The following is a 288,358-nucleotide window of genomic DNA, read 5'->3' on the forward strand; positions in this document are numbered from 1 at the left end:
GGCGAGGGTGACGTCACGCCAAACCCTCCCGCTGCTGTCAACATGAAGGGGGGTTTAAAGAATGAGTTCAGTGTAAAAATAAAAATTGGGTAAATAGGTTGTGTAAAGGTTGTGCAAAATAAAAGAATGTTTCTAATATAGTTAGTTAGCCAAAAATGTAGGAGTTATTTACTAAACTTGAATGCATCCACGACAGGTCTGAGATGCCCGATTTTCGATTCGGACTTTTTCATCCACAGAGTTTAATAAATTCTGAAAAATTTGTGTTTTTTTTTTATAAAATCAGACTTTTAAAAAATCTTGAATTTTTCCGAATTTATTAAACTCCGAGGATGGAAAAGTCAGAATCTGAAAATCGGGCATCTCAGACCTGTTGCGGTTGCATATAAGCGAATGGGTGAAGTCCCAATGATTTTTTGATGTGCGCTGGGTTTTGTGCAATACGGTGAAAATTCAGAAAAAAATTTGTGAAAATCTGATGAAAAATCAGAAAAAATCGTGAAAATCTGATTTTTAACCGCAAAGCAAATTTTCGGGAAAATGTTATAATAAATAAGCGTAAAAAACCAGATCGGATTTGATTGGAGTTCGTACCAGAAAATATTGAGATAAATTCGGACTTTGATAAATAACCCCCGTAATGTATAAATGAATTATGAATAAATTCGTCAGGTGCAAATTTGTGGTGAATTTCTGCATTTAGGCGCCGGCGAATAAATTCACGAAACAGCCACAAAAATCCAAAAAAAAAAGAGTCGCAAAAGTCGCTTTTGTCAAAACCATTGCGCATCAACATTATTCGGATGGCCATTGACTTTAGCGCCAGCGTCAAAATTGACTCGGATTTTGTGGGAAATGAGTTTGTTAGTTAGTAGTTTGTTAGTTAGTAGTTAGGAGAAGAGGTAAGTGCCTAGCGTCCCTTCTGCCTACTCCTACTTCCTAGGCCCTGTAGAATATTCCTGTAACTATAGGAAAGTGATAAAAAAAAATCTAAAGCCTAAAAATGAATATGGACAGGCATACTGTATTTTATATATAGAATTTTCTTTACAGGTATGGTTTCCATTATCCAGAAACCTGTATCCAAAAAGCTCTGGATAACGGGGACACCATCTTCCATTAAACGGGAACGCCATCTCCCATTTTAATCAAATAATTAAAATGTAAAAACATGCTTTTTTCTCTGTAATAATAAAACAGTAGCTCGTTCTAAGGTGGAATTCATCTTTTTCAAAGGCAAAACAATCCTACTGGGTTTAATAATTTTAAAAATATTTTTTAGTAGACTTAATATATGGAGATCCTTTATCTGGAAACCCCCCTGGTCCCATACCTTTACCAGTCCAGAGGTTCAGCAGCCCTAATAATAATGTATAAAATGAATCCGGTTACCCAAAAAATAATTTTAAGGAAGATTGAGGAAGATCTACGTACTCCATTGCACTTCACCTGGTCTGAGCTGGCGAAGGCAAGTCTGGCGAAAGAGGTAACGTTCAGTAAAATCCACATCTAAGTGAATTTGCAGAGTAACGTCCATTCACCAAAACGAAAATTCGCCTGGCAATAGAGTGCGAATCACCACTAGCGTCTATCTCCTTCACTAGCGAAGTGACGCCTGTGCCCATTAGTAAAACGGCGAAGTCCCTGAAAACGGTAACACTGGGTCTGAACCCAAACAGTATCTCTACTCTAATGGGATATTGTAACAACAGGTACCAGGCTTGTTCCAGGTCTAGTATGCCATAGCAACCATATTCTTGCTTTCAACCAGCAGACCAATGAAAAGGCTTTGCTTAAATTTTAGCCCTCAGGGCAATGGCACAGGATTGTCCTCCATCAACTCAAGTAGCTTGAGTTGCCATTGGCTGTGCAGGTGTCTAGTATATGATTGGGACCTTGGGTTTTCCACATAAGGGGTCTTTCTGATTTGGATTATTTGGCTTTAATCATTAAATAAACCCATTAAGAGTTCTCTCCCACCAATATGGATTTGTGCAGCTTAGTTATCTGCTTATATGGAACTCTGGTAAATAGCCTTTCCTCGACGCAGAGCTGTCAGAATAACGTGTTTATGGATAACAAATCCCAAACCTGTTTACAGATGCCAAATTTGGAATTACTCACGAGTTGATGGCTATTGCATGTATTTGCTATGGGATTCCACATTTAGACAGGCATTCGCAGCACTAGAAGTTTCCTAGCGATTAACATTTTTCCCCCAAATTCATTCATTTTAGTTTGTTAAATATACAATATAAAAGAATGAAATAATTTCAATGCAAAAGCTATAAAACAAATGTGCATTGTGTGTGATTATGGGCCACTTTCATCTTTGATTTTTTTTCAAATATTTTGCTAAATTAAAACCTGGGAAGAACAGTAAAAATTGAAACTGTGCAAATTCGCTGAGCGTCTGCTCATTAACCCTCTGACTGCCAGAAACGCAGGATCTATGTTGCTGACAAAAATGTCACACAACTGCATTTATCATTGTGGATGCAAAGTGCACCTTTTTTTTTTTTTTTGAACAACTCAATTTTGCCCTTAATTATACAAAGCGGTGGTTGTCCTTTTCCTGCACTGCTGGTGCTGACTTTTGAAACAACATAGCACAATGCCTTGCGTTCTTCCCCACTGGTCTGTACATCAGTTGCCTCCTGTTACATGGGGGCAAATTCACTAAGATTCGTAGTTGCACCAGCCGTAACTTCGCCGCACTTCGCCACACTTCGCCAGGCGTAGTTTCGCCAGCGCTCGGCAAATTCACTAAAATCCGAAGTTGCGCACAGGGGTAGCGTAAGGTTGCGAAGTTGCGCTACCGTTGATTCGCTAAGCGAAGCGAAGTTACGCTAGCGATGGTTAATTTGCATACGGCGCCAAATTCAAATTTCAATGGAGGAATACGTAGAATCACTATAAATGCCTGGGAAACCTTCAAAACATCAAATAAATTTTTTTTTTTGCCCTACACATGTGCCCACTGTATAGTTAAGTTGCCATGAGTTAGGAAATGTAGGGGGGAAGGAGGGGAGCCCCAAAAATTTTTTCGATCTTTTTCAGCCTATCACCCATAATATAGAAAAAACGCCAGCGTTTTTTGGGACTTAGAAAAAATTTGAACTTTTTTGAAGCAATCCCTATCTACTCTTTTGCGCTTCGCCTGGTCTGAAGTGGCGAAGGAAGTCTAGCGTAAAAGGTAGCGTTCAGTACACTGCGCGCGTTAGTGAATTTGCGTAATTACGTCCGTAGCGAAAATTCGCCAGGCGTAAGGGTGCGAAGTAACACTAGCGAAGTTACGCCAGCGTTCGTTAGTGAATTTGTGAAGTAATGAAAATGCCCAACGCTAGCGAATTGACGCTAGCGTTAGGCGCTTCGGCGCTTAGTGAATTTGCCCCATGGTCTCGAATTCAGCAGCAGCAGCAGATGAGAGCAGAAAATGACAGAAAAGTCTGCTTTCAATTTCAACTACATTTGCAAATAACTAAAACCCATTGACAATTTTCAATCACTGTATATTGGAACGTTGCTTAGAATGACATTTCTTTTATTATGCATATTTTCACTGGATGCCAGCGATAGGCAAAACGCCACATATCCCATTAGCCTAAGACATGGGCAGCAATTATGGGAAGATAGAGGCCTTTCTATTCAAATCCCTTTATCTCTTTTAATGTGACACTGTTTATTCCACCAGGAGGGAGGGAGAAGCAGTAGGGTAAAAATTTAAAATAATAATTAGTCCTCAGAACATATTGTTAGTATGTATTTGGCTCATGAGAAACATACATTCTATTGGCTCTTTTTTGTGAAATTAACCAAACCTTTATTAAACATTACAGATTGGTTTATACAAGGCAGGTTTGCTAGTTTACAGGTATAGGGTCTAGAAATTATTTTAAAACATTAGAATCATTTGCTTAAAATAAAGTATACGGGAGTTTCTATATAATAGGTTTTCAATTAAGGGACCCCATACCTAGGTGTGTATATACATATATATATATATATATGATGTCATATATATATTTATATATAGTATTATTTTATATTTAGATATATATATTTTCCTTTTAACACTTATTTTGAATAGGATTTTGCTAGTTAAGTGTGATTGTGCAAGCAGCTCAGGTTGTGTGAGCTTAATTAAAAGAGCCCTATGGTTAGCAGAAATAAAAGTCATGCTGAACACTTATTTCATATGGGGATGGTGTTAATGTGCATGGGAAATGAGCCATTGTCTGCTGACTGATAGGGATGTAGCGAACCGCCGATAATGTGTTCGCGAACGCCGTTCGCGAACACCGGCAAAAAATGCGAACAGTTCGCGAACAGTTCGCGAACTTCGAACATCCGAAAATCGTTCGATTCGAACGATCGAAGGATTTTAATCGTTCGATCGAACGATTTTCGTTCGAATCGAACGAAAATCGTTCGATTTTAGCGATCGAATGGTCGAATGGTCGAACGATTTTGACGCGAACGCCTATTGGCGAACGTCGCGCGACGTTCGCGAACTTGCGGCGGACGCGAACAGCCGATGTTCGCGCGAACAAGTTCGCCGCAGAACAGTCCGCGACATCCCTACTGACTGACTTCATATTTGCATCACCATTTCTTCATTTAAGTTGTGTTGTGAGATGGAAGTGTTTCTGCCCTGTTTGCTCTCAGCTTTAACTCCTTCTACTGTTATTCCATGCTTAGGCTCCAGCCAATGCCAAGTGAACCACAACCTTTCAGTTTATATATGGGGCCTACCTGGGAAAGCAAACAACACCGGCAAAGTAAAATAGAGTTAGGGCATTGTAAGGCTATAATAGTAATAGTTGAAGCAGGATGCTACTCCATTGCAAGGGGTTACCTGCAGAAAACCACAGCTAAGGCATCCAATGCAGCAATGCCTCATTAAATACAGAATATGACAAATGTTTACATATTGATTTACATTAAAGGAGACATATAGCTTAACTTAAAAAATCTTATAGCCAGTAATAAATACTATACAGTGCTGGGTTAAAAATTTATATATTTTTTAAAAATGGCACCTTTACTGGAGCTCCCTATATATCTGCTACAGAAGCTGTTCAAGTTTCAAATGAGGGGGAGGGTGTGTCCTAATGGTCCCTGCCAGAAGCCCAATAGATAGCCAATCACAGATCTGTAGTCACACAAGCAAGGACAGGCTTCAGTTCAGGTCAGCCTAGCTGCTGATTGGTTCCTATCCTGCAGTGTAGTGTGCTAAGTGCCGCTGGCTCCCCTGCACAGCCTGGGAAAGAAGGCAGCAGGAAGTGAAACAGATGGATGGGTTTTTGCTGAGTTTTTCAAAAATCAACCTGAAACACTACTTTTTTTTTTTAACACATTCCTTCTTTATTTAAAAGAATTTAACATTCTTGTTTTTCACACAGTTTGTCTCCTTTAAAGTGGGCATGGTGGCTTCACTTACAGTGATCATGCTGTATGGATTGTAATATCCTTTACATTTCCAGGTTACACATCAGGGTCTTTCCCAGTAGAGCTTACAATCTCATCACATTCAACATATTATTATCACATTTACCAGGAGCCAGTTAACCTGCCTGTATGTTTTTGGGATGTAGAAGGAATCCAGTGGAAACCCACTCAAGAATGGAGAGAACATACCAACTCTTAGTGCCCTGGCTGGAAGCAAACTTAGGACCCCAATGTTTCAAGGTATAAATGCTAACCCCTGCACCACTAATATACTGTTTTATATCATGACTATAGTACATTTGTTTGGTTTATTGTTTGTCTATCTTATTTATTGTGTAGTACAGTACAAAAAAGGACGGAACTACACAGATTGTTCTTGGTGCCGGCTGTTCTACATTCTGTGAAGTATGGACACCGTATGCCTCTTTATAGGTCCCTGGTAAGGCCTCATCTGGAGTATGCAGTGCAGTTTTGGACTCCAGTTCTTAAGAGGGATAAATGAGCTGGAGAGAGTGCAGAGACTAAGTGCAACTAAACTGGTTAGAAGGAAGGAAGACTTAAATTATGAGGGTAGACTGTCAAGGTTGGGGTTGTTTTCTCTGGAAAAAAGGCGCTTGCGAGGGGACATGATTACACTTTACAAGTACATTAGAGAACATTATAGACAAATAGCAGGGGACATTTTTACCCATAAAGTGGATCACCGTACCAGCGGCCTCCCCTTTAGACTAGAAGAAAAGAACTTTCATTTGAAGCAACGTAGGGGGTTCTTCACAGTCAGGACAGTGAGGTTGTGGAATGCACTGCCGGGTGATGTTGTGATGCTGATTCAGTTAATGACTATAAGAATGGCTTGGATGATTTCTTGGACAGACATAATATCAAAGGCTATAGTGATACTAAACTTTATAGTTAGTATAGATATGTGTATATAGAATTTATGTTAAAATTATGGAGGGGTGTGTGTATGGATGCTGGGTTTTCATTTAGAGGGGTTGAACTGATGGACTTTGTCTTTTTTCAACCCGGTTTAACTATGTAACTATGTAACTATGTAACTATGCTGAATGTTTATCAAGGTCTCTTCCTGGGGATAATTTGTTTTTTCCTGATGTGAGAGGTAAGTGCAATAACACTCAAGTGAGCTGACGTGTAATTATTCTTTGAACCATTCACTGGCTTTGATTTTCATAGGTCCTCTTTCAGGAAGGAGGAAGTGAACATTTACCCTAAAATCCCTACAAACAGCTCCAGAAAGGATTTAAAAATACATGAGATTTTATTAGACAATTGTGTATTTTTTTTTTTATTGTACCTCATTGTCTTAAATTTTATTAAAGCGCACCCATACACAACTGAACAAGTGGAATGTTATTGTTTTTATGCTTTACTGTATGTGACAGCAGTCCTAGAGTATTGCAATGACCTAAGTAAGTATTATACAGATCCTGTATGATCCACTCAAGACAATTATTATATATGAAAAAGGTCCCAAATGTAAAGCCTTCTCTTACATCACTCACTTCCTGGTATGATTAATGTTGCTTGGGGCACAAATGCTCCTCCCCATTTCTTCCTGGCTTTCCCCTTGTCCTGTCAATTCCCTCCTGCTCCAGTTCCAGTCAGTCCATTTCCAGATCTTCCTCATCTAGACTTTTCTTGTACCTCCTTTGGTCCAAAACTTCTCTTTACCAAAAGGACTTGACCCTCAGTTCACTCGATCGGTGTATTGGTTATTACCCCTTAGTAAATCCTGTACTCTCCTCGACTAAAGTTTACTGAACACTGAAGTCAAAGGCATCAGCACTTGACCAAACTAAAGGTAGCACATAAATGGCTAAACACACACCAAATTGAATTTTCTCAACAAAGCAAGGGGTTAAAATATTGCAACTCCTAATAATCTAGGTCAGCCTTCTTAGAAAGAGACCAATAATACAGATTTTTTATTTCTATAATCTAATGCAGATATGTTTTTACTTGATTTTATAATACTTTATTTCTGACTGCTGTGATCTTAAACTTTCCATTGGTAAAAGCATGTCTCTAGTGCCCAGTATTCTTATCCTTTGTTAAAGTAGATTTTCAGCACTTTCCCCTATGGCAGTTGCTTTGTTTTACTGTGTGTAAAGAACTGTAGAGAACTGTGGGGAGGTCACATAAAATAAAAGTTATAAAGTTTGAACCAGGTCAAGTAACCCACAGGAACTAATCAGCTATTTGCTTTTAAACTTTAGACTGAGCACTGGCATATGGGATCTAGATGCTGGTCAGCAACAGAGTGTGGGTTATATTGAACTCTGACAAATGGGGCTGCTAGTGGCTGGTCAGCAGTTGACCAGCTCCAGAATGTAGGTTGGACCAAACACTGGTACTGTATATGGGTGCTTCTAGTGGCTGGACATCATCATAACATGGGTTAGTATGAGCACTGGCATATGGGTGGATCTTGTAGCTGGCCAGTGTCACAGCATGGGTTAGACTGAGAGTTGATATGTGGGTGTTTCTAGAGGTTGATCAGCATCAGAGTGTGGGTTAGAATGAGCGCCAGGTCGTCAGTGTGTGCTGAGTTGTGCACATACAAGATCAGTGGACAGTTTGGCAGTGTTGTCTTTGAGATGGCAGGTGCTTCTAGTGGCTGGGTAACACCATACCTTGACATAGCACTGGCATATGGGTGCTTCTTGCAGCTAGTCGGTAGCACAGCATAGGTAAGACTAAGCATAAAGATGCTTCTAGCAGTTAGTCAACATAACAGCGTGGGTTAGACCAAGGGTTGGTGATTTCTTTCTTTGTTTTGTGACCAGTAATTACACATAACACATGCAGATTGCTTATGGTTACTAGACTTGGTGCAAATTTTGTTACAGATGACTTTGCCCCATTGGCTCAGGTGGGGTTGGAATGTCCATGCAGAGCTGTAATATTCTCCATTGTAACAAATGTAGACCTGCCACCACATTCATTCTGTTCTGAAACAATTGTATTGTGAAGCAACCTAAAGAAAATAGTTGCAACATTTTAACAGAGAAGCACATTATTTTCATTAGTTCCGATACATCAAGCCACACGGTAAAGAGACTTTATATTTAGAGGCAATCCATTTTGTCAGATCTTTAAAGCACAATGACAAAATCATTTTTATAAATTCTCCTTTAGACTGCTGGGAAGAAAGTACCGGGGAAAAGAAACTTTCCATCTGCACACAAAGCATATACACTTTAAGTAAAGCTTCCTCTGTTTTGGAGAATATTTTAACAAGACTCCATTTGGATCATTTAGAAATGTCATGGTGCTACATACACCGCTTGTAAATCAGAGCCATAAAAACAATATGCACTTAACATAGACAGTTCTTTCATGAGAAACATAAATATACTGTAAAAAAAAAAAAAGGATGCTCACTAAATGTCATATTAGCATTGACAAAATCCTGTCTGCTGGAAGGTCTCCACCGGATTACAAAATAACAGCTTTGAATAATGTCTTACCAATAAAAGATTAGATGAATGCTCTTCCTTAAGGAAAGCGGGTAGATAATAAATCAGAGTGAATCAAATTACTATTTTGTGGATTTCCAGAAAGAAGTTTGGATAGCATTACCCGACCTTCGATCCTGCCTTCCCCGTATCATTACAAATTATTCGGCCATGACAGAGATGGATAGGTTTGAAGGGCCCTTTTCAGCTCTCGTCTATTGATTGGAGGAGGATTATTGTTGCTTAGAAACAAAGCCAAACTGGAGGAATTTCAGGTAAATCCTTATTTGTATTTGCTACAAATTTCATTGTTATGCCTGGAATGGATTTCGTTCTTCTTTGATATTTAGGGGGTTATTTATCAAAATCCCAATTTATCTGATTTTTTAAAATAAAAAAAGTCTGACCAAACTAGAATCCACAATTTGATCTTATTTATTATTAAAAAATTATGTTTTAATCGGCTCAGGAAAAACCAGATAAAATCAAGCAAAAACCTGAATCGTACAATTTTTGTCCCAAATTGCTAGATTTTTTTCGGGGGGTCCTAATAGTTGGATTTTTGGGCTAATTCCAATGCAGACCCCAGAAACTTCCAAATAGGATATATACCTCTCCCATTGACTTACTGTATATACAACCTCAATAGGTCTGAGAGAGCAGATTTTCAGGTTTGGACTTTTTGCAGCCTCGGGGTATAATAAATCTCGAAAACTGTGAGTTTTTAGCATTAGTGATGGGCGAATTTGGGGCGTTTAGCTTCGCCGAAAAATCAGAAAATTTCCAGTGAAATTCGCGAAACGGCGAAAAATTCGTGAAACGGCACCGGCGTCTGATTTTTGACGCCAGCATCAGTTTTTGATGCCGGCATCCGTTTCTTTGGGAATGTGATGCGAATTCGCGCCTGGCGAATAAATTTGCCCATCACTATTTCGCTTTTCTTGAGTTGCTTGTATGTGGTTTTAAATGCAATAATAAATGTAATGCAACTAACTTTAGCCAGGCGTCTTTTTTTCTTTTGCTTGTTTATTTTAATGAAAATGTTTTTTTTGGCATTAGAAAATTCTAGTTCAACAAAGATTTCCACTGAAACCTTTTGAAACACCTGGTTGTTTCTTTGGCAACTGAACCTTTATAGATAGTTGCTTCACAAGCACGGTAACACTATAACTAGGTGTGCTAGACTCACTTGATAAGAGGAATGACAAATCTTTGAATATCTAAAGTTATTTTTCTCCAAAAGCAGAAGACTAAAGGGCTCAATTTTTGGAAGCAAGTCTTCACATTTTTATTTTTACACACAATGCAGCTGTCCCTTCCTGAATTCCAATGCAATAGCAGCTGTGAAGGGATGATATGCCTGCATTTGAGAGAAAACCATTTCAGTGCTGAAAATTTCAGGTTTCGGGGGGAGGGGTCTCAGAGGACAGGGTGCAGCTGCTATCTTTACCTATAGTTGTAAATAAATTCCCGCTCTCCATCCACTATGCTATCTGCAGTCAGGGAACCGGGGTGTTGGTGGAAGGGTGGAGATTCCTATGATCCATTTCTTTGATCAATTTGATGTAATGAAAACCCTGGAGCTTCCAACATTTGCACGATTTATTAAATAATCTGTAACTAATTATTTATATTACATTATAACATGGAATCATTTTGCCCAGATTTTTTCCAATAATTCAGAAGTCTTTTGATTGGGCGAAAAAGTTCATTATCCCTCCTTGTGGTAGATACTTTAAAGGACAAGGAAAGGCAAAAAAATAAAATCCCATTTTTACTTTCTTTAATGAAAAAGAAACCTATCTCCAATATACTTTAATTAAAAAATGTGTACCGTTTTTATAAGAAACCTGACTGTATGCAGTGAAATTCTCCCTTTACTGCTGTGGAAAGTAATTGTCAGACCGTCCCTAACTGCTCTGCAGGGAAACAATCATACTTCTGAACAGCAGGGGAAGCCCCCGCCTTACTTCCCAGCCATGCAGAACTCAAGCAGCTTTGTTTATGATGATCCCTAAGCAGCTCAGACCACACTGAGAATGTGCACAGTATTAGTCTTGCAAATATGTTTAACAAAGTTACAAGATGACAGCCCCCTGTGGCCAACTTTGAAAGCATAAATCATTTGTTTGATTAGGCTTGTGGTGCAGTAAGTTCATGCTTATGTTTAGTATACAAAATATAGAGAATTTTACTTACCTACTTGACGTAAATTCCTTTTCTTCTAGTCCCGACATGTCAGTACACATGGGGAATTGCCCCTCCCAGACCTGGAGGTAGGACCTATAACATAGCCAATCAAAATGAATCATGACCTATAAGACCACATGACCTCCTCCTCACCACAGTTATACTTTTGCCATAGCAGTACAGTAACCAAAATAAATAATTGGGATGGGAAACCCTGTACTGACATGTCGGGACTAGAAGAAAAGGAATTTACGTCAAGTAGGTAAGTAAAATTCTCTATTTCTTCTACGTCCCTCCATGTCAGTACACATGGGATCTACCAAGCCATGCACCGAAAACAAGGGGTGGGAATAACCAACATAATGCAAAAACCAAACTGATGCTAAGGAGGCCCTGAGAAAAGGCCAGCATCACATCCATCCAACAGGGGAGCTGATAAAATGTATATCTCCTGAAAAGGGTAGATAAAAGGCACAAGAACAACATGTCCTAGGACATGGTAAACGATTAACAAGAGCTACAAAATCAACCACAAAATTACAGAGACCGGTACTTGAGGATCAAGCATTGCAGATTAAGAATAAACATATTCTGTTTAAAAAGGTTCCCTCAGTGACTAGAGGGATACCTGCAATATGGTTATCTGACAAAACCCCACCTGGGGAAGAACAAAAATCCTGCAACTGTTAAAACAAAAAAGGTGCCTAGGACAAAACCAGAATGATGGCAATAGCCATCTCAGAACTAAAACACCCTGGAAACCACCAGGAAATCAATCAGATCAGAAACTGAACACAACTTGAATGCATCTATCACCATTGCTGGAGAAATACACGATCCTCAGCAATAGCAAGTGGCCCTAAAAAGACTTGGCCCACATTAGCCTGGTCCTGCATCTTAATGGAAGCAGCGCAACCAGTGCTGATCGGAGTCAACTCCACACCAGAGATCAGTCCAAGATCCACCAACTCCATGCTAATAATACCTAATGAAGACTTAACTAAATGAACACCAACTCTGGGTTATCATAAATCAGCATATCATTGTAACCATTGTAGAGCCATGCTGGTACAGCCCAGTAGCTCCACCAATCACCAAATCTAAACTGGGTATACAACAGCACAAGGATAAGCTGCTGAACCAACCAATGTGACTTAAAGCCATCTACCAATAAGCTATGCTGTTGCCCCAGCCAACTGCTACACAAGCAAGCAATGGGACCCAAGCCAATTACAGTTCTAGAAAACACCCACAAAAGCCGAGGCCACTACAGCTCAAGCTGCACAATGCTACAGTTTATGCAAAAACTGAACCAAACCTGTGACCATACATAGAAGCTACTGAACCAGCCAACAGCTGGGATCACAATCCAAAATCAGGCATGCCAGAAGCTTATAGCCTACAAAAACTGGAACCAGCAATGATGCACAATCCACTGGCAGAGAGCCAGCCACCATACATGCAACCAGTGGTGGACCAGCCAGCTATTATGTATTCCAACATAGATGTGCAAGGCCATTGTCACACTAGCAGGCCAAGATGCCCGTCAGCTGAAGTGTTTGCAAAAAACCAGAGTGGAATTCAAATACACAAGCAATAGTAAATAAGCCAGCTATTGTGAATGCCACCCTTAGGGACAAGGTAACCAACTGCACTGGCACCTGACACAAAAGTCAATTTCCATACATGAAACAACGGAGCACGTCAGTTGTTGAACTTGCAAAACCCTGGTCCACAAGCCAGCCTTATTGATAATAAGCAGTGGCATACAAGACCAAAAACATTGCATGTAAGGCAGAAGAAAAGGTTAGCTGTAAGCCAACATATGACCAACATCAGCTGCTGAATACCAATCAGCAACAAAATTAGCTATGGGCTGTGAAACTCAGAGCAAACACCAGCTGATGGTACAACCCATGCTAGATCCAACCAAATAGTCAATCATGCCTACGGTGTAACCAGAACCATACCTGCAAGGATTGCAGACAAGACAAAACCAATGGCTGTTGTCCTGCCAAGGATTGCCGCAAGGCAAACAGACATGCCCACCAAGTGCCACAGCAAGAATAGTAACCATGCCTATCAGCCGCCACAGCCTGGCTGGTGACCTATGCACCATAGGTCACAGCCAAGACTGGCAGCCACAAGCCCACAAGGACTATAATAAAAACTAGCGGCCACCTTAGCCAGGGGCCACAGAAAAGGCCAACAGCCCAAGAACCCTGGTAAAAGGTAAGCAAGCACCTAAGTTAAGGGCCATGAAAACAGGCCCGCAGCCATAATAACCCAGGTAAAAGGACAACCAAACAAATGTGCCAAGGGTAAAAGACCACATGAGCAAAAGGCTCATGCAACAGGCCAGCAGAACAAGGGCCCTTGTAAAAGGCCAGCAGACCCAGGAGCCGAGGACCATGGTAAAAAGCCATAGACCAAAACAAGGGCTCTAACCCAAGCCAAGGGCCATAATGAAAGCTAGAGGCCACACAAACCCAGCTCCCTGGCGAGATGCCCGAGGCCACACAAAGGGCCATAGACTACAAGCTGGCTTCAAGCATGTTAAAGTGCCAATAGACATAACAGTAAGTGCCCTTTAATCTACCAACAATTAAAGAAGGGAAACCTACAGTCACAAAAACTCAGTAGATGTAGTATAACTACAACTGAGCTCCCAACAAAAGCCACCAGATGGGAATAGAATATCTAAGAGAAGGCCTATATCACACAAAAAGACACCATATAACTCGGAACACTGCCTGTTAAGTGTGGAAACATCATAGGAAAAAATGGGGTACAATGCTGCTACAGCACAAACCCCTAGCCAGTCCTGGAAATACAAGGTGTAATAAGAGCACACTTGCCTACTGTGTCTGCGAAGAGAACTCGGGCTCACAAACCTAAGACCTCAGATGACAACTATACAAGAAGTCAGAGGAATACAGGCACCTAACCAGATAATATGCGCTAGACAGTAGGAATAATCCAGACAGATCCTTGGTGGCAGACTGCTTCTAAGGAGCAGACTCAGGGGCGTAACTAAAGAGGAAGCAGACCCTGCGGCTGCAGGTGGGCCCAAAAGGTATAGGGACCCATGAGGCCCAAATAAAGAGCAATTTCAATACGTATTGGTAAAAAAGCACAACCTCTGGATATGTTAGGGGCCCTAAAATGAATTTGCTGTGGGGCCCAATGACATCAGGTTACAGCACTGAGCAGACTCAATGTAAGGAAGGGGCTACCATACTGCTTCAGCAGTGCAAGCCTCCAGCCAACCCTGCAAGCACCCAGTGTAATAAAAGGCAAATATAACCTCTGTGTCTGCACAGAGGACAATAGAAACAACAGAAGCAAACTGAGGAGTATCTGCACATTACCTGATAGCAATGAAAAGTCCGCAGGTTGGAAACTTCAGCTAGAACCCGGATAGCTTTCAGCTGAGGGACATAATTAGCTTATTAACATGCAGACTTAGTACCTTGTGTAACTGCATTTTGCACAGAGGACTCCAGCTCACAACATACGACTTCATATAATATAAGAAGGAACACAGGCAGCTTACCAGATAGCTCAGACTTGTCAGCAGGAATATCCAGTCCAGTGGAACACTGCTTGTTAAGAGCAGACTCATAAGAAAGGAAGGAGGTGCCATACTGCTTGAGCACATGAGCCAATATAACCACTGTGTCAGCCAAGAGGATGCAGGTTCACCCATACAAAACTTAAAATATTAAACAGCAATAGCAAATGGGCCAAAGGAACACCTGCACCTTACCAGATAGTGACTAGTTAGCTTTAATGGAAACTCCAGCCAAAGCCCTGATAGCTTTCAGCTGAGGGACATATTAAGCATATTAACATGCAGACTTCCCAGTGAAATTAATGTTTCAAATACACAATGGATACTGAGAAATCAAAATCTCTGGATTCAGGTACCACACTGCTTAGGCAGAGGGATTCACCAGCCAGTACTTAAAGTGTAGCAAGAGCCAATACTGTATTTTGCACAGAGGACGCCAGCTCACAACATAAGACTTCAGATAATACAAGAAGTCAGGGGAACACAGGCACCTTACCAGATAGCTCAGGCTTGTCAGCAGGAATATCCAGGTGGAACACTGCTTGTTAAGAGCAGACTCATAAGAAGGAAGGAGGTGCCATACTGCTTGAGCAGTGCAACCTCTAGCCCTTCCTGGAGGTGCCAATATAACTTCTGTGTCTGCACAGAGGATGCAGGGTCACCCATACAAGGCTTAAAATATTAAACAGCAATAGCAAAACGGGGCGAAGGCACACCTGCACCTTATCAGAGTGGCTAATTAGCTGGATGGAAACTCCAGCCAAAGCCCCAATAGCTCTCAGCTGAGGGACATAATTAGCTAATTAGCATGCAGACTTCCCAGTGCACTACACACAGAAGATAATGAAGAATCATACTCACAAGCTTCAGGCTGTTATAACTAGCCCATATGCATACCCATGGCCCTTTTGCAGAAGTTCTGTAGAGTTCTGTAAAGTCTCACATAACTCAAAAGAAAAGGGGAGTCCAAAAAGCTCACAGGTAACAATGTGGAAGCCCACACCTGTGTCTGTTCCCAAAAAGCACTAGATTGAATCTTGTGCCTCGCTGGGCATATAGCAGGGGGGCTGTTTTAGCACAGGGCTAGGACCATGGGTATGCCCACACCTGCACTTCTTCCCAATAAGCGATAATTTACAGATTATGCGTCTTGAGGCATCAGGTAAATTCTTCTCCATTACCTGGGAATCATCCCTCTGTGTCCACACAGAGGTAAAAAATAAGCAAAAATAAATAAATAAAAATACTGAAGAAAAAACAAAAGGCTCACAGGTAATAATGTGGGAAGCCCACAACTGTGTCTCTTCCCAAAAAGCACTAGATTTAATCTTGTGCCTCGCTGGGCATATAGCAGGGGGGCTATTTTAGCACAGGGCTAGGACCATGGATATGTCCACACCTGCATTTCTTCCCAATAAGCGATAATTTACAGATTATGCGTCTTGAGGCATCAGGTAAAATCTTCTCCATTACCTGGGAATCATCCCTCTGTGTCTACACAGAGGTAAAAAATAAATAAATAAACAAAAAGAAAATGCAAAAGAAAAACAAAAAACAAAAACTGTGTTTGATTTCTCTCAAAATTCAACAAAAAATAAAAAGTGAGGAGGGAGATCCTACCTCCCTGTCCAGTAGGACAAAAAATAACTGTGGTGAGGAGGAGGTCATGTGGTCTTATAGGTCATGATTCATTTTGATTGGCTATGTTATAGGTCCTACCTCCAGGTCTGGGAGGGGCAATGCCCCATGTGTACTGACATGGAGGGACGTAGAAGAAACAGCATTTCTAGCCTTATTCTATTTTAGATTTTCCTTGTCCTTTAAGGGCAACTGTGTATGTGTAGGGGCATAACTGATATTGAAAATGAGTGTGCCAATCTATCCAGTAATCCTCCACAGGTCTTCATCAATCCTAACAAAAGAACACAGCCAAAGGTCTCAATCAATTCATTCAATTCATTTGCTAATTTATAGTTTTCATGATTTATTAGTCTACTAATACAAATGACTATTAGTGGTCTGGTTTCTATGGATTAGCACTATGAATACAATTTTATTTTTATTTTCCTGTGTGTGTATGTTAGATTCCCTACTTATAAAGCATCAAACATTAGACTACAACATTTCAAGACATGAGCATGCATTATTTATGGGGAATATTTCATAGTAAAGTAACTATTTCCTTCTTGCATTATTGATGGACACATACACACGCAAATGCACAATACTAGGCTGGCAGGTCTTTGTGAAGCTAAGGACACTTTCATTTGCATCTTTTATTCTTTAGCTTTTATGAGAGGCCATTTTCCTCCGCACTCGCCTGGGGACCCATTTATAATAAGGTCTTATACAGAGAGATTTTCAAATGGAAGCTGCTTACTAATACCGCCGAAAGTGCGGGCAGTCTCAAGTACCATCGTCAACTTTCAAGATATAAAGCTGTGATGCATTTATTTATGAAAATTGTAAACAACATTGAATCAAATAAATGAACCTTTGTACTTTTTAACAAAAACACAATAAAATAGTCATAATGTGACTTTAGGAGACAGTTGTAGGTTATAGGATTAGGACTATTTTTTTTTCTTTTTGTTTTTTGTTTAACCTACAATAGATTCCTTCCATCTCAAACATCTGCACCACTTTATAATTACTAATAATTACATATACTATTAATGATATAATACACTACCTATTCTCAAATGCTTGTCAGCCAACTAAGATGGGTTATTGGCCATGCTAGCACCTTTTGCAGCCACTTTAGGTGGGCAAGTAAAAGCAGGTAAGTATAATCTATAATAAGTGCCCGTCTCCTGGTACCCAGTGCTTGAGGCTTCAATGAGCCATCAGCAACCTTGTACCTTCTAGCCTAGGGGATGTACCCCATCCAATAACGTAATGAACAGCACCTTTTAATGGAATTAAAAAGCCTTTATTTGTACATGGCTCAGACCAAACACAGCAACTTTCAAGCCATTCCCCGGCTTTTTGGTACCCCCTCCAACTCCCTAGCAAGCATTCCTACTACCGGGGTTTAACTATAGCGCACTCCCCCCCACAGAAAGGGGGGCCTGGCGCATATAGGGACTCCTGCATGAGCCTGTCAATTTCAAGAAAAAGAAAGCATCAGGAAGGGGGATTTCTACACAATTGAGGAAACAGATCCTGTGGTCCGGGGCCCACCCTTTTCAATGGTGGGAATGGTTCTCCCTTACCTCGCCTTACCTTACTTATCGAAAGAGGGTGCTACTATGCAGGAACTCTACTAAACCCTTTGTTTTCCTGAACCTCCCCCTGTCCCACCATACGTTGGCCCCAATTCCCAGTACCTTGCTCCACCCCTTGCACCTCCAAGCCACACCATCGACCTACCAGAAACATATTTCTGACCTACTTCTACCTTACCCAGTGAAGGCTCCTTCACCTAAATTCCTCTGCAGTCAGAATGGGTGCAAATTGACAATGATGTTTGCATGCAAATAATGATAATATCATGCTGTATTTTGTTCCAAGAGAAGCACATTTATGATTTGGAAAATATATTATATGCAGGCAGAACGTTTGAGTAGATATTTGCTTGTAATCACATATCACAAATCAGACAATGTAAACATTTATTAATTCATTTTTGTTCAGTTCCCTCGTATTCATTACTAACATTGTATTTGCAATAACAGATATCAGTCATGACAAACCTGAGTGATACCATATAAAGAATCCAATGCATATTATCAATAAATACTTTAAGTAGGGAAAGCTAAAATGTATTTTTAATAATGGTATCCAGTTACATGTTTAGCCAAGCTTTCAGCCGCAGCTTGCATTAATATATAGTTTCCAAGGGGCCTTAAAAATAACGGAGCGGTAGGATATAATTTTCCAAAGTGTCATGTGTTGTGAGGTTTGTAACAATTTGGCAATAAATATGTCGAAGCTGAAAGAGAAATTGGTGGCTTTGGGTTTGAGCCATTGTCTAGGGAGGCTTGTAACAAACAGAACTGTCAAAATGGCCACAGCTTGGTTATATAAAGTACATTTTTTTTCAGCCTCAAATTTTTAAATTAATTTTTAAACCATGCTACATCTTTTACAGAAAGTGTTTTTTTTACAGTTTCAGTTTAGTAGTTAATAGTGATGAGCGAATTTATTCGGCAGGCATGGATTTTTGCCACCAGCGAATTGTTTTGCAAAACTGCTGCGAAAATTCACCGGAGAAAAATTTCCTGCGACAAAAAAGACGCTTGTCTGGACAAAAAAGTCGCACATGTAAAAATTGTCGAGTGCATAAAAATTGTCGTGCGTCATAATTATTTTGTAAAAGTTGTTGCTTGTGTAAAAATGTAATTTTTTTAAATGTTTAGTTATATGTTTGTCTATCTCATTTTTTTTTTAATCTTCAAATATTTAAGAGCAAAAATTGGTAGACTGATTTGCATTCTTATTTTCATATCAGTTTACCATTGATAATGTTTTGAATAATGCTGAAGTCTTACAGCACAGATAAAAATCTTCAATGTTGACAATAATTTTAATATGGTATTCATTAGCAATGGAATTCTAACATATCTTTGGACAAAAGAAATATCCATTAATCAAAGCTGTAGAGTGTTGATCTTTTATCACAAATATCAATATCAAATATACAGTATGTATCCCAGTTTATCCTCTTTGCAAACAATACTTGCCTTCCAGGAGTTGTAAAATGAGGATTCTAGGAATAGCAAGGCCATATGGACCAAGGCTACTTATATTGCAAAGACTGAGGGAATTAATTGAAGGGGATCTAGAAACCCAACTCAAAGCATGCTGTATAATAAGTGCTTTGGGGCAAATTCACTAAGATTCGTAGTTGCGCCAGGCGCAACTTCGCCGCACTTTGCCACACTTAGCCAGGCGTAGTTTCGCCAGCGCTCCGCAAATTCACTAAAATCCGAAGTCACGCACAGAAAAATTTGCGAAACACATTGAAGTCAACAGGTGTCAAAATTATTTTGATGCCCCCTACAATTGTTATAATTGTTATAACAATTGTTATGGCCAAGTTCATTAAAGTCAATGGCCGTCCGAATAATTTTGATGTGCGACAATTTTTATGCGCATGATAAAATTCTTTCGATGCAGCAGATTTTTCGAGGGCAAATTTTCAATGCAGTTTCGCAGATTTATTCGCCAGCATCGAAACGTGAAAATTTACCATGAATTTGCACCTGCCGAATTTATTCGCCCATCACTAGCCATGATCTGTCGCAGATTTATTCGCCAGCAGCGAAACGTGGAAATTTACCATGAATTTGCGCCTGCCGAATTTATTCGCCCATCACTAGCCATGATCTGTCGCAGACGGACCTGGAGACTGGCACACTGAGAGGTAAAGCCTATATCAGCTTTGCACACACTAACCCACTTATTTTCATTCAATGGCATATACAGTATTATCCTCTTATTTTGTCAATTTATTTTTATTTTTTATGAATATCCATAAAATAAATATGGAGTTTCTGAACATTTACAGATATCTCCATGGCTAAATTCATAATGATTATATGAAGCAGCATCACAAAGTGAGCATGAATGACAAAACCCCCAAATTTAAATCACCCTTTATTACATTTAATTTTAAGTGAATATTTCTGATAAATGCGCCCAATATGTCTGTAGCTTTCCATATTCAGTGTCATTTACTGTCAAGTCTGTGAAGTGCCTGTATAAAAGGTTATTTATTTCAGCCAACGGTCATGCGGCATTCACAGCTTTAAAAAAAGGGTGAATAGCTTTAGATGTCAAAACACATCACCGGCTTTTCACAATCATCATTTTCCGTTATTTGCAATCTCTGCAGGTTGGCAGCAAATTGTGCACAGTTGTTAAAAAATTACAGATATAAATATTCAAAAGGGAATAATACATTTGCAACAAAAGGTTTCGGTGAGCATTATTTGATTTATGGAAGTGGGTACTAACATGATATGGGCTGTGGCTTCACAGCGGATGATTTATGCCAACATTTGTTCCAGATGGATTTTAAATTGAAACAGTTGTGGGTTTGAGCTGGTGGAGAAATGCATTAAGTGAAATCTATAATGTACATGAAAAATGTATATGGAGTAAATGTAGAAAAAATACAATTATATTAGATGGGTGGCTTCATTTACACAGATCAAAAGTGCAGTTGTTTCCCCAGAATTCCAGCAAATAGCAAGCACCCCTAAATTGCATGTTCTACAAATTGTATCCACAAGCTGAATTAGATTTTCGGTAGCATCTCGCTGGTGCACAGGAAAGGGAAAACCAGTCTTATCCCTTGTTCAAGGTTAATTTGTTTGTGTCAGCAAAGTAGTTAAAATTAGTTATAGTGCCACAAGGGCACAGCCTAGTCATCGCGTCTCGAATGACATTTTAGACTCCTCAAGCTCTCAGTTAGACAAAACTTAAATCTGCTCACAGCCTGTCCCGCATTTATAAACCACGATTCCTGAACTCCTGTACTTGACTTTCTAATACTTCAGGGCATATTTATTAAGGTTTGAATTGTAAATTTGAATTTTCATTTTCATTTTTTTTTTGTGTCAAACCTCACAAATTCAATTTTAACAGCACCAAATCAAATGGAAATTCGAATGTGAGATTTAGCACATCTCGACCATGAAAACAGTTCTACTTTGAATATTCGACATTCCTGACATTCGAGTTCTTTTTTGGAGGAAAACTCGATTCAAAATTAATTTGAATTTCTGGCCAGGACTATTCGATTGAATAATAGACGTTCGAGTTTTTTCAAAATTCGAGTTGCGTGTACATTTGAATTTATTAGAGTAAATAAAATTCACATAAATTTGAAATTCAACCTTTAAAAAATAACTCCTTCTTCTATGCATGACTAGTGATTAGTGAAACTGCAAAACTTTACCAAAGAGTTTGTGAAAAATGCACGGGAGTCAGTGGGGGTCATTTATAAACACTGAGCAAATTTGCACCCAGGCCGTAACCCATGGCAACCAAACAGATGATTGCTTATACTGGTTAGCCTGCAGCTGGCTGAGAAAAAGCTTATCACTGACACGGTCGGACTGGACCGGCAGGCCCAGACCCCCTCTCTGAACTAATCTTCCTGCCGCAACCTCCCTTTTTCGGGCAGGTTGCAGCAAATACAAAGCATGAGCATGTGCGGGCTGGGAGGCTGGCTCAACGGGGGAACCCGGCATGGGACCCGTACGGGGGCCCAGTGACAGAAGCCCCGGTGGGCCCCGGGCCCCCCAGTCCGACCCTAATCACTGATTGGTTGCTATGGGTTACTGCCCAGGTGCAAATTTGCCCAGTGTTTATAAATGAGCCTGAGTGTGTATTTATTTGCTGCCATTTTTCTTGTGTCAAATGCATTGACAAAGCTTGGGTGTCTTGTCTCACATTTTTTCCAGTACCAAAAAAAACCCTTCCTTTTTTTGAAAAACACGTGGTGACACTCTAGTGCAGATTCACAAAAATGTTGCAAAAAATATGACTCTGTATCAGGTGAAAAAAATGTGCCCATCCCTAATAGTGATGTGTGGGCTACCCTGAGCAATGGGGATTGGCACACAGGAAATTAAAAAAACGATTGTATCTTCTGCGCATCCCCAGTGTTTCTGAACCAATGTGGGTGTGGTTGGGCAGCATACCGCCTCCTAAAATGCTGCCACCTTAGGCCCGGGCCTTGATGGCCTTTCGACAAATTCAGGCCTGGATTTGTAAACACCATCTGGGAGTCATGGACAGGTTTGGATTGAGCGCTTTCTTCTGCTGTACCTGCCTAAGGCCTTCCTGTGCCGGCTTCTTGTTCCAGCAGCATCTATTTAAAGGCCCATTCTGCCCCACTACGCCCGTTTCATGACATCATAGATGGGTAGGTTAGGGTCGGGTGCAGGTCATTTTTTTTCCTGCACACCACTAATCCCTAACCGTGACTGAATGCATGGTACTTTGCTTGGCACTTCTTGTACCTACTGTATCTTGCCAACCCTGTCTGTTCTAGTGCTGTTCCATGAACCTTGTACATTGGAGCAGGTTCTCAATGAGCAGTCCACCATAGGCAGAGAAGTAAAGTAAATGTGGAATTAGTACCTGCACCAGCAAACAGAGGCAGTCTTATGTGTTTCATGTTAATGAACACTTAATAATAGGCCATGAACCTACCTTGCTGTTTCTTTGTACATTTCTTACTCTGTTTAACCTGCCTCTTAGCTTGTTTTCCAGTGCCTGCACTGCCTGTAGAACAGTTTCTACTTCCTCCATACTCTGCACATCCAGTCTAGGGATAGTGGTCTGAGAACTACTTAGCCTCCAGTTCCAGTTACAATGTACAGGGACACCTGACCCCTAATCTATGTAGGGAATTGAAGACATTCAAGCTGAGATGTCTATTAGATCTATACACATGCCAAAATTGGTGGAGAGTTGCTAAATACTTTTTTGGGTTTGCAAAAGCTATATTAAATTCTCGCGCAATAAAACTGTTCGCACAAAGGTATAATTTTTCACATTGAGCATATTTTGTATGTTAGTAACTTTTAGCATTCTTCTGTAAAGTATTAAAACTTTTTCACAAGCACGCCAGTAATAAAAGAAACATAATGAAAACGTCCTTCGCAAGCGAACAATAATATGTATTTGTTACGTGTTAAAATGCATATTAATAACATTGTAAAATTGCACAGGGAATAGCTGTATTTAACAAACTGCTGCAGGCCAAGAAGTCTTAGCATTTTTTTTTTCAGCTGGTGCATAAATAACCTTAATTAAACACTACATTATAATTCCGCTTTTCTACTTGGGGCATTATTAGTTATTGGGCTGAACTTGCTGCTTTAAGAGACGTTTAGTTTGCCCTTGATAATGCTACGTGTAAACAATTTGTTATTAGCAACATTTTCAAAGTTGCTTGGCAGGCACTTTATTTATGACTTTATTCTAATATCAAGTGTTCATAATAAGCTAGAAAGGAACTTATTGTATAAAGAAATATTGGCTGAACATTCTGAACTATTTTGGATCAAGTTCATCCAATAACAAAATAGCAGGGTGATTCATACTGTCCAATTCGTTCATGCGGTCAGATGTTTGGCCAGGTTAGTGCCATTTGACAATTCTTGATCATTAATTATAAAAATCTTACCTGATATGACTAACTATATCTCTCGTGATCATGATTCTATCTATGTTGAAATTAATGGCTGTATTCCCAAATACCATGTTTATCAAAAATCCATATTTTAAGGTTTATCAACCTGAATGCTCCCTAGCATGACATTCCAAAATGACAAAATTCCTAGTTTGAGTAACTTTTCCAATTGGTTCTATAATATCTTTTCCTATTGTTTTACTCCTTATTACCCTGTAACCTTGAGGGATGAATGCTTGTTCTGTTTATTCTCTCCATAGAGTTATTGTGCGGACTGTACATGTTTATAGGCAAGTGCACAATATGGATTCAAATATGCAGCAAAGAGAATTGTATATATCTATACACTTAAAAGTACGTTATTACCAGCCTGTCCAACAGCTCATTCCATAACAAATGAGGTTGATGCTCTTTTTGCTGCTAAAACAGACTTTTTGCTTTACTCTGCTGGTAAGGCTTTTTGCTAGACATTGGAACATTGTTGGTGGGATTTGCTTCCATCTAACCATATGAATTAGCAAGGTTTGACACTCATGTCTGGGATTAGGCCTGATTTGTATTAGTATTCCAGTTCATCCCATGTGGATGTTCAGTTGGTTTTAGACCAGGCCAGTCAAGTTTCTCCACTTCAATCTCTGAAAACCCATTCCAAACTGACCTTACTTGGTAGCTGAACCTATTATACTGCTGAAACTGGAGAGGGCCTTTGCTTAGCTGTTGCCACAAATGATCTAGAATGTCATCATATTACATAGTGAAACCTATGTTGTCAATGAGGCTTAAAGAGTCAGTTCCAGTAATTACAATAAGGCAGAGTCAGGATGAGAAATTCAGGTACCCAAGGCCACCCTAAGCAAACTTGACGATACCCACTGCACCCAGACACAAGCCTCCTCCCCAATTCCCCACTGGGTCCTCTACCACTGCTGTTGCCATAAAAGCCACCACCCTCCCCTTCAAGCCCTTTGCCACTGCCACTCCTGATTTCTGACACAAACCTGACCCCTTGACCACTGCCTCTATTCCCACCACTGCTCCCCCATAACCACTGCTCTGTGCAGCAGCAGGGAGCAGTAACAGTAGTGCAGTTTTTTCCCCCAAATCCCACCCTCACCGAGTTGCAACCTAGGCAGTTGCCTACCCTGCCTACCCCTAATTCTGGCCCTGCAATAAGCAGGATCCACATACCGTACTTTTGGCCATAGACGCATAGAGTTGATTCCACAAAACAGGGGCCATTATCAAGCAGTAGACTTATAATGCTTAAGTTAACAGCTCCTTGACTGATAAAAATATTCTTATGTTTTTGTTTTTAATTTTTTAACAAAATCGTAATAATCCAATATATTAGCAGCTACACTTCCTCAGAAAACCCCTCTGTATCATTTCATTAGCGTTTTACATTCACTCACTATGATATTTCTGCTGTCTATTGGGAGCTGTCATTTAAGATATACATTTTTTAAGATGTATTTAGATATTTAAGATATGAAATGAGATTTATGTGGGCCTGGCCTAAATAGAAATGTCATCTTCTTTAATCATTGAATTCAACTCTTAACAAGCCAAAAGATTATGATCAACCACCCCATGGATTGCATTAGCAGAAAATTTGGAAAGGATTGCTCGTATTTCAGAAGGGCACAGCTGTCATCCCTTTCCTTATACCATACATTCTTACCAAAATTTGTGTCATCATCATGATTCTTCATCCCCTTTTGCTTTTGAATTATGCGAGGCCTCGTCGTGTCATCAAAAGATCAAATGCATTTTTCAGTTTTCAGGTTTGATGGATGTGTTTATGTATTAAATGTTTTCCGACTCATTTGCCAATTTCCCGAGGAAACTTTGCTAGGGATGCTCAAAGAAATCAACACCGCATAAGGTGACATCTCTTTTTGGGGAAAAAAAAAAAGATGATAATTCATAGGGCCTCGAACTCTAGAAGCACAGTTAAAATATGGCCCCTAAGGGACTAGATGCTCTTTCACTGCTGTTCCTGTTTCCTTTTCCTGCTTCATAGTTATCAATGTAAGAACAGTCTTATCTATGGCTACCTTTGTGTGCTTGGTTAAAATCCCATCATTTCAGCCTGATAAATAAGACTCTGTAATTAATGTGGCCTAAATGGAATCAATAAATACATACTCTGCCTTCACTTGTATTATGCGTTTTATTATGTACAAAATATTCTCTCAAAGCTTTTAGAGGTGCCATGCATAATATAATTTGGGAAATACAGTTATTTCTGTGCAGTGAGAGCCTGATATCACTGGTTAAATTGATTTCTCTTTGTAGTGAAGAAAAAACAGTAATTCGACTAATGGAGAGAGAAGCAATAGGTAAAAGCATTTATGGGAAAGATATTTACAATTTGAACAATTTGCAATTTGCAATTATTAGCTTTAAAGGGATACTGTCATGGGAAATTTTTTTTTTTTCAAAATGAATCAGTCAACAGTGCTGCTCCAGCAGAATTCTGCACTGAAATCCATTTCTCAAAACAGCAAACAGATTTTTTTATATTCAATTTTGAAATCATACATGGGGTTAGACATTTTGTCAATTTCCCAGCTGCCCCTGGTCATGTGACTTGTGCCTGCACTTTAGGAGAGAAATGCTTTTTGGCAGGCTGCTGTTTTTCCTTCTCAATGTAACTGAATGTGTCTCAGTGGGACATGGGTTTTTACTATTGAGTGCTGTTCTTAGATCTACCAGGCAGTTGTTATCTTGTGTTAGGGAGCTGTTATCTGGTTATCTTCCCATTGTTCTTTTGTTTGGCTGCTGGGGGGAAAAAGGGAGGGGGTGATATCACTCCAACTTGCAGTACAGCAGTAAAGAGTGATTGAAGTTTATCAGAGCACAAGTCACATGACTTGGGGCAGCTGGGAAATTGACAATATGTCTAGCCCCATGTCAGATTTCAAAATTGAATATAAAAAAATCTGTTTGCTCTTTTGAGAAATGGATTTCAGTGCAGAATTCTGCTGGAGCAGCACTATTAACTGATTTATTTTGGAAAAAATTTTTTTTCCCATGACAGTATCCCTTTAATGTAATAAAGGTTTTGTGAAAACGCAAAAATTAGTTAATGACTTTATTCTACAGTGCAGGGTTTTTTTTAAGTTTGTGTGCAGTATGCTCTATGGCATCTCATGATTGAAATTGGGCCAAATCAAGAGGAAATTTCAGAGGTAGATTTACGTGTTGTGATTCAAAATTGGAAAATTCTTCTTGATTTATTTATTACAATTTCATGCATGAGATTCCAGAGAGCATTTTTGTTTTCTATTACATGTAATTTGTTGCTTGCATTTTTGCTCAGGCATCAGTAGACCCAAGAACAGCTTGAAAATTCTCAACTCTTTTCTGAGTAACTGGAACTGTACATTATAAAGATTTTGATTTAATAACACTATGGTGTCCCCATTGGTTTGAATGTTTCTGGTAAGTCTGAACTTTTAGAATTTTAATGCCAGGAGAAATAAATGAATGGACAGAAAAATCTTTGTAGAAAAGTGCATTTTGGCTCTTGACAAATAAACTTTTTTTTTTTCATTTTAGCTATGCAGTATTAATGAGTGAAACATTCCCATAAATTCCCAGAATTTAGCTGAAATTTTGCCAAATGTGTTGGTGTCAATGCAAATTTTGTCTTGTTTCAAATCTTTTGTAGTTAAATGGCATTTTTTAATGCAAAAGAAGTTTCATCCAATAAACTGCCAACAAACGAAACGCAATATGTAGTTGAAGAGAAAGTGTTAAAATACACCAAGCATCACAGCATTAACTCCAGGGTACACAGTGTAAAATCATGCCTATTTATAAAGTTGTATAATCATTTTTTGTGAATGTGTAGCCAAGAGTAAAAATCTGATGTAAAATGAGTTGTTAGCAAAAAAAAAATTGTGGTAAAGGCAGTTAAATGTTGTTGATATTTATACCAATCCCTGAAATTATTTGTTGTATGAATTGGGCTATTGATGCCAGTTCAGCGCTTGAGTGATGTAAAAAATGGTGTAATTTTAGTCATTAAGCTAGCCTAAAACATACACACACATTTATGAATATGCCAATTAGTTTTTTTTAATGGGTCATCTCTACAATCACAATAAATTGCATTAATTCATATACTGTATATAAATAACCTTTTTATACTATCCTCACACTTTGTAACCATAAGTAGTGATGGGCAAATTTCTCAAGTTTCGCTTCGCCGAAAAATTAGCGAATTTCCCGCAAAATTGGAAAAACTGTGAAAAATTCACGAAAAATCTTGAAATTGGAATGTTAACGGAAAAAATTTTCATGAAAAAATCGAGCAATTCGAACGTTTTCACGAAAAAAATTAGCAATTCGAACATTTTCACAAAAAAATTTAGCAGTTCGAACATTTTCACAAAAAAATCGAGCAATTCAAACATTTTCACTAAAAAATATAGCAATTCGAAAGTTTTCACTATAAAAATCGAGCAATTCAAACATTTTTACAATAAAAATCTAGCAATTCGAAAGTTTTCACCATAAAAATCGAGCAATTCAAACATTTTCACTAAAAAATCTAGCAATTCGAAAGTTTTCACTATAAAAATCGAGTAATTCAAACATTTTCACAAAAAAATCGAGCAATTCGAGTGTTTTCACAAAAAATCTAGCAATTCGAACACTTTCACAGAAAAATCGTGAAAATCGGAATTTGTTGCCGGAGAATTTTCACCGGTGAATTTTTGCGGGAGATTCGCAAATTTATTTGCCATTGGAGAACGTGGAAATTCACCGCAAATTCGTGCCAGGCAAATCAATTCACCCATCACTAACCATAACATGTAAATTCCCAACACAAGTTTTATCTTGGGAACAGTTTATCAACATTTGATTTATTAAGCAAAATAAACTGGAAAAGTCTTCTTATAATGCAGTGGCTAGTTCATGTTGAAGTCAATGGGAGTGTTTGTAAATCTCAAACTGTTTTTTAAGACATTCAATTCGAGATTCAATTCAATTCAGTTTAATCAATGGCACAACTATCGTTGATGTTCCCATTCATATAAAGCTTTGTCTTCAACTACACATGCGCAAATCAGCTGTGAGACCTGAAGGCTACATGAAGATCTGGAAGATGGTGACAAGGAGCTCCGCTGCGCTTCTCTGCATTTAATGGTGAGAATGTTTTAAAGGGTTTTTTTTAACACCAAAGCACATCACTGGGACTGAGAGGGGGGCAATGCCTGCAAGATTGGGGGGGGGACTTTTGGTAGGGGGGATTTAGTTCTCCTTTAATACACAAATAAATTTACAAAATTGTAAAATGTCTGTAATTATTAATGCTTGCCAGCAGAGTGAAGTCCCAGCAATCTTCTGCAGAACCAGCCAACTCACGGGTAAACCCACTGGTCTTGCGGGTTTCATGGCTGCTCGCCCATCACTAGTAACTAGTGATGGGCGAGTTTGTCCAGTTTTGTTTTGCCGAAAAATTTGCTAATTTACTGCGAAATTCACGAAACGGTGAAAATGCGCCAGCGTCCATCGACGCTGGTGTCCATGTTTTTGAATGCCGGCGATTTTCACTGCAGTCTTGTGAATTTATTTGCTGGCGGCAAAACTCAGGATTTGCTGCAAATAAATTGACCCATCACTATTAGTAACCTCCCATAAGACCTCGCTGAAGGACTAATTTGCATCTTTATCCCCACACAACGGCTCAATTAATAGTTTCAGGGAAACAAGTGTGTAATCACACCTCTCGGGCCACATCTACAGAGCACTTGTGCCTGCAGGATTTGCTGCAATAGGATATTTAATCTGAAAGGCAGAGAGTAGCCCTCATGGTGTTCTGCTCATGTGTCAAGGTTCACACGTATACACGTATACATGTATCAGAACAGACCTATGAGAAATAAGGAATCACCTTTCAATTTCAGCGCTGCTAACTTACATACATTTCCCTTCACAGGTACAGTATACTGTACATCGGGTGTGTGCTCGCTTTCTTTGCCATCACAGAATCAGGATAAAAAAGCGATAACCACAACTTCGATGAACTTGAATCTTTATTCCGCATCGCCTAAAAACATTGACAGCATTAAAGGGCATGTAAAGGCAAAAAAATAAAACCCCATTTTTACTTTCTTTAATGAAAAAGAAACCTATCTCCAATATACTTTAATTAAAAAATGTGTACCGTTTTTATAAGAAACCTGACTGTATGCAGTGAAATTCTTCCCTCATTTACTGCTGTGGATAGGAATTGTCAGACAGTCCCTAACTGCTGAGCAGGGAAACAATCATACTTATGAACAGCAGGGGGAGCCCCCACCTTACTTCCCAGCCATGCAGAACTCAAGCAGCTTTGTTTATGACGATCCCTAAGCAGCCCAGACCACACTGAGCATGTGCACAGTCTTAGTCTTGCAAAGATGTTTAACAAAGTTACAAGATGGTGACCCCCTGTAGCCAACTTTGAAAGCATAAATTGTTTGTTTGATTAGGCTTGTGGTGCAGTAAGTTCATGTTTATATTTAGTATACAAAATACAGCATTTCTAGCCTTATTCTATTTTAGGATTTACATGCCCTTTAAACACTTGATGCGTTTCAGGCACTTCTGTCCTTAATCATAGGAATAGGCCCAGTATAGACATATGTACAGTAGCAGCTGTAATGTATATGTTTTGCACAGCTGCTAAGTTTAGAAACATGTATCCAGTCAATACATCATATGCGCATTTCTTTCCATGTTACAGAGCATGTATTCCATATTTAATGCTATTTTCATTTTCGCTGTCAAGAAATGGTGTGTTCGACATTATTTATTCATCAGGTAAAGGAAAAAGAGATGTTTCACCCAGCTAGTCTGAAATCTGCACATTATCCTTGTATCGGGCTTGAAGTTCTGCTTGATCTCGTCCACGTGTTGTTACTGCACAGACTGACAGCTATATTAAACTGCTATATTAAACTGGCCCATTTTCATGTCATTCTGCCGCTTGCTGTAATGTTGTGCCATCATTCCCGCAAATAGATATCCTAGTTTATTATCCATGAGATGTTATCAATTTGTTAAAATACAAAAATTTGAACTCAACTTGTCTCCTCCATGTCTTAATGCAGAATTAAAAATACAAAATTGCTTCTGGCCGCTATACTTTCTAAATGAAATCATGGTGTTTTTCAGATGTGTGTTATACGTTAAATATTCTGTCACTGCTGGAACCTCACAGCCAGGATACATTATTCCTCCCTAAATGTGCAGAGAAGTGGATCTGTGTTCTTTTTTGAACCAACAAATTCTTCAATTTCAACTTGTCTTTTATCTTAAAACATAAAAGCTTTGTATTCAACAAAGGTCAGAATGACACAAACGAGTATGGCAGCTTGTTTCAAATGCATTGTGGTGGTCGAGCACAGTCACTTGCTCTGTATTTTTATGTTGAAGCCTTTTTTGTGCTTCACCCATTTCAGGTTCTATTTTCGATGAAGCCGGTAATAGCGAGAGCTTTATATTTATTTATAAAAGAAGACATTAGGCGGAAGACATGTGCATCATGCTCCATCCATCACTCACTGATAATTCCTATCGCACTGACCCAGAAAAAGCTGGAAGGCATCAGTAAAGCCATTATAATTTTGGTAAATGGAGGGAGAAAATCTCTGATCTGATTCCAAATTGGCAAATGGCTTTTACCTTAAATCAATATTTAGCATAGTACCGTATATACTCGAGTATAAGCCGAGTTTTTCAGCCCCCAAAATATGCTTAAAAACTCTACCTCAGCTTATACTCGGGTCAAGCGCAAAAACGGTCGCCGGTGCCTAAGAATAGTCGCCGGCATCCAAAAATAGTCGCCGGCGTCCAAGAATAGTCTCCAAGAATATTCGCCGACGTCCAAAAATGGTCACCGGCATCCAAAAACGAGACGCTGGCACATCCAATGGGAGCAGAAACCCTCAATTTTTTGATTGAAACTTACCAGAAGCTGCTACATTTCTCACCCTAGGCTTATACTCGAGTCAATAAGCTTTCCCAGTTTTGGAGGTAAAATTAGGTACCTTGGCTTATACTCGAGTATATACGGGTATTATTAAAACAACCCTGTTCAATATTTTTTGTTAAATAATATGCACTGCTGTATACTGTCCCTGCTGTTATAACTAGTGATGGGCAAATTGGGGCGTTTCGCTTTGCTGAAAAATTCGCAAATTTCCTGTGAAATTCACAAAACGGCAAAAAATTAATGAAACAGCGCCGGCGTCTCGTTTTTGACACCGGCTTACGCTTTAGACGCTGGTGTCCGTTTTTGGTGAAATTGCGCCGGCATCCAAAAAACGGACGCTGGCGCCCATTTCTTTTTCCCGCCAGCAATTTTCATTGGTGAGTTTTCACGGCGGTTTCTCAAATTTGTTCGCTGGCAGCGAATCGCGGGAATTTGCTGCGAATTCCCGCCTGGCAAATAAATTTGACCATCACTAGTTAGAACAATATCAACTATAGGCCATGTGAGAAATGTGCTACTGGGCTGTTACAATCCTTACAGATGCCCCTCTCTTGCTTGTGTAGGATTTTTGAACAAAAGTCATACAGTGAGGGTATTTTAAGTAAACAGCAACCCAGCCTGTTGGAATTTAAGGGATTGTAGTCTAACAACATATGGAAGACTTTCTGAAGGATGTCTCTGATGTATGTAATCAAAATAGCTAAATATGTACTGTATGTATGTATATTTTTATTTGTACAGCTCCCCTTGAGGGCCAATTACTTTACAGCAGAACAATAAATAAGTAGTGATGGGCGAATTTATTCGCCAGGCGCGAATTCGCGGCGAATTTGCGCGATTCGCGGCAGGCGAATAAATTTGCGAAACGCCCGCGAAAATTTGCGGAAAAAAATCCGGCGTCAAAAACGAGACGCCGGCGCCGTTTCGCGAATTTTTCGCCGTTTCGCGAATTTCGCGCGAAATTCGCAAATTTTTCGGCGAAGCGAAACGGTGCAAATTCGCCCATCACTATAAATAAGTAAAAGAAACATTGCTAGGGATGGGTGAATAGATTCGCCAGACACAAATTTGCATTGAATTTCTGCAATTTGTCACCAAAAAATCGGGGGGAAGCCAAAAAAAATTGTTGCACGTCAAAATTGGCATGCGCATAAAAATTGACACTCGCGTCAAAATTATTTTTATGCCCATTGACTTCAATGTGCTTCGTGAATTTTTCACCGTTTCGCGAATTGTGCGGAAAACAGCACAGATTCGCCCATCACTAGTCATTGCAATAATAAGTACAAAATACATTACACATAAATATTAAGTATAGTTACAATACATATTAAGTGCTTATTGTCAAATAGACAAAAGGATGGAGGTCCCTGCTCCATAGAGCTTACAGTTTAAATGGAAGAGTAATGTACAAATACAGACACTGCCATATAAGAGTCAGTTCCCAGTTCAGGTGTTATGCAAGAGGTGTCTTTGAGTTTAGTTCTTAAAGGAGAAGGAAAGCCCCAGGGCGCAAAACCCCTCCCCCCTCCCCTGTGATGCCCCCCCTCCCTCCTCCCCCCTGGCCTACCTGTCCCCCTGGGCAAATGCCCCTAACTTGTTACTCACCCCTCTGCGCAGGTCCTGTCCACGGAGTTCACAGTCGCCATCTTCTCCCACGCGCGTCTTCTTCCTGCTCTGACCGGCGTCTTCTGGCGCATGCGCAGTAGGAACAGGTACGGTACAGCTCTATTGCACATGCGCCGAATGTCATGAAGTTTTCCGATTTCACTTCGTGACATTCGGCGCATGCGCAATAGAGCTGTACCGGTACCTGTTCCTACTGCGCATGCGCCAGAAGACGCCAGTCAGAGCAGGAAGAAGACGCGCGTGGGAGAAGATGGCGACTGCGAACTCCGTGGACAGGACCTGCGCAGAGGGGTGAGTAACAAGTTAGGGGCATTTGCCCAGGGGGACAGGTAGGCCAGGGGGGAGGAGGGAGGGGGGGCAACACAGGGGAGGGGGGGAGGGGTTTTGCGCCCTGGGGCTTTCCTTCTCCTTTAAGACATTGAGGGTGAATTCTCTCTGGAGAAATTCAGGAATGGCATTCCAGATATAAGCAGCATGAGAGAAAAGTTTGATGTGGAAAACAGCATTAGTAATGGAGGGTGCAAACAAATGGTTGATCTGAGAGGAACAGAGGATTTGGCCAGGAACATATAGGGGCAGATTTACTAAAGGGCAAAGTGAGTAACACTGGCAATAATTTGACAGTGCTACCACTTTCAGGCACTTCGCCGATTTACTAACGCCCGCAAGCGTAACTTCGCTAAGAGGCAGGCGCTAGCGGTCATTCGCACTCTATTGCCAGGCAAATTTTCACTCTGGCGAATGGACGTTACTCCCCAAATTCACTATGATGCGGATTTTACTGAATGTTAACTCTTTCGCAGGACTTGCCTTCGCCAGCTCAGACCAGGCACTGGATTGCATAGATCTTCCTCATTCTTCTGTTACTTACATCATATTTTTAGTGAATAAAGTCCCAAAAAACGCTGGCGACTTTTCCTTTTTTCAGAGTAATAGCATGCAAAAGTCCTTAAATTTTTTTGGGTAACCGAGTTCCCCCCATACATTTCCTAACATATGGCACATAAACTATACAGTGGGCTCATGTGTAGGGCAATATAACAACTCTATTTTCTTTATACAGTGCTACGCAATATGTTGGCGCTATATAAATACATGTTAATAATAATAATAATATTAAGGTGCCCTGGACTTGTGTAATGCAGGGCCGGAACTAGAGGTAGGCAGAAGAGGCACGTGCCTAGGGCTTAATGAAGTGGGGGCACCAAGCACGTACCTCTTCCTTCAGCCTACCCCTGGTCCGAACCCTTTCTCTTCCATCAGCACTGGTTCCCCCTCCACAAATTTAAATATTGACTGCAGATGCGCATTTCGGAAAGCGTGCGCATGCGCACTCCGGGATGTGTATCCTCCATGACGCTCACACTCTGTGACACGCGCAATCCCGGACGCGAGCGTGCATGAGCACTCAGGAGCTGTGCCGGCAAGGGGGCGAATCGGCCAGCCGGGTTGCCTTGGGCGTCCAGGTGGCTTGCCCCGGGCCTGGTGTAATGTAATGTATTTGCTGCAACATATAAGTCTATTCAACTTTATAATTTCCCACTGTATGCAAATTAGCCTGAGCGAAGACCTCTAACGAAGTTTCGCTAGGCATAATTGAACACTAGTGCATCTTCCCTTTCATTGCTGAAAATTTGCCGGCGAATTTTCGCAGGTAAGTAAATTTCCCCCATAGCTAGACAAGAGATGAGGGCTTTGAAGGTTATGAGGAGGAGTTTGTAAGTTGTTCTTTGTTTTTTGGGAAGCCATTATAAGGACTTAGTATTTAATAGTCCTATTTAGTATTTAATACAGATTGTAGAGGGGAGAGATGGTAGTTAGGGAGGCAGTTAGTACGAGGTTACAGTAGTCTAGTCGGGATAGGATGAAAACATACATTAATGTCTCTCTTGGCCATAGCAGGTGAAAGAAAGGGATAGATTTTGGCAAAAGTGACAAGAGAGAGGAGTCAAAGATTACCCCCCAGACTGCGTGCTGAGTTCTTAATGAGCATGCTATCAATAGAGATAGTAAGTGGGGGAGTAGGAACAGGCTTTGGTAGAAAGAATGTTATTCAGTTTTGTAAGGTTGAGTTTGAGGTGGCGCTGGTTCATCCAGTTTGCAATTTCAGCAATCTGGTTGCTAAGGTCCAAATTACCCTCACAACCATGCATTCTTTTGAAAAAGAGAAAAATTATTAATATGAGAGGAGTAAAAGTAGCAATAACAATAAATGTGTAGCCATACGGAGCATTTGTTTTTTTAGATAAGGGTCAGTGACCCCCAGTTGGAAGCTGGAAAGATTCTGAAAGAGTCTACACGCATGGTATGGTGACGTGGTTAGCATTCAGTGAGCATAGGACCCCTTCCCCTACTACTCCCACCCCCCCCCCCTCTTTAATTGTTTTCTATCTGTCTTTCTTTTCCTCCTCTCCCATGATGTTTGACTTTATATACTTGTTTTAATACTCATTGTTATGTATACGATGTAACATGTATAACACGTATTAAGCATGTCTGCGATAGACCCCACCATGTTATTTGAAGCTCATGTCATTTTTTTTTCATTGGTCTTTGCCAGAATTGTATCCGACATGTTATTGCTGTATCTTTCTTTGCTGAGAAATAAAATTTAAGTTACAAAAAAAAGAAAGATTCTGAAAGAGAAGTCTAATAATTTGGAAACTATACAAAAATGAATAATGAAGGCCAATTTAAAAGTTGCCTAGAATTAGCCATTCTATAAAATAATAAAAGTTAACTTAAAGGTCAACGACCCCCTAATAATATATAATTATAGCACAGTGGTGGGTGTGAGTGCAGATATGCATAGCAAATAATGGACCAATTTGTCTCATTTTGTCTCGCTGAAAAATTTGCAGTGAAATTCGTGAAATGTCGGAAAATTTATAAAATTAGAATTTTGACGCCCGCGTCAACTTTGATGACAGTGGCAATTCTGACACTCGCGTAAATTTTGACGCCGATGTTAAAGTCAATGGGCGTCCGAATATGGTTGGTTTTGACGCACACTACTTTTCTCGTCAGTTTCGCAAATTGATTTGCCCGCTGCGAAACACGGAATTTTGCAGCGAAGTAGTGCCTGCTGAATTTATTCGCTCATCACTAATGGCAAATTGACCAATAAAGGTGCACAAATGCAGACAACAGGACCACAGCACTGATATAAGTGAATACAACAGCAAATTGACCTGCAATAAACAGAAGAACAGGAGAGATGTCAGTTTGTAACTGCTTGTTAAACTCATTCAGACACACTTGTAAATGAATCACTTAGAAATGCTCACCCCAGCAAATGCTCTCCCCTATAGCTGTCTTAATAAATACAGGGAATAGAAGCTGGGTACTGCTGAACACGGGTCTGAGGATTATACATTACAGTACGGTTTTGATACTTTTATCCATTCGTTTTTGCCTTGGGATGCTAAAATTGGTCATTAATGGTTGTGTCGTTTTTTTCTATATTTCTACAATTAAATGATATCTGCAAGCAAATACTTCTCATCCATGGAAAAAGAACCCAACATGCACAATTAGTGATGGGCAGATTTCTCCCGTTTCGCTGAAAAATTTGAGTATTTCCTGCGAAATGGGCGCCTAGAATTGTCGCCGGCATCAGAATTGTCGCCGGCGCCAAAATATATTTTAACGCTAGAAAATTTTTGAGGCAATTTCGCAAATTTATTCGCCGGCGGTGAAACATGGAAATTCGCTTCAAATTCGCCCATCACTATGCACAATATGTAAGTGTGCGCATACAAGAAATAGATTGCAACAATAAATAGATTGCAACAAAAAAAGATTGCAACAATAAACATATGGCATCTCAGGCAGTGTTTCTTAGCTGGGGGTGGATGGTATGGTACAGTATTTACATGGCAGGGCAGAAATTGCTGAGCAGTATACAATATATGAATCCGCCAATGTATAGCCTTTAAAGCCACTTTTAAAGCTATATTGTGTGGCAATTTAATTTACAAATTTCCCTTTTGTTTTAGTTGCAGTCTTAATAGTTTGGCAACATTTGGATAAAGCATGGGTCTAGTAGAATGCTTGGAAACATTTATTTTCCTTCTATGTTTAAGGACCAAAAAGTGTATAGTCTTAGTTGTACAACAAAGTCAATAAACTGCTAAGTTGCCATTTGCACCCTACTACCCCCGGGTATTTTGCTCTTGTTGCCACCTAATTTAAGGTTCTCCCATTGGCTCATGAAATAACTGCACCTGGAGGCAGATATCTCTATAATCTTATGGTCCTTGTAATGCAATGAAGAGGCACCTCAAAGAACAGTATTCGCCGGGCCGAAGAAACAAAGAGATGCCTTACTCTTTGTTGCTTTTATGCCTCTAGAGGCGATGGTTGCCATGTATTTTTATGGAAGAAGTAGGAGCCTGTTCTGAGTCCTTCAACAAAGACACCACATTACCGGAATGAATGAATTGTGAATAGACAGTCAAGATCCCAGCTGAAATGTACAAATTACTCCGTGTTGTCAACCCTCATACGTTGTACAATGATTTATCAATGGAACATCATAACACCATTTCCCTAGAAGCACACATGTTACCCTTTGGGGAAGCTGCTAATCATACAGACATACCTTCAAGTCCTGTATTTTTCATGTTCAACTCAACAAATCAATCTGTGTACAGAAAAATAGATTTCCAAAGACAATGGGATGTGTATGTGCAGAAGAAAACCCACATTTTTCTATGAAAGAGCAAGAATAAGGATTACAAGTGACATTTCTGTTCCAAGGAAAATGCCTTTGTTAAGCACTTGCTGATGGAAATTACAGTGAGCTCACAGTTTTGAACTAGTAGCGTCTCTGTCTGGGTATAATGAAACATTCAGAACAGGATAATAACAGGGAGGAATGTTTGTACTGAGGCTGCTTAGTAGGGTTTAAAGATCGTTGATAAGATCAGATGCAATTAATTTGCCAAGGATAAATGGCAGAACTTAATATCATGCTACAAAAACAATAATGAACATTTTTTTTTCTTTTGTGTGCATTTCCCTATTTAATCAGAGGATGAACAGTGTATGTAATTAACTGGCGATTATATAAATTATTAAAAAGACATAACGCAAAATAAGAAAGCACATTCTATTATTTAGTTATAAAAAGAACAATTAGTAACCCAAGTTAGTCTTAAAAATCATTTCCCACCACTGGATGGATATACATTTTTTTTTTCAACATTTAGTTCCATTAAATCAGTTGCGATACACCCTATCTCTAGTCTGTGCTTATTTTACGGCGAAGACCTCAAAAAATAGATGGATTTTATTTTTGAAAAAGTATAAAAGATTATAAAAAAATAAGAGACATGAAAACAAATGTCTAAAACCATATACGGTCACTTTATTGTAAATTATGATGAGCAAGTTTTTTGTTGATGGTCAGACAGCACAATGAGGTATAGCCTACAATCCTTACCTCTTATTCCATCAATATTTTCTATTTAAGTTGCTTATCTCCCTCTGTGAGTACTTTGCTCATTTTTGCATTCATAAATAGTGATGTGCGAATTTATTCGCCAGGCCAAATTTGTATAATTCGCTGCCGGCAAATAGATTTGCAAAATGTCCGCTGGCAAAAATTTGCCGGCGTCAAAAAATGGACGCCAGCGTCAAAAACGGATGCCGGCATCAAAAACGAGACGCCGGCGGGGTCTTTCAGGGCTCTGTCTTGGGTCCACTTTTATTAAGCTTGTTCATTAATGACTATGGGGAGGGTATTGTACATAATGTATCAGTGTTTAGCAAGTGAGGGAATACAGGTTAAGCTCATAGCACAAGTTGGTCCAGCGACTAGTCCAATTGCCATCTTGGAGTCAGCAAGGAGCGTTTCCCCTCTGAGGCTTTAAATGTTTTTTTTTGTTGCTTTTCTCTGGATCAACTAGCAGGCAGATTATATATATAGACTTAATTTTCAGTTAAATTTGATGGATGTGTTGTCTTTTTTTCAACCTATTTACTATTACTATGTTACCCACAGGTTGAGCAGGATCAAGCCAAGTAGGTGAGCCCGTAGGTAGGGGTTCGGGGAGGTCAAAATTCAAGCAGGACTCTGGTGACTGATTCTACCAATATATGACATCAAGAGTTGTGGTGGGTACAGGTTATAAAATGGAAGAGGACTTCAGGTTGGTTTGGGCGAAGGTTAGGAAGCAGCAGATTAAGATTGGTTGTAGTTTGAAACGTTCTCACCCATTTATCATTAAATCATTGTCTCAAAAATCAAATATAATACTAAAGTCCCTGGGTAGTGATGAGCAAAATATTTTCCAGGTTTTGCTGCAAAAAGACACCATAGACTCCAATGGTTGAAAAAAATGTTTGCGCATCGAAACAAAAAATTGTTGGCCATTGACCAGTGCATGTTTTGTGAATTTCAGGTGAAGCAAAACGGGTCAGATTCGCCGATCACAATCTCTGGGTCATTTTAATTTAAACTTTTACCAACCAAAGTCAGTCCTATTAAAACTTAACACATACAATTTACTATGATTTAGTCTGAACTGTACAATCTGTACCGCAATCTGTCATACTGTATCTGGAGAAGAGGCAACGCTGAGTGCTTATGGGTATTGGGATGCAAATCTTGAAATACACATTCATTGATAGAAGTATGAACCTAATTTTGTGATACCCTTGTGTAATTTACTTAGTTACGTTGAATTGAAGACCATCAAGTTCAACCCCTATACACTCACATAAACTTTATATACCCATATCTATATTAACTATAGATTTTAGTACTACAATAGCATTGAATATTATGCTTGTCCAAGAAATCATCCAAGCCATTATTAAAGGCATTAACTGAATCAGCCATCACAACAACATCCGCAGTGCATTCCACAACCTCACTACACTCACTGTGAAGAACAAACTATGCTGCTTCAAGTGAAAGTTCTGTTCCTCTTGTCTAATGGGTGCAGTGCAGTGATCCTCTTTATGGGAAAACAGGTCCCCAGCTATTTGTCTAAAATGTCCTCTAATGTACTTGTAAAAAGTGATCATGTCCCCTTTCAAGTTTCTTTTTACCGGAGAGAGACATTTGGGAGGGGTCATGATTGTTCTTTACGTCTATATTAATGGCACATACGGTATTACTGTTATTATTCTCATTCTATATAAAGCTTTACAGTATGTCAGCAAAACCTACCTATTAAAAAACACAGGCTACAACTTTATAATGGCAGTTTTCGATTCCATTCATCAGCTGCACATGTAAATATACTGTGACGTGTTGATTCATTAGAAACATTATGCACCTACAGTACCTAAACATTTCATTAGTTCCTGAATCAAAGTTACTTGAGCTCTAGGTTGTCCTTTTATTGCTGTAGGTAACCTTTAAAAGTAACCTTTGCTTGTTCATAAAAAAGATATTTGCAAACATTTTCAGTCTTGATGTAGGGTGAACAGTTTTTTCCTGGCGCTAAACTTAACAACATAGTTATTAGCATTTCAGGTAACCGTGTTGCAGTCTTCGTCAGACAGTAGGTCCCTTTTGTTCGAAAACTCCTGCAGTGCTTTCAATTCTTTCTTAGAATGCGGTTTCCCTTCTACATTTTCATTTCAAGGGATTATATGTTGCTCTCTTTAAAATTCTTTTGAAATCATTTTTGGACTTCAACCAAAGTAATGTGTATCTGCTCTGTAGTTGCCTCTTAGTAAAAAGGCCCTTCAAGGTTTGTGAAGAATGACTATTGTCCATTAAGTAAAATGCTCCCTCCATAAATTGTATGTACCCTTCCACTTTAGCATTTAGTGTCTGGACATCAATTTTGAAGTCATATGAACATACACAATGGACATTCTAAAACCAATATTTGAGAGCTCATTTTGGCAAGATTCAGGGAAAATCGCAGTATAAAAAAGTTTTCTCAGTTTTTCCATATACTGTTAATCTTGACAAAAAATATTTTTCTCCAAATTTTTCAGTGATTTCTAAAATCTGCATATCACAGGCATGTGGTTGATTTTTTTAAATTGAAATTCTTCTTTTGAAAAATGATGATCAAGTAAATTACACAATCCTATTTACAATTGCCGATGGCAATTGCGTGCGGTCATGCTCAACCGTGGCCGCGTGGGAGCTACAGCGGAACAGCGCAACAGGCGTGTGCTACTGAGGATGTGTGTTGACTACTGAGTGCAACTAACTTAGTCCTTTTCGCTGGGGAAACGCTTGCCAGACTAGGGGTAGACTCCATATGACGCGCCCCCAAGTTTTGCACCCTAGGCAGGTGCCTCTTCTGCCTACCCCTAGTCCCGGCCCTGGTAGACACAGAATAATAGACCATTTGATAGATAAATGCATAAAGAGAAAAACAAACCGCTTATTTTACCCTACATTCACCTAAACGCTATTATTGCAAAACTATAACGTCTGAAACTATTATCGTTGCAAAAAGAAGTCATTTCAGTTTAAGCACACAGTTCTTTAAATACAATTCATAAAGATAACATAATTATAATCAATTAACACAAAATGTTTTTAATGACAGTCATCCACTTATTATTTAAATCGCAGTAATGTAAACATGTACTCATTTCTCATTTGTGAGTTAATTACAGGCAGATGTGAAAAAGCTTGCTGATCACAGTTACTGGTTATTCAATGTATTAAATACAAACATTTTATAAACATCAACTATGAATCTGTGTTACATTTCATTGTTTGGATGCTTTATGCGGATTAAAAAAGTAGAATGTCAGGGGTCAAGGAAGAAGCAGGCTCCCTATCACTAACCAGGTTTATGGGTGGGTGCTGTTCAATGATGCTCCAGTAAAGATGTTACTATTGTACTTGATACTTTTTTGTGAAGTTCCTGGTTTGCTTCATTTGCCCAGATTGAATCACAAAGATCTTGAATGTGATTCTCTCTATTTTCTTAATGTTTGTAGCAATTGTAGGGGGCACAAAGGCATAATACCACTTTTTCCTTCAGAAAGACTTGATCTATAATCCATTCCCTGCGGAAGGAGGATTCCTTACTGGTCCACAGGGTTAGTGATCATTTTTAATATAATGCGAAGGAACACATGGCTTTTCTTTTTTGGTCTCCAACTGAAATCAGTGAGGTTGTGTTGAGAACTTGGAGCATAAGACCGCAGTATCAAGTTTTGAGCCCTAAGATGACTACCTTACTGGTAGATTCCTTAAAATTAGAACTGACCACTGTAAAATTCCACCAATCTCCATTAATTTCTCGGAGATTTATGTCAATATTCTTTAAAATGTCCTGTATCTTATGGTTAATTGTGCAGGATCCTCTGGAACTTGATTAACTTCATCTTGCCTCGCCATTGCTGTTCACAGGGATCTACTTCGTTTCATTTTAACAATACACCTTTCTGGTTAAGAACCACTGATGCCTAATTATTTTTTATTGAAAGAAATATGTTGAGAGTTTACAGGACAACAGCATCCAACCTTTCCTTCAGCACCTTGTGGAGACCCAGCTGAGAAAGCGGGGTAACGTAATACTCAACAACTGTGGTAAAAAAAGGCAAATCATTTGGCTTCCCCTTATACCCATTACACAACTCTTTCCGCAACTAATACTGTATACTCCTGCTCGATGACTTTGATCCCCAACTTTTGCTTTTAGAGTAATGCAACTGCCTCATTGTTCATTTTAATGGAACGCTTACTGATATGAAGGCAAATATTATGCTGTGTTGAAAATGTCAGCTAAACTATAGAAGACTACTCTTTTGCAATAAACATATAAAATGCCTGTTATCTGTTGTGTCATGAATGTAGACCACATATTTTTTTACTGGCAGGATATTCATATCATTTTTATAATGCCCCTGCCAACCCGCCACTCACCATTCAAATCAAATAAAGTAGTAAAAGAACAGATCAGATGATGTTCTGCCCCTGACAGTAGTTGTACGAAAGTTATGTTCGATAAAAGCTGGTGATATCTTCAGATTGGCAATATATGCAGAGTAGGGATGCACCAGGATTCGGTTCGGGATTCGGCCAGGATTCTGCCCGGCCGAACGGAATCCGAATCCTAATTTGCATATGCAAATTAGGGGTGGGAGGGAAATCACGTGACTTTTCGTCAAAAAACAAGGAAGTAAAAATGTTTCCCCCTTCCCACCCCTAATTTGCATATGCAAATTAGAGTTCAGATTCGGTTCGGTATTCGGCCGAATCTTTCACAAAGGTTTGGCCAAATCCAAAATAGTGGATTCGGTGCATCCCTAATGCAGAGATATTATTATTAGCCGACAGTAATTTTCTAACCTGTTCGATCATCTGAACGTCCAATCGTCCATGGCGCGAAAAATGTCGGGTCACTCCACACACGACCCAAAAGTCGTACAGAACAAAGATTTGTACAATTAAATCTTTGCTTCTATGGCCAGCTTAAGACATATGAACTGGGGGACTCCATCAGCAGCACTGTACAAGTTCTATTCCAAAGTCACATAAGCATGGAACAATCATTTTATAATTATTCATACTTTTTGTATACATTTGATGGAATCCTCTATATAATAGTTGCCTCATTTTCCCTTTTATGTCCATAGCGCCTTTATTTTTATAAGATTCTAAAGAAGTTAGAAGACCATTTTGGCTGATGAGCCAACATTTTATTGTAAAGGTCGATGTGTACAAAATTTAACAATTGTGTTTAAACCACCAGGTAAACATGACCTCAAACTATTTTGTACAAAGCTTGTATTCAGGAAATCCATGCCTTGATATCAGTTGAGCAGTTTAATATTCCTGCTTTATTATCACAATTCTAAAATACTTTTTTTCTAACTGAAGTCACAAAAGCAGTGCTGAGCAATACATTACTACTAATGTAATTTATACTGTATATTACAGTATCTCATACAGAATTTTCTTAACATATGGCTATTTGCTCAGTTTATTTCTAATGAGCTGCTGTTATAAAAAGGGAAAAACAGGGAATGTTTCAGCTGCGCCCATGTTTATTGTAAATGATACCATATGGAATATCCAATCAAGCTAAAAAGGATATCCAGTTTCTGCAGGGGAGCATGTAGGGTAAACAAGGACTGCAGGGGATAAAGCATTAAAAGCCGAGGCTTTTAAAAAGCCAAACCACGCAAGGATTCTACAACCAGCAGGAAATGAGAGTGCTGTTAAATGAACCAAGGCTTTGAAATCAGTATTAGCATCCTAATAAATGAATCTATTTGCTCAGTTGGATCCCCATATTTCTGGACAGTGCATGACAAGTGAAAAGAATTCTATTTTAAGTCATGTGATTTGAACTCAGCATGAAACATGCTCAACAAATGAGATACTTCTTGAAACTGATAGATTTTTCCTATTGAAGTCAAGTTTAAAGGTAACAGCGCCTGGTTGTATGCAGAAAGTTGTTGTTTTTTTTTTTTTTTTTAAATGAATGCATTAGTAAAAAAAAAAAAATACATTTTCTAAAATAAAAACATCAGTCGTGCCCAACCCCCTATCTAACTGAAACTATTAGGCCAATTGTATTTTGTCTTGCAAGGAAGAACCATCACATCAAAGAACCCATCTGTAGCACATACTGTAAGTAGTAATGCTTGCAATGGATAGAAAATGGCTTGTATTAATGTGAATTGCAGCCAGGGAAGGAATTATGGTTCTGCACGGTAGCCGAAATAGCCAGTATGCAATAGGCTTTTGTATACTGGTACTTAGTGATGGGCGAATTTGCGCCGTTTCGCTTCGCCGAAAAATTCGCGAATTTCGCGCGAAATTCGCGAAACGGCGAAAAATTCGCGAAACGGCGATTTTTTTACGCGAATTTTCACGGGCGTTTCGCAAATTTATTCGCTGGCGGCCAAACGCGCAAATTCGCCGCGAATTTGCACCTGGCGAATAAATTCGCCCATCACTACTGTGGTACTGGTAAGGCAATACAATTGATAATGTATTTGGGGTTTTTTGTAATCTTTATTTTTGGTAGCAGTCTAAACTGATGTAGAGAGTTTGATACATTTCTTAACAATGTTTTAATGCATAAAATTCTAATATGGATGTCTTTCCAAACATACTAAGTCTGTGGTACATTATCTGAATTTCTGTTGTTTTCCACCCTTGTAAGAGTAATCTAAGGCACTTTATAGACTTTGCAGAAAAATGATTGATTCGTTTTCTATAGAAAATTGTCATTATTGCAATTCTAGTCTAGCAATAAGGGGACATAAGGGGACAATTTACCAACTTTCAGATTCTTTCTTTTTTTTTTTTTTTTTACAAATCACATTTTTTTCTATACAAATTAGGGATTTTTTATTTCTCCAAAAAATTGAGATTCAGTAAGAGCAAAAAAACCTCAGAAATCTCTAATTTATAACTTTGGCAAGTATAGCAGTCAAGGTCCTATAGAAATCAGTGGAAGCTGTGCTGATCCTACTGGACATTTTTTTAGCCACTCTGACTTTTAGAGGTTTTCAGGGTTTTTTTGCTAGTAATTTTCTGAAAACCGCAAATCCAGGTTTTTGTATTTTTTTAGAGCATCATGCAGGAGGTTATTTACTAAAACTTGACTTTTACTCACTTTATTTAAAGAAAATGTTGACCAAACTCCCAAACCCAAATGCCATTAATTTACCAATAATTATTCTAAAATAAATAAATGGTGTGACAAAAGAATGCAACAATTAGAATTCTGCAACTTTTTCGATTTGACGCTCAAATTTTGCAATATATATATTTTGAATATTCATGTGACAAACTTGAATTTGTTAAATGAAAATTTGAGTTTACCAGAAAAACTTGACCTTTAATAAATAGTTACCTCAGTGTTTTTTTTTCCATTCATATTTTTATATATTCTTTCATGGCATTCTGGTTCAAAAAGCTCAATTACCACTAAAATTAGACCATTAATAAATGGGCCTCTCTGGAGCTTATTCCTTAAAATTTATTTGACAAGCTACATTTTTTTGAATTTCAGACATTTTCAGAACTATCGAAAAAAATCACATTAACCTTAATTTTAAAACAAATCAGCAGCTAAATTGTGCCAAAACTCTTTAGAAGGCAATAGGAGATATATTTTTATATTCAGATTTTTATTTGACTTCTTATTTTTTACATTTTTAATTCAAATTGGTAAAAATTATTTTTGTTGTGCTTTTTTTAAATCAAGTTTTAATTAGATATGATAGGGATCAAGAAAAAATAAGAATTAAAAGCTTAATTGCAATTTTTTCCCATGTTTGAATTTCTAATCAAATTGAAAATGAATAAATATGCTTATAAGCCTTGGATCAGCAGTGAACTGTATCCTTGGGTTCCATAATCCTTCCGTACCTTAATCTTAATATGGCCTTTATCTCAGTCAAATTTGGCTGACCATCTGAGTTGACAGATTTATTTATGAGATTGTGATGCAATCCTATCTGAGTTGTAGCACGTGCAACTGTGGTTTATGATTGCAGGACTTGTTATGATTATCTATAAAGAGAACATAAAAATAGGTGCCTTAATAGACACTAATTCATCTGTACCCTATGGGCTTATTCAGAAACACAAAAATTGGAAATTCTTTAGTAGATGAAATACAGACCACTGAAACTATAAAATGCAATTTTCTCAGCAGAAGTGCAGGGGATGGCGATTATGCGCCTTTGTGTTGTAGATGAAAGCATATACAACTTTCTAACAACTATAAAGCTAAGAGAAGTTGCCTTCCTCTACATCTGCCATGTAAGCGAAGGAAATTACATGTTCAAAAGAAGAAATTAGTCTTTGCAATGCTCTGTACAATGTCTAATCACCAGTAGGGATGTAGCGAACGTCGGAAAAAAAGTTCGCGAACATATTCGCGAACTTGCGCAAAAATGCGAGCGGTTCGCGAACGGTTCGCGAACCCCATAGACTTCAATGGGAAGGCGAACTTTAACATCTAGAAAAGACATTTCTGGCCAGAAAAATGATTTTAAAGTTGTTTAAAGGGTGCAACGACCTGGACAGTGGCATGCCAGAGGGGGATCAAGGGCAAAAATGTATCTGAAAAATCTGCCTGTGTGTGCTTGGAAGAGATAGTGTAGGGGGAGAGCTGTTAGTGATTTCAGGGACAGATGATAGTAAGTTTGCTGGCTAGTAATCTGCTTGATACTGCTCTGTATTGGAGGGACAGAAGTCTGCAGGGATTTGAGGGACATTTTAGCTTAGGTAGCTTTGCTGGCTAGTAATCTACTGTTCTCTTTAAACAACTGCCATACGTTGACCTTGTAGGCATTGTTTGCCCAGTTTTTTTGGACGCAGCCACTGAAGCACAGTTGCCAGAAAAAATATGCCATATAAATGCTGAAAATAGTAATTTTTCGCCATACGTTGACCTTGTAGACATTGTTTGCCCAGTTTTTTTGGACGCAGCCACTGAAGCACAGTTGCCAGAAAAAATATGCCATATAAATGCTGAAAATAGTCATTTTTTGCCATACGTTGACCTTGTAGGCATTGTTTGCCCAGTTTTTTTGGTCGCAGCCACTGAAGCACAGAGGCCAGAAAAAATATGCCATATAAATGCTGAAAATAGTCATTTTTTGGTCGCAGCCACTGAAGCACAGTTGACAGAAAAATTATGCCATATAAATGCAGAAAATATAAATTTTTTTGGTTGCAGCCACTGAAGCACAGAGGCCAGAAAAATGATGCCATATAAATGCAGAAAATATGCATTTTTTTGGTTGCAGCCACTGAAGCACAGAGGCCAGAAAAATTATGCCATATAAATGCAGAAAATATGCATTTTTTTGGACGCAGCCACTGAAGCACAGTTGCCAGAAAAAATATGCCATATAAATGCTGAAAATAGTCATTTTTGCCATACGTTGACCTTGTAGACATTGTTTGCCCAGTTTTTTTGGTTGCAGCCACTGAAGCACAGAGGCCAGAAAAAATTAAACCAGTAGGGTTTGCACCCTAGTTTGTAACGGTGGCGGAGGGAGGAGGAGGACGCTAAAGGACAGCTGTGTGTGGAGTCATGAGGCTTGAAGAGAAGGACAGCTGCATAGAAGTCAGAACAAGTCTTCCGGCGTGCAGTAACCCTCCGAGATCCACCCCTCATTCATTTTAATAAAGGTCAGGTAATCGACACTTTTGTGACCTAGGCGAGTTCTCTTCTCAGTTACAATCCCTCCTGCTGCACTGAAGGTCCTTTCTGAGAGCACACTTGAGGCTGGGCAAGACAAGAGGTTCATGGCAAATTGTGACAGCTCTGGCCACAGATCAAGCCTGCGCACCCAGTAGTCCAGGGGTTCATCGCTCCTCAGAGTGTCGATATCTGCAGTTAATGCCAGGTAGTCCGCTACCTGCCGGTCGAGGCGTTCTTTGAGGGTGGATCCAGAAGGGTTGTGGCGCTGCCTTGGACAGAAAAACATTTGCATGTCTGACGTTACAGACTGGCCAAAGGGCTTTGTCCTTGCAGGTGTGCTCGTGGCAGGATTACTGGCACCTCTGCCCCTGGAATGTTGATGAGTTCCTGAAGTGACATCACCCTTAAAAGCATTGTACAACATGTTTTGCAGGCTGGTTTGTAAATGCCGCATCTTTTCGGACTTGTGGTATGTTGGTAACATTTCTGACACTTTATGCTTGTACCGAGGGTCTAGTAGCGTTGTGACCCAGTACAGGTCCTTCTCCTTAAGCCTCTTGATACGGGGGTCCTTCAACAGGCATGACAGCATGAAAGACCCCATTCTCACAAGGTTGGATGCAGAGCTATCCATCTCCGCTTCCTCATTATCAAGGACTGCATCATCCACGGTCTCCTCCCCCCAGCCACGTACAAGACCAGGGGTCCCCAAAAGGTCACCACTAGCCCCCTGGGAAGCCTGCTCCTGTTGGTCCTCCTCCTCCTCCTCCACAAAGCCACCTTCCTCCTCTGACTCCACTTCTGGCACCTCTCCCTGCGTTGCAGCAGGTGCCTGGGTTCGTTCTGGTGATTCCGACCAGAAATCGTGCGCTTCCAGCTCCTCGTCACGCTGGTCTACAGCCTCATCTGTCACTCGTCGCACGGCACGCTCCAGGAAGAAAGCGAAGGGTATTAGGTCGCTGATGGTGCCTTCGGTGCGACTGACCATATTTGTCACCTCTTCAAAAGGTCGCATGAGCCTGCAGGCATCGCGCATAAGCACCCAGTAACGGGGGAAAAAAATCCCCAGCTGTGCAGATCCAGTCCTACCACCCAGTTCAAAAAGGTACTCGTTGACGGCCCTTTGTTGTTGCAGCAGACGTTCCAACATAAGGAGCGTTGAATTCCAGCGAGTCTGGCTGTCAGAAATCAAACGCCTGACTGGCATGTTGTAGCGCTGCTGAATGTCAGCAAGGCGTGCCATGGCTGTGTAGGAACGTCTGAAATGGGCCGACACCTTTCTGGACTGGGTGAGAACGTCCTGGAATCCTGGGTACTTGGAGACAAAACGTTGGACTATTAAATTTAACACATGTGCCATGCAGGGCACATGTGTTAAATTGCCTAGTCTCAACGCTGCCAACAGATTGCTTCCATTGTCACACACCACTTTTCCGATCTGCAGTTGGTGTGGGGTCAGCCACCGATCGGCCTGTGACTGCAGAGATGACAGGAGTACAGATCCGGTATGGTTTTTGCTTTCCAGGCACGTCATCCCCAAGACAGCGTGACAACGGCGTACCTGGCACGTCGAATAGCCTAGGGGGAGCTGGGGGTGCACAGGTGTGGAGGAGGAGAAGGAGGACCCAGCAGCAGAGTAAGAAGAAGAAGAAGACGAGGTAGAGAGCGATGGAGGAGTAGAGGTGGTGGCAGAAACGCGTGCAATCCGTGGCGGTGACACCAACTCCACTGTTGTTGTTAAGCTACCCATTCCCTGCTTCCCAGCCATTACCAAGTTCACCCAGTGGGCAGTGTAGGTGACATACCTGCTCTGACCATGCTTGGAGGACCATGCGTCAGTAGTCATATGGACCTTTGGCCCAACACTAAGTGACAGAGATGCGGTAACTTGGCTCTGCACATGTTGGTACAGGTGTGGTATTCCCTTTTTAGAAAAAAAATTGCGGCTGGGTACCTTCCACTGCGGTGTCCCAATTGCTACAAATTTGCGGAAGGCCTCAGAGTCCACCAGCTGGTATGGTAAAAGCTGGCGGGCTAAGAGTGCAGACAAGCCAGCTGTCAGACGCCGGGCAAGGGGGTGACAGTCAGACATTGGCTTCTTACGCTCAAACATGGCCTTCACAGAAACTTGGCTGGTGGCAGATGACTGGGAATGGGAACAGGTGGTCAAGGTGGAAGGCGGAGTGGAGGGTGGTTCAGACGGGTCAAGGAGAGCAGAGGTAGAGCAGTAAGATGCTGGACCAGAAGGAGTGTGGCTTTTAGTTTGCCTGTTGCCTTTGAGGTGTTGCTCCCAAAGTGCTTTGTGCTTGCCGCTCATGTGCCTTCGCATAGAAGTTGTACCTATGTGGCTGTTGGGCTTACCAAGGCTCAGTTTCTGACTGCACTCATTGCAAATTACAATGCTTTTGTCAGAGGCACACACATTAAAAAAATCCCACACTGCTGACTTTTTGGAAGTGTGCGATCTGGCGGTAACAGTAGAAGTTGGCGGCATTGGCGGCAATGGCGGGTGCGTTGGCCGGCTGAACACAGGTGCCGATACATGTTGTTGCCCTACTGATCCCTGCGGGCTGTCCTCCCTGCTTCTTCTAAGTCTTATTCTCCTACTGCCTGTCTGACTCTCCGTCTCTCCATCTGAACTACCCTCCTCTTGCTCTCTTCTACTAGGCACCCACAAAACATCAATCTCCTCATCATCATTCTCCTCAGATGCATCAATTTCTTCTGACACATCACAGAAGGAAGCAGCAGCGGGGACCTCCTCCTCATCACTCATTATGTCCATCTCTATCGTGTTCTCTGCCAGAATTAAATCTGGTGTAAGGTCCTCATCTCCTTCATCTTCTTCTGGCAATAATGGTTGCGCATTACTCAGTTCAAGAAACTCATGGGAAAATAACTCCTCTGACCCCAGTGAAGAAGGGGCACCGGTGGTGGAGGAAGTGTTACGTGGGGTGGCCATAGCAGTGGAGGATGAGGAGGATGTTGTGGTAAAGTTAGAAACGGTAGAGGATGGGGTGTGCTGTGTAAGCCAGTCAACTACCTCTTCAGCATTTTGGGAGTTCAGGGTCATTGGCTTTTTAAAACTGGGCAATTTGCTAGGGCCACAGGATTGCATAGCAGCACGGCCCCTAGCACGGCCTCTGCGTGGCGGCCTGCCTTTGCCTGGCATTATTTTTAAAAAAAACAACAACAACAACAAAAACTCAGTTGGTTTTTCTGGAAACGATAATACACACAGCTAGATGGCAGTTTGAAGAAAACAGTGTGCAAATAATGCCTACAAGGTCAACGTATACACTACTACAGCGGTGGATACGGATTACGTAAAATATATGAATGCTGCTTGAAAAAAAGTAACTCAAGTGGTTTTTCTAGAGACGATAATATTATCAATATTTAGACAAAATGTGAACAAGCTCACACAGCTAGATGGCGGGTTGAAGAAAACAGTGTGCAAATAATGCCTACAAGGTCAACGTATACACTACTACAGCGGTGGATACGGATTACGTAAAATATATTATGGCTGCTTGAAAAAAGTCACTCCGGTGTTTTTTCTGGAGACGGTAATATTATGGATATTTAGACAGAATGTGAACAAGGTCACACAGCTAGATGGCGGGTTGAAGAAAACACTGTGCAAATAATGCCTACAAGGTCAACGTATACACTACTACAGCGGTGGATACGGATTACGTAAAATATATTATGGCTGCTTGAAAAAAGTCACTCCGGTGTTTTTTCTGGAGACGGTAATATTATGGATATTTAGACAGAATGTGAACAAGGTCACACAGCTAGATGGCGGGTTGAAGAAAACACTGTGCAAATAATGCCTACAAGGTCAACGTATACACTACTACAGCGGTGGATACGGATTACGTAAAATATATGAATGCTGCTTGAAAAAAAGTAACTCAAGTGGTTTTTCTAGAGACGATAATATTATCAATATTTAGACAAAATGTGAACAAGCTCACACAGCTAGATGGCGGGTTGAAGAAAACACTGTGCAAATAATGCCTACAAGGTCAACGTATACACTACTACAGCGGTGGATACGGATTACGTAAAATATATTATGGCTGCTTGAAAAAAGTCACTCCGGTGTTTTTTCTGGAGACGGTAATATTATGGATATTTAGACAGAATGTGAACAAGGTCACACAGCTAGATGGAGGGTTGAAGAAAACAGTGTGCAAATAATGCCTACAAGGTCAACGTATACACTACTACAGCGGTGGATACGGATTACGTAAAATATATTATGGCTGCTTGAAAAAAGTCACTCCGGTGTTTTTTCTGGAGACGGTAATATTATGGATATTTAGACAGAATGTGAACAAGGTCACACAGCTAGATGGAGGGTTGAAGAAAACAGTGTGCAAATAATGCCTACAAGGTCAACGTATACACTACTACAGCGGTGGATACGGATTACGTAAAATATATTATGGCTGCTTGAAAAAAGTCACTCCGGTGTTTTTTCTGGAGACGGTAATATTATGGATATTTAGACAGAATGTGAACAAGGTCACACAGCTAGATGGAGGGTTGAAGAAAACAGTGTGCAAATAATGCCTACAGGGCAAATAATGCCTAAAAGGTCAACTTATACACTACTACAGCGGTAGTAAAATAAAAAAAAGTAAAATAAAAAAAAAATGAATATTAAAAAAAAAAATTAAAGTTGGTGCTGCTGAACTACTAGGAGCAGCAGATTAGCACACCAGTCCCACTCCCCAACACTGCTAGACTAATAGCACTGGGCTCTTATAGTAGTAGTAGTAGTAGTAGTAGTAAAACAACAAAAAAATAAATAAAAGCAGTCCTTACAAGGACTACTGTTATTGCAGCAGTCAGCAGATGAGATCAGAAGCAGGACAGCTGCCCACTGCAGCTACATACAGAGCACTGCAGTAGAAGGTAGATTACTAGCCAGCAAAGCTACCTAAGCTTAAATGTCCCTCAAACCCCTGCAGACTTCTGTCCCTCCAATAACAGAGCAGTATCAAAACGATTACTAGCCAGCAAACTTTCAACTGTCCCTGAAATCACTAACAGGCAGCAGCTCTCTCCCTACACTATCTCTTCAGCACACACAGGCAGAGTGAAAAAACGCTGCAGGGCTTCGGTTTTTATAGGGAAGGGGAGTGGTCCAGGGGAGAGCTTCCTGATTGGCTGCCATGTACCTGCTGGTCTGGGGTGAGAGGGCAAAAAAAAGCGCCAACAATGGCGAACCCAAAATGGCGAACGTCGCGCGACGTTCGCGAACTTCCGGCGAGCGCGAACACCCGATGTTCGCGCGAACAAGTTCGCCGGCGAACAGTTCGCGACATCTCTAATCACCAGGAGGTATTCCAGAGATGTGATCAATGAAGAGAATGAAGAAACATTTTTTTATCTACAGTATTTCAGTTGTTTTGGTTTTGTAGCTCTTGGCTTCCCATATGTAAACAAAGTTTTGGCCAGTAAAACAAAATTGTGATTATGTATCAAAATCGTATGCAGAGTATGGGAAACCATTTACATGTAACCTTGAGATTACAAAGTAGTTTCTTTAAGAAAGAAATAACCTATGGGTTTTTGGACTTGGTGTTGGAGACTATTTATATACAGACTATTTATAGTCCCCTGGATGAAATGAACCCACAACTGCCAGCACTGCAAGGCAACAGAGCAAATAATCATGCCATTGTGCAATGCCATACCCCTCACCCCCTGCACTTAATAGCATAGAATCATATTGGTGAGATTTCATGCCACATCATCTACTTCATCTGTATAGATGGTATCTTCAACTTATTTGTGTTGCCCTATGTTTCACTCAACTACATACTGTGGTAGAACCTGCACTAACTGGATTATGTTTTGGAAAGTCAGCATATACATTTTAGTTATATATCAATGTAGCATTATTTATACATTTTCTGCAAATTACACTCACTATTTAATAGGAGTTTCATCAGTGTATACAGACAAGATAGTTTTAGGGTAAGGCCACACTAAGCGATATCGCGGCGATTTGACTCGCCGCGACTTTTAATCCGCAATCGCTGGCGAAACTTTGGCGCTGGCGTCTATGGGGAATCGCTGCGTAAAAACACACGCGGCGATCTTTTTTCTATTGTCGCTCGAAATCGCCTCGCTAGGCGATTTCGAGCGACAATAGAAAAAAGATCGCCGCGTGTGTTTTTACGCAGCGATTCCCCATAGACGCCAGCGCCAAAGTTTCGCCAGCGATTGCGGATTAAAAGTCGCGGCGAAAAGTCGCCGCGAGTCAAATCGCCGCGCTATCGCTTAGTGTGGCCTTACCCTAAGTTGGTTGGTAATGTTTGCATAACACATGCTCTTTTTATCTCTTTTTTTATCTCTTCCTTCCTATAGTCAGGGTCAGGCTACACTTAGGGGCCGATTCACTAAATTCGAGTGAAGGATTCGAAGTAAAAAAACTTCGAATTTCGAAGTATTTTTTGGGCTACTTCGACCATCGAATGGGCTACTTCGACCTTCGACTATGACTTCGAAACGAAGGATTCGAACTAAAAATCGTTCGACTATTCGACCATTCGATAGTCGAAGTACTGTCTCTTTAAAAAAAACTTCGACCCACTAGTTCGGCAGCTAAAAGCTAACAAAGTCAATGTTAGCCTATGGGGACCTTCCCCATAGGCTTTCCTAAGTTTTTTTGATCGAAGGATATTCCTTCGATCGTTGGATTAAAATCCTTCGAATCGTTCGATTCTAAGTCGTAGTCGAAGGTCGAAGTAGCCCATTCGATGGTCGAAGTAGCCCAAAAAAAACTTCGAAATTCAAAGTTTTTTTTACTTCGAATCCTTCACTCGAAGTTAGTGAATCGGCCCCTATGTGTATGCATGCACATACATATTCACTAATATTATCTTAGGAGCTTACAATCTAATTTATTACTTGCCTTAGGGAGAGAAAATAACTTTTGTGAGATTGCTGAAACAATAAAGAGAGACGTAGCTTTAGGGAAACATGGTAATAGTGTTCAAATTGACTAGCAAAATAGAGAAATGTCTCCTGATGGCCAAACAGTATTGTTTTAGAAGACAGAAAATATATTCCCCTGAGCCAGTGAGAAAAATATTATCCATCTTACTTATCAAATTTCCAAGTTCTTAACTCTTCACTGTGATATTGCTATTGGAATGTTGCTGTTGTGTTCCTAGGTAAAATAAGTGTTTGCTGATGAACATAAGCAGAGAAACTAGCCTGGTTCAAATAAACCCCTCAAGCTGATGAGAAAAGTTTTCTACTAGCATCTTCTGGATGGCTGACCTATTAAATTACAGGTACATTTTTCACTTTTTGCAACAAAGAGGTGCTGCAGCGGCATTTTTTCTTGTAGAACTACTAGCATCTGCAAAATACAGAAGAATAAATAGTTTAGAAATTTGGAACTATAATTTTACAAACAATGCAAAGTTCCTTTTTGGGCCTTACATTAGGCAGCATTTTATCCAAGAGGTGCAGGTGATAGGAGACTAATTGCTCCTATTGACATTTCTCTTTGCCCTAGTGGTGTAAACAGCCGGTGACCATATAACAGACAAGAAGGCAAATTTGCAGCTGTTTTTACTCCCGCTTGCCTTTGTAGAACAAATGTAAGGTTCTCGTGTCTTTTCATCTGGCGTTTTTATGCGTTCATTATTTCCTTTGGTCAAGAGGGGGTTTGTGCATGTGACATCAGACATTTCAATGAATGCTACATTCACGATGAGAGAATTTATTTGCCAGCCATGGATTCACAGCAAAATTTGCAGAGAAAAAACACCCAAAAGAAAAAACGCCCATTGACTTTAATGCATTAGGACAAAAAAGTCGCCATAAGAAAATGGCCATTGACTTTAATGCATTAGGACAAAAAAGTCGCCATAAGAAAAAATGTCCATTGACATGCATTAGGACAAAAAAAGTCACCATAAGAAAAAACATCCACTGACTTTAATGCATTTGGAGAAAAAAAAGTCACCATAAGAAAAAACGCTCATTGTTGTTAATGCATTAGGAGAAAAAAAGTCGCCATAAGAAAAAACGCCGATTGACTTTAATGCATTAGGACAAAAAAGTCGCCATAAGAAAAAAAAATGTCCATTGACTTTAATGCATTAAAGTCATAAAAAGTCGTCAAAAGAAAACGCCCATTGACTGTAATACATTAGGACAAAAAAGTCGCCATAAGAAAAAAAAAACGTCCATTGACTTTAATGCATTAGAATAAAAAAGTCGCCAAAAGAAAATGCCCATTGACTTTAATGCATTAGGAAAACGTATGTAAACGCACATTGATGTCAATGTGTTTCATGAAATTTCTCAGTTTCGTGATTTTTTTTGCAGTTTCAAGGTTTTTCAGCAAAGCAAAACAAGACAGATTGGTTCATCACTATTTCTGAGCACTTAAGTGAGTCACTGTGCCTGTGCAAATGTAGATTGACCAACCAATTTATATTAATTGATAGGTTGTTCTGGTTCAATCTAGGGATTTCCATCTTTTATTCCTGCTTGAACTGTGATTTGTCCTTTTCTTGGCCTCGGCTAACTTCTTCCTGCCCTGACCTCTGCCTGACTATCCTTTGTGAACCAGTGCTGCCGGCCTTAACCTTGGATCTTGTATGACTATGCCATTGGTCCATTTTGCCATAAGGGTCAATCAAAATGACTGAATCTCTCACCAAGTCCCAAAGGGATTCATTTAAAATCTGGCCTAATTTAAGGCCCATAAGAGATGGCCGCAGTTTTCACTGCAACGAGATTATTGACTTCAGTTTGAGGCTGAGAAATGTGTCACCAAGGTTTTTTTTTTTATGTATATGGTAAATGTTTTTTAACGTCCTTTCTGCCTCCCGCAACTGTCGCCTGTAACTAATTATGTGGCAGGTCAAATGATACAGAGGAAAGATGGAAAGGTGACAGCTACATATATCAATAGAATCACTTGGAAAAAGCAATGCACCTTCACTTAAATTGAATTTGCAAATGTCTAGTGTGAAGGAGAGAATGTCAATGGGAAAGACAAAAGAGGTTACAGAGGTGACAGTTGTAAATGGTAATTGGTAAGAAGAAAAAGAATTTGTTAGATCAGATAAGATAGTGGCAATGAAACAGAACATAGAAAATGCACAAGAAATCCATAATGGCATTAGATTTCTTCCTTGTGGTTGTTTTGTGTCATTATCTATTTTATCACAGTAGCATTACACGTGTAAAGCCCAGCCAGGGGACATATTCTTCATCTACCATATTTGACTACATTGTTAAAAGTTAAGTAACTAAATGTTGCAACAGGTATGGAATCTGTCATCCGGAAACCTGTTATCCAGAAAGCTAAGAATTACAAGAAGGCCATCTCCCATTCAAGTTTAAGCAATAAATTCTAATTAAATTCTAATTCGAACATTTTCTCTCTCTATAATAATAAAACATTACTTTGTGCTTGATCCTAACTAAGCTTCATGAATCCATATTGGTGGCAAAACAATCCTATTGGGTATATTAATGTTTAAATTATTTTTACCAGACTTATATGGTCGTCCAAATTACAGATAGATCCCTTATCCAAGAAAAACGCTGGCCCCAAGCATTCTGAATAATATGTTATATACCTGCAACTACAATATTTGCAGAAAAAGTGTATTATTTGTTCTTTGTTTATTTAGATTTTTTAACCCTTTCATACTTGGGGTGAATTGATAATGGGGCCCCAGAAGTGTAAGAGCACTAAAGGAAGCATACGCGCAAAGGGATTTTAAATAACACTTACATCCGGGGTCTGGCTGTGCTCTGCATCATGAGCTGGATCAACAAATACCAGGAGCAATTGCTTAGTGTAGTTCCAGTAGGAGCATGGCAGCCCTATGGAAGGTGATAAGCACAGGGTTCCATTGCAGCATGTGTCTGCCACCACTCCCTAACTTTAATGAAACACAAATTAGGGGATGGGTAGGGAACAGGAGGGGGGACCTATGTTTCCGCTCTGCTCTGAATACAGCACTGTATTCATCATGTGTACACAGGTCTCTGTGCTCTGATTTAGAACACAGAGACCTGCAGCAAAATTTCTTTGTTTTCAATCTCTACCTTTCTGTATTGATCGCTACAGGGTTTTGTTCAAAATTCTGAAGCAGAGTGCCAAATAATTCCTGGCATGCCTAATAGTTTATTTGGAATAATTAGGAGCTTCCCTCTTGAACACAACTGTAATGGCGCCTTACCCTGGGGGTCTAGCGGGCCGGCAGGGACGCCATCGGCCGGGACGAGTTCTGTGAATTGTACAGTATTGTATCAGCATATCATTACTGCTAATTACAGAGTGGGTGAGGTCATCCCAGTCATCAGGGTCTAGCTGTGTGATATCCAAGACCCATTTGGTATGACATTGTGCAAAGGGGTTTCCTCTCTGTGTGTTAAGAACAGAGTAAATACGACACTAATCATTTGTGTTCCGGTGTCCTTAATAGTTCCTCGAATTTAGAGAGGGATATCTTAGGGGGGATGGGAAATTGGCTGTTGGCTGCATGTCTAAGCTGGAGGTACCTGGACCACATAGTCCTAGGGAGGTTGTATTCTGCAGTTAAGGCTGCAAAGGACTTTAGCCCATGATCATCATACAGCCGCCCAACATATTTGATTTTAAACTTCGCCCAAAGTGATGGGTCAGGAAAAGAAAGGAAGTGATTTAACTGAGGGTTGCACCACAGAGGCGTGTAAGGAGAGATAACATTTTGCAGGGTTTTGTCATAACTAAGGACTTTCGCTGACACCAAAACTAGCATTTTCAATGTGGAGGGGGAGACATCCACTTTGAGTAGTCCCCTGGATGAGAGTATTTACAAGTGCTTCGGGCGATCCTGCTGCCATCCACTGGGATGGGAAAAGCAGCATTGTCAGCCAAGGGAGAAAACCATCAAGCCACATAAACTAGCTGGGCAACTAAGTAGTATCAAAGAAAGTGTGGCAGCACCAAACCACCGTTCCTCTTAGAGGCTGTTAAAAATGAAGGAATAAACCATAGAGTCAAGTCTGTTAAATAAGCTGTATGGGAGTGAGATTGGGGAGTTGTAAAACAGATAAAGTAGTTTAGGAAGTACTACCATTTTTGTGAGAATAGTGCTCCTCCGTAGGTGTCTAGGAGGCTTGACCAATGCATGAGGTTGGAACCTAGTTGCTGTACCATTGGGTCTATATATAACTCTTTATATCTGTATGGATTCCCTCTAATCCAAACAAACTGCCATTTTTACCAAATCAGATACATATATCAATGTGTCAGAATGAATTACCTGCTTTAAACTGTCGAATACACTTCAGATAATTGGGATGTTAGAGCTCAGCAGAGAGCACTAATGTTTAACACCACACATAATCTAGAATCCCTGAAAATGAATGAGTGTTAAATTGTGTGCAATGTTAATTATTAAGGGGAATGCAAATTCATAAATGAAAGCTCTTTTCTGCACTGGACCAATTCAGAAGACCTTTGTAAATTAGACAGAATCATTTTTATTTTTTTTATAGAGCAGTAACTAATCTGCCCCATTGTGCTAGATGAGTTGTATGAGAAAGAAAATATTTTTCTTTTCTTATTCATACTGTATATCATTTTTGGAAGCCTTAATAAAGGACATAGGGTTTATTAATTGATGACTATATTAAATACCCTCATAAAAACATAAATGGAAAGAAACAGGTCAAACACCTGCTGTTTATTCTATTTACAGCTTATTTTTTTCCCCAATAAACTGAACTGATTTACAGTAAGCATGCATAGGGATAGTCCACTGATAACTGAAACAGATGCCTGAAATTTCTGTTTGGAAATCAGTAACACATGTATACATCTATCTATTTATACAAGTTGCATTCAATACATGAAATAGAGAAAAAAAAAGCAAATGAAAAAGGGTGAAGATACTAGCAAAGAGAGAGAAAGATATTGAATGTCATTGTGATAAATATATGATTAGAAGTGGGAAACCCGCAGGCTACAGTCTGCAGCAGAACTAAGATGCACACACCATTATCAGCCCGAAGGATGCAGGTACCATCCATTGATTGCTGTGCTTCACAGATCTATTGATCAGGGCTTAGTGACAGGATATCCTGGCTTTTTAGTTTATCCTTGCTTGAGTACAGGTGGTAAATCAAATGGCTAATTAGAAATCAAAGAGAAACCATCACCTTTTTAGCTTTTCTATCATTATTTTACAATAATCTTGCATATTCCATTGATGTTGCAAACCTATAACAAGACTACGTTTCATTTCTGTTGGTTCAGTTGAAGGAGAAGGTGAAGGGTGACCTTTAACTGGATTGTGGCTCAAGAGTTCAACATGTTAAATCTACTAAAAGATATTTTAAACATTAAATAAACCCAATAGCATTGGTTTGCCTCCAACGAGGATTAATTATATCTTAGTTGGGATCAAGTACAAGGTACTGTTAAATTATTACAGAGAAAAAGGAAATCATTTTTAAAAATGAGAATTATTTGCTTAAAATAGAGATGGCCGTTATGTAATTCAGAGCTTTCAGGATAATGGGTTTCCAGATACCCAATCCCATACCTGTACCAGCTTCTTTATAACTTGAGCTAGACACTTTATTTTAAGATAGTCATACAAATCTCACTTATTTGGTGTGATTGTCATCTAGTCAAACATGGAAAGCTCTGATTTTTGGGTGTGGACATCAAAGCAGTGGATCTTTACTTACTTTTAAAGTGTTGGGCCAAATCAGTCAATCCTATAATCCTCCTAGGAAATAATTTTATCACAAGGAGCCAGTAGAGACAAGATGGAAAAAGAAAGCTTAAAAACTGAATAAAAGGTAGGTATTTGGAAGTCTATTGGCCTGTGTATGGAGCCAAAATCCAAGGTCCGATCTATGCTGGTTTAGATGCGGACAGATTAATGCTAAGGGGCCTTAGACACAGTAGTGCTTTGGGGCCCCCATATTTTTCTCACACCTCTCACAGTGTACTTGGCAAAAGCAGTTTGAGCATGAACTGGTCTCCAATTGGGAAGGATACAGAAGCATTAAAGTTGAAACTCCTATTCAAAAGATATGATATGATATTTTGGTTCGGTGGAGTGGAATGGAAGCCAAATTGGACAAAGTCTTTAAAACTGGCAATCCGTTCAGTGTTGTTGGGATTGGTGAGTGTGAGGGAAGGTGGTCTATATGGACAAAGGGATTTTGATAGTTGCCCATCCTCGTATGGGTGGAATATGGAGGGATGGTGGGTATTACAAGTGAACTGCTCCAAAGCTAATTTAACTTGGTGTTAGTTTTCGATTTGTTATTGAAAGAACTGTATAATGTTTTGTTTATTTTATTGTGTTTTTTTAATACAAATCCCTATGTGTGCATGGTTCTGTTCTAAAGTTTTCTGTTTGTATTTGGCCTTTTCTCTGGAATATTCCTGTGCACTGCCTGCCATGACCTGTGCCTTGATTGTGATGACCACACACTTTGTACCTCACTATCAGACTTGTCTGTTTCTTGTACCTACCTTGTCTGTCCTGCCTGTTTCCCAGTATGTGCCTCCTCCTAAACCTACATTTCCCAGTTTAGAGGCCAGCAGTCCTGACGTGAGCTACTCGATCTCTCTCATAAACGTTACTGTGGATCCCTTAACTGCTCAACCTAGAACAATTCTAAACTTGAACTCCTGAATTTAAACAATGTAAAGCCTTTAATAACAAACTATAATGCAGGAACTTCCCATGAAGGGGTCATTAATGTCCTAGTTTAATGGCCCATAGGGTTTCTTAAAAATAAACTTACACTACAATTGTGAACTAGATATACTTTACTTTTGAGCCTGTAACACACCCAAAAGGTAATTTTATATGCCAGGTCTGTGGTTCAGTCTCAGGGAACACCCCTGTTTACTTTTTTCTTATTATTAGCCACCCAACCTCACCTGAAAGCAATCAAAATTGAATGTGGTTTGCTGTAGCATTCTTATTTGTGTCTTTCAATTATTTTTTCAATCATTTGTACTACAGCTTGCCAATTTTTCATCTACATTGTTCTCAGTTTGCCTGTGACCCTTGCAAATAGTAATTTCAAGATGAAAGCAAGGAGCCTGAACATAAATATATAAATATACAAAATATTATTAAAACTGTTGCTCAACCAAACCTTACTCAAATGTTCCGACACTACAGCATAAGTTTACACAAAACAAGACCATTTGTAGATGTGTTTGTCTCTCTCTCCTACCATCCTGCTTTCTGGTTGTCACTATATATACTTAAGGTGAAATGTAAATAATATATCTGATTGCAATATTAAATCCTGTTGGTTTGTAAATATAAAATATGTATTATTTATATTAGACAAATCTTTCCCCAAAAGTATCAGCCTTTAGGCAAACAAAGTAGCTCCAACCCTTGCTATTCAGCTTGTCAGTCATGACCCAGGATCAAACCCAACCACAACACCTTCTTGTAAATCAAACACTGTTTTGGCCACAATGGGTTTCAGTGTAAGGATGGTTCCTGGTTTAACAAGCAAGTAAGATAACTTTTCTAATTCATAGTATACAATAACATGTAGGGCAAAGAAATAAAAAGACTGAAATCTCTTTGATTCTTGATATAGAGTACAAAGTAAACCCTCCTGCTGAACATCTTCACATGTCCTACCCTTGTGTAAAGAAACATCTGCAGCAAGTATGGGTTGTTATGGGACTGTAGGTAGAGGCTTTCTAATGACTAGCTTGACTAGGTGTCAAAATGTATTTCTAGCAACAAATGTTGCACTCTGGGAGAATATTTTTTTTTCCCCAAGAACAACATGAAGGCTATCAAAAGTAGAATAATAACCGAGGAGTGGGAAATCATCTTGCAGTGTATTCATCGTCATCAAACAAGCTGGATCTACATGCTATCCCCAAAGGCTATCTATCCTTTGTTCTTATGAAGTGCAAAAAATCCTTAGAATAATTAAAAGCCTAGTGTAAAAACAGCAATCCTAGGGCATCTTTGGTTGGTGTCTGGACATGTCAACCCAGGTATCTGTTAGTTCTAGTCTTAGTCAAACTGTGAATGGCCATATCATTCATCTAAACATGTACCAAATGTCTTTAATGGCTCTCGTAAGTATTCTGTGTGATGAATAATGAATTAAAGGTCTTTATTATACACACCAAGTATCCTCAAGTTAGTATACTATAGACAATTGGAGCAACGGAACAGTTTTGATCTTTCTCTCTTCATATTTTATTAGTTTCCCAGAAACAGGGATTCCCAACTTCAGCTTCATATAAAATAATGCAATGCTTTGTAGAGACATACAGTTGGTTGAGATTTATATTAAGCTTTCCATATCTTATACCATTATAGCTATTACTATCACTTCTCATTATATCAGTGGCATCTGTACCAGCAAGACTAAAAAGTAAGGCTTCAAAAATATTTTCATTTTTGAATAATAATTTATATTCAATTTTATTGAATAATGGCTTATTTATGCCAATGAAGAAAAGGCCTGTGTAAGCCTTGGCACTCTTTAGTACTTGGGAAGATAGTCTTCCCTTGAATGCAATGGTTGTAATGAATATTTTCCTTCATAGCAAATAGCAAACACGGTATGCCTTTATTGGTGCACTAAGTATGCTGGGACACTACCAGATAAAAGGATAAGGAAAGCATATTTTTTTACAATTACCAGAGAGCTGTGGTTCTGTTTTACTATATTCCCAGATGCCCTTGCCTTGGGGTTCCACACTAGAATAATCTTTTTGCTTTAATTCCACTGCACATAAGTGACTGTCAGTCAACATATAGGTGCATGGGAAAAAAAACATTGGATTTACTGGGGATGCCTAATATATTAATATTCACCAAAATGGTTCCATTTTCCTTGTCATTTAAGTGACTTTTCCATGGCTCTTAGCAACTGAAAATGGACAGTTAGTTAAATCTCACTTTAATTGGATGGTGCAAACTAGGGATTTTATAATATACTGTAGTTGCAAATGAAGCAAATTTATTTGGCAACTGCAACATAGATACTGCATTTCAGTGGGAAAATATATGAGACTTTGGAGTATTTCTAGAGGATTGCCTTGTACCCATTGATAAATATACCAAATAACCCTTTGCCATTGAATACTTGCACTTAGCCATTCTACAATATAGTCCCTGGTGATGCCATTGCACACAAGCTGACGTTGAAGCTAATGTGCAAATAAAACCAAGGAACTCTAGTAACAATCTTTAGTTAAAGAGTACCAAAGTCATTGCCAGTTACTATAGCAACACCATTCATGTGAATCAAGAACTTGAGCTCAAAGGTATCAAAACTGCATTCCTCGGCTGAGATAGAAGAGTAACAGGATTTAAAATAGCTGTAGCTCCATCTGTAGTAAACACACAGTTTTGTACAATTTAAATATCATCTATTATTTATGCAAGCGTTTATAAATGTGTATTTTGCAATACTATCACAGATCGTTTTTACTTAAATTTTATTTGTATATCAAAGTCTCCATGTATAGTACAGTGCATTCTACACTAGAGGAAAAATGATAATATAAAATGTTTTCCAAGTCGAGTAATCTCTGCTTTATTGTTTTGATCAGAAATCTTATTTTTTTTCTTGCAAAGCAAACATGGATCAACACACCGTGGTTCAAAATAAGTGTTTGCCACTGGGAAATTATGATTAGTGATTAATCCCATTTTGCTTCACTGAAAAAACTGCGATACTCCGAAAACAGCGAAGAAATGCATTGAAGTCAAAGGGTGTGTAAAAATGTTTTCTCACTCGAAATACATTAAAGTTATTGGCCATTTTTCTTATGGCGACTTTTTTGTCACAGCAACAATTTTGTCCTGGCGACTTTTTTATTTCATCGACTTATTTGTCCAAATACATTAAAATCAATGGGTGTTTTTTTTCTTATGGCGACTTAGCAACAATTTTGTCACTGCAAAATTTTCTGCGGGGAATTTTTGCCACAGCTCCGCGAAAAAATTTGCAGGTGGCGAAGTGCGGAATTTCACCACGGATCCATGCCTGCCGAATAAATTCGCTCATGACTAATCATGATTCCTTTACAATTATCAGACTCCTAGGGGCACATTTACTATTGGTCGAATATCGAGGGTTCGCATCCGACAGTTGTGTCATGTCAGATGCAAATAGCTTCTACGTGCAACATTTGTATTACTTACATTAGATTAGTCTCATCACGTCGGAATGGAAGGTATCGCAGATAAAATCGCCCGTGGAGTTCTACCCTAAATGGTATCGTTTTTGAAGGCCATTCATGCAATGACCAATTACAGGTACTTCCTGTCTCACTATAAACTTACATCCTCTCAATATCCCATCATCTAAATCAGTGATCCCCAACCAGTAGCTCGTGAGCAACATGTTGCTCTCCAACCGCTTGATTGTTGCTCCCAGTGGCCTCAAAGCAGGTTCTTATTTTTGAATTACAGGCTTGGAGGCAAGTTTTAGTTGCATAAAAACCATGTGTACTGCCAAACAGAGCCTCAATGTAGGTTGACAATCCACATAGGGGCTACCAAATGGCCAATCACAGCACTTACTGTATTTGGCACCCAAAGAACAGTTTTCATGCTAGTGTTGCTCCCCAACTCCTTTTTCTTCTGAATGTTGCTCACGGGTTCAAAAGGTTGGGGATCCTTGATCTAAATGCTAGTATTACAGGTATGGGATCTGTTATCTGGAAACACGTTATTCAAAAATCTTTGAATTACAGGAAGGCCATTTTCCATCTCTTCATTTTAATCAAATAATTAAAAATTTTTTTAAATTATTTCCTTTTTCTCTGTAATAATAGAACATTGTACATTGTACTGGGTTTGTGCAATGTTTAAATGATTTTTTTTAGTAGACTTAAGGTATGAAGATATAAATTATGGAAAGATCCTTCGTCTGTCCTTAGCACTCTGGATAACAGGTCCCATACCTGTACGAAGAACCTTAATATGTGAGCTTGAAAGGCCTAGCCATGCCTGAACAAATTATAGATTAATATAGCAACTTGGTAAGAATTCTTTGCTATGATTATTTACCAAGAATTTATAGATGTATAGAGATGTTTTCTACTGGCAATATGGTTTGTGGCTAGTTATGGGAGGCTCTATGTTGTTGCAGTCATTGTCATGATAAAAAGGTTGTCATGGCCTTGAAATTCTTTGGAATGTCAATGTAGTCACTTGGTGGACTTTGAAAAGTTTTTTTAGGAAATTACTTTGATTCGAATTTTATCGAATACAATCCGAATTCGAAACAAACGATTGAATACAGCCTATTCACACAAAGTTAAAAAATTTGATTTTCATAATAAATTTTGGTTGGTCTTTTTTTATTCAAATTTCGAGCCTCGAAATTTGACCCTTGATAAATCTGCTTCTAAATGTGCCAGTGAATTAGAAGTATAACTCAAAAAATAGTTATTTTATTTGCTGAACCATATTGGCAGAGATCTTAGATATCAAATGCTGCTTTTATTGGATTATGAACATTGCTGTTGAGTATATTTTTAGGAGGCACTTGTTCTTCTAATGTTTGGTAGGGTTTAATGGACTATAAATTGACACTCTGTATAAAACTTGACTGGTAACCAAGGTACTGGCAATTTGAAAGAAAATGTAATCATAGTATTCTCTGCAGAACCGAGCAGCCAAAACACAGCCTAGGGTTAAAAATACCTTTTTGTAGCCCATGCTTACTTTTAAAGAAAATCTTTATATTTGTACAAATGGGTGTGACTAAGATCATATTTTTCCTTTTAATGTATTTAGATCTCTGAGACAAAAATGACTAAACTGCAGCCCTGCAAATGTTACCCAGGAAGTCAATCATTGTCACTATAGATTGAAGGACACAGTTTGGTTTTACCTTCCTGACAAGTACAACATATATGCTATGACAAATACAGACAATGTAAAAAAGGCATATTTTCTTTTAAGTATATGTCATACAATGCTCCTCAAAGATGGGGCCCAGGCTGGAATTGAATTCAGGAACTCAGTGCTGCAATGCAGAAGTGCTACCAGTGAACAACACTGATCAAGGGCAGTCAATAAGCAGTTCCCCTCTGAAGCTAAATTGGAGAGGTTTCAGAAATGTTGTCTTCCTCTGGATCAACTATAAGATAAGTAGGTTATATATCGATATCATAGGTTGAACTTGATGGACGTGTCTTTTTTCAACTTCAACTGACTGTGTAATAACAAACTCAAAGAAAGCATTTTGCTTGAGAAGACTGATCATTCACAGCCCTTACAACGTTATAGCAAGAAAATACATTATTTTCCCATTTCCAGACAGATATGCTGAGTGCTGAAAACATCTGAAAACTAGTAAGGACACATAGAATTGTATTCCCTTTACTTTCAAAGCAAATTGAAGAAACAGATCATTACACATTTCTTTTTGGTGATTCATTTGTACAGTACTTGACCTGGTTCTGGTTGAGCAGTCAACTTCCCACTCTTCCATTGTTCTTTATCAGAAAACTTACAGCTGAAAAACTTTAGCTCCTCCCCAATCCACATTCAAACCCAATGATGAACTAGCTGTAAAAAGTTACATTGGCAGTATTCCTGTAATAATAATTTGCAGGTAGATACATTTCAGAACAAATATTCTTTAAAAGAATATCACAATAAAATGGTAATTATATTCTGGGATTTACACAGACATACTGTAAGTACTGTAGAGTGCTTTTGATTAACAAAAGTAAACTCATCCTCGTTAGATAACACAGTCTAGTCTGTAGACGTGATTCGTTGCACTATTGTCTGGTTCATGTGCATTAGGGTTTGGATTTGAATATAAAGCCAGCACTCAATATCTTTAGTCATTCATCAGGCATGAATACATTCTGCATGGATGTCAGAAAATACTCTACTTCTGTTAAGAAAAAATAAAAGTGCTACAGCTATGCGACCTGTTATCCAGAATGCTTGAGACCTGGGGTTTTCCGGATAACAGATCTTTCTGGAATTGGGTCTTCATTCCTTAAGTCTACTAGAAATTCATTTAAACATCAAATAAACCCAATAGGCTGGTTTTGCTTCCAATAAGGATTAACTATATCATAGTTGGGATCAAGTACAAGCTACTGTTTTATTATTACAGAGAAAAAGGAAATCATTTTTAAAAATTTGGATTATTTGGATAAATTGGAGTCTATCGGAGACAGCCATTCCATAATTTGGAGCTTTCTGGATATCGGGTTTTCGGATAAGGGATCCTATATCTGTACCAGCAGAAAAATAGCATTCCTGTATATCTGTTTGTCAGACTTGCGCTTTAACTGAGCAAAATTGGATAATGTTTTAATCCTGATTTAACTACTAAGACTACATGGATTCCATACACAAGAAAGAATCTCATGCCTTCCTACTGCCAAAGCCCCATAATTTTTGATGGCTAAGATAGACATGTATACTAGTGTCATATTTTTCACTTAGATGGATGATTATCTATTTAACAAAACATTACGGGGCAGGATTATAATGAAATCACAATATCATGCAGATTTATAAATGTCGGAGTCATTGCAAATGATAGGTTCCAAAAAGTCTCCAGGAAGGCCACCTCTGCCTTCATCTGGACTGCTATGCACTAAGGTATTTTGACAAAATGATGTCACTTTTGGCATATCTAAGGGCTTTTTATGAACTTCACTTCATGTGACCAATATTTTTTTTAAAGATCTATAGCTATATCTTTATATACTGTATAGTTTTGTATGTGGCCAGCTTTCGAAAGGAAGGTGCAAAATGGATGAAGGCAGACACACAAGAAATGTACAATCCCATCACCTGGACAGTTTGTACTTAAGGAACAAAGGGAGGCCCTGATCAAAGGTTACACTTTTGATAGGGGCCATGGACAAATTTTGGACCTTCAAGTGGAGCTTCAGGTGAAAAAGGATTGACTGCTTCACACGTACTGTAGGATGTCTCCATTCATCTTAAAATTACAGTGTGAAGGCAACACCAAAAGTCACTTTCCTGTGGACTCTTGCCCAATGTGCCCAATTACAAATGAAGGTACAATTCTTATTATGCTTCTGTGAAGCACAAAACTGGTGAATCCCAGGAGAAGGACCTTCAAGTGAGATGAAAAAGTTTGTCAACCACTGATCAAGAGTGTAACTTGTATAAAGGACAAATTAACTGTTTTAAATGTAAGGAGACTCCATGCAACAGTGTGTAGGCAACATCAATAATTACTTCCTGGTGTGAGTCTCTTGCCCCTCTTCCATGTACCCAACTGCAGTATTGTTATTATTCTTCCTTAGAGCAAGACTCTGGTGAATCTCAAGAGAAGCAGATCATAAACCATCAAAGCAACACCTTTAATATAGTTAGAATTTATTTAACTGACAAAAGACACTTTTAGGTGCAGATTTGCCTTTTTATTGCACTTTTACCACGCTGCAAACACAAAAATGCTGCAAAATGAAGCATACAGCTGCCCATAGCAACTGGTATCCAGGTATGTTATGTACAGTATTTACATCAACATATTAAAAACAAACTTAAGAAGACAGTGACCCAGAAACGAAGGTCCAAAAATAAAGGCCTGATAAAGACATGTTAAATATCCCTTCTTTTCATAAGCTCTTGTTTTTTTTTTTCATTCTCCATTCCATTAAAACTTCCATTGCACAGTTGTCTTGGATTGTATCCTGTTAAATCCATATTCCTTTCAGGACCTGGATTAGTAAACCAATTTTTAAATAAAAAAGTACTAGTATTTGCAAACATATCCTTTCAAAATAAAGCAAAGCTGTTAAAATTCTCCCGAAATAATCATTTGGTGTTTTTTATCTTAAATTACCATCACAGATAATTTTTTGTTTGTAAGAAAAAGTAGTAGGTAGATCATCATTTTTTCCCTTAAATATATATACCATATATAAATACGTTTTCTTTAAATAAAGACCGTCTATCTGTACAAAGAAAACATATCAACCTTATAATCCCAACTCCGAGGGTCTTTGACCTTATCGTTTTTATGCACATCCAAAAAAATCTACGTATAATGCAAATGTCTTAATTACCTAATCTTTTGTGTCTGACTATAGGTTGATTACAGTGGGAACAATTTCATCTTTAATCTGAATTCATTGAATTCACTCTGGAGCATATACAGTCCTTTTTTAAGACTGTTGTCTTCATTTCCTTTAGCAGTGGTTTTTTTCACGTCACTACCTCTTGGTTGTTTTGTCTTTCAGTTCATATAAGTCCCAATCATCTTCGACTACTTCGTTATAGCTATATTTTTCAATGCAGTCACTGACTGCTCTTAGAACTATTCGTAATCTTCTGTCCAATGCTTCTAGATGTGGCTGATAAAGGATAGGTGCTAATTTGTCCTGTAGTAGGGATTCCTCCATCACACTACTTAGCAAGTACTCTTCCTTTGCTAGTAATTGTAATCGTAGGTACGTTGATTTTTTTATTCTGTAATAGGAAAGGAAACAAGGATTACAAACACCTCTATTGATAAAACTGAAAGTTAATGACATGGGAAACACAAATGGAAGCATTGAAATGGCCAATACCTTCATAAAAATTAAAGGCAGATACTACTTTTATGCTATATTTTTTTATAACTACTTGCTTATCCTTAAATAAACTATAATAATAATAAAATGTAATATAAAATAACACAGATATAGTATTCTGTTGTCAAAACAGGCTATATCCTCGTTTTACCATTTAAGTAAAATTAACTGGAACAAAAAGTTGACTTCCTTTTGTTTAGATAATGTTCTTCAAGTGTTTTTCAAAGGATGCTCTTTTATTTTAAGAAGGAACAGCTTCATAGTCTTTTAGAAGAAAATTAGACTGGGGCAGATGTTAGATAGTAGATGTAAGTCCTGTGAAGGTCAGGTCCCACCAACCTGCTCTGCCCTTACCCTGACCCCCTGACTGTACCTGCAATTGTGATAACTTACTTTCCAAACTTAGAACCTGCAATACTAGTTGTCACTCTGGAGCAAGGATCAACCAGGTCAGAGAATAAGGAACTTTCCACCTGAAACCTATTGACTTTGTGGGTATTCTAAAAGTATCCACGTTTACCTAACTTGATACAGATCTTTAACATCATAATTCTACTTTAATTTATTATACTCAATTTAGACACTTTATACAGGCATGCTGCTGTTAGATACTGTACGCATTTATCACTGACACTTCACAATTATTCATAGTAGAAGAATAAGTACATTGTAATCAAGTACTCCAGTGATACACCAGTGATACCAGTAGTGACTTCAAGAGGAAGCTTGATTACTAGATATACTGCAACTACTTCAGAAAGAGCCATGTTTAAAGGGCATGTAAAGGCAAAAAAAATAAAATCCCATTTTTACTTTCTTTAACGAAAAACAAACCTATCTCCAATATACTTTAATTAAAAAATGTGTACCAATTTTATTAGAAACCTGCAGTGAAATTCTCCCTTCATTTACTGCTGTGGATAGGAATTGTCAGATGGTCCCTAACTGCTCTGCAGGGAAACAATCATACTTATGAACAGCAGGGGGAGCCCCTGCCTTACTTCCCAGCCATGCAGAACTCAAGCAGCTTTGTTTGTTTCCCTATAGAGCAGTTGGTGACCGTGCAGAGATTCGTATTGGATTTTATTTTTGCCCCTTTACTGTTTCCAACTCCAGCTGCAGGGACAACGATCATGGAGCCAAATTTAAACAGATAAACTGGGATTCTATTTGGAGGATTATTTTGCTGCAGCCACTGGTTCTGCAGAGTTAGAGAAAGTTTGTATTAAACAATACAAAAACTATAAAATCCACATTTGATTACATGACAACACAGGACCCAGTGCAGTCTGTATATTCTGATTATTAATTAGTCTTACTGTATCGGCTTCTGGCAGATATTATTTGACTTGTGCTGTTTTGATAATTTATGACTATCCCTAAGCAGCCCAGACCACACTGAGCATGTGCACAGTCTTGGTCTTGCAAAGATGTATAACAAAGTTACAAGATGGTGACCCCCCTGTGGCCAACTTTGAAAGCATAAATCATTTGTTGAATTAGGTGCAGTTAGTTCATGTTTATGTTTAGTATACAAAATACAGCATTTCTAGCCTTATTCTATTTTAGACTGTACTTCTCCTTTAATGCCTATACTTGTGTGACCCCGTCCTTACAGTAGCATACCAGGAAAAATTAATATTACATCTAATCAACAAGCTGCAATTGATTTTAGAAGTACAGTATAAAGGTCAAATTTGGTAGAAACAAACTGCTGTGTGTTGCTACTATTTGTCCTACCTACTTTCTAGCATTGCAGATGTTTAATAGAAAGTCTGCAATTTATAAGAAGTGCATGGGATTATTACAGAAGGCATGACAGTGATATGTGATAAGCCAATAGAATGGGATGCATAAGATTCAATAAGGTTTTATTCAGTAATCATAAGTGGTATAAGGGTTTTGTCCGTGAGATGGACTGTCATTGGTCATAAAACTGCAATAATCGTAGACTGTTGGAAACATTCTATGCTTTACAAACAAAAGAGTGTTTTAAAACATACATTTCAGTCCTAGAAAGCATTGCTTTACTGATATTGATAACTATCATTTATGGTTTGGAAGTGTATATAAATATGAAAAATGGCTGTAGGCTATGCTTGTCTCAAACCAAAAATCATACCTGCAACACTGGTTCAAAGGTACCAAGATTGAGAGTTCATCATGTGTATATTTTCCAAATCTGTTTAAAGATAAAAAAAATTACATAAGGAATGGAAACAATATGAAAACCACCTTTTTCTTCAAGATAATACTATGTAACGGCCTTTCATTATTTTTAGCAGTTCTCTCCTAAATATATGTGTTTGTTTATAAACTTAACACACTATGATGGCAAATGTATTGATATACTGTATTTCACTAAAGAATTGTTCACTCTCCAGATAGACATCTCTGCCTCCTCCTAATACAGGAAATTCTGTGTTTGGGGTCTACTGCTCTGTTCTTTATAGTTTAACCATGTTTGTAATCTGTCCACCTTCCTTAGACCACAGTAATCGATCTAAACTCCCCGGTATGGCAGAGGCTGCTCCCTGGTTCCAAAATTACTACTTCCTACTTCTTTTTGCCCGAAAACCAGGAAATCTTAGGATTTTTGCTCAAAACCCAGCGCAAATCAGGATATCTTCTAGACTTCAAAGAAATTCGAAATGTGTATTTTAGTGACTTTAATAAATAACCTCCTAAACAATGAGTAATGTTTTACCTACTTCTAAATTTAAGGAGTTTCATGACTTCTTAAAGCAACCAGCCTGTACCCTTGTGTTGTTATATGGTTGTGGGATTCTTTGGCAACTTTAATGGGCAGATTTATTTAAATTTGAGATCCTGTTTTTGTTACAGTTTGAGAAAACAGTGGCCAAAAATAATCTTAGGAGATCTGAGATTTTAAAACATGCATATTTCTTACAGTAAAGTATTTTGCCAAGATGCTAGAGCTAGTGGGACGTGTATTTTCAGCCTTCCAGTAAGTTGATTTGAATAATAGACTGGAATATGAATAGGAGAGACCCCCAATATTGATGGGCGAATTTATTCACCAGACGCTAATTTGCGGCGAATTCCCGCAATTTGCCACCGGCGAATAAATTCGCAAAACTGCCATGAAAATTTGCCGGCGTCAAACAAAAAATAGATGCTGGCGTCAAAACTGAGACGCCAGCGCCATTTCATGATTTTTTCACTATTTCTTGCATTTTTCGGAGAAGCAAAATGCCCCAAATTCGCCCATCATTAACCCCCAAATAGAAACATGTATAATTAAAAAGTAGCAATAACAATACATTTGTGGCCTTACAGAGCATTTGTTTTAAGATGGGGTCAGTGACCCCCATTTGAAAGTTGGAAAGAGTCAGAAGAAAAAAAGCAAATAATTATAAACTGTAACAAATAAATAATGGAGAGCAATTGAAAAGTTGCTTAGAATGGGCCATTCTATAACATACTAAACGTTAACTTGAAAGCTAATCACCCCTTTAAGTGACCTTTCAACAGCTTTTGCATTAATTGTTTTATATCTAAGCACTGACCCAGTTGACTGTTTAAGAATGTGCTCACTATGGGTAAATGACCCAGGGTATGGTAATTCTCATTTGCGAAGCAAATTTTAAAAGTAAATTCTGAGGTCTGAGCCAGTAAGCGATCAAAGGGTCATTGGAACTGCAAGAATGTGGGACCCCCTAATTAATAGTAAAAGAATGCATATACTGCAAGTCTGGTTTGTAGTGATGTGTGGGCCGGCCCTATACCCGCGGATCGGTTGGGTTCTGGCTGACCTTGGCGCACCACTTGCGGGTAGGTTTGGGTTGAGCTCTTCTGACTACTTACATTGCTGGCTTACGACTTCCAGTTTTATAGATGTGCGCCCTTACCCTTTTGTGACATCATCGTCAACACAGGTCTATAAATGGAGGAGGGAAGTCTGGTGTGGGCAGCCATGGGTTATTATGTGGGTTCGGGTTAGGATCTGGTGCGGGTCTAGTTTTTCTCTGCCAGAACATCACTTCTGGCTTGCAAGCCTACAGCTGAAGTTGAACTACAGATCCATGTCATCAATATTCTATTCAATAAGTTCACTGACATTAGTTTATTAAGTTTATCAATGCATCATCCTTCATACTGTACATCATAAATGGATAGACATATTCCCTGTCCTTTGTGTACGGTGAAGAAATTCAGAGGAGCTTGGGGCAACACAAGAAAGGAAGGAGCACAGAATCATATTTAGTATTTTTATTTTTTTTGCCCCATGCTCCCTTGCATTTGCTTGTGTATATTTTTGGACTCTGTTATAAAATAACTACTATGCAAGTAAATATACACAAGGGGCATATTTTCACCCAAACTTGTTCCTTTCTCTTGAGTGTGAAAAATCTTACATCATACTATACCAATTGAGACTTTGAAACAACCTTTCAACTTTTTTAAGTTATAACGGTTTTCAACACCTCAGAGCTACAAACAAATTTGGAAAAAAACAATTACAAAAATGCCTAGAAATTCTCATAATTTAAAACAAATTTTAAACCCAGCAAAATTGTTCTGTAGGTCTATTCAGCCATTGAATGCTCCTGTGTGGTGCATTCAGATCTTTTTTGTTTCGTTAGTGGTTATCATAAACATTAAAGGAACAACTTCTGCAAAGAAACTATGTTTTTCCATTATGTTTGGTTCCATTTTATTCCCTTTTTAATCATTATCTTTTTTAAATACAGAGGATTCAACAAACAAATTCAGATGTTGTGCTTGCAAGGTCAAAATAAATGCCTCCCCTGAGTCCATTGTCAACTGAAATTACCATGGTAACCTCAGGCATTTTGGTCTTAAAGCAATACGTTTTAATACTATCAAAATACATTTTTGTTACTTAAAGGGAAAGCCTGAAGGAAGACTATGTCTGTTTAATTACATGCTGATGGGGCTGTATGTTTTATGAGTTGCATAAGTTGGAGGCTTTCCTGTTTTATTGAACATCAATATTTTCTCTGTTAGATGACCCTAATTCACTTTTACTTGAAATAGGTATAAACAGCATTTGTTGAGGATGAAAAGATTCAGCATTGTGGGCATTGCAATTAGTCTTTCAAGCTTTTGGCCGCATGAAAAACCTTCAGGTTGAGATGAAGTCAACATCGTACAAGTAGGAATTCATGTTATCTTAAGCTATCTCTAAGTACACGATTGAATCCAGCTTCTCAAATAGCTGCAGTGATAACTACCTGAGATAGCCTGGGCAAAATCAGCATCATGCAAGGTACGACAAAGTGAGATCTTCGCAAAGGCAGTAAGTAAAGATTCCTTGCAATGTAACAATTAGGGGGTTATTTATCAAAGTCCATTTTTATCTCAACATATTCTGCTGCAAACTCTGATCAAATCCGCTCTGGGTTTTTACGCTTATTTATTATTACATTTTCCCAAAAATTTGCTTTGCGGGAAAAATCAGATTTTCAAGATTTTTGCAGATTTTTCACCCTAAAACTCAGATTTCTTATGCTTTTTTGCCTGAAAACTTCAGGGTATTGCCGGAAACCCAGCGCACATCAAAAAATCATTGGGACTTCTCCCATTGACTTGTATGCAACAGGTCTGAGATGCCGGATTTTCTAATTTGGACTTTTCCATCTCTAGGTTTAATAAATTCTGAAAAATTCATGATTTTTTAAAAGTCAGATTTTATAAAAAAAATCAAATGTTTTGTGATTTTTGCATTCGTAGTTAAGTAAATAACCCCCTAGGAGTTGTTACTGAACAATCTCCATCACTGTCTACCATTTGCACAACATAAGCCCTTTCACATGCTTAGGATTGCGTACCCCCATTTATATTCCCCACCTTGGGCCTAGACTAGGAATTAATAATGCATTTCATAACTTTAGACAGGAGATCTCGTGACTTGTTTTGATTTGCGCTACAACTATAAAAAGCTCTTAGATCTTATACAGCTTTTTATTGGTTTTAACCACTCATATTTTGTACAGGGGTGTGACCAGTAGCACCAAACACCTTAGGGCAGAGACACACGGTGAGATTTGGGGAGATTCAGTGTTGGACTGGCCCACCAGGATACCAGGAAAAGTCCCGGTGGGCCCAGGTATCAGTGGGCCCTCAAGCTGCTAAACATTTCATCTATATCATGGTCATTTCCTATTTCTATGAGAAAAAAGAGGCTAAATAGATGGAATAATAGATTATAGTATGTAAAGAAAAGAGACTAGGAGAATAGAGGTTGAGTGAGGAGAAGAAGAATAATAATACTGAGAGTGGGCCCCTTGTCTAAGATTAATTGGTGGGCCCCTGGTCAGAGGTTTTTGGGTGGGCCCCTGGTGTCCCAGTCCGACACTGGGGAGATTAGTCGTTTTTCAAAGGCGCCCGAAGTTTCCATGAGAGGCAACTTTGGGCGACTTCAGAAAATAAAGCGCTCCGAGTGCCATCCCGTTGGCAATTTACATTCTAGCCGGCAGGAAGTCAGGGGAGATTAATCATCCTGAAGATGAGGAGATTTGTACCTGGGTGCAGGCCCGGATTTGCGGCAAGGCCGCATAGGCCCGGGCCTAGGGTGGCAAAGAAATAGGGGCGGCATGCCGCCCAGCCGCCGTTCACTGCACCAGCTGCGCCGGCGTTTTTTTCGCCGGCGCGCTGGGAAGGCGGGCGCTAGGACCGCGCGGACCGCCTGGTCGGACCGCGCGGCCGCCTGGTCGGACCGCGCGGCCGCCTGGTCGGACCGCGCGGCCGCCTGGTCGGACCGCGCGGCCTAGGGGCGCCCAGAAGTAAAATCCGGCGCTGCCTGGGTGACTAATCTCCCCGAATCTGAGCATGTGTCTCTGCCCTTAGACTATTTTCCTTTTGTCCTCATAAATGTTTTTTAACCTTTAAATAATTTTCACTACTGACTGATTTTTTTTTGATGGTTCTCACATCTTTCACAGCTTTTTATTGTTTATTACTGTTAACCCATATACTGGAGTTATGGAGTGAGAGCATTCATTATTTACTACTTAGGTGTTAAGGCTTGACTACTGCTTTTTTGAATATTAATTCTGTAAAAGTTTAATTTCTTAGAGTAGAGTTTACACACACTATGTTTATTATCTTGTTACTTAACAATTCCCATCACTGTCTACCATTTACACCAAATATATCCTTACACATGTTTAGCATGGCTTGTTCCATTAATATTGCCCACATTCTAATCAATTCTTTGACCAGATGCTATAGAGCCTCTACTATTGCCCTTGGGCCTAGACTAGGAATCCATAATTTATTTCATAACTTCAGAAAAGAGATCTTGTGACTTGTTTTGATTGGCTGCTACACCTATAAAAAGCTTGTACAGGGGTGTGACCAGTAGCCTATGAAGAAGTACCCAGTTAGGCATGAAACGCATTAGGCTATTTTCCTTTTGTCCTAATTTTTTTTTAACCTTTAAATTATTTTCACTACTTTTATGGCTCTTACATCTTCCACAGATTTTTATTGGTTTTTACCACTGATATTTATAATTAGTAACTGCTGGGCACATGCTATGCAACATAATATCCTCAGTTGTTACTTGGTTACAAGTTTAATCACCATCTTCCCCTACACTATTTAGTCCCATAGCATCCATCAGTTTCTCTGACTCTTTAAATGTCCCTATTACTATATACTAAATGGCCCTGGGGAATATGTTTTGTCTTAAATAAAATGAATTCTAAATTGCACAGTGATTGTGTTACTGGCTATGATATATACTGGCATATTACAGTATATTTACTATATACAGTGATTGCATTACTGGCTATGATATATCTAGATTGCCTTCCCTGTATGAATGGCTGTGCACCTTGAAACATTTTTCATGCATCATGAGAAATTTGGATTATAGTTCTAAAAGCACAAACCATCATTGTGCAGGCTTAAGTAAAATACTTACCCTCTTCCATTATCCAAGTGAATGATAAATGTTTCATTGCCAAACTTCTCAAAGGTCTCATAATGGTGACGATCCATATTCCCTAGAGCGAGAGATATATTGGTGTCATGAAACATAATGTTACTTTAAATGGGGCATAATATTGATTCCACCTTAAGCTCACAAATCTTACCTTGGCCTACTGTAAATCTTACAATGTGAAAGCAACAGACCCAATCTTAATTTATGGGCACAGATGATGTTGTTCAAACTGTGTACCTTTTTTCTCTCATTGGGGAAATAAAGAAAGAGATAGATAGCTAGATAGATAGATATCTATTCAAAATAATAAAATATTATGGCTTGCCATAAGCAGGTTTTACTGTATATTTAGGACAACAACAACCATAATGATTCTCCGCTGGCAGAGGAATGCTAGATACCTCTCAGTGCAGCCTGAATTGAATGGAAACCAACTGTCATCTTTAAATGACAGGTGGCACAGAGGGGGATAGAGCATTTGGTGTCCCATTGACTTTAGAATAGTCTCTGGGTTATTATGAAGCTCTCCCTATGTCTTTTTATCTCTTAAGGAACAAACAAACCCACAGTAGAGATCTCGGGCTGCCTTTGGTATTCTGCGGCACCATACTAACAGTGCCTCCCATTTACTGCTTCAGCAATGAAGCATATGATACATCTGACAACAAGCCTATTGTGTTTGAAGCACAAACAACAGACTGGATATAAATCCCCCCAATGCTGATAAAAGTGTCTTAAAGCACAGACATTATATGAATAATACTTTGCTCTTCCTCAAAACTATTTTATTAGATTTTTGAAAAAGCATGACCTCTGTCCTTAAAAATTTGATTTGTACAAAATAAATGTGGCATTCTGTACCCAGTGTAAATTGCTTACTGTGACATAATATCTAATATAATTCCATTTATAATGATTGTTGCTCAAGAGAGCAGAACACAAGTGAACTGTACAGTTTATTCCTTTTTTTCAGCACCCTCTGGCTTCCAGAATAATCCATCTGATACATTACCAGATCGTTTAAATGCATTGCCAGCGCTCATCTAATAAGAGTTTGTGATTGGCAAGAGCTTATTAATCAAAGCGTGAACAGACACTTTGCTGCAGTTCATACCAATTCCAGGAGAATTCTAAAAAAAACCCTATACAAATGAATAGCGAGCTGGCAAGTTCTCCTCTGGGGTAAACTGTCTGTTCCATACACCCTTTGATGAATGTGCCCGTGTAGAGATCAAGTACACTTCACTTTGATTTCTAGCACAGACATCCACATCCAGTCCTGCTGGAATAAATAATGCCTGTATGAGCCTTGCAAGGCAATATAGAGTGCTGCATGTACTGAATGACTAGAGTACGACTATTTTTGCCATTGATTTAAAATATCAAACATTTTTTTTGAAAAATAAAATAAAAAATAAAACAAATAGATAACAGATTGATATTATATAAACATATGATAAATAGATAGATAGATGGTATTAAGACAGATAGACAGATAGATAGATAGATAGATAGATAGATAGATAGATAGATAGATAGATAGATAGATAATAGATAGATAGATATATGATAAATAGAAAGATAGATAGATAGATAGATGATAAATAGAAAGATAGATGATAGATAGATAGACAGATAGATAGATAGATAGATAGATAGATGGTATTAAGACAGATAGATAGATAGATAGATAGATAGATAGATAGATAGATGATAACTAGAAAGATAGATTGATGATAGATAGATAGATAGATAGATAGATAGATAGATAGATAGATAGATAGATAGATAGATAGATAGATAGATAATAGATATATGATAAATAGAAAGATAGATAGATAGATAGATAGATAACAGATAGATAGATAGATAGATAGATAGATAGATAGATAATAGATAGATAGATATATGATAAATAGAAAGATAGATAGATAGATAGATAGATAGATAGATAGATAGATAGATAGATAGATAGATGATAAATAGAAAGATAGATGATAGATAGATAGATAGATAGATAGATAGATAGATAGATAGATGATAACTAGAAAGATAGATTGATGATAGATAGATAGATAGATAGATAATAGATAGATGATAAATAGAAAGATAGATGATAGATACATAATAGATGATAGATAGATGATAAATAGAAAGATAGATTGATAGATAGATAGATTGATAGATGATAGATAGATAGATAGATAGATAGATAGATAGATAATAGATAGATAGATAGATAGATAGATAGATAGATGATAAATAGATAGATAGATAGATAGATAGATAGATAGATAGATGATAAATAGATAGATAGATAGATAGATAGATAGATAGATAGGCATTGCACTGGTCCTATTTTGCATCACCCACTGTGAGACAGCCATGAATGATACTTGATTTTTGCACTTGTGAATTCGGCACTTGAGAAGCAACCCTATTGTATATGAAATGACTTATCCGGTAACAAGTATAAAGCTTCAGATCTTCAGGACTAAGTGGTCATCTCAACAACTATCACGAAGCATAATCCAAGAAGGCAAATGGTAATGTGGTTGAATTTACAGATCTGATTTAACGCTGAGGTATTTGTCCTTGGAAAGCATCTAGATAAGATACCCTTGAGATACTAGTACAGGTATGGGAGCTATTATTCGAAATGCTGGTGGTTTCCAGATTTATTAAAATCAATTAAACATTAAATAAACCCAATAGGATTGTTTTACCTCCAATAAGAATTAATAAAGTATATGTTAGTTGGGATCAAGTACACGGTGCTGTTTTATTACTACAGAGAAAAAGGAAATGTGTTTTAAATGTTGAATTAAAATGAAGTCTATGGGAAATGAACTTTCTGTAATTTGTAGCTTTTTGGATAACAGGTTTCCAGATAACAGATTCTATGCCTGTCTGAATGTCTAAACATGAAATCTAGATTAAAGCCAAAGGTTTTATATTAGTTGGTAGAAGCTCTATCCCCTTCCTCTTGTTTTTTTTCTTGTAGGTGTCCATTTCTCTGAGAAAAGCCCAGTACAATACATGTCACTATATGCCCTGTTATAGTCTTATAATACACAAGAGCCATGAATATCCTGTAAATTATATCCTTATTAACGGTGAGTTCTGATGTCATCAGTTATAAACGGTGAGTTCTGATGTCATTTTAGTCACATGACTCACTGAAATTTGTGTATTATAATAAATAAATTACCCCCAGTTGCAAAATATGAGGATATTAGAAGTTACCTCGGATTCCATGACCTGGTAACTTTTATATGGTCATGAAACTCCTTGGTAACTTATAATATCCTTATATTTTACAAGAGGGGGCACTTTATTCACTATATAAACAGTAATGCAAGGTTTATACCCAAAGCATTTTGGAGAATATTTCCATAAAATGTAATTTGTAGCAGAATTGAAATGACAGCATGATACTGGGTCACTTACCAATCAGAAAGTCAAACACAGTTGTGTCAATGAGGTCAAGGAGCCGAGTGCCACTGTCATAAGGTGGGGTCTGCTTTACCCCTTCACAGTAGTTAGAGTCAACTTCCCACCTGGAAAAAAAGATATTTAATTAGAATTTTCTAGTAGAAATTATACATTCCAATTGTTTTTATTAAAGGCACAGATACTATGAATCTTTGCAGGCTGCAATTATCATTTATATTATTTAGTACTTCCTCTGCCAGTGCATATCTACATATAATACACAAAAGCCATGAATATCCTGTAAATTATATCCTTATAAACGGTGAGTTCTGATGTCATCAGTTATAAACGGTGAGTTCTGATGTCATTTCTGTCACATGACTCACCGAAACTTGTGTATTATAATAAATAAAGTACCCCCAGTTGCAAAATATGAGAATATTAGAAGTTACCTCGGAGTTCCATGACCTGTATAAAAACACTCGGCCTTCGGCCTCGTGTTTTTATATGGTCATGAAACTCCTCGGTAACTTATAATATCCTTATATTTTACAAAAGGGGGTACTTTATTCACTATATATACTAGTACATATGGTGCACTGGCAGATTATTAAACACGCTAAATCCCCAAATCATTCAATATCTATAGTATACAATGGTACTATGGTCACAATTGACAGGCTGCCATACAAGTACCAAAACCCATAGAAGACTTGGTTCCATATGATTTTATTGGTATGTGCATACCTCCCAACATTTTGGAAATTGAAAGATGGAGTAAAAGATTTGCCGTGCACATTTTTTGACCACTTCCATTTTTGTGGCCACACCTCCTAATTACCATGTTCATTTTACAAAATTTGACAGGTTCTGAAAGTTTGAACACGTCTGTGTTTTTAAGTGTTATTACCCTTTAAGCTGCAAGTCACAGTTCTCCCAAGAGACCTGATTATCTTAAATTGTTTCTTTACTTATCTTAAATTGTTACTTAAGTATTTCAGTGCACCTGCCATGTATTCTGGTCTCTCTGCCAAAAGCCAATTAAGTTTTAAAAATTTTGTATCTTTTTCTGGCTGTTCAGTGCAGGATATCAAAGAGAAAGTCTGGACATTTCAGTAACAATATCAGGTTGAGCTATCAAAATCGGGAATGTCCCATGAAAAATGAGAAGTTGTGAGGTATGTGTATGTGAAGTCAATGGGCACCCCAATCATTTTGACACACAATAATTTTAATGTGCACAACACAATTTTGACGAGCACCAATTTTTTTTTGTCGCACCAAATTTTTCGCTACTGAATTTTTGCCACAGATTCGCGGAAACATTCGCAGATGGTGAGATGCAAAAATTTGTCACAAATCCATGCCTAGCGAATTTGGGGTGTTTTGCTTTGTCGAAAAATTAAAAGTGAATTTCCCGTGAAATGGCGAAAAATTTGTAAAACGGCGGCGAAGCCTCGTTTTTTGACGCCGGTGTCTGTTTTTGGCGAAATTCCAAAAAAATGGACACCGGCATCCATTTTTTTTACGCTGACGAATCGAGGAATTCGCTGCGAATTCGCGCCTGGTAAATAAATTCACCCATCACTAAACAGTAAACTTTATCCATGTTCCATCCTCGCTACTATGATAATACAGACTCATATTAGCGAATATTGGCAGTCACCAGGAAAATAGAAATGACTCTTTGGGGACCATTTCAACAATGAATATCAGTTCATACATTTAATGAGCCTGGAATAACAATACTTCCCAGATAATTGGAAATCAAATGCACTGTATGTTAAACTGAGACTTTTGTCACAGACACAGTATGTTTATTTCTGCTATAATTCCTTGTGGCAAAATTTAAGATGATTTCTATTATTGTCTGTGCTGAGTTTCGTATGATAATCTGAACATATCAGGCTTTTCTGGCGATTTCACGAAAAATTCAGATTTATCGGGTTCAAATCCAAAAAATTAGGATTTTTCATGTGACAATCCAGAAAAGTTGTGGTTTTTGTCAATCCGTTTTTTGGGTGTTTTTTTAATAAACGATAAATAAGGGTAAATTGTGGATTCTAATTTGGTCAGATTTTGTTTTTATTAATTAATCAGAAAAATTAAAATTTTAGTAAATAACCCCCTTAATGTTCAATTCAAATAAAAGCAAACAACTGATTGGCTGCTATGAGTTACTAGACCCGGTGCAAACAGTCTGCTGTACCCAGTTTTCATCTTGCTGTACCATGTTGCTATAAATGATAACAAAAGCAGAATCGGAAAGGTCCCTTTTTCTGCAATGAAGAAAAAAATGATCGCAATATGAACTGGTGCTGCACATAGTTAAATTAAAGTGAATACGATGCTCCCAATATGAAATGAAGGATTAAAAATGTATTTTGAATAGGAACTGAGCCAGGATTTTCTCCCAGTCTTTGGATAATGAGATGTGGTGAATTTTATACAGCGTAGTGAAACCTATGAGCTGAATGATGAGATATTTTTCATATCATGCGCCATAGCAAACCCCTAGTGTAACATTCCACTCTGTGCAAAACATTATCTAGCACAACAGATCGTGCCGAATATCTCTTGTGAAGACTCTGGAATCAGAAGCTGAAACATTTAATTTATCAGAGTCTCTAGCCCACTGGGCAGGCACTCTTTATAAATATATTTTTAAATGTACATGCAATGCATTATATCTATATATCTATATATAATATATATATATATATATATATATATATATATATATATATATATATATATATATATATATATATATAATATATTAATATATATATATATATATATATATATACATATATATATATATATACATACAGAATATAGTGAATAAAGTACCTGCTCTTGTAAAATATAAGGATACTATAAGTTCTATGACCATATAAAAGCACAAGGCGGAAAGCTTTTTTACAGGCCATGGAACTCCAGGGTTACTTCTAGGGGCCGATTCACTAACTTCGAGTGAAGGATTCGAAGTTAAAAAACTTCGAATTTCTAAGTTTTTTTTGGGCTACTTCGACCATCGAATGGGCTACTTCGACTACGACTTCGAATCGAAGGATTCGAAGTAAAAATCGTACGACTATTCGACCATTCGATAGTCGAAGTACTGTCTCTTTAAGAAAAACTTCGACCCCTTAGTTCGCCATCTAAAAGCTACCGAAGTCAATGTTAGCCTATGGGGAAGGTCCCCATAGGCTTGGCTAACTTTTTTTGATCGAAGGATATTCCTTTGATCGTTGGATTAAAATCCTTCGAATCGTTCGATTCCAAGGATTTAATCGTTCGATCAAAGGAATTATCCTTCGATCGTTCTATCGAACTATCTGCGCTAAATCCTTCGACTTCGATATTCGAAGTCGAAGGATTTTAGTTCCTAGTGAATCGGCCCCCAAATGTAATTTTTTCTTGTAATAAATTATATATATATATACATACCTATATATATATATATATATATATATATATATATATATATATATATATATATATATATATATATATATATAATATAATATATATATATATATATATATAAACATTGTTGTCATAACCGTAACAAAACCCTTTCCAGCAGCAAACAAGGGGCATCTAGGCACTCAAAACATATACAAAGGCTGCAAACCATTAGTATAAATAATCGAAGTCGAAGGATTTTAATTCCTATTCGAATATTAATTAACCCTCGATATTCGACCCTTAGTGAATCGGCCCCTTAATATCCTTATATTTTCCTACAAGGGGTACTTTATTATAAGTTTAGTTTAGTGAGTCATGTGACAAAAATGACATCACTAAGCTCTGTTTATAACTGATGACATCACTAACAGCTGTCTATATGGATCTTATTTACAGGATATTCATGGCTTTTGTGTAATGTATATATATATGTGTGTATATATATACATATATATATATATGGAGATAATAGTATGATGACCTAAAAGCTAACTGTTCTTCTAAGGAGGGGGAGGTTGGAGTTCTTCATCCCATGTAAAATGCTAAAAGGGCAATATGACCGGCCTCATTAACTAAGATCCTGTGATAGAGATATTTTATTTCCACATATGGACAGCCTGTAGACTCATGATTGTTACCAGACATTGTTATACTATGAGACTCCTATAAACAAAGGTGATATATTTGTGTGTTTCATCATTCGTTCCTTAATAACAACGTATGATCCAGAATCTGTGTGCACCTACATTGAAAAACAACACACAATAAATATTGGTGTAAAAAGAAAAGAATTTTTTTTTTTTTTATTATGGACAAACCAAAACAATATTAAGACCCATTTGGATTTCTACTGCTGTTCAACCCTATTAATGGATCCAAACTAAAAGAATAAGATGGGAACATTGGATACAAGTTATGAATTCTGCAAGAAGGGGGGTATGTTGGTGTGCAGCTAATATTTCTGATATATGAGCATTCTGCACCCACTCAGCAATGACTCCATGCATTGTCACCAATGTTCCCACTAAGCTGTGCGTTCATGCGCATGCATAATACATTTTGTAACACATGTGCACACAAGAAATCTCTACATTAGATTAAAAGGGCCATACATTGTGCTGTATTTCTAAATCAATATAATGCATGAGTCAGTATGTCCATACAACCTTTAAAAAAACCAGAGGGCCTATTTGCGTTCACTTTACAGATTAATGAGGGAATGTAATAAAAGTCGCAAGGAGCAAAACAATTTGCACAGATAAGAATAAAATTTCGCCTTTCTCAATGTAATACTTGTCCTTAAACTACTCTTCCTTAAATTGCGAATATTTTTCCCAGTTTTGCCGACTTTTATTACATTCCCCCATAAGTCGGCTATTTGATTGGAATCTGAACCTGAATTTTGTTAGGACCAATTCAGTATGTTGTTCATTAGAATGGAATCTAAAAAAGACATACTTTAGTTGAAAAAAGACAACTTATCCCAAATGACCCCAATACAGACCTTCCTATACACTCACAAATATAAACTTTATATACCAATACCTACTAAACTCATATTGCAAGATATTATGCTTGTTTAAGAAGTCAGCAAAGTCTCTCTTAGGGTCAGGACACACACTCGGGATTCGAGGAGATTAGTTGCCCGGCGACAAATCTCCTCTTCTTCAGGGTGACTAATCTCCCTAAACTGCCTCCCACCGGCTAGAATCTAAATCGTCGGCGGCATGGCACTCTGAGCGTTTCGTTTTTCCGAAGTCACCCAAATTTTTCTTGTGATGCAACATCTGGCAACTTCGGAAAACGAAGCGCTCTGAGTGCCATCCCGCTGGCGATTTACATTATAGTTGGTGGGAGGCAGTTCGGTTAGATTAGTTGCCGGCCGACTATTCTCCCAAAATCTGAGCATGTGTCTTGACCCTTAAACACAATTATCACATTTAAACACATAGGGGCACATTTACTAAGGGTCGAATATCGAGGGTTAATTGACCCTCGATATTCGACCATCGAAGTAAAATCCTTCACTTCGAATATCGAAGTCGAAGGATTTACCGCAAATACTTCGATCGAGCGATCTAAGGAAAAATCGTTCGTTCGAACGATTAAATCTTTCGAATCGAAGGATTTTAATCCATCGATCGAAGGATTTTAATCCATCGATCAAAGGATTTTCTTTCAATCAAAAAAAGCTTAGAAAGCTTATGGGGATCTTCCCCAAATGCTAACATTGATGCTCAGTAGGTTTTAGGTGGCGAAGTAGGAGGTCGAAGTTTTTTTTAAAGAGACAGTACTTCGACTATCGAATGGTCGATTAGTCAAGCAATTTTTAGTTCGAATCGTTCGATTCAAAGTCAAAGTCATAGTCGAAGGTGGAAGTACAGTAGCCTATTCGATGGTCGAAGTATCGCAATTTTTTCAAAGTCGAAGTCATAGTCGAAGGTGGAAGTACAGTAGCCTATTCGATGGTCGAAGTATCGCAATTTTAAGTTTTTTACTTTGAATCCTTCACTCGAGCTTAGTAAATGTGCCCCATAGAATCAGCCATCGCAACATCAACCGGCAGGGCATTCCACAAACTCACTATCCTCACCACAAGGAGCCATTGGACTTATTTCAAGAGAAAGTTCGGTTCCTCAAGTGTAAAGGGGTTGAATCTAGCAGATTTTATCCAGCTAACACCCAAAAAAAGTTTTTTTTTCAGCTTCAGATTTTGTGCAAGAGGAACCTCCAATCAAAATCCTGCCTGCTCTGTTTGCACCTTGTTCTCTCTTCATATTTACATCAGCAAAGGCATTAAACATATTTGCTCAGATGTCAACACACAGAAGCACTATATCTGCCTTTCTGAAGTTTGAGTACTATGCAAAAATTGCACACTTATCTCAATACATTAGATACCTGTCATTATGGTAATGGAGCATACATACACATTCTACATAAATGGAGAAAAATGCCATGGAAAAATGATTTAATTTACTACATATTTTTTGCTATGGCCAGGCATGAAGGGGCTCTAAGGTTAGCACTTCCAAGGTAAAGATTTCTCCCTTTATTAGATTCATATTTATAAAGACATCATGTTAGGAATGGAAGATAATGCTAAAATAGCAAATTTATCAGAATTTCAACCACCACTAATCATTAAAAAGGAAACACAGAGCACAGAGATTATTACCCTCATAGCTGATCTCCATCTAAGGTCTCTGAACAATCCACTAGCTGTCTCCTAAGGGGATACTCTTTGGGAATGATTCAATTTGATGGAGCTGCAGTTACAGATCAGCTACTGAAATTGACATTGTATATTCTTTCTTTAGAGAATCTAAGGCTTTTGTGTCTGCAGTGGAAAGTGCTGACAGTGGCTGGATAACACAATTCAGATCTGCTGTAAATGCTGGCCTGTAAAGATATTGCAAGTCGGAAATAGTAATATTAACCCACTGGCTGCAAGTACAAGGCAGTTTGCTTCCACAGTGTCATGGAAACCAATGTGATTTTATTATAGTTTTATTATAGGATTTCATATCAATACAATGAAAATGAAAAATGTCATTCTTAGGTAGTCAAGGGTGGTTTAAGACATCCCACTGGCATTAGAATAGAAGTGTTAAATACAACACAGAACCACTGCCAATTTATTTTTTTACTCCAAAACTCTGGAAGGGGGGGTTCAAGAAGATTACTCTCAGATTATATAAGAGGCGATACATGAAACTCAATAGGTTTATTTTGGATCTTTTCATATATTCACGCCACACTCAGGAAGGCACAGCACCAGCCTGAGAAGCTGTAACTGATGGCAGGTGTTTTACCATCTTACAACTAAATTGTAATTCCGTCTACCATTGAGCAGGTCCATTGTTCAACTGGGTTACCGTGGCTAAGCAATCTGCCACCTAATGTCCTTGTAACTGTCACATAACATATAGCATTCAATAGCAATTTTGTTTTCAGTTCTCTTTCAGAAAAAAAAACAAAAAAAAACGTTCTCTGAATAGACAAAACTTGAGCAGAAAGGAACCATGCCCTTGGGAGCCAGTATCCGACAGAGAACCTAGACGTGCGCTCGCATAAAGAACATCAAGACGAAATATAAATTGCCATTGTCAATATTATAAATATTTATATAAATATTTTTAGAAGCACAATGAATTAGGCAGAATACAAGCAGATTAGCATAAATTTCAATGACACTCAGTGATGTGATTACATGCTGCAAATGTATGCGTTGCACTGATGGTACAGTAAAAGAGCTAATGTAGAATGCAGTGCAGCACATATAAATAGGCATATCTAGGGTTCTACATATTGTGCTGCAGTGTGTCATGTTGTACCAAGCCCTAGGGTTGCCAACTGTCTGGTTTTCACAAGGGCTGTCCAGGTGAAAATTCAAAAATTAAAATTAGAAAATCCAGACAGGTGTTAAAAATGAATGGCGTGGCATTCAGCCAATCGATGGTCACCATGTCAGAGCCATGGTGACAGAGACATCACAGACACACCCCAAGACCTCTGGGGTTGCCACCTTTTTTAATGACCAAAAAAACAGGCAGGGGGAAAGCCAGTGATGTAGGGGGCAGGCCAGTGATGTGGGGGGGCGGGTCAATGACGGAGGGGGCTGGTGACATAGGGAGGCGGGGCCAGTGATGTCAGAGACGGGCATGATGACATGGCGATCAACTATATCATTCACTTCAATATCCAGTATGTATTTCCTAATTTCCAAAAAACCGAGACAGGTGGCAACCCTACCTGCCCCCTAAAATCACAAGGCCCCCTTGTGCTTGTCAGCAGAAGGCTGCAACCCTACCAAGGCCTATAATTCAATTCATAGCTGTACAAATCCAGATATAAAATACTGAGCTAAGGATGAAAATAAGAGGAGACAAGTGCTACTGAAAGTTAACTTGGATTTCAGTCTTCATATATATTCTAAGATGTGGCCCTTTAAATGGTGTCACCAGTCACTGGCTTTTAAAGTCGTGTCGGAAAGGGTTTTAATGATAAAAAACAAGAAACAGGAGCACATGAGACCTTAGCTCAAACTACCCTTTACCTAGATCAGGTGGTCTAGGTAGATTGGCTCTAGATCCACAGCTTGGGGACCGGATAAACCAACAGTGAAAAACAAGGGGCATCCAGGCCGCAAAAAAAAAAAAAAAAAAAACAGTATAAAAAAAGTTTTTCTTGAAAATGATATTAGAAAGGAACACTGAACAATTTTCAATAATTTATCAATTTATACTAATGGTTTGCAGCCTTTGTATATGTTTTGAGTGCCTAGATGCCCCTTGTTTGTTGCTAGAAAGGGTTTTGTTACGGTTATGACAACAATGTTTTATATATATATATATATATATAAAGTAAAGCAAAAAACCGGCACTCACGAAATGGAGGTCAAGCGTGCCTGGGTGCAGTCCAAGATCGGTAACATCAATTAGAAGTGGTAGAGATCGCACTCACAGGTCTTAATATAGAAAAAGAAAATTTATTGTGGACTAGCACTTGTCCACAATAAATTTTCTTTTTCTATATTAAGACCTTTGAGTGCGATCTTTACCACTTCTAATATATATATATATATATATATGTATGTATGTATATATATAATTTATTACAAGAAAAAAATTACATTTGGGGGGCGATTCACTAAGGATCGAATATCGAGGGTTAATTAACCCTCGATATTCGACTAGGAACTAAAATCCTTTGACTTCGAATATCGAAGTAGAAGGATTTAGCGCAGATAGTTCGATCGAACGATCGAAGGATAATTCCTTCGATCGAACGATTAAATCCTTCGAATCGAACGATTCGAAGGATTTAAATCCAACGATTGAAGGAATATCCTTCGATCAAAAAAAGTTAGGCAAGCCTATGGGGACCTTCCCCATAGGCTAACATTGACTTCGGTAGCTTTTAGATGGCGAACTAGGGGGTCGAAGTTTTTTTTAAAGAGACAGTACTTCGACTATCGAATGGTCGAATAGTCGAACGATTTTTACTTCGAATCCTTCGATAGTCGTAGTCGAAGGTCGAAGTAGCCCATTCGATGGTCGAAGTAGCCCAAAAAAACCTTTGAAATTCGAAGTTTTTTAACTTTGAATCCTTCACTCGAAGTTAGTGAATCGGCTCCTTAGTCATGTTTTGTGTTAGCTATCCAGAGCCATAGTGATTAATGCAAGGAAGAATTCTCTTTAACATCCCATCCTCTTGGAGTTATTTTTACCTGATGTCTAATTAAGGCAGTGCCACTTGTAAGCATTGCAGCTGGCTATTCCTTTGTTAACAGTTACTAAAGCATTTGCAATGCATGAAGTAATGAGCAACAGCCCCTGTCTAGGTGAAATAACTTTCCATTTCTGGAATTCAGATATGGTATATCCCTATCCTTGTATAGTATGTACAGATTGACACCATCTAATGCTTCATAGCATTGGAGTCGAGAAGTCAGTCCATTGAAGGGTTAAGGCATGTTATTCAGGAGAGGAGTAATCGAGCAAATTATCTGATGACACATCAGGCCTACCAACCCACTGCATTCCCTCGTCCACCTCTCTAATATGATCTGAATGGATAAGTCTTCAGAATTCATATCTCCACGGCTGCCAGAAATGATGAATGGAAAGGAACAGGAAGACTGCAATAAGCTCATGCTTTGGCCACTGTCCAGTGCTAAACTTTTAGAGGGCTATAAAACAAATCCACGTTTGATCCTATTTGTCCATTAAGGGGTATAGAGGAAGGTATCAACTTCTTGATTACAGGGGAAAAAAAAAAGAATCATGGTGAAGCATCCCTAAAGTAGTTGTGGTCTTTTTCACAAATGTATTGGAGCTATACTTTGCTATATGTAAGGGTTGCTATTAACACAATATCAGTGTCCTTTGTTGCTGGTAACATGAACTGTGGAAAGTGACTCTCTCCTTCACATCAGCACTACCAGGCATTCTGCTAACGAGACTGACAGCATCTCCCCTTATCAGGCTGATGGAGAGATGCCAAAACATGCAGCAAAAGAGCTGATCCTATGCTATACCTGTAGATCAAATATATGCTTGGATGTCATTTCTCTATCTTTTATCTAAATGGTACATTCTCCTATCAAGAACCGACATTTTTCTCTATACAAGGAACTCCTCAAAATAACAGGGATTTGTGTTAAACATTAAGGGGCCGATTCACTAACTTTGAGTGAAGGATTCGAAGGTAAAAAACTTCGAATTTGAAGTTTTATTTTGGGCTACTTCGACCTTCGACTACGACTACGACTTCGAATCGAAGGATTCGTAGTTAAAATCGTTCGACTATTAGACCATTCGATAGTCGAAGTACTGTCTCTTTAAAAAAAACTTCGACCCCCTAGTTCGCCATCTAAAAGCTACCGAAGTCAATGTTAGCCTATGGGGAAGGTCCCCATAGGCTTGGCTAACTTTTTTTGATCGAAGGATATTCCTTCGATCGTTGGATTAAAATCCTTCGAATCGTTTGATTCGAAGGATTTTATCGTTCGATCGAAGGAATAAACCTTCGATCGAACTATCTGCGCTAAATCCTTCGACTTCGATATTTGAAGTCGAATGATTTTAATTCCTAGTCGAATATCGAGGGTTAATTAACCCTCGAAATTCGACTCTTAGTGAATTGGCCCCCAAGACCTGTCTGCTGAAGAGAATATGAGCACCAATTTTTCCGCCAGGGAATAAAAGCGTTAAAGCAAGAAAAGCCTGGTATGGTTATCCAGTTATCCAGTTTCTAAGTAAGAGGTCCCCAAACCTTCTTTTAACCCATGAGTTATAAAATTAGATGCAACATAAGCATGGAAAAATGTCCTCAGGTGGAAAATAAGGGCTGTTATTGGCTATTTGAGTCCCTGTGTGAGACAGGAAGTCTAAATGAGGCTTTACATGGCAGTACATATGGTTTTATGCAACCAAAACTTCCAAACCTCCAAACCAAGAATTAAAAAATAAGCACCTGCTTTCAGACCACTGAGTGCTAGGGGTTTGGTGAGCAACATGTTTCTGATAAGCCACTGGTTGGGATTCACCTCTCTAAGCTGACCCTTCAAGCAACAGGAACTGTAGCAATAGTAAGTCTTACTCTGCTTTCTTGCGCTTATGGTACGACCTCCTCCATGGATTTCTCCAATTTTTCCTCTTGGCCAGAGACAAGCCTGGAAGAAATGCTGCTAAGGAACCTTCTATCTGATCAGGCTTTCCACAAAGTGCATGTTCTGTTGAACAGTAGTAGGAGCATTCTCCATAAAAGCAGATGTTGTTAGCTGAAAAAAATCAAAATACACATTGTCAAAGTAAGATCTGTTCTAAATGACTGAACACAGCAAAGCATTATAGTTTTGTTATCAATTAATGCCATATTATATACAGTAGTTACAAATGTCATTAAGCAATTAATGTAGGCTTCCGGTTGAAAAATCTGTGGTTCATAGTTGGATTATCTTTGCCATGTCAAGGAAGGCTTTGATATAACAGTATTTTTGAATATTGAAGGTTTAACTATAAGGAATGCAGGAATTGTGACCATGTCCAAGCTATACGACCTAAGGGGCTCTATTGGCACAAGGAACTAGAGTTACAGAATTATACCACGGCAGAAAACAAAAGAGTAGGGAAAAATGGACAAAATAGAAAACTACTATTATTATGATATGAACAATGAAATGATGTAGAACAGGCTCAAGAAACTCATGGAGATTTGGGGGTAATGGTGCTTGGAGACAAGGTGGATGATGTATTTATTAGGAAGAAGTCTAAAATGCTTGTTAGTATCTTTGTGTGGTTTAGAATTACTGTCATTTACAACAATAGGTCTCAAATGATTGTTAAGGAATGCATTTTTTACACTGTTTGTAGGCAGATAAAAAGTTTTAAAAATCAACTCATAGGGGGTTATTTATCGTAGTCTGAATGTATCTCAATATTTTCTACTACAAAATCTGCTTTTCTACTACAAAATCTGTTTTTTTACATTTATTTATTATTACATTTTCCCGAAAATATGCTTTGCAGGAAAAAAATCAGATTTTCAAGATTTTTTGGATTTTTCATCTGATTTTCAAGATTTTTTCGGATTTTTCACCAGAAAACGCTGAAAATTTCTGGGTATTGCATGAAACCCAGCGCTCATAAAAAAATCATTGGGACTTCTCCCATTGACTTATATGCAATCTCGACAGGTCTGAGATGCCGTATTTTCTGATTTGGATTTTTCCATCCTCGGGGGTTTATTGAATTTCAAAAAATTTGTGATTTTAGTTAGATTTTATATAAAAAAAAATCTAATTTTTTTGGTGATTTTTGCATTTGGAGTTTAGTAAATAACCCCCCTAGAGTAACTGGCATAGTTTCTGAGAACATTGGTATAATTGTTAAAATCCCATTATATACCTATATACCACCTATATATATATATATACACAATATCCAACCTGGATATGTTTTTTTCTGACGCACATATTTATTTTTCAGACTAAACAATGTATCACTAGGTATTGAGAGCCATGATCCCATTCCCATCCCCTAAACACCAGTTAATACTTACAACCTCTTGGGTGGAAAGGTTGATTTATTACATAAATAAACTTCTAAAAGAGTCTTCCTTTGTTTCTTGTATTGTCTGTTTTGGAGAGCTGAGAAATGCAACCCAATAGTTTAAATGAAGCCTTGCAACCCCTTTAAGGCCAACAAATGATATTATTTGTATTATTGTTGTTGTTCATAATGATAAACATACATCTAGGCGCAGTGTTCAAATTACTATAATAGGCCAAGGCCTGCACATCCAAAATGTCTTAGTATACAATAATAATAAAATACATTCTTATAGAGCATTAAAATAGTATCTGGCTCCTCTAGTTGAGCTGAAAGCAGTGGGGTCAACTTAAAGGCCATATAGGGTTAGATTTAGGGTCAGTGGTTATTTGCTCCTCTGATAATTGTAATATTCTTTGAATACCAACCTAAAGGCCTATTAAGGAGAAATGAGGGGTGGACATTTGCAATCCAGTCAATATATTCTTAAATCTGTAGCAGGATAACAGAAAAGACACTGTTTCCACATACCTGTATCCTTGCTATGGAGCTAATGGGGCCCTGAACACTTTAGTGAGCAATGAAGTGGAGATTGAACGGAGCCTCTAAATTAAAGCATTGCCAGCAGCAAGATAAGACACTGCAAGCAAATTGTATTTCATTAGAATTAAGTTACTTCCAGAAAGAGCACTAGCCCTGAAATCAGTGCAGCTCCAGGAGTAAAAAGGGCCATTGGCTATTTACTAATAATTTAAAGGGATACTGTTGTGGGAAAACATGTTTTTTTTCCAAAACACAAATTTTACAGAAATAAAAAAGTGATTTGGTTAGAAGTTTATTGTAGTTTATTCATTTAATCTACTCCATAAAGCTTTTCATCCTATTACTTGCTGAAATAAAGGCTTAACATTGAGGTTATGTAATAAAAGACACTAGGGGTCATGTATTATTCCCCAGGGTGCAAGTGCGAGAGGGCAAAGGGGATAAGAGTACTGCTCTTAGTACTCACTTACTGAGCACTTGTGCCCCGGGGAATGCTGTTTTCTGCACTGAGCACTGGAACTTCTCAGCTCTACGTTAGCACTACATTAGCAATACATTAAGGACAGAAACACATGCTGCGATTCGGGGAGATTAGATGCCCGGCGACAAATCTCCTCTTCTTCAATGCGACTAATCTCCCTGAACTGCCTCCCTTGCCTTCTCGCCAGCTAGAATGTAAATCGCCAACGGGATGGCACTCGAAATGTTTCATTTTACGAAGTTGCCCGAAGTTTCCTCCTGAGGCAACTTCAGGTGACTTTGGAAAACTAAGCACTCCGAGTGCCATCCCGCCGGCGATTTACATTCTAGCTGGCGGGAAGGCAGGGGAGGCAGTTCTGGGAGATTGGTTGCCGGGCGACTAATCTCCCCGTATTGCATTGCGTGTCTCTGCCCTAAAAGGGTTTCAGATCAGCTTGTATTGGGAAAGGCTAAAGCATTTTTATTAAACAGCTAAAAGATTTGCTCAATAAGGCCAATGCATTAGATTTATAAGCATGCTGCAGTTAACATGTAATACCAAGCTGTTCAATCTTCATTCTGTTTTGCCAGTGCATTCCTGTGTATCTCTTCATTATTTCACTAGTAGCTATTAAAGCAGAGGGTTGGTGAACCTTATGCCAAATCCCCAGGCTAAAAAGTAACCTCCGGTGGTATTAATGCAGTTAAACATTGGTTTACTGTTATCAAGCGTTATAAATAGCGTTATGTCAGAAAGAGTAGCCCATTTGCAAATCTCCATTGGGAATACATTCTCACTGGTTATTAAACTTTCATCTACACACACATAAAATTTGGGGCAGATTTACCAAAATGTTAGAGCTTTATAAATACTCACCCACGTTCTATTCATTCCTATGGGATTGTTAGAATCATATTTATCAAATGGTGAGTTCTAACTTTCACCCATTGATGAATACATTTCTAAAAATGTTATAGGAATGAATAGAATAGAATAGTTTTTATTGATGAAGCTCTAAACTTTTGATACATCTGCCCCATTGGGCGAACCGATCTTGCCGACCAATCTAATCTCTGCTAAATCTGCTTCTTTATCACTGTCAAAGAGTAACAATTAAACTGTGGAATAAAGAGCTAAAAATGGATATGAATCGAAGAGGTGTTCAGCGAACTGGTGCAAACCAGGGTTGGAAGGTGAAGAGCACAAGATAGCTGCTTTTCAAGAATATGGCAAAATATTATTTAAACAAATTCAAAGGATATGTGCTGATGTGTTCAACTCTGCAAAACTCTCTAATTCAACTCACTCAACTCAAGGCATAGCACTACTGATCAATGGTCATTATCTGGGCCATTTATATTGGAATGTTTATAAAAAGCTCCATTGGATGAAATGCTATCCACTACCACATATTACAAATTGAGCTGTAATTTTCCACCCTTACAGACTGTGCTGTACTGAGCATCAATACATTATAGATCTATTATTACCTTTGCTTGGTTGAGACAAGAATTCCACTACTTGAAGGACAAACAATGACTGTTGGCAAGGCAAGCGGAGGGGGCTTCCCATACTAACCACTGATTTAAATTACATTGGAGATCATATTCTACAGCACGTATTGCCTTTACTGGAAACAGTTTTCACAATGACATTAAAGACAAGTCCAAAGAAAGAAATGCCCCCCCCTGCCTGGTCAACTGTTATGATTTAGTCTTCTTCAAATAGTTTCATGTGCCACATAAGCCTCATTAAAAAAGATGATGCACCCAGTGGTTTGTGAACTTGTTAAGTAATTGAGAATTCATAATAAGCCCCTGAGGAACTGGAAATGTCAGCTGAATCTAAAGACTCAGATATTCATTTTCAGCATTTAAAAACTCAACCCTCTGTTTTCTTGAAAGATATTCCGTGTTCGGTATCTTATTGAATTTAATAGACAGGGGTCAAGAAAATACCCTCCCTTATCCAGCAGTTTCATCTGGTCTTCATGACCCAGTCGACCAAAATAAATATCATTGAGCAAACACAACTGATAAAGTTTCAAATCAGAAGAGAAGACAAGTCATATATGTAGGCAATGGGTCCTAGATGGACTGAATGAGATTGTCCAATGTGTTCTTCTACAAGTATGAGATCTGTTATCCAGAGTGCTTGGGACTTCGGATTTCCAGAGAAGTAGTCTATCCGTAATTTTGATCGCCATACCTTAAGTCTATTTAAAGTCTATTTAAGTCTATTTAAGTCTATTTAAGTCTATTTAAAGATTTTATGTTTGATAACATAAAATAAACTCAATAGGATTGGTTTTGACCCAGTGTAAATTCATGCAGCTGGATGATCTAGTTTGGATCAAGTACAAGGTACTGTTTTATTAATACAGAGAAAAAAGTAAATGATTTAAAAAATGTATTATTTGACTAAAATGGAGTCTATGGGGCAAATTCACGAAAGGACGAAGCGCTTAACGCTAGCGTTAATTCGATAGCGTAGCACATTTTCGTTAATTCGCCGATTCACTAACAGATGCTGGTGTAAATTCGCTAGTGTTACTTCGCACCCTTACGCCTGGCAAATTTGCGCAACTGACGTAACTACGCAAATTCACTGACGCGCGCATTTTTCTGAACACTACCTTTTACGCCAGACTTCCTTCGCCACCTCAGACCAGGCGAAGTGCAATAGAGTAGATAGGGATTGCTTCAAAAAAAGTTAAAAAATTTTCTAAGTCCCAAAAAACGCTGGCGTTTTTTCCTTTTTATGGGTTCAGGAATGACATTTTATAATGTAGAGTGAATTATTTGCAGTGTAAACAATGTAATTTAGAAAAAAAACTACATCATAAAAATCATGACAAAATCCCTTTAACATTTGGTAAGTGTGGGATCCATATTTACCATAATATGTTTTTTTTAGGGGTTTGAAATAGGTAAAAAAAAAAAATGCAAGTAATTTGCATGCAGAAGATTTAGGCTACTCATGCTGACGTGTTTTCACTTTCAATGACCACTTAAATTAGAACAGCATTGCTTTTTACTTGGAAGCATGGAGAACAAAACCTTCAGTGTTCTGCTCTTAAACTGTGAGGTCTCCCAAACAGGAACACGGGAACCGCAATTACAAAATAAACATCACACCACGATCTGACCTTTGCAACTTGCAAATACAAATATGTTGTGGGGGTGTTTTTTTAAATAGCTAAATAGTGGGTAAACATGGTAAAATAACAGCCATCTTCAATCTAAGGCTTTCTAATAGTTGCTTAACTACGACTCCCAAACTCCTTCACAGGCTGCTTACTATTGAAATGATGTTTAATTAATAATAAGTAGGAAATTACTATTACTGTCAACAGACAGAAAAACATTGCTCTAAAATGTATGGTATTAGTAGCTTTACACTGATTATACATTGCTTCTGTGGGGCAGCTCTAGTTAGCTACCAGTTAAATGAGCATTTTCCAATTTACATATTTGTATTTTTTTATTTTCAAGATACTGTATAAGCAGTTTTAGACCAATAATACCTTCCTTTTGTCAGGACAGCTCTGGTTGGATACAAGAAAGTTAAATGCATTTTCCCAGTTTGAATGAATTGTTTTTACATTTTCAAGATATTAGCAGTTTTATATCTAATATAAGGAATTAAAAAAAGTAGTAGTAGTTTTTTTTTCTTTTTATTTATTGTGTTTTTCCAACATATACATACATTGTTTCTTCATATTCTTCTCTAATATCTAAAATAAACTATAAGGGTTGCGGCAGACGGGCAGATTCAGGGAGATTTAGTCGCCGGGCGACTAATCGCCCCTTTGCGATTTCCAAAGTCGGCAGAAGTTGCCTCATGACCAAGCTTCGGGCGACTTCGGAAATCGAAATGCCGCGAGTGCATTAGCACAGGCGATTCTTCATTCAAGCAGGCGGAATACAGACGGAAGGCAGTTCGGGGAGATTGTCGCCCTGCAGCAGAAGTGATTAGTCTCCCCGAATCTGCCCGTCTGCCCCAACCCTAAATCTAACACAAAAAAAAAGACCCACAAAAAAAAAAACTAAAATTAAAGTAAAGATTTTATACCTCCCAGGTTAGTTACTACTAAAGATAGTCCAAGAGTAGACAATATAGACTTTATGTTTTGGTCTTAGATAGCCAAAATGTATATGCTTCCTTTATTATTCTTTTCTCTTTCAGACTTCTTGGCACTGCTTTTTCATATTCTAAGTTATTAGTTACTTCTTGTTGTATTTGGTGGATATTTGGAATCTCCTATTTTTCAGTTAAAGTAGTAGTAGTTTTATACTTCTAGTAATCTGCTGCTGACTAAACAGGGACTAGAAGACTGATGCACGCAACAACTTCAGATTCTGCTCGGCACAGTTTCCAGTTCATTTACCTTTAAATCCACTTTAACATGCCTTTCTAATGGCGGTGTATACATTTGCTTGTTTTTCGTGTATTTCATGTGTTTTTTCATGAGTTTCCTCTCATAAGACAATTAAATGATAATAGAACATATAGAAGTTATAAGTAAACATTCTTCTTCACAAGTAACCCATTAGGCATAATCAAGTCAAGTGTTTCCCGCAGCAGTGCACCAAAAACAATGATTTCTGGTTCAAAAAGTGGCGATTTGCTTGATATTGTCACAATGACACTGAAGTTCAGGTCTATCGGTAACAGCAATGGCAGAATTATTTATGTGACAAGGGGGAACAATAGATTGTACACACAGCACTGAACATGGAAACAGGTTACAGGTAAGAGGAGCTCATGCACATAACCATAAATGAATAGTGAAGACCATTCTCAGAGTAACAAAAGAACAGGATACACATCTCAGTAGCAGCAAGCTTTGCATTGCAAGATGGATGTGGTTGATACCTTAACCAAGTGCACAAATAACTTCAGCTGCAGAATGTAACTTAGGGGCAGTGGAAGAAACCTTGAGGGTGTCACATCATGAGACGAATTAATAAGACCTACATGGCCCCCACTAGATACATTATCACTGAAATACTATGGAAAGTTCTGGAATCTATAGCTACGGCAGTGGGTTTTCCAGTTTCTTTCAGCTAAAGTCCTTTCTCCAAATGAAAGATCAAATGTATTGCAATGTTGAAGCAGCCCACTAGTTACTATATTTTCATACAGTGCATGAAATTTCCATTATTTTCTTTACCACTTACATCATCATTATCATCAATGCACAAACATAACATCTATAGTTGCAGCTTGGCTAATAGAGTTGAGCTGTTTACTGTTGATGGAATTGTATAAATCTTTACTTAAGGGGACCTGTCACCCAGACATAAAAAGCTGTATTATAAAAGTCCTTTAACAAGTAAGAAACCACATTCTTTTGGTTATTAAAACATCCATACTTGTTATAAAGGTATTTTAAAATTCCAGCTGTCAATCATATATTTCTTGCCCCTCCTCTATGCCTTAAGGTGGCCATACACTGAGAGATCTGCTCGTTTGGCGACATCGCCAAACGAGCGGATCTCTCCCCAATATGCCCACTGCGAGGTGTGTGATATCAGGCTGATCCGATCGTGGGCCCTAGGGCCTAACAATCAGATCATAACGATGGGTGAATACGTGTGTTCGGATTGCGGGACCACATTAATGAACAGATGCGGCCGCAATCCGACTGGATTTTTAGTCCTGCCCGATCGACTTTGGCCAGATATCAATTGGGGAAGCCCATTGCTGGGGAAGCCAATAAGCTGCTGACTCGGTCTATCTGTAGCTTTTATCGGCCAGTGTATGGCCACCTTTAGGCATACAGGCGGGGCAGGCAATTACTTTTACTTTCCATTCTACATTTCCTAGATGTTACTGCCCTTCCCACATTCTCCCCTCTTTCCAATTAATTGTATAGCCAGCACATGGGCAGAGGTTTCTGGTCCCCCATTCTGTCATATAAGCAAACTTTTGGGATGATGCAAAGCTTGCCTTAATAACAATGACTACAAAATGGCACCTGCCTGCTTGCTTTGATTGGGAGTTACAAGACTAAGAAAAACCAAGATTTAAATAATTTTTATAGGGTGAGTTAAGTTTATTTTGCTAGACTAAAATCATAAAATAGGAGTTGGAAACATTTCTTAAGGTGACAGGTCCCCATTAAGGTGGCTCCCATGGTTCCCACCTCTGAAGAAGAAGTCTCTGGAGAAGAATTCCTTTATTATGTATGAGCTTGGTTTAAGCTAATAGCCTCTTAAGGTAAACTGAAGATCACTGAAAATGGATATATACTTGTCACTTTTTGTGTGAGTTGTTAGTTATGGCTGGGGAAGCAGAGATAGTGCTTATGCTAATTTATCCTACACAATGACTTTTAGAAAGTGAAGAAAATTCCATGATTGCATTTACTTGGTACTAAACCTGATTTCCAGTGTTTCATGCCTTGATATCAAAATGGAAAGCCCGAAACCTGTGGATTTACCCGGGGGTGAGGCAGTTTGGGCCGGCTCCTGCACAAAATCTTACGGTCATGGGCCCCCGACCTAGCACTGCCTGCTTCCGGCGCCTAAATTTATAGACTCGAACATGCCCCTTTTGTGATGTCACTGCGGGGTGGGTGCGAGTCTATAAAGAGAGGGGGAATGGTGGGCCAGTTGCGGGTTAGGAGGGTGTAGGTTACGGTCGAGAATTTCTTGACCCACACACCACTAGAGTAGGTATAGGAGGAAGGTCATGGGTGACTGGTCTACAGCATGGTCACCATAATATCCCACTACTGCTGAAAATATGCTAAATATGGTACCAATATTTGCATGTTTGATAAATGATTGGTTCCAATTCATTGCCTGGTATAACCATATAAGTATTCTCAATTTTAGCCACATGGGGTAGTGTTCTATTAATTACATTATGAAAAAAATGGTGCTTCCACATACAGAGAAATCATGGGGCTATTGTTGCAGAATTATCTCTGTCCAAAAGTTTAATGAGTATATATGCATTTATTGGCGTTTAAAAGAAATGAATGTCCATCAACAGTTCCCACACCTTATGAGCAGATGGGACATACTACTGCTGATGTAATTAAAGATTGCTATGCAACACCACGTATGGATTATGCGAGAGGGCGTACATCCAAGCAGCGAGGTATTCAGTGAATTGTGCAAAAAATATCCTATTTTGTTGTTCAAGTGGAGCAATAACATTAGGCTGCCTCGTGTGAGTAATCCTTGAGAAAGACAATAGAGGAACGGAAGAGAAAGGCAGACACATATCTTGCCAGAGTAATTACCTCTCCCAGTTGAGAAGCAGTGATAAATGGTTGGAATATTCTCAGTAACCAATATCATAAGGAATAAGTGTATTAAGCTCTGACATTGTGTTATTTATAGCAATAGCTCCATAGCGTTTAGAAATCGGATCTTTCTTTCCACTGTATATTTTATCTTCATGTATACACAAATCGCCCATCTAGGCTCCAACGACTGAAAAAAAGGAACCCACTATGAGCTGAATTTGAGGATAATGGTTCGCCTAATAGTAAAGAAAGGCTGCTCTTTGCAGGGAGGCACATCCACTAAAGCTTGCCACTATTTAATTGGCTTACCACCATGGGATGCTGATTGTACAATACAAAGCAGGTTGCTTAAAAGCATGCTTGTCCTGGAAACCCTTTTGGGCACGGAGCTGTCAATCAGTATTCGTATATCAAGCGTATTAGCCACAGGGCAATGGAACCCACTTAGAAATTAATTTCAAGAGAAAAGCTGCTCCTGTAATCTTAGGGACATGCGTGTCTGGAGGCAGGGAAAGATCTTCCCTAAAGCTTTTGAGCAATATAATTGGCTTAAGCCACTGCTGGATTCCCCCTGTCCACTGCAGAATAAGTTGTTTTGCTCAGAGTGGAAAACATGGGTGCAGAGCTGTCAGTAACTATTCGGATTTATAAAGCTGAAGCTGAAAATTACAGGACAACAGTAAAAGAGGTTCCACATCAAATCTGTTAAATTAACAATAATGTAAAAGAAAAGTTTCTTGAAATTGCAGTTCACTCAGAAGTTGTAGCACTAGTAAACACAACTGCAACAACTGTTGAAGCATAAACAAATGATTGCCCTGACCCCCTCAGTGGTGGACTGGCCCACCAGGTACTTGGGAAAAGTCCTGGAGGGCTCCTCCAGCTCAATCTCCCCCTATTCAATCCAGCAACTGCTATCTCTTATATTCCAGTGTCTATGTCAGACATAGGCAGGACTGTCTTACTATATAAGCAATCACAGAATGCCAATTCGAGCACAGTCTGAGTTGGGTGACCATGCATAAAAATGTGCACAAAAGACCATTTTTTTTTAGAAATGAGATGGACATTGATTGACATTCTTTGCATCACTATTGGTATTACATAACTTCTTGCAGGCATTTGATTTCCCCTGTCATTCCCACCAATAGTAGCAGATGATACAAATATTGAAGCAGTGTCTGTTATTATAACAAAATACATTGTAGTTGGTTGAGAACCTCCAGTAGTTACACAGTCACTGAACCTTATCAGTTCTAATGGGCTTCCCAGCACTGACTTATATATGATACTATTGTTAACGTAGTTTTTCTGTACAATCAGTGTAAGTTTTAACTGTACCTGGTGAAATGAAGAAAGTTCTCCATAATGTCTTGTCCCTTGTAATGTCCCTTATTTCTTTAGTCATGTTTACCAATCTGCCAGCAACTGGTGGCACACGACGGAAACCGAGAATCCTGGAAAGGGTGGAAAATAGAAATTAAATGTTTGCCCCATGCATTGTTGCATTGTTTCTATGTTTCTATGTTTCTTTGTTTCCTACAGAAATTCTGCTGCCCAACTCGTGTATAAGGACCCAAACCTTACTCTTCTAAAGCTGGCCATACATCGTCAGATTAACTCATAATCAAGGTTGTCAAACAAGCAGATCTGGGCCTATGTGTCTGTCCAAATCGGTTGGCAGGTGGCCATCAACTAGTAGACTCTACCATAGTTTGCATCAACTTGCCAGTGCACTCCTTGTCCAACCGAAATCTGACTAACTTTTGGTCAGATATTGGTCTGCCAGGTCTGTCACTGGGCCCCATAAACTAACCAATAAGTTGCTGACTTGGTCTGGGGTCAGCAGCTTTCATCAGCTCAACCATGTAAAGCTACCTTTATTCACAGCCCCCACCCACCCCTAGACCCTTCCCATCCCTGATTCAACCATTGCTCACTGCCCAACACTCTCCATTGCAGGCCGGTACATTTTACTGAAAAGGGTGACAGCCCTAATTACAGTACACTGCAAAACTCTATGGATTTAGGCACTTACAAATGCAATTGCATGCATTCTGTACAGTTACACTATTCAAAAATAGGTACTTGCTATTAAAACACACACATGCAACAACACTAAAGGAAGCAAAATTGCATCCCTTAGAGCTCCTTTAAGCATTGCATATAGAACTACATGCACCATGTGCCAACATATGCTCCCCCACTCAGAAGTGCAAGTTAGAGGACATGCAAGAGAAGGTTTGGGTATGCCTACATGCCTTCTCCTGTCCCTTCATAAAATACAGCAACATTACCAAATAAGGTGCAAAAGTAAAAAAAAAAAAAACAACATGGTGGTTTGCACTTGGTTCTGCAATTTGCACCCTGCCCTAACTTTGTAAATGTGGCCCATGTAAATGAGGCCTCCAACCGCTCTTATGTGCGTTTTTTTTTTAAATATACCATGACCAGCATTAGTGATATACTGTATATTGTGTTGAATCCTTAACTAAGCTTCATAGAAACATGTCTGAGCATAATTTGCTTACTGATACCAAATTATTGCTGCATCCAACAAGCTGCATTTGATTCCTCTCTTGTGAATATGACAGCATATTATAGTGCACCAATTACCGGATAGTAGGAGCGGCATACATAAATATATTTGTTTGGATGCAGTTGGATTAGACTCGGTGGGACCGATATGCTAGTTTTTAGCTACCAGCTGATCCGGTTAATCTTATTTTAATTCTGGATAATTCTATAAGTATATTAGGCATGTCTTAACACCCCCCAAACAAATTATCCTTAAATTGTTAATCTAAACACCTGCACTAATAACGGCAGCAGTTCTGTTGGATTAAATGTGTTCATGTACATATGGTGCCCTAATTAGCAGGCCGGCTGATGAACTATGACAATTATCCCTGTATCTTCATCTCCAGACAACGTCTGACACACAGACAAGATTATCATCTGGGCCCCAGTTCATATGAAGCAGAATGCAGGCGAGATAGCGGCCACTCCATCTGCTTATTGTTTGGTTCACTGAAGCTCTATTAAATACGGCAGGGGAGGCTGCACTGTTGGCAAATCGTGGCTATTGCTCAGTGTTTCATTGCTCCATGTCATGTACATTATAGTTATGTTTATTCTAGACATTTTTTAAAATCAATATAGCAGCACATTGGGATAAAAGCAATATCCTATTTCATTATTTCAAGTTTAAACAGCACTTTGCAGGCTCTTGTGCTTGAATTCCCTTGTGAAACATGCCACAGGAAAAAATGTTCCAAGTCTCATAAATGAGATCTAGAGTCTAATACGAAATTTCCCTTGTGCATTTAATGCATGGCGTAGATCTGCTGCGCATGACAGCAGGTACATAGTTTCATGTAGGCAGAGGAAGCACTTTAACTGTCTCATTGACCTCTGTCCTTACAGTTGGGAGTAGGGTCAGGGTGTTTTTTTATAAAAGCAAATAGGCTACAGTATATATGATGTTATTATACTGGAATTAGGATCTACCTGTGTCTTAAGGGGGAACTGTCATGAAGATGAACATTGGGTGATAAAATCTAGTAGTGATTGACTTTTTTTCTACTGAAATACATTGACTGTCGGATGTAGATGCATAAACAAACTACACCAACTGACTTTATCTGATCCAACTTTACATTCTCGCCAGGGGCGTAACTACCGGGGGAGCAGGGGGTGCAACTGGGCCAGGGCCCGCACCCCCGCAGGCCCCCCCCCCCGGAAGATCGTGCGCGCTTGAGTTGGCTGCAGCAGCAGAGAAAAATCATGCAGACGAGGGTGGGGGCGGGCCCATCTGCACGTCCCGCATCAGGGCCCGCCCCCACCAAGTTACGTTACTGATTCAGGGGAATGAGATTTTGTAGGATCCTACAAATCTAGAGCTGCTGTATGGTGTTGGGTGACATGATCAGATAAAATATGATCCACAAAATTGAAACAAAATCTCACGCGTAGTTTTACCCTCATTCATGCACATGGCTCGTTATAAGACCACCTTTCTAAACAGAGCCCTGTGACTAATTAAACGTGTAAGCAATTAGATGCAGGGTTGGACTGGTGGGTGCATGGTCCCCCCGGCTGTCACTCCAGGGGCATCCACACCCTCCAAGGGGCCCCACACGCCCCCTACATGGGCCCGCTTCTGACCCTCCTTAGATGTAGCATGTCCATGGTCTTTCCTATACCCTAAACTCTCCACTTGGGCCCTAACTTGCAGAGTACCCAGCGAATTACTAACCCCTTCTCACTCGGTGGCGCACCAGATTGCCTTTGCTAGCTGTTTCCACTCTTACAACCTGATCTGTTAAAAGGGAACTAATTTACAAGGCAAAAATGTTCCTTACATTGCCAATCCCATACAAGCAAGAGTGCATTCAACCCTTCACCTTGCTGTTGCTCAGAAAGCCATCCAATAGGAAGACAGCAGGCATTTTATTGTACCTGGCTGCACAGTGGAGCTCAGCATGTGCTTATTGATTCAAAACCATAGGAGAAAATGACGCCTCTGCATTTTACCTCTCCTACTTTTACTCTCACGTTCACAGAGCTAAGAAATATAACTGGCAAAGCAAGTGGAAATATAACTCTTGTCTTTTGACGACAAGACTTTGGAATGACAGTTACCTGTCGAGGTGAAAAGAAGCAATCTCAGAATTGTGCCGCTCATAGTCCGAAAAATAAAAAAAGTCAGGTGGAGTCTCTTGTTCTCTTGTTTGCCTAGAAAAACAAATAATAAAAGAAAGTGTCAACAGTGTGTGTGCCAGGCATATACTGTGTAGCAAGAGAGCAAACAAAGCATGCATAGTAATACACGTCCTTCATACATGTTAATGTGTCTGTTACATATACATTGTGCATTCCAAGGCAATTCGACTACAACATTATGTAGGATGGTAATGTTATGCTTTACTGGAAAACGTTGGATTGCAAATAAAACTTGGTAAAGAAGTGAATAGTTCACACTGAATTTTTTGATTCTTAAAATTAACTTGGCTTTGAAAGAAGCTATAACTAAACAAATTACTGATTCATAAAGGAATTTAACCAATGGAATACCAATGCCAACACAGATTTCTGAGCTCTCTCTCTCTGTATAGCCTATGATAAGAACTAAGAGAATGTCATTGCAAATGTGCGTGCCTCTTATTGCCTGTAAGGAAATTACTGGTTCAGTGCATGGCTGAGCTGGTATGGATTTGCTGATGTTGGTGCCGTTGCACCGAGAACCAGTGCAGGCCCAAAAGACACAGTTGACATCAGAACTAGTGATCAGCTACAAAGTTTTGACAAATATGGATTCTGCATTATGCAATCTGTGGATTTTTTTTGTGTGAAAACAACAAACACTCAAAAATGGCCATTTACTTCAATGCATTTTGCATAAAAAATTTACCCATTTCCCGCAAAGTGAAGTGGGACAGATTCCAGAAATTTAGGCCCACTCTCTTACACACTGATGTCTATGTTCCTCTGCCAGTTAGTTAGTTGACCTCTCTGCTGGTCACTATATGTTAATCTGTAGTGATATGTTTCCTGATTTCATCTCTGTTATGACTTTTGGCCTGTTCCAGACACTGTTCGATTGCTACATGACTTGACCAATTGCCTGGACTTGGTCTTCATCTGCCTTCCTGTATCAGAGTTTACCTTTTTGCTCTGCCTGCCTGTGTCAGTACCTACCTTCTGCCTTGTCTTTAACTTTAATTAAGTGTTCCTGTTTTATAAGCATCTGTCCTGCCTGTTTCCCAGTTTAGTTTTCTCCTTGGTTCTCACCCCTGGTGGTCTGTAGTGGCCTCTAGTCAGGCTCAGACTGGGCCAGCAGGACACTGTGAAAAAACCTGGTGGGCCCCACAGATCCAGACCCGCTCTAGATGAAACCCTGTGTACTGCCCCCACTTCACCCCCAGCCCTGATCGCAGCCGCAAACAAAAAAAACAAGGCATGTAGCAAGGTTAGCACTAGCGGTTGGGGGTTGTGTCACCAGAAGGAACTCAAAGCTGGAACACAGGGCCTGGGAGGTATAGGGGAGCCCAAAGGCAGTAGCACTGGTGGGCACTGGACCCCCAATGTCCAGTACTACTTCTGGTTTCCTGACACTGCCTATTTCAGCGAGCCTTGCCATTGATATCATTCTATGCCTACTAGACTGCTCTGCCAACCCTACTGACTTCTTCTAACTGGATTATTAAAAAAGCTGGAGATCTGTACAAATTGAGAGATATTGGCTTTTTTGCATTTCTACTGCAAGAAGCGTGAGTGACATCTTTACAGGCACTTGTAGAAGTACTGTATGTATCCAGCTTTTGATAGTTCCATTTGACAAGTGGGAAAAAAATAAAGGTATAGTATCACTTAAATATGGTGACTAAGGGTTTCTAGGCACAATCCTGATAGAAGGGTTTACATTAATTCCTAAGAGGCAAACTACAACCTATGATTTCTCACAATCCACCCATTTAAAGGATAAAGGTTTGGCAATTGTCTCTGTCTGGCACTGCCCATTTTAATCCAAAACTCAACAAGGAAAGGATTACCCAGGTAGAATTGTGATGCCAACGAAAATACCCACTAATCCTTCAGTAAATTGTGAGAGCCCCTTCTTTTGTTCACTGTTACTACAGTAACAGAACAAGAACACAAATATACAATGTCAAGACACAGCCAGATCCATAATAAGTAGTGCCTGATTTATTAAAGAAGCTGAGACTGCCTGGTATTCCCATGTCATTCACATTGGTTTCTTCTTCCTATTAGTGCATCTACCTTGAAAAGACTCTGACAGCCCCCCTACTAAGTGTTAGAAGGCTGGAAATCCATTGTCATTGCGGCCTGCTGCTTAGTATTCTCCTAAAGATGACTGGGAAGCTTGTTGCGAGTTACAAGAGCTTCTGCACTGACGCTGCACGCCTCTCTAATAATGCGGCTTCTAATGAGGTCATCTCAAATGAATTTGTCCTTTGAGGATTAATATTGCCAAGAATATCAAGAGGAGCATTTTTACAGCAACGTACACATACTGTACCACTCCCGTACCAACCCCCATTTTACGTTTTTTCAGAGGACCAGGAAGAAATCGTATAAAATCCAGGAAAATGCAAAATGAATTATGCATAACATATTGATGGGACCACAAACAAAGACCATGCTTAAAATCAGGGGATGAAAAATTGTGATATCCATTTATTGCTAAATTGAATAGTAAGATTGGGGGCCTTATTTATTAAAATTAGAATTTTTCTGAGTATTCAAAGAAAAAAAGTCTGACAAACTTGAATCCACGATTGGACCTTATTAATTATGAAAAAAGCATGATTTAATCTGATTGGGGACAAACTAGATACAATCGAGTAAAACTTAGGATCGTACAATTTTTTCAGCCTTTTCCCCGAAAAGTCCAAATTTTTTTCCCTATAAGAAATATTCAGATTATCGGGCTAAATCCAGTGCAGACCACAGAAACTTAAAAATGGGATAAGGACCTATCCCATTGACTTATATACAATCTCGGCAGGCCTGAGATGGAGGATTTTCGGATTTGGACTTTTTCTATCCTCGGGTTATAATACATCTCAAAAAATTAAAGTTTTTTTTTCCCACTAAAAATTCGGATTTTATAGTAAGAAAAACATTTTATTTTCTAGTTTTTTGAATTTGGACTTTAATAAATAACCCCCAAATGGTAGGGATAAAATGACATACGATCAGCATTAGTGATGGGCGAATCTGACCCGTTTTTTTCTGACATGGGTCATTTTTTTGGAAGCACAACAATTCTTTTCATATGATGAAGTCTATGGGTGTCTTTTTTGCGGCAAAACCTGGTTGAAAATTTCACTCAACACTAATTAGCATATACAGGTATAGGATCTCTTATCCGGAAACCCGATATCCAGAAAGCTCTGAATTACGGAATGGCTGTCCAAATAATCCAAATTTTTAAAAATGATTTCCTTTTTATCTGTAATAATAAAACAGCAGTTTATACTTGATCCCAATTAAGATATAATTAATCCTTATTGGAAGCAAAACCAGCCTATTGGGTTTATTTAATGTTTAAATGAATTTCTAGTAGACTTAAGGCATGAAGACCCGAATTACGGAAAGATCCGTTGTCCGGAAAACTCCAGGTCTTGAGCATTCTGGATAACAGGTCCCATACCTGTACCACCATATGAATGCCTCTTGGCATGTCCTGAAGGCAGTATATAAGAGTACTGTACATAATAAGAACTCATAGTTCTACCTTTTATTAGTAGATATATACAGTTATTAATTAACATGGTATTTGTTTGTCCCTTTCTGCACTGCTGGTTCTGAATCTTAATACATTATAACTGAAGACAACCTTCCTCCAGCCAAAAAAACCTAACATACATTATAACAGAAGACAACCTTCCTTCAGCCAAAAAAACCTCACATTCCCACAATTCCCTGCAGACGTATTCATAGGTGTTTTAATCATACTACACTGCTTGAGAAGGGCAGAGAACAGAAAGGGATGGACAAATACTGCTTTCCATTTCAATTACATATAAATATGAATTGATATGTGTGGGCAGTAAAAAATAAAGGTGGATTTGAGATTTGAATAATTGACAGCTAGTTGCAAGGCAGACTTGGAATTAACACCTACCTTAATGAGATGTTACTTCCAGGCTTCCCACGCATGAAACTGACACTCTAATGCCATTACTAATGTTGAAAACAGAAGGTCTCTACTCTAGTCAATGAAGTTACAAGAGCTCATCTAAGAGTTTAGTTCCCCTTTAGTGAAAGTGGTGCCTTTTTCTCTTTTTGTAAAGCTTTTACATAGTGGTGGGAACGCTGTTGATACCAATGACAAACAAACGATGAGTATCCTCTTACACTTTTTTCAGAATAACGGGCAGAATTAAAAGCTTGTGCTTAATCCTGGCAGTTTAGCCATCTGCGGAAGCTGTAATTGTTCCTTACTGCTGCATAACTGGCATATGGGGCATCTATTAAATCACTGCATGAACAGTACATTCTCACAATTTTCATTTTTCCTAATAGCTGCCTGCAGCTCCGGGTGCTCCCACTATCTTCATCATTAGCTCGGCATCTTCCAGACACATCTTCCTCTTGCTAATCACCCTGAAACATCAAAACCCACAACCTTCAGACACTTTGACTGCTGTGTTGGATTCAGGTGTCCTCTCCCAACTTACTGTAGGTAACATACTGTAGTAAGTTAGGTTGAAAAAAGACACACGTCCATCAAGTTCAACCTTTTAACTCTATTTTAACCTGATTAACTGCCAGTTGATCCAGAAGAAGGAAAAAAAAACATTTGAAGCCTCTCCAATTTGCCTCAGAGGGGGAAAATTCTTTTGCTGACTCCAAAATGGCAATCGGATTAGTCTAGGTACTTGTCTAATTATTGCAGAGATAAAGGAAATAGTTGTATTGACTTGGAGTCAGTCAGATGGTATTGATAGAGTCAACCACTAGCTGGTCCCTTGTATGGGCTAAAATGATCAGCTGATGATTCAGCTGATATCTAATTGGCGTTCACTGGGAAGGCTACAAATCCTTCTGCAGAGAACACATTGGCCTATGGATATTGTCCTTTCCTCATGGGTTCTTCAGCCCTCCCCTATATGAAGCCTTTCTTGACTCAAGGAATTGGGCCAACCCAAATGGTTGCCCAAACTGAGATAAGAACAAGTCACTTTATATATGTAAGTCTTGTTTTATACCACCTTGTTATCCTTTTATCATTTATTTACAGCTGCTGAGAAATGAGCCATACTGGTAAATGGTAGGTTACATTTTCACTTCTTCATAATAAAAACAAGATGAATTTTATTTTTGGCATAATTTCTCCATTTTCCTCTCTATTTTCTCTTCAGATCAGACAAAACCGTGAGATAATGTAGTGCCATTAATGCGGCAATGATTCAGCTATTCTCATTTCCCTAAGAGGCTTGGATCTCTGCTTTGTTTCCATGCAATGAGGCATTTTACAGCTGCAAACATTATCAAGATAAATACTCTTCACACTTTGAATCTTCACCTTAAATAAATATGAGGCATCCATGAGCTGTGAAACTACGTTTTGTTTTAGTCCTCCAAGAACAAAAGCTTGAAAGCAGAAAGAAGAAGGAATCCCGGGCAATTTAGTAAGGCTATTCTTCCTACTTGTATCAAATTACCCCCTTAAGCCCTCCTTTCAGCTTAACCCTAAAACAAGTCTTGTAAAGAACCAGAAATAGTATATTAAAATAGATGTGACCATTACTGGTAATGTTGTATATTAAAATGTCAGCACCTCCTCCTTTAAGTCTCATGTACCTCTAAGATTAAACCCCTAGGGGTATTTAACTCAACTTTTACTCACTATAATTAAAAAAAAAATTTGACCAAGCTCCCAAACCCGAGTCCCCTTAATTTTACCAACACATCTCCTCCAAAAATAGATACAGGAAAAAGTTGTGCTTCAATTCGAATCGTGCACCTTTTTCAAATTGTTGCCCTGAAAACTCGACTTTATCGATTTGTCGCCTCAGCAACTTGAATTTATCAAACAAAAACCAGCATCAAACAGGGCGAAACTACAGAGAATCCAAAAGTAAAAAACATGTTCCAATTGTTAAAAGGACCATCTGCCATTTACGTCTATATGATTTCGACAGGTTTTAGCTAGAGTATTTTTAGCAGCTTCAGAGCATAATAAATCTGAGTTTTCTACGTTTTCTTTTCGTCTAAAATGCCAGTTTTTCCCCTTAACAAACTTGAACCGAAAAATTATAAGTTTAATAAATAGGCCCCCTAGTGTTACTGTCAAAGGAAATCACAGGTATAGAACCTGTTATCAGGCATGTGCGCAACCTGGGGTTTTCAGATAACAGATCATTCTCTATTTTGGATCTTCACACCTTATGGGGCAAATTCACTAACCTGAGGAAATTCGCCACACTACGCCAGGTGAAAATTCGCCAGGCCAACGCTAATTCACTAAAATGCAAAGTTGCGTCCAGGGCGTCGAACGATGGTGAAGTTTCGCTAGCGTTAATTCGGCAAGCAAAGTGAAGTTGCGCTAGTGTTGGCTAATTTGCATACAGCGGGAAGTTAAATTTCAATGGACATATATGATGCAGCAAATACATTACACTACACAAGCCCAGGGAACCTTAATAAAATAAAATAGAGTTTTTATATTGCCCTACACATGAGCCCAGTGTATAGTTTATGTGCCATATGTTAGGAAATGTAGGGGGGAAGCCGGGTACCCTAAAAAAAAATTACGATCTTTTGCAGCCTATCACCCTGAAAAACGGAAAACTTGCCAGCGTTTTTTGGGACTTTGCCTGGTCTGAGGTGTCGAAGGCAAGTCTGGCGCAAGAGGTAACGTTCATTAAAATCCGCATCTTAGTGAATTTGCGTAGTTACGTCCATTCACCAGAGCGAAAATTAGTCTGCCGTTAGAGTGCGAAGTAGCGCTACAGTCTATCTCCTTCGCTAGCGAATTTACACCAGCGAATGTACGTACATACATACATTAACTCAGCTGAGGTGCCAAGGCTAATGGGAAGGTGCCTAAAATGTCCTTTTTTTTTAATCAGGAATGTTGATAGGTATGTCTTGAGAATGGTGGAGACCACGTTTTATCCACCAAGTTCAACCCTCCATTGGACCACAATTGTGACCGCAGATCTACAGTTCACACACTAGGGTTCATTTCAATAAGAACCTAGTTGATGGACCTGTGTGTTTTTGCAGATTTGTATGAACCTAGACTACCTCCAGACACAGGGAAGACATGAAAGCCCCATACCCTGGCCAGAATCGAACTCAGGACCCCAGTGCTGGCTAACCACATGCTCTTATGCAGTGTCTTAGGAAACTAGACTACCTGTAGATATGGGGAGGACATACAAGCCCCATATTCTGGCCAGAATTAAGTCTAGGAACCCAGTGCTGGGTAAGTACACGCTCTCGTGCAGGTACTGGTTTAATATTATGTGTGTTGCATTCACTTTGCACTCTACTATAAAGTGCTGATGATTAAATTGTCAGTTGGCCAATAACAATACAAATCAGTGGCAAGTCAGGTAGAGAATAAATCATCTTTGCCGATCGCCCAGGTTTTATTTTGCATTGCTTTTTCTCTTTAACCTTCTCACACATTCATAAATCTGACCTGCAGTATTCTAGCAGCACAGCTTGTCTCCCAGCATGCCTCAAGTGCTGCTTTCATAAACCACAGGTTCAGGATTATTTGGAAAGGAATATGCTAAGGAAGACAGAACATTATTTTTTAAGAACGTGATATATTTTCAGATAGTAAAAAGACAGACCTTTGGCAGGAAACATAGGTTCATATCATACATGGCAGCTATTATTGCATCGTTATAATACCAAGCATTTTTTTGTTGAGAATTTTATCTGACTTATTTCTTGGATCTTTTTTTAACATTCCATAAAGCTAATTAAGGGCTAGGCTTGGAATGTGCTAAGGATATACAGATATATATATATATATATATATATATATATATAGATTTCAGCAGAATGGAAGTGTTTTTGTCATACTGGAAAAATTTTCCAAATATTTTCGACAAAATATAAAGCAGTACCTAAAGTACAGAAGGCTGGATTACAGACCATCTGTGTGTCTAATATACAGTGTAATCAAGAAGATTTATTTATAAAGGAATACATTAGGGGTCATTTACCAACTCAAGAGCAACTAGTTATTTTGGAAGCATATCAACATAATGCACCCAATGTGTCAAAATGTGTCAAAACAGACACAACTTAGCTTGCATTTGATGCAAATTGGGTAGAAGTTGGGTGCAGTTGGGTGCATTTTTATAGTGGCAGTTGTATCACATCCAGAGCGAACATTCAAAGTGGCATTTGCATCCAATTCACTTGGCCAAGACTGGTGCCCCTACAAACTCATTGTTGGAACCTGCCAGGTCTAGAAGTTTATTAGAAGAGGCATGGTGGGTGCATGGGCAACCATGTGGAAGCAAAGGAGGGTGCTTGTTAGTTAATGAATAGTGTCAAAATGTGCGTCTATTTTAGAGCTCTCTCAATTGCTCTCCATTGCATCCATTTTACAGCAGCTGCTCTTGCGTCCTAATTTCTTGGGATTTCAGAGGACCCCTGTGTGCTGGGCCCCTTTATTAACTTTATTTTGTAAGGGTTGTCCCTGCCTCTTTTAAAGTTATAGTCCACCTTTGAAGAAGAAAATTGTTATTCAACCCTAATTCAAAAATGCTAGCTGGAGGGATCTCAAAAATATTATATATTATATTTTATATTTTGTTTCCCATCAGGTTGTATTGTTTATTTTTAGTCTACACCCCCCCCTTCAGTTCCTGTTACCTCTTAACTCTTTAGAGTCATCCTACTCAGGGTCTCTATTTCCATTTCCAACTCAGTGTGATTTTGCCTCCCACATTCTATTTTCCCTTTGCTCTCATCTTGTCTCTATTATGTTTCCCATTAATGTGCCTTGTAATATCTGTATGTACCTGATAACTAACTTTCATCATTATCAAGTCCTGTCTTTCAGAGTTTGTCTTTATATCCTGTTGTGCCATTTTGTTTGTGTCCCTATGTCACCTTAGCAGCTTTATTTTCCAGGGAATGACAGTAAGTAAAATGTTTGTTTAGACAGGCTATCAATAGACAACTGTCTACAGAAGAGCTTATAATTATACACTTGCAGATACTTATGTATATGGCAGTCTGTCTGTTTTTGGGGAAGCTAAGCCTTCATTTTTTTCCTCCCAAGCTCTCTTCCGTTTCTCTGTTCCACGTCCTTATTTTCTCGTTCACCTTAGTGTGTCTTGGTTCACTGGCATCTCATCTCTGTTTGACTGCACCCTGCGTTATCCCTTCTGACTTCCCATATAATGTAGCGCCATTGTTTCTAACGTAATTAGCAGAATTCCATATCCATGTTCTTTCATGGTGTCATTTGCTCGTTCTTCTGCTCTGCAGTAGCGTACCTTTCCTATTCCTCTTTTTCCTTTACATATTGAATGTATGATAACTCAAACACTGTACATTCACAAAAAAAACAGGTCATCCAGATGATGTATTTTCTAAATAATTATATTTAGGTCTCATTTTCAGTTTTGTTGCACTTTGTTATTAATTATAATGAGCAAGGTAGAGAATGGTGTAAATGTATAACAGTGCAGGGCGCCATAGGTGAAAATCTTCTTTGTTTTTATTATCTTTCAGATGATAATAGGATTTAAATTCCAATACCACTTTATAAAGAGCCTAACTATAAATAAAGACAAATCCATATTGGAGCCATAAGATTAAATGGAGAAATGAATACTGCATGAAATACACAGTTCTTGCCCAGCTGGATTCTTTTTTTTTTTTACGCTTAATTCTAAAGTCTTTTTTAACAAGGACAAAGTAAAGAACACAATCCGCAAAGACAGATTCACTGAAGTCTGCAGGTAGGGTCAGCAGAAGAGAACAATGACTTACTCTCATCCCCAGTGAAAATGTAAAATCATTGAAGAAAGATGACTCATTTGAAGGGACAATCTCGATAAATAAAATGTGGCTTTATCTGTCCACAAAAAAATCACTGTAAGGCCAAACACAGTAGTATAGCTTTATCCAGATACTGTAGCTCTGAAATATATCTATGCCATTTCCCATAGTGTTCTATTAAGCAAACAATTCTCCATTTTTAATGGATTTGCTTTCTCTATGTAATAAAGACACAGCAGGCCTCATTTACAAAAATATGTCATGGGTCACAGGGTTCTGTAGTGTGCACTTGGCACTTACACTGCCAGTGTTATAGGCACAAGGTCTCCTTGAATGATGATTATGTTATATTGTGCCCCTTAGTACTCCAGCACTTGCATCTGTATAACTGAGCCCTGGTACCTTGTACATGATGCCTCTTGGTCCCAAGAATTCTGGATAACAGATCCCATTTAATATTTTTTTCTCCCATGTCTTTTATAATAGAAAGGTTTCCATTTGACAAAGTTCTTGCGTCTGAGGATGTTGTGGTCGCCATAAGTACAGTAGCTTTAGACCAGGGCATGGGTAGCTACAAATAAGAGCATTTCTTTCATAATTATACTTCTGGTAGAATTATCGATTAACCAAAATCCACTTTTAGGCACTCACTCACGAAGTTCTTGGAGGCAATGACGAATTCCAATGTAATAAAAGTGGCTCACTAATATTTTAGCAGGGTAAAGGTAGTCGCAAATGAAAACTGTGTATTCAGATTTCACCCCCCCCCCTGAGCTTTAATGTATTCTGTTCTTAAGCTAACCTTGGTCATTACTACCCTGGCCTTGAGGGCAGAGCCACCTGTTTGGCTGTAAGAGCAGTTCTTTGAGTTTTTGTGCTGTGGAGAGATAACTTTTATCAGTAACTCAATTTTTACAAGTCTATAAAAACTTTGTGATTCCTTTGTTCAGGGTTCTGTTAGTTCCAAATTCGTGTTAATGTCATCTAAACTTTTTCTTTCACTTCAAGTGGTCTCTGTTGTTGAAATTCCATGACACAATCTAATGGGCGATCTCATGTGCACTGCCTCCAATACATATAGCAGTCAAAAGCCAATGGTAACATTAGGCCACCAATGTATTGTAAGCTGAAGGCTTCTACATAAATAAACAGCATTTTTATATACAGTGCCAGCAAGTTATAGGCTTCTCAAAACAGTTGGGTCATTGAGAGATTGGAATAGTCTGACAGGTGATGGTAGAACTATGGTGCTCAGATAAAAGCAACAGGGTCTGTCCAGTGTTGGGGTAAATTCCCTAACGCGCACATTTTTGCCAGCGTCAGCTTCACACAACTTCGTCAGCCGCAAATTTGCTAATACTACGCCAATTCACTAATATGCAATGTTTTATCCTGGGCGCTGAACGCTGGTGAATTTTTGCTAGTGTTACTTCGTTGGTGGGAGCATTTCATAGCGAAGATGCACTAGCGTTTATTTGTACCTAGCGAAAATTCGCTAACGATCTTGCACTTAGGTCAATTTGCATAGGATTGGAAATTTAAAGTTGTATGGAGTTTATTATAAATGTTGGTGCAAATGCTTGAAGTTACCACTTTTTATTACAAATGTCCAGGGAACCTTAATAAAGACAAGAGATTTAATAGAATGCCCTACACATGAGCCCACTGTAAAATGAATGTTCCATATGTTAGCAAATGTCTGGAAAAAAACAGTTACCCAAAAGAAGTTTGTTTGACTTTTGCAGGCAATCCCGCTTAAAAAAAGGAAAAATCACCAGCATTTTTTGAACTTTAATGTATTTTCTGCACACAGGACATGATGTAAGTGACCAGAAGATTGAGGAAAATCTATCTTATTTCAAGCACTTGGCCTGGTCTGAGGTGGTGACGTCAAATCTGGCAAAAGACGTAAGGTTCAGTAAAATCCGCACTTTACTGAATTTGCGGAGTAAAAACCTGTTGCCTGAGTGAAAAGTCGCCTGGCGATAGAGTGCGAACGAACGCTACTGACTGCCTCTTTTGCAGCAAATTGTCATCTGCGCCTGTTTTGTGAATTGGAGATGTCCATGTGGATGTGATTTTTGGCGAAAAGTCACTAGCGTTATCCACTTTGCCCTTTAGTGAATCATCCCCATAGTGAGGTAATAAACCAACCAAGAAATGAGAGTATATTTGAAAAAGAGATGAACTGTCTTTCTGAATAATAAACTTAAGAAGCAAACTGTGAGCAGTATGAAGGGTCATCTAAAACATTTCTCACTAAGATGACTCTACTCACTACGCCTGTGCAGAATGTTAAATGAACAAACAGTGAAGCAATGTTACATTATTGCGTTAAATATTAATTAGCTGTGGTTTGAAAGTCATTAAGTTCCTAAAATATGTAATTAGCCTCGGGATGTCAAAGGGCAATTCTCTGTAGTTCTCAAGAGAAAAAGCAAAGAAATGAGAATGAAACCATTAACTGGACGCAAACTAGAAGTGTAGTAGGAGAAATATGTGCAGTATTAGCAGTGAAGACACAGCCTTTCTGACAGATATAGTTAGCTAGAATTACTGGCTCAAAACCCACTTGTGACGTCACAGAAACAGGGAAAAAGAATGGGCGTCAAGAAGTTCACTCGGGTTTACAAAAACCTATTGTGTTTAAACTCTTAAGCATCTGAGACACTTACAGTGTAATTATGGGCTGTTTTGGTCAAAAGCCCATTATCCAGAAAGATCCAAAATGCTGACTTGCCTTTTCCATAAAGGCCTAGTTAAACCAATACTTCTTCATTTTTATTTTTTTGCATTTTGCTGTCTTTAATCCACATTAAATCAGCATTTAATCAGCATTTTAATGTTTCTTACTAACACGAAAGCATGCAGAAAGACCACTTATCCTTAGAAACCAAAGTTCCTCAGTGCTATGAAAAAAATCCCATACCTCTACTATGTTTAGCAGTTGGACTGAGTTTAGCGAAGAGGTCTCTTTTCAACATCCTGACCTTTTATTTGCATTTGCTTTAGGCGTTGCATTTGTTTATTTTCTCTAAATGAACACAATAAAAAGGCTTAAAAGGCCAGTTCCTTTGTAAGGTCATAGAAGTAAAGTTGGAAAGGTGATGCCATAATAAAGTTCAAACCAGGTTGTTATTATTATTATTCATATATATATATATAAAGTACAGACATATTCCATAGCACTTTACAGACATTTAGGGTTGGCACCTTTTCCATAGATGAACTTGGGTCTGGGGCGGTGACATCGGGGGCAGAGCAGGTGACGATCCTGAGCGTGTCTGTAACATCAGGGGTCAGGGTTGACTGATCAGCGATTGGCTGATCACCATACCATTAATTTCAATGTCCTATCTGGATTTCCTAATTTGGAAATCTGGACAGGCAGTTTTCACTCGGACAGCCTGGTTTTTGAAAACCTGTAGGTGGCGACACTACAGACATCATTCCCTGCCCCAATGGAGTTTGTAGACTAACCCTATTGTATCCACTCCTTGTCAGTTTTTTATAAGGACTTGATTAACCTGTAGCGATGGTCGAATTTATTCGCCAGGGGCGAATTCCCGCGATTAGCCGGCGGCGAATAAATTCGCAAAACCGCATCGAAAATTCACCAGTGTGGAAAAAACGGATGCCAGCGTAAAAACGGACGCCGGCATCAAAAATGAGACACCGGCATCAAAAACGCTGCACCGTTTTGCTAATTTTTCCGCTGTTTTGCGTATTTCGCGGGAAATTCACTAATTTTTCAGCGAATCGAAATGCCCCAAATTCACCCATCACTATTAACCTGCCTTGGTTTATTCTGGTTTAACTAAGCACAGCTGACCAGTTCACTTTCACTGATCTAAAGCTTTAAGAATGATGAAGACTAACAGCTCATTGGTTGCTGTGTATAACCAAAGCCTAATTAAAATGAAATTCTCTTCCCAACTGTCATTTACAGTATTGAACCCAATCACAAAAACCAAAACATCATCTGGAAGGCATATCATCTGGTCCACCCTGTAGGAAGTCGCTTCCATTGTCATCACAAGAATAAATAGTATGCACCAGACCCCTCAATTCCCATATACTCCTCAGCTGAGCTGTACACAATAAGCAACTGAAGCAAGAAAAATTTCAGATACATGCTGGGCATAAAATATCAAAACACGTAGGTGTCATTAAACCCACCGTGAAAGAGATGCAACATCTCAGTCTTCAGAAAATGTACAGTACATTTAATGCAAAACTCTGTGTCTCCTTTAAGCTTTGCATTTGGCTGAATCATTAGTGATATGGCTGAGCTATAAAACGGAATGCCATTGATCTATGCATCCAATCAGTGGTTGATTTCACTCACTCAATAAAAATATACAATTTCTACTAAGAACTTGAACATTTTGTTTCATTCTTGTATATGTGAATTTCTCTTTCTATTAACTACATGAAAGGGGCTCATTAATGACCATGGTGAAAACTGATGTGCTCTACAGCCATGATCAACAGTGCAAAAAATGTCAGGTAAATAGCTAGATAATTAATTACTTTAGTCTACAGTTCATCCAGCATTTAAGGGCAATCCAGTGTCCTATGCCAACAGACTACAATCACTGGCAAGTTCAGTTCAGGATACCAGTTGGCAACATCTAACAGCCAACATTCTAGGAAAAACAGGGAGACGAGAACAAATACCCAACTGTTCTTCAAACATATATGACTCCTTGTGAACCATATGTCTGGAGTTTTGCACCAAATAATATTTTTAAGGGAGCCCTTAGATGATTTAATATCTCCTGAAGGCTGTAGAATGGAACAAATGAACATCACTTTTGGATCTTCCTAACTGAGTCGTAAACATATTTCTCAGCCTACAGGAGCCAGATCCGTGGCTGTTGTGTTTATAGAAGCCGTAGGAATATTTGCATAAGAGTTTTGCTTTCTTCAATATCTTATTATAGGTTAATTACAGGGTGAGCTGCGGCAAAATGCTGGTAACGAGGGACTCAGGAAGCAGACATCTCCCCACCTTATCTAAGTACAAGCACCGTCATCTGTTTTCGGTAACACGCACACAAGTGTCTTGCCTTAACAGCTGTCTGGTCACTCAAAGGAAAACCACCTATTAGAACTCATAAAATAGAGATGCCCAACTAATGTACCTCCGTGTGGTGTGAGCTGGGGATGCCGGAAGTTAGTCTTATCCATATCAGTCCCTGCCCTGGTGGAGCTTAAAGTCTAAGGTCCCGAAGACATTCGAACATATTATGGCCAATTTAATCAGAAGCCAATTAACCTACCAAGCTAAAACCCACACAGACAAAAAGAGAACACAGAAACTGCTTGCAGATATTGCTCTGGCTGTAATCAAACATCAATATGAAAGCTCCGAATTATGGAAAGGCCACCTCCCATAGGGGCAAATTCACTAAAGCGCGAATCGGCTAACGCTAGCGCAAATTCGCCAGCGTGACGTCATTTTGTTACTTCGCCCATTTACTAACGGGTGCTGGCATAAATTCGCTAGCGAAGTGGACCTACTCTAGCGCTACTTCGCACCCTTATGCCAGGCGAAGTTTCGCTATGGCAAAGGGACGTAACTACGCTAATTCACTAACTTGCGCATTTTACTAAACGTCACCTTTTGCGCCAGACTTGCCTTCGCCACCAGGTGAAGTGCAATAGAGTAGATAGGGATTGCTTCAAAAAAAGTTGAAATCTTTTCTAAGTCCCAAAAAACACTGGCGTCTTTTACTTTTTTAAGGGTGATAGGCTGTAAAACATTGTACATTTTTCTGGGGGTGCCCTCCTTCCCCCCTACATTTCCTAACATATGGCACCTAAACTATACAGTGGGCACATGTATAGGGCAAAATAACAACTCTATTTTATTCTATGAAGCTTTCCCAGGCTTGTGTAGTGTAATGTATTTGCTGCTACATTTATTGTACTTTAACTTGGTGCTGTATGCAAATTAGGCGTAACTTCACTTTGCTTGACGAATTAACGCTAGCGCAACTTCGCTATCTTTCGCCTCACTGTGCGCAACTTTGGATTTTAGTGAATTAGTGGAATTATATCCTTTTTCTCTGTAATAATAAAACAGTAGCTTGTACTTGATTCAAACTAAGATAGAATTAATCTTTATTAGAAGCAAAACCAGCCTATTGGATTTTCTAATATTTACATGATTTTCTAGACTTTAGGTATGAAGATCCAAATTATGGAAAGATCTGCTATCCGGAAAACCCCAGGTCCCAAGCATTCTGGATAACAGGTCCCATACCTGTGGATGTGTGTGTGTGTATATATATATATATATATATATATATATATATATATATATATATATATATATATATATATATATATATATATATATATATATATATATATATATATATATATATATATATATCATGTCCTTCCCCTTCTATGCGGCAGCAATAAATCCCAGAAGACCTATAGACTTCAGGCATGATGGTAAGTTGAGCTGCACACACAAGGGGATATTACCTTGCATGCACTCAACTTCGGTATCAGATAATATCACAGCAGAATATCTATTTGTTCATAGACGCAGCCTCATATAAGCTGTCAAATCGCCAAGTTTGACCTGAAACAATTCCATCAATAAAAGGGTGTTTTTTTTTAACTTAGAATATATTTTTCACTTTCACCAACTTTGCTATTGAGATATTTCCCTGCAGAGTTTGTTGGAATAAGCAACTTGTGCCTTTTAAGCACCTTGAAAGAAACAGCTTTTCTTATTGTATGACTTCTCATTTTTGAAGTTCAAGAGTATGAGACAGTATGTAAGGGAAACCCCCGAGGGAGAAGGGAAAAAAAAGATGATAGATGTCACAGGCAAAGACAAAAAGCTAAAGAGCATCCCTCCCTCTGCCTTCAAGGAAAAATAATGTCTATAGCAAACACATTCTCAATTCAATTAGACTGATAAAATGAACTTATAATGGTGCAGATGCTTTTAATGAAGATAAATGTATCAAGCAAATGTCACAGTGTGTGTGGGGCAGAGGCTTCGGGAACCAGCACTGGCACAAACTGAAATAAATTGAGGGTGATCTCTGGAAAACAAATCAATGTGAGAAGCCATCATTAGCTATGAGAAAGAAGAAAGTGAATTCCATTCCTACACACAATATGCAACACACAAACAAATATGCATGCATACAAACATTCATCCTACAAAGCATGGTACCTTTGTTACAGCTTCTAGCAATCTAGTGCCAGTGCCTATTAAATGAGAAGGAAAGGTCTTTTTTTCTTGGGGGCGTCAAAAGTTAGGCACCCCCAAGTGGATCTTTATTTGTGATGCTTAATAGAACGAAAAGCCAAACTTTAACGAAAAATCCGGCTATTTTGTTCTACTGCACATGCGTTTGCCCCGGGAAATTTGAAGAAAGAAGAAGCCAGAAGACGATCGCTCCATGGTGCGCGCTGGAAGAATCCCGGCCGGGCCAGTGTAGTTTTTTCCTAATAGGTGCACCAGCCCAGGGTTTCAGGTAACTATATGCGATTACTTGGGGTGCCAAAAGTTAGGCACCCCCAAGTAAAAAGACCTTTCCTTCTCCTTTAATAATAGTAATAATTCTCCAAATAATTAGCCAGGACTGCTAGAGGACTGCTATAGCACATTCACACTGTTAATAGGCTCATCCGAAGCCCTATATTTTGCCTCAGCTACAATGCCATTAATTTCCAGACATCGGTGTTAGACATTTTCAAGCTGTTTCCAACCATCCACTTCCTCAATATTGGGGGAACCTGCAACATAAATAAAGTCCTTCAACAGAATGTAGTCCGAGGTTTCCTCCAATGAAAAACTTTAGGGTTAGGCATCCTGTTCTTTCAAAAAGTATTTAATTGGAGTAGTCCTATAAGGATATTCAACATAACGCATACAGTATGTAACAAAACCTATGTTTCCTAACTGAGATCTAGCCCTTTACGATTCATTTAATTTCATGAGTTCCTTGACTGATTACTGCTTGTTCAGAGATACTGTATAGTTTCTTGCCTGTTCCTGTGGATTTACTGGTGTATTCTGACTGCCTCTGCACTGCTGCCTGCCTATATCTAGACCTGTTTATTGGACTGTGCTGATCTTCTACCTGGCAAGACCTCAACCTGCTTATTGGACACTGTTTGATTGATGCCTGCCTAGACCTTAGCCTGTTTATCGACATCTGCTGACTTGCTGCCTACCAAGACCTCAGCTTGCTTATTGGACGCTGCTTATGTGCTGCCTGCTCTGCCCTTGGCCAGTTATTGTACTATTTCCTTTGGCTGCCAATATCTAGGCCTGTTTATTTGACTGTGCTGATCTTCTACCTGTTAAGACCTCAGCCTGCTTATTGGACACTATTTGGTAGATGCCTGCCTAGACCTTGGCCTGTTTATCGACCTCTGGGGACCTGCTGCCTACCAAGACCTCGACTTGCTTATTGGACACTGCTTATGTGCTGCCTGCCCTGCCCTTGGCCAGTTATTGTACTAGTTCCTTCAGCTGCCTATATGTAGGCCTGTTTATTGGACTGTGCTGATCTTCTACCTGGTAAGACCTCAGCCTGCTTATTAGACACTATTTGGTACATGCCTGCCTAGACCTTGGCCTGTTTATCGACCTCTGGTGACCTGCTGCCTACCAAGACCTCAGCTTGCTTATTGGAAGCTGCTTATGTGCTGCCTGCACTGCAATTGGCCATGTATTCGACTAGTTCCTTCTGCTGCTTAGTCATGTATGCTTATAATATCTTGACACAGTCTATGGCACTGTGTATCAGCATTATCCAGCATAGTGTTTCCTAAAATGATCAATTGAAATAGTGTACTAAATATAATTAACGATTATACAAGCTTATGTATTTTGAATCTAAATGACTTAATTGAACCCTAATACCCTTAACAATAAATACCATACCTGTGATGTATTTATGCAAGTGCAGTATGCAAAGTATAATTCTGGATGTTTGCTTTTTTTTTTTACGAACAATGCAGGTTTTTTCCCCATAATTCCAAAGTAAGTGCAGCCATGAGGCCGAGATACACTGGAGTCAGAACTGTGTCATTTCTGGCAGCTCAATATTCTCAGGATAACTATAGAATTAGCACTAACTTGAAGGTGGTGGTAGCTCAAGGGTTTCCTGGCATAAATAATCTCACGTAAACATAATACGAAACCCTAGGAAGGTGCAAGTCATATCTTTGAATAGAAATACCTTTAATAAATGGCATCAATTCACACAGTGGCTGTGGCTATTTTTGTGAGACTGCAATGGTGGTTGTAAAGGAGCCCTCGTTATATTGCCCACATACAAATGTGTAAATGAGGGGAGAACTAGCAATAATTGGCCATTGTGAAGGATTTGAAAGCATACTTTGCTAAAACACTCATCTCAAACAAAGAACTGCAAGCTTATAAACTTAAGTGAAAATTCCGATCTGCAGGAAAATGATCATGGCCCATTTTGATTAAGCAATAAAATGCTAATGAGTTCTGCATTCGCCAATTTGGTTAGACTTCAAGAACGGCAAGAGAAAAAAAGGAATGAGAACTATTTAACAGTGCTCAATATTATAACGGTGGCACACATTAGCAATTATCAATTATTTTTAGGTGGGTATAGGTCAGGCAGCCAGACATATATTTAATGGGTAGCATTAAATTTCATCCTTTGTAGTTGATAAGCGAATGCTCTGTAACAACCATGGGATTTTTATGATCTACACAAAATCAATTTAGTATAACACACGAGAGCAATTTCATTTTATCATTTCAGGGAGTCTTGGCACCAAATAACTCTAGAGTTAGTATTTTTTTTTTTTGCAAGTCTAAAATGTGAAATGAGACCAGATGTGAGAGTGTACAAGTAAATATATTTTTCATTGTAATAGTAGCGGCAAGAATGTCACCTTGGTTTTTATCTGCCCGCTCTGTGATTTTCTGGCCAAGAGAATAGAACGAAATTGGAGAAATTTTGAATACGCAAAATGAACGCCCTTCACTGTGAAGTGCTGCATGTTGGGCAATAAAATGCTTATATTGTGGTGAATCCATAATATTTTGGGTGTAGGAAATATAAACAATACTTTACTAATTTATGTACTTTTTTTTCAGTTTTTGTGTCAGTACCATAAAGCACTCACATCTGTCTATCTCTGTTTTCCTTCTTTGCTTCATCCTGATTTCCCATCATTATACGAGATGAGCTTTTTTCTACATCTATATAATGTTGTACATCATCATATAGCCATAACAGTAGTGTATTAAGCCTGATACCTTCACTCTGTCATTTTTACAGGTTCATGCACTCTAACAGAGTAATGTCTTAGCCTCACTAATCTTTCCGCTATAGAATATCCACTACACCAGGATTAAATGATTGATACGTCTGCCTTTAGTTTCACATCATCATTTGTGATTAAAGGGATACTGTCATGGGAAAAAAAATTTTTTTCAAAATGAATCAGTTAATAGTGCTGCTCCAGCAAAATTCTGCACTGAAATCCATTTCTCAAAAGAGCAAACTGATTTTTTTATATTCAATTTTGAAATCTGACATGGGGCTAGACATTTTGTCAATTTCCCAGCTGCCCCAAGTCATGTGACTTGTGCTCTGATAAACTTCAATCACTCTTTACTGCTGTACTGCAAGTTAGAGTGATATCACCGCCTCCCTTTCCTCCCCCCAGCAGCCAAACAAAAGGACAATGGGAATGTAACCAGATAACAGCTCCCGAACACAAGATAACAGCTGCCTGGTAGATCTAAGAACAACACTCAATAGTAAAAACCCATGTCTCACTGAGACACATTCAGTTACATTGAGAAAGAATAACAGCCTGCCAGAAAGCATTTCTCTCCTAAAGTGCAGGCACAAGTCACATGACCAGGGGCAGCTGGGAAATTGACAATATGTCTAGCCCCGTGTCAGATTTCAAAATTGAATATAAAAAAATCTGTTTGCTCTTTTGAGAAATGGATTTCAGTGCAGAAGTCTGCTGGAGCAGCACTATTAACTGATGCGTTTTGAAAAAAACATGTTTTCCGATGACAGTATCCCTTTAAGGTCGGCCGGTGTTTGGAAATCATTGTTCATAACTGTTGTGGTTTTAATTAGCTTTCAGTAAACAAGAAAGGTATATTCTGAGTGGATAGAAAGCCTCAGGGTGTTCACTCTAAAGCTGAAAAAAATTCATGAACGTTAAAGGGAAAACAATTTTAAAGGGAATACATTTTTTTCCATGATATAAAGAAGGCTCAAAAGGTATAGGTGAAATAATGTAGACCATAAAATATGCATGTCCTGGTCGCTTCCCTTGACTCCCAACCTCACCTCTATGACTATAAACTATTTTATGATTTATCTCTGCATTCAAAGCAGCCAACAGACTTGAACAAGCCAGATATTCGATATTATGTATATGTGCTGCCCTAATCACATTAAAACTAAGGGGCCGATTCACTAAGCTCGAGTGAAGGATTCGAATGAAAAAACTTCGAATTTCGAAGTATTTTTTGGGTACTTCGACCATCGAATTGGTTAAATTCGTTCGAATTCGAACGAAATCGAACGAATCGAAGTAAAAATCGTTCGACTATTCGACCATTCGATAGTCTAAGTACTTCCCCTTTAAAAAAAACTTCGACCCCCTACTTCGGCAGCTAAAAGCTACCGAAGTCAATGTTAGCCTATGGGGAAGGTCCCCATAGGCTTGCCTGTGATTTTTTGATCGAAGGATTTTCCTTCGATCGTTGGATTAAAATCCTTCGAATCGTTCGATTCGAAGGATTTAATCGTTCGATCGAAGGATTATTCCTTCGATCGATCGATCGCAGGATTAGCGCTAAATCCTTCGACTTCGATATTCGAAGTCGAAGGATTTCAATTCGAGGGTCGAATTTCGAAGTATTTTTAACTTCGAAATTCGACCCTTAGTGAATCGGCCCCTTACTGTGGCACTAAATTGAAATGAACAACAGCAATTAGACTAGTGGCCTATTTTATAATTGAGACTGTAGAATCAGGAGGTAATCAAACATATTATTGAGGTTTATGTGGGTTTTGAAAGCAGCTACCATCTGTATGACATCACTAACCACTAGTGATGGGAGAATTTATTAGTCAGGCGCAAATTCGTGGTGAATTCCCGCGATTCCCCGCCGGCGAATGAATTCACGAAACTGCCGCAAAAATTAGCAAAAAAAAAAAATCTTTTTTGATGCCGGCGTCCGTTTTTTTTCGCCAGTGAATTTTCGCGCCCGTTTTGCGAATTTATTCGCTGGCGGCGAATCTTGCAAATTTGCCGTGAATTTGCGCCTGGGGAATAAATTCGCCCATCACTAGAAATAAAAAGAGGGACGAAAAGAGTTGGCGCGCATACCATGGTGACATATTTGACCAAGCTGATTTTTGTGGCCACACCCTTTAATTACCATGTTCATTTTACAGAATTTTACAGTTTATGAAAGTTTGAACACATTTCTGTGTTTTTTTTTCAGTTATTACAGTTTTGCTAATGAAGGTAAATTGCCCTTTAAGCTGAATTTAAGCTATGCCAGGAGACCTGTTTGTCTTAATTGTTACAATTACTTATTTGCTTATCTCAAAATTGTTACAAAAGTGCATCTGGTGGCTGTTCTGGGCTTTCTGCCAAAAGCCAATTAAGTTAGAAACTTTGTATCTTTTTCTGCCTGTTCAGTGCAAAGAAAGTTGGGGCATTTCAGTACAAATGCGGGACTGCGGGTTGAGCTGGAGGTATGATAATGTAAGAGAAGCACTGGGAAACAGGTTGATGCAGTGTATGTTTTCCATAGATTTCTGTCATAGGTGTGGTAACCTCAGCAAATGTCAGTTTTGCAATGGGGAAAAATAAAATCTTTTGTTTTACTATTGTTCAGCTTAAGTAAAAGCTGGCTTACGAAGTCCTGGAGTCAATGGACAAAAGTGGGTGAATCCTCCAGTTCAGTAGGCTGCTCCAGGTGAATGGGGTTCCCAGACAGGTAGCTGCATGGTGATTAGGTTGCAGTTGCACAGGGGTTGGCTCTCTATGAAAAGGAGCTTTGTTTTTCAAAGAGAGAGAGAGAGAGAACCTTGGGGGAAAGCAGGAGCTGCTGTTCTGTGTTCTACCTGCAGTGTATGGGCTTTTGGTAGGGATGTCGCGGACTGTTCGCCGGCGAACTTGTTCGCGCGACGTTCGCCAATAGGCGTTCGCGTAAAAATCGTTCGACCATTCGACCATTCGATCGCTAAAATCGAACGATTTTCGTTCGATTCGAACGAAAATCGTTCGATCGAACGATTAAAATCCTTCGATCGTTCGAATCGAACGATTTTCGGATGTTCGAAGTTCGCGAACTGTTCGCGAACTGTTCGCATTTTTTGCCGGTGTTCGCGAACGGCGTTCGCGAACACATTATCGGCGGTTCGCTACATCCCTAGCTTTTGGAAATGGCCGTTTTTTATTCTGCGATCCCCTGCGTTGCGCTTTCTTGTGCTCAGGGGAGCGCAGCAGCATGCACTCAATTATTGTGAAGGGGACTGTACTCACGCAGACACATGTAAGCAACAAACGCAGGTGGGATGCAGCATTTTGCATTTCACCTGCGTTCGTCGCATACATGCGTCTGTGTTAGTACAGTCCCCTTCACAATAATTGAGTTAGCCTGTGGCTGAACGGAACAGGGGAGCACAGAAAAAAATGGCCGTGTGTAAAAGCCCTTAGGGGCAGATTTATCAAGGGTCGAAGGGAATTTGAGGGAATTTTCTAAGTAAAAAAATTCGAAGTAATTTTTTGGATACTTCGACCATCGAATAGGATACTACAACTTTGAATTTACTTCGACTTGTCCTGGGTTAGAAAGTGAAAGCTCCTTTGTATTAGTTAAAGCCGGACAATCTAAGGTTTTTAGTTTTCTGTATTTTTGTCTCTCTGCAAAAGCTTCCAATAAGCTGACCAAAGATCAGTTATGCTCAACTGAATTGTCTGTGCCTCTGTTTTGGAGCGTGTGGAAGTGAACATAAAGGTCTATTCCCTAGTGAGACCAAGGTCCAACTACTAACGATGGGGGGCGAATTTGACCCGTTTTGTTTAGACAAAAATTGCAGAGTCTGATTGAAAGACCTGGAAAAGAACTGGACTTCTGCTAGTCAGAACCTGAGGACAGAAATAGCAAAATAAACCCTTATTTCAATGGCAATTACACTGATAACCAGAACTGTTGAAAAATGTTTAATATGTATAGTGTAAAATTGCTTCAAGACGCTTTCAGTGTAAACGAAGAGATTTGGGCAGCAGCCGTGCCTTGTTATAAGCAGTATTAGCAAAGCAATGAAGGGTTTAACATATTTAAATGTCTATTAGTGAATGACACAGCATCCTCAGGCTTAGAGAACTGTACATCCAGAATTAGTAAGACTAAGATTTCGGTGTGACAATGACTTTCCATAGTGTTTATTACTGCAATTTGCAGGTACAAAGGCAGGCGCCCGTGTAATAAAAGAACTGCGTGCATATAGGGCTGAACGAAATTTATATTCTCAATATCTTTCTAACGAGCGCAGTTAACTCAAAGAAGTGTTTTTCCTGGCAGACGACTGCAGAGAATTAATCTACGTTCCGTAATAACTTCTTCTATTATGTCAGCTGAGAACTACAGTTGTTGAACGTGGGCACCTACTTAATTATGTTGCTGTTTATTGTTTCAGACAAAAGACGTAGGGAAGCTCTTTTAAAAATAACAGTGTATTTCCATCAGCATCTACAGATCTTCATTTATAAATCATGAAAAAAACAACGCCCATGTATTATAAATATTCTACTTTGTTTCTGTGTTTCCACTGTCGACACTGTTTTTGGAATTTCTGTTCTTTAAGTGATTACTTTTTTATTATGAATAAAAAACAGAAAAGAGTGCTCTAGTCATTGCCTGTACCAAGATGAAGGAAATCCAGTACAGTCCCCTTAAGTCCGACCAAACTAGAATCCACAATTGGACCTTATTTATTAATAAAAAAGCACGATTTAATCGGATCAGGGACAAACCCGATAAAATTGAGCAGAAATCCGAATTGTATGATTTTTTGGGAGATTTTTCCAGAATCACAGTTTTTTCGGTCTTCTTCCCAAAAAAACCCAGATTTTTTCGGATTTTCGGCCAAAAAGTCTGAAAGTCATTTTTTTGGCCAAAGAGTCAGAAATAGTCAGATTTTTGGGTTAATTTCAGTGCAGACCAGACATTTTCCAATATAGGAACCTCTCCCATTGACTTATACACAACCCCAGCATGTATGAGATGCTGATGTTTCGGATTCTGACTTTTTCCATCTTCGGGGTATTATAAATCTCGAAAAATTTTATTTTTTTTCCCACTAAAAATTCTAATTTTATAGTGAAAAAAAACCTTAAATGTTTTTAATAAATGTTTAATAAATAACCCCCATAATATCCTGTTGTGCTGCACTGGTGAAACTGGTGTGTTGCTTCAGAAACTCTACAATAGTTTAAATACAAAAGCTGCTGTGTAAACATGGGGGCCGCCATTCAAAGCTAAAAAAGGAGTAAAGGCCCAGGATAAACAGCAGAACACAGATAAGCCTTGTTGTATACAATATGATTCTTCAGAACTTACCTGTTATCCCCTGTGTGTCCTATGCTTGAATGGCTGCCCCCATGGCTACACGGCAGCTTGTTTATATAAACTATAGTTGTAAAACACACCAGTTTTACCAGGGCAGGGCACCAGTACATTGTACTGTCATTCCATTAAAATATGTTCATTTTTTCGCGTTACTGTTCCTTTAATTTACATGAAACAGTGACAGTCGGTAATGGTGAGTACTATTCTCCATGAAGTTTCAAAATTTGGTGTTAAAACCAAACAAAACCTGGAGACTTGCCACATGGGCTCAGATTTCAAATACTTTACCTCTTCATAATATTATTCATAATATGTATATATATAATAAAGTGTTGCTAGATGAGGCTAGGAAACTTTTATTTAAAAGTACTGAGAGAGAGGATAGCACCCTTAACCCTAAGTCACTGCTTAACACGATTTCAAGGCAAATCTATTAGACATGAAAACTCGCCTACACTTTTCAGGGATCACCCTGAATTAACTCAACCTTCACCCAGTCACCCACAGTAACAGGACCTTTACCCACAGTCTTACTTACCCACTCCACTAAAGTGCATAGAATTATCACCCAAAAATCCTCAAACACGGTGGAGCAGAGCTCACAGTTAGAGGCCTGGTTGGAATGGAGGTGCATCCAGATCATTTCCAATCTGGGCTGACGTCTCTGGTCTATGGATGTACTCAGTGCCCCTGGGAGTGCTCATATTATATTTTACACTACATGGGCAAAAGTAAGTAAGACAATCTCTCTTTTCCAAACCAATGGTTTACTGTCAGGTTTGGGTGCTGATGAATGGAGCCTATATGCTGGATAACCCAGGTGATACACATTTACTGCAGGTTTAACAGCAAAAGCCATGTTATGATAAAGGAGTTTTTAATGGAGATGAATGAAATATCAATAACAGTATAAACTGAAAGATACAACCTGGGTAAAGGCAAAGCAAAGTCCAATAAACAGGCGGAGAAGGTCTGGGCAGGCGGCAGGCAAGCAAGGTCCAAAGAGAAGGCAAGGTCAAAGGCAGGCAGCGTTCAAGCAGGGTCGAGATAACAGGCCGAAGGACAAACCAGGGAATCCACAGAGAAAGGAATCAGGAACCAGGTGGGAACAGGAATCAGGAATCAGGAGTCAAGGCAGGGAACACAGGAACCAGGCAGGGGACACAGGAGTCAGGAGTCAGGAGTCAGGAATCAGGAATCAGGAGTCGCAAGTAAGGGGCTGGATCGGGCTCAGGAGCTCAGATAATCAAGCCAGGATCTTAGGGCAGGGACAGGCTTATAAAGGGTCATTCATTGGGAATGGAAGACACATGTGGATAATGAGGCAGGGGAGAAAGAATATATTTCAAGTCTGTCCAGAGCAGTGTCTAAGATGAGGACAGAGATCCTCCAGTGGCTCACCCTGGTAATGCAGAACCTCCCAACAACAGGGACCAGGGTTCGATTCCTGGCTGTTCCTGACATTTACTGCTTTTGCAGTTGTATCAGCCTCTACTTTTCTGGGGAGGCCCTTTGCAAGATCTTGGAACATAATTGGTGGAATTTGCTTCCACTCAGCAACAAGAACATTATTGAAGCTGGTCACTGGGGTTAAGACCTAGCATGCAGTTAGAGTTACAATTCATTGCACAGGTGCTCAGTTGAGGTCAGGGTTCTGCACCGGCCAGTTATGTTCTTCCTCTTCTATCTCAGCAAACCCATTATGTACTTTGTGAAATTGGGCATCTTTGTGCTGAAACTAGGAAGGGCCTTTCCGAAACTGTAGCTTCAAACTATGAAGCATGGCATTGTCTAGAACAGTGATCGCTAACCAGTGGCTCATGGGCAACATGTTGCTCTTCAACTCCTTGGATGTTGCTCCCAGTGACCTCAAAGCAGGTGTTTCTCTTTGAATACCTGGCTTGATGGCAAGTTTTAGCTGTATAAAAACCATGTGTCCTGCCAAACAAAGCCTCCAGTAGGCTGCCAGTCTGCATAAGGATTATCAATAGCCATTTACAGCCCGTATTTGGCATTCCAGGGAACATTTTGCCTGCTTATGTTGCTCACCAACTTTTTCTTACATTTGAATGTGGCTCACTGGTAAAAAAGGTTGGGGACCTCTGGTCTAGAATATCAATGTAACATGTAGCTGTATCAAGATTGATAGCTGTGGATTAAAGAGAAAAGGTGTCCATATACTTTTGACCATATGGTATACATGAGCCCTAAACAAACCTCACATCCAATCATTTTTAAGGCATTTCATTTCCTGGTGTCAGCTATCCTTTAACAGCATAAAAATATATTCATAAATATTATTATTTCCCCAACCACTGGTTTCTTTACATTTCCTTCTTTAACAGACTAATAAACATGGCATTGCTTGAATGCAGAAACGACTGTTAGATCCTTTCCCACATTAAAACAAAAAAAAAAATCTTGGAAAATATGAGAGCACTTTTCTGTTTCACAAAAGAGAACGGACATGTTCACATTTTTTCCATCTCTTTTGGGATGCTTCTTTTACCAAAGAGGCCAGATGTAGATACAGATTTGGTTCCCCTATAAGCGACCAAGCCAAGATCTCCATTTTATTGTGTTGGAAAACACTGCCTCGCCTTGACCCTTTTTTTTCTCTCTCTCTTTTTTAACCTGTCTGTGAAATCAGATGAGATTGAATGGAAATAAATAAATAAATGAAGCAGGATTAAACTTGTTGGAAAGGTCACTGTGTGGAATGTGACGCAGGGGGATGGATCTTAGAGTTTAATAGAATGGCGTTATTAACAAGGTTTTAGTTTTCTCTATGAGACAGAATAATTGTACAAAATATCTTTTTTGTGAGTATCAATAAGTAAGGAGTCAGGCATCATTGCTTTCTGGCTGTGGTTATAGTTCAGCCAGAGGCCAGTGGCTCTTATAACCCTTTCAATTTCTTCCATGTTATTTTAATCTGAAACTAAACACAAACATCTTAATATTAGTTGGTGTATTTCCCAAGACAGTATTTAAATAGGATACTGAGCTTAAACAAGTTGTTGCGATGATGTAGAAACGGTTATATTCTAAAGTAGTGGTTACTTGACCCTCAATTCTGTGACATTGGGCAATGAGAAAGTAGATTTTTTTTTAAGCCAGGATTTTATTGATAATATAACTCTCTGACATTTAAATCACTGCCTGGCTTAAAAAGACAGGGAGTCCTAACAATGACATACCAGTTACAAATCCAAAATATAAAGCTGCTGAACAAAAAGTCAAGACCCTAGACACACAAGACGATTTGTCCACCCTTGCGCTTAGGTTAAGAACATCAGCAGACAAAGCCCCCTTTGTATAGGATCTATACCCTCTCTGTCAACACTTCTTACGTATATTAGCAAAAGATAGGCATAAAACTGCAAATACTTGAAGCATTGACAGGTAAACCTCACTACCACCACTTAAGGAGCATAAACAGCAGTAACAGGGCAGAATGTTGTCCACAGGTGTTCTCTATCTTAGGCCAGCAGTGGACAATAAACTCCAAGTAACAAGGGCATAAATTACCAAATGAAAACAACAGGAAGGCCTGGAATCCCTTATCAGGAAACACATTATCCAGAAAGCTCCATATTCCGAAAGACCATCTCCCATTCTACATTCTAGATAAAAGAGTCTATACATGTATTTGCACATTTTAAGTGTAAGGAGAATGTCAGTTCTGAATAGGTGGTACTGATGTATGATGATGCAATATAAAGTGAGGACTTTGAATACAGTACCAGTCCATATATTAGGCCAGTCATTTTCATACTGTGGGGTTGTTACCCCCAAGGGGTGCCAATAAAGCACAGTTAATGTGAAATATACGGTACATGTGTTCTCGTAAATAAAAGCACATGTTGGATGCCAGTAAGGGTAAGGTTTCAATAGACACTTGTTTGCTGAGCTCTGTATTTTTGGAGCAATTGCTGAACGACTGATATAGCAATGCTTTCATATCAATGTAACCTTAAGGGGGCAAAGAATGGGGAGCAACACAAAAGTAAGAAAACCATTAAATTAGACCTTAAAGTCTCTGGATGTAGAGTATTTGCAAACTCTGTCTATACTCGAATAATTACCTTACTCTTAACCTAACTGTACATCTTAAACATACCTGTGGCTGTTTCTATAACTGCAGCAATCATATATGTGTAAGAAAGACTAGGTTTCAAGCTGATAATATGTTGAGCTACAGCAGTTCGGTCAGATATAGGCCAGCAGCAAAATTTCTTTGTTAGAGTCCATTGAAGACAAGGCTCACTAGGCTATACTAATAGACATGGTTCAGCTAGAATAGACCTGAAGGGGACAAACGCCTGAAGGCAAATAAATCCTTTTATACTACCTTACACAATCCCTAGGTGCAGGCTTAAATTCTGCACTCTTGGGTCATCACATGAAAATGCCTGAACTGGATTTAGAGGCTTCTCGCTGTAGGCTTCTCAAAGTTAGAGATGTAGATTTTACTCTAAAGAATACTTAAAACCAAACCATATGATTCCCTTGCCAGATCAAAGAAGGGAATGCCAAGGCAATGTAGAGGCAGGAAGGCCTTGACGGCTTGGGTGGGACCCCATGCCTGGGAGCTCGATCAAGAGGGCCGGAAGCTCCAGATTTGCCCAACAGAAAGTGAAATGCTCACGCTATATAAAGTGCTGGGAGCTACAGTTCAGCTTTGGATTTAGCAACAGTGTGCTCGCGCTTTAGACAGTGCTGTGAGCTATGGAAGCTAATACAAGCTGCATATATTATGGAATGGATTCATTGCTGTGGATGCCTGCTGCAGCTCTAGGTGAGCCTGCCAGCCCTGTTTGTGAGCCCTCGGATGAGTGATGCCAGGGGAGGGTGGAAAAGAGAGGATCCAGCATATTTCCATTTGTGACACAGGCTTTGTTTATGCCTGCCATGAGGGAGCCAGTACCTAACTGGAGGGAAAGGTATCTTGGGCTGCTATTGCTACTTGGGACCTATTGTGCTCTTTGGGGAAAAGGGACCAAGACTTTTTGTCTGCCAAAGGCGTTACGGGACTTTGCCTGGCATGTAGGGTCAGGAAATGGACTGCCATAGGTTCCCATGGGAGTGGGTTATTTGATATGATGTAAATGTACTTATACTTTCCTTATATAAAGTTGTTGTTTTTATATAATAAAGTTTGTGTAGAATGTTATTCCTAATGGGACTATCCGCAGGTGTATTCCTGGATCCCATTAGGTGGAGGCACTGCCAGAGAGACGAATTCCGAGTACCATTTCACCTAGCAAAGGGGACTCAGGACCTGTAATACGGTAATTATTGTGATGTACCACCTTGGCACCAGGGGGGGTCGCCAAAAATGGGTAACATAAACTATTAAATAAACCCAACAGGATTGTTTTGCCTCCAATAAGGATTAATTATGTCATAATGAGGATCAAATACAATGTACTGTTTTATTATTACAGACGAAAAGGAAAAAAAAAAAATTATTTGATAATAATGAAGTCTATGGAAGATGGCCTTCTTGGAACTTTCTGGATAATGGTTTAACATATAGCAGATCCTATACCTGTACTAAAACCACTTTCAACTGAGTGAGTCAACAAGGTAGTATTTGCATGTGAACATGAAGTTAATCCATTCACATCTCTCTAATAAAGATATGACCAAGCATTAATGCCATCCAAATGACCAGCTGAAATGAATTTGGAGGAGCAGTTATCTGGATATAAAGAGCTTAAACTGATGTGTTAACTAAGCTAGGAAATTCAGTATGGCCTCAATGATACTTTCCTTTCAGAAGCAACTTCTCTTACAACCCATACCACAAATAACATTATATCTATATCTAGTTGTAGGTATGTAACCACTAGACAACAATACCACTGTATAAATACAGGTATGGGACCTGTTATCCAGAGTGCTCGGGACCAGGAGATTTCCGGATAATGGATCTTTCCATAATTTGTAACTTCATACCTGGTCTACTAGAAAATCATATAAAAATTAAATAAACCCAATAGGCTGGTTTTGTTTCCAGTAAGGGCAAATAATTTCTTAGTTGGGATCTACGGTTTAATTATTACAGAGCATAAAGTAATTGGTTTTAGAAATTCGGATAAAATGGAATCTCAGGGAGAGAGCAGTCCTTTTCAAATTAAACATAAAATCCAATTTGATTTTTTATTAAAGCATTCATAGCTGTTGCTCATTTAAAAACCTCAGCTGTCAATCAAATATTGCCTTAGGCATAGAGGCGGGGCAGACAATTACTTTCACTTTCCATTCAGCACTTCCTAGATGTCACTGCTCTCCACACATTCCCCCATTCTTTTCACCATTTAATTGTGTAGCCAGGGCATGGGAATGGACATCAGGTCCCCCATTCTGGTGCACAAACAAGATTCTGAGATGATACAAGACTTGCCTTAATAACAGTGTCCACAACATGGCTTCTGCCTGCTTGCTATAATTATATAAGTAAACAAGATTCAAATCATTTATATTGTGTAATTAAAGTTCATTTTGCTTGACTAATGTGATAAAATAGGATTTAGAAAAAAAAAATGTTTGGGTGGTGGGTAACCTTTAATGGGCTTTCTGCAAGGTCCCATGACTGGATTGTTATGGGTTCATAACCTGAACTATATTTGATTTTAATGTAAAATTATGAGTCCAACCTTGTCTCAGAAATGTTTAATCCCCCCTTTGTAAATTGCAAAGAAGATTAATAATTCAGTGGGGTGTTAGAGCTCAGCACTGCTGCTTAACACAGCATAGTGCCTTGCTGTACTGGTTATTATCAGTAAATACAGATGAACCGTAGAATCCAAATTAGAATTCCAAAGAGTTCTACAAGAAAATAAAGGTATAAAGCTATAGACTATGACACATTCTGTCATATAATTCACAAGATTACAGGCTTTCTATCAATACATATCAGCTCACTGTAAGATTTGGGCAGCCCTTGAACACTGCCCACCGTGGGGAAGCTGCAATATGCACACCAGCTGATCTACACATTTGGATAAAATATTTGCTCCTTATTTATCTAAATTGTTAGTCTAAATTCCCGTACTCGATTTGCATTGTAAATAAATTAAGAATCCTTACACGGGCAATCTTAATGCCATAATCAATGCCAGCATGTTGCTTTTTTATGGCTATGATATGCTAGTAAAATGATCAGCCTTTTCGAAAAATCTAATTTTATTCCAAATACATGAAAAAATAAATCTGATTTCTTGCAGCGTAGTAAATGTTGGCACATCAATTCCGCAACTCTATTAAAAGACATCTCAAGTGTTAACTACAAAGAGTTTTTTTCTAATAAGAATGGTTTAATGAACTGTTAATTTGCAACTTTGTGCTTTGCACACAAGCAGAGGCCTGAAATCGGTGCAAAATCAGAATACTGTAGTAAATATATTGTTACCTAGTCTGTAATTAGGGAACTGAACCACGGTAATTATTTTAATGAGATCGCAGCTGTATTCTTTGTTTCGCCGAAGCGGCTAAAACATTGATTGGTCTCTGTATTTTCCACCGCGGCGGACATTGATCAAAGTGTTGAAGGGCCAAAATTAAGTATTGCAACTGCTGGTCCTGCTAGTTGCTTATAGCACCGCAACGAAAAAGTGCAGAAAGTTTCCATCACTTTTGTCTGCTCAGCTGTTAACTTTTAAATGCAGTCGCTGCTGTAATTATTTTAATACTGGTGGTTGTTTAAATGGTGCTTTCAGATAAAGACATCTCAGACATTTATGCAATTGTATCAAGGCAGATAAACCAACCTGGTTAGGGTGTGACGGGCTTAAAGGAGCCAAAAAGTCCTTTACTATGCAAGGCATGCAGTGTAAAGCCTTCTGAAAACAGAACATGCATCATGCTACACGCATAGCACTGCCTGCAAAACACAAATGACATCTTAACTCTCACCTACAGCATTATGGGCAGAGATCTCATCAGTACAAGATATTGGAACATGACTAGTGATGGGCGAATAAATTTGCCTGGCACGAATTTGCTGCGAATTCCCACGTTTCGCGCCCAGCGAATAAATGTGCAAATCTCCCGCAAAAATTCGCCGGTGAAAATTCGCCGGTATCAATTTCCGATTTTCTAGATTTTTTTTGTGATAATGTCCGATTTTCTAAATTTTTTAGTGAAAACCTTCAAATTTCACGATTTTTAGTGAAAACCTTCAAATTTCACGATTTTTTTGTGAAAACCTTCAAATTTCATGATTTTAATCTAAAATCCTTCAAATTTCACGTTATTTTAGTGAAAAACCTTCAAATTTCACGATTTTTTTGGGAAGTTTCCAATTTCAAGATTTTTCGCAAATTTTTTGCCATTTCACAAATTTTGCAGGAAATTCGTGAATTTTTCAGGCGAAACGGGACAAATTCGCCCATCACTAAACATGACTTCTGAGTGGGTAGTTTACAAAAATTATATCCATAAAGTCCATAAAAAATCCAGTTTTATTCAATTAACAAAATAAAATTGTTTACATACTGTCCCCTCAACGGTCCACCTTACGTGTTACGTACCTACCGGTACTTAATCATAGGTGATCGTGGCAGCATTACAAGAGTTCCAAAATTTAAAATCAACAAAGCCCCTCCTACCTCAGTTTAAAACCAATCGTATGAGTAAGTGCCCATTCAGGCACGAAAAGTGTTAGGCTTTTTGTATGTCCTAATAAAGTCTTTTTATTTTATTAAAACTTGAGCTACTGATTTACTAGCAAATGGGCCTCACTCCCACGTTGAACCTTGTCCTATGCTTATTGTCTTTTAATGAGCAAAGATTATCCCCTTCATAGAGAATTTATGTATGTGCAAAGGGGAGACTCACAAAATCATATACTTGCTTATGGTGAAGAATGGTGATACAGAAAGCAGGGTTTTTAGTGTTTACATAATAGACACACAACAGTTTGCCAACTGGGGAACTCCCCAGATATATAGGATTTTCTAGGGGAATATTTATCAAAGGAACCAAAGAGTTTCTTCTTTTTCACCCTTTAATGAATAAAGAGCCATATCATTTCCCTCTGGTTAATAATATGTTCACCCTTTGCTAAATATACCCTCTTGGTTTAAAAGTATGTTATAACAGATCATTACAAGAAAGGCTTGGGTGTCTTTTAAGCAATATAAATACAATAGCCCTGTTGTAATTTTTGAAGTCAGAATATTTTACCTATTCAGGAGCAGCTTCATAAGGATTTTCTACTTTCCTAAAAATTACTAAAAAGCAATATAGAGACTGCATTAGCTAAGGTTCAATGTCTTTTTTTTAAAAGGAAATATAAACCTTCTATAAAAATTAATGTCCAATTGATCAGAGTGCTCTTCTAAGAGAAAGACATTTTCTGATCCCTTAAATACAGAGCAACTTAGAAGAGTTTCCTCTTCTGACATTTTCTCCTGACTGTCAGCCCAGATTACAGAAATGATCAGAAAGTGGTACTGTTATTTCAATATATAAGCAGAGTAATATTTTAAAATCTAGAAAAAAACACAAAAAGTGAGGGTATACATTCCCTTTAAACCTCAGCTATTATGTATGTTGGAGTGTTAATTATATGCTTTATAAATCATTTCTAAACATATAAGGTTTAAAGGAAAAGGAAAGCTACCAAAGCAGTTTATTGCCAATAGATTATATTTATTCTGCAGAATGCTTTACTATAAGGATTAAACAGCTCTAGAGGCTCTCTCTGTTTGTTTAGGATAGCAGCTGCCATATTAGCCTGGTGTGACATCATTTCCTGCCCGAGTCACTCCCTGCTCACTCACAGCATTAGGCTCAGATAACAGCAGGGAGGGGAGGAGGGAGGGGGGAAAAGGGAGGGGGAGAGGCAGAGGAGCAAACTGAGCATGCTCAAGCCCTAGCCCTCGAAGTTTATGCTGAAAACAGGAAGTCTGATACAGAAGCCCATGTGTACACAATAGAAGGAAAGAAACGTGTTTTTTCTTTTGATAGAGGATTCAGAGCAGCATTACTTTGAGGGTTTACTGGTGTATTTATATAGACCTTTCTGATAAAGCTTACTTAATTTTAGTCTTTCCTTCTCCTTTAAAATAGGACCAGGGCACAGTTACAGTTGTCATATGAATGGAGACACCCACATAAAAGATTAAAATGTCAGTGGGGCACATTTACCAACATGGTACCTCGGAAATAACCCAGAGCAACCAATCAGTGATTAGCATTTTCAACCAGCTATAAAGAAGCCCAAAATAGCGAGCCTGGGACAGGTGGAGCGGAAGGGGCACATGACTGAGGGGAGAGTAGAGGAAATAAAGGAGTAGTGGTGACAGGCATTATGGGAATTGTAGTATGGAGTAAAGGGGGCTGGGCTTAACCTTTAAATAGGGGTAAAAGTGTGGGAAATCACCTTACCTGTAGTGGGCACAGGAGAGTCAACGTCATGGCGTCCGGTTCCGAGGTGCTGGAGGGGCTCAGGTTGGCGCTGTCGGGCCACGATGGTGAGCGGATCCGACGGGAGCTGTTGTCCCTGCTCGGGCCCTCACATGGGAGGGCTGCACCGGAGGCAGAGGCTGGAGCTGGTCGGAGGAGGCCGCAACGCAGGGCCAGGCCGCCTGAACGCCTTAGCCCTGACGGTGGGAGTGGGAGGCGGCGGCGGAGTTTATCCCCTGCAGCGGGGACATCCAGTCGGCAGGAGGCGCGGAGTGAGAAAAGACGGAGCGCACGTGTGCGCGCTGGCAGGCAAGTGGCGTGTGGGGAGACAGGGCCTCAGGCGGTGCGGCGGAGCAGCAGGGGGAGGCGCACGTCCGTGCGCTCCGGCGGCCAGGTGGGGACTGCGGCCTCAGGCCCCGGTGCTTCGGGTAAGGCACCGGCAGGCTCCGGGGGCGGGGCCGGGACAAGGGACAGGACCCAGGGGCCTCAGGCAGCCATGGCTCAACGGGGCATGGTGCGCAGGCAGGCGCAGCTAGACGCTGGCGGCACCTCCTTGGGGGGGGTAGGAGCTGGTGAGGCAGAGGGGGTCGGCAGGGCTGCTGCAGGTTCTGGTGTGGCTAGGGCTGGGGTGGCAGCCACGGGTTCGGTGACCATGGAGGAGCTGACGGATGCCACAGGGGGCGCTATGGGGGCTGAGGTGCCTGTCCAGTTGGAACCAGCGGAGCAGGGGGACCTTGGTGGGTGCCCCTCACCTGGGGGGGTACGGGACAGGAGCAGGTCCTCTTCAGTCCGGTTGGCAGGGAGGGGTACTTCCCATGGGTGATCGGTGGAGGGAGTCGAGGAGCATGAGGAGGGGGCGCACCAGGTCCAGGAGTCGGGCACGCAGTGGCTCCAGGGATTGGGGGAGGATGGCTGCCGGCAGGTGGAGGCGGGATCACAGGCCGGAGTACGGGAGGGGTGGGCGGTCCCCCGTACATATGCGTGCCACTTCTTCTTGTCGCTTCTCTCCTCCTAGGTCATCAAGTCGGCAGGAGGGGCGGCGTTCCTCTCGCGAACCTCGGTCCAGGAGTCAGGATCACGGACCGGCGCGGAGGCCAGAGCAGGGAAATGTCGGAGCTGGTGGAGCAACGGCCCCGCGTGGTGATGCAGTGAGTGGGTCAGGCGGTGAGTGCTCCAGTGGTGCCAGGGGTTCGAGGGACGCACAGGGGTTGTTACTTGGATTGAAGGAGCTTTTGAGTAGTTGGGAGGCGGGGGGTTCCCAGGCAGGGATATCTCGGGCGTGGGTGCAGGGAGCAACGGAGAGGCTGCCGGACTCACAGCTAGGGTCTGCCCCCGCAGCAGGTGGCCCGTCAGCGGGGGCCCCGGCCGAGGCGGCGGTTGTAGTGGCGACTCAGGAGGGCATCGGGTTGCGGCAAGATAAGGGGGGGTGAGCAGCCGGTACCCGGGTCGGTTCCTGAGGCAGCCCGACAGGGGGCTTATGTTTCATTTACGGGTCCATTGGGGGTGCATGTTAAAAAAGAATTGAAGGAGAAGATCTGGAAGGGGGAGTTTGTGGAGATTTTCTCCCTTCTCCCCCTAGAGGAGTCGGTTGAGTTGAAGGAGGATGACAAAAAAGATGGGAAAAAAGAGGAGGAGGAGAGGAGCAAGAGGTATAGGAAGCTTCCGAAGACTTTCGGAAATTGGCTTCGGGCTTTCTGCATCTTAGCCAGCGTGATCGGGGAAAAGCATCCTGAGCATTGCTCGTCCCTGTTTAGTTATGTAGACGGGATTTGGGAGGCCTTCAGGGTATATGGGGGTTTGGCGTGGTGGCGCTATGATGAACAGTTTCGCCAGCGGTTAGCGGCCAACCCGGGGATGCGATGGGATCAGCTTGACATGCCACTCTGGTTGCGGTTGATGATTTAAGCAAGGCTAGCAAAGGGGAGGACACCGGTGAACCTCGCCGCGATGTGGCCGTGGTTAGATCGGTACGGTAGGAAAGGGGATGCGGAGCTACTGCGGAGGGGGTTCAGTGAGGGGTTTCGGATTCCATTCCAATCTAGGGCGCGGGGGGAGGTCCATGGGAATCTCCGGTCGGTGGCTGGCAATTTAGAGATAGTGCGTCAGAAATTACATAAGGAGGTGGAGCTTGGCCGCATGGCCGGCCCATTTGCAGCCTCCCCTTTGGCGGACCTGAGAGTGTCGCCATTGGGGGTGGTTCCTAAAAAGGAGCCAGGGAAGTTCCGCTTGATTCATCATTTATCTTACCCCAAAGGCATGTCGGTGAATGATGATATTGACCCGGAACTTTGCTCGGTTTCGTACACGTCCTTTGATCAGGCTGTGGCGGTGGTCAAAAAAGCAGGGTCGGGGGCGTGGTTGGCCAAGGCAGACATAGAATCGGCATTCCGATTGTTGCCCATTCACCCGGATTGCCATCACTTACTGGGATGTGGTGTGGGTGGTGCGGCGCCGAGCGAGCTCTGACGGTTTAGTACACTATCTCGACGATTTTCTGTGCGTCGGTCCGGCCAATTCTGATGAGTGTTTCCATATTCTAGATACTCTTCAGGACGTGACTGGGGAGTTTGGGGTCCCATTAGCGCCTGAAAAGACGGTGGGCCCGGTGACCTGCCTCTGTTTCCTAGGTTTGGAGATTGACACAATGGCGGGCGAATGTAGGCTACCTCCGGATAAGTTGTCTGACTTGACTTATTGTGTGTGCCATTTGGCACGGAAACGCAAGGCAACGGTTAGGGAGGTTCAGTCTTTGTTGGGCAAGCTCAATTTTGCTTGCCGAGTGATCGTGATGGGCAGAGTTTTCTGTCGCAGGCTGGGCAAGCTGTTGGCGGGCGCAGTGGCCCCCCACCATCACATCAGGTTGCCCCGGGAGGTGAGGGATGACTTACGGATTTGGCGGCGGTTCTTGGGCACGTTTAATGGGAAGTTGATGTTCCCTGCGGAGGAGGTGACCTGTCAGGAACTGCAGCTCTTCACGGATGCAGCGGGTGGCTGTGGTTTCGGTGCCTATTTAGGGGGAAAATGGTGTGCTGAACCGTGGCCCAAGGAGTGGCGGGAGCTGGGTTTGACAAAGAACTTATGTTTCTTAGAGTTGTTCCCAATTGTGATTGCTCTATTTCTGTGGGGGGACGTGCTGGCCAACAGGAGGGTGATCTTTACCACGGACAATATGGGAGTAGTGCAGGCTATTAACAGGCAGTCGGCTTCCTCGATTGAGGTGGTGCGACTTTTGAGGATTTTGGTGTTGCGCTGCTTACAGTTAAATGTGGGTTTCCGGGCGGTGCACCTTGAAGGGGTGAGAAATGAGATTGCAGATGCTTTGTCTCGATTCCAGTGGAACCGCTTTCGACGCTTGGCTCCGGGAGCGGACAGAGAAGGCCATCCTTTCCCAGCGGGTCTCTGGGCCATCGGGACGACAGAATTGGAGGGTTGGTGAGATCCTCGGTGGCGGAATCGACTTGGGCCTCATATGGTAAGGTCTGGGAGGAGTGGCAGCAGTTAATCGATTGGGCCGGGAGAGCGGAATACCCACAGGGTGGACAGGATTTAATGTTGTGGTGGGTGTACTGGATGGCGGAAAGGGGTAAGTCGACAGCCCAGATTGAGAAAAGCATGTCGGCGCTGGCCTTTCTGTTCAAATTAAAGGGGGGGGAGGATTTCACTAAAAGTTTCGTCATCAGACAAGCGGTAAAGGGGTTGAAGAAGGGGCGCTCAAGACAGGACACTCATAGACCTGTGACAGTGGGGTTGCTGGAGAGTTTAGTGCAGGTTTTGGGGGACATTTGTTTTTCGCACTACGAAGTGACTTTGTTCAGGGCCGCTTTTGTCCTGGCATTTTTTGGTGCCTTCAGGGTGGGAGAGTTGGTGAGTCATAGCAAAAAGGTACCTGGGGGGCTTCAATTGGGGGACGTGGAAATTGGGGATGACAGGGTGGACATATGGCTCAGACGGTCCAAAACGGATCAGGCGGGAAAAGGTAAGAGAATTGTTTTGTATGCATTACGTGGGGGGTCTGTTTGCCCATGGTTTCACTTGCGTCAGTGGTTGGCGTCCCGTACTGGGCTTCCGGGTCCATTGTTGATCCATGAGGATGGCACACCACTGACCAGGTACCAGTTCATAAGGATTTTCCGGCTGGGATTGGGGAGGTTGAACAGGCTCCCGCCTGAGTATTGTTCTCATTCTTTTCGGATCGGGGCAGCCACGGAGGCAGCACGACTTGGGTTAAGTGATGGGGTGGTCAAACGGATTGGCCGGTGGGAGTCGAAAAGGTTTCAGTTCTACATACAGCCAAAATTGGTTTAAAAAAGGGTTGATTATGTGGGGTTGCGGAACTTTTGATTACAAGTGGGTTGTTGTTTTGTTCACATGTGTGGTTGTGGTTTGTTATTTCTTAAGGTGGATGTCTACAAGTCTGGATTCTTGGACGTTCCTTTGTGCGCTGGGCGGAACGGAGAGCTGCAGTTCGGAGGAGGGGTCGGCAGCTGGGTTTTCCGGACAGTCTGGTCAAAGTTAAGTGGTTTGGCTTCCCTGGCTTGTTGTGGCCTGGTGTATTTGATAAAGTGGTAAGTTTGTCGGCAACGGAAACGCACCCCCACGTATTGGTTGTGCATGTGGGTGGTAATGACATGGGCATAATGTGCCAGAGGGATTTGGTGAGGCAGATGAAAATTGATATCGACAAGATTCGGTCTTTGTTTGTGGGAGTGGTAATTGTATGGTCGGAAATGATACCCAGGTTGGTGTGGAGATGGGCTCGGGATCATTCGGCTATGGAACGGAGTCGGAGAAAACTTAACCAGTTACTTAGTGTTTTTATCAGGAGGTCAGGTGGGGTGGTTGTACGGCACAAGGATTTGGAGCGGGCTTTGCCAGGGCATTACAGACGGGATGGTGTACATTTGTCTGATGTTGGGCTTGATTTGTTCAATCTTGGAGTGGGTGATGGTGTGGAAAGGGCCGCTTTTTTGGTGTCTGGGGTAGCGCGGCCTGCATAAGAGGTCATGCATGCAGCGCAGTGGCATAGTGGGGCTGCCCTACTGGGTAGCCAAAAAGGGGACTGGAAGGTAAAGTGAGGTTGGTTGGTTAGGCCTGGGGCGAGGCTCAGGGGGCAAGGAGGCAACGAAAGTGTGAAAGCAGGTGACAGAGTCTTAGCCTTAGGCTGGTTAATGGAGTTTTGACTAAGAGGGGTTTGGGAAGTTATGGTAAACATTGTTAAATGTTATGTGCAGCCTTCAGCGACTATTGTTTTTACCCCAAAAATGTCAAAGTGTTATACAGTATTATTTTATGCTGGTATGTTTTTTGGGAGTTAAATTGAATAAGTGAATGAAGATGTTTTTTAATAAACAAGCTGCGGCCTTTTTCACCAAAAGATCTGTGAGTGGAGTGTATTTGTGGGTGTAAGGGATTTGCATCAGAATCGAAGCATACTCTAGTCAAGAAAAAACAATAAAAGCAAGAATTTGATTGGTTGCCACTGGTAACTGCTCTGGTTGGTAAATGAACCTCATTATGTTGGGAATGCATGAGATAGCATGCTAATATTTATACATCCTGAAATACATACATGTTCTAAATGGGTATGTGTAATTGTGTGCCATTATAGATCCGATTATTCAACTATTTTAATATTCTTTTATTATTTTTGTTCTACTCTGCAAATTGTTTCGAGTGAAATGGTGCGAGTAGATGTGAGCACTAGCAAACACTACATCATGCTGTTCTTATAAATTCACATCCCAAGGGAGCAACACATCACATCATTCTTCATTACATTAGTGTTAATAAGTACAATGACTTACGCATTTTCTCCCCTCCCCTCCAACCTATAAGAGAGATAATGGCTATTTAATGAACGGATGAGTAATGCAATTCAACAACAACTCACAGTAGGGTCCAAATGAGCCAGCTGTATACATATAATAAGCCACGCTCCGGCTTTCTCCCCAGGAGCACCAGCTGTGCGTCCGGCCAACCTAAAGATGTGCTCACTAGATCTCATGCCAAGCTCCAGATGTACTGCTCAATGGCGTGAATGATAACATAGAGTCTCCCATTAAACAAGGATGACTGTTTTGTACACTTCCCTTAGCTGGGTCTCTATTGCACAAAATAAATTATCATTTGTCATATCACATTTTCATCATTTAATGTAACAGTACATACTCGTTTAACTAAGAAGGTAACGTTTTCTGTTAGTCAAATGATCCAGTTTTCCATTATTCAACAAATCTCTTACTTTTATGCTATCTTCTCCAATTTTCATGTTTGAACAAAGAAATTTTAGGCCAATGGAATCCGGGCTAGAGTCACATGGCTGGAAATTAGTAGACAGGTCCATATTTACCAGAAAATGTGCAAGCAGAAAATTGGTTATAATTGTATTACCAATAACATTGCAACAAAAGTCCGATGTCCTGTACACAGACCATTGCATTACACAGGTACCTGCCTTTCCTCCTATGTAGAGGACTGGGAAAAAGAGTTTCCTTCATTGCAGGTTAAGAGAAGAAACTTGTTTCAAATACATTGACTTCCCTACTCCCAAGCCTCATGAAAACTGTGGGAAAACAAGAGGTCTACAAATAGCTCAATAACCCACAACTTTAACTCTGTAAAGATGCCGTATTCGAGCCTTACAGATTAGAAGCAATGATACCACTTAGAACACGTGCAACAGCTCTAGAATTTTCGTTTAAAGGGATACTGTCATGAGAAAAATAAATGTTTTCAAAATGAATCAGTTAATAGTGCTGCTCCAGCAGAATTCTGCAATGAAATCAATTTCTCAAAAGAGCAAACAGATTTTTTTATATTCAATTTTGAAATCTGACATGGGCCTTGACATATTGTCAATTTCCCAGCTGCCCCAAGTCATGTGACTTGTGCTCTGATAAACTTCAATCACTCTTTACTGCTGTACTGCAAGTTGAAGTGATATCACCCCCTCCCTTTTTCCCCCCCAGCAGCCAAACAAAAGAACAATGGGAAGGTAACCAGATAGCAGCTCCCTAACACAAGATAACAGCTGCCTGGTAAATCTAAGAACAGCACTCAATAGTAAAAACCCATGTCCCATTGAGACACATTCGGTTACATTGAGAAGGAAAAACAGCAGCCTGCCAGAAAGCATTTCTCTTCTTAAGTGCAGGCACAAGTCACATGACTGGGGGCAGCTGGGAAATTGACAAAATGCCTAGCCCCATGTCAGATTTCAAAATTGAATATAAAAAAACCTGTTTGTTCTTTTGAGAAATGGATTTCAGTGCAGAATTCTGCTGGAGTAGCACTATTAACTGATGTGTTTTGAAAAAAACATGTTTTCCGATGACAGGATCCCTTTAAAGGCATTAAAGGAGACATATAAGATTAATTAAAAAAAAACTAATTTTGTAGGCAATTATAAGTAATATATGGTGTTGCTTTTACATGTTGCTAAAAATTTATGTTATCTATAAAAATAGCCCCTTTATTGGAGCTCCCTATAGATGTTCTCTGGTCCGTCTGTGTTTCTAATGAGGGGTGGGTGTGTCCAACGGTCCTTGCCAGAAGCACAGTAGGAGGGGGACAGCCAATCACAGCCCTGCAGTCACACAAGCACAGACAGGCTTTAGTTCCCTATCAGGTCCTGCTAGCTACTCATTGGTTCCTGACCTACAGTGCAGTGAGCTGAGAGCCACCGGCTCCCCTGCACAGCCTGGGAATTCAGGGAGCAGGAAGTGGAAGAGAAGGGAGGGATTATTAGGGTTTTTGTAGAAATATTCAATAAATCAGCCTGAAACACTACTCTTTTTAAGCACAAATCTTATATATCTAAATGAGTATAATGCACTGGTATTATTATTTTTTACACAGAATGTCTCCTTTAGGATGATATTTGTGTGCTATCTCGCAAAATTCATGTCAAGTGGTATCTTTGTTTTGGTAGGATATTGTTGGTGTCAGACCAGTGTTTGCTTCTCAACAGTACATGACTTAATCATTGCTTCCTTATACTGTAGATCAAACAGAATTTCCCAACATATTGATGTCACACAGTTTGCTTTCTTAGCTGGAAGAAAACCCTCATAGACAGAATTTCATTGTTGCTTTGCCCTGCCTGTTTTTCTTGTTTTTCTGGTGTTTCACCAGTTTTCAACCCAACCGTAAACTTGAGCTCACATAGCACTTTGTTATTTTTCACCTTAACATTTAAAGCCATATGTACAAGTAATTTAAGGCCTTGAAATCTGCTGCTAAAGCTTTTCTTTTGATTGAGACAATAATGGTGTCAGAAAGGACTTTCCCTTTATGGGGCAAATAAGAGACAGATTCCGATTTCTTAAGGAACCTAAATAAAGACAATAGAGTTGTTATAATGCCCTACACATGAGCCCAGTTTATAGTTAATCTTCCATATGTTAGAAAATGTATGGGGGAACCCGGTTACGCAAAAAAATATAAGGACTTTTGCAGCCTATCACTCTGAAAAAAGGTAAAGACGCCAGCGTTTTTTGAACTTAGAAACTTTTTCCACTAAAAATATGATGTAAGTAACAGAAGATTGATGAAGATCTATGCACTCCAGTGCACTTTGCCTGATCTGAGCTCGTGAAGGCAAGTCTGGCAAAAGAGGTAACGTTCAGTAAAATCTGCATCTTAGTGAATTTGCAGAGTAACGTCCATTCGCCGGAGAGAAAATTCACCTGGAGATCAGCGCGGATTCTAATGAAGATGCCGCCTGAGGCGGCTCCTTAAATGCTGCCCCTCCCCTCGCAGGAACACTAGTGCGGAGAGCGCAACTACGCTCTCTCGCACTAGTAAAGCTGAATTTCCGGTTTCAAAACTGGAAATTCGGCTCTTTAAAGTGACAGGAGCGGCTTTTTGCCGCCCCTGGAAACTTATCTGGGGCTGCCGCCTGAGGCGAGCGCCTCAGCTCGCCTCATTGGCGGAGCGCACCTGCTGGCAATAGAGTGTGAATCACTGCTAGCGTCTATTGCCTTCGCTAGTGAAGTGACGCCTGCGCACGTTGTTAGTAAATTGGTGAAGTCCCTGAATATGATAACGCCGGTGCAGTTTTCTGCTGGTAGGAGCACTGGCTTGGGGTTTCAGGTAAGTCAATACAATCAATTGGGGTGCCTAAAATTTGGAATCCCCAAGTACTAACAGACTTTCCTTCTCCCTTTAAGGTGCTTGGCAGGGTTCTTCTATGGGCAGATTAAATGGAGTTAGATGGCACTGGCAGTGCTGCTCCCTAGGAACATTGTAAGAATAATTATTTCAAGCTTTGGTAGGCTTTATTAAGGGGGCCATAACATACAGATAAAATCACACGAAATGTGTATGGTGGATGAGTTTCATGTACTATGGATATTGGTGGATTTGGGAATCAGGCAGTTTTGAAATTTCATCTGCTGATGAACGATGTTGGCCACCATTGGCAGCTGCCATATTGTGTGTGGTCCTTTGAATGCTCTCTCTCTGTTTTTTCCTGGGCTGAGTAGATTGGCCTGTGTATGATAACTAAACTGCTTAGGGTCAGTGCTACTCTCAACAATAAGGGGCCTATTTATCACTGGAGGAAGACATCACCGGCGATGTTGCCCATAGCAATCAATCAGTAATTAGATTTCATCAGTTAAAAAACAAAAGCAAAAATCCAATGCCTTAAGGTCCAGTTGTAAAAGATGTGTACTAAAATGATATCCCCACCCTGTAAGTTTTTGTTGTGAGTCAAATAACTTTTCTATCATAAATATGTTGTGTTCTTGCAATATTTTCTATTGAGGAGGCTGAGAATGATTCATCCAGTTATGCCCATGTAAAGCACTACAGTTTTATACAAGGAGCCTGGTTAATCTGGAAAAAATGGAATTGAAATAATACATTTACCCTCTAATTAAGCTGATTAATAATCATGCAGCTTTGGTATAGAAAAAATAAAACAGCAGCCCACGGTTAATCTGAACTGCAATCAAATGACAGAATCCTGACTGTGCCGCAGTGATCTAAACAAGTACAATAAATAGTTGGCATTTAAAGCAACTACGGGGACATAAACCAACTTATAAACACACAGAACTCTTGAAAGTAAAACTATAGCAAAGGTACATGGCTGAGTTGTGAAAACATATTCTGGTAGATATTTTTAAGGCATTTGTTCTAGGTGTTGTTGGGAAAGGCAATAAAAGATCTAGTTACACATACCCACGCATGCTTTACTTTTTAGTGCAGTAACCAATAAATACTTTTATTGCTTAGCTTTTATGGATTATGGAACCTATGTCAAACCTGGAGCACCGGTTATTAAACTCCTCCTTAGGACCACTAAGTCAATTTTTCATTTTTTCGGACATTTTCCATACACAGTATAGAAGTGGTTCTATACTGTGTGGCTGCCCCCTTAGTGGAGTTCACAGGTAGGGTAGTCTTTGAATCCAATGTCTAATTGCTCTTCAAGATAAAACTGGAAGCCCAGTCTGAAGGTCAATTAAGATGACATTTCAAGTCAACAATTACTCCCTGTCCTAGATATTCTTGGAATGAATTACTATAACAATATTAAAATAGCAGAAATGAATTTGAAAGCAACATGGCATTACCGTGCAACTCCCTGTAAGCACAGACAGGTATCTTCTATAACTAGTTGCATGAAATAAATAGGATCAAATAACTGGAAGTTACAGCACATTTTTAAAGCACAAAAATGATGTATCATAATAGGCAGGCCCGGACTGATAATCTGTCCGATCGGGTATTTGCCCGATGGGCCGCTCCAGTTTGAGTAAAGTGGGCCGGGGAGCCTGCAAATAGAAGCTGAGAGCCACCGAATGGGAGTCAAACCTGAAGCCGGACACGCAATGATACAGACTCGAAGCAGAAATCGATCATGTTACCAGTAAGAAAGAGGCCAGTGTGGGGTGGAGACGAATTGCAAGCAGTGAGAGGGGAAACTCAGCTGAGGCCGTCAGTCAGCTCACAAGCAGAGCCGGGTGGGGCTGAAGTCGGTGCATCTCCAGTCGCTTGGGGATTGGATAAACTCGGAGGGGCAGTCCACTGTCAGGCTGGATGGTGGAGGGACCCATATCTCAAATTTGTAGACGGCAAGTTGTAAATAACCAAGTTTATTTTACTACCGACACATTCCTACAGTCACTCATCCCCTCCCCGATGCTGTCAGTTTAGCGTGAGTACAGGCTTTAATTTAAATGCAGCTATTCCTTGTTCTTTTTTTATGTTTGCCTACCCCAAACACTCCCCTAATATATAGCACCCTTTTGGCTCATCTATGGCCCTTCCTTTCTCTCACAAACATGTCATTAACCCTTTCTTACATTAACCATCCGTGCTTTATTTTTTTTTACTTGCAAAGACAAATCTGCACCTCTGCACTATCCCATATAATCTCATATACGTATAATAATCCCATATAAATGTGAATAGGTTGGAAATGGATGTTTCAAATCTCTCGTTTCTGTGGATTACTTATTACTACACTGGGGCACGGAGTTTTTAAATAAGTCCCAGCTTTATAGAAATGTGTCTGTTCAACCTCAGTTCTGAGTGCTACAGCCCTGAATGGCACTTTTAATAACTGCGCATATATTTATTGTTGTCTCTATAAGGGTTAATTTTAGGGAAGCACACATTGGTCATTTGCAGTGAGCCCCTTAATTTGGGGACTAGTAGTAGGCCTTAGAACAGACACCGTGGTTGCCTCTTCTACACTATTGTATGCCACAGCGCCAGATACAGTACCAGGAGTGCATGTGCCCTAGGTTATGCTATCATCCAATGATGATAGCACAACCTTGGACAAAAGCTCTCCTGATTGGCCCGTTGCCCAACCTCATCTCTACTTTGAAGCTGCGGTGCCTTGGCCAGAATGAAAAATTGCCATTGGAACAAGGCCCCCTAGGAAATTTGGTCCCCAAACACGACTCAAGACAGATGATAATCTGCCACTGCACAGCAATTGCCACCAAATAGGAGCCGTATGGGAGCCGAAGAAGAAGCTGCTGTCACCAATGTTCTTTTTTTCCCCTGACCACCATATTTTTTTTTGTTTTATTGGGGGCCGACCATCAATTTTTATTTTTTAACTTGATGGGGGGGGCGACTGGCCACAAAAGTTGCACATTTATATGTGGGCTGCTTAGATTTTTTGCCAGGGCTGCTTTTTACTCCCAGTCCGGCCCTGAAATAGGTCTTATGGTTTAGAGCAGTGATCCTCAACCAGTGGCTCGTCAGCAACATGTTGCTCACCAACACATTGGTTGTTGCTCTCAGTTGCCTCAACAAAGGTGCTTATTTTTGAATTCCTGGTTTGGAGGCAAGTTTTGGTTGCATAAAAAAGAGATATACTGCCAAACAGAGTCTCTTGCAGGCTGCCAATCCACATAGGGGCTACCAAATGGCCAATCACAGCTCTTATTTTGCACCACCCAGGAACCTTTTTAATGCTTGCATTGCTCCTCAACTCTTTCTACATGTCAATGTGGCTCACAGGAACAAACGGTTGGGGTCGCCTGATTTAGAGGTTTCAAGGAAATATAAGAAATACATTTCCACAGCACAGATAACCAAACTACACAGAACTGAAAATTCCTGCATGAGCAGTACATACATTTGGGGGCCCATTTACTCGAGTGAAGGAATTCGAATTTCGAATGTTTTTTTTGGCTACTTCGACCATCGAATGGGCTACTTCGACCTTTCGACTACGACTTCGAATCGATCGATTCGAACTAAAAATCGTTCCACTATTCGACCATTCGTTAGTCGAAGTACTGTCTCTTTAAGAAAAAACTTCGACCCCCTAGTTCGCCACCTAAAAGCTACCGAAGTCAATGTTAGCCTATGGGGAAGGTCCCCATAGGCTTGCTAAGTATTTTTAGGTCAAACAAAAATAGTTTGATCGATGGATTAAAATCGAACGATCGAACGAATAGCGCTAAATCCTTCGACTTCGATATTCAAAGTCGAAGGATTTAACTTCGACAGTCGAATATCAAGGGTTAATTAACCCTCAATATTCGACCTTAAGTAAATTTGCCCCTTGATTATGAGTACGTTTTTGAATAACTAATGAAAGTTTATTCCTGGTCTGGTGACCCATTCCAGATGTCTGTCTTTAAACAGCTGACCAGTAAAGGCTACCTTTGGATTGGCTAGTACTTGACTTGTACCCTGTATTACATGCTCTCCAGATACACCAAATCCATGAAAACCAACCCTTCCCAAATGTTCATGTTCATTTCTAAGTACCCATACATACTGCATGTACTGACCATAAATACATAACTTTGATTATGCCAGCATGCATTCCCCTGTATACAGTACCTCTGAGATTCCAAAAATGGGACACTACTTGAATAAGCCAAACATAAAATGAGTTACAGTATACTCAGAAAACTGAACAACATAATATCTACAAACAACTTCTAATTAAGGAATCTCTAGCAGCTTATTCAGCATTAGCACAAGAAATAGCAGCAAAGGCTGAGCAGCTTTTACTCCAGACTTCCAGAACACAGTTACGGGATTTGAGAATTAATAATGTATGTGGGATAACAGGTAATAGCAGGGCAAGAACAGAGACTTCAAAAAAAAAAGACTGAAATCGTTTTCAGCTAATGACAGTCCTGGTATTTGCTTTACAAATCCAAAGTCTCCAAACCTAACCTAAAAATGTCCCTTGTCCTCACACCCTGAGCGAATATTTGCTGGATATCCACACAGGGTCACATGCGAATCAATAAGTGAACGAGTCACTGGCACGGATCTACCCGAGCAAATTATTAACTCACAGTTCTCCTGTAAAACATACACTGGCAAAATATAAGAAAATTGTTTGAGTGAGTGAGAACAAGTAAAAAGAACGTCGGATAGAAGTCGGATATGAAAGAGTTCTTTTATCCCTGGGAAATGTCTAAGAATTATTTTTAAAACATTAAGATTCTTGAAGTTAAGAGCTGCTGATTTGGTGAGCCACAAATTTCCCAAACGTTATGTGAGGTTGCTGTATTTCATCTCATAAGCAGAAGCAGAACTGACTCTCATCTAAAGTAGGCTTGTCTGTTTATCTTGGTACTTCTGCAGTCTACAGTTCGATACTTTTAGCTGCCAGACTCTGCTTCGGCTTTATTATCTTTGGGAGTGGATATACAGTACCACCCATGAGATCCCAGCGAGGTTCCCTTTCCAAAGTAGCAGTAAATATTTCTCTACTGGATTAACTATCCTCGGCATAGCTGTCAGCACGGCAAAAATAACACTGTTGGGTCACTGTTCCGGCATACACTGATGATGCCATCTTTTACCCAGAAGTCTGCAGTCTCCTAGCACTATTAGACATTTCCTGAAACCAGTGACTGAGGTTAACCAGTCAAGGATGATTAAATGCCAACCATTACTCCTAACTCTCAGTGTTAAATTTAAACTTAACATATTTTTTTTATAAATGACAGATCAGTAAACTACTGGAAATGTCCAGCCCTACTGTAAATGTGGTCTAAGCAAAAAAGCATTCATGGCCACAAACTAGGGATGCACCGAATCCAGGATTCGGTTCGGGATTCGGCCAGGATTCGGCCTTTTTCAGCAGGATTCCGATTCGGCCGAATCCTTCTGCCTGGCCGAACCAAATCCGAACCCTAATTTGCATATGCAAATTAGTGGCGGGAGGGAAATCACGTGACTTTTTGTCAGAAAACGAGGAAGTAAAAAATGTTTTCCCCTTCCCACCCCTAATTTGCATATGCAAATTAGGGTTCGGATTCGGTTCGGTATTCGGCCTAATCTTTCACAAAGGATTCGGGGGTTCGGCCGAATCCAAAATAGTGGATTCGGTGCATCCCTACCACAAACTGAGAAGCTGCAAAAGCTACAGTGTTGGTACAATTTCTTTGCAGAATTATGAACAGTGAGCTACGTTAAAGTAGAAGGAAAGGCATTTTATTGCCAATAGATTAGCTGCAATAGTGCAAGCTAGAATGCTATATTTATTCTGTAGAATGTTTTGGCATTATACAGTATAAAGCTCTAGAAACTCTCTGTTTGTTTAGGATGGGAGCTGCAGTATTAACATGGTGTGACATCACTTCCTGCCTGAGTCTCTCCCTGCTCTGGGCTCAGATTACAGTAGAGAAGGGGGGGGAGAGGAGCAAACTGAGCATGCTCTTGCCCAGGGCAATGAGGTTTAAGCTGAAGGCAGGAAGTCTGATACAGAAGCCCATGTGTACACAATAGAAGGAAAGAAATGCAGTGTTTCTTTTGACAGGGGACTCAGAGCAGTACTACTTTGGGGGTTTACTGGTATATTTAGATGGACCTTTCTGATAAGGCTTACTTAGTTTTAACCTTTCCTTCTCCTTTAATTTGTTATCACAAATCTGTTGCCTTTATAAATATTGCAGAAGACCATTGTGTCAGTTTTGCAAGGCCCGTTACCGACAAACTATGAACTTGCCTCCTTCTGCGGGTTAAACTGGCCATAATTTGCTAGACATACTGATTTGGCTAGGTCACCAAAGTGTGGGTGTTTGCTCAAAGTTGGCACCTAAGTGGTGGGCCTAAAGGGGTCTTTCCAATCATTTAGCATACAGGACAATGGTAGGATCACACTAGCAGGCTATGCAGTCATGTAGGCCAATCAAATGAGCTCATGTGGCTCTTAAAGCCTACCTAAATAATATCTCATCACACATTGAAGATATATTTTGAGAAGAGCATATATGTTGTCTCATTCCTTAGCCATCAACTAGGATGTAGAAAGGCTGGTACAACAGTATATTTGGTATATATAAAGTATATTCATACTCTTCTACTTGTATTTTATGCGGAACTATAAAATGACTGGAGTGGACTGGAGTGGAGGCATTTCAAAAACTTTAGTTTGACCTAAGTCAAGACACTGGATTCAAAGCTAAATTATTTAAATTGCAACACCTGCGAGAAATCAATCATTTATTGTAGTCTATTTACGTCTAAATTTTGCTTTTGGCCAAAAATCCAGGAAAGCTAGACCAACGGATGTTACTCTTCTCAAATTGGCCCTGTCAGATTAACAAATGAATCTGTACAGCACACACAGAATTTTCTGGCACCTCTTTTTGAAGAGCAATTGTGGTTACTTTAAGCCAAAACATGGCAAAAGAAGGTTGGCTGGCAAATGACATCACTGATGACTTAAAGCAACTGGGTGCTGAGACTGCCCTGCTCATGAGTGGCATATTGAGTTAGCTTTACAAAGGATCAAGTATGATCTCAATTAGTTGGCCACTGAGTAAGGCTGTTGCAATGCATTTACATATTGAATAAGCTGAAAGGGAAACTTGCCTGTCTGGGTCTAGACTAACAAGGTAGTGTTTAAAGAATCTCTACTCTATCCTGCCCCCAATTCTGTATTCCCAAACACTTAAGAATGTTCTGTTTGCCTTTTTTTAGGACAAGTACATACAGATTTTAGCACTCTTCATACTAGATAGGTTCCACTTTTATATGCATATTTATTTATTTTAATTATTTGCAGACCTGAATCACTTCAGATAGGCTTTGAGCCAAGGTTCCACTGACTATAATGCAAGGAATCCAACTGTGCCTGAGGTTTGAAAGCAAATATGCAAAGGAAAGCCAAATAAATCTTTTTCAAATTCTGTTTTTCTTGTACTATGCAGCAATTCTTGCTAACAGAATTTTATACACAGAGAAAAATTGAGTAAAGTACATTATGGTATTGACTCAAAGCCACAAGATGATGAAAAGGGCAATGGCTAGCTTTGATCTGTCTCACTAAAATGGAGATTTAGAAAAGAAAAAATCTACTTTTTCCCAACTGTTTAAATGGGTCATGTTATTATTGGCAATAGTGCCAAGGTGCATAGTGATTGCTACTGGTTTTAAAGAGGGACACATACTATACTTTTATATTTAAATGACCAGCAAAATCAATATGTGCAAACGCAACATATATATTTACATTTGTCTACCAGTGTTAACAAATCCCACAAGACCCACATCTTATACTTGGAACTGTTATGCATGGAATTCCAGTAAAAATGTGATTTTCTTATTGTTTGTGTTCCCTTATTTTGCATTCATTTCATTAGCTCGTCCTCCAGTATTATCTAGATTCTAGAATGATGGGCCTAGATAGAGTCTATAATCTAAAGCTGACTTTTTTTGTATTATGATCTATATGAAAGATATATGGGTGAGGTGTCCCTGTCAGTTGTTCAACAATAGAGGAGAAAGTACACTCATCAAAAACAATATCTATATGATCTCAGGTTGGCTGGACAGCAGCTGGATGTTCAGTTCTGGATTGTCGATCAAAACCCCAGATGTACTGTATTCATAAAACATTTATCCTTGCCCAAGAAAGCAGAGGAATGTTGGGGGTTTGCTCTCTGACAGTTTGAGAAGATTGCATCTAGGTCATTACTTGATATTCCAATGTCTTGGGGAGGACACTGGTTTGTTCTTTAAAAGTGTCAGAGGTCATCTGGCCTCTTGTGCAAGAATATATAAAAGGCACATCCTTATCTTATAAAATGCTTACTCTGGTGCTGTGAGGAACCTGTTATGTTCCAGGCGCTGCTCCTCCTGCTTGAGCCACAGGAGGCGGTGTGGTGATGGCTTAGCTCTGATAAGATGCCTGTTGCTTTACTGCCTCCAGGGCAGCCTTCCTTAGTATAAGGGCAATTGCTCATTTGAGGGCTATTTAAACCTGATTCCCCAACACCCTATGCTGGATTGTTGGCCCTACTGCTGACTTCAAGCCCCGTGTTATTTTGACCATGTTTTTGATCCTGTTACCCTGTTCCTGAAATCTTCTGGTAAATTTTGTCTTTTTCCTGCCTTGTTTCCCTGTTCTGTTTCTTCTCTGCTCCCTGTTACTCCTGATTTTTGGATCTCCCGGAATTGACCTCAGCCTGTTTTTGACCTTGTATGAACTCTGCCCGTCCCGACTTTTGGCCGTCCCTCATATGTTTGTCTGCCACCTGCCCTGGAATTACGGCCTGTACCTGGACTTTGTGTTTTGCTGCCGTTTAAATCTATCTGCTGAGGTCTGTGCACATTTTTGTTTAATAAACACCTTGAAATTATTCAGCACATTGACTCCTGTCTGTGAATCCTTACAGGAGATCAGTGTACATCTTCCAAAGGTTCAAAAAACACAGCAAACATATAATGTATGGGCATTGGTTCTTTGTTTGTTGGACTCTTGTGTAATGGTCAACAGCAGCCCAACCTTCTCCAATACAAGAACTAATATATAAAAACACAGAGGGGCCCTTTTAAATTTCCCATTTGGCTTTTATGCATTAAACCTATTGTATCAAAAAGTCCTATTCCTCTCCATAATTTAGCAATGTATTTACGTCATTCACATACTGTTTATCGTTTACAAGGTGAAGCCACCCACTGCCTTTTGATTATATTTCTATTTGGAAAGCAGTTGAGTAGTCACATTAAGGGGCAGATTTATCAAAGGTGGAATTTCGAAGTTATGTGAATTTTTTTTAACTGTGATAAATTCGAATGTACTCACTACTCAAATTGGAGGTTATTTAAGAAAAAATGTGAACGTCTAATATTCAAATACGAAAGACCTGAAAATTCGAATCGAATTCAAATCAAGTTGAATGTCAGAAAGGCAATTGACATCTTCAAATGTTTCAAGGGATCTCTGCCATTTATTTGTAAGTTAACTCGGCAGGGTCGAGGTGTGATAAATCTCACATTCAAATTCAAGTTGGTGATTTAGAATTCAAATTTGTGAGTTTCAACCAAAAAAAATCAAATTCAAATTCGACTTTACCATTCGTACGTTAATAAATCTGCCCCTAATATGCACTCTCATATTTTGCACTTAATGCAGATATAGTTAACAGCTGCAACGGAATAAAATGAACACAGCATACAGTATATGAATATTTTACCAGCACCTTAAACCCTTCGCATTGCTAAACCTCTGCCTTGTGTTCATTTAGAATGCTCCTATCTATGCCCCTTTGAAAGGGATTTAAAATGTGAATTAGCTCAGAAGCCTGGAGCAAGCTGTATCCTTTTCAGAATATCTTTGGCTTTTAATCTACCAAGAAACATCTTGACCACATTACGACCCCACTGAGATTACCACGGAAGAAACACAGTATCAGACAAATTCCCTGTCTGTAGAAGTGGATACTTCACAACAGAAAGTGTGGCTGGTTTCCCATGTAATCGTACTGCAGCCATTCTAATTATTCACCAAAGCAAGCAAGCAAAGTAGCCTGATCCTCAGAGACATTTCTGAAATGTCCTCATTTTGTGCCAACTGCTTTCTCTCTGTATTGCCATCCTGAAACCAGAGATGTGGTGTGTTATTCGATGTACAATGGAAGGAACTGTCCATTTAAATCCCATGTCAGCACTAATAGACCTTGTATTAAATTATGTCATTTCCCTGAGCCAAATGATCCCATTGGCAGAGACTGGTGCATCTTATTCAAAGGCATCAATACAAATACATGCTTTACTTTCTGGTACACAATGCTATATACTTTATGCAAGCAAGTCACACTAAAGATAAACTCTGAAATAATTAAAATTATGTTTCAACATAATTAGAGCTGAGTTAAGATGAACCAGCTCATTCCTCCCAACATTTTGGAAATAAAAAGAGGGACGACAAAAAAGTTGGTGCGTGTAGCGTGGCAACATTTATTTGACCACACCCATTTGTTATGGCCACACCTGCTAATTGTGAAAATGGATTTGGTGCGCTGTATTCCCGAATGGCAATAGCCTAAAAAAAAAGAAAAGGCCTAGATAGTGTATTAACCTTTGTATAAACGGATATTTGTACGCTCGGACTTACTCACATGGAGTTGGCGATAGTTAGGCAGTTCAGATCCGTGATCACTCCCAAGTCGGGGTGTATTCTGCCCTCTCTACTGCGTGCCTGGCGGGGAAAAGCTTACAATAATGTAGAGCGGCTGGTGTTTAGGTGCAAGACAGAAAATTTCTGCGCTTACCGGACGATGAGTAATCAAGGCGCATTCAGTCCTCTGGGGGTAGCGGTCCGATGCAGCAGTCCTCGTGGATGGATTCGCCGGTCCGGTTCGCCGTTCTTGCTAAGTTCAGCTGGGAGATGGAGTTCAGCAGTAGGCGATGGATCAACCGCTTTTCGCTTCCGGAGGGTAGCTCTCAGCCTGTTTTCCACGCTTCCGAGTGAAGGGGTTGTCTCCACTTATTCTTTTTTTTTTTTTTAGGCTATTGCCATTCGGGAATACAGCGCACCAAATCCATTTTCACGTTTATCCACAAGTGGGCAAGTGGGCCCACACTCTCGGTGCAGCTGTTCCCCCTCCCCCCCTTCCCTCCCCGTTCCCAGCTAGCGCGGACTACAACTCCCTGCACACACCTGCTAATTACCATGTTCATTTTACAAAATTTGGCGGGTTATGAAAGTTTGAACATATTTCTGTGGGTTTTTTTTTCAATTTATTACAATTTTGCTAATGAAGTTGAATTGCCCTTTAAGTGAGTTTAAGTTCTCCCAAGGGACCTGTTATCTTATATTGTTACAATTACTTATTTGCTTATCTCAAAATTGTTACAAAGTATCTTAGCTGCACCTGTGGCTGTTCTGGGCTCTCTGCCAAAAGCCAAATAAGTTAGAAACTTTGTTTCTTTTTCTGGCTGTTCAGTGCAGAGAAAAACTGGACTTTCCAGTACAAGCGAGGGACTGCGGGTTGAGCTGTCAAAAAAAATGTTGGAGGTGTGACAGTTTTTTGCCTGTTTTATTTTAAATGGATGCCAAAGTCCTAATTAAAGGAATAGTATGGTAATAACCAAAAAATTTAAGTTTTTTAAAGTAATGAAAATATAGTGTACTGGCATGTTGTGCTGGTACAACTGGTGTCTTCACTTCAGAAACTCTACTATAGTTTATATAAACAAGCTGCTGTGTAACCATGGGGGCAGACAATCGAGCTGAAAAAGCAGAAAAAGGCACAGGTTACACAGCAGATAACAGATAAGCTCTGTAGATGAGATTCAGAACTTATCTGTTATCTACTGTGTATCCTGTTCTTGAATGGCTGCCCCCATGGTAACACAGTAGCTTGTTTATATGAACATTAGTTGTGTTCCTGAAAAAAACAATTACATTTTTTCTTTTGTTGCAGGGCAACAGTACATTATATTTTAATTACTTTAAAACACTTTTATTTTTGGAATCTCTTGGGCCTATTAATATATAGAGCTGCTGTATTTTTCCAATTATAAAACAGTGAATAGCTGGCAAAAAAATTCACTCATCACTACTGTAGAGCCGTTTACTGTTGAGTTATTCAAGGTGGTTTATTTAGCCAGTCTTTATTACCCCGTAAACATTACATGAAGAGTGCATAGGGAAGTTTATGTCTTAATAATAGTGACTTTAACTTTAAATCCAATATACTGACCTCAATAGATGCATTGATCTGGATAATGTAATAAGAGGTGTGAAACTACTAACCCTAGTAACCCATAGCAACCAGCTATCAATCAGTAGGGAGTATTTACTGGTGAGTTGTCTGAGTGGTTGCCATTGGTTACTAGACCTGGGGAAGTGATGTTCCATTTATTTATTACATGACTATCGTCAGCCTTTGTCAGGTCCTAATAACAGAAACATTTGTGAGTTTAGGCAAAGCCAACTATGAATCGGTTATATCAGATAAAACTATACAAATTAGACATAATCAATCATGCAGACCACAGTATAAAAACAGCTTGAAAAATGTTATTTTTACATATTTTTCCAGACAGAAAATAGGAACACAACACACATACTCAAGCCAGGAAAATGAAGCCATTAGTTGGATGCGACTGTGCCTATGACTCAATATTACTCTCTGTAATATGTTTGATTATCAACACTGGTGGAATCTGAGGTTACTGGACCCAATTCCAAACATATATACTGAAACTACACATCTGGGCCCTAAGTAATCACCGGCTCTGCTTTCCAGATTGTCTAAAGGAGGCATGCAGGATAAATGAAAAAGCCCATGTATAATACATGGTGCTCGTTTTACTTTTGGCTGTAAATGAATATTGTCTTCAAAAATGGCCCCTTTATTGGAGCTCCCTATAGATCTGCTACCGTGTCTGTCACTGTTTCAAATGAGGGGTGGGCGTGTCCTAACGGACCCTGCCATAAGCACAGTAGGAGGGGGACAGCCAATCACAGCCCTGCAGTCACAAAAGCACAGACAGGCTTCAGTTCCCTATCAGGTCCTGCTAGCTGCTGATTGCAGGGGCGTAACTACAGAGGAAGCAGACCCTGCAGCTGCAGGGGGGCCCAGGAGGAATAGGGGCCCCATGAGGCCCTAATTCATATAGAAGTTAAATAAATTTTGGTAAAACAGGTCAACCTCTAGACATTTTGGGTGCCTGAAAAATAATTTGCTGTGGGGCCCAGTAATATCTAGGAACGCCACTGGCTGATTGGTTCCTGTCCTACAGTGCAGTGTGCTGCCGGCTCCCCTGTACCATTTTGACGCCCACGACAATTTACATTAAATTCAATGGGTGGCAGAATAATTTTGATGGGAAGTGCGAATCAAATTGTCGCGGACGCCAACATTTTTTTTGACGCAGCGAATTTTGCGCTGCACTTTTGCGAATTTATTCACCGGCGGTGAAACGTGGAAATTCCCCGTGAATTCACTAATGGACTGGACTAGAAGGGACTAGTAACCAGAAACATAACTTTTTCAAGTATATATCAAAAAGAGTAAAATGCACTGGTACATTCTTGGTTTTTTTTTTTTTAAATATGTCTCCTTTAACTTCCTTGACATAAACGATATCATGAATTCTATGGTACCATCAAGACGGGTATTTTTTTGCCAGTGCTGCCAGCTGGTGCATAATGGTTTCATGAAGGTAGAACTGTTATACGCTGGTGGACGTCAGATAGTAACACCGGTTCTGCTATATCTAGTACAGGTAAAGGATCCCTTTTCCGGAAACCCGATATCCAGAAAGCTCTGAATTACAGAATGGCCATCTCCCATAGACTCCATTTTATCTAAATAATCCAAATTTTTAAAAATGATTTCCTTTTTCTCTGTAATAATTAAACAGTAGCTTGTACTTGATCCCAACTAAGATATAATTAATCCTTATTGGAAGCAAAACCAGCCTATTGGGTTTATTTAATGTTTACATGAATTTCTAGTAGACTTAAGGCACGAAGACCCAAATTATGGAAAGATCTGCTATCCGGAAAACCCCAGGTCCCGAGCATTCTGGATAACAGGTCCCATACCTGTAGAAGTAAATATTGAGCAACTGGACTTACTGAGTAATCATTGAAGACATTTCACTACACATCTGAGCAGCATCAAGTGTCACCTCTCTGGATAGTTACATTGGACCACTGTGATTGGATTATTGGAAGAGTTCATATGCTGAGGATTTCAAGCTGCTGTGTAGCCATAGCCATTCAAGCACAGGATACACAGTAGACAACAGATAAGCCCTGTAGAATCCAGTGGTTTACTATAGAGCATATATGTCACCTGCTGTGTATCATGTGCCTTTTCTCCTTTTTCTGCTTTGAATGGCTTCCCCCATTGTATTTTCATTACTTTAATTCATTACTCATTTTAATTCTTTAGTGTTACTGTTCCTTTAACAAAGCGAGATTGGATTAATCAGGGGCTGTCTCATGAATAGTGATCGGCGAAACTGCACAGAAAATTCAGCGGCGTCAAAAAAAAAAAAATGGACGCCGACATCAAAAACGAGACGCCAGCGCCGTTTTGTGAACTTTTTGCTGTTTCGTGCATTTCGCAGGAAATTCGCAATTTTTTGGGCGAAACGCCCCAAATTCATCCATCACTACTCATGAACTGCTTTTACCATACAGTTCCCACAAGTGGACCCCTGCTCCCACCCTTAGTGGTGTGGCACACTACCGACATACTAGCAACTCAACAATGGGTCTCGGCCATAAAATTCAAGTTGCTGCTCGTTCCTTGATCTGACATCTAAGCATTTTATACTGTAAATATTCTCAAACACAAGTAGGGACAATGATTTCTGCTAACACTCATCCAACAGAATTCAAACGTTGTTATTGTGGCATGGGAAGGAACTTGCAGATTCTTAAAGGGGTGGGTCCCCTTTAAGTTAACTTTAAGTAGGTTATAGAATGGCCAAATAAAAAAAACATTTCAATTGGTCCTCATTATTTATTTTTTAAAGTTTTAATTTAATTATTTGCTTTTTTCTTCTGATTCTTTCCAGCTTTGAAAATGATCCATTCCTTGCATTATACACTTGAACTAGGAAAAGTTTAATGACTACTAATTTGTAAGGCACACCCTAGTGATTTAAACTGCTTACCCCCTGATATTGGGTTGGTGCTCCTCTTTCCAGAAAACTCCACCAGCTCAGCGTTTATAGACTTATGGACAGTACTTGCTACAGTACCCCAGGCCCGTGTATTTATCACAATAGAGGAGGAGGGTGAGCCTAGGTTCTTTGTAAAATACTTATAATTGCCACCCCCTGTGATTCAGTATTTTGCCTGTAATTGAGTGCATTGTTCAGCATTTCTGATTACAGTTTGATTCCCGCCAACTCTATTCCCCAGTTACAAAACAGAAATACTCCCACTGTATGCGGGAACCCAGTGTTTCCATAAACACTAACTGAGCTACAGTCTCTATGCACATACACTAACAGATAAGCTCTGGTTGCTGGATCTTGATCTGGAACAAATACTTTAATGAACCTTCTCTGAACTCATCCGTCAGCACTCTATATTACTCTTGCAACACCCGTATGGTGTTATTATTATTATTATTATTATAATTGCAAAACACAGAGAATGATTATGAATCCTGGTGGTACGCTTTGAGAAGCTTAGTGGAGAGGAGATAATGAGGATATTATGAAACAATACTTTAACTCTGGCCATTGCTTTGGCTGACACTGGATCATTCTGCAGTAGTGACTGGGAATAGCTGGAGCACAATGTAAAAACAATGGAAATGGAGAAGGAGTAGATAATACCGCAGATAATATGGGTGGGTACCCAGATACCCTCTCCTTTATTCGATTTGTCAAGACAGATTATCTCTCCCAAGTAGCATTCCCTAAATCAAAGTTATTGCCTGCATTTGCTTGTATTCTTTTGCATATCTCTGATGTAACACAATAGGCCATTTATACACAATGCAAAGTGCAAAATTTTAGATCCAAGAGTGCTTTTCCCCCCAGGACATGTTATGGCTCATTTTTGTAATGTGCATGATGGCAATGATAACATCAGAGTCTGGTTCACTTGGATCAAGTAAGTCTGTAACTATGGATATAACAACAGGTTAAGGCTGATGGACATTCTAAGGTTCCCTTGAATCCATGCATTTCAGAAGAGCAGGCTAAGCATCTGCATTGTTGCTAAGGAGCATGTATGGACACAACTACTCAATGGATGTCCAATTTTGTGTCCAGTTGAGCAGTTTGTATACAGCTTTAACATACAATCACTAATATGTTGAATTCAATTTAAAACTATTGTGTCAGAACTTTATACTCAAGCCAGGTTATTTGTTTCCCCTCCTCCTTCTTTCCCCTCTCACAACCCCATAAAAAGAACTAGGTGCCTAACTATGGCCCTCTTCTAGCTCCAGAACAATGCTGTTTATAAAGCCTTCATACTTGGCTGCTGGTAGCTAATGGTACTTTCTGACAACCAAGACTGTGGGCAAGAGATTGATTCTTAAAAGGTAAGCAGCAAAGCACTTTAAATTGCCCCTATACTGAATATAATGGTAATCACCTGACTGACAAGGGCCCCAGCAATCAACATCCAGGATGATTTCAGCCCTAAATGCATGGTTACACAACTCCTATAAATAAAGGGTAGCAGAAGTACCCCTTGAAAAATTCAACAACATATATGAAAAAATGAACCCATTTATGTTTCTAGAACAACACAAACATTCCCATTAACAACCAACCTGAATTCACGTACAGGTAAGGGATCCATTATCAGGAAACCCATTATCCAGAAAGCTCTGAATTATAGAAAGGCCATTGACTCCATGTTTTCCAAATAATCCAAATTTTTAAAAATGATTTCTCTGTAATCATAAAACAGTACTTAAACTTGATCCCAATTAAGATATAATTAATCCTTATTAGAAGCAAACCCAGTCTAATGGGTTTATTTAATGTTTACATGATTTTATAGTAGACTTAAATCGATCGAAACTATGCAAAGACCAAAAACCAAAGGTCCCTATTATTCTGGATAACAGGCCCCATGCATGTGTTGCATTATTACACAATATTATGCAATATGGATACAAATACAATGTATTTGTGCTGTTTCCAAAATAAAGACATTTCAGTTGTACTTTTCACCACTCCTGGCATCAGTTGCCCATTTATTATCTGTTTAAGAATTTTACTAATGATTCTTCAATACAGTAAAATACAAAGCTTCCACTTACTTCATTGGTTTAAACAAAGCTTGCCCATAATTCTGGAATGTCAAGATGAGTTTGAGCTGCGTGCCTCCAGCCTTCATTGCTGTTTAAAAAGAAAACAAACATTCTCAGCATTACAGATCCTCCATAAAACAAAAAAATGTACTGTTGTTCCAGCTCTCAAGCAACGTTTAGCCAAACGCAGTTTAATCTGGTCTCACGTGCCAAATATCTGTCTTGTGATCTTAAAAATATCCGCTGTCCACTGACACTGCATTTTACATGAATGTGCTACATGATATAAGCGGATCAGGTCCCCATAGGCTTGGCTAACTTTTTTTGATCGTAGGATATTCCTTCGATCGTTGGATTTAAATCCTTCGAATTGTTCGATTCGAAGGATTTAATCATCGATCAAAGGAATTATCGTTCGATCGTTCGATCTAACTATCTGCGCTAAATCCTTCGACTTCGATATTCGAAGTCGAAGGATTTTAATTCCTAGTCGAATATCGAGGGTTAATTAACCCTCGATATTCGACCCTTAGTGAATTGGCCCCTTAATGATTGCAATGATTTTCTAGTAGATTTAAGGTGTGAATTTCTTACGGAAAGATCCGTTATCAGGAAAACCCCAGATTCTGTGCCTTCTGGATAACAGGTCCCATACCTGTACAAGGAATTCTTGTGCTTCACAGCCTTTTGCACCAAATACACCAACACTGTACCAGGGGATAATGCAAACGCAATGTTATGCCCATTAGAGCACCAATTTTTACTCCTATCCTTAAAGGGGAATATAAAGCATCTCTGCTCCTTCACTGCCTAATGATCTGCCAAACAGTTTATTACATTCTTCCTGTAATGTTGTTGTTTTTTTCAGACACCATACACAGTCTGCTTTTTACATAAGTGCACTCTAAATTCCAGCTATAGCCTGCCTTGCAATGACTCCAAACTGCTCATACCTCCCAGCTGATTGTGATTTACTTGAAAAGTACTGTTTATACGGAGAAAACTATCATTATACAAGATTGGGTTGCTTTAAAACATAATTATCTGTTTTTATATGCTGAACACATGGTTTTAAAGTAGATTTTCAGTAGAAAACATTTGAGCAGTTGCAGGAGGTATGACAATAATCAGGCCCGGATTTGTGGAAAGGCCACCAAGGCCCGGGCCTAGGGCAGCAGGAATTTAGGGAGCAACATGCTGCCCAACAACACCACATTGGTTTAGAAACACTGGCCATGTGCAGGAGATACAATAGAAATCCCCATTGCTCAGGTCCCAATGATGAATGTTTGGGCAAAAAAAAAGGAGGGGACAGGGGCGACGAACAGTAGCAAGAGTGGGGGTGCCCAATACTGTATGTAAATCTGGCCCTGGCAATGAGCAGAAAAAATAAACCAAAGATTGGGCAGAAAAGGTTCAATTCATGCACAAGGCTCTCTCCAACCTTATCTCTCATCAGCACATCTGCTATTGCATTTATTTCTCTGTACAGTGCATAGAGTTTATAGATAAGGCTGTATGAACACAGCTTTTCAGTTTGACACGGAGGAGAAGTGCAATCCTTTCCACATAAGCAGAAAGTTTAAAAAGGTCTGAAAGTGCCCTTGCTATGCAGTGCTCCTGATTCCTTCCACAACCAGTGCACCTTGAAACTGGAATGTATCAGAAGTGCTTCTGCTCTATATGGCAGCACTCCTTGCGCCAGGGTATTAGTAATGGGAACATTTTCTTTCATAAAAAGATCATCATTTTTTTTCATTATTTCTCAGGCTTTTACATTACTATTTCATTCTGTGGCTTCCAGACTCAAAATATGGCAGCACCATACCACCAAGACTTTCACATTTTCTAGCGTTCAAGCCACAGTGGCCAAAATAAAACCAACGACAAATAGCAGTAAAATACCAAAATAACTGTGAAGCATCTACCCAGCCTTGTGACAGGCACTTTTTCTCTTTACTAAGGAAGCAGCTGTTCGGTCTTTTAAAGGAGAACTAAACATGAATATGGCTAAAAAAAACATTTTGTATACTGAGCATGTGCATTGAATCAGCAGAAAAGAAGAAGGGGAGTTACTTGGGGGCATCTTTGGAGGCACAGATCTTAATTGCCAAGGGGCTGAGGGTGCCTTGGGCTGGCACAGAAACCCAAAACAAAACGGACAATATTTCTAGCCTACTTCTTTAATTACGCTTTAGTTCTCCTTTAAGGACATACTACATTGCCAATTAGTTATAGCTGCTTTCCATGGTGCTGAATAATGGAAATATGCAAAATCACACACACACACACAAAACAGAGGGTATAGGAGCAACGTTGGTGTCAATGTTCTTTAGCACCCAACCATCACCCCATCTGTGAAGGAATCTAAATATGTCTATATACACTGCTTTCTTGTGTTTCTGGGTTATGTGGCTAGGTTGCTCATGGGCAGTTTTACCTAAAAAGCTGCTTTTTGTGTGCAACTTTGCCCGGCAGTAAAAAATGGAGGATTAATGCATGTAAGTTGAAGCAAAGGTAAATTTTGTAAAAATTTACAAATAAAGTCCTAAGCACTCAATGAACATAGAGGTCTAAGCATATAACTGTATATGACATGGTTAGAGTGTATAGAAAGAGGAAACATATAATAATATATGATGGCCAAGCAAGCTTTGTGATCAGGCCCGGATCTGTGGCGAGACCACATAGGCCCGGGCCTAGGGCGGCACATTTTTGGGGGCGGCATGCCGCCAAGCCGCCTGTGCTCCCCAGTGCTTCGGTGCTCGCACGTTTTGCGCCCGCCCAGCGAATTCAGCGCTGTTTGTGATCAGAATATTATGTGGCTTGTATGCAGAACAGAATGTATAGATGAAGGGAAATAGAAGATAGATAGTGCTCTTGGCTGTTATTGTATGCAATAAATAGACCTCAGGAACATGTATAGCATATAACTAAAGTTGCTACTGGAGGTGACATCACAAGGTGGGGCTGTGTGGTGTTGTCACAGGGGCGGGCTTATAAAGCGGAAATCTGTGATTGGCTGATCGACATGTCTGGTGTCAGACTGGCCCACCAGGATACCAGGGAAACTCCAAGTGGGCCTAGATGTCAGTGGCCCCTCATGCTGCTAAACATTTGGCCGATTTCATGGCCATTCCCTATTTCTATGAGAACATAGAGGCGAAATAGATGGAATCAGGGGCGCTGCACCAATGTAGGTACCAGGGGTACCACTAGGTACCAGGGGCAGAAAAAATGCTGCTCCTGGTACTTTAGGAGCCGAATTTCCTGTTTTCAAACTGGAAATTCATCTCTTCTAGTGCAGAGAGTGCAATTATGCTCTCTGCGCTAGCATCCTGGCCCTCTCCTGCGCCCTCATGGACCTGCCCGGACCCCTCCAGTGAGCGCACGGGGAGGGGGGGGGTCAGCAACAGCAAGCTGACTCAGGCGGAGGAGGGGCCAGGATCACCCCTGGATGGAATAATAGAATATGTAAAGAAAAGAGACTAGTAGAATAGAGGTTGAGCGAGGTCTGATGTTTTTTGGTGGGCCCCTGTCTAAGGTTTTTGAGTGGGCCGCTGGTGTCCCAGTCCAACACTGGACACGTCAATCTAGGAGAGTCTGGCCCGGTTATCCTAATTTTGAAAAGGCAGTTTTGATTCAAATTGAGTTGAAAGGGTTAAAACAGGACAGTTGGCCCTACGTATAACTTCTAGACAATTTACTACTATATACCCATTACATATCCCTACTCAAAAAACACCCTACTCTCATCAATGACTCGCTCACACTGATCATTCACACATAAAGGAATATTCCCCTTTAAAAAAATACATATTTAGCACCCTACAAATGGTAATTTTATAAGTCAGTCCGGTTGCTAGGAGTTCCACAGCCCCCAGTGGTGTGAATGAAAGGCTGATAATGAGAGGGAACGAACAGAAGAATAAAGAATGAGTAAAAAAAAACAAAGTAATGGAAATATAGCTAAACTCTTCATTCAATATATTTTTATTTTTTTATTTTTTTTTGTGTTGCTAATAATATGGAAGGGAAGTCAGCTCAGTTACTACAATATGCTATGTTTGCATCAGACATTGTGATATCTGTGGTTGGCTCGTGGCCTAATCTTGTCCTTCCTCTTGATGTATTTCAAAATTACTTCTGCCTGCCAAAACATTAATCTGTGCTTCTCGTCCTGTCTATAGCTTATACCATGTTTTTTGGTTTACAATGCAGGTGACAAATCACATACAAAGGGGTTGGCACATGGGTGAGCCATTGGATGAAGGAATGACTAGGAAGCCTTTATCTATCTAACCTGATAAGAGCGCCTATTGGGTTTATTTAATGTTTAAATGATTTTCTAGAAGACTTATGGAATTAAGATCCAAATAACGGAAAGATCCATTATCCGGAAAACCCCAGGTCCCGAGCCTTCTGGATAACAGGTCCCATACCTGTACCTATGACTATGCCTGGAGTCTAATAACAAGTTCAGAGGTTCACTGCCTTCTTTAATATCAGAGAAGAATTCTACCATAAAATTAGGTGCAGAAATCTGAACAAATTCCTTAGCAAAATTGCATCTGTTTGCCAATACCACTGAGACTTGACTCGACTAGAAACTTGGCTGTTCCTCCACATTCGGAGGTAAATTTACTTAAGGTCGAATATCGAGGGTTAATTAACCCTCAATATTCGTCTGTCGAAGTTAAATCCTTTGACTTCGAATATCGAAGTCGAAGGATTTTGCGCTATTCGTCTATTTTAATCCATCGATCGAACGATTTTTCTTCAACCAAAAAAAGATTGTTAAGCCTATGGGGACCTTCCCCATAGGCTAACATTGACTTCGGTAGGTTTTAGGTGGCGAACTAGGGGGTCGAAGTTTTTTCTTAAAAAGACAGTACTTCGACTATCGAATGGTCGAATAGTCGAACGATTTTTAGTTTGAATCTTCGATTCAAAGTCGCAGTCGAAGGTCGAAGTAGCCCATTCGATGGTCGCAGTAGCCAAAAAAACATTCGAAATTCAAAGGTTTTTTTCTTCTATTCCTTCACTCGAGCTAAGTTAATGGGCCCCTCAATGTATTGGTAGGTCAATGTCTTTTAATATTTTTTTTTTATATGTAAGTCTCTCTGCTTTAATTACTGGCTCATTATAGCTTGATCTCAGGTGCTTTGTTGCTTTTATTGACATGTGTTTTCTGATGCTCTGCCAGATTTTCCCCAAAGGAAAGGTTACATAATTAAAATACAAAACCATTAGAGATCTTGTTTAAAAAAAAAGGTAATCTGGATATGTTAGTTCTGTTGCATTGAGCTGGTTGTACATCTGTCACACTTCTTATTTTCAGTAGTCCCAGTTGGCTGATTTTTCCTAATGACTGGCCGATAGCTCTAATACCGCAGGCCTTACAGCCTTGAGGGCTGGCTGCACAAGCAAACTAATAATACTGGGAACACACCTTCGCTTTTACAACTACACAATATATATTGCATTTATCTTGTGAAAGGGATATTTTTTTCTTTTAAAAATCAAATACATCAGAAAAAATCATGTGCCCACGCATCATGCATGATGGTGGGCACAGACTACATCCTCACTATGCATACAGGCTGGTTTTACTTGGGGCTTAATATTAATATTATCTTTTAAAAAATGCCCCCTTTATTGGAGCCCCCTTATATATCTGTAATGGTCCGTGTCTGTGTTTCAGTTCCCTATCAGGTCAGCCTAGCTGCTGATTGGTTCCCATCCTACAGTGCAAAGGGGTGAGTGTCCCTGGCTCCCCTGCATAGCCAGAACATTTAGTGGACAGGAAGTGGAACAGAGAGGCAGGGCTAGTTGGCTATGTATGCCTCATTTAACACCATTTTCAAATCTTGACTTCCTCTCCATATACAATATAGCATGTTCTTGAGCACATCAAAAACATTTATGGGCATCAGGGGCTCCTATGACTTACTGAGAAGTTCTAAATATGTATTTCTATGTACCCAGATGCCATGTTGTAAAGTTAGCTACACCGGAATTGCAGGAAAAACTGAAAAAGGATTGATTAAATAAAATGGGATGTGACAGAGAAAGGGGATATTACAAAAATGGGAGGAAATGGAAGAAATAGGAAAGGCAATAAGTACAGAAAAAATAGTTGGTTAGGCAGGAAATAAAGAGAGGAGAGAGAGAAAGGCTACAGTAAAATGACGAAGAGTTGGATTAAACATTTGAGATGAACACAACTATAGAAGGAGGTGACGAAGTCTCTATAGAGAAGCTAAAGAACATGAAAGCAAAGAGCAGACAATACAGGTTAAAAGTTTAGCAGATCAAAGTTCTCTGAACATAAGCAACAATATTAGAGTTGACTGAAGAACCGAAGAATGGACTGGAAGACCCCTGGAAGAGGGGATTCCTTCATATATGTAACATATAACAGCTCAAAAACTTGTTTACTGAGAACATACAGACTGTATAGCTACATAAATGATACACAGGGGCACTATGTGAGGCCCCATGTAACTAAATGTTCTAGCTTCTCCAGGCAGTGGACTACTACTGGGGGTTCACATATTACCCTGCCAAACTGGGAGCATGAGAGACCATATTTTTGTGCTGCTGCTTTCAATAAATGAATTCTACTCCTAATTTTATCCACCTACAAACATGGACATTGTTCTCCCACATTTACTGGTATGTTCAGGTGAAGAATAACAATAGCAAGGTACTGTCGTATGGCCCATGTAAACTCTCAAGTGAGAGTAGTGTGACTAAGTTGTATGTCATGTCAGGCACCTCAATTGGTGAGGATAACATCATATAAATTGCCAGTGGTGGTGCACGGCTGCAGATCATGGCCTATAGCTCACAAGCTAGACTACTAGCAAGTGTTCTTGGGAAGATTCAACGAAACCAGTTAAAGAGCATCTCAGACTCCCTTTACCTTGACCTGAAAAGGCAACTTGGCCCTTTGTGACAGCTTAAAAGCCCAAGGAAATTTTACATGTGTGACATTAGCCTAGGCTAGAGCTAGAGCAAGCCTGGAGGCAGTGAGCAAAACAAAGGAGCAGACTGATAATAACCATATTAATCTTGAATTATAATAATCAAGTGATACTTAAAGGACTCTCTAACACAATAACATATCTCTGACGAACAGAGAAAGATTTCAGCTCATCTGAACAGGATTCTCTAACTTCTTCTGCTAAATTTCGCAATGTACTTCCCAACCCAGCAAAATTCCTCCTTGGAGAAAAATAACTTAATACAACCATAATATACAGACTTTTTTTGTGGTGTCTGAGCCTCTGCTAGTTCAAACCCACTATAAATATTGAGTATCAATCGTTTCTTACAGTAGCCCTCCCTTGGTGGATGCCGTTAAGAGTTTGCAGAGCCTCAGGGTACAGAGGCGGCAGCAGCAGCAGCTAAAACAGCAACTTAGGCTCTACTTTAGCAGAGTAAACATTTAACTTTCAGAACGACGTGTCCATGTTAAATTGCTATCACATGTTTTCATAGAGATTCAAAGATGACTGTGGGCTGTAATGATGGCGGAGGAATGGTAAATGCATGTGCAATCACATTGCCAATGACTACAGGTGTGGGATCCGTTATTCGGAAACCCATTATGCAGAAAGCTCTAAATTATGGGAAGGCCATCGCCCATAGACTCCATTATGATAATATATAGTATAACACATAATATAAAATTATTGGAATTTTTAAAAAATATTTCCTTTTTCTCTCTAATAATATGTACTTGATGCCAACTAAGATATAATTAATCCTTACTGGAGGCAAAACAATGTCAATGTTTAAATTATTTTTTTTTGTAGACAAGATATGGAGATCAAATTATGGAAAGATCCATTATCTGGAAAACTGCAGGTCCTGAGCATTCTGGATAACAGGTCCCATACCTGTGCTTGTGATTTAGGGGATAAGAGTCCAAAGCAGTCATGCCCACAGCATCTTGGATGCCTGTTGGTTAGTGATGGGCAAATAAATTCGCCTGGCATGAATTCGCTGCGAATTTCCGTGTTTCGCCGCCGGTGAATAAATCCAAAAAACCCCCGTGGTGTCAATAAATTTTGGACATGTGTCCAAAAAGTCGTTCATGTCAAAATCTGAGTTTCACAAATTTTTCGCAAATTCTTTGCCATTTTGCGAATTTCGCTGGAAATTTTTCAGCGAGGTGAAATGCGAGAATTTTACCCATCACTACTGTTGGTATCCCGTAACATGGAACATTCATTTATTCACTGAAAAGAAGCAGGAGGGTTACACTATGTGCATCAGACAGAGGGGCAAATTTACTAAAGGGCGAAATGACTAAAGCGTGACGTCATTTTGGTACTTCGCCGATTTACTAACGGTTGCTGGCGTAACTTCGCTAGTGAAGGAGATAGACTCTAGTGGTAATTCGCTCCCTAACACCTGGTGAATTTGCGCTCTGGCGAATGGTCGTAACTACGCAAATTCACTAAGATGCGGAAAAAGAAGCATAAAAGACACTCATGAGAAACTGCCTGATTCTTCTGTAAGTTGCATCCTATTTATTTGCACTATTTGAAATGACTCTGGGGAATCTGGGGGCAAAGGTCACCAGCTGTTTTGGCTAGTTGGCATGTGCTGCTTCTATGACAATTGCAGCCAAACTGTCAGAAAGTTGGATGTTGCAGAACTACACTACAATTTCCACATCAGTAGAAGCAGGAAATACAGCTCTGCAACAATCAGAGCACTGAATGTTTCATATTCCTGGTTTATGAGATAGAAATACACATTTGAAATAATATTTTATGTTCAATAGCATTGCTCTTGTTTTCTCTTTGTTTCCTCTTTGAACAATATAAGTAGTAGAAGCAGCTGGGGGAGGAGTTGAAATGAAAATGAATTCTAATTAATAAGTTCCATGTGTGCCTATGTAGAGGTTTGAATTATATGGTCACTCTGGACCAGGGTAACAGTCTTGCAGGCAGGAATTTTCTTTGATTTGAGCTGCTATTTTGAATGTTACTTCTCTGCAGCCTGGAGATTTTCAGATATGAAATGGCAAGTGATATGGGGCATCATATACTATTTGCACATATGGTGCACATCCATAAAATATTGGCACATATACGTATGCACCCAGAACCAAGGCACCCATTGCGCCTAATGCTGCCTGAGGTACAAGGAAAGGAATGCAGAGGTGCAGGGGAGACCTGTATGTTATACTTGCCTCTGACCAGGACATAAGTATAGTAATATATCTAATACAGTATGTACATGACAGACGGACATCGAGAGTATAAAGAATATACAGTATTTCTAACATGAACCATTACATGTACGAATGGGTTGGTGTGAAGCTTTATTAAGGCCTCAGTACTGCACTGGGCTGTTTTACCAACAATGGAAGCAAGAACTGCACCAGCAAATTGTTTCAACTGCTGCTGGCTAACAGCTTGTGCTGTCATTCGTCTCAATCTCTTCCGATACAAGGAAAGTTTGTGATTGTTGCGACACGCAGTTTCACAACAGCAATTTGTATTTTTACTGCTCGTTTCCTTTCGGAGAAGTCTTTAAAAGCCTCGGGTTAAAAAGGGAGATAAGGCCGCCTGGAAAGTTGCAGGGGAAATATCCAATAAAGCTCCCTAATATGAGAGACACGGGTCTCAAAGAGTGGCCTGCAGCGTGTTCCACATTTGCTACAGCTGGAGAGAGATCAGTCACTTGTGAAACATTGTGTAACATACTGGCGCAATGGACATCAATGACATGGGTGTTAGATTGCATAGGGATACTTGGCAGTGGAGCCAATCACTGAAAACTTTTCCATGATATCAGAAAAGGCTCATCTCCACTGTCCACCCTTACTGCCATAACCAGAACCGAAGCCACAGTTACACTGCCCATTGCTCCTATGGCAAACAGAGATGAAGCAGCAGCTCCCCTGTCCGCCCCACTATGATAACCAGAGTTACAGCAGCTCCACTGTCTGCCCCCTGCCATGACAACCAGACATGAAGCAGTAGCTCCATTATCTGCCAAACTATGACAATTGGAGTTACAAGAGCTCCACTGTCCGCCCCTACCATGACAGCCATAGCGTAAGCAGCAGCTCCACTGTCTGCCCCTACTATGAAACTGAAGTTACAGCAGCTCCACTGTCCGCCCCACCATGACAACCATAACTTGAGCAGCAGCTCCACTGTCCGCCCCTACTATGACAACCATAGCTACAGCAGCTCCACTGTCCGCTGCAATATGAAACCAGAGTTACAACCATAACTTGAGCAGCAGCTCCACTGTCCGCTCCTACTATGACAACCATAGCTACAGCAGCTCCACTGTCTGCTCCGAAATAAGAAACCAGAGTTACAGCAGCTCCACTGTCTGCCCCTACTATGACAACCAGAGCTGATGCAGCAGCTTCACTGTCCGACCCTTCTATGACAAACAGAGCTATAGCAGCTTCACTGTCCTCCCACTATGACAACCAGAGTTAAAGCAGCTCCACTGTCTGCCCCTACTGCAGTATGACAACCAGAGTTGAAGGAGCTAGCTCCTAATCAGAATGCCCCAATAGTTGACCTTTTTACTCTAGCAGTTTTAGTCTAAATCAACTGCTAACATACCTCCCAAATGTCCTGTATTCTGCTGGACAGTCCCGGTGTTGACCATTCAGCCTGCAGTCCCGGATTTTTATCACAAAGTCATGAGTTTCTCTTTGATCTCCTGCACTGACCAGAAAATAATACAAAGTTTCTGAAATGTAATGAATTAAAAGGGTTTTTTTTTTTTGCAGAGAACCCAGAACACTTAGTACCTGCACTTAGATACATTTGTAACTATTTAAGATAAGCAAAGATACATTTCTAACTATTCAAGATAAACAAGTCTCTTGGGGGAACTGAGACACATCTTAACAAGCAATTTCAGCTCCATTAGCAAAACTGTCATAACAGACAAAACATGGCCCTAAAACTCCCAGAAATGTGTTCAAACTTTCATAATCTGCCAAATTTTGTAGAAATGGATATGGTAATTAGGGGGTGTGGCCATACTATGGGTGTGCTCATAACATTTTTAGGTATGTGCCAAGGCAAGCCACAAACTAAAGAGAAGGAATGGGGAATACTAAGGAAGGACATCACGTAACATACCATCAGTTTAACCATGTAGATACTTGTACGGGGCACTTTCATTTATTAATTCCCTATAATAAGGCCTTAAATCATGATCTGCAACAGTGTCATTTTCCAAAGCTCTCCCTGATTATGACCAACACCCCAGCACCACCCATTTGAAACATCAAAGTTACAGTTAAGGGTTAAAGGTGCCTGCAAGCATTAACCCTTGCAATTTTGCCAGAGAATGCTGAGAGTTACAGCCCAGTATGAACTAAGAAAGCCATTGTTTTATAGAAGGTGTGTTTTCTTTTACAAGACTGCAAGCTACACATGGTTACACATTTATTCATCTAAAAACAGAATGACATGACTTTTCCATTCATGTCTATGGGAGAGAGGCTGCTTCTAAACAAACATGGTTTCTTTGTATGTCAGAGTAACTATAAGAGACACCCAGTAGGCTTCCCTTCCTTTATATTCCAAACTTCACACCGGTATATTTTTCTTAAAAATGTAAAAATATTGCTGGATGAAAACAGCTTTTGTAAAACCCTATTGGAAAAGAACCTTTATTGTTCACTCATGGCTGGATGTTGATCAGCAGGTTGCGCAACGGGTTAACTGCCTCTGCTGCTCCCATAAAGAAATCAGAGATGGGATATATCACTAAGTTTTATAACTAGTTTTGGAAACTGTGCTCTCCTTGCATTTTAATCAGTTAGGGACATTGTTTATTCAATAAAAGGAGCTGGTGGGAAAGAACTACTGTAAATGGCATCTCTGCCAAACTGCTGATTCTGCATCCGCTTGCTTTTGACTCCCATTAACGGAATGCTCTGCACATATGCAATGCTACTCATTCAATATTTACATGCAAAAATATCACTGGAGTTTTGCAGACACAGCCACCCACTTTCCCTGGCCATGAGGCATTCTTATCTGCCAGCACAGAAAGACAATATCTCTATTCATTAAGCCGAGCCAATGACTTTTAGGCAGAAAAAAAACCCAGTAACTATAGTATTAAATAAATATAATTTTTAGCAATGTATGTATTAATGCTTATGCCACTGAAACATCCAAAGGTACATTGTTATTTTACATCAGACCTGCATAAACCAAACAAGTCGATGGAAGATGGAGAAGAAATTGTCCTTACTTTGAAGACTGTTGAGTTAGCCATGTCCTTGCTGAAGTGCAACAGAGCAGTATGCAGTGGTGCAACTAATGTGCACCGGGTCACCCTGCAAAAAATCTTCAGAGAGCAGTGGCATAATTAGAGTGTGCCGGGCCCCCCTGCAAAAAAACTAGAGATGCACCGAATCCAGGATTCGGCCTTTTTCAGCAGAATCTGAATCCTTCTGCTTGGCCAAACTGAATCCGAATCCTAATTTGCATATACAAATTAGGCGCAGGGAGGGAAATCTCATAACTTTTTGTCACAAAACAAGGAAGTAAAAAATGTTTTCCCCTTCCACCCGCTAATTTGCATATGCAAAAGAATGCACTAATTTGCATATGCAAATTAGGATTCGGATTCAGTTCGGTATTTGGCCGAATCTTTCAAGAAGGATTCGGGGGTTCAGCCGAAATAGTGGATTCGGTGCATCCCTAAAAAAAACCCTCCCACCCAATTCCTGTCCCACCCATGTCCCACCTCCTCGCCACCCACATCCCACCCCAACTCTGCCCATGCCCTGCCCCGACTCTGCCCAAGTCTGCCCCACACACCTATTCCACGGCCTTGCCCACCCACTGCCTGCCTACTTCCCGCCCGCAGCTGCCCCACTCCCGCCCCCTCTTTGATGTCTCCCTGCGTCCTTCTGCCCAGAGATACCGCTGGGTCCTAAATGTTTTAGCACTTGTGCCGGTCTGTCCTTTGTACTGATGGGTGGGGAAGGGGGGACCAGGGGAAATGTTGTTCTGTGGGGGCCCCGCAAATTTCTGATGGCAGCCCTGGGTAGGGGAGGAATTTATTCGAATTATAGAGGAAGTGGAACTTGCGGTCCTGTCCACCCTGTTCCCTTGTCCCCCCTTAGCCACAGGGTCTGCTTCACAAGGGATGTTCACAAGGCAGTCTTGTCTCTAGTTAGTACAAGAGTTCTGTTATGGCCTGCATTCTACACAAGTAGGGATATGGTGGGAGGAGGGATACCTACAGTATGTGCCTAGCTCCTTCCCCTTATAAATTTAGTGCGGCTAAATGCAGAACTCTATTTATAAGGGGTAGGGGTGGAAGGGTTTTCCCTGTGGGATTTTTGCAAGGTGTGGGAGCAAAATGCAGAAAACATGGTCGAATTATGATTGACAACTGGTGCAGTAGATTCTACAGTCTGTGGCAGGTAAGCAGTTCAGAGGAATAAGTTCATGAAATTCTGAAAAAGCAGAAAAACGAGATGTTCTTTCATGTGCAGAAAAGTTTGTTCAATGGAAGCCTACTGCCAACTTAGTATTGTATTCCAAATTGTGTTTTAACTGATGGGGAAAATACTTCTGTGTAAAAGAAACGGATCCGCACACACACCGATTAGTGCAGTCGGGGATTATCCCCTTTTATTCAGCCACCAAACATCAACGTTTCGGGGGGGAACACCCACCCTTCATCCCTGACTGCACTAATCGGTGTGTGTGCGGATCCGTTTCTTTTACACATTGGTTGTTAAGGGACCCGGCCGGGTCAATGGAAGGAACGCACCACCAGCTTGCAGGATTGGTGAACTACAGGTGTGCGGTAGGATAATTACATTGAAAATACTTCTGTGGCACTACAAAACCTCCTATTTTAGAGATAGAAAGACCCTGCTGTGTTTTACTCTGACCTTAGGAAATGGAAAGTACAAATAAAATAACTCTTCTCTGACACTGCTTTTCCTCATACAGTGTGAGTGTGTAGATACACACATCGTATATTAAACAGCTGTGCAGGGAGTAACCAAATTCCACAAATGGCTTATCAGCGATTAGTTAATGTGCATTCATGCAGCCCAATGCCCATCTCAGTTTCATCTCTCCTTATAGCCTACCACTAGCAGCCAGTGCTTCGGTTAAAGTCATTCTAGAATACTTGACTATTTTGCATCTGTATTATTTTGGTTAAGTGGAGAAAACATTTATTTAGAGGCAACAAACTGAAATATATTTGCTGTCACCTGGGGCCATTCTTAATATGAAATACAGACGCAGCAGGTCAACCATTAGGCATGCATGGACACACCCTTTTGTAATGGCACCCATGCCTAAAGAACCAGTAGTATCTGCTCCATCTATGTACAGTAAATGACAATATGTGGTAGATACTGTATGCTTCATCTATTTACAGTAAATGACAATAAGTGATAGATACTGTATGCCTGATACTTCATAGAGCCATTCAACTATTATTCAGTGTTGCAAAAAGGTGAAGGCCACACTGTTCTGAAACAGAATCCAGATCATTGTGCAAGGTTTATCTCATTTACAGAAGAGAAATTTTGTACCAAAACATATTTTTTCAGCATAGAGGATTTCAGGGGTGTCTGAGCCAACCCGGCCATTGTCTTATTTCTAAAAATAAGTAGGGAGGAAAGAAAGACTTGTGTGATACCACCTCCTCCTGCACCAACGTTCTACACCAGGTTGAAAAAAGATACCAGATCCACACCTGTGGAATGATTCTGAAGCTTTGGAATGGTCTAATGGTACCATTATGAGAAAACTCTGGAATCATTGTTCATCTCTGATCCCATCTAGAAATATCCAGTACAGAAGGGATCTTCTAGGTATGGACCTTCAGATGTAACACAACTACCAGTATAACAAGGTCAATATTAGGACTCCACTTACTCAACATGTTGCACGACTCCAACACCTTTTCACTACTATGGAACAATGGAAGTATAATGTTGCTTAGTACACCATTAAAGTCCTCTCCATTAAAAGCACTGTAATCAATGTTAACATGCATGTGGACCAAAGTCAGCAGTGTAATGGTGGCCATAGATGCACAGATCCTATCGTACGAATCGAGGATTCTTCCGATTTCCAGATCGTGTGTGGTGAGTGCCGACTTCTTTCGTCTGGCGGAGATCGGTCGTTTAGTCGATCGGACAGGTGTAATTTTGACCCGACCGATCCCACTGAAGCCCATTGCACATCGTAATTGGATCGTTTGGATTACCCCCGATATAGCCATGCTCGTTAATGGCATATCGGGGAAGATCCGCTCGTTTGGCGATGTCGCCAAACGAGCAGATCTTTGCGTCTATGGCTACCTTAAGGTACCGAGAAGCAAGCTTCAACAAACCAACTGAAAATGCAAATCTTTCTAATAGAAATAACATCCCATTCACTCCAAGATTAGATAACATCTCTTTAATAGTGCAAAGCTGTTGTGATATATGCAGGGGGATGCAAAGGAGCTGGCCTACTTTTTTGTCTATAAAGAGGTGATGATGAGTTGCAAGCAACAACTGCCTGACCTCTTTTTATTCATCTATACTCCAGGCACAATGGTTCAGTCCTCCATATCTCATTGCAGGCAGAACACTTAACCTCCAGAGCTGGTGCTTGTTAAGCAATACACTTTGAGGTCATTGTATAGCTGTATAAAACACAAACTACCTATAAGCTCCTTTGATATTAGATCCTATTGCTTGGGTTTTTGTGTGTGTGTGTGTGTGTTTAGCAGTAAGTAACTAGTTCATAATATAACGATAAGCTTTGTTTTATTTAAAAAGATCATTCCCAAGTATACCTTGAAATCAATACATTATAAATGTGAAGTTTAAAGATATTCTATGACTATTACGATAACTAGTGTAGAGTACTATACATTTAGTGGACGATTTCAGTGTATCCTGGCATCCAAATCTTTAATGCTATCTCTTTGTTCTGAAAAGTCAGCTGTTTGCTGTGTGTTACCCGTGGGTTTATTTTGGATGTGTTGGAATACACAGGAGGTGACCTTGAACAAATGGGAGTGTTTATACCTGCCGGGTCACATCAGAGCTAAATTATTGGTTTATTTAATCAGCACCATGAACAGTCGGAGATGGGCGCACACAATGCCATGCAGAAGTAACGTTCACGTTGGCTTGTTGTCTCTAGACAATAGGCATTTTTTTGTATGGCGACTCTTTTGTCGCAGCACAGCGAATCCATGTCTGCCGAAAAAATTCGCTCCTTACTAACGACAGTATTTAAGGGCTTCCTTCTACAGAAGTGCTGCCCAGACTGGAGCAGTGGCATGGGAGGCCCAGTCTTAAGGTTAGTTTGGCTTATTGGCATCCCTAAATACCAGCTTGAAGACCAATAATAGAGATGTGAGACAAACACTTAATTGCTGTCCTAGATATTCAGTGTATCACAAATAATATTATGAGCTAAGAGGACCCCTGACCATTGTTTGACATCTACGGGAGCTTTGCTGAAAAAAAGAAAAAGTCCAACAAACAGCAACAAAATGAATTGAAAAGGCACATTGAGTAGTGGTTATTACTTGCATGCACCAGAGCAGGGATCCCCAACCTTTTTTACCCGTGAGCCACATTCAAAATGTAAAAAGAATTGGGGAGCAACACAAGCATGACAAAGTCCCTTGGGGTGTCAAATAAGGGGTGTGATTGGCTATTTGGTAGCCCCTATGTGGATAGGCAGCATACAGGAGGCTCTACTTGGCACTATACTAAGTTTTTATGCAATTAAAACTTGCTTCCAAGCCTGGAGCAAAAAATATGCCCCTGCTTTGAGGACACAGAGCAACATCCAAGAGGTTGGAGAGCAACATGTTGCTCACGAGCTACTGGTTGGGGATCACTGCACCAGAGGCTTAAAATCAGAATAATGCCTGAAATGTTACTTGTAGGCACTATTGTACAAGCCTGGTCTAAACTACAGTTAAGTACCGGGTCTGACTGGGAAAAAACTGGTGGGCCCCAGGCCTCGTGTACCCTGCCGACCCAGACCCACCATCTCTCTCCTTTGACCTCCGCTCCTGACCACAGCTGTAATGACGACTACAATGTATGTTCCAGGGAGGGAGGGGGATTGTGGCATCCATCAAGGAACTCATGACTGTGGCGGGAGGCCATTTGACTTAGTAGCCCTGATGGGCCCCAGCCCCCCAGTCCAATGCTGGACTTGAATACTTTGTGTATCTTTCACACCAGTGTCTCTTACAGAATTATATATATAATAGGGGAATCTATACATATTAGGAACTGGCAGTAGACCAGGCCTGAGTACTTCACCACTAGACCATCCACATATGAATTAGGAGTATAACCCTTATAGTAGGCAATTGGTAGATGACAATGGTTTATCTAGAAGTTACTAGGCTCCACAGCAAATCATTTTCAGCTCTCTAAAGTTTCATATTAGAGTATTGTTCATAAACATGTAGAGAAACTGCAGCCAGTGCCCTACTGGCCACCAATACGTCCTGGGACCCCATCAGTCTCTGGGTCAGCTTTCTCTACAGTTACATATAAAAGTCGTAAACGGGAAAAATCTGTTTAACCCAAAATATCTATAAAGTTACTTAGAGTGGTCATCTGAGCACTTCTGCATTTGATATGAATGTTCTGTTTTTAGTGGTTTCTGAGTTATTAGCGGTTTTAAACTGCTACAAGAAAGCTTTCAGCATAACAGCTCTCATTAAAAGCCCAAAGTGTGCATTTTCTCTTCACTTCCTGTATTCATTTAGCCCTAGGGCCTAAAAACGCAAATATTTCTCTAGCCCCTAAAAATATCAAATTTGTGTTAAATGCAAGAGTCTCTGAGATTAAATCAGTACTTTTTGGAGCTTTAGAACCCCTAAGGTTCAGGCAGATTCGGGGAGATTAGTCCCCCCAGCAACAAATCTCCTCTTATTTGGGGCGACAATCACCCCGAACTGGCTAAAATGAAAATCGCCTGCGGCAATTCACACGTGGCGCTTCATTTTCCGCTATCGCCCGAAGTTTCCTTGTGAGGCAACTTCGGGCGACTTCGGAAATCGAATAGCCGTGTGTGCATTGCCACGATTGGCGATTTTCATTTTAGCCGGCGGAGGGCAGGGGGAAGGCAGTTCGGGGTGATTGTCGCTCTGAAGAAGAGGAGATTTGTCGCTGGGGGGACTAATCTCTCCGAATCTGCTTGTGTGGCCTGACCCTTAAAGAACAAAGATTTGTATTCAGCTAAGTCATATATTTTGTTAGACAACTAATATATTGCAAACTCCTAAGTACTTTTAAATTGCAGCTGCTGAGATTTGCCAAAATTGCCATCATAAACGAAAGCTCCAGTCTTTTTATGGGATAATACACTTGGTTGGATGATTTTGTGCTGAGATAAATCCTTGGAACACAGAATTAATCTAAAAGCTCACATTTAATATTAATCTCTGCTGTATTTTAATTTCTGAGAAAAATAAAAACCTCACTGACTTAATCTCTAGGTATTTGATAAAGAGTTAGTATGCAAACATATCAGCTCAAATGTGAACACTGTGGGACCATAAAGGTCTACTGATTTAGCATGAATACTCTGTATCAGGGGTATCAGTGTACGGACCTTCTAATCTTCTGCTCAGGGTCTCTGCCCTGGGAGACTGGTAATGTGAATTATTCTGTTGCTATCTGAATGGATACTTTGTACTGCTTGATGGGTATGAGATGGAGACTGACTGCTTAAAGTGCACCTAAAATATATGTAGAATGGCAAGGTCCGTAAAGAACTCGTTTCCCATCCTATAACACAACTAGCAACTGCTTTTAGGTCACATGGACAATGAAATCGTTTCCGTGCAGGTGGTCACCTGGAACATATCCAGGGGGCAAAAATTTCCTGGAACGTACAGTCCAAATAGGAGACTGTCCATGAGAGTTAGGAAGAGCTGGCAAGGGGCCTGAGCACATGATGTTTCCTATTAAAGATAAACGAATCCGCCTGCAGCACTCTGTATGAATACCAGTCGTGAAAACAAAAGAGAAACAAATCGCTGGGCTCATTTAGTTCTTTATGTCACTTTATTAGATTATGATCTAAAGTGGCGCACGGGGACAGAGGGAAAGAGAGAGAAAGCTTTCCCTGTTAGGTATTAAAGAATTTCTTTAAAAGAAAAGGACTTAAAAGTTTAGAGAGCACTGATTACTAATCAAGGCCTCGGAGCTTGAATATATTTGGTACACGGAGAACCCAACATATCAAAGGGTGAGAGAAAGCACAGACTGGCAAATTCCAGAGGGGCTGCTGTAAGATGCCATAGACAGTCACTATTTATTAGGCTGGTGGGGGCTGTTTGATTCTCTGTGTACTTGAAATGCCAGGGCCCATATTCAGTCTTAAGGTGGCCATAAACGGGCCAATAAAAGCTGCCAACAGGCCGAGTCAGCAGCTTATCGGCTAGTGCGTGGGGCCCTCCGATGGGTTTCCCTGATCGAGATCTGGCCAAAAGTCGGCCAGATGTTGTTCGGTCAGGGTTAAAAATCCCATCGGATCTGTTCATTGATGTGGTCCCGCGATCCGACCACCCGTATTGGCTACATTATGATCCGATCGTTGGGCCCTAGGGCCCACAATCGGATCAGCCCGATATCGCCAACCTCAATGTGGCCATATTGGGAAGAGATCCGCTCGTTTTGGTGAGTTGCCAAACGAGCAGTATGCCCACTTTTAGTCTAGGGGTGAGAGCACAGATAAACAAAGCATATGAGATGTTTAGGCAGCAGGCGCCACATACTACAGGAGCCACAGCCTCTGAATAACCTAAAAGCTGAAATAGCACATACATAGAGGGAGGTGAAGCCAACCTACATCAGTCTTTCTGATGGCACATACAGTACATGCCTTGCTGCAGATAAATAAATAAATCCACAGATTGATTAATGATTTCCTAATTTTCTAAGGTGGAATTGAAATGTTTCTTAGAAACGGGGAATAACGACCAGTTCACTAATTAGCAGTTTTTTATCAGCCCATATTTCCCCTACTAAGAAACCATAATTTATTAGCACAAGAATTTAAAATGACAGGACCTGCAAAGCATTGTGAGTAACAAAATAACATACTCAGGCATCCCTTTCTTATAAAACTACTCTGACCTTAAAGGAACAGTAAGAGCAAATAAATGAACTTGTTTTAGGGCAGACACACGCTGCAATTCTGGGAATTTAGTCACCCAGTGACAAATCTCCTCTTCTTTGGGGCAACTAATCTCCCTGAACTGCCTCCCCTGCCTTCCCACCGACTAGAATAAAAATTGCCAGCGGGATGGTGCTCAGAGCACTTTGTTTTCCAAAGTCATCTGACGTTTGCTCGTGAGGAAAACTAAGCGCTCAGAGTGCCAATTTTCATTCTAGCTGGCGAGAAGGCAGGGGAGGCAGTTCGGGGAGATTAGTCGCTCCAAAGAAGCCAATATTTTCGCCGGGCGACTAATCTCCCCAAATTACAGTGTGTGTCTCTGCCATTAAAGGAATGAAAATATAATCTAGTGCTGCCCTGCACTGGTACAACTAAGGTGGTTGCTTCAGAAACACAACTATAGTTTATATAAACAAGCTGCTGTGTAGCCATGGGGGCAGCCATTCAAGCACAGGATACACAGCAGATAAAAGATAAGTTCTGAAGAATCCCATTGTATATTACAGAGCTTATCTGTTATCGGCTGTGTATCCTGTGCCTTTCCTTATTTTTCAGCTTTGAATGGCGGCCCCCATGGCTACACAGAAGCTTGTTTATATAAACTATAGTAGAGTTTCTGAAGAAAAACACAGCTGTTGTACCAGTGCAGGGCATCAGGGCATAATATTATATTCACATTAAAAGCCTTTCATTTTTTGGTGTTATACTTTACAAAAGGGTTGTACTTTATTTACTATATTATACCACTTCATGGCACTTGGCCTGCATACCCATGCCTTTAAAGTGGTTGTTCACCTTTAAAGGAGAAGTAAACCCTAAAAATGAATATGGCTAAAAATACCATATTTTATATACTGAACTTATTGCACCAGCCTAAAGTTTCAGCTTCTCAATAGCAGCAATGATCCAGGACTTCAAACTTGTCACAGGGGGTCACCATCTTGGAAAGTGTCTGTGACACTCACATGCTCAGTGGGCTCTGATTGGCTGTTGAGAAGCTAAGCTTAGGGCTCGTCACTAATTATCCAGCAGAAAATGAGGTTGGTCTGTAATATAAGCTGATGCTACAGGGCTGATTATTAAATTCTGATGCTAATTGCACTGGTTTCTGAGCTGCCATGTAGTAATTATCTGTATTAATTACTAATCAGCCTTATATTGTGACATTTCTATTCTATGTGTACTGTATATTGTGAGTGGGTCCCTAAGCTCAGTAAGTGACAGCAGCACAGAGCATGTGCAGTGAATCAGCAGAAAAGAAGATGGGGAGCTACTGTGGCATCTTTGGAGACACAAATCTTTACTGCTAAAGGGCTGTGGTTGCCTTGGGCTGGTACAAAACATAATGTACAACATTGCTACTTCTTTAGTTAGGCTTTAGTTCTACTTTAAGTTAACATTCAGTATGTTATAGAATGGCTAATCCTAAACAACTTTTCAATAGGACTTAATTTTTTCTTTTCTTTAATCGTTTTTGAATTAAATGCCTCCTTCTTCCGATTTTTTCCAGCTATCAAATTGGGGGTCACTGACCCCATCTAAAAAACAAATGTTTTGTAAGGCTACAAATTCATTGTTATTTGCACTTTTTATTACTCGTTTTTCTATTCAGGCGCTCCCCTTCATATTCCAGTCTCCTATTCAATTCAATGCACGGTCGCTATTGTAACTTGGAACCTAGCAACCAGACTGCTGAAACAGCAAACTGGAGAGCTGCTGAATAAAAAGCTAAATAACTCAAAAACCACAAATAATAAAAAATGAAAGCCGACTGCAAATTGCCTCAGAATATCACCCCTTACACCATACTTAAAGTTAATTTAAAGGTGACCAACCCCTTCAAATGGTGATAGGACACATCTGTGACTACTAACACCCTTATTTCAGATATTCTGTGTGGGCACGAACACCAAACACCGCAAAGTTTGCAGATAAAATATTTTTCATGCAGAGAAGCGAATGAATACACTGAGGTTCCAAATCCACTTACCCACAGTGTTGATTTTCTGACTGCCCAGATCTTGGAGCAAAGACTCTATAGCAGGATTCTGTGTGGAGTACAACTCATAACGATTGATGCCAATGTGAAACTTTAGCCAGTTGGGATAGGAATCCACCTGTGCTTCTCCCGTCGGCAAATACGCCACCTCTTCATTGCCTTCATTATCTTCCTGTTGCCTAAAAAAGAAAGGCAGCACAGATAGAGTCTGCTGTCAGTTCCACGTACAGTGGGTCAGGGTATAAAATCTATTGCAATGATAATTTATATTACACAAAGGAGTCCAGGGAAAACCTCACTGTACTCAACCAATACATTGTACACACGGCTTATAACAGAGACTTCTTAATACACAGGTATCGGTTATCCGGAAACCCGTTATTCAGACAGCTCCGAATTACTGGGAAGGCCGTCTCTCCCCTAGACTCCATTTTATCCAAATAATTAAATTTTAAAAATGATTTTCTCGGGGGTAATAAAACAGTAGCTTGTACTTGAACCAAACGAAGATAAAGGTAGTAGATCCATTATCCGGACTCCCGTTATCCAGAAAGCTCTCCGCTTTATGCAAATAATCCAATTTTTTAAAAATGATTTGTAATAATGAAACAGTCGCTTGTACTTGATCCAAACTAAGATATAATTAATCCATATTGGAAGCAAAAACAACTTATTGGGGTTGTTTAATATTTGCATGACTTTCTAGTAGACTTAAGGTATGAAGGACCAAATTACTGAAAGATCCATTATCCGGAAAACTCCAGGTCCCAAGGATTCTGGATAACAGGTTCCATACCTGGATCCATTATCCGGAAAACCCCAGGTCCCAAGCATTCTGGATAATCCATACCAGTATAAGTAACCCTTATTGGAAGCAAAACCAGCCTATTGGGTTTATTTAATGTTTAAACTATTCAAATAATCCACCTTTTTAAAAATGATTTGTAATAATAAAACAGTCGCTTGTACTTGATCCAATCTAAGATATAATTAATATTTATTGGAAGCAAAAACAACTTATTGGGGTTGTTTTATATTTGCATGACTTTCTAGTAGACTTAAGGTATGAAGGACCAAATTACGGAAAGATCCACTATCCGGAAAACCCCAGGTCCCAAGCATTCTGGATAACAGGTTCCATACCTGTATAAGTAACCCTTATTGGAAGCAAAACCAGCCTATTGGGTTTATTTAATGTTTAAACTATTCAAATAATCCAGATTTCTAAAAATGATTTGTAATAATAAAACAGTCGCTTGTACTTGATCCAACCTAAGATATAATTAATTCTTATTGGAAGCAAAAACAACTTATTAGGTTTATTTAATATTTACATGACTTTCTAGTAGACTTAAGGTATAAAGATCCAAATTACGTTAAGATCCTTCATCCAGAAAACCTCAGGTCTTGAGCATTCTGGATAACAGGCCCCATACCTGTGCTGGATTAAAGGCAGCAACCTATAGCCCCCAGTTGTAAAACAAAATCCCCAGGACTTTAGGGTGGCTGAGAATGATGGGAGTGGTCGTTAACATTAAAGGGTTGGTTCATCTTTAAGTTAAGTTTTAGTATATTATAGAATTGTCAATTGTTTTTATTATTTATTTTTTTGGTTTTTCAATTATTTGTCTTTTTCTTCTGACTCTTTCCAGCTTTCAAATGGGGGGGTCAATGACCCCTTCCGAAAACAAATGCTCTGTAAGACTTTTTTGTTATTGCTACTTTTTATTCCGGCCCTCTCATGTTCCTATTCCAGTCTCTTATTCAAATAAATGCCTGGTTGCTAGGGTAACATGGACCCTAGCAACAAGAATCCTGAAATAGCAAACTGGACAGCTGCTGAATAAAAAGCTAAATAACTCAATATAATAAAAAATTATAAAAAAATATATATCTCTAACAGCGATGCAATAATGGTCTTTTTCATAAATACCTGTGTATTACAATACATTATATAAGAAGTGAATATGACGTGCAAGTAGGGAAGCGTGCCTTCTTTTCTCATTCCTTGTACCTTGTTACACTAACAAACCATATTATCTTACTGTGCCCGGGGCAGTGAGACTTTCAATTCAGACTCTGTGAGATAAAGACTTCATTACACAAAGCTGCCCAATCCCACGTCCACGTTCTATGTGTCACGGTAGATGCATTGTGGGTAATGGTGAACAGGTGAACCTTCAAAGTAGATGAATCTAATTTTAAATCTTTAATCCAGCAGATCCAACAGCACGGCCTTCGTAATACTGGAATAATGTAGCAGGGATATAAAGCTATCTGATATTATTTAATACAATATATCAAAGCCTTAATCATATTGTCCCTTCATTATATTGTTTTGTTGGGCCTAGATGATATAATTTGGAAAAATAACATGGATTTGCTAGTTTTTATATATTGTATATATACAGTATATAATGCCATATGGTGTTATTACAGTTCCCTGTACTTTGTTATCTATTAGATAACCTTGGCTTTATGACAAATAGAACTGTAATAAAAAACAGAATCCACTAATGTGTCTCAAACAGGTTTATTCTATTTTGAGGTGAATTATAGTTGCCCCCCCCCCCCCACACACACACATGAGACCCTTCATACAGGTTTGAAGAGACTTTTGTGTATTGAAAAGGGGAGAATGCATGTGGGATGTGTTTGCTGCTTTAATTAAGTCTTTAATCCTGCAATTATCTTGTTTCTCCAAAAGACAAGAACAATGCAGCTGTTCTAGGCAACACAATGTCACGGAGCATGAAAGAGGGTGCTGTTGTATTACATAAAGTCCGGCTTTCCCCCTTTTCTTCTCTTGCCTGACAGTGACATACAACCTTTTCTCTATTTCAAGCACAAGGTACCTGACAATGAAATCCATACAAGGAGAACTGTACTTATTCTTAGTGTTAATTAATCTAATTATCTGTCTAGCTATAATCTATATATCCTCCTTTCTAATTATCATCTATCTATCTATCATCAGGGGCGATCCTACCCAATTTGCCACCCAAGACTGCCTTCGTTTTTGCCACCACGTCGCTATGTCGCTAGCGCAGAGAGCGCAGTTGCGCTCTCTCCACTAGAAGAGCCGAATTTCCAGGTTTAAAACCGGAAATTAGGCTCTTAGTTACCAGGAGCGGCATTTTTGCCACCCCTGGCAACCAGGGGGCGCTGCCGCCTGAGGCAAGTGCCTCAACTCGCCTCATTGGCAGAGCGCCCCTGATCATCATCTATCTATCTGTCTGTCTGTCTATCTATCTACCCTCTATTAGGGATAGGCAAATTTAACACGTTTCGTTTCGCCAAAAATTGTCGGCGACTTCCATTAAAGTCTATGGGCGTTAAAAAAATTTTGTCGTGCAGTGAAATTTTTTTGATGCGCGTCTTTTTTTTTTTATTTATGTGCCATACAAGTCTATGGGTGTCATTACCCTCTATCCATCACCTATCTGTCATCTATGTATCTGTCTGTCTGTCTATCTATCTGTCCTACTTTATATCTATCTATCTATCTATCTATCTATCTATCTATCTATCTATCTATCTATCTATCTATCATCTATCTATCTATCTATCTATCTATCTATCTATCTATCTATCATCTATCTATCTATCTATCTATCTATCTATCTATCTATCTATCTATCTATCTATACATCTATACATCTATCTATCTATCTATACATCTATACATCTATCTATCTATCTACAAACAACAAACACTTCTTTGAGTGCAAGATTTCTTACGCAAACCAATCAATGTTCATTAAGCCCCCATATAAGCCTTTGAAATGATGAGTAGCCCAGGTTATCCCCCTCTCTTCATAGTTAATAGTTTGCTTAGAGAACAGGCTACATTACTAACAAATGTTAAGTCCAATACAAAAGGTTTGATATAAGGAGATAGTCCATACAAACACAAGCCTGTCTGCACTACTTGTTTGCTCAAATAAAGTGCAAGGGGTTTGAAACCTGCTTCGAGCTGTACAGCGAATACTTTAAAAACCTGCCGACCCAGACCCAGACTGAGGCATGTAAGGAGTCCCCCCAATCTGATGGTGGAGAGCAATGAAAGAATGAATGAAAATTAAATTATAACTTGCTTGATTCCCTGTTAATACATTAACATTACATAGGGTTAATTCTGACACATCGGCCTTTGTTCTTGCTGAACTACAGAAACTCAGCACTCTCTGCTGGGACTTGCAGTTCAACAATAGCTGGGTGCTCAGAGGTTAACTTTCCCTGACAATACACGGAACCCTGCAGAGATATTGAAGTGAACAGTACAATACAGGTAAAGAACTGCAGGAAAAATAAATACATTTTTAATGACCTACCAGTCCTGGGACTCAGCAGCTTTGAGGTTAAACCTAATATCGCTGTTGACATCAATTAAGACATCATCCTCTATCAATGGGGGGACCAAGCTTTGGTACAAGGGGTGCTGGAAAAGGGCTGCCAGCCTGGAGTGCCCAGTGCCAACATGAGCTTTGTTTATACTCCTTTCCTGGATCAGCAGCTTATTAGCGGCCTCTCTGTGGCCCACCAGCTTTCTAAATGATTCATTTTTGTCCATTTTGCTCAGCTTCTCCAATGAATGAGAAGTCAGGTTGGAGCTGGGGTCACTGCTGAAGTCCTGTAAGATCCTCAGGGTGTGCTTGTTGGGCCAGCCAGGTTCTCCTGTGTTCTTGCCTCTCCCCTTACCCCATCCTTGCTGTTGGGACTCCTCATTGTGATTCTGAGAGCAGGCGCACCCCATCTCCCCATCACTCCTCACTGATCTCTTCTCCAGCTTGGGCAGCAGATCTATCATGATGTGCAGGGTGCAGGCCACCAGGAACACCATCAGGATCAGCACCCTGAACTTCCGAACCAGAATCATCTTCATTTTCTCCCTCCTTTCAGTAGACAAACCCTCCTAGGTCCAAAAGCAAAGGCAGCGCAGGTATGTATAGAGCTCTGGCACAGGAGCAACCCCCGGCTAAACGATCTAAAGGAAAATGCTCTGTTTATAAACACTAGTCTCCATTTGTCTCCTATATTCTAAATCAAAGGGAATGTTAAAAGTTAAAAAAAAAAGGAATAAATATTTCTCTGGAAGGAGGATTAGCAGAAGTGAAGGTTCGGAAAAAAGAATCCGGAATGTTGAGCTGAGCTTGGCACAGAGCTGATTGGCATCCTCATTGGACCGACCCTTGGCTTCAGCTGCAGGGCTGCTCTGTTTGCACACTGCTCCTCAGAACCATTGACTTGGGACGGTTCCTCTGAACTGGATCCAGAGATCCTCCTTCAGGGAGATGTGCTTGGTGCTGCCCATAGAAGCAGCCTTGGCTTGGAACTCAGCATGGCTGGAAAACAAGCTGCTGAAACTGATTAAAGGAGACCTGGCTTCTTGGCACTCATGGGTCTCCTGGATTTATGTACCAGCCTGGATACTTCACAGTAGGAGAGAACAGAGAGGGGAGAAGAGAAGGGTCTTTGGCAGGTGCAGAGTGAAATCCCCTGTTCTGCTAAAAAAAAAAAAAAAAAAAAAAAAAAGCACCAGTCTGTCTGTACTCGCAGCAGCAGCAGCAGCAGCAGCAGCAACTCCAGCCTCCTGTGGGTGTGTTAAATATTCTGTGCAAAAGCTGGAAGCGGCCTCCCCCTGCACCACGTCACACACGCCCAACTGCCTATAGGAACAGCACTAACCTCCAGCTCAAACTACAATCCTTTTTTTTTTTTATTCTATCTCTTCTTCTCTGTGTCTGTCTGCAGCTCCAGCAAAGGCAAGGAGAGGGCGTCAGCTTCTCAGGGATCTATGTAAATCCTTCCTGCAACAGTGCAACAGTGTGTCTCATCCTCATCATCCTCCTCCAGGGTAAGGGTGGCACCAAGGCAAAGCTGCATTTATAGGGAGATGTGTGGCTCTCTCCTGATAAGCAAACTGAATGCAGACTCTGCTGTCCCTTCTCCTGGGTGGTGTCCATTGTTTGCTTGAATTATGAGCACCATTAAGGTTACTCTTTCCCCCCTGTTCTACCCTGATAAGGTGAGGCTGCACATTGGCATTTAGCTGGGGGTCCTTGTAGCACTGATAATCATTATGAGGTCACAGGTAGAGGTATAACTACAGAGCAAGCAGACCCTGCAGCAGTGGGAGGTATAGGGGCCCCATGAGGTCCTAAATAATGAGCAATTTCAATATATATTGGTAAAACATGACAACCTCTGGATATGTTGGGGGCCCTAAATTAATTTGCTGTGGGGTCCAGTAACATCTAGTTATGCCACTGGCACAGGAATGTTAATGTACAAATATTTCCATCTTCTAAATGAATCTGAATAAAAGTGCATTGAGACAGAGGGTGTGAAAATTCTCATTTCTGTTTTACATATGGAAATGTAGCTAGTACACTTCACCTTTAAATTAACTTTTAGTATGATTCAGAGACTGATATTCTGAGACAATTTGCAATTGGTTTTAATTTTTTTTTTTTGAGGTTTTTGAGTTATTTCGCTTTTTATTCAGTTGCTCTCCAATTTGCAATTCCAGCCACCTGGTTACTAGGATCCAAATTACCCCCAGCAACCATGCATTGATTTAAATAAGAGACTGGAATAGGAAAAGAAGAGGGCCTGAATAGAAAGATGAGCAATAAAAAGTAGCATTAACAATAAATTCTTAGCCTTACGGAGAATTTGTTTTTTTGGACAGGTTCAGTGACCCCCATTTGAAAGCTGGAAAAGCCAAACAAAAAAGCAAATCTATTAAAATCTATAAAAAACATAAAGACCAATGGGAAAGTTGCTTAGAATTAGAAATTTTATATTATACTAAAAGTTATGTATTATTAAAGAGAAAAGGGAAATCATTTTTAAGAAATTTTGATTATTTGGATAAAATGGTCTATGGGAGACAGCCTTTCTGTAATTCAGAACTTTCTAGATAACGGGTTTCCCGATAACGGATCCCATAGCTGTACTGCCAATTGACTGTAACTAATGAATATACCGTGTATATATATAGATATGCTAGAATATTTGCAATGACAATGAGAAAGTACTTGCACTTTAGTAAACCTGCTCTGGCGTTTTTTCCTGCATTTTTGCTGGTGCAGGTCAAAAACAAACGAGCCCCTATGTCCATAAGTATAAATTCTCTAGCAGTTCATCTCAGACAGATGTATACATGTGTCCTAATGCGGAACTGCTTCTTTATGCACATTTAAAAAAAATAAATAAAATAAAATGCAGTTCTTAGTAACGTTACGTTAGAAATTTTCATTGGTTATAGCCTGTCACACAATAGTAGAGAAAGCATGTGCTTCTAGTTCTAACTCCTGAAACAATGTAGAAGAATGAAGATGGCTAATTAAAAGCTGCTACATTGTTTCAAGAGCCACAACCACTGCTTTCAACTTTAATCACATTTACCAAGAACTGTACTTATTAGGAATTATTTTAGGAAGTCTTTTTTTATTATTGAAATAAAATAAAAATTGGCAGTTACATTTCCGTACTGTCATATTTGTATTTAGTCTTGTCCATAAACCTCAAACCTCAAGCCAGTGGCGACGTGCTTCTTCCCTGTTCCTAGTGCAAATTAGGGATGCACAGAATCCAGTATTCGGTTCAGGATTCGGCCAGGATTCTGCCTTTTTCAGATCCGGCCGAATCCTTGTGTCTGGCCAAACCGAATCCAAATCCTAATTTGCATATGTAATTTAGAGGTAGGGAGGGGAATCACGTGACTTTTCATCACAAAACATGAAAGTGAAAAAAAATGTTCACACTTTTTCTTCCCTAATTTGCATATGCAATCTCTGCTCTGCATCGGCCTTTTATTGTTTGAAGTAGGGATGCACCAAATTCACTATTTGGGATTCGCCCAAATCCTAATATGCATATTTGGGATTCACCCGCATCCTAATTTGCATATGCAAATGAAGATTCGGGCAATTTCCAAATAGTGAATTTGGTGCATCCCTACTTCAAACAATAAAAGGCCGATGCAGAGCAGCAAAAGCAAACACAAAGCACACATGGCAGCGACCCTTTGTTCCTTAGTTTGTAAAGAATAGAGACAATAGCCTACACCAGGGCCACCTTTGGAGCATATGAAGTGTGCAATTAATGCAAGGGTGGATCCAAGAGCTTGGAAAGTGCCATTTGTGGGACATAAAGGGGGTGTGGCTTGCAGGAGAGCTCATTTGACTTAAAGGAAAACTATACCCCCAAAATTTACACTTAAGCATCAGATAGTTTATATCAAATTAAATGTCACATTAAAGAATCTTACTAAACTGGTATATATATATATATATATATATATATATATATATATATAGTGAACAGTCGCTGACAGTCGCTGACGTTTTCGGCTGATACGACAGCCTTTCTCTTTGAGAAAGGCTGTCGTATCAGCCGAAACGTCAGCGACTGTTCACTGAATAAATTGATTTTTTTCGTTCATAAGACCTGTGAGTGCGATCTTCAGTTCCTACTCTACATCCGCTTTCTACAAGGATGTCATTTTCGTGAGTGCTGGCTTCTTCTCCTCATAGTGTATATATATATATATATATATATATATATATATATATATATATATATATATATATATATATATATATATATATATATATATATTTAAGTAAACATTGCCCTTTTACATCTCTTGCCTTGAACCACCATTTTTGTGCTGCCTCAGAGATCACCTGACCAGAAATACTACAACTCTAACTGTATCAGGAAGTGTGGAAGACAGAACTCTGTTAATTAGCTCATGTGACCTAACAAGTATGGTTTGTTTGGTTTGTTTGTGTGCATCGTGAATCCTAGGATCCCAGGAGGCAGCCCCTTATTATTTAAAATGGCAATTTTCTATTTATGATAACCCAATGGCACATACTGTACTTCTAAAAAAGTATATTATTATGAAAATGGTTTATTTACATGAAGCAGGGTTTTACATATGAGCTGTTTCAAGAAATATATTTATAGAGACCCACATTGTTTGGGGGGTATAGTCCTCCTTTAAAGGAGAAATAAACCCTTAATAAAAAAAAACCCTACCCCATACCCTACATGGACCCCCTCCCTCCTCCCCCCAGACAAGCTGCCCCTTCGGGAAAATGCCCCATACGTTTTACTTACCCCTCCATGCAGATTCTGTCCAGTGGAATTCACAGGCGCCATCTTCTTCTCTCCAGTAATCTTTGGAATGAAACCAGCGAAGCTGTGCATGCGCAGTTGGAACAATTTTCTGCTTCTGAACAACTGCGCATGTGCCGAAACTCACAAAAATTTCTGAAGTGCCGGTCTTATGCCGAAGATTACTGAGGTGGCTGAAGATGTGGTAAGTAAAGAGTTAGGGGCATTTGCCTGGGGGAGGGGGGTTATGCAGGTTAGCAGGGTAGGATAATTTTTTATTAAGGGTTTGTTTCTCCTTTAACTGAGCCCAGCCAGGACAAACCAGGGATATGGCAGGGCTACTACCCCTAGGAGCAAAGTCACTCAAAGTCACAGTGACTTTTCCAAGCAAAATACATTAAAGTTGCAACTTCTTTTTGCGCAAAATACTTTTATTAGACATTCTGTAGCCTATGGATTTTTTATTTTTGTGGTAAACATTTTTATTTGGAGCATATTCTCCATGCAGTTTTATCAAAGTATTCGCCAATGGAAAAAGGCAGATTTTCACGGCAAATTCATGCCTGCCAAGAATTTTGATAATCACTGCTGCTATTAACTGGCCTCCTGGAGTGAGGATCCTGCTAACTTGTGTGGGCATCCATGTTTACGGTTGACAGTCTAGATGTCCACCCGACCTCTGACAGAATGCAGATTAATTCCTGCAAAGGCCCTTAGTGGTCCCCCTCTCCTCTGCCCCTCAATCCACCCCAGCCCCACTTCATGCTACTGAGACCTCTGGAAATGATGGTCTCCCAGGAAGCCCTTTATAAGGATTGCCTAATTTGCTTAGGCAAATGACACACAGATGATTTCTCATGGGCAAACTTTGACACCAAAACCTGCAAGTTTGCATTTATAGCCTGAAATCTGCCCAGTGAACACACTAACAGTAGGAAGCTGTGTCTAGACTTTCACTAAAGACAGGGTGGTTCATAGAAGTTTGATGTATTCTCCATCTCCTTATGGAAAAATACAACGTGGGGTTTTTTTGTTGCTATTATTTGAGTTGCAATGTGCATTTCATATGAGATCACGGAATATTTGAAATCATAACTTTCAGGTATTTCTGTTTACTCACCATTATTAAAGACACATTTGCAAAGCATACTGACGTGCAATAGGCCCTGTTGAACAGTGGCAACTTTCCATAAGGGCAATCCAGCTGTCACCCAGGGCCCGTGGTTTCCAAGTGACCCAGTGGCGTGAAGAGGACTTTCACAAAAGTGAAGGCAACCTTGCTGCTAGACATTTTTAATACAAATTATCAGCCCAAAAATGCAATGAAATTGTCCATAACTGCTATGAAACTATATGAGCGGGGATTTATGCACAGCCCGTTATGGAGAGGATGAACTGAGAGAGAAGATTTCTAGCAAAACAACCTGCATGTACAGGGAAACCTGGGCAAAAATATTAAACATTCTTTTTGAGACTTGACGTTTGTTTTTTTCACCTACACATCTGTTTGATGAAACTGCTCCCTTCCCCCAGCTGCAAACTCTCAAAATTTGAGATAGGGAACAGCTCATAATATAGGGCTTATCTGTGGGCTGGTAATTTCTTTAACTACTTATCCTCCACCCATAGTTAAAAGAACCCCAGGAGTTGGAAAAGTAAAAACATTTTCAGTTACAGTCGGTGCCCTCAAACCATAGATTTTTTTTTATGATTAAAACAATAGGGAAAACGTATTGTTTTGATGTAAACCCTATTCATTGAACTCACGTTAGCAAGAGGCTATACTGTACTTCCCCTTTAGCAATCTAAATCTGAGGATAATGTTGTTCTTCCATGATGTAGAAGAATGCTTGCAGATATAAATAATGGGCAAAGCAGGCTGCAACCCATCAAATGATATTATTAAAGGCACTGTGCTAGGGAATGAAACAAAAAATGCTTTTTTTACAGCCAAGGAAACAGGTGATTTCTATTTCTTTAGCTTCTCTGAAGCAGAGCTTGGTCGGTAAGTCTTTACTATGATTTATGTACTGTTAAAGCTGTGTACTGTTCAACGTGTGTTTCCAAAGTTTTGTTTTTCTCACTAATTTAAAGTGGTCATGCACTGTAATATTTGCTCGTCTGGTGAAATCTTTCCCCTGACAGATCCAGCTTGGGTCGGTGATATTGTGTTAATGGTCCTAGGGCCAAATGAACGCATTACAATGAAGGGGATACAAAATGTGGAGTGAGCACTGCATCAATGAGCCGATTCGGTCCTTGAGCCGACAGAAAAATTAAACCTTCTCAATCACGATCTGGACAATTTTTGGGCAGATATCAATTGGGCAGGCCTTTTGTACGGCCCCCATACATGGGCAGATAAGCTGCCAAATCTATCTAAAGGACCTGAATTGGCATCTTAAATATACCTGTGAATGACCACATACTGGTTTCATTGAAAGCTGGAAATGGCAGTGAAAAAAATGGGACACCAAGATCAAAAACATGGCTTGATGGGTTCTGCAGTACAATGGAGGTCCATTGTACTATACATTTTTTCTACCAAACAGATATATCCAAACATCCTTGTTCAATATCTGTTTATTCTTTGTGTATTCATGTATGCTGCCTAAGAATCCATGGTATCATGGGGAGTAGAAAGTACAGAAATTGTTTAATACATGCGATCATTAGAATGTGGAGAGGAAATCCCCACAGTTGGCTTGAGGTTCCACACTGTGCCCAGCACCAGGGCAGGTCTGTAGTTGCAGAGGAAGCAGATAGATAGGCTTGTGATTGGTTTGCTTGTATGAGGGCAGTGACTAGCAGGAATATGCAGAGGTAAAATTAGCTTTTTATAGAACAAATTATTAAATGGATTGCATACAGTGTTGTCTAGCAAGTTCAATGACTTTCTGCAAATTATTAGGAAATAATCTCCTATGCTGGCTCCTCATGGAACTTCCCAGTGATGGTGTTTCCAGTGATATTTCAATGCAACTGTCCTGTGATGGTACTTCCTAATGGTGGCACTTTCCAGCGATGTCACTTCCCAATGATGACAATACCAGTGATATTTCCTGTGATGACACTTCCCAAAGATGGTACATTCAAATGAAGATTCTTCCCAAAGATGATACTGCCCAATGAGGGCACTTTCCAGTGATGGTACTTCCAATAATTGTATTTCCAAATGATGGAACTTCTCAGTAATGGTTCTTCCCAATGATAGCACTTCTCAGTAATGGTTCTTCCCAATGGTGGCCCTTCTCAGTAATGGTAATTCCAAGTGATGGCACATCTCAGTAATGGTACTTCCCAATGATGACACTTTTTTGTTTCTTAAAGGTTTTTATTTAAGTTTTCAAGGGAGGGGGACAAAAGAAAAAAGGGGAGAAAAAACAAGTAACAACACATAGCATATGGTTCATATCCAAAATGCATAGTATTCAGAGATTTCTCAATTGTATTTGCAAGAGTACGATAAATACAACATTGTTCATAGCAGGTTACAACAATCATATCTCATCCGGGGATTAACTAGGCATCTCTACTAGATTAGTGTCTAGCCAGGGGTTCCATATCTTTTTAAATTTGGCTGGACACTTCTCATTAATGGTTCTTCTCCATGATGGCACTCCTCATTAATGGTTCTTGGCAATGATGGCACTTTCCAGTAATGGTACTTTCCAATGATGGCACATCTCAGTAATGTTATTTATCATTCCACCAAAAGTAATTTTCTAGGTCCAGGCTGCCAACTACTATAATAAAAGTGCAGAAGCCACATAAGCACCTCCTTACCTTCATTATATGCCCCATGCTAATATCCCAAATGTGTCATTAATGTATGGCTTTAATTTACCAACCTTAATAACCATCATAATTATATGGAGACATTGACAGTGGGCGCTTATATAGTACCATAGCCACTTTTAAACATGTTTCTCATTGGCTAACACAGCAGCAGTTTTCTATCAAAGTACCATTTTAGCTATTTTAACAGTAAGTGACATATTTATATCAGCCATATTTTAGTTTATTATGCTATGCATTGCTCAGTCCCATGTGCTCTCATACTGACTTATTCACACTGACGTGTTCTACAGACACTTTTACCATGTGAGTTAATTTGTATTTCTCATAGTGATAGAGATAAAGAATGACCTATAACAAAAATAATACAGGCAAGAGCTGGAAAGCTAGCTGAGATATGTGTGGCATGGTCACTTATAAGTATATGGTAGGGATTAGGTCTATTACCTTCTGTGTTCTTAATTGCAATGTGTATCTCTCGCCTATGAAATGTGTGCAACTGTGTGACAATGCAAGGCAGGCAGTATGCAATTCAATACTCACATCATCAGAATTCAATAGACATCAGTGGATGCAATTTCAGATGTACAAATTTGCGCAACTACATCTGATTTCCCACGTGGAGAGTCTGTCCAACTGCAGTGGTACCGAGATGCCAATAACACAGTACAACAGGCAGCTCTGAAGCACTGGCAGTAGTGATAGCAATCTGTAATTCTGCATCTGCCCTAAAGACATAATTTAGGGTTTTGCTCTTTTTTTGATTAAAATAAAAATCCTCTACAATTTCAATAAAGGTTTCTGAGAGATGTGAAGTACATTTTATGCAAAAATTAAGCTCATACTTTAGGCTTGGAAGTATAAATGATCTGAGTTCTCTAGATACAAATATAGAGGGGAAACTATATATAAGGATAGATAGATAGATAGATAGATAGATGGATTATAGATAGATAGGTAGATAGATAGATAGATAGATAGATAGATAGATAATAGATAGATAGATAGATAGATAGATAGATAGATAGATAGATAGATAGATAGATAGATGATAGATGGTGATGATGATAGATAGATAGACGATAAATAAAAATTTCTTAGACAGATTGAGATTACCATATTAATGGATAGATAGATGATTGATAGACAGAGAGAGAGATAGAGATGGCCAGAGATAGATGACAGATAGATAGATCGGTAGATAGATAATAGATTTAAACTAGAAGCCATATGACTAAGTACATGCCATTAGAAAGCAGTAAATTAATTATACATTGTGATTCAACTATATATGCACAGCTCATCCTGCATAATAAGGACCGTATGTATGTGTTAATAGCAATGCCAATATCACATACTGTGGTTGACAGCTGGTGGGAGGTGTTGAGGGTGCTACAGGGAAACAAAGCACATCACATCCTCAAGCCCTCGCACTACAATTACGTGTTACAAATCACATTACTCGTGCTGTTTGCTAAGACGTATAACATCTTGAATAGTCATCTTGAACAGTGTGGGACTCTCCACCAATCACTGTCAGAGTTTAGGAGCACCCCTTGGGTCTCGTTTTGCCGTGCAGTACCAAATACAGCCATAGACTCACATGGATCAGTATTGGCTCCTTCGAACTACCCTCTAAGTGATTAATACAGTATGTAGTCATTCAGTGTCAGCTTAGTGATGTGTAAATTACAAGTGTCAGGAACACATAAACATATTGCTCAGATTAGTACTGATTTTGGCTGACAGCACGTTGTGTTGACACAGTCTAATGACATCTGTGTTAAATGACATATGATTATGATTAACATGCAGGAACAGAATTGCCTTTTTTTGTCTCAACTTTTTTGCTCATGCTCTGCAACCCAGCCCCCATGCCCCCTCAAAAGTATAACAAGACATGTAAGGATATTTGATAGTTTAATACCTTATATACAGTAGGGCAGGGACGTGTAACTAGCATACACCACATCTCTAGTATCTAAATAAAAAGGCTCCAAAGGTGTTTCCTATTTTTATCTAGAATATTCATTCTAAGACAATATTATCTGAACTTTGTAGAATAAATGTTAAAGATCAAGCATCATAGTCTTAGAAACGCTGCATATGTCAAAAAGGCAAATGTTCCACTGCCAACGTGAAAAGCATCAGTTATGGGAAGACATTACAGAGAAATGGACACTGGTGCAACGGTTTTCTTTTAATGCCATATTAATCATGTTTCTCGCGTGAAATACTCTTATATTTGGCCCCTTGGATGTACCTATACTGAATTCATGACAAACAATATATTCCATTTATGTACCAAACCAAAGTGCAACTTTGTGAGTTAAACTTTCAGTTTAAAACATTTTCACCACACATCAGACACATAAAATGCAGCAGTGGAATGCCCAGTAAGAAAGCTTAGGAAGTTTTGGTGCAACCAAATTTGTTTATGTGCATCAAAAAGTGATGGGCAAATTTCTCCCATTCGCGCTAAATCCGCGAAAAAATCATGAAACTCGATAACTGACGCCCAATTTTGGATGCACATCCGAAAAGTCAATGGGCGTCGGAATAGTGTTGACTAAATTTTACGACACCGGTGAATTTTCACAGGAGATTCACTGGTGGCAAAATGCGTAAATTGGCTGCAAATTCGTGACAGGCAAATGTATTCACCAATCACTAGCATCAAATCCTCAAGGCTCATTGATGGGGTCCTCTCCTGATGGCCTGCAGAGATACCTTCTATGATCCAATGGTTTGGCCCCACAAGGTGGCCATAAAAATCCTGTGTATAATTATATTTAAAGAAAGAAAAAAAAAAAGAAAAGTATACCCTTCTGATGTTGCTCTGCTTAGAAAAGACCAAAGAAAAGTCTTCTGATGTCTCTGGTTTTTCCTAAGCAGAGGAACATCACAAGAATTTGCTCTGAAAATTTCCTCCAACTGTCGCTTGGTCGGAGGTGGGGCAGATGAAGCAGACCCTGCGGCTGCAGGGGGGCCCAGGAGTATAGTGGTCTCACGAGGCCCTAACTCATGTACAATTTCAATAAATATTGGTAAAATAGGTCAACCTTGGGGGCCTGAAAAATTATTTGCTGTAGGGCCAAGTTATGGGTGGAGGAACTGATTAGCAGGTGACACTGTTGTTTTAACTTCATAATATTATTAGTTTATAAATTGCCAAAATTTCAAACTCTAGATTAAAAAAAGATAATTAACCTAAACTGCAAAAGAGCTTAAACGAGCATTTTGAGCAATTTCAATGGACTTGTTTTGAAGGTTTACATTTCCATCAATGATATATGTATAATGTCAAGGAGCATTCATTATGCAAAGTAAATGCTTTGGATGAAGATGTCCTTTAAACATTTTCCTGATGGCCAAGGAGTGTCGTCTGACAGTGAGGGACATGGTAATAATACAGTGCTGGAAATCACTCTGGATCAGTTTGATTTTATGTGAAAACGAGGGGTTAATTCATCTTCTTAATCTCTACTGATAATATATAAGGGAGATTCCAAATCTTTCTTATACGTTTTTATTTTGGCTTGGTAGGATGTTCATGTTCCCCACCTCATGTTGAGCATAATCATCTGTACCACAGGAAAGAAGAGCTTGCACAGATTCCCTGTAGCCGTGGTTAAAATATATTTAAAAACTCTGAGATGCCTGAAAATGAAGCAGTTGCCTCCCTCAAGTTTCCTATAAACAGCACCCACCAGAAACCAGTTCCTTTTTCCAGACCCACAAGCTCATAAATAAAAGCCATCTGCCTCAAATACGCAACCTTGTCTTTTAAAGCATTACGTCGCTATGTACAGTATGTGCTTCTTTGACTCATACTCTCATATTACAGGTGTGGGACCTGTTAGCCAGAATACTCAGAACCTGGGGCTTTCCGGATAAAGGATCTTTCCATCATTTAGTTCTTCATACCTAAAGTCTACTAGAAAGTCATGTAAATATTAAATAAACCCAATAGGCTGGTTTAGCTTCCAATAAGGATTAATTATAACTTAGTGTGGATCTGGTACAAGCTACTGTTTTATTTTTCCAGAGAAAATGGAAATCATTTTAAAAGGGAGTCTATGGGAGACAGCCTTTCCGTAATTTGGAGTTTTTTGGTTTCAGGATAATGGATAAGAGGGAGAAAGCTCGGGGGAACTGTGAAATGCTCTGTTGTGTGGGGAAGCCTGGGAATTATGTTGTATTCTGCTATTTTACAGGATATGTTTATCTGCTCCGGTCAATGTGGCCACACAGCTCAGGAGAAAGAGATATCATAGAGTAGGAATTTCCAGCTAGAAATGGTCCTCCAAAAAAAAAAAAATGTAATGGACCAAAGCATGCCCAGAAGCTCCATTAACCCCATTATTGGCCCAGAGCATGAGAAAAACTTGACATTATTATCTCAAGCTAGAGACCCTAGTTTTACTCTTTGTAACTGAATACAAACGATTTAAAAGAGATCAATCATCTGCTGATGGTGTCCAAATATGTTTTACCACATTAGTGCTATTAGCTTTTAGTATTTGCTGAATTGAATTAAGTAAAATAAAACAATACTATATGTCAAGGACTTCTTGAGAAAGCGGATCGGAGTCCGTATTGGACAAGAATGGGGAGTCCTTACGTCTGAATTAAAGAACTGCTCCAGGAACAGTGTGGGCTGGAGAGAGCTCGAAGTCCAGATCACCTAAGGACTGATTGCCGGCACGAGAGTAAGGCTGTGACAGAGCACTAAACACATGTGGAGTGGAACAGAGAGCAAGACACACGGACAGATAAGTAATTTATATGCGATTGATTTTATTCTATCCTGTGAGTGTAATTTATATGCGGGGATTGTGTTGAACTAAATGAAGTACTACACTTAGAAAGGATTCCCTGTCTTTTGGGCTTTTATTTTTTTAACTACAGATTTTCTAATACTTGGAGAGCAATTACTTCATTATTAAAGTGGGGAAGTGATTTTTGAATAGGTGCCAATTCCTGCTAACCTCCGTTTCAAGATGTGCCACAGGTGTAAAACTGGTATTTTACAATATGGGTTTGCTTCAAGCACATAGTATTACATTAGAACCTGGGCACCCAAATAGTTTTCAGCACCAGTGGGCTCATTGCAGCTTGCCTTGAGAAGACCAATTGACCCTGTAGGTGCAAATAAGCCAGTGTGAAGATAGATAACTGGACTACTACTGGGATAAGTTGTTGCTAAATAGAGGTTGCTACCAGAGAGAGAGAGTTAGGGTGGCCATAGACTCAAAGATGTCGCCAAACGAGCAGATCTTTCCACGATATGCCATTAACGAACATGGCTATATCGGGGGTAATCTGAATGTTCGGCCGTATAGCCAAACGATCCGATTACGATGCGCAATGGGCTCCGGCGGGACAAAATCAAACCTGTCCAATCGACCAAACGACCAATCTCCGCCGGGCGAAAGATGTCGGGACTCTCCACATACGATCCGAAAATCCACGAATCCTCGTCTATGGCCACCTTAACTCCTACAACCTGCCTTGTTTTGGGACTGATAAAATACATGCATGTGTAATGGAGGCGCCCATTTAAATTTCCTTTATTTATGAGCCCTATAGCCACCCTAAGGATGAGAGACTATAGAAATAGCACATGGGGTAAAGGAAATCTTTTGTATAATGTTTACTTTTGTAGCAGAAGATAACTAGGTTTGTTAAGCCAAAGAGATTAACCTCCAAAAAAGGCACAGTTGGGTCAATATAACGATGTTGGCTACTGGTCTAAGAACTCAAGCTCCGTTGAATAAGAGTAGAGATGCATAACCTGGCAAATTGCTTGAGAATGCAGCATGTTAGCGTTGCGCTTATTACAGCTGTTCCTTTATACTCTTTATACTGATACCTCTGTATTGCTCACAAAACATTTACAACCTCTTTAAGTAGCACTGACAATGTGTAGCTATAAGCTTCAAAAAGGCCATGACTATGTTCATACCAGGTAAAAATATAGGGTCATAATTAGTGATGGGCGAATTTGGGGTGTTTGGCTTAGCCGAAAAATCCGGGAATTTCCAGCGAAAAACGCTGAAAAATTCACAAAATGGCGCCAGCATCTCGTTTTTGAAAGGGACTCCGGCAAATTTTCGCAGTGGTTTAGTGAATTTAATCGCCGCCGGCGAATCGCGGGAATTCGCTGTGAATCCGCGCCTGCCGAATAAATTCACCCATCACTAGTCATAATGCAGAATTGCTACAAAAAAATAAGACAGGAATAAGCACATTGGGAGGTGCTGCCTGGGACAAATGTCTCATGGAATATAGTAAATCATAGAGGTAAAGTAAAAGTCAGAGTAAGGGAAAGATAAGTTGAGGGTAAGTAGTGATGGGCGAATTTGGGCCGTTTTGCTTCGCCGTTGTGCAAAACGGCGAAAAATTCGCGAAACGGTGCGTTTTTTTTACGCCGTTTTTTTGTAAAAAAAAATTTGACGCCAGCGAATCGCGCAAATTCGCCGCAAATTCGCACCTGGCGAATAAATTCGCCCATCACTAGAGGGTAGTAGTAATCTACCATAAACCTCTTTCTATGACTTTCATTGTTTTTTTATAATAATCCTGCCCCACTGACATAAAATTTCTGAAAATTGCCCCACAACATGAAAAAGTCCTCGAGATCAATCAGACACAGGTTCCAATGGGGGCAGTGTATTTACTGCAGTCAGTCCCTGGGCAGAAGTGCAATAAGCCTTTTGTGCCCCTTAGTGCTCTTGTACTACTGTGATTACTATAACTTAGCTAAGAAGCAAGATACAACTATTCTGCTTTGTGTTGCAGTCCTAGAGCCTACCAGTGAATGTTGGGAACTTTAATAACCTGTTGTTGGACAAGTGTTACTAAGTGACCTCACATCTAATATAACTAAGCCATTGTATAACAAAATGAGCCTTTAACAATCAAATATTAATGAAACCTAGTGATGGGCGAATTTATTTGGCAGGCGTGAAAATTCGACGGCGTAAAAAAAATGGACGCATTTGAAGTATTTGCGCCAAAAAAACATACCGTTTCGCGAAATTTTCACAGTTTCGTGAATTTTTCGATGAAGCGAAACGGCGCAAATTCGCCCATCACTAATGAAACCTAGTATTGTGATGACAACAGTTTTAAATGTAGGGTAATTAAACAGGATTAAAATTAGGTCATTATTTTATTAAAGGATCAGTCTTCCCTGACCAGTGCTCTGATTTAAAGGGCGGGGGTGGGTTACTTCATGAGAATACAAAAGCCAAAGAAAACAAGGTACACAGATATAAAGGGAAAATAATTTGTTCCATGATCTCAGAGATATCACTAAAAGTGCAAATGACTTTGGTTCTCCATTTCTTACATAGTCATCTTATGGATCAGAAATCACATCCTAAAGCTCCCCATAGACGCGACGATTCTTCTTGCCGAACGACCGATTTTAGGGAAGTCCGACCAATCCTTCGAAATTATCGTGCGGTTAGTGGGATTCGAACGATCGTACATCTTACGATTTTTCGGCCGTCATCTGTCAGGAAATTGATCGGCCAGGTCAAAAAATCTTTGTCGGTCCCAGTGCAATCTATCTATGTTTGCAGGGCCAAGCAGGCAGCTCCCCTTTGTTTTCCTGGCAAATTGGTCTTTTTAGTTGATGGTAAATTCGTACGATCGTTCAGAGAAGATCGTGGTCTCACGATCAGGATCTGATCTTTTAAAAATCTCAACATCTATGGCCAGCTTTATACTTCTCTATTAAAGGATTGTAGGATTCTAGTTTGTACAGAGTAATGAGGGACTTGTAGCTTCTATTGTTCCATTTATTGCCCCTTTAGAAATGCAGATGCTCCTTCAGTAAAATAGCTTAAAGAGCAACTACACCCATTGTTGCAGTTTTAGAGTCAAATGTACAGGCATCATTAGTTCTTCTTGTTTGGTTTATTCTTAGATATTATAACGGTATTACCAAATTTATTGGGATTTTCAGACTCAAGGCAGATCTATTAAATGTTTGGCCCAATTTGAACCACTTTTGTGGGGCCCCTTAGAGTGGGTCTTGCGGGTTGGCCAACCACAGCTCTAATGGGTGAGAAAATGGTGTCTGTCTCTCCCTCTTTTTTGCTGACTGCTGCTGTAGCACTGCCAGTTCATTTCTCTTCATTGTTTCATTGGATCCTAAGAAATTTCTGGCAGACACAGTGACAGCCCCCCTATCCCAAGCCCTTCACAAACTTTAATATCAGTTATCTTTAGATCTCAAGGGCAAGGGCGCACACATTATTTTGGGAGATTAGTCGCCCAGCAACAAATTGCTTCTTCTTTGGGAAACTAATCTCCCCAAACTGCCTCCCCCCCGGCTTGAATCTAAATCGGCGGTGGGATGGCACTCAGAACGCTTTGTTTTCCAAAGTCGTCTGAAGCTGAAGAGATCGGACTGCCATCCCACCAGCCATTTACATTCTAGCCGGCAGGAAGGCAGTTTGAGGAGATTAGTCCCCCGAAGAAGAAGCTATTTGTTGCTGGGCAACTAATCTCCCAAAATAGCAGCATGTGCCCTGGCCCTAAGAGGCTGTTGGTATGATTATGTAATGCAAGAGTGATGTTGCAGTCTTACTAAAAAGTAATTTCACCTTGGTCACCTGTGAACCCCACTGATTTCCCCACCCCCCCTCCCATTATGTTCCCTGCACCACTGGTGATATTGGAAGACTTTGGGGGATGATTCTGTACATTTAAATGGAGCAGGTAAATAAGGTTTTCAGTGTGAAATTATTGACAATGGGTGAACCTGTTACTGACAGTGAGAAGAGCTTAAATGGGTTGCCACCTTTTCTCGGGCCGAAAAACGGGCAGGGGGTGGGGCGGATGATGTCAGAGGCGGGGCAAGTGGGACCAGTGATGTCGGGGGTGGGGTGGCAGTGTCAGCTAGTGTGACTGGCTGATCACCATGTCATTATTTTCAATGTCCTGTTCAGATTTCTTAATTTGGAAATTCGGACAGGAAGATTTCACCTGGACAGCTCTTGTGACATGACTTGGGGCAGCTGGGAAATTTACAATATGTCTAGCCCCATGTCAGATTTCAAAACGGAATATAAAAAAATCTGTTTGCTCTTTTGAGAAACGGATTTCAGTGCAGAATTTTGCTGGAGCAGCACTATTAACTGATTCATTTTGAAAAATGTTTTTTTCCCATGACAGTATCCCTTTAACCAAGGACGTAAGCAAAGTGCAAAATTCTAATACAAAACGTTTTCCCAAAATTCCAATTCAGAACCACTTATTAATGTCTGCTTTAGCTTCTATTGATTTTACATTTTCTCCCTGTATTTGTATGTAAATGGTTTCATGTCATAAATGTGGTGTCAATAACTGCATTAGGGCTCTTACACACGGGAGTTAAATGAAGCTTTTACACTGAGCGCATTAAAAATGCATATAGTGCTTTTATGATCATTATTTCAAATACATGTGAATGCGTTTTTGTTTGATACTCTCTGTTCTATTGGCTTCTGAACGCATACCAAGTGCAAGAAAATGCAGCATGCGGCATCTAAAAAAGAAGCAGTGAAACGTAAATGGCATAAAAGGCAACTCTGAAGGCTCATGAGTATAATGAATAAAATGGAATCAATTAGCTTATGCATTTAGGTGCATCGTATCTCCCCACTGTCCCATTTTTCAAGGGCCAGTTCCAATTTTGACCGCTAAACCGCAGTTCCGGATTGTTGCCGAAATGTCCCGACTTTCTCTTTGATCTCCTGAATAAGCCAGAAAAAGATACAAAGTTTCTAAAATGTAATTGGCTTTTGGCAGAGAGCCCAGAATACATGGCAGCTGCACTTAGATACTTTTGTAACAATTTAAGATAAGCACAGTAATCATTTAAGATAGACAGGTCTCTTGGGGAAACTGTGACTTGCTTTTTAAAGGGCAATTCATAAAAAACACAGAAATGTGGTCAAACTTTCATAACCTGTCAAATTTTGTGTAATGAACATGGTAATTAGGGGGCGTGGTCAACAAAAATTCTGCTGCGCTCTGCTCGGCAAATCTTTCTATTTCCAAAATGTCGGGAGGTACAGTGCATGCAGACCTGCATCTCAAATGCCTATGTGTAAGGGCCAGTATTGTCGAATTCATATTGTGCAAATCAATGGCAGCATTGGACTCTACCCACTACGGCAATTTGATGCATCTGTCTCCATGCACAGCACTGCACATGGCTCATTAACAAATTGCTAAGGAACATGTAGATTGATGTCCATTTATGCGCTTATATGCATACAAGAACCCTATAAAAAAATCTGTGCATATTTTATTCTCACATTGCAGCAGAATCCATTGCAGCAACCACGGCAAAGTTGCCCACCAGGAAGACAAAGCAATACAGATGCATGCATTTGCAGTTAAGGATATGTATTCACATAAATGCCTCTGAGTGTGTGCAAACTACATCAAGCAAAAACCAAAAATGGACATAGAGGAAGCTCTTTCACCCATGCACTCCAATCTGCTATCTGCACCTTTGCATAAATTACAAGCAGCGGGCAGAATGGAAGCAATTATGAGTGCTGCATCTGCAGTTCAAAAATGAGACTTATTCGCCAATAATTTTTTAATAATAGATTGCTTGGCTTCCTTTAATTCCTGCATAAAAAATATTTCCTAATGCTGAAACCCAGACAAGATGGAACAGGACCGATCTAAACCCTGAAGTAAGCCTTAGTCACTATAGACTGTTGTTTTAAAAAAAATCACTAACATGTATAGCGCTATAGTAAATTGTGTGTCTTTTACACCACTATTGAGCTCCACTCCCAATAAATGTACCCCGGAAGAGACCTGTAATCTTAGGGAGTGAGCCCTTGCAACGGTGTGGAGGCAGGGTGTAGTGCAACTGTAACTGGATTCAGGGTATAATAATTGGGCGCCAGTGGTTCTTATAACTTAAACATGAACTGATTTATTGAACATACACAATCCTCAGTGGAGTATACAATAGAGCATGACAGGATTTAGTATCACATTGAATAGGCAATACTCACAGCACCATATAGTCAGTATTAGTCCCCACAGGCAAGAGGACAAGCTCAGCACCAATAAAGGTACAACCAGCTTTCAGCCTTTTCCCTAAGTGGAACCTGAGGGGGATCTATCTACCCTGTTCCTATACACTTAGTCCCTACTTCTGGGCTATTAGTACCCGGGATCTTAATCCCTCTGACTCTCCTCGTTGGAGCCTTGAGCTGCTCAGCTAAACAACCTGTCTATCTGTCACTCCTAGAGTGACCTATAATGGTGAATAGCCTATTCTTACTAGACCTGACCTGTCTAGGTTCCACAGGGCTCTACATGCCTGTTCAGGTCAGAGCTAACACAAAATGGACGACTGAAAGCATGGCTTCAGAGCCTTTTATATCCTAGCACAGTGCCATCTGCTGGTTACTGTGAGAAGTAGCAGGGGTCTAGCTTAGAGCAGAAAAAGCAAACAGTACCCCTCCCAACTGTATTTTAGGACCCAAATAGGTGTCCATAACATTGAGGGACTGCCTGCACAAAATACTAGGGGTGGCTATTTTACACATCCCTACACATGCATATGACCCAAAGAAGATGTGGCAATGAGAGTATGACGTATAAGGGAAAATAGAAGGATTTAAACTAAAAATGTGTCCTGAAAATTAAAGAGAAAAGAGAAAGGTAAAAGAGAAAGGTAAATTGTATCATATTTACCATGATTTTCCTTTCCTGGAAAATGTTGTATCAACACTATCTACGTATAGCCCTGCCCCACTGATCCCATCAGATAGACTCTCCCCAACTCCAATTCCATGTCAGTACTTACTGGGCATACAGTATATTGGGACATAGCAAGTTAAAATCCCTCAAATGTTAGGGTAGCAGTAAGTTCATTAAAGGGGTGGTTCACCTTCACATTTCCTTCACAACTTTTAGTATGTTATAAAATGGCTAATTCTAAGTAACTTTCCAATTGGTCTTTATTTTTTTATAGTTTTTGATCTATTTGCCTTCTTTGTTTGACTCTTTCTAGCTTTCAAATGGGGGTCACTGACTGTCTAAAAAACAAATGCTCTGTAAGGCTACAAATTTGTTACTGTTCTTTTCAGGCCCTCTCCTATTCATATTCCAGTCACTTATTCAAATCAGTGCAAGGTTGCTAGGGTAATTTTGGGTAATTTTGGACCCAGATGGCTGAAATTAAAAACTGGAGAGCTGCTGAATAAAAAGCTAAATAAATCAAAAACCGCAAATAATTAAAAAACGAAAACCAATTACAAATGGTCTCAGAACATCATTCTCTACACCATACTAAACTTTATTTGAAAGGTTGTTTCAAAACGTGCTCCTTGCATTTCCATATAGTTGTGCTTGCCATGGCCATCCTGTGCTAAATCGAGCGCTGCTGCGTCTATTGACCGAGAGGAACCTCGGAGTTATGGCCCCATTCATAGCGGACAGTAGCTCCTGGGTTCCCTCAGCACCCTACATTAATGGGCACCCTACATTAATGGGCACCTGTGCACCTAAACAATTGGGCACAGGACTGACTCAAATGCTAAACTTCAAGATTAGCATTAATTGTACTCTGGACTCATCACCCTCAATTGTGTCCTATGCATCTCCACATTGTGACTGCAATGACAATGGAATTTCAGGGGGAAAAAACAACTGCGTTATGGGAAGAAGACATGATTACATTTAAAATTGCATTTTGCTTACTCACTAAAGTAATTTAGTAAATGAACCATAGAAAGTAGGTGCAGATATATTTATATACCGGACCAAGGACAGCACTCTAGGATTTAAAGAATTGTCGAACAAAAAATATAAATGCACAAAAAGAAGGGTGTATAAAAAAAAAAAAAAAATTTATATATTATATATATTATATATAAAAAAATTATATATTATATATATATATACAGTTCCGTATGCACATGCCTGGGTGCAATTAGAACTGTTTCCATGGCCGAGATGTGATAAATATTTAAATTTACATTCGAATTGGGGGATTAAAATTTGAATGTGTGAATGTTGACACCAAAAAAATTCGAAAATTCAAATTTGAATATACTACCCTTAATATTTATTTATTTTGAAAATGTTTTATTTGATTTTCATATTAAACAAGTAATAACATTATGACAGCAAATATTATGCAGATGAAGAAAGACATGTATTCAATATGATGGCATAGTGAGATTGAAAACGGAATACAATTTTAAACTACCCTTAATAAATCTTCCCTAAGTGTGAACACTGGAAAAATGCCTTACCCTTTACACAAAACAGGGATTGTTTGTCCATATATTGCAATATATTTAAGCTGGCCAACTACGTCATCCCATATCTGGCCATCTTAAATATATTGCAATATATGGACAAACAATCCCTGTGTTGTTTAAAGGGTAAGGCATTTTTCAGTAGCAGTATGCACAAAATGTCTCTGTCTTAAATATATTGATAATGGGTTGAGTGCAGAGGACTCTTGTATTTGTCTATATGTATTTTGTGGTCACACCCTCATTGCACCCCCGGCTAATGGTTTTAAAAATTAGTGGTGAGCACAACTTTCCCTTGTTTGTTATAGTTTATACAGGAGCAGTGACCAGCTCCATGTTGTAGCTCCCACCCTTCCCAGCTATAGTCAGGTGATCCCACTGGTGTCTAATAAAAGGGCAGCCAAGTTTGGGAGTTTTACTTTGAAAGCAGCAAGTTGCAGGTAAAACGTAGTTGTCCCTTTGTAAAATGTATAATGAAACTATAGAATTCTTAATGAATCAGATGAAAATTGAGCGTAGGACTGGCCCGATATGGGATGACTTTGACGTAGTTGGCCAGCTTAAATATATTGCAATATATGGACAAACAATCCCTGTTTTGTTTAAAGGGTAAGGCATTTTTCAGTAGCAGTATGCACAAAATGTCTCTGTCTTAAATATATTGATAATGGGTTGAGTGCTGAGGACTCTTGTAATTGACCTTACAGTAACTGCCACCTCCTTCTCCCATCCATAAAAATTTGAGTTGTGTAAGGGTCAACATATACCACTACTATTACCACTACTTTACCGACAGGACAGCAAGGCACATGTGGCATTAAGCAGACTATAAGGGCACAAGGATCAAGTACAATCAAGTGATATGAGCCATAGCAAAATAAAGAATCCCATGGACCATAAACTCCATGCTTTGTTGACATGCCTAAGGCTTTTCCGAAGGCTATAAAGAAAACTTTGCTTGCAGCAAGAGGGCAAAAAGATGCAACATAAGGGGGTGGGGATGATTACACTTTGATGATGGTCGTTCTGATGGAAGAATCAGGGCTAGTTAGTGCTGATAAAGAGTTGGACAGGGAAACATATTTGCAGGCAGAGAGTCCATGCACTGTAGATCTATTCTAACTGCAGATAGGCAACAAGTCAGTTTACAGATGACGTACACTTTATTGGTGCACTAATGCATTGGCAAAAGGGTCATGGCTGTTCTGTACAAGATGCTTCAGTTAAAATTGCTCCATCTATACACAGTAAGATGATATGGAAAATATAACACATAATAGAAAAAATAATAAAAGGAAAAAAACAAAGAGCAAACTTCATATTCAATTTCAGATCTCAAACGGTGTTTGATGTATATTTCCAAACACCTGTTTAGTTTACATTTCCTTATTACTGATGTAATCATAATCCCTACATACGCAGTATTCCATCTTCCTTAACATAAATCTGTGCCCTAGCTGACCCCTGTCACACCTGTATTTGCAAAGCCAGTTCTCATTCTCTCCCTCTGCTAACTAACCCTCTTGGTCATTTCTTGCACACCTATTTATTCCTCATTCAACAAGAAGAAATGTTTGCCTTTCCTCTTTAATTGGATTTGCCTGCCTCTGACTGCATACGTTACTTTGGTGCCTTGTGATCTGCTTGACATGAGCCCACCATACAGCTGAAGGCATCACTTTACTCAAGCTGTATCCATGCACTATGTGAGACAGAGGTGAAACGGAAATATTAATGTAGCACTGAAAATAAGTGATGCTCAGCATGAAAGAAAAGCTTATCAATTTCTATCCTCAAGGAGATTCAACAGAGGGATTTTAATTGGTTCTAAATACGGATTCTCAAGAGTCCTACAATATCCTCCTTATATTTATTTCTATGGTAGCTGTGAACTTCATTCTTTGATATGCCACTGAAGTCTGTCCTGATCTAATATAAACACTAACTAACAAGCAACTGGAGAGGAGAATTTATGGATTATAGTTAGCATTGAGGAACCTAAATAATTTCAGTGGAATGCACCAAACTTGGGTTTGGTGGTGTGACCTTCTACGTTTATTAGCACTGCTGGTTCTCATAACTTCCCAGCCAAAAGACTTACTTAACCCAAGTCCTACTTTGTCGCCCATACAATGCTTTTATATGCACAGTACAGAAAAGCTCAAATAGATATCCATCAAGGTAGCACATTTAAACAATGCTCATTTCATACAATGGCAATAACAGAATTCCTTTTAATAAGTAGAGTGATGATAGGTAGATCTAAGAACAACACTCAATAGTAAAAACCCATGTCTCACTGAGACACATTAAGTTACATTGAGAAGGAAAAACAGCAGCCTGCCAGAAAGCATTTCTCTCCTAAAGTGCAGTCACATGACTGGGGGCAGCTGGGAAATTGACAAAATGTCTAGCCCCATGATTTCAAAATTGAATATAAAAAAATCAGTTTGATCTTTTGAGAAATGGATTTCAGTGCAGAATTCTGCTGGAGCAGCACTTTTAACTGATTCATTTTGAAAAAATGTTTTTCCCCAAGACAGTATCCCTTTAATCTTAAGACCCAGAAGGCTTCTTTACAGTTAATGAGGATGAACATTTCATAACTTCTAATAGGTAACTGCACTTATTCTATTTCTTTTCACATCACTGAGCAGATTTGGATCTCCACCATCATATATTTAGAAAGGTTTGGTCACAAGCGATAAAACATCATTCTGGGATAAAGCATTGCAATATTAGTCTAAGTTTGTATTGGGATTCATTGAAGATGTGCCTCAGAAGATAACCCTAGTAGTCACCCATACAGTATTATTTTTATTATTTGTATAGCACAACAATCAATTCACAATTGCAACTGAATATTATTAGGAGACAATAGGGGGTGGGCCCTGCTCACAAGAGATTACATTCTAACAGTAAATATACCCAGTATAATAATCATTATAATGTGTGTTTATTCATTAATTGCCATTCACATTAATTGACATTTCATTGTCCAGCTCCCCCCAGTTTTATCAGGAATACCCAAAATATTTGCCTTCTGGACTGGGACCTGTTAACCTATGAGAGCAAAACATATTACAGGACTGGTCAGCAATCATTTAACTTGGTCTTCTCCCACATCCACACCATAGCATCTCTAAATGACCCATACAGTGGCATCTCCAACTTGGCTTCCTCACCTTGATTCAATTGCACAGGGAATTGGGGTAGTTCCAAAATCTTTACTGTATTCAGTGAGTGTCCTGGTTCTTCTACAGCAGGGTCTGTCCCAAGTCAGCATGTGGCTGTTTTCCAAGTGTTGGGTTCACATCAGAAACAATATCAATAACTGCTGGCTAGGTTTCTGCCCCTTTCCTGGAGCTATGGACTTTTCTGGTCCTGGTACTACCAGAGCCATTATTGCTTTTTGCACCATTGGCAGTTTTAGCACATGCTCCACACTTTTACCAAACTTGACACCATGGATGGCAGCATTTCACTTTCTCTTAAAAGGGCAAAAAAACGAACTTTATAAGATTTTACTAATGCATTATCTTAATTTATGTTTTTTACATCTAGTTCCTTTTATCATTTCTTCCTCACTTTTGTTAGTGTTGGACTGTGGTGTTGGGGCTGCCATCTTGAGGGCCCACCACCCAGTCCTGGAGGTCCCCCACCCCTGCCACAAACCCCCAGCCCCACACCCCTCTCCAGCATCTCCTCCCTCCGTGGTGTACCTCCTCTTTCTCAATACTTAAAACCTAAGACCACAGCAACCCAAAATCTCCAGTAAGGCAGGCAGTGGTTTTGTGGTGGTGGAGCCCACCAGATTTTCCTGTTTTCCTGCTGGCCCAGTCCAACACTTACGTGCCAATGCATATTTATGCATGAATACAAACTCACAAATCAAAATCCTATGTTTGTGTACATTTCAAACTAGGGATGCACCTAATCCGCTATTTTTGATTCGGCCGAACCCCGAATCCTTCACAAAGGATTCGGCTGAATACAGAACTGAATCCAGGGGTGTGAATTGGAAAACATTTTTTACTTCCTTGTTTTGTGACAAAAAGTCGCCTGATTCCCTCCCCATTCCTAATTTGCAAATGCAAATTAGGATTCAGATTTAGTTTGGCCGGGCAGAAGGAATCTGCCGAATCCTGCTGAAAAAGGCTGAAACCTGAACTGAATCCTGGTTTCGGTGCATTTCAGACACAGCACTTAGATTTATTGGTTCTCTAGCGGCTGATCCAGTTGGGAAATGTGTTTGCTGACTATTGAACAGAGAATTTGATCAGTCATCTCTATTAATACACATGACTTTAGTCAAATAATTCATATAAATTATCCAGTAAAAATGAATGGGCTGCTCATCTGTAGCCCAGATTTCCATATAAAAAGCATCATCAAAGAAGCCTTTCATAAATCCCTCTTAGAAATCGCTAGATTTCCAGTGGACAATACCAAGCCTGCAAACCTTATGTTCTCCATTCTTGCTATTGATATTGTTTTCGTTAGTGCTGTTAGATTAAGCATATGGGGTGGGATGTTGTAAAATGTTGGTGGGCTTATTGATTTCTTTTCATTTGCTTTTCTGTTATTTTTATGTAAAGAAATGCATCGTTGAACTGCTGTTTTTGTTAATCATTATTGTATATTTATATGCTTGAAAGAAGATTTGTTTTATAAAAGGTGAAAGTAGTCTCTGATAAACCAGTCTGTATAAATCCTATATAACAATTTTTTTTTAAAATAAAAACAAAGTATTCCCCCAGCCATTGCTGGAGACCTGTGGACAAATGTATCGGTTAAGCTGGGGGTGAGAAGGTAGGAGAGCAGTTTTTATACTCGACAGTGTAGGGTGACATCATATGTTGTGCACTTGACATCACTTCCGCATCGGGGGTAGGCTGAGGGTTGGTGCCTAGGGTAGCAACTGATCTAAATACAGTGTTGGGGCCTGGGGAAGGGGGAGTTAGATGATCAGATCAGCCTGATATAGACTATTACTTTCTGTGTATGGCCAACTCACATTTTGATTAGTCATTGTGGTGTGTGGGCAAATCTAAAGCAATTTGTATCTTAACCCTAAGTTATCTCATCTGTTATGAGTATATATATCTGTTTAAAAACAGTTATTATCAGTTGAGCTCCCAAATACCCAGGGTAGGAATGGATACCCCTGTAGTGAAGCCCACCCCAACATCCAATTGACCATTTACCTTGTACTTCCCCCTACTCCTGAAAACACGTGGCTGCTGAAAAACCTTTGTGAGTGCTGGCTGCAGATCAAGGCAGGAACCGGGCATCGGCTGGCTACCAGTTATTCTCCAAGTGTTCCGCTCAGAGCTCATTGTGATAAAAAAAAAAAAACATACAATATGTAGGTTCCTTAATAGAAACGCATTAATGAATAGTAAAATAGTCAATGGAATATGACTATAGTGACCAATGCATCTTTACTGCGGGGCATGTTCATTAAAAGCATCCAAAGCTAACCAAGCAGCAGTAAAGACACGGCCACTCCTGCAGGAACACACCTCCTAATCTTAGGGGCACATTTACTTAGCTCGAGTGAAGGAATAGAATGAAAAATACTTTGAATTTCGACTACGACTTCGACTTTGAATTGAACGATTCGAACTAAAAATCGTTCGACCTCCTACTTCGCCACCTAAAACCTACCGAGCATCATTGTTAGCCTATGGGGAAGGTCCCCATAAGCTTTCCTACGTTTTTTTGATCGAAGGAAAATCGTTCGTTCGATGGATGAAAATCGAACGATTATTCGAATAGCGCTAAATCCTTCGACTTCGATATTCGAAGTTGAAGGATTTAACTTAGATAGTCAAATATCGAGGGTTAATTAACCCTCGATATTCGACCAATAGTAAATGTGCCCCTTAATCTCATCTATTGACTTGCCTGCTGAACATTAATCAGGATAGGTGTCAAAATGGGTTGGATTACAGCAAAGAACGATTTTCTTATCACAACAGAAGTCATATATTATGGTAAGCTCAGATAGATACGGTAGGCTCAGGCTATCAACATCTGTATTTACTTCCACTACCTTTCTTTTTCACTGTGTTTTCTTTTTCAGGACTAAACAGTTAATCGTGACTTCTGCCAGCCAAGTGAATGCACTGCTTTGCTCTCATCCCTTTCCCCTAATGGTTTTGCTAAGGTTGATTGGAGGTGCGGTGAATTTGCAACCTGAGTCGAATGCTAATGGGAAGAGTGACATGTGATAGGGCTTCTCTTATTGTTACCAACTCAGTCTCCCAAGCCGTTGGCTCTATCTCACAATAACACCGCCAACATCTACAAACATGCCGTCTCACCTGTCTCGGATTCATTATCTGCGCTAGGGAGAAGGTCTCTTCTGATTTGTAACTTTTTCATTGCATTGCTGTAGTTTGAAAATATCTTTGTGGATCTTGAAAATCGGCAAGAGGGGAAATCACTGAATAAATCATAACAAAAATGGCCAAAAAACATGAATCACTATAGCCAACACTATGAGGTCTATTATACTGAATTTAATCCAGCCTAATCCATTTATTTAATATTTACATGATTGTCTAGTTGACTTAAAGGGATACTGTTTTTTCAAAGCACATCAGTTAATAGTGCAGCTCCAGCAGAATTCTGCACTGAAATCCTTTTCTCAAAAGAGCAAACAGATTTTTTTACATTTAATTTTGAAATTTGACATGGGGTTAGACATCTTGTCAGTTTCCCAGCTGCCCCTAGTCATGTAACGTGTGTTCTGATAAACTTCAGTCACTCTTTACTAATGAGTGATATCACCCCCCCCAGCAGCCTAACAACAGAACAATGGGAAGGTAACCAGATAACAGCTCCCTAACAAAAGATAACAGCTGCCTGGTAGATCTAAGAACAACACTCAATAGTAAAATCCAGGTCCCACTGTGACACATTCAGTTACATTGAGTAGGAGAAACAACAGCCTGCCAGAAAGCAGTTCCATCCTAAAGTGCTGGCTCTTTCTGAAATCACATGTCCAGGCAAAATGACCTGAGATGCACCTACACACCAATATTACAAATAAACAAAATACACTTGCTGGTTCAGGAATGGAATTTTATATTGTAGAGTGAATTATTTGCAGTGTAAACAGTGTAATTGAGAAATAAAAAAATACATCATAAAAATCATGACAGAATCCCTTTAAGGTATGAAGATCCAAATTACAGAAAGATCCATTTTCCAAAAAAAAACCCAGGTCTCGAGCATTCTAGATAACAGGTCCCATACCTGTATGACAAATATCAATTAACATACTACTCCGTTTAAATTGACGTAATTATCCCAATCTTTACACAAGCTCCAAATTCTAATTACAAAAAGAAAAAGAGAAAACAAATCTGCATACATTAAGTCTACTAAAAAATCATTTAAACATTAAATTAACCCAATAGGCTGGTTTTTGCTTCCAATATTAATTTGAATCAAGTACATGTTATTATTACAAAAAAAGGAAATCATTTTTAAAAATTTGATTATTTGGATAAAAAGGAGTCTATGGGAGACAGCCTTTCTGTAATTCTGAGCATTCTGGATAACGGGTTTCCGGACAATGGTTCCCATGCCTGTAATGCTAGTCCCTCAGTAGTGATGGGCGAATTTATTCGCCAGGTGCAAATTCGCAGTGAATTTGCCCGTTTTGCCGCCGTCTAATAATTTAGAGAATTTGCAGCAAAAGTTTTTCAGACGCCAATGTCAAAGTTTTTTCGATGCCAGCGTCAGTTTCTGCGCCGGCGCCAATTTAGACGCCGGCGAATTGTTGCCAGCGTCAAATGAGCTCTTCCGCAAATTTTTTAACCAGTTTTGCGAATTTTTTGGGGAAATTTGCATAATTTGTGGCGAAGCGAAACAGGACAAATTCGCTCATCACCATTCCTCAGTTTAGGCTATGAGCAGACCTAGAGTACTCCATTCACAGCCCTTTTCAGCTGATCATCCTCCAGTTCTGTCTTTAGATAGGATTGCCTTAGGGCACATTACTAGAGGATTATTATACAATGGGATATGGATAGTGATGAAGGTTACAACCAGTGAGATTTGCAGTTTTACAAATCTGAACCTTTCATTATGGCTGATATATACCACTTTTGCTAGTACAGGGATAACTAATAAGGGACAAATGAAACCAGAAAAAAACAAAAAATGAAAAAAAAAAAAAATTGAATTATACTCAAAATCAATATCATTAGAGTGTGTTAAGTGCTTCAAGCTATTGTGTCAGTATGTGGCCATCAGTATTCTGTTTCAGAGTGTTCCACAGACGGCTTATTGTAATAAATACTCTAAGTTATTGCAAGCTTTCATGGTGAGAATGTATTAGGCTAATAAAGGCAAAGCAAATAGGATCTGTTGCAGATTTATTTTGCTTTGTTTATTAGTAAAGCAGGGTGACACACACTATGCAGCAGCCCCATTGTCTTTGTATAGTACGGTTTTGTATAGTACAATAAGGGTTGCTGCTGTTATGTACTTTTAATGTCGAATTGACCCAGAAACACAGCGGCAGACAGCTAGAAACAGTGTAAAACTGCAAATATTATGAGCCCAAGAAAATCACTTTGCTCAATTTCACATTAAGTTGTGAGGGTGGGTATATGTTCTGTAGGGATGTGAAAATCTTGGACACCCTTACACTTTACAGTCAGGCACATCCCTAGTAATATGGACACCTCAGTGGGTCCTTATGGGGACCTTGTGCTTATGTAACCCCTGCAGTTCACACAGTGTACACCAGATGGCACTGTGTCAGAGTATAAAAGATTTAGGAACCATGTGCTCTGGGTCCATTGCTTTAGCCCAACCAAGCAGGCTGGAAGGGAATGGGTGATGATGACCCTAGGCGCCTTGGCCCTAGTAATTAGACAGCTATACTCGTTTTATAGATCGCTCTAGGAGTGATAGAGAGGTTATTTAGTTGAGCAGCTCAAGGCTCCGCCGAGGAGATTAGAGGGATTAAGATCCCAGGGTATTACTGACCCAGAGTAAGGAACCAAGTGTTGAGATAGGGATGTCAGGAGTTCCCCTAGTCTGCCACTGGAAGATATCCTGAAAACTGGGCAATATCCATCACATGCTGTCAACTTACTCTCTGCTGTATATTCCCTAGCCTGTGGGGATTCAGCCTATACGTGCTGTGAGTATATGCTTCCTTTATGCTGCTGTGTATGTTCTATACTCCATTGTGGATCAATGTGCTAAATGATCTCTGTGCTATTGTTCAATAAATATTGTTCTTGGTTCAACTGTTAAAGAACTACTGGCGCCCATCATTGTGCTATCGCATCAGGTTACAGTTACACTACACCCTTGCCTCCACCCCGCTGCGAGGGCTTACCCCTGAGAAAGAGAGCTCATCGGTGGTCTCAGCCCACCAAGGAAAGTAGCTAAACTGTCCTAGCACAAGTCAGTTTACTATAGCGCTACAGTTCCATTTAAATATGTGTAGTAGGTGTAATACAGTCTAATGCGATATTATAATAAACAATGTAATTTTTTTGACCCGTTCTGCGTTCAGTTCCTGTTGCATAATTAAACATGATTCTTAGCATGTCCCCAGCACTAATTATGACTGCACTAGTTGATTGCAGATTGCTTTGTGCATTATTAAATGTATGAAATAATCAATAATACTTATTCTGTACTCATAGAAAAGGAACCAGCTACATGGCCGATGACTGTGCTTTAAGGCTATACTTTTAAACATTTAAAGAACCCAAAAGGATAGCTTTGCCATAACTGTGAGATTTATGACAGCTTATGAAGCGGAGCTTAATTAATTAATCAATTAACATTAATTACAAACTACTGATATTGGAGAAAAACTAAATTCTTTGTGTTTTTGGCATTCAGAGTATAGTAAATAACCCTCTAATAGTATACACACTGGTTCTTTTAAATAACCCTCCTTGGAATTTCAGGAGCCTGATGTTTCAACTTGCTTTGCTTTATTTCTAGACAATACTGGCTTTCATTTTACTCTGCTACTAAATCATTCAGTGCAGGGGAGTTTAGTTTAAAGTGGAGGTGAAAATACTTGGACCTTTTGTTTTTAATTAGTGATGAGTGAATAAATTCGCCTGTCACGAAAATTTGCGGCAAATTTCCACATTTCGCGCCGGGAAATACATTTGCGAATCTCCCTCGAAAATTCGCCTGCGTCAAGACATTTTGGACATGCTTCCGAAAAGTCGATCGCATCAAAATCGGCAACACTATTTGGACGCCCATTGACGTGAGCGCCCATTGACGCGAGTGACTTTTCGGACGCGCGTCCAAATTTGGACGCTGGCGGCAATTTTGATTTTTACGATTTTTTTGCCGTTTCGTGAATTTTGCGGGAAATTCAAGAATTGTTCGGCGAAGTGAAACAGGAGAAATACGTCCATCACCAGGGGCGTAACTACAGAGGAAGCAGACCCAGCGGCTGCAGGGGGGCCCAGGAGGTATAGGGGGCCTATGAGGCCCTAATTAATGAGAAATGTCAATATATATTGGTAAAACAGGACAACCTCTGGAAATGTTGGGGGCCCTAAAATTAATTTGCTGTGGGGCCCAGTAGCATCTAGTTACTCCACTGCCCATCCCTAAGGGGCCCATTCACTAAGCTCGAGTGAAGGAATAGAGGAAAATAGAGGAATGTTTTTTTTGGCTACTTCGACCATCGAATTGGCTACTTCGACCTTCGACTACGACCTTCGACTTTGAATCGAATGATTCAAACTAAAAATCGTTCGACTATTTGAAGTACTGTCTCTTTAAAAAAAATTCGACCCCCTAGTTCGCCCACCTAAAACCTAGCGAGGCTAGACTTTACAAAGTTTTTTTGATCGAAAGAATTTCGTTCGATCGATGGATTAAAATCCTTCGATCCGTTCGATATAAAGAATTTAATCGTTCGATCGAACGATTATTCCTTCGATCGTTCGATCGAACGAATTGCGCTAAATCCTTCGACTTCGATATTCGAAGTTGAAGGATTTCAATTCGGCAGACGAATATCGAGGGTTAATTAACCCTCGATATTCGACCCTAGGTAAATGTGCCCCTAAGTGCTGTAATTTTCTACAACTCTGATTATTCTCCTCTGAAAAAATGAACGCTTCCAAACAATATTGTTCAAGTGCAGATGGCTCCTCTTGCAATCGCTGCCATACTCTCGGAGCAGGAACGTTTGATGCTCTCACAGTGTTGGGTTTCACACAGACCTCTGGAGGGGAGCCAGACCAGTAAATCAGTATCATTGCTGTACCTCTGAAAGAAACTGGGAGGCACAACAGATGTACTGTTTGCCTGGGAGTGTTAGGAAATAAGTGAATATTTGTAACAACACACAAGACTTGACAGAATGACCAGTCACAGCAACAACTAGAGAGGAACTTTCATTGCAAAAAAGGGGAATTCCTGTCCATGGAACAAACTATTTAATGTCAGGCCAGTGCAGATCCAAAATCAATAAATAATTATGCATGGTTAATGTCTGGCAAGCTGGGGAAATACCCAAAGCATCATTGAGTATAATGTCACCGCTGGGATAGACAGTTTTTAGCCTGGAAACGCCCATTGTTATTGTTATTACAAGTATGAGATCCATTATCTGGAAACCTGAAAGCTCCAAATTATGGGAAAGACATCTCCCACAGAATCCATTTTAATCAAAAAAAAAAAATCACATTTTTTTTTTTAAATGTTTGCTCTGTTATAATAGAACAGTACCTTGTACTTGATCCCAACTAAGATATAATGATTCCCTGTAGGAGGCAACATATGCCTATTGGGTTTATTTAATGTTTAAATTATTTTAAGCAGTGGTTCACCTTCAAGTTAACTTTTAGGATATTATAGAATGGCTAATTGTAAGCAACTTTTCAATTGGTCTTCATTATTTTTTATAGTTGTTTTTTAATTATTTGTCTTCTTCTTCTGACTCTTCCAAGCTTTCAAACGAGGGGGTCTAAAAACAATGCTCTGTAAGGCTACAAATGTATTGTTAGTGCTACCTTTTATTATTCTGTTTTATTATATTCAGGCCTCTCTTGTTCATATTCCAGTCTCTTTTTCAAATCAATGTATGGTTGCTAGGGTAATGTGGACGCCTAGCAACCAGATTGCAAAAATTGCCAACTGGAGAGCTGCTGAATAAAAATCAAAATAACTAAAAAAAACACAAATAAGAAGAAGAAAAGAAAAAACAATAACTTAAAGTTAATTTAAAGGTGTACAACCCCTTTAAAGTATGAAAATCCAAATTACAATTCCAGATCAAGACCTGGTAAACCCCAGGTCCTGAGCATTCTGGATAATAGATCCGATACCTGTATTCCCCTTTAATTGTATAGCACTGACATTGGGGGTCATTTATCAACACTGGGCAAATTTGCCCATGGGCAGTAAACCATGGCAATCAAATTGCTGAATTCATTGTGCTGCTTGCAGCTGGCTTTAAAAAGCTATTCACTGATTATGCCTATGGGCAAATTTGCCCAGTTTGATAAATGAGCCCCTGTATGTTTTAGGGCAAAACAAATCTGTAGAAATGGTTACAGGTGTCTTCCATTATGGTCAGGGGAGGTGGCACGGGTGTTTTTCCCCATTTCGATGCCAGCTTACATACACAGGGGATGGATGAGTCAATTCATGGACAAATTTCTGTCTTTTGCTTCCACACTTCTTCCTTTTACAGATAAAAGTATTTCTGGTCAGGTGATCTCTGAGACAGCACACAGACCATCACAAAACGGTGGTTCAAGGCAAGAGATGTAAAAGGGGAATATTTACTTAAATATATATTCCAGTTTGATAAGATTCTTTAATATGCCACTTAATATGATATAAACTTTTGCTTAAAGGGATTCTGCCTTTATGATGTATATTTATTTCTAAATTACACTGTTTACACTGCAAATAATTCACTTTACAATATAAAATGTCATTCTTGAACCAGCAAGTGTATTTTTTTTAGTTGTAATATTGGTGTGTAGGCGCCATCTCAGGTCATTTTGCCTGGTCATGTGCTTTCAGAAAGAGCCAGCACTTTAGGATGGAGCTGCTTTCTGGCAGGCTGTTGTTTCTCCTACTCAATGTAACTGAATGTGTCGCAGTGGGACCTGGATTTTACTATTGAGTGCTTAGATCTACCAGGCAGCTGTTATCTTGTGTTAGGGAGCTGTTATCTGGTTACCCTCCCATTGTTCTGTTGTTTGGCTGCTGGGAGAGGGGGGGTGGAGGGAGGGGGTGATATCACTCCAACTTGCAGTACAGCACTAAAGAGTGGCAGAAGTTTATCAGAGCACAGGTCACATGACTTGGGGCAGCTGGGAAACTGACAGTATGTCTAGCCCCATGTCAGATTTCAAAATGATATATAAAAAATCTTTTTGCTCTTTTAAGTAATTGAATTCAGTGCAGAATTCTGCTTTAGCAGCACTATTAACTGATGCATTTTGAAAAAAAAATTCAGTGACAGTATCCCTTTTAGTATTCATTTTGAAGGTAAAGTTTTCTTTTAAAAGTGTCCTGGAGGAGACTGTAACTTATGCACAACACAAAGTGAGGTAAAAAGTGCTGGAATTTAGTTTACAAGGTGGAAACATGGAACAGGGCAAACAATATGCCACAAAATCAAAATCTTATAAACAAAAGCAGTTAGAGACTTTCTAGAATATATACAATTACATACACTTTCACACAGTTCAGCACAATGGGCAGTTGTGTTCAGCAGTTTTCTGCTTTTGGGAGTTTCCCATTACTCATTGTCTGTAGGAATTGGATAACAAGGTTAGGGGTAAGGACAGAATGATACTTTCTTAGACGATGAGCAAGTGCACAGTTTTAAGTGAAACCGCTTCTTATTTTATGTGTGTTATTTCAACTCATGCTGCTCTCCAAGAATATACAGCGCCGGATTTCATTTCTGGGCGCCCCTAGGCCGCATGGTCCTAGCACCCGCCTTCCCAGCGCGCCGGCGAAAAAACGCGGGCGCAGCTGGTGTAGTTGAACGGGGACGCGAACGTAATGCGGCTGGGCGGCATGCCGCCCCTATTTTTTTGCCGCCCTAGGATCGGGCCTATGCGGCCTAGCCGCAAATCCGGGCCTGAGAATATACATAGACAATAAAGTTACAGAACTTAATACACAGGAATGGTGACAATATCCAGTATCTTCCGAGCATATCACACGGATGCTTACTCAGTGTCGGACTCGGATGCCAGGGGCCCACCAGAAAAACTTAGGCTGAGGGCCTACTTTCCAAACTTTATACCTCCTCTCCTTACTCAACCTGTTTATTCTCCTAGTCTTGTTTCTCTATATACTATTCTTTCATTATTAAGCCTCATTGTTCCCATAAAGAAATAGGGAATGACCATAAAATAAGCCAAATAGTTAGAAGCAAGAGGCCCACTGACACTTGGGCCCACCGGTATCCTGGTGGGCCAGTCCAATACTGTGCTTACTCATTCTAAGTGGATACAGTGGAGGTGCAGTACAATGTCTTCATAGGTTTAATTAATCTCATGCGCTGCATGGTACTAGTGATTGGCGAATTTGTCCCGTTTCACTTAGCCGGAAAACTCGCAAATTTACCACGAATTTCATGAAACGCATTGAAAGGTCAAAAGTATTTTGACATGCGTCAATTTTAACGCCTGCGACAATTTTTATATTCTATTTTGGCCAGATATATAGATATATAGAGCATTAGGATTTGTAGAACTGTAGAAAGCACACATGGACAAAATATTAGAGATAGATAACTGCAATTAAAAAAAATATAAGTGCATTAATAAAACATGAGGAATAAATCGTTGTCCTAAAAAAACAATAAACATAATTAAGAGCACCAGCTACCATACATATACTATAAGAATAACAGTTTTAATTAAAGGAGACATGTCATTTCCAAATTGATTTGCTAATTTTAAAGCCAATAGGTACCGTAGGGATACCTAATAATTATGAAATTTGACGTTTCTTTCACAAAATACATGAAGTACTTGTAAAATGTCAACTTCCATTCTGTGCAATATCCTTTGCTTTACGTTCTGCCATGATGGGGCAAAATTGTAATTGCCTTTCCACCTCCTATTCCTAACAGCAGCTTTGATAATCCCACCCTTTTTGTTGTTGTTTTGGTTTATTTTGTCCTGCTGTTTCCATATTGTGTGGGCTAATTATTGACTATACTACATGTTTCACTATAATCTATATATCTGACCAAATTATAATAAAATGACAATGCCATTCAAAGAGATCAATGGAACTCGTGATCGTGACCATAAAAACTTCTTATAGGGCCACAACCATTCTGCAGGCATCTAGATGGCCAACCTTGGTTTATATTAAACACCAACACAGCACATCTCAGAAACAAGGCTGCTTTAAAGTGCCAGTTGGTCCATGCCAAAGATCTCACTGGTGTATTCCCTCAGCTACTTCAAATAATTTTCATATAGCACTACCCTTAAGCAGATGAAGCTGAGTATGGACCAACAATCATGGGAGTGAATTATATGTAATCGCAATATGGTTTATGGTGGTGGAGACACCACGAGAAAAAAAAAGTCTCCACTAATGCATTCTTCAAGCTGATTAAAATGTGAGGCCTACCATTGAAGCGGAATGATTCAATTAAATTGTTCAGTAGAGGTGTCTATCAAGATTCTTATTCATCCAGCTCATGATATACAGTATCTATTAAAATGAAGTCAAAGGTAACTGGAGTTTAAGGGCAGAGACATACACTCAGATTCTGGGAGATTTAGTCGTCTCTTCTTCGGGGGGACTAACCCCCCGAATTGCCTCCCGTCGGCTAGAATGTAAATCGCCGGTGGGATGGCACTCGGATCGCTTCATTTTCCGTAATCGCCTGAAGTTTTTACATGAGGCAGCTTTGGGCGACTTCGGAGAACGGGTCGCACCGATTGCCATCCCGCTGTTGATTTACATTCTAGCCGACGAGAGGCAGTTCAGGGAGATTAGTCGCCCCGAGGAAGAGGAGATTTGTCGATAGGCGACTTATCTCCCCAAATCTGAATTTAGAGTGTTCTTGAAGACATTTCACTAATCATTTATGGAACCGATGAAGCCGATTCGTCCTAATTCTACTAGATACTATTGAGTAGAAGTCTTATGGTCAGGGTCGGATTTACATACCGGGCGCCCCTAGGCACAATGCTGTTCATCGCCCCTTTTTTCGTGCAAATTTTCATCGGGACCTGAGCATTGGGGATTGGCGCATGGGAAAATTTAAAAATTTTTGTATCTCCTGCGCATCCCCAGTATTTTTAAACCAATGTGGGTGCGGTTGGGCAGCATGCCACCCCCTAAAACCCTGCCGCCCTAGGCCCGGGCCTTGGTGGCCTTTCCACAAATCCGGGCCTGCTTATGGTGGGTTCCCCTGTCCCCATTGGCAAATACTCTTTTTGTCCATTTATTAACTGACTGCACCTCAAGCCCTGTAGAGCTGGTACATCTGTTTATCTAGTAGTGCTGCTGTAAGAGGTCTGAGCTCCCAGAATACTTAAAGGAGAACTAAACCCTAAAAATTAATATAGCTAAAAACACCATATTTGATATACTGAACTTCAATTAAATTCAAAAATGTTATTGTCAATTTACTTTTCAGTACATTGAAATTTCCGTTCCAAGGAAGACCCCCCCCCATGGTGCAAAATTCAAAACAACAATATAAATATATATTAAAAAGGGGAAAGAATGCATAAATAGACACAAGGTCTATAAGAAGGGATTTATGGTGTTACTAATGTACCCTTACTCCTTTCAACTCTAATACTCGTATAACCTAAAGTGACATGTGCCTTGTCGTAGTTATTCATACACCACTAAATCAACCTAAAATCTATAATACGAAATATATATTCCGGTGATGTGCATTACATATTAACACTTCACTATATAACTCCAGTGACAGTGCAAATTATGCTCCATTTGTTATGCAAACTAAAAAGACCCGTGCAAACCTGTGCAACACTATCCTAAAAATAATAACTCTCTTTTTTTTTCATTCCAATGAATTTAAAACTCTGGCCTACTGTGGAAAAAAGCTTTTGTATTGTCTAGCTGTTGCAGTTTGGATACTGCGAAATCTTCTAGCAGATGTTAACAAAGAAAACAGTGTATGAGATGGGTGGAAAACATCCTTAAAGGGATACTGTCATGGGAAAAAATTTTTTTTTCAAAATGAATCAGTTAATAGTGCTGCTCCAGCAGAATTCTGCACTGAAATCCATTTCTCAAAAGAGCAAACAGATTTTTTTATATTCAATTTTGAAATCTGACATGGGGCTAGACATATTGTCAATTTCCCAGCTGCCCCAAGTCATGTGACTTGTGCTCTGATAAACTTCAATCACTCTTTACTGCTGTACTGCAAGTTGGAGTGATATCACCCCCTCCCTTTCCCCCCCCCCCAGCAGCCTAATAACAGAACAATGGGAAGGTAACCAGATAGCAGCTCCCTAACACAAGATAACAGCTGCCTGGTAGATCTAAGAACAACACTCAATAGTAAAAACCCATGTCCCACTGGGACACATTCAGTTACATTGAGAAGGAAAAACAGCAGCCTGCCAAAAACCATTTCTCTCCTGAAGTGCAGGCACAAGTCACATGACATGGGGCAGCTGGGAAATTGACAAAATGTCTAGCCCCATGTCAGATTTCAAAATTGAATATAAAAAAATCTGTTTGCTCTTTTGAGAAATGGATTTCAGTGCAAAATTCTGCTGGAGCAGCACTATTAACTGATTCATTTTGAAAAAAATTTTTTTTCCCATGACAGTATCCCTTTAATTATACTATTTGCACGTCGAAATAACGTCTTCTGTATAGTTGTGTGATCGATAATAAGGGGTTTTCTATCATTCTCTCTGCTGTTCTAACTATCCTCTGCAGAGATCTATAAACAACAGCGCAAGACACTCTCTATAGTACCACGGTAAATCAATGGAAGGATAGAAAGAGGGAAACTAGCTTCCTTTAGATTCCGTAAAAAATTCAACCGTTGATTTGCTTTCTTGGTAATCAAAACAACATTCATATTCCATGAAGGGACGCCTGCCAGTTTCACCTCTAAAAACTTCACATTTCTAACTATTTCAACCGCTGTTCCATCAATACTTAATGGGGTATGATCTTATTGCACCAGCCTAAAGTTTCAGCTTGTCAATAGCAGCAATGATCCAGGACTTCAAACTTGTCACAGGGGGTCACCATCTTGGAAAGTGTCTGTGACACTCACATGCTCAGTGGGCTCTGAGCAGCTGTTGAGAAGCTAAGCTTAGGGGTCGTCACTAATTATCAAGCAGAAAATGAGTTTGGTCTGTAATATAAGCTGATGCTACAGGGCTGATTATTAAATTCTGTTGCTAATTGCACTTGTTTCTGTGCTGCCATGTAGTAATTATCTGTATTAATTACTAATCAGCCTTATATTGTGACATTTATATTCTGTGTATGCTCTATATTGTGAGTGGGTCCCTAAGCTCAGTAAGTGACAGCAGCACAGAGCATGTGCAGTGAATCAGCAGAAAAGAAGATGGGGAGCTACTGGGGCATCTTTGGAGACACAGATCTTTACTGCTGTAGTTGCCTTGGGCTGGTACAGAAGCACAAAACATAATGTACAACATTTCTAGCTACTTCTTTAGTTAAGCTTTAGTTCTCCTTTAAACCCTTGAAAATACATATATGATGGGAGTAGTCCAGCTACATTTGAAAAAAGTATGCAGGGTCACAACTAGGGGTAGGCAGAAAAAGCACCTGGCTAGGGCGCAATGAATACAGAGTGTTGGGCAGATACTTTAAAAGCCTTCTGCCTCTAGTCCAGGATTTCTTGCTGCGGCTGGCTCTCCACAGCTCCTCTCGCTCCCCCGGTAACGTCACTACGTGTGCATACGCACATTCGAGATAGCGTGCACAGGGGGGGTGAGGTGGCCGGCCGGATTGCCTAGGGCGCCCAGTCAGCTTGGTCCGTCCCTTTAAGTATGAGAAATAATATCTATACAGTACAATATTGGTGGAGTGTTGCCACCCTGTTTTGAAGGAGTTGGCGACTTGGAATCTTTTTTCATTTGTTGCATAGTGAAAAGTAGCTTCTACAAAAGTGTAGGTTGATGTATATGCTATTGCAGATCTTAAATCATATTAACAGCAACGTCATTTCCACTACCTATTTACTCCAATGAATTTTGAATTTGCAAATTTTTACATGCATCAAACAGCCAAGAGTTCACCTATCGCTAATGATAAGTCTTAAGACACAAGAGTAAGGAGGTCGCTGTCCCATAAAGCTTATAATCTACTCCCCTTTAATGCACAAGCATTTGGGTTTTTTTTTAAATATATATTATTGTAAAACTTACAAGCACAGATACGGGGTTATACTTCTGATTCGAGGCATGTAAATTTACAAAAACCCACACACTTCAAAACAGCTATTTTTGTTTCCTCTAATTTGTTAATAACACACTCATTGCAACTAAATGGTTACAAGGCTGCACAGTTCTTACATGAGATGTGCTACAGAAACCAATATTACAAGGCAGACTGTTTACTTAGGATTTTGCCAAACCTCTTCCCTATGAGCACACAGTAGTCCTCTAACTGACTCATACATTTTTTTAATGATAATTACCATTCTGTGCAAACATGACTTGGTAGTCTGTTTCTCATCCCTCATTCTGACTCCCAAGCTTGCCAATGTGTACATACGTATCTTAATGATATTTTTTAAACATTTTCTTTAAACATCCGATTTAGAAATAGAGCTTCTGTTGGGTGAAATATTTAAAATTTTATGTAATTATATTATCATTTCCAATACCTTTGTTTGAGAATATCAATATTCCAAGTCACACATATATTGAGTGTCCTCCTTATTTTACATGGACCTTTCATAGAGTTTGTACTATGCCTGGATATTTCACAGGGATTTGAGCAGACTTTTTTCAAAGATGAAATATACCCACTGCATTACTGATTCCATTAAAGGTGTATTAAAGGTTTAACAACATAGGGAACAAAAATAAAAGCCAGGGATATGGAAATGTATAAATCTGGGACCTGTTATCCAGAAGGGGTCTTTCTGTAATTTGGATCACCGTCCATTAAAAAATAATTTAAAGGTGCTGTTTTATTATTACAGGTATAGGGTCCATTATCCAGAAACTAGTGATGGGCGAATTTATTCGCCAGGTGTGAATTCGAGTTGAATTTGCGCGATTCGCCGCCGGCGAATAAATTCGCAAAACAGGCGCGAAAATTCGCTGGTGAAAATTTGCCGGCGTAAAAAAGAATGGACGCAGGTGTCAAAAAAACGAATGCCGGCGTCAAAAATGAGACGCCAGTGCTGTTTCGCAAATTTTTCACTGTTTTGCAAATTTCGGGCGAAATTCACTAATTTTTCGGTGAAACTGTGCAAATTCACCCTTCACTACCAGAAATCTCCAAATTACAGAAAGACCATCTCCCATGGACTACATTGTAATAAAATGATTACATTTTTAAAAAATGATTTCCTTTTTCTCTGTAATAATAAAACAGTACTTTATAACAAATCCTAATTGGATGCAAACCAATCCTGTTGAGTTGAATTGATTAATTTAATTGATTAATTTAATTAACAGATCCCAAACACATAACAGGTCCCACACCTGTATAGAGAAAAAGAAATTCATTTGAAAAATTTTTTGATTAAATGGAGTCTATGGATGAGGGCCTACCCATAATTCGGAGCTTACTGGAGTGGGGTTTCCATATAATGGATCACATAACTGTACTTCCAACCCCCTACACAAAGCAAATAGAAAACAGAAGGAGGAGGATTTGTTATTCAACTGATGAACTTTTTCCCCTGATTTTGCCAAGCATTTTGTTTTGATGGAATTTTTTTTTTTCAAATGCCCATTGACTTCAATGCATTCAACAGAAGAGTAAAAGGCCATTGACATTGGCTATAATGCATTTGCTGCAAGAAAAATGGCAGTTGACTCTAATGCATTTAGCAAGAGAAAAAACACAAGAAAAAGGAATGCCTATTGATTCTAATACCCATTGATTGTATTGCATTTGTCACAAGAAAAGATATAACTATGAGAAAAAACACCCATTGACTCCAATAAATTAGAAGCAAATTAAATAAAATGCCACCAAAAACACACCACTTCACTCCAAAGCAAAATATTTTACAAATTTTTCGGCAAAGCAAAATGACAACATTTTTAATTTAACTAACGAAAGACAAAAAACATGAATTCATGTTTTAACTCTTGATGCCATGTTGCAGTATGCCAAAGTTTACAGTCCAGCAGAATATGGTTAAGCAAAAGAGTTTAGATCCCCTTTAATTGTGTTTAATTGTTTCCTACATAAAGAGACAGCATAGCGAAGCATTGCATGACTTGGTGGAAGGCCACTGGCACAGAAAAAAAAGCACATTCAAATAAAGGGTTGCTCCACCAAAAAATATTTTTTTTGCATAATGAAAGGAAATATAATTCTAATTAACTTTCAAATATCCATTTGTAGCATTATAGTAAATTGAGTGCACCATTCTCTAACTATGAGATGCACTCCCAATACTGTGCTCCAGATGAGACTTTAAATCTTGGGAGTAAGCCCTCGCAAACGGTGTGGAGGCAGGGTGTAGTGTGACTTTAACTTGATGCAGGGTACAATTATTGGGCCAAAGTGACTTAACCAATGAACACATATATTGTACAAGAACATCCATGGAGAATGGAGTGTACATACAGAGCAAGCAGGATCACACAGAACCATGGATAGGCATATATTCACAACACCTTTGGTCAGTAGGTCAATGTACACAAAAGCTGATCGGGTATACCCAGCTTTCAGTCTTTTTCCCTACAGGGAACCTGAGGGAAAGTTCTATATCCCTAGGTCTGAATTCTTAGTCCCTAGGCAATTAGTACCCAGGATCATAATCCCACTCACATTCCTCGGAGGAGACTCAAGCTGCTCAGCTAAATAGCCTGTCTGTCTGTCACTCCTAGTGACCCCCTTAAGGTGAGTAGCCTATCCTTACTAGTCCTGACCTGTCTAGGTTCCACTCGAGCTCTGCCTACCTGTGCAGGCCAGAGTTAGCACAAGATGGACCCTGAGCACTTGGCTGCCCAGGACTTTATACTTTAGCACAGTGCCCTCTACTGGTCACTATTGTGAACATAAAGGGGCATAGCTTTAAGCAGGAATAGGAACAGGTCCCCACTCCTAACTGTATTTTAGGACCCAGTTAGGCTATAACATTAGGGGACTGCCTGCTAAATAATACTGGGAGACTAATTTACCAGTCCCCTATACATTAATTAAACATTTCAGTAGTTTTCACATTAATTGTAAATGCAGTTGCAAGCGAAAGCTGTAAATGTTTCCCTTTCTTCTTCCTTTTTTCTTGGATTTTACTCTTAAAACTATGTCATGGGAGCAAGATCTCCTTTAGGTCGGTCAATTAGCTGGCATGCAACATTGTTTCAGGAGTCAGAGTCCAGAGAGCAGAGAATATAAACATACAGGCAAATACTACTTTCAACTGCAGTTTAAATTACAAAAAAATCTTTATGAAAGTTGATTATCCAAAACATTGCTTGGGTGGAGGAGCACTTTTTATTTTCGTTACAACATTAGGAAAAATGACCTCTGTTTTCAAAATGAATATAATTATTTCAACATTAATATACTAAACTAAGCATTACATATTGCTTTCAGATGAAAATATAGCCCCCTTCTTCCATTTAATTTATCGTTAATGTCTCTATAATATATCTTATGCAATATAGTTTGTGCTTACATGTTATTGTTTAAATTAGAAATCTGTGTTTTGGAAAAAAAGGACTTTGGCAGAGCCCTCAAACAATATAAAAAAAGTATTTTAAAGTTGGCAGGAGAACAAAAGGATAATGGGAATAAGAGAAGACATGCTTTTCTTAGACAGATGTGGGGAATCTTTAAACTACAGTCAGAATGGGGTCATGGTATACCCAAGCCTCCAAATAACTCCACAGTCCTTAGGGCCCAGGATTTTGCTGAATTCTGATATTATATGTGATAACTTCCATGCAAAAGTCACATGAAGGTCATTCTAGCACAAGCCAAGAACAATGCCGGGCAGACATATAGTAGCCTGTTCCATATTACATCATGCTTATTCATTCCACTCTTGTCATGTGTAATTGTGTTAAGGCCGCTCATGTATGTAGAAACCTTTTTTAGGGAGGAATCTACTTATTTTGCATCCTCAGCTCACATGAAGCAGCTGTTCCCAAAACATCTGCTAACTGTTGGTTTGGTGAGTTAAAAAAAAAAAACATTAATATGTATGACATCTTGTCATGAATAGTTATGAAATATTTTTCAACAGAATTGGAATATATATCCCGAATCTTTATTTACGGATAGTTTTCATGTTTAACTGTCATAATAATTCAAGCTTGCTTAATGTAGATGTATTTTTTTTATTGTTTATTATTATAATTACTGCATTGAAAGGCAAGAGAAATAATTTGGTAAATGAGAAATTTACTAATGAAGCAATGGAGCAACATCATGTAAGGGTATTGTACCAGAGTTATGTTATGGCAATCTCCCCCCCCCCACCCCCAGAGTTCTTTTTTCTCATCAATGAGACTTTTTTCTAGTTCATCTTGCATTTCTGTTTGTGTGCATACAAGGCTCTAATAAACCACACCTCTAGTAGGTTTTAGCCCTTTCCCATATATGAAAATCCTATCATTCCTCTGTTAACGCAAAATATACTTGGCCTCTGACTCACTAAAAAGACTAAACTGATTGTAGTCAAAGATTATCCCCTCCATGAAACTGACCCAGTGCACCAGCTAGTTATTTCACAGAGAACTAAACTAAGAGTTTAACCTGTGGTCCCTCTCGACTATAACCCTCATTGCTCCCCAACCAAAACAAAGAAGTCTGGCAGGACAGTCCTGCCTCCCTGTACCATAATAACCTCATTGCAGAGTTGTGCATCAGAACGGTTAGCATTATGACTGGGTTCATAACTTTTGGTCTTTTTGGTGGTGGCAACTGCCATTGAAAAGCATTCATCCTTAAGACAAGGAACTATGTCTTGGTGGACACCAACCACGCTGCTTGACTCTGTATTTTTAATATCAGATTGGGGATGAGGGACTGTTCTGCTTGGTTGAGGGGCCAGTAGAGAGAATCCCTGGTTAAAAGTTGAGTTTAATTCTCCTTTAAAGCAGATGAACACTTACACACACTTTGACTTCATAATGTAATAGTATAATCAAACATCAGATGGAAGTATACTTATAGTTACTTTACTGTCTTTGAAGCGTCTAGCTTCATTTGTAGGAACAAAGAACATGGAAAATTACAAAGATTAAGAGGGATCTCGGGGGTGGGAGGTTTGTTTTGCATTTTTATGGGACTGTTGGCCCTGCAAAGCTGGTTAAATTGAGCAATATTGCTTTACCAATACATCCCAAAATTCTTCTGGACTACAGCTTTAACCCCTGATGAACTGTTAATGAATGCTGGGATTTGTAGCCAACAAAAATTGAGTAAAGTATGGTTGAGCAACAAAGTATAGATCCCCTTTAAATGCAATCAATGCAGCTGTTATAGGAGTATTTTCTACAGATATCCTTGATTGCAATCAGTTTTCAATGATTTACTCTCAGCAACTTGCAATTATTTGATATTTCTCTGATTTTTCAATTGACCTGGTGACCTTATTAAGACTATGATGCCTTTAGACTTGTCAGATCGCTTGATTCCATGTATTATTGGCATTATGTCTACTGCAATACTGGCCTGGGATACTAGACCCTTGTTTAAATCCTTGTAGCCAAAATGCTAGTGACCAAATTGGTTGTTTGGCCAGTAGATAATTTAGCTATAATCTTAATTGTTTAGTCAAGAATGATGATGATAGGGCTGGTTGTTGGGCCCATAGAGAATTTAACTGTACTCCTGTTTGTTATGGACCATGTAAACCCCTGTTTCAACTAACCTGTAGCCAGTAATTGTGTGATATAGATGGCTTTTGGAGCTGATGAAGGCATGTGAAGACCCCCAAAACATGGTCATTGCAAAGCAAGTAGTAGTGAGTGTTTTGACTTCAAAAATTTTTGGTGTCGAATGATATCTAATGGCCCGTGTGTCCAGAAGCAGCGCCACCAACTATTTGCACAGTATGAGTAGTGTTCCCTACACATCTACTGTATATTGCTGGTTGTTGGGCCCATAGAGAATTTAGCTAAAATTCTGATTGTTGTGGACATTGTCAACTATTGTTTCAACTTACCTGTAGCCAGGAATTCTGATGCTAAAACATTTTGTTGGGTCCATAGAGAGTTTAGAAAATTCTGATTGTCTAAGAATACTGATGGTTGATAATTTAAAGATAATCTTGACTGTTTATCCAAGAATGTGAACAATGGAGCTGATTGTTGGGCCCATAGAGAATTTAGCTGTAATCCTGATTTATGTGGACATTGCAGACTCTGTTGCAACTAACCTGCATCAAAAAATTGTCATATTGGATCTGGTTGTTGGACTATAGAAAATCTATCTATTATCCTGATTTTTTTAGCTAAGAATTCTGTTGATGGAGCTGATTGTTGCGGGCCCATCGGGAATTTAGCTATTATTCTGATTGTTATGGACATTGTAGACCTTTGTTTCAACTTCTCCGTAGCCAGGAATACTGATGATGTGTCAGGGGTCTATCGGCTCATGCAAAAGTCCAACTGTGCGGCAACAGACAAGGGATCAGGAATAAGCGTAGTCAAATCCAGGCAGTAGTTCAATAGGCGGGCAGATAATTAACAAAGTCAAGGTTCAGGCAGGGTCAAAAGTCCAGGAATACAAAAAACAGGAATTTAGGAACACCCAGGAATGCTTGAAACAAATACTATAATCGGGCATTGACCTGGCTTCCTGGGCGTCCTTTTATTTTGAATTTAGCGCCAAAATGCATCATTGTGACATCACGCGCTTGCGCACTGACGTCAACGTGCCGGCGCCCAAATCCACGCAGCGACCACAGGTGGCACCATCTTAGATTTTCCATGGATGGGAGCAGGAGTGCCGCGGAGTACTCCTGACATGATAGTGCTGGTTGTTGGGACAATAGAGAATTTAGGAAAAATCCTTATTGCTATGGTTCTCCATACCAGATCATGTGAGACCATTTTAGAAAATCTAGTTGGGGCCCAGCCACTTGCATTTATTAGAAGTGGCATTACAGGATCTGATCATTTTTCCATGAATGAAGGGAATATGAATTGTCTGATAGCACGTAGTCTCCATGTGGACTATGCAGTTTTATTATACATAATCATATTTTCTTCAGAACTTGTGGAACTGTGATGTGATTATTGCAATTCCAGTCCATAATAAATAAATAAAAGTTTGATTAATCTAATTGGCCATGTGGTAACAAAATCTAATAAGAATGTTTTCTTTGCTGTTCATTTATGTAGTTTGGAACTTGTATTCATAACAGCTTGTGGATCTTACACTAACCTGCTGTGATAGCTGTAATTAATTGGCATAGGCTATGGAAACGGAGGTCAGAATTATGGCCTTCAGCATCTTCCCTTCTTTGCCTTTGGCAGATGAGGCAACTTCACTGGCTTGCTTCTTTGATCGTTCTGGCATACTCAAAGCACAATATTTTTGATAACCTATAGCATCTGGGGCTTCAGCTGGTATTTGGCAAGGACTACATTTTCAGAAATGTCTTCAGGCTGCTATAAAGGCTATGGAACCATGCAGTAATGTTGGCATATGTTATAATACTGGATCAGGCTTCCTAAGCCTGTTTTTCTTTCACTTATTTTTCAGTTTGAGGCATTTGAGAAAGAGATCATGGAAACAGATTTCAAATAAATGCCTAATGTAAATACGATCATTTGTAGAAGTCAGAGATGCCCAATCAACGTTCATATTATTAATTTAACAATACACAGGATAGAAGTATAAGCTTGATTGTTTTTAAAAGGGGAAGACGTGCCAGAGCATTCATCCAACACTTCTTTCTCCAATCTGGCTGTGTTCTGTCCCTCAATCCAGATTAAATAATTCAGTGTGAGGTGCAGACCACAGCATCAGGGGGCATAGGGTACCCCTGTCCTTTCTAACTAACATAGGGCAGATGATAAGACCATGGCCCTGTTGTATCCTGTGGTATGTGCCTTCCACTACTTCCCCAACAGATAATTTAAATCATAACAAGTAACCTATTAAAGAATCGTATCAAAATGGTAGTTTTCTGTATGAGATTATCCAATGACACACACTACATAATAAAGTACATTTTTCACCAAAAAGCTTTATTAATTAATATGAAACAGTGTTTTAAATATGGGCTGTTTTATGTAATTTATTTTTATAGAGACCTGCAATGTTTAGGGGCATTGTTTTCCTACCGAAAAATAACCTCTACTGATCAGTTTCATGAGCATGATTTCCTTTAGCTCCTACTCAGCAGCAAGACATTTCTTTTATCAGATGACAATCTGACCTCGACAGGGTTGAAATTTATTAAGACAATTTTATTTAAATAGCAATGGTGACACGGTGACTTGGACTGTGCAAGGAGATGACAGTAATGTAGTTCATGTATTCTTTTTCGTATGCAAATGTACTGTAGAACTTCTCCTCCGCTCTCTTGTTTTTTTTTTTTTTGGTTGTCACATAAGACATGTTGCAGTTAAAGGAACAGGAACAGCAAAAACTGTAAGGGGCACATTTACTTAGCTCGAGTGAAGGAATAGAATAAAAAATAGTTCAAATTTCAAAGTATTTTTTTGGCTACTTCGACCATCGAATTGGCTACTTTGACTAAAAATCGTTCGACTATTCGACTATTCGCTAGTCGAAGTACTGTCTCTTTAAAAAAGACTCGACCTCCTACTTCACCACTTAAAACCTACCGAGCATCAATGTTAGCGTATGGGGAAGGTCCCCATAGGCTTTCCTAGCTTTTTTTGATCGAAGGAAAATTCTTCGATCGATGGATTAAAATCCTTCGAATCATTTGAAATGCGGTAAATTCTTCGACTTCGATATTCGAAGTCGAAGGATTTTACTTCGACGATCGAATATCGAGGGTTAATTAACCCTCGATATTCAACACTTAGGGGCCGATTCACTAACTTCGAGCAAAGGATTCGAAGTAAAAAAACTTCGAATTTCGAAGTGTTTTTTGGGCTACTTCGACCATCGAATGGGCTACGACCTTCGACTACGACTATGAATCGAATGATTCTAACTAAAAATCGTTCGACTATTCGACCATTCGATAATCGAAGTACTGTCTCTTTAAAAAAAACTTCGACCCCCTAGTTCGCCATCTAAAACCTACCAAACTCAATGTTAGCCTATGGGGAAGGTACCCATAGGCTTTCCTAAGTTTTTTTGATCGAAGGATATTCCTTCGATCGTTGGATTAAAATCCTTCGAATCGAACGATTCGAAGGATTTAATTGTTCGATCGAAGGAATAATCCTTCGATCGTACAATCTGCGCTAAATCCTTCGACTTCGATATTCGAAGTCGAAGGATTTTAATTCCCAGTCAAATATCGAGGGTTAATTAACCCTCGATATTCGACCCTTAGTGAATCGGCTCCTTAGTAAACATGCCCCTAAGTGTATCAAAGTAATTAACATATAATGGCTGCTCCCGTGGCTACACAGCATCTTGTTGACATAAACTATAGTAGCCTTTCTAAACCAAACACACAGCTTTTACCAGTGCATGTTAACAGTATATTATGGGGCCGATTCATCAAGAGTCGAATATCGAGGGTTAATTAACCCTCGATATTCGACTAGGAACTAAAATCGTTCGACTTTGACTATCGAAGTCGAACGATTTAGCGCAAATCCTGCGATCGAACAATTCGAAGGATTTTAATCCAACGATCGAAGGAATATCCTTCGATCAAAAAATCTCAGGCAAGCCTATGGGGACCTTCCCCATAGGCTAACATTGACTTCGGTAGCTTTTAGCTAGTTTTTCTTAAAGAGACAGTACTTCGACTATCGAATGGTCGAATAGTCGAAAGATTTTTAGTTCGAATCGTTCGATTCGAAGTCGAAGTAGTAGTCGAAGGTCGAAGTAGCCCATTCGATGGTCGAAGTAGCCCAAAAAACACTTCGAAATTCGAAGTTTTTTTACTACGAATCCTTCACTCGAGCTTCATGAATCGGCCCCTATATGTTAATTACGTTAAATGCTTTCATTTTTTTACTGTGCCTTTAAGGTTTTGCAGAGGGAATATTATAAGCTGCATCTGCAGATGGAACTCTGGCCATCCCAAATGATATCTTGGGTTAACTCAGCCAGATACAGAATATTTTCTAAAGTAACTTCTAGAGATTAAATTGGTTTGAATGTGAGAAGTTATAAATTTATAGAATCTTTCTAGGATAGTTTACTTAAAACGTTCAACATATTTTAATATTTTATAAAATGTTCTCTTCCTAACACTTTTTCAGACGTTCTTCATCTTTTTATAGTTTAATTATTTGATTCCTTTCCTGCCTCTTACAACTTACAAATGGGGTTCACTGTCCCAGCAACCAAAAAAATATTTCTCTGTGAGGCTACAATTGTATGGTTTCTTATTAAGAACAAAGTAAAATTCATATTATGAATTTTTTCAAGCAAGTAATGCTTAAAGTTGATGTATATTTTTGGTGCAAAATCAATTACTTTTTCAGTGGAAATTTGTATTACATAGGCTGCTCACTGGTGGAAACGATACAATATATACTGTAATCTTTCTCTACTGGAGGATGGGTCATTAACCACTTTTGGGGAATGGCAAAGGCAACATTTAGTAAGCAAAGGAAAAAAAATTTGACTTCAATTGCATCCCCCCCATAAGTGTATAAATGTGATTGTGAATATAAAGGAAAAAGGCTTATGGATAATCTCTTGAATGTACTGCTCCAAAGAAGGAAATATTAATTGTAGATCTAAAAATATATATTGTAGATCTAAAAATATATACTGGCACACTAGATTTTTCCGATATTCGCTGGAAAAGTGATGATTTCTAGGATGTGGTCATGATCGCCCTCACAGTTACTTTATTCTTGGAAATTTCAGTCCCGATGATACTGAGAAAATTGCTTAATCATAATTATATTCATAATACAGCTACTAAAGTATTAGTCTCCCAATTAGAAGAGGAGACATGATTTTGTTTTGACTAGTTTTAGCTATGACTATTTCTATCTCAAATCTGACTTTCTTGGAACTCATGTTTTAATCATGTCACAAGTGATTTATATCTTGATCTGTGTTAAATTCATACAGGCCTGGATTCACCAGTGCTTTTTATATAGTATTACATGATAAAGGCACGTGCCAACCTGTCAAGCATCCATTTATCCACTGAATGAGTATAAAAAAAATACACAATTTATTTTACTCCCGGCAGGTTAATTGTCTCCTAATAAAATAGACCATATTGTGTGTGTATGATAGGGACCTTATTATTATTATATGCTATATATATATATATATATATATATATATATATATATATATATATATATATATATATATATATGTAATATATATATATATATATATATACATATTTTAAGAATAATAACAGTGCTATATATATTTATATCTAGAATAATACTCATTTATCAGGATGACCATAGTGTGCTTGGTTACAGATTGTTATGGGCAAATAAATTCACCAGGCGTGAATTCACTGCAAATTTCAGTGAATACATTTTCTGAAACTGCGGCAAAAATTTGCAAGCAAAAAATCTACTGAGTCAGAATAGTCGTGCGCATACAAAATTATTTGGATGCCCATTGACTTTAATGCATTTGGACAAAATAGGCATGCCTAAAAAAATTGTCTCGGGCGTCAAAATTGACGGCGTCAAAATAATTTTGGAGTTTACGCTACATCTCCATTTCATTGTTGACTACATTTTAGAAGCACAGCTGATTTGCTACTGGTGTACAGGTTTAATTGGGATCATTTCAGCATGTACCTAGCTGTGCTTTTGAACCCAAGGGATCACCATCATCTTATAGGAAAGGTGATGTGTCCTAGGAATAAACTTTTGGTCACAATTGTTTTATTATTCTTATATATTGCAATTACATTTATAATAAACAGTGGTTGGAGATGTAGCATAAACTCCATAGGGTACTGGGATGCAGAAACAATATTCAAATTTAGGACTTTGATTTAAATGTGAGGAATAAGAACATAGGAATCAATTCTAAACAGACAGGAGGACTCATCCTTTGAAAGTGTTTCACTGGGGAATTCTCTTTCATCTGTGATTATTATAAGTTAGAAGTTCAGAATTATTAACAGAGTAGGGATATGATGGAACAATAACATAGGTGGGGTTGGGACGCAAGTTCAAAGTTCCAGTTTCAGCAGAATGGATATTAATTTGAACGATATATAAAGTTACTGTGTTTCAAGGTCCCAGGTCAATAACAGAGCAAATCCCTATGAAGACACCAATGAATTCATTGATGTTGTAGAGAGATTTGCTAAGGAACATGATGAGGCACCAGCACTTTGGTATGTAAAGGGGAACATTTTTGGTTGTAAGGATGTAGTTGTGCCAGCCTTAACTATAGACTGAAGCAAAGAGCAAGAAAAGACAAGAAAGCCAGAAAATAAGAGGTTGAAGTTGATGTTTTGAAACTGAATATTTGGTTGAAAATGTTAGTACTTTACAGACATATAAAGGCAATGTAATGCTAAGGAGTTTAAAGCTTTAAACATGGGAAAAAATGTCTGGGAGAAATGAAATGAAAGTTGTGCTTGGCAGAGAAAAATAAAACAGAAACAAAAAAGCTGGGCATCATCCACCTGTTATGTCACTATCTAACATTTGTTTGACATACAGATGATAAAGAAGCATTATAGCCACAGTACAAAAAACACCCACCCTGTGTAAAATCTGGTGTAGTTCTCTTAAAGGGGACATATAAAGTAATTTCCCTACAATTAACTCTTTGTTTTTTAACTTTCCAAAGTAAGCATTTCAAACATAATTACAAATGAAATGTAATTTAATATCATTTATTTTCTTATTGACATTACCAAAATATCCCATGGCTGTTTTTTCCGCAGTTATAAACCACCCCAGTGATAAATGAGACAACTACATCCGTAAATGCAATTAAAGTAGCAGCTGAGATGCATCACCAAGTAACGCAAGTGAAAAGTCGCCAGCGTTCGGCGCCCAGGGCGTAACTTCGCATATTAGTGAATTAGCGTAGTGGTAGCGAATTTGCACCTAGCGAAGTGGTGCGATGTGTGTGAATCAGTCGCTGGCGACAATTCGCCCTTTAGTGAATCTGCCCCTTAGTTCTAATACTAGCTATAAAATAAGCAATAACATGCCAAAACAACTCTAATGCAACTCAGAGGAAGTAGCAACTGTAAACAAAAAAATGACCATCCTTACTTTCAGTCCAACCCCTGGCACCAGAATCTGTTTTAAGAAAAAACAAAGAAAATGCAATGAAAGCTGGCACAGCAACACGAGAATACTTGAAGAACGTGATGGGGCAAAGCTATTTGATTGCTTGCTTTTATTTGTTTCTTACACTACAATCATTCAGTCAGTTTTGCAGTCGTGTAGGATATGGAGTCAGAACACCATTAAAGTCTGTGCAATTCTTTTGTCTTTCCACTCATCAATCCGTTACGATTGATGCAATATCTGGTATCATCTGGAACAAGATTTGTAACTGGTAATTCTTAATAAAACCAACCAGGGTTTTAGATTTAACAAATCATTTTCTATACTGGAATGATTCGGACAGGTGCTATGAGAAACACTGGGCATCACCACCCCATAGTTCAGAATGGCATTCAAATACTCAAAGCAGTCACACACATTCTTTTGAAATGATATAGGTATTAGCTGTTTTAAAAATGTCCATTCACTGAGAGTCTGTAAAATTTTGATAAATGAGGAATAAAAACTTCAGGTATGGGATCAGTTATCTGAAAACCCATTATCCAGAAAGCTCTGAATTATGGGAAGGTAGACTACATTTTAAGCAAATAATTAGTGATGGGCTAATAAATAAAATTGACGAGTACATAAAAACTGTCACGTGTCAAAATTATTTTGACGCCCACTGACTTTAATGCATTTTGCACATTTTTCCCCATTTCATGGATTTCTCGGTAAACAGCACAGATTCGCCCATCAATACAAATAATTCAAAATCATTCCTTTTTCTCTGTAATAATAAAACAGTGCCTTATTATTCATCCAAACTAAGATATAATGAATCCTTATTGGAGGCAAAACCAGCCTAATGGGTTTATTTAAAGTTTACATAATTTTTTTTTAAAGACTTGAGGTATGGAAAGATCCCTTATGTGGAAAACCCCAGGTCCCAAACATTCTAGATAACAGGTCCCATACATGTACTGTGAATTGTTAAGGCTTCCCCAGTTCTGTATTTGATACAACGACCCTATAGTTTCCATTTGTGTCCTTCAACAAGAGTATGCAATTGGATTTAGGAAAAGAGTCGCACAACACCAATATTGTCGCTTTTATTGTCACCACATGTGCATCAACGTTTCGGGGGGGGTTTCACCTTCCCTTCATCAGGATGAAAACACAAGTGCTACCAAGGCATTTAAAACATTGCTTAACACACCCAATAACCCATAATTTCCAAAGTTATTTGTGTATCCATAGTGAGGCTTGACACTCATTTCAATCTTGTTACATGTCCATTGTCACAATTTTTTTTATTAACATTTTTAATGGACCATTGGAATTTAAACATTTCTATGTGTACAGAAAATGGATCACATTTAAATATTGGTACAAAACCCAGTCCCTTGTTTAGTAGCTTTAGTTCACATGGGGACAGAGGTTTGGAGGATAAATTAATTGCTAAATCTGTTTCTTTTTCCTTCTGATACACTATATAAGAAACAGGCACAAGGACTTGTAGAGATGTTCATGCAGAGAGGATAGAACAAGGCAGAGCTGGAGACTTTAACAACAGGTCCTCCAATAGGAGGGAGGACCAGTTAGATAGGAGAAGTGACCAATAACAGAAAAATTCCATTATCCCCTGTGTCACTACATAAGGCCCACCTACTGCCTTTATTAAAAAGGTGATAAAAAAAACACTGGCCAATCTTACAAAATGACAAGACTTTTGGTAAGTTATTTACCAATACCCCACTGTTATAAAAAAAGTAAAACAATAACAAGAGCTGATGTGAGGAAAAAGGACAACAAGAAAAAAAACTTTCAGAAAGAGTGTGGACCTTTCCATGCCATAACTACAGCCATGGTAGTAGAACTATCAAAGGGGATGTATGTTCAATATTCCAATTGTACTATACGTTATAACACACACAAACAGATCATGATATATTTTTTTTTAGTTTTGAACAACTATAAAAACAATTGTTGAAAAGGATATTTGGTTTCAACATAATATAACTATATAAGGACTTTAAATTTTGTGACAATGGACATGTAACAAGATGGAAAAGAGTGTCAAGCCTCACTATGGATACACAAAGAACTTTGGGAATTGTGGGTAATTGGGTGTGTTAAGCAATGCTTTAAATGCCTTGGTAGCACTTGTGTTTTTTTATCCTGATGAAGGGAGGGTGAAGAACCCCTCCCCCTCCTGAAACGTTGATGCAATTGAGGTGACAATAAAAGGGCCAAATTCCCCACCTGCGACAATATTGGTGCGGCTCTTTTCCTAAATCCAATTGCATGTGACTGACGGTTGCCGACTGTCTAGAGCAGTGATCCTAAACCAGTAGCTCGTGAGCAACATGTTGCTCTCCAACCCCTTGGATGTTGCTCCCAGTGGCCTCAAAGCAGGTGCTAATTTTTGAATTCCAGGCTTGGAGGCAAGTTTTGGTTGCATAAAAACCAGGTGTACTGCCAAATAGAACCTCAATGTAGTTTGGTAATCCACAACTACTAAATGGCCAATCACAGCCATTATTTGGCACCCAAGAACATTTTTCATGCTAGTGTTGTTCCTCAACTCCTTTTAATTCTGAATGTTGCTCATGGGTTCTAAAGGTTGGGGATCCCTGGTCTAGAGGGATCTGCACCACCAAGCAGGGATCATAGGAGAGGAAAGGAGGTGCGGCAACTTAAAATATTGAACTTCAACAAGAGTAGAGTTGAGCTGACTTATTATTGCTAAAGCATTAGCATACTGTACGTAAGTAACTTTTAAGGGCCACCAGTATTCCGTTTAAGAAAGCTGCATAACTTCTTCCCCCTTTTGTGCTGACAATATTAACTCGCACATATAAATAAATGTTTATTGTATGCAAGGTTTATTCCAGTCCTTTCATCCTTTAATATACACATCCTCTTGTTTTTTTTGTTTTGTTTTTTTTTTTTTTTAAATTTCTAACGGCTAATTGTTTCTAAGGCTACAGTGAAATAACACGATTGAATATAAGAGTCAAAATCAAAGCCCTGTTAATATGTTTAATGCCACAGTACAGCACACTGATCCTAGCAACTGTAATTGCCAGTAGCACATCAGAAATTCCTATTATTTCAGATATGATATGGTTATTAAAACAAACACATATCAGGTACACTTTGTTGGAGAAGCCTAGGAATACTTAAGAGCCTCCACTAATGATACTATAGCAACACACAGATGTTACAGGTATATGTGTGGGGCATTTTTTTTTTTTTTTGGAACATCGCTTAATTTATGCTAATCATTGCTAATTAAGTTGTTTTGAATTTTGTGTAATTCCTGGTAAATGTAATGATGTTAGAAGGTGCCAGATTGACAACGGCAGAAAATTAAATTGCCCATTAATCCGAGCATAATTACAGCTTCAACTGCAGGATTACTGGCTACCTATCAAGCACAGCCAATTTTCTGCAAGCCCTTTTTTTTAATAAAATGCACTACATACAGGATAAGATGGCTTTCCTGCTCATTGGAACAGAGCTGTGCTTATACTGCTCTTGCCAATGGAGCCTTGATGATATGAATCTCATAGTAAGCCAAGAAATGAAAGTTACGTGCATGGCAAAGAGAAAGACTGATTTGTTATAAGAAACAAAGAATAAATATAACAAAATGGAGTGGAGCACTAGACCCATCAAAGACTTAGTCCACTTCCGTGGGCAAATAATATATTTCACCAAAAAAGTCCAGACAAAAAGGGGTAAATTTACCAAGATCTTTTAATAAAATCAATGACAATTGTGTTTTTTAGAGTTCAGTTGTGGCTTCGAAATCCTCTAAAACCACTAAAATCTGACCTGTAATAAATAAGCCTCCACATCTATAACTGTACTAGTTAAAAAACAGTTCTCCAAATAAAGTTTCTACCTGCTATAGGAGAAGCCCGAATCTCAAGGACATGTTGTCCAATAGTCATTTTCAAAATCACAAACACTCAGTTAAAAACCCAGGTTGCTTTCAATGTGGAGAATGTAATGTCTGCGACAAAATAATGAATGTCACCACGTTTACAGATAGATTTGGACAAATACATAAAGTTAATGACTACATCAACTGTAAAAGTCAAGGTGTTATTTATTGCATTGAGTGTCCCTGTCACTTGAAATATATTGGAATGACAACCCAAAAATTGAAAAGTAGAATTCAACAACATTGCAGCTCCATTAGAATGGCTAACAAACCTAAGAGACCTGAAAGTACCTTGTCCACGGTAGCTCAACATTACAAACAATTTTGTGCTATGGATTCTTCCAAAGTTAATGTTTGGGCACTAGAGAAAATTAATTTGGGAATTAGAAAGGGCAATTTAGAACAAACCTTATTAAAACGTGAGAGTTACTGGATATACATGATGAACACTGTATCCCCATATGGTATCAATGAAAATAATCTCTTTACAGCATTCATTTGAATACTTTATAAGAAGATCTATTAAAGGGGACCCGTCACCCCAAAAAATGATTCAAAATCCTATTTTATCACATTAGTCAAGCAAAATGAACTTTAGTTACACTATATAAATGATTTGAATCTTGCTTCCTTCAGTCTGGGAATTCATAATTATAGCAAGCAGGCAGGAGCCATTTTGTGGACACTGTTATTAAGACAAGCCTTGTATCATCTCAGAATCTTGTTTGTGCACCAGAATGGGGGACCTGATGTCCATCCCCATGCCCTGGTTACACAATTAAATGGTGAAAAGAACGGGAGAATGTGGGGAGATCAGTGACATCTAGGAAGTGCTGAATGGAAAGTGAAAGTAATTGTCTGCCCCGCCTCTATGCCCATGGCATAGAAGAGTGGCAGACAATATTTGATTGACAGCTGAGATTTTTAAATGAGCTTACAACAGCTATGAATGCTCTAATAAAAAATAGAAATTGGATTTCATGTTTAATTTGAAAAGGACTTTTATTATACAGATTTTTGTGTCTGGGTGACAGGTCCACTTTAATGAATTTTATACTGAGATGGTTAACCATTATAATTGTATTAATTATCTAGGAGTTTGTCGAATAAATCAATGTGATCAGAAATGATTCACATACTACACAATTAATAAAGAGTGAAACATTTTATTTTTATTTATCAGAATGTGGTATGAATTGATTTAATGAATTCTGTATAATTCATTTATACGCATAAAATAACAAGAAATAAGAAATAAAGAATATTAGCATAATTGGAGATTCAATTTCTTTTAAATCAAGAGTAAGTTTATTCTTAACTTTTAACAATTGTACTATATTTAATAAAGATAGATTTTAATAATTTAGTTGAATTATTATACCATTTTAGATAAAACCTTAGGGGGGTTCCTTTTAAGAAACTAAAACTTCTGGATAGTGATCTGGGTGCTTCCTTCAGCCCAGATTAAGGAGATTCCTATCTGCATTTTTGTTAACTGTTTTCACTATAAGTGCTCTGGGATTTGTGGTTTTTTAGAAAAGATTGCTCTTCATTTTCAGTCAGTTAAAAAAAAAAGTGAGACCACAGTCCCAGAAGTACTGACTTCTCTCTCTTTGTGGGGTCCCGCAGTTAGTCAAATGATCAGCTAGAAAACACTGGACTTCTTCACCCATCTACAATTTCCTTTTCCTACCTTTTCTTGGAATCAGAGATATCAATAATTGCACTGTAATTGATTTATAAGTGAATTGATCACAACCTGTTGGCACTTTATCACCCTTATTGGTGTTTTAGTTGATTTTTAATAATTCAACAATCGTTAATACTATATGAATTGTTTATGAATTACAAATTACAAAGCATACACAATACTTAAATGAAAATTTAATTGAGTCCTGGTTTCATTTTATTTAAGCAATATATCACTTAAAAAATATTAATTTTCAGTAACCTTAATTCAGGTTAATTTGTTAATCTACTTAAGTCAAGCACTTGCACTTTGTGGGACTACTTATTAAGTGGGGAACCAATAAATATAGAATCACGGGATCAAATGGTTTAATTGAGTATCAAAAGATATAGTGATAATTATTTTACTTGTGTGTTTTTCCTGATCAAAAAGACGGGGAGACTTTCTTTCTTTTCTCCTATATAAAAAACTCAAACACTGACAGAAGTCAGATCCCCTCTTTTTAATCAAATTTACATATCTGAAGATAGATCATTCCTTTTAATTGAAATCTATAACTGTCCTATCATACCTGAAGGTCACATGGCCCAATAAAAAGAGTTAATAGTTTAGCACAGAGACGCATACAGAACACAGTATCCACTGAATAGAGACATTATACAATGCCATAACCATTAAGCAAGGGAGGTGGCAAAAATAGATTAAACATCCATAGAAAACATCAACTCACATATCTCCATTTTCTACTTCTTTCAGTTTCCAATGAACCATGCTGCAAATTAGGATTTTAGCATGAAAAATTTAACACTTATACAAAGTATTTATGACTCTATGGGGCAAATTCACTAAGATGCGAATCCCCGAACGCTAGCGTTAATTCGCTAGCGTTTGGCATTTTCGCTACTGCGCAAATTCACTAACGAACGCTGGCATAGTTTCATTAGTGTTACTTCGCAACCTTACGCCAGGCGAATCTTCGCTAGCGACGAAACTATGCAAATTCACTAACTTGCGCAGTGTACTGAACGCTACCTTTTACGCTAGACTTCCTTCGCCACCTCAGACCTGGCGAAGCGCAATAGAGTATATAGGGATTGTTTAAAAAAAAGTAAATTTTTTTCTAAGTCCCAAAAAACGCTGGCGTGTTTTCTACATGATGGCTGATAGGCTGAAAAAGATCGAAAAATTTTTGGGGCTCCCCTTCCTCCCCCCTACATTTCCTGACTCATGGCAACTTACCTAGACAGTGGGCACATGTGTAGGGCAAAATAAAAATTTTATTTGCTGATTTGAAGGTTTTCTAGGCATTTGTAGTGCAGATACGTGTTCCTCCATTGAAATTTGAATTTTGCGCCGTATGCAAATTAGCCTTCGCTAGCGCAACTTCGCTTTATATAGCGAATCAACGCTAGCGCAACTTCGCAACCTTACGCTACCCCTGTGCGCAACTTCGCATCTTAGTGAATTTGCCCCTATGTCTCCAAAGGTTTACTGGTCTTTAATTTCTCTATCATTTCAGTTTCACACTGTAATAAACATTTTTAGGCCTCTCTTCTTTGTATTATTATGCTCTATAATGTCCGTAGAAACGGTTTCATTTGTCAAAATTACTGATCAATTTTTGTTTTTTGGAGATCCCTAAAGGGGACATAAGCCTTCCACAATTGTGTTGCTCCACTACCATGTTGCTGAACTACACCACCAGTGCTTAATTTGTTGCTGAACTACACCACCAGTGCTTAATTTGTTGCTGAATTACACCACCAGCACTTAATAATTGATTTAAGCATAAACATACTGTATATCCATAGACATAGATTCAATAACTGCATGGATAGTGATGGGCGAACAAATTTGCCAGGCACCAATCTGTGGCGAATCTCCACGTTTTGCCGCCGGCAAATAAATTCATGAAACTGCAGTGAAAATTTGCTACCGAAAATTTGCTGGCGTCAAAAAAAAATTGGTCGCGCATTGGAATAGTTGCTGACGTCAAAACTGTCACCCGTGAACATTATTTTTGTGTTTCGTGAATTTTTCCTCGTTCCATGAATTTCACAAAAAATTCGTGAATTTTTCGCCGTTACGCAGGAAATTTGCGAATTTTTGGTTAAACGAGACATATTCGCCCATCAGTGTTCATGAAATAGGTTCCCCTGATGAGAATCCTGTCTGGTCTTTTTACATTTGCCTATATCTTATTGGCTTCATATCATTGTATGATAATATCAATATGTTGCAAAAAAAAAAGATGACAAGCTAGTATGTAAAAGCCTATTACATCAGTCAATAAAGGGGATGTATACTGTACTAGAAAATTACCCTTTTATCCCTACTAGCTCCCAAGAGCAGCCATCCCAAACAAATGCTAAAGAATTCTACAATGAGGATCATCTCTACTATAGTGTGTTTCCAGGATCAATAGGATCAATTATTTTGTTAGGAGAGATGTTAGGAGAGAGTCAGTTTTAGGGAAGGTATATGTCCCCTTTACATCAAGGTCCTTTTGTTTCTATTATATCTGAGAAAATCAGCAATTCCATTTCTAACTGTATAAATGAATGCGAAAATCAGGCTTTTTATGCAGAACAAACGTCTGTATTTACATCACAGGAGAAAGTTTCTGATTCACCCTGAGCTGTTCTGCACTGTTTCATCTCATTTTTTTCCCCAGCATTTTTTAAATCCCTTTATGAATCAGCCACAGAGAAATACATTTAGATAATTAAGCCTCTCGGAGTCATTTGAAATGTTTGAACAATAGGACTGCATTAATTAAATATGCTCATGTTATTTTATTTCAAAGTTAATGGGGCAAATTCACTAAGCGCCGAAGCCTAGCGTCAATTCGCTAGCGTTGGGCATTTTCGTTACTTCGCAAATTCACTAACGAACGCTGTCGTAGATTCGCTAGTGTTACTTGGCACCCTTACGCCTGGCGAATTTTCGCTACGGACGTAACTACGCAAATTCACTAACGCGCGCAGTGTACTGAACGCTACCTTTTACACTAGACTTCCTTTGCCACCTCAGACCAGGCGAAGCGCAATAGAGTAGATAGGGATTGCTTCAAAAAAAGTCAACATTTTTTCTAAGTCCCAAAAAACGCTGACGTGTTTTCCACATTATGGGTGATAGGCTGAAAAAGATCGAAAAAATTTTTGGGGCTCCCCTCCTTCCCCCCTACATTTCCTGACTCATGGCAACTTACCTATACAGTGGGCACATGTGTAGGGCAAAATAAATTTTTTATTTGATGTTTTGAAGGTTTCCCAGGCATTTGTAGTGCTGATACGTATTCCTCCATTGAAATTTGAATTTGGCGCCGTATGCAAATGAACCATCGCTAGCGAAACTTCGCTTCGCTTGGTGAATCAACGCTAGCGCAACTTCACAAACTTACGCTAGCCCTGTGCGCAACTTCGGATTTTAGTGAATTTGCGGAGCGCTGGCGAAACTACGAATCTTAGTGACTTTGCCCCAGAGTGTCACAGGGTTTATATGGCGACCTCTCATTCTCGCCATGATTAACTGTGTCCAGTAGTTTATGATTAAGGCGCAGCTTACTGAGACAGAAACCTGAAATTGATTTTCAGTCACTTCCTGGATACACCACCATTAATCTAGAGATTGTTCTGGTCTAATTACAGTAAAAGCAAAATTTATAGCTTGGTGATTTACAGTTTTGAATATTCATCCTAGATGTACGAGGAACACGTACGTTTCTCAATGTTGCAAAACAATTTAAGGGAAAATAAATACTGTTGGAGAATGTGCTTATTTGAGTGTGATCACATTTCCAATCATTTTGTAATTTAACCAAGCAGGGGGAATATATATCATAACACATATTTCATGACTGTAGGGACTTCATGCAGCTTCTATAATACAACTGCAACTATAAAGAAGACTCTGAGCCAATCATTTCTTTTTAATGGGTGGAGGTCGACCACGGCTTCTTTAAACATATTTATTATCCATCCCTGCTATGAAATATTCAACCATTTTTCCTACATTTTTCCAAATGTCAGCTACCGCTACCATGGTGGACCTGTAAATTACACCAAGAGAACATATAACGAATGACAAGGGCACAGTTTATACTGCCCAATTACTGTGACAGTAAAACTGTATTCCAAATGCTTAAACACTTGATAAACAGATAGAATTAAAATAAAAATAAAATCTGTTATAGTAACAAAGTACCGCAATTCGTTTGATCGAACGATCAAATTAAAAATCATTCAAATCGAAGGATTTTAATCCATCGATCGAATGATTTTTCTTCGACCGAAAAGTACTTAGAAAGCCTATGGAGACCTTCCCCATAGGCTAACATTGACTTCGGTAGGTTTTAGGTGGTGAACTAGGGGGTCGAAGTTTTTTTTTTTTAAAGAGACAGTACTTCGACTATCGAATGGTCGAATAGTCGAACAATTTTTATTTTGAATTGTTCGATTCAAAGTCGTAGTCGAAGTTCAAAGTAGCCCATTTGATGGTCGAAGTAGCCAAAAAAACCATTTGAAATTTGAATTTTTTTTTATTCTATTCCTTCACTCGAACAAAGTAAATGGGCCACTAAGTATAATACAAGCAAAAACCTTAAGCACCAAAATTGAGCTCCAGCAGTGTTCCAGGTTCCTGAAGGGAAAAGGAGGCAGGTAATGTGTTCCCCTCCTTAAAGGGAAACAGTTTTATTTCCAAAATACATCAGTTAATAGTGCTGATCCAGCAGAATTCTGCACTGAAATCTGTTTCTCAAAAGAGCAAACAGTTTTTTTTATATTTCATTTTGAAATCTGACATGGGGCTAGACATGTTGTCAGTTTCCCGAGCGCCCCAGTCATGTGACTTGTGCTCTGATAAACTTCAGTCACTCTTTACTGCAAGTTCGAGTGATATCACCCCCCTCCAACAGTCTAGCAACAGAAAAATGGGAATGTAAAAAAAAAAGAGTGGAGTCTTTTGATTAGAGGGAAATTAAACCCTAAAAATGCAAATGGCTAGAAATGTCATATTTTATATACTGAACTTATTGAATCAGCCTAATGGTTCAGCATCTTTGTAGTAGTAGTAATGATTCAGGACTACAAAGTTGTCACAGGAGTTCCCCATCATGTATTTTGTTAGGAGTGTCAGTGGCACTGCTCATGCTCAGTGGGCTTTGAGCAGCTGCTGGGAGTCTAAGCTTAGGGGTTGAGGCAAATCATCAAGCAAAAAATGAGGTATACTTGCCATATGCGCTGATGCTACAGGGCTGATTACTATATTCTATTGCTAATTGTGCTGTTTTGTGAGCTGCCATGTATCAAAAATCTGATTATTTACAAATCAGTCTTATATTGTGACATTTAGAAGCCCAAAACCTAATGTAGAACATTTCTGCCCTACAGTATATCTACAGTTACGATTTAGTTCTCCTTTAAGCTAGAGATAGCAGCATCATTTTGAATATGTGAACAAATGTCCAAAGTGCAACCTCATATATTGTCTTGAGAATGATCTTCTCCGATTTGTTGGATTCAAATTTATTTTACAACATTCTTTACAATTATTTAGTCATTAGCATGATGTCGCTGAGGATAGCATTCTTGCTCTGGGGACCCAGGTTTAGTTCTGAGTAGATAACCGCATGAAGTTTGATTGTTCTTCCAATGTCTGCCTGGGTTTTCCTCCCATACTCCAAAACATCCAGACAGGTTAACTGGCTCATGATTTTAATGACCCTAATTAATGTAGATGGTAACTTTGACTGTAAGCTCCAGTCAAGAAATGGAATAATGAGATGTATCTGTAAAATTATTGAGAATATTATTAGAATAAAGGATACAGGTATGGGATCCGTTATCTGGAAACCTGTTAACCGGAAATCTCCAAATTACAGAAAGGTCGTCTCCCATAGACTTCATTTTATCGAAATAATCTACATTTTTAAAATGTATTTTGTTTTTCTCTGTAATAAAAAAACAGTACTGTCAGGACTTGTTGGGGTTTGAACTCTGCTGAGTTACCTGTGCCACTGGAGGTCCTTAGTCTTGTTTTGTTCTTTATTCTTGTTCCTGGTATACTCCTGTTTTCTGCTTTATCTCTCCACCCATCTCATTATCCCCATCTGTTTCTCATGATCCAATCCTGACCCTTTCTAAACCTGCCCTTCACCTCTGCCCAGTGCTTGGTTGTTAAGATGTTCCTGTGACCTTGCTGCTATTTTCTGTATCTTCTGATCCTGTTCCAAGTTCCTGTGATCCGCTCTGTTCCTGATTCTAAGTCCTGTTCTAGTTCCTGACTTGTTCCTGTACCCTTTTGTCCCTCCTTGCCTGCTTTTGGATTCCCCGGTTCTGACTCCTGGCCTATCCCTTGACTTTGTTTGTCTGCCGTCTGCCTTTACTCTTTGGCCTGTTTCTGGACAGTGTCCCAGCCTACTGCTTTCTACTGCAAGTTTGCAGATACTGTACATTGTGAGCACAGTGAGTTGTAATCACTTCTCTATGTTTATTAAATATTCTTTCACCATTATCATGGATTTGAATCTCTATAATGCTGTGTATGGTTACACCCCAGGTTACCTAGTCTTCAGGCTCTTCCTAGTGCTCCACAACGTCTCCCCAGGGAAGACATAATGTCTCTCCAAACTAAGACATAATGAATACTAATTGGAAGCAGAACCAGTTTATTGGGTTTATTTAATCGTTCCATGTTTTTTAGTAGACTTAAGGTATGAAGAACCAAATTACAGAAAGATCCATTTTAAGGAAAGCTCTAGATCCCAAGGATTTTTGATAATAGGTTCCATACCTGTATTAAAAATCCTCAGTAGTGTAGGGTAAAAGGATAAAATCAAGCATAAATATAATCTTAAATAAATGAAAGGTGGGGCTAATAATAATATTGTTAATAACTGTCTCCAGAGTCTCCAGTACAAATATAAAGCACTTCCGAGTACTCATATATTTAAAATGAAATCCTTGGTAGCTAATCTGCAGCCTGTCACTGAACAACAATTACAATTCAGAGCAATGCAAATATTTTATATAAACTCCACTCAACATATTGTAAATCCAGATGATTAGTTTCACATGCAGCATACTTATCCGCCTCATTTGTATGCAGTAGTTCATGTAATAAATGACTGAAGGCAATTTTTAATTAGTCACATGGTAAATTGGGAAGTAAAGGTCTAGTAGCTTTAATGCACCGTTTCTGTGAAAACTGAATGCTAACGTGAAAATATAAATTATAAAATAAATGTTCCTTCTTCATATGGATAAAACATAAGGCAAAGGTCATTTACATAATAACGGAATAACTGAATAAAAAATAGGAAATAATGATAGAGTGTAAAATGTATATTTTGAATGTAATATTATTCATACCTACAAATACCATACAAAGCATCCTTAGTCACATACAATTATCCTGAAATTCTCATTCTGAAACTCAAACCATCATAAAACATTTCCAGTGAGATTTAAAGGTCTATTCTTAGCTTAGTGTCCATCTAAATCTAGCCTTGTCATGAAGTATATCTTTTAGGTGACTGGTTTTAAATGGTGCATTGTTGAAGAATATGAAGCTACTTTAAACACCCAAGAAAAGGTTTTGAGAATTATGCAAGACTCCTATAGGTTTAATGGTAAAGTTACTGGAGAATACTCAGCAATCTTTAAAATTCTTGGGTAAGTGGAGTGATCAAAATTTCTATTTAGACAAGTGTTGTACCTATTGGTTTAAATAAGTTGGTTTTAGCTCCCTCATAAACCTGCTTTCGAAAAGACTCAAGAAAAATCGATACATATCTAAAAATCTCAATCTGCAGGACAAAAGCTTTTTTTTGCATTTTTTTGACCTTTTAGTCTGTAACACAAAAAAAAATCTACATCATAAAAATAATATTTTAAAAAAGAATACAGGTATGGGACCTGTTATCCAGAATGCTCGGGACCTGGGCTTTTCCGGATAACGGATCTTTCCGTAATTTCGGTCTTCATGCCTTAAGTCTACTAGAAATTCATTTAAACATTAAATAAACCCAATAGGCTGGTTTTGCTTCCAATAAGGATTAATTATATCTTAGTTGGGATCAAGTACAAACTACTGTTTTTTTATTACAGAGAAAAAGGAAATCATTTTTAAAAATGTTTGATTATTTGGATAAAATGGAGTCTATGGGAGATTCCGTAATTTGGAGCTTTCCGGATAAGGGATCTTATACCTGTACCATTACTTTATTTATTTTTTTGTTATGCAGAACAGTCTGCTGCTTGCCTGGTGATTGAGTTCGGCATGTGGTGAAACGAGTGGACAGATTATTGGGAGGGGCTGGGGAAGCCCTTGCATTCTTGGTATGCATAGGTACCAAGGACAAAGTTAGAGGAGGTGGTGAAGTCCTCAAGAACAATTTAAAAAAAACTAGGTGTACAGTTGAGGGCGAGGACTTACCAAGGTAATTTTCTCAAAGATATTACCTGTACCACAAGCAACGCTAAGAAGACAGTGAGAGCTTAGGGAGATTAATGCGTGGCTGAGAGATTGGTGTAGGGAGGAGGGTTTTGGGTTTTTGGTGAACTGGGCTGATTTCTCAGTCGGCTATCGGCTCTTTGCTAGGGATGGGCTGCACCTTAATAATGATGCAGCTGTTTTCGGGGAGAAGATGGCTAGACGGTTGGAGGAGATTTCAAATTAGATGTGGGGGGGAGGGTTCAGTAAAAGATTCAGTGGAAGACAGGTTAGATGAAAGGAAGGGGGAGGAGATTTGGTTGGGGTTATTGTTAAGGATAGGGAGGACCACATGTCATTTGTTCAATATGGTACCAGTATTGAATGCAAGGAGTCTGACTGGTAAAATGGGAGAGCTGGAGGTGCTGGTGCTGGAGGGAAAACATGATGTGATTGGTGTGGCCAAACATGGCTGAATGAGTCGCATGACTGGGCAGTTAATATCAGCGGCTATACTTTGTTTCGAAGGGACAGAGGCAATAGAAAAGGAGGAGAGGTATGTCTTTTTGTTAGGCAGGATTTAAAAGCTTATATAAAAGGAGGAGGTTATGTTTGAAAATGAGGGGGCAGTGTTATGGGTAGAGTTCTTCACCAATTGTAAACATGTGCCTATGATTACATATCCAGTGATACGAAACGCGTTGATTGAAGATTGACTTTCAATAGAATAAAGCGTCTTCTTTCACCTTACAGGCTGGCTGCAGGAGTGCATGCACTTTTTTTTGAAAAAATGCTATTCTGGATTTAGTGATCTTAAATGACCTAGAACTTATAGAAAATGTTCAAGTCATTGAACCCCTGGGTAATAGTGACCATAATGTTATATCATTATCTGTCTGGTGCAAAAAACAAATATACACCGGGGCAACAAAAACCATGAATTTCAGAAAAACTAATTTTAGTGCCTTGAGGGCTGCCCTACAGAGCATTGATTGGGTCATTAAGTTTTCAGCTAAAAACAACGAACAGAAATGGATGTCATTTAAAATTATATTGAAACATTACTGTTTTCAATTTATTCCCTTAAGGAGTAAATGTGGAGGCTCTAAGAATCACCCTATGTGGCTTAATATAGAAGAAAAAAAGTTAATAAGAAAGAAGAAAACCTACAAGTCTGTTGGGACAGAAACAGCATTTAATAAATATAAACACTATAATAAATGTTGTAAATCAGCAATCCGGAAGGCAAAGACAGGAAATGAAGAGTGCGTTGTGGCGGAGGCTAAGACTAACCCCAAAAAGGTTTTTAATATATTAATAGTAAAAACATGCAGGTTGAGACTGTTGCTCGATTAAATAATGGTACCAGTATGGTTGTAACGGAGGTAAGTAAGATGCTGGACAGTGTGGGGGGGGGCAGTAGATGTGATGTATTTGGATTTTGCCAAAGCGTTTGATACCGTGCCCCACAGACGACTGCTTTCTAAACTAAGTTCTGTTGGGCTTAATGAAGTTGTTAGCAGGTTGTTACTGGTACATTCTCTACTTGGAGTAAGGTTCTTAGTGGGGTCCCGCAGGGCTCGGTATTGGGTCCACTTTTATTTAACCTGTTTATTAATGACTTAGCGGAGGGTAAGTAATGTATCAGTGTTTGCGGATTACACAAAACTATCCAGCCCAATAAAATCCATCCAGGATGTGGCATCTTTGCAACAGGTTCTTGAGAAACTGGCAATCTGGGCAGCTAAGTGGCAAATGAGATTCAATGTTGATAAATGTAAAGTCATGCACCTGGGATGTAAAAATATCCAAGCCACTTATACCCTTAATGGGACTGCACTAGGCAAATCCATGATGGAAAAGGACCTTGGAGTCCTTGTAGATGATAAACTTGGCTGTAGCAAGCAATGCCAGTCAGCAGCATCAAGGGCAAATAAGGTCTTGAGCTGTATTAAAAGGGGCATAGAGTCATGGGAGGAGGGGGTCATTCTTCCACTTTATAGAGTACTGGTAAGGCATCAGGGTTATGCAAGATAGCTCATAGTGCAAGTTGATCCAGGGATTAGTCTGATCCATTTTGGAGTCAGGAAGGAATTTTTCCCCCTCGGAGGCAAATTGGAGAGGCTTCAGATGTTTTTTTTCCTTCCTCTGGATCAACTGGCAGTTAGGCAGGTTAATTATAGTTAAAAGGTTGAACTTGATGGACATGTGTCTTTTTTTCAACCTAACTTATTATGTTACTATCTTACTATGTTACATTGTGCATGTATTGCCTACTACCAATAAGCACTACTCTATAGAGTCAGTAACTGAAATTTAGGTTTTTAGAAAAATAATTAATTTATGTATTACTCTACTTTTTTCTTCTTTGCTAAATTAAATCTTCCTTCTTCTTTTTGCATCCTGTAACTACATCTGAAGTTTCCAGGGTTCTCTTGTATTCCCACTCACAACTTGTTCACTTGAACCTATAACCTATAATCTACGGCATAGGGTCTAGAACTTTCTCCACTTATAAAATATTCTTAACAAAATCCACAAATAATGGCTTAATGTAGTCTTCAGTCAATATGATTTGCCACCTAGTTGGCTTACTATCTAAATGATCTTCTATGAGATACTGATCACAAGGTTAATAATGTGGAGTGGACCCTTCTACAGACCACTAGGTTCCTTCCTGCATAAAGCTGGCCATAGATCCAAAAGTATAATCACACTAAACTATTCCGAAGGTTTTTTTTTTTTTTTTACAGTGAGAGCCGTGAAGATATGGACTTTTCTCCCTGAATCAGTCGTACAGGCTGATACATTAGATAGCTTTAAGAAGGGGTTGGATGGTGTTTAGCAAGTGAGGGAATACAGGGTTATGGGAGATAGCTCATAGTCCAAGTTGATCCAGGGACTGGTCCAATTGCCATCTTGGAGTCAGGAAGGAATTTTTTCCCCTTCTGAGGCAAATTGAGAGGCTTCAAATGGGTTTTTTTGCCTTTTTCTGGATCAACTGGCAGTTAGGCAGGTTAAATATAGACTTAAAAGATTGATGATGTGTGTCTTTTTTCAACCTAACTTTCTATGTTACTATGTTACAATTTTTGGACTGTCCCGACATTTTCGTACCATGAGGATTGGTCATTTAGTTGGTCAGACAGGTTAAAAGATTTATGTTGGCTACTGAAAAGAGCTCTGCATGCATTGCTTATGTGACAATATCAATGGGCGATTGTCACTACTATTTGTCGGCCATAACTTTTGTACGATTGCTTTTTGTTGATTCATGGGCAGAACATCGTATGATAAATTAATTTTCTGATTTATTTAATCTGAATGGTTAGTTGTAGATAAACAGACTGACACGAACGAGCATTTGTTGCTCAATGAATATAATCTGCACATCATTGGCCAGCCTTAGAGACTGAGACTGCATCTGCATACAGTATTCATACTCATCTAAATCCAATCCCCATAATACCATTAAACAAAGGTTGGGACATTGGGTTTTAGGTCTATAGATTATAGTAATTTCAGGAAGTTTGCCTTCTCCATATTGTCCTACCTTTCCATTTCTATTAAGAAAAACTAAAGCGATTGAGGCTCCCATGAGAAGCCATGTTCAGTCAATTTATGTGTAGGCAAAGGTGTTAAAGGGAACCGATTATGACATCAGAAAATGGTCTGCACCAGTCCTTATCCAACATTGGTTTGCTACAATACAGAGGCCAATAAACTACCAGCTGGGTCTGGAGATGCCAAGTTAGACATTATTTCAACCCTGCTAGGGAGGAAATTTTCAATGCTGTTCAATCCTGCCTGGTCTTTCTGTATAGTTAACGCTCTAGGAGTAAGTTGAATAAAAATATATGGAGGGCTGCAGTATGTAACAACTGTAGTTCTATGAAATATGTCAAGTTTCTATAGTTTAATACTAAACACTATTAGTTGATTATTGATCCAAATATAGTGATATAGTGTTATCTAATGTCTAGATTTTTCCAACTCCTTCGAAAGTTTCCATTAAATTCATCAAATGGCCTATTTAGCAGTCACTGTTAGTATATTATAATTGTGGTGCAGATCAAAATGTTGTTCTGTAAAGGGTTTGACGGCACCAGGGAAAGCTGTATCAATTACTGCACCTTACAGTTGATTTACTTTTGAAGACTCTTTCACTCTTGAATTGATAATTGAAGGTCATTTCTACCACAAGTCTAATATGTGTTCTCTGCTGAATTTTAACAGGTTGCAATCCCTGGAAAGTTTTCACACATGCTCCAAGGGGCCTGGCTATCAGTGTAAACCTTCCAAATGCTGAACTAAAATGGAACATCAGGTCTGGTTATAAAACACTCTTTGAATTAGTGGAATTCTCACTACAGGAAAATAGATTCTGCCCAGTTAATTTTAGATAAAATGCTTCTTATAAAATAAATGAAAATATTGCAACCTGCTACAGGTCATTAGTTACCCTTTTATTATAAATATGTGAAATAATGTTACAATGTACCTATGGCTGGGAATATTTTGTTTAGATAATGCCTTGCTTGATAACCCCTTCCTACATTAATTGTGTACTGAAATACTGTTATGCCAAAATATTACTTTAGAGTCAAAGCTCCATAAACAGGTTTAAAGGAGAACGAAAGCTAAATTAAAGAAGTAGATAGAAATGTTGTACATTATGTTTTCGGCTTCTGTATCTGCCCGACTTAACCACAGCCCTTTAGCAGTAAAGATCTGTGCCTCCAAAAATGCCCCAGTAGCTCCCCATTTTATTTTTTGTGATTCACTGCACATGCTCTGTGCTGCTGTCACTTACTGAGCTTAGGGACCCACTCACAATATACAGTACACATAGAATAGAAATGTCACAATATAAGGCTGATTAGTAATTAATACAGATAATTGCTACATGGCAGCACAGAAACCAGTGCAATTAGCAACTAATCAGCCCTGTAGCATCCGTTTAAAAACAGACCAAACTCATTTTCTGCTGGATAATTAGTGATTTAGTTTAATTTAGTTTAATTTAGCTTAGCTTCTCAACAGCTGCTCAGAGCCCACTGAGTATGTGAGTGTCACAGACACTTTCCAAGATGGTGACCCCCTGTGACAAGTTTGAAGTCCTGGGTCATTGCTGCTATTGAGAAACCCAACTTGTAGGCTGGTGCAATAAGTTCAGTATATAAAATATGGTATTTTTGCCATATTCATTTTAATAGTTTAGTTCTCCTTTAAGCACACTTTGTGTGAGGCAGATGGTGAAATTTGGGTTGCATGCTCATTTTCTGTTCAGACCCTTTTGCAAACTGAGGTAGGAGAGTGGATATAACTGCTGATGGAAATCTAAAGGGGGCTTATAAAGACATATATTATTTTTTCGGCATGTTGCGCCGAAAAAATTACACCCATAGACTTGTATGTTGGCGTGCATCAAAATAAAAAGATGAGCGTCAAAAATATTTTGCCGCACAACAAAAATTTTTTGACGCCCATCGGGGCAAATTCACTAAGATGCGAAGTTGCGCCAGGCGCAACTTCGCTGCACTTCACCACACTTCGCCGCACTTCGCCAGGCGTAGTTTCGCCAGGGCTCCGCAAATTCACTAAAATCCGAAGTTGCGCACAGGGGTAGCGTAAGGTTGCGAAGTTGCGCTAGCGTTGATTTGCTATATAAAGCGAAGTTACGCTAGCGAAGGCTAATTTATATACGACGCGAAATTCAAATTTCAATGGAGGAACACGTATCTGCACTACAAATGCCTAGAAAACCTTCAAATCAGCAAATAAAATTTTTATTTTGCCCTACACATGTGCCCACTGTCTAGGTAAGTTGACATGAGTCAGGAAATGTAGGGGGGAGGAAGGGGAGCCCCAAAAAATTTTCGATCTTTTTCAGCCTATCAGCCATCATGTAGAAAACACGCCAGCGTTTTTTGGAACTTAGAAAAAACTTTTTTTTAAACAATCCCTATCTATTCTATTGCGCTTCGCCAGGTCTGAGGTGGCGAAGTAAGTCTAGCGTAAAAGGTAGCGTTCAGTACACTGCGCAAGTTAGTGAATTTGCGTAGTTTCGTCGCTAGCGAAAATTCGCCTGGCGTAAGGTTGCGAAGTAACACTAGCAAAACTACGACAGCGTTCGTTAGTGAATTTGCGCAGTAGCGAAAATGCCAAACGCTAGCGAATTAACGCTAGCGTTCGGCGCTTCGCGGCTTAGTGAATTTGCCCCATCAACTTTAATGGGCGTTGGCGACATTTTGCCGGCGACAAATTTTTGGCAAAACTAAACGGGTCAAATTTGCCCATCCATAATAGGATTGCATAATGATATAAGTATGATTGTATATTGTGGTACTATACTGAAATCAATATGGATGTTCCCCATACTTCCCCCCTTTTTTTCTTTCTGTACCTTCTCCTCCAATATAAATAAACAAATAAAGAAAGAATTGATAGACCCAGTGTAGAACAGAGTTTTATGTTGGTAAATATTCTTGTTTGGTAAGTACCAACTTACCTCCAGCATTTGCTTTTGAATGTTAACATAATTTTCCTTACCTTCTTCATTTTTTATTTGAAATGTATACTGGTAGCTAACTTAATTGTCAGCATTCAAAAATAGACACTTGAGCAGAAAATAGAGTCATGCTGAGGCACGAAAGCAAGGTCAAACCGATTTACAGTATCCTTGCTAGAATGAAATCCTTGGCTCCAGTGTGGGCTTACGATATGGATTATGAATTGTTTAAAGCATATTGTATTTAGAGCATGCAAACTACATGCAATACTATATAATTCATGGAAATTGATTTCTCTTAATTGGCGATGGGCGCCAATATAAGTTTTGTGCAGGAGACAGTGAATCTACTGCCTTTGCTACTCTACTGTACTGCAAGGTATTTAAAAAGATAAATGATCAATGACCTCTGAACAGTTCTCTGTCCTCTACCTTTTCAGAAACTCTTTGCCATCAATGCAGTCCTTTATGTATCACAAAACAAAGAAAACACACATTTTAGACCACAAAAGCTGCTCTCAAAACCTAGAATTACATTGACCCTTAAAGATGGCAAAGACTTTGCCTAACTATTATCTTTTAGTGCACTCTCCTGACATACTGAGATTACCCACCATTTTTGGGTGCCTACTGTATATTAAATTGTAATCAAACGTTATATGGGCGAATATATTGTAGGTATAGTATAGTATAGGTTTCAAAACTGGAAACAAAATTTGTTTATTTGTTCATTAATAATTGAAGGTCATTCCAGCTATAAGTCTGCTGAATATTAACAGGTTGCAATCCCTGGAAAGTTCTTATACATGCTCCGAGGGGCTTAGATATCAGCATAAACCTTTCAAACACTATGAGAACTGAAATGAAACACCAGTTCTGATCGCCATATACTATATATTAAAGATGATAAGGTAATTGCGTCCATAGTTTTGATGAACTGTGAACTCATTTAGAGTTTAGATGTTTAAACTAAGATTAAACTATATTTCTGTAAAATTACGATTGCCTTGTCATTTATTAAATGATCCGAATACAAAAAGTACGAACCAAAGTAGCGTCCGGAAAAATCCAAAACCACAAAGTTTTCATAATCGAATGAAAGATTTTGACAATGAATGTTTTAATCTCCAGAAATCTTTAAAACCACAAACAAAAGGCTGATCTTTGAAAAAAAGGGAACTTCCATTGACTACAAGACCTCAACAGCTTTTAATTGCTGTACTTCTGTATTAGTAGACTTTATGGCTTTTTACACGTAATAAATCAAAAAAACTACATAAAATATTCGTTTTTTGACCGGCTGCATTACACATTGTTATGACATGGATTCTCTGAATCCCTAAAAATACCTTTTTTATAGGATTCTAGAACTGTATCTAAGAAATTCTATAGAAGTCCGTTTACAGGCCACTAAATCATTGGAACATCTTTGCTGAATTTCTCTGGGGTTTAGTAAATTTGGCCCAATGTCTTTTTTAAAAAGTTCAAAGGCAGATATTTATTCAGTGAGAGCTTTAGAAAAGACACAATGTCTAATAACAGGGCTTTTATTGAAATAAAAAGGGTCTTATACTGTCAAGCTAAAAGCTGCATGTGTCTTCTATGTGTGAAAACGGGTACAGTATGTAAAATTGCCCTGCATTCCAACAAACAACAATTTCTTTTCCTTCCCTTTTTATTATAGCTCTGTTCTGCACAATCCCTTGGCAGATATACTTTTCTTACATTACTGTAGATTGTCTTGTGCCCAGTATGCAGCACTAAGTTATTCCAATTAAAGCTTTTGTTTCCTCTGTATTTCAATGCATTATATCTTTCCCTAAACAGTCACAAAACCATGCGCATGTTTACCTGAATATAATATGCCTTTTTTATTTTAATACTGTAAGACCAACCAATTTATTCAAAGCAAGAATACTTGAATATTTCCTTTTTTGTTTTTGGGCAGAAGAGTTTAAAGAGTCTTTGCCATATTCAGTTCTTCTTAGTTTCTTTCTAGTTTATTCTTTAATTTGACAAGTAGCTCCCTGGAATGATAGTTAAGTGTATGGTCTTCAACTCAACTAAAGCATTGCCATCCTGTTTTTCAGTTGGGCCCTCAAGCAAGTGGTGAAGGAAGGGTGTTGTAACTCTAACTTGCAATTTCAGTAAAAAAAAATGTAGAATAATTTGGAGGGGCAAATGCATCAAGGGTCGAATATCGAGGGTTAATTAACCCTCGATATTCGACTGGGAATTAAAATCCTTCGACTTCGAATATCGAAGTCGAAGGATTTTGCGCAAACGATTAAATCCTTCGAAGTGAATGATTCGAAGGATTTTAATCCAACGATCGAAGGATTATCCTTCGACCAAAAAAAGTTAAGCAAGCCTATGGGGACCTTCCCCATAGGCTAATATTGACTTTGGTAGCTTTTAGGTGGCGAACTAGGGGGTCGAAGTTTTTTCTTAAAGAGACAGTACTTAGACTATCGAATGGTCGAATAGTTGAACGATTTTTAGTTTGAATCATTCGTTTCAAAGTCGAAGTAGTAGTCGAAGGTCGAAGTAGCCCATTCAATGGTCGAAGTAGCCAAAAAAACACTTAGAAATTCAACGTTTTTTTTCTTCTATTCCTTCACTAGAACTTAATGAATGGGCCCCTGGGTGTCAATACTTTTAAACAAAAGCTGATTTCTTTAAACAGTTTAAGAAACAAATGGTTCCTCACTGGTAGTGAAAGTATATCATCTGCTGTACTCTGATCAGTGCCTCACAATAAAATAAAAAAACCCACAATAAAAACCCATTTGAGGTGTATACAGAGGATAGAGAGGTTTAGTCATATCAGCAGTTCTCTATCCCCAGCATATAGCTCACTTAAAGGAGATCTAAAACTTAACTAAAGAAGTAGGCTAGAAATGTTTTACATTATGTTTCTCCTGTACCAGCCCATTGAAACCAGGATAACCCTGAATCTACCACCACCCTAGGCTGCGTTGATAAGCAAAGCAAACTTGTGCTGAAAGAATCACATGCAAACATCATCTAAATGTCAGAAATGTTGTAATCCACCAGAGGGTACCTGGCCTAATTGGACGAGTAAGGTGTGCAACTGTACAATAGTAAGACAGACCGGTCTATTAGAAAGGTTTCTTCCCCTTTTCAGAGGTACCATGCATGTCCAAATGCTTGAAAATATGTTGAAAAATGGGCATACTGCACTACAAGATCTGGGTATATAAGGCCAACCAGTATCTTTCAGACATACAGTAAACAATCTTACCTTTTAAGGCAGATTATCTCTTTAAAGAAAAAGAAAATCCAGATTTATTTAAGTTAATCATTAGTAGATAATTTGTTATGTAGTAAATTAGTCATTTTACATTGTAAATAGGTTTAACAAAAGACTTAGGTCCATCCTTAACTCTCTAAATTGAACCTGCTAATACTCCTGTAAATCTCTTAGAATCATTTGTAAGATGTAGCAGGATATAGATTGTCTCGAGTGCAAGCTAAAAAAGACTTGATACATCAGTCTTCACGTCCCAGGAAACCTGCCAATAAGATTCCCTCTCTTATGTTTCTCATTTGCAGCAAAAAATTCACCAGTGAAAAATCCACCGCGTCAGAATTGTTCAAAATTATTCAGACACCCATTGACTTTAACGCATTTGGACAAACTAAGCACGTTTATAAAAATTGTTGCGGGCATCGAAATCGACGCACATCAAAATAATTTTGGTGCCCACTGACTTCTATGCATTTTGCGAATTTTTCACTGTTTCGTGAATTTCGGGGGTAATAGGACAAATTCACCAATCACTATTATTGACCTCCTCATCTCTTATGTTAGAAAAATATGTGCAAAGATCTCTAGATCAGTTAAAAAGAGACTTATTAAATAAAATTAAAATGATGTGATGATAGCACTTTCATACAGTATATCTACAGGATGTATTCCTTCTTTTCCGCAACTTTAATTCTTTAAATCCCTTAACTTGATTCAGGGCTGTAAACAATATACAGTAATACAATATATATGTTTTCCAAGTAGTGAAACATTGATCTTGCTGGCTTATTGCTGCCTTTATTGAAGTACTTTCAATTCCATACGGAATGAGAAATTCACTTCTCTGTGCAAAGAGACTTTTTGGTAATAATATGATGTATGTTGTGTTTATACTCCCACAAATGTACTGTAGAAATAAGTAATGGTAAAAGCAAATATTACACTCTATATAAACCATAGAGGAGTCACTTTTTTCTTCCCTTTGCATAAAACATGGATCGATGCAGTCCATGAAGGTGAGTCATTTTTATTTACTAATTAAAGACATTTATTAAAAAGTAATTGATATTCCCATATCTAGAGTTCAAAATAACCCAGCAAAGGTTCTTAGTTAGGATACAAGTCGAAGTCAAGATCAGGAATCACAATTTAGAATAGAATAACACACCCAGGAACACAAAATAGTTGAACTTATAATCAGGCAATGAGTGCAGGGTTCTGGTCATCCTTTTATAGGTGAGTTTTCATGCCAAAAACGTGCATGATGATGTCACGCTCTGACGTTGTGCGTCAACGCTGCATGTTTTGATGCCGGTGTCATTATGCTGTATCCATTCTGATGCACTGGCGTCCGACGTCCACGTCGTTCCTCCCAGGCACCGCCATCTTGGAGAGGACGCCGATGAGTAAGGATGAGCTGGCGAGCACTTACAAGTTCATACCAGTGTTGGGTTGAGGTCAGGCCACTGTGCAGACCAGTCAGATCTTTCACTGTCATTTCAACAAACCAGTTGCATGTTACATATTTAAATCAAGTTGAAAAACAACAAGTCCATCAAGTTCATCCCCTCCAAATGAAACCCAGCATTTATAAAGACACACACATACTCACACCAACCCCTCCATACACTCAGAACTATATACCAATATCTATACTAATTGTAGATTTTAGTATCATAGTCACAGTATTGTATATTATTAGTGATGGGTGAATCTGACCCATTTTGGTTTGCCTAAAATTCATGGAATGCTGAAAATTTGCCAAAAATGCATTGAAGTCTATGGGCAATAATTTTTTTCACCCATTGGAGTCTATGGGGGTCATTTCTTAAGTTCGCGCAGCGCATAATTTTCGCAAATGGTTGTATTGTGCATGTTTTTTCCTGAACGCTAATATATTGCACTGCTCTACCCGTCTTTCCGGTTTTTGCGAATTCGCAGTGTGAATAAATTTTCGCAAATGGCGCGCAAATGAGATGGGAGTTTGCGCGAGCGCACCCAATGTGCGGGGTTGCTGTGCGCGAAAATAGCATTGACAGTAACTTAAATTCGCAGTTTGCAAAACTGTTTTGCAAATATTTTATCCGCCACCAAAGATTTGCAATTTGCAAATTGTGACATATTTAAAAAGCTCCTATAGACATTCGCATTGTGAAAAAAAATTCACAATTCTGTATGCACCCTCTTATTCAGCTTTATAAATATAACCACGCAAAATTAATAAATGACCCCCTATGAGCCTCATTTTGGGGTGAAACTCTGGAAAAATTTAGCTCATCACTAGATATTATGCTTGTCCAAGAAATCATCCATACCCCTTGTGATATGGTAAAAGGAAAATGCAGGTCAGTTCCCGGGGGTTAAGGGAGCTGGATGAAGTATATTGCAGTTAAGAAACTGCATTGTTACTCTTCTTGAGGGTATCCTGGGCTGGAATGGAAGAATGTATCTGGGAGGGCTTTCCATTCCACTCCAGACTGACCTGGGTGTGGTGTTATGTTAGCCACCTACCCATAAATGAGTCAGGTGTTTAATTTTAGTGCGTGAGGGGCTGAGGAACCTGCTGTGAACTCAAGCTGGGAGTGACACAGAGATACGCATACAGATTTGCCTGCTGAAACTACAAGCCTGAGGCCATTGTTTTGAACACCAGACACTGAAGAAACTGAGCTGAATCAGTAAGTGCTGGACTGTGATAAGTTTTATTTTATTTCAACATGCTGAAACCTTGTGTTTATGCTGTCTGTGTGAACGGTTTCAAATAAAATAGCCCAGGCTGAATTGGACTGAATTAAGGCTATGTGTGTTGATTCTGTGCTACAAAAAGTGCCACGGTCATGATTCCAGCTATCTGAAATCTCACACCCTCTAAAAAAACATTAACAGAATCAGCCATCACAACATCATCCAGCAGTTCTTTAAGAACTTATTTATTGTTCTGAATCAATTAAACTTTACTAAACTTTTGCCACTCAGAGCACAGAGTGGTCAGCAATGTCACTGTACGATGTATCTTTAAGGTTTGCTCTCAAGGGAGCAATAGCCATAGACCTCCTCCTCCACCAAATGTTATGCTCACCGCTATTCATTCAGGTAGCCATTCTCCAGACATCTACAAAGCCTTATGGAGTATGTCAGAATACTGGATTTTGAAGAGAGATTTATCATTCTAAAGAATGTATTTCTACTGCTGTCCAGTCCAGTGGTGGTGGTTAGAAATAAGTGGTCCAGCTAAGGATGTGTGAGTAAGAAACAGTCATCAGCAAATCTGTCCCATTTCACTTTGCAGAAAAATCGCAATCTCTTTGTGAAATGGTAAAAATTCATAAAAAATTGTTGACATCAAAATGGGCCTTTTTTCCCAGCAACTTTTTCCACTTTTCATTACTATGGGAGTAGTGATGGGTGAATTTGCGCCGTTTCGCTTTGCCGAAAAATGAGCAAATTTCAAACATATTTCATCAGCACTCCGATATAGTGAAAATTCTATTTCTTTGTGCAACAATAGAAGCAGCAACCCTTCCCTTTTAACCTTTGTTGGAATAACGCAAAAAAAAGGCCCACTGGCGCGGAAGTGATATGATTAATTTAATATCCAAGGAAGAAACTTTTTGGATTCATAAATTGAAAACACTCACACCAAGAGGATTAAACATCACTTTGGGGCCCATTTACTTAGCTCAAGTGAAGGAATAGAATAAAAAAAACTTCAAATTTTGAATGATTTTTTTGGCTACTTCGACCATCGAATTGGCTACTTCGACCTTCGACTTCGAATCTAACTATTCGTACTAAAAATCTTTGACTATTCGACCATTTTCATTCAATCAAACTATTTGCGGTAAATCCTTGGTCTTCGAAGTCGAAGGATTTACATTCGGCAGTCGAATATCGAGGGTTAATTAACCCTCGATATTCGACCCTATGTAAATCTGCCCCTTTGTATCTGTATTTTGAAATAATTGCTTCCCACATAATTGTCTTGTTTACATCAATTATGTAAATTGTTAAAACCACCCACCGACCTGATAAATTGTCTCGAAAGGTTGTATGGGTAACGGCCCCTGAGGAAGTATTTTTAGATACGAAACGCGTTGGGCTATGAGTCCGGTCTTAAATTCAACTTTAAATAAAAAAATTTTATAACGGAACCTTTGCAAGATTCCTAAAATTACCTAAGAAACTACTAGCAGTATACAGTAAATGCTAAATCCTTTAGCGTTCGACACGAGCAAGAAGCCGATTTCCGGAAGCACCATCCACCTGCAGCCACTGCAACTGCCGTCTGCAACTGAGCCTTCCCCCCTCTTAATCAAACGACCAAGACCGGGGAATCTTCAACTGCCTGACCGGCATACTGCTAAAGGAGGACTGCTTTACCGAACCACATTCACCCAGATTTAAGAAGCTCGCAAATTAACCCTTCCGGTCAGGGGCGATCCGAGCCCCTCCGCCGCCTGAGGCAGCAGCAGTTGCTGCTGCCCCCCCTCCCCCGGAAATTCGCTCTTAAAGTACCAGGAGCAGCATTTTTGCTGCCCCTGGTACCCAGTGGGGCGCTGCTGCCTGAGGCGAAAGCCTCAACTTGCCTCATTGGCGAAGCACCCCTGCTTCCGGTAAGCAGAACCCATCACCCTCCTTTATCCACATACCAGCAATTCTGCACTATTTCTGATTTTCTCCCATTAGGAGAAATCCAAAGACACAGCCACTAGTAATTAAACGTGAAAAACCCGACAATTACATGTGAGTAGTTCCTTGAAGCAGAAATTACCCTTATTATAAGGTTAATACACTATCGGTATATTTCCTTTTTTCTTTTAGGTGTTTTAGGTAATAAAATCCAACAGCGCACCATTCCCTGCATACTATTTATCCATATACCAGTGGGCCTGTGGATCCACTGATTCTTTTAGTACAGCTCAAACCCCCTGTTACTCACAAGCGCAGCCCTTCATCTTTTCAACCTATTGCTTCAATTGTTGCACAAATAAATTGAATGTTCCCTATATCGGAGTGCTGCTGAAATATGTTTAGAAGTACAGGGACTCTGAAAATACATTGGGGTCTACGGGCGTTTTGTTGTGGTGAAACATTGCACAGGAAGACTGAATGAACATACATCAAAAATAAAAAACATCAAAACAAAACGACAACTTTTTTGTTCACAATACCAAGCCAATTCTGTTGCAATAAAGAAATAAGCACTCTTTTAATAAAGAAAGAGACTTTGATGGTGCGCAGGCAATTACAACAGGTCAGTGAAACAGGAAAGATGCGTGCCAAACAGATTTTGTCGCTTACAGACGAGTACAGCAACCTTTCTAACAAAGCTGTGAAAATGTGAACTCAGAGGGCTTAATTGGCATCTGAATACAAACGTTTCATTGAATGAATTGCTCCCTACAGTATAAATCAATTTTCTCTACATACCGAAGCTATTACACCGTTGGGGGGTTTGCCAGAGATATAAAAATGTATTGTGTAAATATCATTTTTCATGAGAAAAAATCCGCAGGGGATAGCTAATTAGAGTTATTTTTCAGTTGAAATGTTATTCTGCCATCTAAATAATGTTGTTTCAGTTTCTCTCTTTATGGCAATGGTGCTTGTACAGTTGTATATTAGAACATACTGTATGGTGCTGAGTTTGTGGGACTTACTAGAGCTCCCTGTCCTCTGATCCCAGTTTCACCCTGAACCCCTAGCATATTCATATACTCTTCCTGATGCCCTTTGCATACACCAGCAATACTCTCCCATCATTGACCAAGGATCTAGAACATTATCAGAAAGGAGAAGATGCAACAAATGATCACATCTTCCAATTAGGAAGGAAATATTAATAAACCATTCCAAAAAATAGCAATATTTCATCCATGGTCCCCTCTTGGCCACCACCTCTCGACCATTCTAAAATGTAAAAAAGAGAGGGAGGGTTCCGAGGGATAGTGGGTTCAATATTATTGGAATAAGGTTAATTCAAGAAACACAAGCTAAGGGCACAAATTGTTGTCACCAAACACCAGTATTCCTATCAGTTTACTCTATTTACCCCTTTACTTTTCCTGGCAAGAGTGAGTTTTGAGTCAACAGTCAACAGTTTTGAGTTAACAAGTGCAAAGGCAAGTTTGAAGCGCTAAAAAGGCCCCTCATTTTGTGCACTTAAAAATGATCCACTAAAGCTTTCTATACACTGAAAGATCCTTTTGTTTGGCGAGGTTGCCCAGAACTCTTCAGCATATTTAACAAATTAAAGGGGACCCGTCACCCAAAAAAATGATTCAAAATCCTATTTTATCACATTAGTCAAGCAAAATGAACTTTAATTACACTGTATAAATTATTTGAATCTTGTTTCCTTCAGTCTGGGAATTCAAAATGATAGCAAGCAATCAGCAGCCATTTTGTGGACACTGTTATTAAGACAAGCTTTGCATCATCTCAAAATCTAGTTTGTGCACCAGAATGGTACCCGATGTCCATTTCTATGCACTGGCTACACAATTAAATGTTAAAGAGAACAGGGGAATGTGGGGAGAGCAGTGACATCTATGAAGTGCTGAATGGAAAGTGAAAGTAGTTGCCTGCCCCGCCTCTATGCCCATGGCATAGAGGAGGGGCAGACAATATTTGATTGACAGCTGAGATTTTTAAATGAGCTTACAACGGCCATGAATGCTTTAATAAAAAATAGAAATTGGAGTTCATGTTTCATTTGGAAAGGACTTTTATTATACAGATGTTTGTGTCTGGGTGACAGGTCCACTTTAACAACAAACATATTTTTTTGCAGGTTCTGAACATGCTAACAAACCGTTGTCCTCTAAGATACCATGACAGGCATGTATACAGTACTTGATGTTTAGAGGATCCATTGATTACATTGATAACCACAAATCCTAATAGCACCAAATGGATTTGACAAGAAAATTGCTGCTTTTTAAAGTCAATTGCTTGGGCAAATTTTACTTACATTTTTTAAGATGGATCAAAAGAATAAAATGACATTTGACGGGTCAGATTTAGTGGTTTTGATCAGCTCAGTTAAATTTGATTTAACCCCAAACTAGTAGCATCCATCTATAAGTGTTGAGTTTATGTAAAATAAGTTAAATTCTAACCGGTTATCTGGTTGGTTGGAAGTGCAATGACTTATAACAGTGTAAAATGAAATGGAAATACAATGGTTTTACTGCTGTTTCTTGGATCTCTCAGAATGACTGGGGTGTGATTTAAAATGACAGTGCTGTAAAACAACCTTCTCCTTATCTCTCTTGAGGGAGAGCCAACTCAATAGGCACAGCTTGATACCTGTACGTGAATCTATTTGAACAATGTCCAATTTGCTCAGTTTTATTTCATAAAAATATGTTTTTGAAAGAAAAGGAAGTAAAACGTGTTGATTCCTGCTTTCTTTTGTTTTAGACTTTAGTAACTGTTTAAAGGCCTTCAATTACTGATGTTCCAGATGGGACAGTAAACAGAGATTATTTTACGCATTGAGGTGAATCAGCAGTGATTTTTTTTCTCACACCAAATGCATTAAAGTCATTGGCCATTCTGCTTCTGGTGAGTATTTTGACTTTTTTGCCTTGGTGACTTTTTGCTCCAAATGCATTAAAATCAATGGGCAGTTTTTCTTATAATGATTTTTTTGTCTCTGTGACATTTTTGACTTGGCAATTTTTTTGTTGTAGCCAAAATTATTCGCGGCTGCTTTTTGCAAAAAAAATGCAGATATCGAAGTGTGGAATTTCGCTGCAAATCATGCCTGCAAAAAACATCTGCTTATCACTAGTTTCATCTAAAGGGAAACACCATAGTTCTGATATGCATGTAGACTGATCCTGGGTGAATCTGTTGATCTGTGTTTTATTCTGCTAGAAGTTGCATCGTCCTGTCTTCATGTATCTTGACCATATTACCCTTTAATCATTTTGTTAACATTAATGTAAGTAAACCTTCTTATCCAGGTTCATGGGATATTTCTGCGATTAAACAATTGAACAATATGGAGACAGAACATGAACAAACCTTGAGGCTTACTTAAGGCTGCTTGTAAAAGACCAAGAGGTAACAACAGTTCTGAAAAATTAAAATATACATTTTTTCTTTGTCTTTTCTGGAATATAACATTAACACTGTGGTTTATGCACAGTCCTTGAATTTTAGTCCTTAACAAATGCCAGTAGGCATCCTACAATGTTGCAGAACTGTTAGGCCATAATAAAGACATACAAACAATATTTCTGGGTAAAGACAGAACCTTTTGGGAACTACACATTTTGCTTTCTGGAACAAATATATTAAAGGGGACCTGTCACCCTAAGAAATAATTTCAAATTCTTTTCTATAATGTTAGTTGATCAAAATAAACGTTACTTACACTGTATTTATTATTTAAATTTTGTTTCCTTCTTTCTTGGAATTATACAATCACAGCAAGCAGGCAGCAGCCATTTTGTGGACACGGTTATTAAGGGAAATTGTGTATCACCCCAAAATCTTGTGTATGCACCAGAATGGGGGACCTAATGTCCATGTGCAGTGCCCTACACAATTATAGAGCCTGAGGAGGGAAGGGGGAATGTGGGGAGAGCAGTGACATGTAGGAAGTGCTGAATGGAAAGTGAAAGTAATTGCTAAGACAGAAAAAGCTAGTAGGTTTGTAAATATGCTGAATGACAGCTCGTTCAAGAACCTACTAGGAATAACTCTCTTTTGGACCTTGTAATAACTAACAATACTGAACTCATCTCTAACATTTGTGTGGGTGAGCATTTAGGGAATAGTGATCATAACATGGTCTCCTTTGAGATTCTGTTGCAGAAGCAATTCTATAAGGGAGTAACTAAAACACTAAATTTCAGATGTGCAAACTTTGACAGTATAAGGGCATCTCTGCAACATATTAATTGGGAAATGCTTTTCATAGGGTTAAACACAGAACAAAAATGGGAAGTCTTTAAAATGCTTGTCAGTATATTCCACTTGTAAGCAAGGAACGTCGTTGCAAAGCAAAACCTTTTTGGTTCAATAGAAGCGTTGGTGTTGAGGTGGGTAAGAAAAGACGTGCTTTTAAGGCTTTCAAGTTAGCTGGTACAGCCAAAACATTTATAAGGTACAAGGAGGCCAATAAATCATGCAAAGAAGTTATAAGGCAAGCTAAAATTGCTATAGAAAAGGATATTGCAGCAAGCAGTAAAAAAAATCCAAAATTATTTTTTAAATATTTTAATAGTAAAAAAATGAAGCAGGAAGGGGTGGGACCCTTACTATCAGAGGGGGGTCAGCTGGTAGATGAAAACAAAATAAAAGCGCAGATTCTGAACTCATATTTTTCATCTGTCTACACAAATGAGGAACCAGTAAGTGAAGGTTTCCTTCTTAACAGTCCCAATTCTAGTAATACAACTAATGATGCATGGTTCACACATGAAGAAATTCAAAAGAGACTTGAACATGTTAAGATTAACAAAGGTCCAGGGCCAGATGGTATTCATCCCAGGGTAATTAGCGAGCTTAGCTCTGTGTTTGCCAAACCTCTTTACTTAATTTTTCAGGATTCATTGAGATCTGGCATAGTGCAGAGAGACTGGCGAATTGCTAATGTGGTGCCTCTATTCAAAAAAGGATCCCGTTCTCAGCCTCAAAACTATAGGCCAGTTAGTCTGACGTCAGTGGTAGGAAAGCTTTTCGAAGGGTTAATAAAGGATAAGATACTGGACTTCATAGCAAATCATAATACCATGAGTTTGTGCCAGCATGGTTTTATGCGTAATAGATCTTGCCAGACTAACTTAATTTCTTTTTATGAGAATGTAAGTAGAGACCTCGATTCTGGGATGGCAGTGGATGGGATTTACTTAGACTTTGCTAAAGCATTTGATACAGTGCCACACAAAAGGTTACTGGTTAAATTAAGGAATGTTGGCCTGGAACATAGTATTTGTACCTGGATAAAGAACTGGCTAAAAGATAGACTACAAAGAGTTGTGGTAAATGGAACATTTTCTAATTGGACCAGTGTTGTTAGTGGAGTACCGCAGGGCTCTGTACTAGGTCCCTTGCTTTTCAACTTGTTTATTAATGACCTGGAGGTGGGCATTGAAAGTACTGTTTCTATTTTTGCAGATGATACTAAATTGTGCAGAACTATAGGTTCCATGCAGGATGCTGCCACTTTGCAAAGTGATTTGTCTAAACTGGAATACTGGGCAGCAAACTGGAAAATGAGGTTCAATGTTGATAAATGCAAGGTTATGCACTTTGGCAAAAATAATATAAATGCAAGTTATACACTAAATGGCAATGTGTTGGGAGTTTCCTTAAATGAAAAGGATCTAGGGGTCTTTGTAGATAACACGTTGTCTAATTCTGGGCAGTGTCATTCTGTGGCTACTAAAGCAAATAAAGTTCTGTCTTACATAAAAAAGGGCATTAACTCAAGGGATGAAAACATAATTATGCCTCTTTATAGGTCCCTGGTGAGGCCTTATCTGGAGTATGCAGTTCAGTTTTGGACTCCAGTCCTTAAGAGGGATATAAATGAGCTGGAGAGAGTGCAGAGACGTGCAACTAAATTGGTTAGAGGGACGGAAGACTTAAATTATGAGGGTAGACTGTCAAGGTTGGGGTTGTTTTCTCTGGAAAAAAGGCGCTTGCGAGGGGATATGATTACACTTTACAAGTACATTAGAGGATATTATAGACAAATGGCAGGGGACCTTTTTACCCATAAAGAGGATCACCGTACCAGAGGCCACCCCTTTAGACTAGAAGAAAAGAACTTTCATTTGAAGCAACGTAGAGGGTTCTTCACAGTCAGGACAGTGAGGTTGTGGAATGCACTGCCGGGTGATGTTGTGATGGCTGATTCAGTTAATGCCTTTAAGAATGGCTTGGATGATTTTTTGGACAGACATAATATCAAAGGCTATTGTGATACTAAACTCTATAGTTAGTATAGGTATGGGTATATAGAATTTTAATTAAAAGTAGGGAGGGGTGTATGTATGGATGCTGGGTTTTCATTTGGAGGGGTTGAACTTGATGGACTTTGTCTTTTTTCAACCCAATTTAACTATGTAACTAACTAACTATGTAACTATGACTGCCCCTCCTCTATGCCACGGGCATAGAGGTGGGGCAGGTAATATTTGATTGACAGTTTAGATATTTAAACACCTTTATAACAGGTATGGATGTTTTAATGAAAAAAATGTTGGGGTTTCATATTTAATTTGCAAAGGACTTTCATTATACAGCTTTTTATGTGTAGGTGACAGGTCCACTTTAAATATGAGTTTTAAAGTGAGTGGTATTTATAGCATTGCGTAAAAATTGTATCACTTTTTATATATTTAGAATAAAGAATCCATTCACTAAAAGTTTACTTGTCTAACTTAAGAAGTGACATTTTTACGTTCATTTTAGCTGAATTGATTTTATAGCATGCGTTATTTTGTGCATTATTTTGTACGATATTTTAGGGCATTTTATATATAGTCACACGTTATTAGTGCAATCTATAGCACCTAAGACATTCGGAATACCACTGGCAGAGTAGAAGTCTCTTTTTACAGTATTCTAGTAATTCTTTTCCCTGGGAAACTTAATATAATTCCATGACACAGGACTCAGTGGATTCTGGACCTGCCCAAGGTATCATGAAAATAAATTAGTGGTGGTAGGTAAGGCTCCAGTTCATCATAAACGTCTTTAATTGCTGCCCTATAGCTCCTTACTGCATCTTCCTCTATTAATCCATCTGATGTTGTTTAGTAACGACTACTCTTAGGAGGTGTTAAATTTTCGCAGTTATTATCGCACTATTTTTTGCTTTTATTGTTTAAAAGATGTTAGTGAATAATGCGTTCGGATTATTTCTATTCTATAAGTATTGCAATGCGATTAGAATACCGCTGTGCAGAAAAGTAGAATTAATGCTTGCGATATGTCTATTAGGGTATGCGAAAATACTTTTGAATCTGATGGATGAATCGTTCCTTATACAACTCGTCTTAAATAACAGACAAAACAGTGCGTTAAAGAATAATGACCTTTAGTGAATCGACCCCAATGGGTGTTTTTTGCAGCAACTTTTTTTTTGTTGCAACTTCTTCAGTGCAAAATATGTTGGAGTCTAAGGACTTTTTTTACTGCAACTTCTTGGGTAAATTTTGCTGTGGTTTTGCAAAAATATTCATCAATGGCTAAATGCGGAATTTTGCCAAAAATTATACCTAGTGAAAAATTTTGCTCATAACTAGTGAGAGCTATTGCTCCTAAATAAGCTGGTGCAGATGTGATTTTATTGTCGAACTTGTGCAAGTGCAAGTAAAGTTTCATTTGTTGCTAATGCATCAGTCTTTAACTCATCAGACTGCCACCTCAAAACTTGTGGTTAGTAGTTGTTTTATATGTAATTCATACTATGCAAATGCTTAGCTGCAACTTGAACTTGAGCACAATTTTGTGAAAACAAGCTGGAATTATATGAAAAAACCTGGTATTGTGGGTAAAAAACTGGTAATTCGCATTTTAACAATTTCACTGACTGGTAGATAAATGCCCCTTTATATATATGAAAGTCCAATTTTAGGCTCTGGACTCTTGG

The 288,358-nt window shown here is 39.3% G+C and overlaps 1 protein-coding gene and 1 long non-coding RNA gene across 2 annotated transcripts; one reads left to right on the top strand and one right to left on the bottom strand.

Annotated features, from left to right (window-relative positions):
* The first annotated feature begins 55,787 nt into the window (after positions 1-55,787).
* LOC121398833 lies at positions 55,788-114,070 on the top strand. Its single transcript, XR_005964539.1, has 3 exons — positions 55,788-55,905; positions 113,628-113,657; positions 113,749-114,070. It is a non-coding gene; the product is annotated as an uncharacterized LOC121398833 (long non-coding RNA).
* On the bottom strand, positions 70,274-198,657 carry fam20c.S (family with sequence similarity 20 member C S homeolog). The gene is made up of 10 exons (XM_018239164.2): positions 197,455-198,657; positions 193,112-193,299; positions 170,927-171,005; positions 108,500-108,592; positions 105,197-105,312; positions 94,138-94,318; positions 82,573-82,682; positions 79,102-79,183; positions 73,309-73,368; positions 70,274-71,082 (listed from the first exon to the last, which is right to left on the bottom strand). Exons 1-10 carry the CDS (start codon positions 198,003-198,005, stop codon positions 70,827-70,829), a joined length of 1,716 nt encoding a protein of 571 aa, XP_018094653.1. The 5' UTR covers positions 198,006-198,657; the 3' UTR covers positions 70,274-70,826.
* Between the last annotated feature and the right edge of the window lie 89,701 nt (positions 198,658-288,358).

Source organism: Xenopus laevis, chromosome 9_10S (assembly GCF_017654675.1).
Source record: "Xenopus laevis strain J_2021 chromosome 9_10S, Xenopus_laevis_v10.1, whole genome shotgun sequence".
NCBI lineage: Eukaryota > Metazoa > Chordata > Amphibia > Anura > Pipidae > Xenopus > Xenopus laevis.

Coding starts and splice junctions, on each gene's coding strand:
- fam20c.S (XM_018239164.2), bottom strand. CDS start 198,005: ATGAAGATGATTCTGGTTCGGAAGTTCAGGGTGCTGATCCTGATGGTG. Junction 82,683..94,137: donor CATAAGCGCAAGAAAGCAGA/GTAAGACTTACT, acceptor CTTTTTTTCCAG/GTGGGAAGTTGACTCTAACT. Junction 79,184..82,572: donor TGTGTTTGACTTTCTGATTG/GTAAGTGACCCA, acceptor CTCTCGCTCTAG/GGAATATGGATCGTCACCAT.